The 268423-nt window shown below is 60.3% G+C and overlaps 14 protein-coding genes across 42 annotated transcripts in view; 6 read left to right on the top strand and 8 right to left on the bottom strand.

The window, feature by feature from the left end:
- The window catches only part of RNF213 (ring finger protein 213), a 45466-nt gene extending 39186 nt beyond the window's left edge, over positions 1-6280 (bottom strand). For 2 of the 4 annotated variants that reach the window (XM_064395892.1, XM_064395896.1), the window contains exons 1-5: positions 6163-6280; positions 3001-3315; positions 1940-2572; positions 867-1048; positions 88-246 (exon numbers count right to left, since the gene is read on the bottom strand). In XM_064395892.1, coding sequence (XP_064251962.1) covers positions 88-246; positions 867-1048; positions 1940-2572; positions 3001-3192 — 1166 coding nt within the window. In that variant the 5' untranslated portion in view covers positions 3193-3315; positions 6163-6280. Of the gene's footprint in view, positions 1-87; positions 247-866; positions 1049-1939; positions 2573-3000; positions 3316-4775; positions 4917-5139; positions 5276-6162 lie in introns of those variants that run through there. The other 2 variants (XM_064395893.1, XM_064395894.1) reach the window with 2 other exon arrangements.
- A 5628-nt stretch (positions 6281-11908) lies between these two features.
- On the bottom strand, positions 11909-20007 carry SLC26A11 (solute carrier family 26 member 11). Of its 3 annotated transcripts, none has more exons than XM_064395678.1 (16): positions 19760-20007; positions 19295-19487; positions 19059-19144; positions 18443-18522; positions 18152-18294; positions 17718-17893; positions 17558-17630; positions 17168-17218; positions 16707-16767; positions 16340-16395; positions 16029-16169; positions 15181-15308; positions 13941-14040; positions 13603-13739; positions 13323-13395; positions 11909-12600 (listed from the first exon to the last, which is right to left on the bottom strand). In XM_064395678.1, the coding sequence occupies exons 1-16, from the start codon at positions 19922-19924 to the stop codon at positions 12521-12523; spliced, it is 1743 nt and encodes a 580-aa protein (XP_064251748.1). In that variant the 5' UTR covers positions 19925-20007; the 3' UTR covers positions 11909-12520. The 3 variants fall into 3 exon arrangements, with proteins under 3 accessions (XP_064251748.1, XP_064251749.1, XP_064251750.1); XM_064395679.1 differs by having other exon boundaries at positions 13603-13736; XM_064395680.1 differs by lacking the exons at positions 13603-13739; positions 13941-14040.
- A 67-nt stretch (positions 20008-20074) lies between these two features.
- On the top strand, positions 20075-23793 carry SGSH (N-sulfoglucosamine sulfohydrolase). Its single transcript, XM_064395927.1, has 8 exons — positions 20075-20259; positions 20589-20749; positions 20871-20976; positions 21338-21488; positions 21706-21862; positions 22022-22103; positions 22184-22387; positions 22660-23793. The coding sequence occupies exons 1-8, from the start codon at positions 20172-20174 to the stop codon at positions 23217-23219; spliced, it is 1509 nt and encodes a 502-aa protein (XP_064251997.1). The 5' UTR covers positions 20075-20171; the 3' UTR covers positions 23220-23793.
- A 1-nt stretch (position 23794) lies between these two features.
- On the bottom strand, positions 23795-30062 carry GAA (alpha glucosidase). 6 transcript variants are annotated; one of them, XM_064395926.1, is made up of 19 exons: positions 29483-30055; positions 29274-29419; positions 28647-28812; positions 28187-28283; positions 27986-28105; positions 27746-27864; positions 27507-27638; positions 27284-27394; positions 27029-27142; positions 26843-26927; positions 26645-26762; positions 26254-26387; positions 25976-26127; positions 25624-25772; positions 25401-25542; positions 25096-25194; positions 24767-24931; positions 24448-24600; positions 23795-24232 (listed from the first exon to the last, which is right to left on the bottom strand). In XM_064395926.1, the coding sequence occupies exons 1-19, from the start codon at positions 30032-30034 to the stop codon at positions 24173-24175; spliced, it is 2814 nt and encodes a 937-aa protein (XP_064251996.1). In that variant the 5' UTR covers positions 30035-30055; the 3' UTR covers positions 23795-24172. The 6 variants fall into 6 exon arrangements, with proteins under 6 accessions (XP_064251996.1, XP_064251994.1, XP_064251993.1 ...); XM_064395924.1 differs by having other exon boundaries at positions 24448-24931; positions 29483-30060; XM_064395923.1 differs by having other exon boundaries at positions 24448-24931; positions 27986-28283; positions 29483-30061.
- A 27-nt stretch (positions 30063-30089) lies between these two features.
- On the bottom strand, positions 30090-40651 carry CCDC40 (coiled-coil domain 40 molecular ruler complex subunit). Of its 3 annotated transcripts, none has more exons than XM_064395914.1 (18): positions 40576-40651; positions 39593-39665; positions 39303-39463; positions 38700-38783; positions 38399-38618; positions 37871-38028; positions 36942-37064; positions 36446-36567; positions 35463-35706; positions 35181-35363; positions 34085-34330; positions 33348-33561; positions 32672-32841; positions 32455-32546; positions 32026-32146; positions 31191-31373; positions 30816-30974; positions 30090-30445 (listed from the first exon to the last, which is right to left on the bottom strand). In XM_064395914.1, the coding sequence occupies exons 1-18, from the start codon at positions 40591-40593 to the stop codon at positions 30200-30202; spliced, it is 2817 nt and encodes a 938-aa protein (XP_064251984.1). In that variant the 5' UTR covers positions 40594-40651; the 3' UTR covers positions 30090-30199. The 3 variants fall into 3 exon arrangements, with proteins under 3 accessions (XP_064251984.1, XP_064251983.1, XP_064251986.1); XM_064395913.1 differs by having other exon boundaries at positions 39593-39729; positions 40576-40637; XM_064395916.1 differs by lacking the exons at positions 39593-39665; positions 40576-40651 and having other exon boundaries at positions 39268-39389.
- A 49-nt stretch (positions 40652-40700) lies between these two features.
- TBC1D16 (TBC1 domain family member 16) lies at positions 40701-71705 on the top strand. 3 transcript variants are annotated; one of them, XM_064395919.1, is made up of 13 exons: positions 40701-40963; positions 48354-48583; positions 49722-50112; positions 50248-50298; positions 63141-63338; positions 65294-65441; positions 66439-66606; positions 67424-67572; positions 68329-68463; positions 69111-69297; positions 69622-69801; positions 70304-70450; positions 70939-71705. In XM_064395919.1, the coding sequence occupies exons 2-13, from the start codon at positions 48412-48414 to the stop codon at positions 71182-71184; spliced, it is 2172 nt and encodes a 723-aa protein (XP_064251989.1). In that variant the 5' UTR covers positions 40701-40963; positions 48354-48411; the 3' UTR covers positions 71185-71705. The 3 variants fall into 3 exon arrangements, with proteins under 3 accessions (XP_064251989.1, XP_064251988.1, XP_064251987.1); XM_064395918.1 differs by having other exon boundaries at positions 49722-50298; positions 66442-66606; XM_064395917.1 differs by having other exon boundaries at positions 49722-50298.
- A 15261-nt stretch (positions 71706-86966) lies between these two features.
- Positions 86967-89149, top strand: LOC135284463 (basic proline-rich protein-like). The gene is made up of 3 exons (XM_064396005.1): positions 86967-87002; positions 87960-88396; positions 88483-89149. Exons 1-3 carry the CDS (start codon positions 86967-86969, stop codon positions 89147-89149), a joined length of 1140 nt encoding a protein of 379 aa, XP_064252075.1.
- A 1-nt stretch (position 89150) lies between these two features.
- CBX4 (chromobox 4) lies at positions 89151-92952 on the top strand. The gene is made up of 5 exons (XM_064395539.1): positions 89151-89348; positions 89446-89489; positions 90165-90230; positions 90892-90958; positions 91470-92952. Exons 1-5 carry the CDS (start codon positions 89280-89282, stop codon positions 92802-92804), a joined length of 1581 nt encoding a protein of 526 aa, XP_064251609.1. The 5' UTR covers positions 89151-89279; the 3' UTR covers positions 92805-92952.
- A 6339-nt stretch (positions 92953-99291) lies between these two features.
- LOC135284462 (collagen, type I, alpha 1b-like) lies at positions 99292-105614 on the bottom strand. Its single transcript, XM_064396004.1, has 7 exons — positions 105505-105614; positions 104446-105369; positions 104169-104380; positions 102898-103771; positions 102126-102299; positions 101318-101508; positions 99292-99659 (listed from the first exon to the last, which is right to left on the bottom strand). The coding sequence occupies exons 1-7, from the start codon at positions 105612-105614 to the stop codon at positions 99292-99294; spliced, it is 2853 nt and encodes a 950-aa protein (XP_064252074.1).
- A 5679-nt stretch (positions 105615-111293) lies between these two features.
- Positions 111294-115477, top strand: CBX8 (chromobox 8). Of its 3 annotated transcripts, XR_010349681.1 has the most exons (6): positions 111294-111449; positions 111791-111834; positions 112020-112085; positions 112160-112250; positions 112401-113286; positions 115028-115477. XR_010349681.1 is itself a non-coding variant. In XM_064395632.1 (5 exons), exons 1-5 carry the CDS (start codon positions 111381-111383, stop codon positions 113220-113222), a joined length of 1092 nt encoding a protein of 363 aa, XP_064251702.1. In that variant the 5' UTR covers positions 111294-111380; the 3' UTR covers positions 113223-115477. The 3 variants fall into 3 exon arrangements, 2 of the variants coding, with proteins under 2 accessions (XP_064251702.1, XP_064251703.1); XM_064395632.1 differs by having other exon boundaries at positions 112401-115477; XM_064395633.1 differs by having other exon boundaries at positions 111295-111449; positions 112184-112250; positions 112401-115477.
- A 1119-nt stretch (positions 115478-116596) lies between these two features.
- On the bottom strand, positions 116597-124658 carry CBX2 (chromobox 2). Its single transcript, XM_064395452.1, has 5 exons — positions 124010-124658; positions 123885-123928; positions 123297-123362; positions 121756-121825; positions 116597-121511 (listed from the first exon to the last, which is right to left on the bottom strand). The coding sequence occupies exons 1-5, from the start codon at positions 124079-124081 to the stop codon at positions 120156-120158; spliced, it is 1608 nt and encodes a 535-aa protein (XP_064251522.1). The 5' UTR covers positions 124082-124658; the 3' UTR covers positions 116597-120155.
- On the top strand, positions 123779-263094 carry RBFOX3 (RNA binding fox-1 homolog 3). 13 transcript variants are annotated; one of them, XM_064395457.1, is made up of 16 exons: positions 123779-123913; positions 124848-125054; positions 188900-189014; positions 230799-230843; positions 240944-241280; positions 254783-255034; positions 255584-255721; positions 256113-256166; positions 256671-256763; positions 257679-257739; positions 257984-258037; positions 258576-258708; positions 259247-259286; positions 259864-259925; positions 260199-260277; positions 261085-261761. In XM_064395457.1, the coding sequence occupies exons 5-16, from the start codon at positions 241179-241181 to the stop codon at positions 261127-261129; spliced, it is 1113 nt and encodes a 370-aa protein (XP_064251527.1). In that variant the 5' UTR covers positions 123779-123913; positions 124848-125054; positions 188900-189014; positions 230799-230843; positions 240944-241178; the 3' UTR covers positions 261130-261761. The 13 variants fall into 13 exon arrangements, with proteins under 13 accessions (XP_064251527.1, XP_064251537.1, XP_064251529.1 ...); XM_064395459.1 differs by lacking the exons at positions 123779-123913; positions 124848-125054 and adding an exon at positions 156953-157099; XM_064395461.1 differs by lacking the exons at positions 123779-123913; positions 124848-125054 and adding an exon at positions 157643-157854 and having other exon boundaries at positions 255587-255721; positions 261085-261764.
- ENPP7 (ectonucleotide pyrophosphatase/phosphodiesterase 7) lies at positions 127431-136287 on the bottom strand. The gene is made up of 6 exons (XM_064395453.1): positions 135801-136287; positions 134083-134228; positions 132678-133298; positions 131728-132004; positions 131024-131122; positions 127431-130646 (listed from the first exon to the last, which is right to left on the bottom strand). Exons 1-5 carry the CDS (start codon positions 136087-136089, stop codon positions 131034-131036), a joined length of 1422 nt encoding a protein of 473 aa, XP_064251523.1. The 5' UTR covers positions 136090-136287; the 3' UTR covers positions 127431-130646; positions 131024-131033.
- A 793-nt stretch (positions 263095-263887) lies between the features above and the next one.
- Positions 263888-268207, bottom strand: ENGASE (endo-beta-N-acetylglucosaminidase). The gene is made up of 14 exons (XM_064395451.1): positions 268033-268207; positions 267778-267854; positions 267470-267671; positions 267033-267181; positions 266790-266947; positions 266531-266679; positions 266224-266389; positions 265797-265900; positions 265451-265559; positions 265177-265349; positions 264800-264954; positions 264617-264719; positions 264413-264527; positions 263888-264312 (listed from the first exon to the last, which is right to left on the bottom strand). The coding sequence occupies exons 1-14, from the start codon at positions 268143-268145 to the stop codon at positions 263908-263910; spliced, it is 2178 nt and encodes a 725-aa protein (XP_064251521.1). The 5' UTR covers positions 268146-268207; the 3' UTR covers positions 263888-263907.
- Positions 268208-268423: the final 216 nt, after the last annotated feature.

Below are 268423 nucleotides of genomic sequence, written 5' to 3'. Positions count from 1 at the left end.
CCCCCAGGTGTGGGCACAGAGCCACCACCCCTTGCAGAGCGGCCCAGGCCCCAGAGGGACCCTGTTCTCAGGGCAGGGAACACTCACCGGGTGCAGTTCAGCTCACAGATGTTGTCCTTCCAGTCGGCGTAGGAAGGAATGCCCTGAGCCCTGATGAACACTTTGTGGGTATCGGGGTCAAGCTTGAAGTCTTTGGATAATATTGCATGGAAATACACTGTAACACCCTCATTGCGGCTCACAGAACTGCAGGACAGAATTGGAGGGGGAATAGAAGGGATTCTGTTGGTGTTTTTTTATTTTTTAATTGCAGAAATCACTGCAGACCTCAAATCAGACTCGAGCCACCAGCTGAATGGCTGCAAGACCCATTAACTCTGGCAGCAATTCACTCAGACTGATGTTTGAGCAGGCCTAGTGCAAAGCCCAGTGCAAAAAGGAAGAATGGGCTCCTAAAGGCAGCAGGAGATGCTCTGGCCCAGCAGAGTCACCTGGAATGGCTACACTTTGAACCCCTTCCAGCTCATACACATTAAGCAAAACATCAAAACAGCTCTTCACGCTATTCCCTTGAACATTGTGTGTGTGAAGCACAGATTGCTCATAAGAGCAAGAAATAAGAGAATAATCTCTTTTTTATCCATCAGATGCTCAAGCAGGTTCAACACATCACCCATGCTGCAGCTCCCATTCAACACTGGTTCTGTCCTACACAACCACTTCACCTCAGTTTCAAAACAATTCCATTTCCACATGTCCAAGGTACATACTGACCCAATCCCAGCACCTTGATCTGGAGTCCTGAGTCCTCCTCACAGCAGCTCCTGTTAGTGAGGAATGCTGGGGAGCAGCAGGGCTGTTCTCACCTTTCTTTAATATTTTCCACAGGTTTCTGGTTCCTTTGTTCCTTTTTGTTCTTGGGGCTGTCTGCTGCAGCCACAGCATCCTCCTTCCTGGCAGCCCTAACTCCTTGGCTTGGACTTGTCTTCTCACTCACACTGGGCATTTTCTCACTTGGGGTCTGATTTTTCTCTTTTGTGTTTGCATTCTGCAACAGGGAGACAACGCCCAATGAAACAGGAGACTGGAAGTACAGCATCTCCTTCTGGTGCAAGCAAGAAGCCACTTATTGTTTATACAACTCAGTTTATATACTCTTACAGCCTTAGGCAAAATCTTTCACTGCTGAGCAATAACCACATTACTCATGTTTCTTAGCTACACTGCCTAACCACAGTCTTGCACCTGCAGTCTTGCATGACTTCCTTTAAACAAAGCCAATTTCCTTTTTACTTCTCCCTTACATTTCTGTTTGATGTTCCCAGGGCTTCTGGCCCACCAGAGTCAAGATGCTCACATCATCCATCAACAGTGCAGCACTTTCTGCTCTACTGCCCATCTGCCCCCCAACACTGGTGCACCACCAGCTTCATCCTCCTGGAAGCACTGGAAACAACTGATCCCTCACTGAGGAAAGCCACTGGCTAAGGAAAACAGCCCAGGATGGAAGAAGAGCCCAACCCAAACACACTGCCACACAGCCAGCTCAGTGAGCCCCAGGTCCCAGAGGATGGGGCATCAAGAAAGTGAAAGAGAAACCACAGCACCTTCCAGCTTACCAGGCCTGCAGAGCACAGGCACCTGCAAAGCACAAATCCCCTCATTCAAGGGGACCCCAGAGCTCTGCAGAGAGCGTGGCTGGCTGGATAAGAGACACCTCCCAGGCCTGGGAGCATCTCAGCAACCCCTCAGTGAGAGCTGGGCTAGAACTGACACCCAGGAGAACAGGACTCCAATTAGAGCCTCCCCATAGTCCTCCCCAGTTCATCCCTGTAAGCCTGGGCTGGTGCTCCTCAGCCTCACTGACAGCACGAGCAGGTCACACTGGCAAAGGGAAGCTGTGCCCACTGAACACTCACCAGAGCTCACTCACACTCACCTTGACAGTGGAACTGGTCCCTTTCTGCTTGGGCTCCTTCCCAGCCTGCGGGCTCGGAGTCCCAGGGGAGGTTGTGGCCTCAGGCTTGCTTTGGGGGGCTCCCTTGGCAGGAGGCAGCCTGGGACTGCCAGGGACTGCTCCCCCAGCAGAGGGACTCGCTCCCTGCCCTGCTGACAGCCGCTCCTTGCTGCTGGCCCGGGCCTGAGAACCTGCTGTGGCTGCTGGCAGCTGGCCAGGGGCACCACTGCCCCGTTCCACATCACCCCTGGCTGCTCCTCCGTGTTCTGGGGTTGTTCCATCCCCCACCTTTTCCCCAGGGGCTGCGGTGCTGGGAGCTGGGGCAGCCTCCCTGGCTGTGCTGCTCTGCCCTGCAGGGCTCAGCCTCTCTGCTTGCAGGCTGCCAGCTTCCTTCCCCAGGTGTGCCAAATCCCTGTCGCCTCCAGGGGTGTCTCCACTGGCATCAGCATGTCCATCAGCACCTGGCCTTGCTCCCTCACCTCCGGGGGGTTGGATTTCTTGAGGAGTAACACCTGTGTCAGGCAACTCTGTGGTTTGAGCTGGTGCTGTGCTTTGAGGAGGCAGAGAGTCCTCTTCCCCAGAGACGGACTTCTTTGCTGTAGTCTTCTTCCTTTTCTATTAAAAAAAAGAAAAACAAAGACCACAATGTCTGTTTATTCCTTGCCAAAGGGAAACTCTTTGTCATCTCCTCCATTGCAGCAAGTGCTGACATCTTCCTGCTACACGGGGGCTAACAGAGAATGATCAGAAAGAGGAGGGACAAGACCAGCCAGTGAAATGCAAATAACTCTTGAGAACTGTGTAGGTTTAATATTCAAGACTTGCTCAGCAGGAGCACAGAGCAGCGCTGCAGTGTCTAAGCTGACTCATGTAATTTGTGGTTTCCCCCAGCACTGCACGCACAACACAGCAAACACAGCTTCTGCAGGAAGCCAGGCAGCAGCTCCCCGACGTGGCCAAAGGGATGTGGGGGATGCAGCCCGGCCTCCTCACTTCACACATGACAGCAACAAGTCCCAGCTGCTCCCCAGCAGGATCCTCACCTTCCTCAGCGGAGAAGCCACCTCAGCAGAGTCACCAGCCCCACACTGAGCCGAGGGCTCTGCGTGGTTCTCTGCAGCTGTGACATCCTCCATCAGTGAGGATCCCTCTTCCTCCTTCTGTGTCACAGCAGAGCTGGGAGATCCACCTGCAGTGTCAGGTGTGGTGTTGGACAGGGCTCTTGCTCTGTCCATCAGTGCCTCGCCCTCTGTCTCCTTTGTTTCAGGTGGTTTTGGTGGAAGGAGGTCCAGCAGCACCTTCTCCCTTCACCTCTTGCTCTGCATCAGGGACTGGAGAGACCTGCACCTCTCTTCTCTCTGCAATGGAGGGAAATTAATTGTTAAACTGGAAATTCACCCCCCAGTGGGGTTGCAAGATGGTTTGGGTTGGAAGGGACATTAAAGCTCATCTTGTCCCACCCCTGCACCTTGCAGTGGACTAGGTTGCTCCAAGTCCCTGGATGGGGAAGAGAATCAGAAAAAAAGGCAAAACTTGTGGGTTCAGATAAACAGGATAGAAAAGAAAATTAAAATAACCATAAAGGAATATCCAAAGCCAGTGAGGCACAGGGTGCTTGCTCACCACCCTCTGAGCCATGCCCAGCCAGCCCCTGGGCAGTGACCCTCAGCCAAATCCCCCCAGAACTTCCTTCAACACCATGCCCCGTGCTCTGCAACATCCCTCTGGCACTGGGGCAGCTCTCCTGGCTCTGCCCCCTCCCAGCTCCTCGCTGCCTGAGAAGTCCTTGGCTTAGTGTAAGCATTGCTCAGCAGCAGCTGAACCATCAGGCTCTTATCAACAGGAGCCTCATCCTGAACCCAAACACAGCTCTGAACCAGCTCCTGGGAACAACAAAGTGTCCCAGCCAAAGTCATGGACACACAGGAGCTGTTTGCTGTTCCCTGTTCAGCTCCCACCAGCCATGCCACCGCTCTCCCTTACAGCCTCCTGCCCTCTCCAAGGCCCTGCCAGATGCAGAATAACTAAGGAACCCCAGCACTGGTGTAGAGCTCTATCCCTGTCCCTGCTGCAGACACAAATGCAGCAGCAGTGCTGGCAAGCAGCTGCCTGTGCCAGTGCCTGGAGCCCAGCGTGAGCAGTGACAGGACAGCGGCACCTCCCAGCTGGCACAGCCTGCTGTGACCGCTCCCACTCAGCTGAGGGCTTTCCAAGAAGGCAGAAGAAACTCCCTTTTTATCTTCACAGCTTTATCCACTCCTTCAAAAACGCATGGCAGGGTAGCTCTGGGTCCAGTCAGGCAGCAGAGCAGACCTCTGCCGTCTGCAGGGGTTTCACAGGCTCCTCCACACTGCCTCCACCCCAATTCCGAGAGCAAAAGCTTTGAACCTCAGCTACTTTGGATGCTCTTCCTGCAGCGTTCCAGAGCTGGAGATCGCAGGTTTGTTACCCTGGAGTGCAGGGGGATTTGCTAAGAACTGACCCTGTGGGGACTGCAGCAGCTTGATGCTGATTTAGTGTGCTTTTCTAGCATCACAGTCTCTCTGTCAACAAACCAAAAGCCATTCTGGTGGCCCAGGTCATTTGATATCAAACAAGTAAAGGACTGGGAAACATTTCCCCCGTGTTGAGCACTTGATTCTGTCTCTGTACAGCAAGGCAAAATTAGTGTGTTGTCAAACACAACTCAGGGGTGAGCTCTAAATCTAACAACAAGCTACAAACCGGAAATTCTGTGTCGAGAAGGACTCAACCAGTCTTTTAACATAGAAACCAGCACTATTTCATTGGTAAAACAAACTAGTTCAACACTGGAGACCTGAGTGTGGAGACTGTAGGATGTGTCACCAACTGAATCACTTCTGTCTGCTGACAGTCACTGCAAAGTGAAGAAAACTGTCTGGTCAGGAACACCAGGGGAGGTTGAGATAGAGATTGTGAGGGGAGTTTGGGGTAGGAGCAGAGTAGAATGAGCAGGGCAGATAGAGCCCAGAGCCGCCCGGGCACCAGAGGTGACGCAGGCAGCCCGGCCAGGGCGCAGCCCCAGCGCAGCCCGGCCCGGCCGAGCCCCGGGGCCCGGCGCGGCCGCACAGCCGCCGAGGGACCGGGCAGGCCCTGCCCGGCAGCCAACGCGGACAGACAGGGCCGGGCCAGAGACACCAACACCGGCACAGCCGCGTCACCTCCTCCTCTGCCCGTCCCATCGTCAGGAAGCGACCTGCGACACTGCAGAGCCGGGCTGGGAGCGTGAGGGGAACCGCAGCGCTTAAAGGCAAACAAACACAAACAGCGAGCGCGCCTCCGCGCTCAGGGCCCGTGCTCCCACGGCGGGCCCGGCTCCCCTTCCCGGAGCCTTGCCCGGGACTGCTCCGGCGGGCTGGGCCGCGGCCGGGAGCTCCGTGCCAGCGGCGGGGCCGGAGCGGGGCCGGGGCCCGGCCATGGCTGAGGGCCCTGAGGGCCGCTGCCCGGGCCGCCCCGTCTGGGCGGGGCCTGCCCCATGGGCGGGGCCTGTATGCAAATGACAACGCTCTCGCTCCCCGCGCACTGGCGGCTCTCCGCCCCTTCGGGAGATATGCTAACGAGCAGGGCGGATGGGCCAATGGCGTGGCGAAGGAGCGGCCGTATGCTAATGAGCCAGTTATGTGAGTGAGGGGCGGGGCTGGGGCGGGGCTAGCGCGGCTCCCGGGGGGCGCCGGGAGGGAGCGGGGGGGGGGGTGGGGGAACGACACGGGGAGAACCGGGGAAAAACGGGGGGGGACATGAGGAGAACCGGGGAAAAACGGGGGGGGACATGAGGAGAACCGGGGGAAAACGGGGGGGGGACATGGGGAGAACCGCGGGGGGACGACAACGACACGAGGAGACACATGGGGAGGGGGACACGGGGAGAACCGGGGAGGGGGGGACATGGGGAGCACCGGGGAGGAACCGGGGAGGGGGACAGGGGATAGGAGCGTCCCGGGTGAACAGGGAGGAGATGGGAGTCCGCGGGGACGCACCGGAGGGCTCCGGGCAGATCGGAGATCAGGATGCGCCGGGGAAATCGAGGCGCTTCGGGGGCACCGGGAGGGTGCAGCGGGACCCGGAGCCCGCAGCGCCGCCTGCCCCGGAGCCGCCGCTCCCCCCCCCCCGCCCCGCAGCCCCCCAAGGCCAGGCCAGGCCCGGCGCCCCGCTCCGCCACTCACCGCCCCGGCAGTGCGACTCACCGAGTGACCGGGCACGGGCACCTGCAGCGCCCGCTCTTCCCGCCCAGTCCCGCCCGGACAAGTTTCGTTTCTCCGCCGAGCCGCCAACTTTCGTTTTTGCAGTCGCGGTGCCCGCCCAGCCCCGGACCGCCCCGGCCAATCCCGGCAAACCCGGCCCCGGGCGGCTCTCGGCGGGTCCCGCCCCGTCTGGGCGCCCCATCCCGGCCGGGGTCCCGCCCGGTACCCCCGAGCATCCCCCAGCCACCAGCCCGGTGCAGAGTCCGGCAGCAGCAGTGAGGGCAGGTGTGATGGAAGAGAGCACCTTGTGCTGCTCCCGACCACCAAAAGCGGATTCCGCAGTCAAAACTGGGGGCACGGCTGGTGCCCCATCCCGGAGCCACCAGGAGCGGGCCGAAGGCAGGCTCGCAGCGTTCCTGCCCTCCAGCAGCGCTCACGCAGGTTTGAGCACACACGCATTCCTAAACAGCCAGCCCGTTTTACCCCCACGGCCCCGGGATCCCCCTCCGGCACCCCTAGGGCGCAGCAAGGAACTCACAGCTCAGAGCTCTGCAGGGCAGGAGCAGAGCACGGCAGGTGTGTGTGATCCCTGACCAGGGGTGTGTGATCCCGGCAGGTGTGTGTGATACCTGCAGGTGTGTGTGATCCCTGACCAGGTGTGTGTGATCCCTGCAGGTGTGTGTGATCCCTGACCAGGTGTGTGTGATCCCTGGGCAGGTGTGTGTGATCCCTGACCAGGTGTGTGTGATCCCTGGGCAGGTGTGTGTGATCCCTGTAGGTGTGTGATCCCTGACCAGGGGTGTGTGATACCTGCAGGTGTGTGTGATCCCTGGGCAGGTGTGTGTGATCCCTGCAGGTGTGTGTGATCCCTGGGCAGGTGTGTGTGATCCCTGACCAGGTGTGTGATCCCGGCAGGTGTGTGTGATCCCTGACCAGGGGTGTGATCCCAGCAGGTGTGTGTGATCCCTGTAGGTGTGTGATCACTGCAGGTGTGTGTGATCCTGGGCAGGTGTGTGTGATCCCTGTAGGTGTGTGATCACTGCAGGTGTGTGTGATCCCTGGGCAGGTGTGTGTGATCCCCGGGCAGGTGTGTGTGATCCCGGCAGGTGTGTGTGATGCCAGCAGGTGTGTGTGATCCGGGCAGGCGTGTGTGATCCCTGGGCAGGTGTGTGTGATCCCTGGGCAGGTGTGTGTGATCCCTGCAGGTGTGTGTGATCCCTGACCAGGTGTGTGTGATCCGGGCAGGCGTGTGTGATCCCTGACCAGGTGTGTGTGATCCCGGCAGGTGTGTGTGATCCCGGCAGGTGTGTGTGATCCCTGACCAGGTGTGTGTGATCCCGGCAGGTGTGTGTGATCCCTGGGCAGGTGTGTGTGATCCCTGCAGGTGTGTGTGATCCCTGACCAGGTGTGTGTGATCCCGGCAGGTGTGTGTGATCCCGGCAGGTGTGTGTGATCCCTGACCAGGTGTGTGTGATCCCGGCAGGTGTGTGTGATCCCTGGGCAGGTGTGTGTGATCCCCGGGCAGCTGTGTGTGATCCCCGAGCAGGTGTGTGTGATCCCTGCAGGTGTGTGTGATCCCGGCAGGTGTGTGTGATCCCTGGGCAGGTGTGTGTGATCCCTGGGCAGCTGTGTGTGATCCCTGACCAGGGGTGTGTGATCCCCGAGCAGGTGTGTGTGATCCCTGCAGGTGTGTGTGATCCCCGGGCAGGTGTGTGTGATCCCCGGGCAGGTGTGTGTGATCCCGGCAGGTGTGTGTGATCCCTGCAGGTGTGTGTGATCCCCGGGCAGGTGTGTGTGATCCCCGGGCAGGTGTGTGTGATCCCTGACCAGGGGTGTGTGATCCCCGAGCAGGTGTGTGTGATCCCTGACCAGGTGTGTGATCCCTGGGCAGCTGTGTGTGATCCCTGACCAGGGGTGTGTGATCCCCGAGCAGGTGTGTGTGATCCCTGCAGGTGTGTGTGATCCCTGACCAGGTGTGTGATCCCAGCAGGTGTGTGTGATCCCTGTAGGTGTGTGATCACTGCAGGTGTGTGTGATCCTGGGCAGGTGTGTGTGATCCCAGCAGGTGTGTGTGATCCCTGGGCAGGTGTGTGTGATCCCAGCAGGTGTGTGTGATCCCTGTAGGTGTGTGATCACTGCAGGTGTGTGTGATCCCTGGGCAGGTGTGTGTGATCCCGGCAGGTGTGTGTGATGCCAGCAGGTGTGTGTGATCCGGGCAGGCGTGTGTGATCCCTGGGCAGGTGTGTGTGATCCCTGGGCAGGTGTGTGTGATCCCTGCAGGTGTGTGTGATCCCTGACCAGGTGTGTGTGATCCCTGACCAGGTGTGTGTGATCCGGGCAGGCGTGTGTGATCCCTGACCAGGTGTGTGTGATCCCTGGGCAGGTGTGTGTGATCCCTGCAGGTGTGTGTGATCCCTGACCAGGTGTGTGTGATCCCGGCAGGTGTGTGTGATCCCTGGGCAGGTGTGTGTGATCCCTGGGCAGCTGTGTGTGATCCCTGACCAGGGGTGTGTGATCCCCGAGCAGGTGTGTGTGATCCCTGCAGGTGTGTGTGATCCCGGCAGGTGTGTGTGATCCCTGGGCAGGTGTGTGTGATCCCCGGGCAGCTGTGTGTGATCCCGGACCAGGGGTGTGTGATCCCCGAGCAGGTGTGTGTGATCCCTGCAGGTGTGTGTGATCCCCGAGCAGGTGTGTGTGATCCCTGACCAGGTGTGTGATCCCTGGGCAGGTGTGTGTGATCCCGGGCAGGTGTGTGTGATCCCTGGGCAGGTGTGTGTGATCCTTGCAGGTGTGTGTGATCCTTGGGCAGGTGTGTGTGATCCCGGCAGGTGTGTGTGATCCCGGCAGGTGTGTGTGATCCCGGCAGGTGTGTGTGATCCCTGGGCAGGTGTGTGTGATCCCTGGGCAGCTGTGTGTGATTCCTGACCAGGTGTGTGTGATCCTGGGCAGGTGTGTGTGATCCCTGACCAGGTGTGTGTGATCCGGGCAGGTGTGTGTGATCCCGGCAGGTGTGTGATCCGGGCAGGTGTGTGTGATCCCTGGGCAGGTGTGTGATCCCCAGGCAGGTGTGTGTGATCCCTGACCAGGTGTGTGTGATCCCGGCAGGTGTGTGTGATCCCTGCAGGTGTGTGTGATCCCCGAGCAGGTGTGTGATCCCCGAGCAGGTGTGTGTGATCCCTGGGCAGGTGTGTGTGATCCCGGCAGGTGTGTGTGATCCCGGCAGGTGTGTGTGATCCCGGCAGGTGTGTGATCTCGGGCAGGTGTGTGTGATCCCTGGGCAGGTGTGTGTGATCCCCGGGCAGGTGTGTGTGATCCCTGGGCAGGTGTGTGTGATCCCGGCAGGTGTGTGATCTCGGGCAGGTGTGTGTGATCCCTGGGCAGGTGTGTGTGATCCCCGGGCAGGTGTGTGTGATCCCTGGGCAGGTGTGTGTGATCCTTGGGTAGGTGTGTGTGATCCCTGACCAGGTGTGTGTGATCCGGGCAGGTGTGTGTGATCCGGGCAGGTGTGTGTGATCCTTGGGTAGGTGTGTGTGATCCCTGCAGGTCTGTGTGATCCCGGCAGGTGTGTGTGATCCCGGCAGGTGTGTGTGATCCCGGCAGGTGTGTGTGATCCCTGCAGGTGTGTGTGATCCCTGCAGGTGTGTGTGATCCCTGACCAGGTGTGTGATCCCTGGGCAGGTGTGTGTGATCCCTGGGCAGGTGTGTGTGATCCCGGCAGGTGTGTGTGATCCCTGCAGGTGTGTGTGATCCCGGCAGGTGTGTGTGATCCCGGCAGGTGTGTGTGATCCCTGGGCAGGTGTGTGTGATCCCGGCAGGTGTGTGTGATCCCTGCAGGTGTGTGTGATCCCTGACCAGGTGTGTGATCCCTGGGCAGGTGTGTGTGATCCCTGCAGGTGTGTGTGATCCCTGCAGGTGTGTGTGATCCCTGACCAGGTGTGTGATCCCTGGGCAGGTGTGTGTGATCCCTGGGCAGGTGTGTGTGATCCCGGCAGGTGTGTGTGATCCCTGCAGGTGTGTGATCCCGGCAGGTGTGTGTGATCCCAGCAGGTGTGTGTGATCCCCAGGCAGGTGTGTGTGATCCCTGCATTGTGTGTGATCCCTGCAGGTGTGTGTGATCCCTGACCAGGTGTGTGTGATCCCGGGCAGGTGTGTGTGATCCCTGACCAGGTGTGTGTGATCCCGGCAGGTGTGTGATCTCGGGCAGGTGTGTGTGATCCCCGGGCAGGTGTGTGTGATCCCGGCAGGTGTGTGTGATCCCTGGGCAGGTGTGTGTGATCCCCGGGCAGGTGTGTGTGATCCCGGCAGGTGTGTGTGATCCTGGGCAGGTGTGTGTGATCCCTGACCAGGTGTGTGTGATCCCCGGGCAGGTGTGTGTGATCCCGGCAGGTGTGTGTGATCCCGGCAGGTGTGTGTGATCCCGGCAGGTGTGTGATCCCTGCAGGTGTGTGATCCCTGGGCAGGTGTGTGTGATCCTGGGCAGGTGTGTGTGATCCCTGACCAGGTGTGTGTGATCCTGGGCAGGTGTGTGTGATCCCTGACCAGGTGTGTGTGATCCCTGGGCAGGTGTGTGTGATCCCTGGGCAGGTGTGTGATCCCCGAGCAGGTGTGTGTGATCCTGGGCAGGTGTGTGTGATCCCTGGGCAGGTGTGTGTGATCCCTGACCAGGTGTGTGTGATCCCGGCAGGTGTGTGTGATCCCTGACCAGGTGTGTGATCCCTGACCAGGTGTGTGTGATCCCGGCAGGTGTGTGTGATCCTTGCAGGTGTGTGTGATCCCTGGGCAGGTGTGTGATCCCTGACCAGGTGTGTGTGATCCGGGCAGGTGTGTGTGATCCCTGGGCAGGTGTGTGTGATCCCTGCAGGTGTGTGTGATCCCCGAGCAGGTGTGTGATCCCCGAGCAGGTGTGTGTGATCCCTGGGCAGGTGTGTGTGATCCTTGGGTAGGTGTGTGTGATCCCTGACCAGGTGTGTGTGATCCCTGGGCAGGTGTGTGATCCCCGAGCAGGTGTGTGTGATCCAGGCAGGTGTGTGTGATCCCCGAGCAGGTGTGTGTGATCCCGGCAGGTGTGTGTGATCCCTGGGCAGGTGTGTGTGATCCCTGCAGGTGTGTGTGATCCCTGGGCAGGTGTGTGTGATCCCGGCAGGTGTGTGTGATCCCTGACCAGGTGTGTGTGATCCCCGAGCAGGTGTGTGATCCCCGAGCAGGTGTGTGTGATCCCTGGGCAGGTGTGTGTGATCCCTGACCAGGTGTGTGTGATCCCTGACCAGGTGTGTGTGATCCCTGGGCAGGTGTGTGATCCCTGACCAGGTGTGTGTGATCCCGGCAGGTGTGTGTGATCCCGGCAGGTGTGTGTGATCCCTGCAGGTGTGTGTGATCCCGGCAGGTGTGTGTGATCCCTGCAGGTGTGTGTGATCCCTGCAGGTGTGTGTGATCCCGGCAGGTGTGTGTGATCCCTGCAGGTGTGTGTGATCCCTGCAGGTGTGTGTGATCCCTGCAGGTGTGTGTGATCCCCGAGCAGGTGTGTGCCTCCCGGTAGGTGTGTGGCTCCCGGGCACCCGTGCCTCCCTTCCAGCACCCCCGGCAGCCGGAGCTGTGCAGACCGCGCCCTCGGGCTCCCTTCACCCGCACTGCCCCAGATTGCTTTCGGTTTCTTTTCCCCGGCAGGCTCAGCAGCACCCAGAAGATAACTCCCCTTCCCACACAAAAGGAAAAATCTTTCCCTCCGGAAGGCAGAGATCACAGTGACTCATTAGCAGTTTCTGATTTATTACAGCCTCGCTGAGGGCCGTTCAGGGAAACGGAATTCCCGAGCCTGCCCAGCCCCACCAGGTGCTGTCCTGGTGTCACCGTGCCTGTCCCCTCGTGCCTGTCCCCTCGGCAGGGCCCAGGGTGTCAGCCCAGCCCTGACCGGGGGCAGTGTTTGGTACAACACCCCACAGACAAGTTAAGGATAAAAAAGGTAAGGATAAAAATCAGTAAGGAGCACAATCCCAGACGTTTTCCCTCTCCCAGAGCTGGAGGCTGAGCCCCCATTGTCCACTTGGAGGGCAGAACAGCAGCCCTGAGAGAGCTCACCCTGTGTCACCACTGGAGCGGCCCAGAACATGAAAAAGGTCCAGAATTAAAACAGTCATATAAAAAATGTCAGCAGCCCCCCAGAGGAAGGATGGCTTTGCACTGGTCACTGTGACAAGGAACAGGTCTGTCCCACAGCCCGTGTGGGGCCGGGCTGGTGCTGCTCTGTCCATCGCCCCATGGGACAGGGGGACAGTCCATCCCCGTGCCCAGGATGGGGCAGCTGGCTCCCAGGGAGGGTGCTGGTGTCACTGGAGTGGCACAGGACGTTCAGCCCAAACTGGTCTCACTGGATGAGCCCGGTGCTCTCGGCAGTGCTGGTGAGGGGCTCTGCCCTGCTGCCCCCCAGCTCTGCTGCCCTGAGCTCTGGGACAGGAGAGGGGAAGCAGAGTCAAGGCAAGGCTCATGCCCTGGCTCTGCCTGGGACAGAGGGAATTTCTTTCCCAGGAGCTGGTTCAGTGCTGTGTTTGGGTTCAGGATGAGGCTCCTGTTGATAAGAGCCTGATGGTTGAGCTGCTGCTGAGCAATGCTTACACTAAGCCAAGGACTTCTCAGGCAGTGAGGAGCTGGGAGGGGGCAGAGCCAGGAGAGCTGCCCCAGTGCCCAGAGGGATGTTGCAGAGCACGGGGCATGGTGCTGAAGGAAGCACTGGGGGGATTTGGCTGAGGGGTGAGGGTCACTGCCCAGGGGCTGGCTGGGCATGGCTCAGAGGGTGGTGAGCAAGCACCCTGTGCCTCACTGGCTTTGGATATTCCTTTATGGTTATTGTAATTTTCATTTTCTTTTCTGTCCTATTAAATTGCCTTCATCTCAGCCCAAGAGTTTTCTCTTTTCTCTGCTTCTGTCCCACCCCTCTGCAGGGGGAGTGAAGGGCTCTGTGGTGCTGAGCTGCTGCTGGGTTGCACCACCAGAGCTCACCACGAATCCCCAAGGCTGGGGAGACCCAATTCTTGGGAGGGGCTCCAGCTCATCCTCCCAGGAACCCCTGCAGCCCCCACGCTGCTGCTCTGCAGCTGGACAGGTCAGATCCCCACAGTGTCCTCCAGTGCCACCCTCACCCATCCTGGGAGAGCAGCCCAGAGCCTCACCTGCCTCCTCCCAGCTGGGGAAGTGCTGGAATCCTTCCAAGTCTGCAGACAGGAGCACTTGGAGAACGGGGTCCTGAGGGCAGAGAAACCTGGGCTGGGGGAGTGCTGGCCACTCCCATCCCCCAGGCAGAGCCCCCAGCCACCCCAGCACCCCCAGCTCTGTCAGATGAAGGTGCTTGGGATGGTGATGGTGCCACCTGAGGAGAGGCCAGCACAGAGCCCATCAGCCGCACCCACACCCTTCCCAGTGCCAGGGTGGCATGGCTGAGGTCCCACACACCTGCAGGCCACAGAAGGCCAGCGAGAGGCCGTGCCTGCGCAGCTCCTGCAGCAGCTCTGCCAGCCCCAGCACCGCCGTGTAATCGATGCTGCTGACGTGGCTGCAGTCCAGCACCACAGAGCCGGCTGGAGATGCTGCTGGAAGAGCACAAGGGCATGTCCCAACAAGTCCAGGAATGAGCAGCCCAGGGGCACAGCCCGGGGCAGGGCTGGCAGGGTGGCACAGCTGTGCTGTCACTGCTGACACCTGCAGTCCCTGGGCCTGGCAGCACCTGCCACCCACAGCAGCGATGCAGGCGGTGACAGCCGTGTCCCCAGGGCAGCCCAGGAGCACTGTACCTGCCAGAGCACGGCTGCACACCGTGTCCCTCAGGTGCTCCACGGCTGGGAAGTGCAGGCTGCTCCCCAGCTGCACCAGCAGCACGGACCCCTCTGACACCTGTGGGGGGACAGAGCCACAGGAGCTCAGGGCTGTGACATTCCCAGGCAGGGACAGCCACAGGAGCTCAGGGGATGTGACATTGCCAGGCAGGGACAGCCACAGGAGCTCAGGGCTGTGACATCCCCAGGCAGGGACAGCCACAGGAGCTCAGGGCTGTGACCTCCCCAGGCAGGGACAGCCACAGGAGCTCAGGGCTGTGACCTCCCCAGGCAGGGACAGGCACAGAGGCTCAGGGCTGTGACATTCCCAGGCAGGGACAGCCACAGGAGCTCAGGGCTGTGACCTCCCCAGGCAGGGACAGCCACAGGAGCTCAGGGCTGTGACATCCCCTGCCAGGGACAGCTGCCCATGCCACTCCCTGCCCTCCTGGATGGATTGAGAGGAGCAGGAGCCCCCCATCCCTCAGGGAAACCCTCCTTCACACAGCCCAGTGTCAGCAGGGCAGGGCAGTGATGCCTCCCTGTCCTGCTCTCCACTCTGAGGATATTCCCTTCCTCCTGCTCTTTGAAAGGGGTCTCTGTGCTGTGCCTGTGGCAGACTGGGGACAGCAAGAACAGGTCAGGAGAATCCTGCACCCCAGCACCTCCCTGCCCTCAGGAGCTCCCTCCCAGCTCCCTGGCCCTGCCACATCGAAGGGTGTGAGAAATGGATTTGTGAGGAATTCTCAAAACCTGACAGAAAGCTCACACAGTCTTGTACAAGTGTGTGCAAACTCTGAGATATGGTGTGCTGGCTTAGGAAGGCCATGGAATAGAGATGACATTGTTGGGAGAGAGACTGAACTGGAAACAAGTTTCAACCAGTTTCAAACTATGGCCTTGCAAAAAGACCAGATATTTTAGAGAATTAGAACTGTGAAAGATGCACTGTAGCATTACCTGGGGTAAAAATATAAGTGATTGGTGTTAGAACTAATAACAGCATTGTGTGGCAAAAGCTAAAAGGCTGGAGGACATTTATAACGTACTGTAACCAGTAAATGGGTTGGCTCCTAACGGAATGGCATTGAGTTTTACATCTCTTATGTCTCACCCTTCATCGAAGGTGACAATGGAATAAAATCCTTTAAAACACCTCTCAGCTGCCCCATCTCTGTAAAGCTGGGAACACCAACACAAGGGCAGGGGAGAAGCTCACCTTTATTGGGGGCCTGGCAATGGAGTAGAGCAGGAGAACCCCAGAAACCAGCACCCCAGCCACAATCCCATACTGCACCTCCCAAAAGCAGAGCAGGAACGTCACACAGAGGGGCACAAGGTCCAGCCCTGCAAGAGAGAGAAAACAGGCTCAGCTGTGGCTGGTCCTGGTGCCACAGGGCACTCAGTGATGGTGCCAGCTCTGCGGCTGCACCCGGGTCTGGAGGAATCCACTCCTGAGGAATCCACTCGTGCAGGTGGAGCTCTGGGTGGGAGCCCTTGGGAGCGGCAGTGAACTGTCCCCTCTGCATGACAAAGGACCCAGGAACCCTGGGCAGCCACATGATGGGCACTCGAGAGAGAGAGTGATGGGACACTCAGAGACTGATGGGACACTCAGAGACTGTGATGGGATACTCAGGCAGTGATGGGACACTCAAGAGACTGTGATGGGGCACTCAGAGACTGTGATGGGGCACTCAGAGACTGTGATGGGGCACTCAAGAGACAATCCCCAGACTTTTGCAGGTCTATGAGGGGATAAAAGGACAAAAGCTCCCAGGCTCCTTCATTCTGGATCCCTCCCCAGAAACACCCAACTGGAGCTGTCATTCTGTTATTTAGTTATGGCACCATGATTAAATTATTTTAAAGATCTGGATGCCTGATGTCTGAGACTCCGCTATGGAAACCTGGGGTAGAGCTGGAGAGGAGACCTGGTCTGTGTGAGTGGGGCAGGGGGAGCTGTGAGGGGGCCTCAGTCCCAGCCCAGGGGGGTGGGTGTGACTGCCAGAGTGGTTCCTGGATGGCTGGACTGGGGGATTGCCCATTCCCCACCCATGCCCTCACTCTTAACCCGCCAGAGCGTCCGGAAGATGCCAGCGTCGAACATGGGCACCACGGCCGAGATGATGACAGCAGCCAGCGCTGCTTTGGGGATGTAGTAGAAGAGAGAGGTGAGGTATGCCAGGGACAGCAGGACCAGGGCACCTGCAGGAGAGGGACCCTGAGCCACGGGCACCTGACAGCCAGGGGTACCCCACACCCAGGGGTACCCCACACCCAGGGGTCCCTGACAGCCAGGGGTACCCCACACCCAGGGGTACCCCACACTCAGGGGTCCTTGGCAGCCAGGGTCCCCAGGGTCCCCAGGGCTGTACCTGTGACGAGCCCTCCCGCGGGGGTGCAGACCCCTGACTGAGCATTCACCGCCGTCCTGAAACACAAACCCACCTGAGCCAGGCTGGGCAGGGCTGGGGGCTGCTCCTGCCCACTGCCCAGACCCCACCCAGGAGAGCCACCTGCCCTGGCAGGGAGGAACCCGAGCAAGCCCCGGCTTCCAGGACTGCACAGCAGGAAGGGAGGTGGCCCTCAACAAAGGGAAGGTGAACACCAGGTGGGCTGCTGGGGACCAGGACACGATCTCAGGGACCCAGTGGGGACAGCACAGTCTGCCACTCAGGATCTTGCAGAGCTCCCTCAGCACACAGCCCCAGCGAGTGCGCGGCTCCCGCTCCTGGTACCCACCGGCCAAAGCTGCCCGTGATGGGGAACGAGGAGACAAAGGAGCCCAGGACATTGGCAACACCTGAGGAGACAAAGGAGAGGGCTGGGGGGCACTGCTGTGTCTGTGCTGTGTCTGTGTCCCCAGGACAGGGGCTGGGGGACACTGCTGTGTCTGTGCTGTGTCTGTGTCCCCAGGACAGGGGCTGGGGGGGCACTGCTGTGTCTGTGCTGTGTCTGTGTCCCCAGGAGGGGGGCTGGGGGGGCACTGCTGTGTCTATGTCCCCGCTGTGACCGTGCAGGAGTGACTCAGCCTGCTCTGGAAATTCCTGAGCTCAGAGAATGCCTGGGGTGGGGACAGCATGTGAGGTAAGGGAGGGAGAAGCTCAGGTGGAGGCAGGACTGCCCAGATGGGGATCTCAGGCAGCCCAGGGGCTGTGGGACACCCAGCCCCACCCCTGCCCTCCTGAGCAAGCAGCTCTTACCCAGAGCCAGCAGCTCCTGGTCAGGGTCAATCCTGTAACCATTCTGCGAGGCTGAAAGGAGATGTTGGCGTTGGCCTGAGGACTGCATAGGCACCTGCCACGCACAGGGAGCAGAACCAGCCGTGACTGGGACAGCGTGGGCCCTGTCCTGGCACCCCTCAGGCACAGGAGCACCCCGAGACAACGCTCAACTCCTGGGCAGATTTCAGCTGTGCACCCCACAGGACCCCTCCTGCCAGTCCATGCTATGAACTGGAGCCCAGTCCCCCCTGTGCTCCAAAAGGAACAGCACCTTCCCCAGCACCAAGCCTTGCAGAGACCCCTCCCCAGCACCCTGAGCCCCCACAGAGACCCCCTGAGAGCACAGGGCAGCAGCTGGCCCAGCCCTACCAAAAGCCTTGGCGATGGCGACGGTCTCCAGCAGCCCCATGAGCGGCACCACGGCCAGCCCGACCCCCATGTCCTGGCAGGAAGGATCCAGTCAGGGGGGCTGGCACCCAGCACCCGCAGCGGGGAGCAGAGCAGCCCCTGGGGAGCTGCCAGCACCCACCTGCACCATGCTCTGGAAGGGGACGGTGCCGTTGGGCGCTGCCAGGGAGAAGCGCGGTGGCTGGAAGGCTGGCAGGCCCTGGGGGATGCTGCCCGTGAGCCTGAAGGGCTGGGAGCCCAGCACCTGGAAGGAGTAAGCCACCAGGCCAGCAAACAGCACAACGAGAGCATTGCGGGCTGCCAAAGTGGAGAGAGAGCCATGAAACGTGCCCGGAGCCCAGGGCAGGAGGGGGGCAGGAGATGGGCATCTGAGCTGCTGGGGAATTCCCAGCCTTAGGAAGGGGCACAGTGGCAGGAGCACTGGGACATTGTCCTCCCTGCCCCACCTCCGGCTCTTGGTTCCTGCCAGCCTGGGCTTCCCCATTTTCAGGCTCTGTCTTCCCTGAGCCAGAGATGAGCCCTGGGAGGGGACGGGGCAGGGGACAGAGGACACACCTGTGGCAGAGATCCACACAATCAGGTAGCTGATCCTGACAGCCAGCGGCTCTGTGGGGGCAGCTTGGGGCAGGCGGCTCTTCATGGCCCGGAGCCCTGCCAGCGCTGCCAGGCAGCTGAGCCCCAGCACAGTGTCCCCAGCCCTGCAAGAGGCACATCAGAGCCACCCCAAACACGCTGTGAGAGCTCCCACAAAGCCCAGGGCAGGGGCCTTGTGTCACAGCGAGAAATCAGTCCAAGCTGTGACCAAAAGATGGGAGCACAGCAGCTGCAGGGCAGGGTGGTGCTGACCTGGTCTCCCCAATCCTCCGGAGTGTCTCGTAGACCTGCAGGAAGAACTGCCTCGGGATGCCCTGCAGCCCCAGGATGTTCTGTGCAGGCAGACAAGGCGTGCTGACAGCCGGCCCCGTGACCACAGCCGTTAGCCAACACCAGCCTGGAGCTGCTGCCAGAGGCTCTGATTTGGGTTAACCACAAAGGAAGTGTGGCAGCCCAGCAGAGCCTCAGGTCCCTGCGAGGCCAGTGAGGGGCTGCTGGGGCTGCAAACCGCCCCCAGCTTCCAAATTTGCAAACCCATCGTGCCAGAGAATCGCCCAGTGCCTGCTGCAAGTGACCAAATCCCGTGTCCTGGTTTTACTGGTGTCCTGGATGCCACCAGCTGGTCACCAGCAGAGGGTGTGTTCAGCTCGGTCTGCTCCTAGCACAGCACTCAGGGAACCAGCAGAACCACTGGCAGGGGGTTCCGTGACCCCTTTGGGGCTCCTTCCCCCAGCACCAAGCACATGGGGGAAGGAGCCCCAAAGGGGTCACGGGACCGGGTATTCAACACGGGACCCGGTGCTGAATATCCCAGTTGCACAGCACTAGGAGAGAGCTGGAGAGGCAGCCAGGACAGGGCAGATCCTACCTTGACCTGGTTGAAGCTAATGGTGATGGAGGCAGCTGATGTGAACCCCTTAATGACAGGGCAGGAAATGAAATCCAGAAGGAATCCTGCATGGGATGGGAGGTAGTGAGCACGCTCCTGACCCCGGTGGGACAGCAGGACATTCCCAGTGTCCTGCAGAGCAGAGAGGAGGAAGGAACAACCAGAAGCTGTGCAGCAAGATCCTAAACACATCAGTGCATGGCAAGAGATCTCACCGAGGCGCAGGAGCCCCATGGCCAGCTGGATGCAGCCAGAGAGGAAGGCGAGCAGGACGGCATAGACGGGCTGGTGGAAGGTGTACGAGGAGACCAGCAGGGACATGATGGCCGTGGGACCCAGCGTCACGTCCTTGGCCGTGCCCAGGAGGCAGTACACGAAGCAGCCCATGAAGGAGGAATAGAGGCCGTACTGCAGGGGGACAGAAGGGGCACTGGCACAGCCCTGGGAGCCGGGAGAGGCCGGACACCTCCCGGACTGGGAGGGCTGGGCTGATCTCGGGTCACTTCAGGGTCTTTGGCACCCGCATGGCATCCTGCCCGGGAAATGGGCGACCGCACAGCTCCAGCCCTCGGTCACCCAGCCCAGCCCAGCCCAGCCCACACTGCGGGGCTGCCCGGGAGCGGGGTCAGCCCGGCCAGAGGCAGCCGGGGAGCGGCAGGTCCGCGGCTCCCGGCACCCACCTGCAGCGGCAGCCCGGCCAGCTCGGCGTAGGCCAGCGCCTGGGGCACGGCGGTCAGTCCCACGGCCAGCCCGGCCAGCAGGTCCAGCGGCAGCCACGCCCGGGAGTACCGCGGGAGCCAGCGCAGCACCGGCAGCGCCGGGCGCGGGCACCGCCACCGCGGCATGGCCGGGACCCCGCGGGGCCGCGGTCGGTACCGGGGCGGGGCGGGGACCCCGCGGGGCTGCCGTCGGTGCCGGGGCGGGGCGGGGTCGGTGCCAGCCCGGCCCAGCCCGCGGCTCCGCCCGCGCCGGATCTGAGCGGCCGGGGCGCCTCATGTGACCGGCGTGAGGAGGAGCCGGGGCGGCCGGAGGAGCCGCCGGGCCCCGCTGCTGGTGCCGGTGCGGTACCGGTCCGGTGCCGGTGCCGGTGCCATGGGGCCCTGGGCGCTGCTGCTGCTGCTGGGCGCGCTCCGGCCCGGCACAGCCGCGGCCCCGGCCCGCAATGTGCTGCTGCTCCTGGGTGAGTGCGGCCCGGCCCGGCCCCCCTGCCCGGGGCTCGGCGCTGGGGGCATCCCGCGGCTGGGAGGGACGGTCCCGGGCTCCGCTGCATCCCCTCCGCTGCATCCCCACCGCTGCATCCCCTCCGCTGCATCCCCTCCGCTGCATCCCCACCGCTGCATCCCCTCCGCAGCACCGCCCGGGTCACCCGCAGCCCGGGGATGCTCCCGGTGTCATCAGTGTCCCCTGGGCTGACCCCGCGCCCGGTCAGGGACACCCCGGGCTGACCTCAGGGACACCCCCGGGCTGAGCTCAGGGACACCCCGGGCTGACCCCGCGCCCGTCCCGCAGCCGATGACGGCGGCTTCGAGAGCGGCGCCTACAACAACTCGGCCATCCGCACGCCGAACCTGGACGCGCTGGCCCGGCGCAGTTTGGTCTTCCAGAACGCCTTCACCTCCGTGAGCAGCTGCTCCCCGAGCCGGGCCAGCATCCTGACCGGCTTACCGCAGGTAGGGGCACCTGCCCACGCCGGGCCGGGGCTGCCAGCCCACGGCAGGAGTCACGGGCACGGCTGGACGTGTTCTGGAGCCGGGCTGGCAGCCCTGGTCCGACTGTGCCCTGTCCCCGCAGCACCAGAACGGGATGTACGGGCTGCACCAGGACGTGCATCACTTCAACTCCTTCGACAGCGTGCGGAGCCTGCCCCTGCTGCTCAGCCAGGCAGGCATCCGGACAGGTAGGAGCTGGCGCAGGCAGGGAGCTGGGACAGGTAAAGAGCTGGGACAGGCAGGAGCTGGGACAGGCAGGAGCTAGGACAGGTAAAGAGCTGGGACAGGCAGGGAGCTGGGACAGGTAAAGAGCTGGGACAGGCAGGAGCTGGGACAGGCAGGAGCTGGGACAGGTAAAGAGCTGGGACAGGTAAAGAGCTGGGACAGGCAGGAGATGGGACAGGCAGGGAGCTGGGACAGGCAGGGAGCACCAAACCAAACCCCAGTGACAGAGCTCCCTGGACCTGTGGCTGTCCCTGCAGAGAGGAGACAGCAGCAGCCCCATCCCCCCTGCACTGCTCCTCCACAGCACTGTCTGCATTCTCACAGGGATAATTGGAAAGAAGCACGTGGGGCCAGGGGCTGTGTACCCCTTTGACTTTGCCTACACAGAGGAGAACAGTTCGGTCCTGCAGGTTGGGAGAAACATCACCCGGATCAAGCTGCTCGTCCGGCGCTTCCTGCAGAGCCAGGATGAGAGGTGAGACTGCCCCCTTGTCCTGGGAATGGCTGCACTGAAGATGCGTCCCCAGGCCCAGCTGGTCACAGACAGGAAGGGACCCCTTGTCCCTGAGTCCCCCCATATCCAGATGAGGTGGGGGGATCCTGCTGACCCCAGCTTGCTGTGGAACAGCCCAGGAAGGTCTCTGGGCAGTCCTTTGCTTCACCACCTCCACATCCCCCCTTTCCATCCCTAGGCCTTTCTTCCTCTATGTTGCCTTCCATGACCCTCACCGCTGTGGGCACTCCCAGCCCCAATATGGGGCCTTTTGTGAGAAGTTTGGCAATGGAGAGAGCGGGATGGGCTGGATTCCTGACTGGAAGCCACAGATTTACAGCCCAGAGCAAGTGCAGGTGAGAACCCGTGGGAACGTGTGGGGCTGTACATGCTGGCAGCCTCGGATGGAACCAGGGCTGGCCCCCACCTTGTCACTGCCCCCAGTGTCACAGCAAGAGCTGGTGAAGGACAGGGGCCTGTGTCAGCCACGTGCCCCTTTCCCTGTCTCCATTTAGGTCCCTGCCTTTGTCCCGGACACGCCGGCTGCCCGGGAGGACCTGGCTGCCCAGTACACGACCGTCGGCCGCATGGACCAAGGTGGGAGCCGTGGCCAGGCTGGGGCTGAGCTCTGCAGCTCCTCTCTCCCTCCCCGCTGAGCTCTGCCCCTGCTCTCACAGGGATCGGGCTGGTCCTGGAGGAGCTGCGCCGCGCCGGCTTCCTCAACAGCACGCTGGTGATCTACACCTCCGACAACGGCATCCCCTTCCCCGGGGGCAGGACCAACCTCTACCGCTCGGGCACCGCCCAGCCGCTGCTCCTCTCCTCCCCCGAGCACCCCCAGCGCTGGGGGCACGTCAGCGCGGCCTTCGCCAGCCTCCTGGGTAGGAGCTGAGGGAGGGAGGGAGGCAGCCCGGCTCTGCCTGGGAGGGTGGGCTGCTCTCCACCCTCCCTGCACCAAAACTCAGGGTCCTGTCCCTGGGGGCAGCCCCGAGCCCTCAGCATTGGCAGGGCCAGTGCAGGGAAGGCGGAGGAAGGAGGACAGAATGGGGTCCCCTGCAGGGACACCATCCCTAGGGACCTTTCTGCCCCTCTCTGGGGCTGAGTTTCCTCCCACAGTGCCTGTCCCTACTCTCACCTTTTTCCTCCCCTCCAGACCTGACGCCGACCATTCTGGACTGGTTCTCCATCCCCTACCCTGCTTACAGCATCTTTGGCACCAGGCAGGTGCAGCTCACTGGAAAGTCTCTCCTGCCAGCCCTGGAGTCAGAGCAGCCCTGGGCCACCGCCTTCAGCAGCCAGAGCCACCACGAGGTGACCATGTACTACCCCATGCGAGCCATCCAGCACCGCCAGTTCCGCCTCATCCACAACCTCAACTACAAGATGCCCTTCCCCATCGACCAGGACTTCTACGTCTCGCCCACCTTCCAGGACGTGCTGGAGCGCACCAGGGCGGGGCAGCCGACGCACTGGAACAGGAGCCTGCAGCAGTACTACTACCGGGCCCGCTGGGAGCTCTTCGACTGCAGCCGCGACCCCGCCGAGAGCCAGAACCTGGCCCCCGACCCACGCTATGCCAGCGTCCTGCAGCTGCTGCGTGCCCAGCTCCTCCGGTGGCAGTGGGACACGGGGGACCCCTGGGTGTGCGCCCCCGACGCTGTCCTGGAGGAGAAACTGAGCCCTCAGTGCCAGCCGCTGCACAACGAGCTCTGAGTGCCACCTGTGAGTGCCACCTGTGCCCCGGCAGTGCTGTGCTCCCGTGGGGCTCAGACCCCCCCTGTGCCCCGGCAGTGCTGTGCTCCCGTGGGGCTCAGACCCCCCTTGTGCCCCAGCAGTGCTGTGCTCCCGTGGGGGACAAGGGCTGGTCCCAAATCCCAGGGGACACCACAATGCTCTGCCCTCTGTGCTGCCAACACCGCCTGGCCCCAGAGCACTGAGGGATTCCTGGTGCCTTGGCTCTCAGCCAGAGGAGCTGAAGGGCCAAGCTGCCCCTCAATAAAGCCTCTGGAGGGTAAGGCTCTCATTTTCACCTGGAGCTGGGCACAGCCCTGCAGCAGCCCCCAGCTTGGAGGCAGCAGGACAGGCCAAGGGCCTCTGTGGCACAGCCAGGGCTGCAGGAACAGCTGGAGACCCCCAGTGCTCTGGGAAAGCCTTCAAGGGGCACAGGGGGTCCTGCTGGAGACCTCCAGGCAGGGACAGAGCTAGGGTGTCCCAGCCAGGGGCAGGGGGCTGAGCACATTCAGGACCAGGAGAGGGGACAAAGGGACAAGGACACGGCCTGGGGCTGCTCCCAGCAAACAGCAGCTTTATTCACAGTACTGCTCCCTCAGCCCCTGCGCATCCCCCTCCCCAAAACCACAGCCAGGAAACTCCCTGCAGTCTGTGCCCCAGTTACCAGTGCCCCAGAGTAACTGGTTTGCTGTCTCACAAGGCACTTGGGTATTTTTTCCCCTGATTTGATGATGGTGATGTTTTCCCTGTCCCTGGGGGCTGTGCAAGGCCCCCCTCCCTCTGCCAGTCCAGTGCACACCCAGAAGCCAGAGGGAGAACAAGGCCCAGGAGTGTGGGAAGAGCAGGGGCAGCTCAGGGTACAGGGGATGGGATGGATTTGGCCTTGGATTCCAGGGAAGCAGCATCCCTGGAATACTCCCTGTGACCCACGCTGGTCAGGACCAGGAGATCACAAACTGCTCCCACATGGGCAGTGACACAGGGACTCTCAGCACCTGAGGGGAGAAGGAAGGTGAGAGCCAGGCAGGAGGGAGCCCAGGAGTGTCAGAGCCCAGGGGGGTCCTGCCCCTCACAGAGCCACAGCCTGGCACAGTCCTGATCCCACAGATCCCCTGGGCAGGGCACCCATGGCCCATGCTGTGCCATCGCTGGGGCACTCCGGGTCCCTTCCTGGCCACCACCCCTGCCCAGGCTGGGAAGCAGCGCTCACCTGGGTGTCACTGCGGTAGGAGAAGTCACTCACGATGGCACCGTTGGCCAGAACTCTCCGGGGAGGGCTGGTGACCCCCAGCACAGTGACGGCCTCCAGCAGGACCCCGTCCAGGTGGGCACTCGCCCGCAGCAGCTGGCTGAGCACGGCATCCTGGGCACGGGGGATGGCACCGTGTGCTCCCGGCTCTCAGCCACCCCACGTGCCCCCAGGGCTCCTCCAGGTGCCCCACCCCACCTGCTGCCCCTCTGAGCAGACACAGGTGTGCCAGGGCCACCAGGAGCCCTGCCCAGCCCTGCCAGCAGCTCCCCGTGCTCACGTTGGAGGCCAGGAAGAGGATCTCGGTGTAGTCGCCCCTCTCAAAGGTCTCCCAGCTCTCCCCATCGTCCCAGAACAGCTCTCCCCTGGCGAAGCCGTCCAGGCTCAGCGCCACCACCAAGGCCATGCCCTTTCCACGGGACTGGGCAGTGCTGAAGGCGGGCTCCTGGGGCACGGGGCAGGCACAGCTTCGGGCACTGCCACAGCTGTGTGCCCAGCCCTGCAGCCACAGCTCCTCTGACATTGTCCTGGCAGCGGTGTGGGCACTGCCACCCTCCCAGGCTGCCAGGCAGGTCACTGTGGTGTCAGCATGGAGCAGAGGGGGCTCACCTGCAGGGGCAGGATGTGCCCTGCACGCACGTGGACGTTGATGGTGTCCAGGGGCGCTGGCAGGAGGATCCACTGCCCTTTGCTGTGGATGGTGGAATCCTACACGGGGACAGAGAGAGAGAAGAGCAGGCACAGGGTGCCACATGGCAGGGGAGCCCAGCCCAGTGCCAGAGCCCTCAAATGGCCACCAGCAAAGGCAGGTGAGGCATGAGACTCACACACAGCCCCAGGGAGCTGCTGGGATGCAGGAATGGACACGAGGTACCACAGCAAAGCCCCCTGTGCAACACAGCAGGAGCACCCACCCCTGCCAGGCTGTACCACGTCCCTGCTGGGAAGTAGCCGCTGACTTTGGTCTGTCCTGGCTCCAGCACGGGGGTGATGAGCAGCCCCCCGCCCCACAGGAGCTGGCGGTCCACGGCCCAGGTGTTGGGGTCTGTGGGGAACCTGGGGAAGGAGGGGAGGGAGGGCAGTGCCAGGAGACCCTGGAGCTGCCTCCCGCTGAGCCCCAGCGGGGCTGGCACTCACTCGAGGAACAGGGGCCGTGCCACGGTCTGGCCGGCGCTGTGAGCGCGGTGGAACAGCGTGTACAGGAAGGGCAGGAGGGAGTAGCGGAGGCGCAGGGCGTTCCTCATGGCAGCCTGGGCGGGCGGGCTGAAGGCAAAGGGCTCCTGCGGCTGCGGGGAGGGAGGGGAATGGCCCGAGGGGAAGCTCAGCCGGTGCCGGGAGGAACGGAGGGTGCATTTCAGGGATGCGGGATGGCCTCCAGCACGGGGGCACACAGCCCTGCAGCTGAACCAGCCACCTTCCCACGCTGGCAGGGCAGCCCTGGCTGGGCCCAGAGCCCCTTGCCCGGCGGGTGAGGGCTTCCAGGGCTCACCCGGGTGCCGTGGTCGTTGTGGTTCCTCATGAAGGGGTAGAAGGCGCCCAGCTGGGTCCAGCGCACGCACAGCTCCTCGCTGGTGTTGCCCAGGAAGCCGCAGATGTCGGCACCCACCAGCGGCACCCCGAAGAGGTTGAAGAGCAGCACCTCTGCAGAGGGCACAGAGGGCATCAGGGCTCTGCAGCACCCGGGGATGGAGCCTGTGGAGAAGCCCCTGGCTGTGGGGGCAAGGGGGAAGCAGGGCTGTGGGTGCAGGCCCAGTGCCCCACAGATACCTGGTATGGAGTAGTAGAGCTGCTCCCAGTCGCTGCCAACATCTCCTGTCCAGTGCCCGGCGTAGCGCCCGTGCCCAGCAAAGGTGGAGCGTGAGATGATGAAGGGACGCTTGCCCCGGACCCTCAGCAGAGCACTGGGAGTGGGAGGGGTCTGCTCAGCACCCCCAGCTGGGGAAGGGGCTCAGGGCTCCCACAGTGCCCTGTGTTCCACACCAAGCCCTCACCCACCCCCCAAGGCCTGCCCATGCAGGGTCTCTCCCAGCTCTGCACCCCCAGCATGTGCAGGAGCAGTGGCAGGAGCCCCAGGCCTGCCCACACTGCCCATGCAGGGTCTCTCCCAGCTCTGCACCCCCAGCATGTGCAGGAGCAGTGGCAGGAGCCCCAGGCTCACTTGTGGGAGGCGATGGCCTCGGTCAGCCCGTACAGGCTGTGCAGGTTGTAGTGAGAGGACAGGTACTGCTGGCTGGAGGCACAGATGGTCCCGGCCTGCAGGCGTCCCCCAAACACACCTGCAGGGGAGAGGTGGAGCTCAGAGCATCCCCCGTGCTCCTCCCAGAGCCCTGGGCAGGGCTGGAACCCACTCCTGTACCTGGCACGTAGGGGGGATGCTCCAGGTTGTTGTTGGGGCAGCCATCCTGGGAGCCCTCCACGAAGTTGGACGGCTCATTCATGTCCTGGGAGGGAAGGAGAGGGTGGGATGGCCTTGCTGCTGCAGCCAGGCCCAGCAGAGTGCAGGGCAGGAGCCAGGGCCAGCAGCTGCAACCGGGCCACTCACAAGCCATATGCCATCGAAGGGCACTTGTTCGTGGAAGTCCTTCACCATGTCGTGCCACCACTCGTGAGTCTCTGGGTTGGTGAAGTCGGGGAAGGCCGTGGGGCCTGGCCAGACCTGCAGGGGGGAGAGCATTGGGCAGAGCCCCCACCTTCCACCACAGCCCCCCAGAGGTTTCTCTCCCACTCTTGGGGTCCTGCTGCCACAGCCCCACTCGAGCCCTGCCCCGTGGGCACCAGGGCTGCTCCCCACACACACCTTCCCGATCAGGGGCTGCCCCGTGGCATTTCGGATGAACACCCCTCGCTTCAGACCCTCGTCGTAGGGCTTGTATGTGCCAGGGGGCCCCGAGCTGCTGATCCCAGCGTCCTGGAAGGGCACAAAGCCAGGGCTTTAGCAGCAACAGCAGGGAACAGGCAGCCCTGCCCTCATCACCACCCTGGGGCAGCTGAACCTGTGCCAGCCCGCCCGTGCAACTCACCACGATCATGATGTACCTCAGCCCGCGGTCATGGAACTCCCGCACCATCTCTGGGTAGTCCCTGAAGCCTTTCTTGTTGAAGGTGAAATCCCTCTTGGCATCTGCATAATCCAGGTCGTTCCACTGCACATCCTGTGGATGGAGGCTTGGGCAGGAGCAGGGACCCACGAGCTGCTGTGGGACCCCCAGCCCAGGGCTCCCACCAGCCCCCCACAGCCCCAGGGGTCCCCCAGACCTACCAGGGGGAAGCGGGCTGCTGTCATGTTGGCCACCACCTGCCGGGTGATGTCGGTGGAGGAGTAGCCCCAGCGGCACAGGTGGAAGCCCAGGCCCCAGTACGGGGGCATGAAGGGGAACCCTGGAGGGCAGAGGGTGGGTGCTGGCAGGGATGGCTCAGCCCTGTGCCACCCCAGAGCCCTGCTGTGCCACACGGCTCACGGCATCCCGGCAGAGCCATCCTGGCCAAGGCTCAGCCATACCAACCACATCCAGGTACTGCCGCACCACGCTCTTGGGGTCGGGGCCCAGGAAGATGTAGAAGTCCAGGATCCCCCCGGTCGTGCGCCAGGTCAGGGCCGGGCTGGGCTGCAGGAGCACGTCTGGGGAAGCACAAGTGCCAGGGGAGGAAGCTGAGGATGAGGACAGGGCCAGGCCCATGCCCGGCACCCCACGGGACTCACCCATCGCGTTGCTGTTCAGCAGAAAGACACCGTGGGCTGAACCATCGTCCTCCATCACCAGGTAGAAAGGGTGGGAGCCGTAGAGGTTGATGTGGGGCTGGAGTAGAGCACGGTGTGGTGCCAGTGAGCCTCTGCTGGAGACCCCCACACCCACCTGACCACCCCCACCTCCGCTCAGGAGCACTGGCTTCAGGTGCAAAGCCAGGGCTGTGCTCCCAAACTGTCACCTCAACCGAGCCCTGCCCTGAGCCAGAGCCCTGCAAACACTCCCAGGCAGCACAGAGCTCCAGCAGGACAAACGTGGGCCTGGGGACAGGGGTCCCATGGGTTGTGCAGTGTTATGGCCGAGGCCCAGAGCTGAACCAGCACACACACATCTCCCCAGCCCCAGGAGAAGCCACAGGGCCACCCCCAGGAGCACAGGTTAATCATCTCCCTTTCCCTCAGCCCCGCTCCGTACCGCAGGTGCCATGTCCCGATTCCAGAGGGTGACCCTGGTCCATGCTGTGTCGAGGAACAGCGGTGTCAGGTGCTCCCCCAGCCCCGAAATGAAATGGGAGGGCAGGGAGGTGGAGATCTGCAGGAACTGGTCTGTGAAGAAGAGGGGTGCGACCGTGGTGTTCAGCCTGTGGAGAGAAAGGGAGACTCAGCCAAGGGCTGGGAGGGAGGCACTGAACTGGGGCCACTGGTGCTGGGCTGGGACACAGGTGCTCATCACCAGGGGAAATAAAAACAAGTTTTGTGTGAGCTCTGGGACTCCTGGTTCCCTGCCCAGCCACGGAACTGCAGAAGGACTCAAAGTAAAGCCCCCACAGCCACCCCACTGCTGTCACCAGTGTCCCAGACAGATGAAGAGCAGTGTCCCTGCACCCATCCGGGCTCTGTGGGGGTGTGCAATGACGAGCAGTGTCCCTGCACCCATCCCGGCTCTGTGGGGCTGTGCAATGACGAGCAGTGTCCCTGCACCCATCCCGGCTCTGTGGGGCTGTGCAATGACGAGCAGTGTCCCTGCACCCATCCCGGCTCTGTGGGGGTGTGCACGTTCCCCCCCGGGTCCCTCGGAGCCGAGCGGGCTCGGGGCACTCACAGGACTCTCCCGCCGCGCTGCCGGCACACGACGAGCCCGAAGGGGTCCTGGCTGAGCTGCAGCCCGTAGAGCGTGGAGGGGGCTCGGCCGCGCACCCGCGGCGTGGCCAGCGGCACCTCATAGCGCGGCCGGGCCGCGTCCCGGAGCTGCGGGGAGAGCGGTCAGCGGGGCACGGGCACCGGGCACCGCCGGGCCGGGCTGGGCCGCACCGTGAAGCGCAGGCGGGCCGGGGTCTCCAGCGCCAGCTCCAGCCGCAGCTCGTCCACCGCTCCGGGCAGGAAGGCGGCGGCCACGCGGTGCAGCCGGGCCGAGAAGCCGCTCTCGGTGGCCGTCAGGTTCTCGGCGCGGTAGCTGCGGTAGCCGCGGGGGAAGAAGCACCAGGGCGGGCCGGGCCCGGCGCGGGGCCCGGGCCCGGGCCCGGGGCTGTAGCAGCAGCCCCGCGCCTCGCAGCCCGCCCGCGACAGGAGCCGCTCGGGGCCGCAGTCGAAGCGGCCGCCCGGGGACACCTCGCAGGCGGCAGCGCCGGGGCCCCGCGCCGCGGCCGGGACCAGCAGCGCCAGCAGCGCGGCCGCCAGCGCCGGGCCCGGCCCCATGGCCCGGCACCGGCACCGGCACCGGCACCGGCCGAGCCCGCGCTGGGCCAAGAGCCGCGGCAGAACGCGGCTGGGCCGCCCGCACCCCGGAAAATCGGGGCTCCACCGGGGCGGGGCGGGGAGGCGGAGCTGCTTGGGGCACAGAAAGTGAAACGTAAACAGAAACATACCGAAAGGATTACAGTGGTACGTCTGAAATAAACATTATACTCGACAAAGTAAATATTATACCCCGCACCTGCTTTATTTATTTATTTATCTATTTATTTATTTACAAAGTCTGGAGCCTGTGGAAGAATGTAAAAGATACTACATGTATTTTCTGTGTTTCTGTCAGGCTTTCGCCGACCCGAGCTTGGATCTCAGGCAGTGACTGAGCCACTGCAGAGCCCTTTGGTGCTCGGGCTGCTCCTCCTGGATCTGCTGCACGATGGTGTTAATGGTCTGCAGCCGAGCCTCCAGTTTCTCCTGCTGGTTCATGCAGGCCTCTTCAGTGTGGCACAGGGCCTTGTACTTCCCTTGCCTCAGTGCCTGCAGCTGCTTCTGGCGTGCCTGGTGAGCCACAAGCTCCAACAGGTTCTGAGGAAAGCAAAAAGTGAAGGGGCTGTGACAGCAGGAAAAGCATGGGCAGGACTCATGTCAGGTGCTGTGACCAGCACGTTGGACAAGGGAAGGACAGTGCTGTGACTTCCCCACCATAGCAGCCAAACAGCACCCCTAGCCTAGGTGTTGGAGAGGTACAGACGTCACAGAATTCCATAAATCAGAGAAATTCCCACATACGTAAGGCAGCCCCCACCAGGACAGGGTTTTAATACGTCAAGCTGGCTCTTGGTGAGCCCCCAAAACGTGCTCAGTTAATGTGTTGTTCTAATACATTAGAGCTGGCAGCAGAGGAAGCAGCAGGCTCTGTCTGGCTCACACACTGTGAGGGAAAGGATGTGCTCACCCATCGTTTCTCGTTCTGGAGATATTCCCTGTCCAAGCTGAGGCTGTCGGTCTCAGCCTGGAGCTGGCACACTTCCTGCTGCTTTTCTGAAAAGTTGTCATTGAGGGACTGTTGGGTGGTCCCCAGCTCCTGCATGGTTTGGTTGCATTCATAAATGTTCTAGTAAATGGAAGAGAAGGGAATGGCAGATTTCAGTTCTCTAGTTCAGCTGCACTCCTGACCATCCTCCCAGAACTGGATTTTGGGGGATTTTCAATGAATGACTTTCCAAGCCTGCCCCTGTGCTGGCACAGGGGCACTGCTGTGCTCACTGCTGCCCACCACAAGGCCAACCCCAGCTGTGTGAGCTCCTGCAGCCCCACTTTCCTTGCTCACCTCCAGGATTTCCCTGATCTTCTTCTTCAGCTCCTGTTTCCTGCTTTGGAAGTCGCTCTTGGTGCTGTGTTTTAATTTGCTCTGAGCCTCTGCCTGATCTGTTATTGTCTCTCTTTGGGAAACACACGCCTCCATCGCCCGAATCAGCAGCTCCTGCTGCTTCTGCAGCTGCCCGTAGCGCACCTGCCGTTTGCCAAGACACAAACCAGCCTCAAAATCCCAAATGTTTGCCAACAGCACCAAGGGAAGCTGTCCGGGTGGCACATCTCACCAGCACAAACCAGATCTACGGGACATGAGTGCCTGCAAACCAGATTGGTCCAGGTCCAATGCTGGTTTGCTGTGTGTGGATCTGGAAGGCAGAGGCCTGGATTACCAACCTGTCTACTCCAATACTCAAAATGTTAGTCTGAACCTCATTAGCAAGAGCAGAAGCAGAAAAGCAGAAGCATCCTGAGAATGAAAGGGATGAGCTTCTTTGCCAGGAGAGGGAACACTTTCCTAAACCAGTGATTAAAGTGATGCAATATTTACTAATCAACACTGCACATAAATCAGGGTCACAGAATCAGGTGGCAGACATACTGCAATTTAAATAGATTTCTTGGGAGTATCCAGATCCTGCTGAGGCTGGCATGGGGAATGCAGGATGTGTGGGCTGCATGTGCTCAGTTCAGTCGAGCTGCAGGGGTTTAGAGTCCCACCCCGGGCCCTGAAGATGCCACTTCTCCAGCCCTCCAGCCTGTTTCTCATCTCCTGCCTCATGTTTCAGCCACTCCAAGGCTGAGTACACTGGGTGCCTTTCCCTCCTCAGCCCTCCTTCCCAGTGCCTTACTTGCATCCTCCGAATCTCTGTTTTCATGTCATGGATCTCGCCGTGTTCTAACAGAGCATCTGTTGCTTCCCTCATCTCTTTTGCCAGCTGGAACTTCTTCTCCCACAGCAGGATCTGATGCCTTCAGAGGAGAAAGGGGAAGGAAGGAGAAAGTTAGACCCTCAGTGACCTGCCCAGTGCAGCACACTCACTGCCAGTTACTGGCAGAGTCTTCCCATATGGATCTTGGCAATGTCCAGCTTACACACGCTGGAACTGTTAAAGCCAACATCCTCCCTGCTGTTTCCAGAGACTGCTGAAACACCTTTCAAACATTCATCCCCTTCTCCAGGAAGGCTAGAAGCACATTTGCTAGTGCCAGGTTTGGTGACTGCAGGAGAATGGGAATGTGGACAGAGTCACACAGGACTGTGGCACTCTGGTACCTACTCTGCTTCTACCAGGCTGTTCAGGAGCCTTTCCTTCTCCTCAGTCAGTTTACTGTGCTTCTCCTGCATCTCCATGGATTCTTTTTCTGCTGCCTAGATTTGGGAAGAACAAAACAATACAGAGTTGTCAGGCTGAGAAGGTTTTCCAGGATCACTGTTTGCCTCGGATATGCACAGGAGGCTGAGACCTGGGAATGAGGTGCCAGGTGCCTCAGTACCTTGAGAGACTGCACAAACTCGCTCTCTGTGACAATTCTGCCATTTTTCAGGTCCTCAACGCTGCTGTTGTTCTTGTTGATCAACGTGTTCAACTTTATCAAGTCATTTGACATGTTCTTTATGTGCCGTTCCACGTCCTTCTGCTCTTTTATTTCCTGCTGAATTTCATCTATGGGTGAACAGAAAAAAGTCTTAGAATTCCCCTGAGCACTGGGTTGAACAGAGACAAGGTGTGACAAATGGCTATCAGAGCTGGCAACACCTCAGGTACAGCCACCCATGTCCCACCAGTCCAGCCAAAATGAATTTCCACAAGCTCAAAAACCAAAAAAAGTTTTTGAAGGAGACTCCTGTGGGAAAAAGTTGGGTTTGACCAAGGAAAGTGCAGTCATTGCTGGGGACATTTACCTACCCACTACTTGCAAACTTTATTTAGCAAGTGTAACAGGTGACATTGTCACTTAGGGTCTGACTGTCAGGACAGCAGGATCAATCCTTACGGGAATAACCAGGTGCAACCAGCAGGAGTTCCTGGGCTGTTGCTATTCCTGCTCACACAGCCAGGAGCACTCTCTGGGGCAGGTCCAGCTTTTCCCATGTGCAACCCTCCCCTCCCTGTTCCCCCCTTCCCAGATGGACATTTTAAGGAAGAGCAGGACTTTAGGAATGACGCACTCTCAAGGCGCAGTTTCCTCTGCTGCATGACGATGATCTGCTTCTGCAGCGTGTCCAGGGAGGAGATTTGTTCCTCCCTCTCCCGGGTCAGCCTCACCAGCTCCTTCTGCTCACTGAGCCAGTACTTCTGCAACGTCATTGCCTCAGAGCTGCAATCTTCTATCTGCTTGTTCAGCTTGTTGATCTCAATTTCCAGAGGTCCCAGTTCTTGCCCCTGTACGAGAGCAAAGTTTGGGCTAAATCAGGCAGAAGCTCTCTGAGTTGTTTGCAGCAGCTGGACATTCCAAAGCTTGCAGAGGATGTGCCATAGGACTAATTTCCCCATGGGTATCCATAAGGTCTTACCCTGCCAGGGACAGATCTGGGAGTCACCCCAATAGGGCCAATCCTGAAATGAATGAAATCCCACTGCCTGCCCCATTCTCCCCTCCTCAGTGCTTGCAGATTTTCCTAACAAGATCCTATTTACTCATTGATGCCATCTGACATTTTCATCAGGGACAGGCAAGTCCCTGAGGGATCTGTGCCAGGCACACCCTCATTTCACAATTCCCTTCACTGCATTTTGAACTGATAAACAGAAACACCTGCATTAACCAATGCAGCTTTTAAATCACAGTGCTGATGCCTGAATGTTTGAACTACCCAACACTTAACACACTTACATTGATCAGGGACATCTGGGGCCACCACAAAGAATAAAATCAAAATTGGGACTGAAACACAAAAGTACCTACCCCCTGCTGAGAAAGAACCATCTCCAGCTTCTTGTTGTACAGACAGAGGATCCCTCCCTTCTTCTCAGCCAGGATCCTGGACTTTGCAATCTCATTTTCCTGGCAGGTGATCTGTTCATTCACATTTTTTATTTCCTTGTCCACCTCAGAGAGTGTTTTTTGGTGAACTGTCAGCCTGCAGCTGGTATTGGTTGCATTCAGAATAATCTGGGCCACATCGTTCTCAACCTTGTAAAAATGCAGCTCCTGGGAACATCAAGAGAGAAAACACATCACTGTCCCCAGCAGCCCCTTGCTGAGTTGTAATGCCACTTGTCCAGCACTGGAGTCAGGGGATTGAGATTCTACTCCCAGGTCTGCACTACAAGCTACAAGCTCCCTACCCTCTGTGTATCTTTGCTTCTCCATCAATTGCCAGCTAATACAACATCTACCTCTCCCATACAACTGTTGAAAAGCATTAAGGAGCCTAAACATTCCAAAAACCTTTAAGAGACCTCACTCATCCCTTCTGCAATGACCCCCTGCCCAGCTGTCTCCAGTTACCTGCCACCAGTAGCAGGACATCACAGCACAGCTGGCACACACACCTAACAACCAGCACAGCACTCACAGGTGTGAGAAGGGCTGGGCTGAGCTTTCTAATCCTTCTAAGTGATCCAGTTATGCACTCCCAGAGAGAGCAACTTCTCATGGATTAAAGTCTGGACTGTTGGACTGTTCCTCAGAACTGAGAGCTGCCTGCATCCCATTCCATGACGAATTATAGAAATAAAAATTAGTTAAAATTAGATTACAGAAGTACCACAGGTCCACTGTTTTTCTTTAGTACATAAGAAATGCTGGTACTTTATAGTAAATACTCATCATGTTGCCTCATTTTTTAAGTAAAGGAGAGTGTGTTTGGTGTCAGGCCTTTTTGGCCAAGCTCCCTCACACACACTAGAATCCTGCAATAAGATCACAGGGAGAACCAGACTGGAGAGGCAAACTCAGCAGAGCTTCAATGCAGACCTGAAACCAGAACAGAGTCACTGACAAACCCTGCTGGGGCCCCAGGGGCTCCTTCCCTGCCCTCCCAAGGGGGCTGCCATACCAGGTCGCTTCTTCTGTTCCGAAGTTTTTCAGCCAGCTGGGAGAAATGCTTTGCAACTTTGCTGGATATCCTCTGGTCCTGAAGCTTTGCCATGATTTCACTCTCTAGCTGCTCGTTGGTGTAAGTTCCTTTCTCTATACCCTTCCTGATGGACAGCAACTCGTTCAGGTGAGCAGCCTGCTCCTAAAAGGTTGGAAGACAGACAGGATCACTACAACTGCCTGAGGAAGGGCATTCAATTCAAGTGTTCAAAAGGATTCGTGTTCCACGGCCTCTCCTCACCATCTTGGTCCTGCTGAGGGCCTCCTCTGTCTCCTGGAGAACACGAGTGTAGGTGCCAGTCTGAACCTGCAGGGCCTCCTGCTCCAGCAGGCACTGGGCAATCAGTTTCCTTGTCACACTGGCATCATTCTGGGAGCGGTTCAGGAGCCTGACAAGGTTCTCATTCTTCTCCTCCTCTTTCCTGATGGACTTCCCACAGCCATGGATGTCCCCTTCTAGGGACTTGAGGTCACGTCTGTAGTTGCTGGAGGGGCAAAGAGGATGGAATGTCATCACAGGGATTGGTGCTGAGCAGCCACCCACAAATTCCTCTTTTCAAGCACATTATTGCAGCAACAACTGCCCAAGAAGGAAGATGTTTGTAAGGGCTCAGCTGCTGTCACAGTGCAGAGTCAGCAGGAGATGGATGGAGACATTAAGATTTAAAAGTAAATGTGTGTATGAAAATTGATTCCTTCTTTCAGAACTGTCCCAGCCCCCATTCCAACCAGGATGTCACCATATAAAAGCAGATTGTTTGTTCTCAGAGAATCAGTCAAGCTTTAAGGCTCATGAGCAAATAAAACACTTCCTCTGGTGACACAGGGAGGTTTTCCTGAACGTTTCCAAAGGCCTCACAAAACTCTGATAAATGAGAGATAAACCCTTCCTGACATCCAAGTCGTTGGAGTAAGAAATGTTGCAAAGGTGAGAGAACTCTTTTAAATGAAAAAAACCACGATCATAAAAACTCTAAGCAGCTTCAAGAACTCCCCACATTCCAAGGGAGAGTTGTGGTTAGGATAAAGAAAACAGCAACAAAGAAAAGTGCTTCTCATCCTTTAAATTTATTATGTACTTCAGAGCAGGGAACTTGTTCTGCTTGGCACGCCCTGCCCACACAGTGCTAAACCCCACAGGAGACTAAACCCTACTGGAATTCCCTTCTAGAATCCCTCCTGCCCAAATGTGAGGTGTCCTCAGGGCCTGGTTTCAGACCATACCTCAGCAGCTCCTGAGTGACAACATAGGCCTCATCTCTCTGCTTCATTCCAGCCAAGCTGCTGTTCCATTGGTCCATCAGCTTCTTTTTCTCCATGTTAATAGCCTGGACCTCCAGACCAGCCTGGGGAACAGAGAGATGGCAGACAGGATGAATCTACACTGTGTTAAAAAAAAAATAGAATTGTTACAATACAATTTTTTTCTTTTCCTGTTCATAATGTGCTGAGCAGGATCAGATTCAACTCCGTGGCTGGTTCAGTTCTCAGCAGCCCACAGAGCACAGGTCTGCATGAAAAAACTGCTGAGAAGGGCAGGAGGAAGTGATTTACAGGCACTTCTTAGGGACAAAGGAAAAGAAAAAAAAGTCCTCATTCTTCCAAAGAGGAACAAACTGTGAAACTCTGTCCCACATTGTGCACACCACGTGAGCATGGGCCAAAGGGGTCAGCCCTGCCAGAGGGAAATATTAACCCCAAGGGACAAGTCCCCTCCTACCTCACTGATGGCCTGCCGGGTCACTTTTGTGTCCTCTGCCTGGGCCACAAGCTGAGCTTCAAACAGAGCAATTTGTTCCTGGAGCTGGTGGACTCTCCTTGTCAGCTGGTCCAGGAAAAGGTCCTACAGAGCCAGAGCCAAAGAGTGCAGGGTGAGTCACAGAATCTCAGTCTAAACCAACTGTATCCTACCAGAATAATGTCAGCTAAAAATGGAACTAGAACTGGCAACTGGATTAGACTGGAGTCCTACTGAAACGTTCCCATTCATGCACAAATGGCTCAGGACTGCAGCAGGGATGAGCTGCAGGAGAATGAAACCTTTGCTGACTGTTTATTATTGCAGTTGCAGAAGTAAATTGATAAGTCAGCTCTGAAGCCACAGTCCCTCCTGTCAGCACTGAGTTCACCTGTCCAGCTAGTGGGAATGTTAATAATGTATATTTGAAATTCCTTTGTTAAAACCCTCCTGAACCCACTGTATTTCAACAGCTTGCACAGAATTCTGCACGAGCAGTGCCCCGTGGATTGTGTCCTGGAAGGCAGCAGAGGGAGCTCCAGCACCGACTGGCTCTGCTCATTCCCAAAGTTCACTTTCCATTGTGAAATTCTGAGATTCAGAATCATTCTCAAGACCTGTACACACAATATTTCTTCACAAATATCCGCCTTCCCCCACACCCCTTCTCCTCGAGTGAAGAGTGATTTACTGTGCTAAGGCTTGCACTGTTGCTGTCCTGGGGCAGGCAGGGCTTCTCCTCCTTTTCAGTAAAGTCTCTAGATTTTTTTTTCAATTATTTGAGAAAAATATCCCCACTCATTTTCTATTATTCAATCGCTGTAGCCTTTCTCCTAACAAGGTGTCACATCCTCCAAGACTGACTGCTGGCACCTGCATTTATTTCTTTCAAAGACAGCTTTTCTTGGTACCTGTTTTTTCTTTTCCACCTCAGCCTGGATCCTCTCTGCCTCAGCCCTCTTTGCTGACTGTTTCATCAGTAAAAGCCTGTGATGCATGTCCTGGTCCATGTTCTGCACGTAGAAGAGCTCCAAGGCCAGGTTTTCAACCTGGGTCTGCATTGTAGAAACTGGGGGGACAAGAGGCAGAACAGTTACAGAGACGTTTGTTTGTAGGGTACACCTTCAACAGAGATAAAAGAGAAAAAAATACAGGAGCTCCTGAAGCAAAACCTCTCATACATCAGATAACCAGCCCTCTCCAGCACACATATTTACATCAGCTATGGAGTACAGCTCCACAACCAGAGATCCTGGCAAGTAATTCCTGGACTCCCAGCTCACAGAATTCCAGGAGAATCCATGAAACTTTTCAATGAGCGCACTATTCCCGATTAATTATTTTGCTGCATTTCTCAATCCAGCGCTTGCCTTAAATCCCAATTCATTTCTCCACACAGCCCTAGAATTGGGAAACACTGGCAGGACTGTGTGTGTCACCTTTCTTGCGTTCACCCTCCGTGCTGTGACACATCTCCTTGTGGGCAGCCCTGAGGCGCTGCAGCTCCTCCTCCAGCTGCTGCCGCGCCAGGGCCGCCTGCCAGCAGCGCTCGTGGCTCCTGGCCAGCTCCTCCTCCAGCTGCCCCAGCTGCTGCTGCGCCCCGTAAAGGATCACCCCCAGCTCTTCCCTCTGCTCCTTGCTGCTCTTCATGGCCGATCTCTGCAGACACAGAGGGCAGGAGCTGTGTGCCAGCAGCTGGGACAGCAGGGGCTGCGCGGGGGAAAAGGAGGGGCTCTGTACCATTTCATGGAGGTCTAGGTTCACTTGCTCTATCTGCTTGGTCAGGTAATTCTTCAGGGCAGCCTGGAATCTTGCCATCAGAGGCTGTAAAGAAGGACATAATAATAAGTATTAATAATGAGCTTTAATAATAATAAGTATTAATAACATACTTGTGTAAATAGATTATGAAGAAGCCTCACTGCTACATCCCCCACCCAATAAAACATTTTATTTCTGCCACAGACTTGTGTGCTTATTTTAGCTACACTCCCTGCAGCAAGCGAGAGATGTTACAGAGTGGGTTTCTGCTGATGCCAAAAAGTGAGGATATTTGGAAATCAGAACCATCTCAGAAGAGCTACATCTGAGAACCCACCTCTCACTCTTGCTGCAAGGACTTCTCTTTCAGGGGCACTGCAGGGATCAGATTTACCCATTGCTCACTGCTGAACCTGCAGCTCTGGGGCCAGGACTGAGTGGCACAGCCAGCAGTTAATAGTCTGGCAAAACTGATTTTCACACGTGCAGCTGAACAGCCACTGCTTACAGCTCACCTCACACTTTTCAGAGAAACACAAACACCAACCCTGCAAAGAACAGCAAGACTGGAAGCCTTCTCACATGTTCTGGGTCCAGGATGACCAGTTCTGTTTCTCCTTTCTTCCCCCTCCGTTTTCTTCTCTCAGGCTCCTCAGCTGCCCTCTCCCTTCGCTGGCTGCCATGGTCACTGGGGAGCTCAGAGCTCGGCCCTGCTTGGCCAGAGCTGGCTCCTGCTTCGCTCCCTGGGCCACACACAAGGAAAAAGGCAAAGCAACAGGATTAGATTCCATAGCCTTGTGCCTCTGGCTGGATTAGCAACGAGCAGAAAGGGAGCAGAGCAGAGGCTGTGCTGCAGGTGGCACTGGGGGTACCTGGCTGTGCTGCAGGTGCTCCCGAGGGAAGGGGAGAGGCTCCTCCACCCGGCCCTGGCTGCTCCATGTCACCCTGTGCAGGGGGACAGAGGTTGGTCACATTCTGCATTGTCTGGGAACGCCTCAGGGGACTTTCCCTGAGACATAAAACCCCTTTTCCAGCTAACTCTATTTACCCCTACACATCTGCTCACTTTGTCACGAGACATCAACAATGCAAGCAAAGGATCAGCACAAGGGCCTGGCTCTACAGGCAGCACAGAGACGCTCCCAAAATGTAATTATAGTGCTACTGCCACTTGTGCAGAGCCCACGAACAGCCCTGCAGGCAGACTTCTCCTTCTGCAGGGCAGTGACCCCTCCAGAGGAACTCCATTGTCATTCCCATTCTTCCCTGGCCTGGCACACTGCACAGGTGCAAAGCAGAGCAGCACGTTGCCATTTGCATTCAATTCTAATGCTGTGGTATTTTTTGCCACAGGGCGCAGAAGTTTAATTTAGAAGTTTAATCTCGTTTACAAAAATAGTCACCCAGCAAGCCCTGAGATCACAAAACTCCTGACAAAACTTCTGCACACGACTTACAGTTCCACGTGCTTCCAGTTCGAATCTATTAAAAACAATCCCTTAGAGATTTATTAAAGAAATCCATCCAGCCAGCACAACATGTAGCCAAATTATTCTCGTTCTTCTTTCTCTCTTTCTTTTCAAAGAGAGGGTGAGCAGCGGGACTGGGCACGGGGCACGCACCGGGAGGTACCGGACGGTACCGGGCCCGCGGTGCAGGGGACGGGCAGTGCCGGGCTGCACTGGAACCGGGCCGGGCAGTACCGGGCCGCGGTGGAGGGGACGGACCCGGGACGGGAGGGGACGAGACGGGCGATCCGGGGAGCAGTGGGGCGGACGGGCGGTGCCGGGATGGGGTGGGATGGGATGGGGTGGGGTGGCACGGCCCGGCCCGGCCCGGCCCGGCCCGGACTCACCCGCGGCGGCTCCGCCATGTTCCCGTTGCCAGGCAACGCATCAACACCCGCTCACGTGACCGCCCGGGCCGCACCACCGCGGGGGCGGCGGGGGGCTCGGGCCGCACCATCCGCGGGGCTCGGGCCGCGCTCCGTGCCCCGGCAGCCGCGGTTCCGCCCGCGGGCCCGGTACCGGCACCGGGCGGTGCGCTGGGCTCCCCTCGGGCCGAGCAGCCCCGGCCGGGCGGACGGGCGGGGCCGCCGGGCGGGCACAGCCCCGCGGGCCGGACGGAGCGGGCGGGCGGCGGCAGCGGCCCCGCGCAGGGCCGGGAGCGGCGGCGGCGGCGGCGGCTCCGAGCCCGCCCCGGGCTGGGCAGCGCCGGGAGCTTCCCCGGGCTCGTCTGTGCCGGTAAAGCGGGGCGGGCCGGGCTGGGGGCGGCCGGGCGTGGGGGGCGGTGATCCGGTAGCGCTGCCCCGGGAGCCCCGGGCCCGGCACCGGGATCCTGCCGGTACCCGGGCAGGTCCGTGTTTGATCCCGCTCTTTGTGCGCCCTGCCCGCGGCGCAGCCCCGCGGAGGGCGGCGGGAGCGCGCGGGTGCTCCGGGAGAACGGGAGCTTGCCCGGGGTCGGGATCCTGTCCGGGGGTCGGGATGCCGTGCGGGGGTCGGGATGCCGTCCCGGGGTCGGGATGCCGTCCCGGGGTCGGAATGCCGTGCGGGGGTCGAGATGCTCTCCGGGGGCGGTGGTGGAAATCTTAAATAGTTCCTAAACTTTTTCTTCTGCTCTTTCGGTGCGGCTCCGTGCCTTTGGGGTGTTTCAATGTTTTCCTTACTTGTGGGGACCTGGTGTTCTCCCGGGTGAGCCCAACATCTACCTGAGCCCTGTTACCCGCGGGAGGGTGGATGGAGGGTCAGGGGCAGTAGTTTGAGGAGCAGGCAGGGGCTGGGGGTGCTGCACTGCCCTGTGCCGCTGACACTCTGTGAAATAACTCGGCTGCTTCCTCTGGGAGATCTGCCTTTTCGGGTCTCGGACTGGGCTTGTCGTGCAGAGGTGTTTTGTTCTTAGCTGCTGCTCAGAACAGGAAGAAAAAGGAAAGTCTGGTGTCCGAGTGGCAGGGCTGGTTCGTGCTCTGGTGCCTGTGACACTGAGAACAGAGCTGCAGTCAGCTCACCCTGCGAGCTGTGGTCCACACTCGGGGGGTTTGAGCTGCTGCTCTTTGAGGATCGAGTCCTGAGAGTGTTATCGGGACACAGCAGCAGGATGTTGGAAATAAAAAGCCATAAAAGCATTTCCTGTGGCCCGAGCAGCGCAGACAAGTGACACAAAAAGCTGGTAAATCAGGGACAGAGGGACATGTGGCACACACAGTGCCTCACTCAGTGACAGCGTGTGCTGTTGGTGTGAGTTTGGTGCTGGGGATGGGTGAGTTTTGTTTACCTTTTGTTTGCTTTTTGTTTGCTTTCTGATGCCTGAGCAGGTGTGGCTGGGAGCAGCCAGCCCTGACACAGCACTCCCTTTCCCTTTTCATCCCTGGAGTCACAGCCTGCAGGACTCAGGCACTGCCCCATTTTTACCTGCTCAGCTGAGCAAAGTCAGTCCTGCTGCAGCGACTGCATTTGGAATTGTGGAGTTTGGCTGTTCCCTTCCCTTTGCTCTTGCTCCCTGAGGCACTGCTGCTCCAGCAGGGCAGCACTGAAACACTTTTTGGTGACCTACATAATTCTCCCCATGAGATGGGATGACTTCAGAGTGGCTCCCCATGGTAAATGCTTTTCCTTGATTTGGCTGGATCCTCTTAACTGCTCCAGTGTAGCGAGGAGTTTGGAAAGCTTTTCTCTTTTTAGTCCCAATGTTGAGGTATTGTTATACAAAGGGAAGGTCATACAGGGGCTCTCATGTGCCTGCAGAGGAGCAGAGATCAAGTGAGTGACCAGCTGAGAGTGGCACAGCAGATCCACCCGGGGACTGGAGGCAGCTGAGTCCTGACTCCAGGCTGCCATACTCCAGTTGCTCTGTGCCTGAGAGTTCCAAACCTGGCACTTGCTGTTCCCAAGAGGGCAAAAAGGCAGGAATTGTGCAGTGTGTGAGCCCCACTGCCACAGCAACTGTGCTTTCCTTAAACACGTAAAATTAAATTCAAGTTATTGAGGGCAAGAAAGCAAGCGAGCCTGTTGGGTTTTACTTCCCAAAGACATTTCATACTTGAATGTGGTGCTGCTGTTTGACAGCTCATGTTTCTTGCTGTGCCCAGGCACGCTGCAGGTCTCACATTTCACTTCCAGAGCCCTGCAGCTTGGTTATGTGGCTCATAAAACCAATGTGCCCATGTGCCCCACGAGCCAGAGCGCACCGAGGGCTCAGCCCTGGCAGCCGTGGCTGCAGCCAGCCCAGGCTGCTGGCCCTGCTCTGGGCTGGGCTCCTCAGGGAGAGGAGCCAGGTGCCCATGGTGCCCCGGAGATGTGCTGGGTGTGTCACAGTGTGTATCCCACCCCGGTGTGCCCAGAGATGTGCTGGCTGTGTCACAGTGTGTATCCCACCCCGGTGTGCCCAGAGATGTGCTGGCTGTGTCACAGTGTGTATCCCACCCCGGTGTCCCCAGAGATGTGCTGGCTGTGTCAGGGTGTGTATCCCACCCCGGTGTGCCCAGAGATGTGCTGGCTGTGTCACAGTGTGTATCCCACCCCGGTGTCCCCAGAGATGTGCTGGCTGTGTCACAGTGTGTATCCCACCCCGGTGTCCCCAGAGATGTGCTGGGTGTGTCACAGTGTGTATCCCCCCCCGGTGTGCCCAGAGATGTGCTGGGTGTGTCACAGTGTGTATCCCCCCCCGGTGTGCCCAGAGATGTGCTGGGTGTGTCACAGTGTGTATCCCACCCCGGTGTGCCCAGAGATGTGCTGGCTGTGTCACAGTGTGTATCCCACCCCGGTGTGCCCAGAGATGTGCTGGGTGTGTCAGGGTGTGTATCCCACCCCGGTGTGCCCAGAGATGTGCTGGGTGTGTCAGGGGTGTGTATCCCACCCCGGTGTGCCCAGAGATGTGCTGGGTGTGTCACAGTGTGTATCCCCCCCCGGTGTCCCCAGAGATGTGCTGGGTGTGTCACAGTGTGTATCCCACCCCGGTGTCCCCAGAGATGTGCTGGGTGTGTCACAGTGTGTATCCCACCCCGGTGTGCCCAGAGATGTGCTGGGTGTGTCACAGTGTGTATCCCACCCCGGTGTGCCCAGAGATGTGCTGGGTGTGTCAGGGTGTGTATCCCACCCCGGTGTCCCCAGAGATGTGCTGGGTGTGTCAGGGTGTGTATCCCCCCCCGGTGTCCCCAGAGATGTGCTGGGTGTGTCACAGTGTGTATCCCACCCCGGTGTCCCCAGAGATGTGCTGGGTGTGTCACAGTGTGTATCCCACCCCGGTGTGCCCAGAGATGTGCTGGGTGTGTCAGGGTGTGTATCCCCCCCCGGTGTCCCCAGAGATGTGCTGGCTGTGTCACAGTGTGTATCCCACCCCGGTGTCCCCAGAGATGTGCTGGGTGTGTCACAGTGTGTATCCCACCCCGGTGTGCCCAGAGATGTGCTGGGTGTGTCACAGTGTGTATCCCACCCCGGTGTGCCCAGAGATGTGCTGGGTGTGTCACAGTGTATATCCCACCCTGGTGTCCCCAGAGATGTGCTGGGTGTGTCAGGGGTGTATCCCACCCCGGTGTGCCCAGAGATGTGCTGGGTGTGTCACAGTGTGTATCCCACCCCGGTGTGCCCAGAGATGTGCTGGGTGTGTCAGGGGTGTGTATCTCACCCCGGTGTGCCCAGAGATGTGCTGGCTGTGTCAGGGTGTGTATCCCACCCCGGTGTGCCCAGAGATGTGCTGGGTGTGTCACAATGTGTATCCCACCCCGGTGTGCCCAGAGATGTGCTGGGTGTGTCACAGTGTGTATCCCACCCCGGTGTGCCCAGAGATGTGCTGGGTGTGTCACAGTGTGTATCCCACCCCGGTGTGCCCAGAGATGTGCTGGGTGTGTCACAGTGTGTATCCCACCCCGGTGTGCCCAGAGATGTGCTGGGTGTGTCACAGTGTGTATCCCGGGCTGGGATGCAGGAATCCTGAGCAACTGGAGGCAGCAGCATTTGGCGCAGCAGCAGGTGCCAAGTGAGGTGTGGTGTGCCAAGGCAAACAGGATCCTGGGGATGGTTCCTGAGGAGGGAAGGGCATCCTGCAGGAGCAGGCAGCTGGTGCCAGGCTGGATGCTGCTGGCTGGAGCTGGACAGGCTCTGGGGAAGAGGCTCTGTGGGTGATTGCAGGAATTGGCTCCCCAGCACTTTCTCACTCAGGAAGCTGAGAAGTGCTGGCACCGACTGGGAGAGCAGCCAGGGCTGTGTGAACAGACACAGGAGCTGGAGCGAAGATTTTTAGTGGCAACGGTTGATGTGTGGGAGAAGAAAATGTGTGTGTGCTTAATAAATATTGGCACTCAGCAAGAGCTTATCAGCTAACGCAGTGCTTCAGCTTCTGGAGAGCTGAGCTGGCTCTGCCACACTGAGAAGAATCCCTCCAGATCAGCAGATAAATACGAAATTAATATGAAAAATGGGGTTTTTTGAATGGCGCTGATTTGCTGCTGCCTGAGCTGTGGGACGGTTCCTGCTGCTTTCCCAAGTGCACACAAGAGGCAGCAGCAGTTCCTGCCTCTCCCCATGACCCAGGCCCCACGGATTGTGTGTGCAGATGTTGTCCCACATGGAAAAGGGCTGAGAACAGAGCAAACCCTGCAGATTTGATCTCTGTGATTTGCTGCTTTGTGTTGTATGAAATCCCGTGTTTTGGGAAAGCGGTGCACTTTCCCAAACTGAGTTTCAGGGACTTTTGGGGCTGTACCAGTAGACTAGATGACCTTCAGAGGTCCAGTCCACCATCTGCTCCCCACTGGGACTTGCTGAGTATTTATTTCTGCGGCCTTTGAAACCCCAGCATTGTAAATGGCCCCTTGGGTTCCCTTTTCTGGTGCACCATTGTCCCAGCTACTAGAATAATAGACAAAACTAGGTATTCCTTGCCGCAGTTCAACTGCCTGACAGCTTCTCCTGTCCTTCATGGACAGCTCTTTCTTTCTTTGGCCGTGACAGTTCCCATGTGTGAAGACTTTTAATACATTTCCCTCACTTTTATCTTCCCTTGGCAATCTCTGTCTCTGGCCCAGATAACTCTTGTCACCCTCTCTGACACTGTCCTGTGGCTTGCATCTGTTTTTCATTAATCCCGCAACCAAAGCTACAGAGAACTCCCTGGCCTGTGAGAACAGGGAAAGGATTGAGTTTCCTGGTGATATTTATATATCCCAGAGTGTCTGGCTACCGTCTGCAGCACTGCAGTGGTCTCTGATTTCTGATGTGCAGCTCTCCTGCCAGGCAAGTCCAACAGGCTGAATTTCTGAGCTGGCAGGACACCGGATTCCAAAGCTTTTGTCTTTTTTTTGGTTTTCTCTTCCCAACCCTGTGTGTACCTGCAGCTCTGTCCACCTGCACCTGCAGGCAGTGCTGAACAACAGGTGTTCTGCAGGATCAAAGCAAGACTTCCCTTTAAGTTCCTCTGGCTTTCCAGGGAGCAGCTTTTGATCTTTACCTGTAGCTTTGTTCTTTCTGTGCCTGGTGAAGGCTCATTAAGTGCTGCCTCTGTTGGCAGAGACGTCCTGACCCTGCCCTGCCTTCCTGGGAGCACCAGAGAGCTGCAGCAGGACATCACACACCCTCTTGTTTCTCGTGTGCCTCTCCAGCTCCTGTCCCTGTGTTTCCTGAGGAAGCCCTCCCTGGCCAGCAGCAGCATCCTGTGCATCTGCTGATTTTTGGGGTTCTGAGGAGGTCACTGTCATGGATGAAGGTCTGTGCTGCTGTAGCCAGTGTTGTGCTGGCAGGTGACCCTGCCCAGGTGTGCTGGAGGCCCAGGTCTCTGGCCAGGTGGCTCCATATCCCTGCCCCTGACTCCCCTGGCCCTGTTTGGAAACAGCATGTTGTAACTCAGTGTGGGGAAGGAGAAGTTGCACCAGAATTTACTGTCTGTTCTTGCAGGGTGCAATGAGAGGAAAGGTGATTTTGCTCCTTAAATGTGGTTGAGGCAAATGACTTTCTGCCAGGTGTAACCCAGAGCCTGAAGCTGTGGATTTTGGCAATGTGGACAAGAATGAGCTTAGGGCTTGGCTGGTGTTTGGTTTTTGGGTCTGAGACATGAGGATACATGTGTCTGGTGCTAGAAGGACACAGGAGTATGCAGGACTTGCAAAGTGATTCTCTTATCCTGAACCCTTGCTGGTACAGAGCAGGGCTGAGGCTCCTCCATCAAGTCCCAGCAAAGGCTGAAACACAGGAACTGCCTCTGCTGTGGTTCCAGCTGACAAATGTGGCCATTGCCAGTTAAACCAATAGTTTGTCCTTTAATGAAGGCTCTGTCAACAGCTTGGCAGTCTCATTTGCAGTCTTCTGCATGTACCAATCTGTCAGAGGCAGGACAGCTATTTTCCTTCCCTGCAGCCCTCACTCTGCCCTTTGGGAAATGCCCCTTTGCCCCTTCTGCCCTCCTGGGCTGGCTGGATTCACCATCAAAACCAGATTAAGGAAATCAGAGCTGTTCAACATCAGACAGTGCTTGCTTAGGCCCTTAAGTATTTCTTCAAAAGGTGTCCCAGGCCAGGGCCTGTCTGCTTTGTGTTCCTCTCTGGCTCTCGTGGCCGTGGCCTGCAGCCCAGCGTGGGACTGGTCCCCAGGAGCACCCCGGGCTGAGCTCCCCCTGGGCCTGGCAGCGTGGCTGTGTCTGGGCTGTGCTGGGTCACGCTGGCCTGTTCACAGCAAGCTGGGCCATGTAAACACAAAGGAACAAAAGTGGGAGTTTCCTCTTCTCCTGTGGTTTTGGCAGAACAGAAACTGCCGTGGTTCTGGTGCTTCCCAGCTGGGGATGGCTGCAGGGAGCCCGCTCTGCACTGGGGTTGCTTGTGTGAGACCCTCCTGCTCTTCCAACATGTCCTGGTCCATCTGATGAATGCTTTATAGCTTGGGTGACTCCTCTGGGTCCACTGCAGAGCTCCTCATATGTCCCAGCAAGCAGCACATCTCATTTGAGCCCAGAGCTTATTTGGGGTGAGCTGGGGATTGTGCTCCCAGTTCTGTGTAACTCTGGATGGGTGAAATGTTTGCCCTGAGTTGGTGTGCCATGCTCTGTGTCTGGGCTCTGCCCCCACTGGTGAACACGGGGCTTTCGAGCCTCATCTCTGGCAAGGCTCAAAAGAACCCAAACCCAAAAACAGCCTTACAAAAAAATCCCAACCCCGAAAACCTCAAACACACAGAAATGGCAAGCAGGAGATGAAGTGGGTTTGGTTGCTGTTGTTTTTGGAGATGCTGTGGCTGGAGCAGCAGCCCCATGTTCAGTGCTGTGGTCTCAGCCATTTCTGTGCTGAAGGCACCTCTGGGATCAGCTCTGGCTCTGTGACATGCCCGGGTCAGTGACACATGGGGCAGCTCCACAGGCTGAGCTGTTCCCTCAGTGGGGATTTCAGTGACCAGCATTGCTGTTCTGCCTCCTCCCACAGTAACTGCTAACATGTGGCAGTTTGCTGCCTTCATGTCTCTTCACTGCAGAGAAAAATGTCCTGGGATTCTGTGCTTCGGCACCTTTGAGGCATGAAGGTGATGTTACAGATCCACAGCATTAGAGGGCTCTTGCCTGAGGTGTGGATTGATGGGAGACTTTCCTCAGACAGTGGATGGCACGTGCTGAGCTGTCGTTATTTTGGTTCTCACACTATTTTTTCCTCCTTCTTGGCAGATCTTCTGAATTTGGCTCCTGACTAGAGCTGACAGATGATGGAAACATTTCCCTGGCGATGTCTCTGGGGCGACTCCTCCGTCGAGCCTCTTCGAAAGCATCCGACCTCCTGACCCTGACTCCCGGCGGCGGCGGCTCCTCCGTGCTCGATGGGGACATCATCTACTCCAAGAACAATGTCTGTGTCCACCCCCCTGAGCTGCTGCAGGGCATCGGGGAGCACCATCCAGGTGATGGCAGGTTGCAAACCCTGCCCCATTCTCTCTTTTTCTCTCTCCTGGGTCTTGCTTCTATCGAGTTCTACACCCTGGGCACTGAGAAATGAAGAGGTGCCAGTGGGGACAGGGCAAGGCTCAGGAAAGCCATCCACAAGCTGATCCATCAGCTCTTCTTTTAGTAGGAGGATTAGTGATATTGCTCCTTTCTCTTCTGGTCCAGCATGGATTTACCTGGTTTAGAAAGTCCTTTTGTGCAGTCAGAAGTTGTCATGTGGGGACAGTAACTTCTGCTGCTCAGTCACATCCCTGAATTGTTCAGGAAATCCAAATATCCTCTTGTAACTGTCATTGCTGAAGTGGCCTCAGCAACCACTGGTAAAGGGAGAATCCAAAAAGCCTGCTTGTGGCTGCATGCACTGGAGTAAATGAGAATAAATCCTGCTCTGTCCTTTTATTCTCATCTGTTCCTGTGCTCTTTCATGTTCTCATCAAAGACCTGTGGCTCTTGGCTTAGCTTCACAAAATGAATTATTCTCTGAGCACTGACCCTTGCTTTCCTTTTGGTGTGGGTGTCTTCTTTTTCCATTGGCTTCCCATAAATACTGTAGCCCTTCAGCTACACTAAGGTAAATATTCTTGAGAAATCAGTGTTCAGCTGGCACTTGAAATTGTTTAACTAAGAAACAGTAGAACTTTTTCATGTGGGAACATATTTTATAATTTACTCTTGGTTAGTAAATCTGTCCAGGAAGTCCAAGTATTTGCATGTCATTTCTGCGTTAAGTTAGGCCAGAGGGAATTCAGACTGTTCAAAAGCCACATGCAGACTTGAAATGATTTGCAAATACTGAATAATGCTGAGCACTTCACAATTCCTTTGACAGAATTCTGTCGTGGTAAATTAAAGGGTTTGTTTTGCCCATGTGGAGTGGTACTGAAGTGGCAGGAGTCACAGAATGGTTTGGGTTAGGGGGTGATCGCCTGAAAAGGTAAAGGGAGGACCCTAAAGATCCTTTCACCAAACCAGGCTGTTCAGAACCCCATCCAGCTTGGCCTTGAACATTTCCAGGGATGGAGAGACGGGGAAAGGGAAACTTCAGGGCAATGAATGACTCGGTGTCACAACCTGTGCTCCTGTGCTCTCCCTCAGGCTACTTGTGCTTGTACATGGAGAAGGACGAGCTCCTGGGCACCACGCTGATCCTGGCCTGGGTGCCCAACTCGCGCATCCAGCGGCAGGATGAGGAGGCCCTGCGCTACGTCACCCCCGAGAGCTCCCCGGTGCGCAAGGCGCCCCGAAAGCGCGGCCGCCACCACGCCCAGGCCTTCGGCACCGGCCGGCCCGCGTCCCCCCCGGAGCAGAGAGGGGCACCGGGCCCCAGGGGGGACGAGATCCTCACGGTGTCCCAGCTGGTGAGGGACGGGGCCCCCTCCTCGGAAGGGGAGAAGCTGTCGCAGAGCGGCGCCCGCCGGTCCCCGCAGCCGCCCCGCAGCGACTCAGGGACCCTGTCCACGGTCAGCTCCCAGGAGGAGCACTGCAGGTCCGAGGGCACGGAGGAGGGCCTGGACTGCAGGGAGGACTCCTTGGAGCTGTCTGCTGACGATGTGAGCAGGGACAGCACTTTTGACTCTGATTCTGATGCCTTCTCTTCCCCCTTCTGCCTCTCTCCTATCAGTGAAGCCCTGGGGAAAAGCAGCAGCTCCGTGTTCATGGACAGTGAAAGCAGGTGAGTGCATCCTTTTTCTGGGTGCTGGGTGCTGAGCTTGGAGATGCTGAAGGAAGTTGAGAAACTTCACAGGGGCATTGAGCTCAATGCCCTGTTTTGCTTCAGACTTCTATGGAGTTTACAGGAAACTGTCAGCCAGTTCTGCTTCTGCTTGGTGAACCCTGGCCCCAAACATCCAGGGCTGTGTATGTCCTTTCAGGTGAACTGTCTTGAACCCTGGAAGCAGCATTGCTGAATTAAACGGGTCCTTTGTTGTCCTGATTGGCTCTGCTGAGGATCTGAGCTTGTTGCTTCTCGTGCAGAGCCACATCAAAAGGCTCTGCTGACTTCCTGAGCTGTGGGCACCCCTCCGGGCCCTGTGTTGACATGAAACCTGCGTGTGGGAGCTTGTTTTGCTGCTGTTCAGAACTGTGGTCCCACTTCAGACAGATAAACATTAATTCTTGCATGTCTAACCTGTGTATTTGTCAGTGCTTCCCAGTGTCACCTGCAGTAAACTCCACAGGGGGAAAGAGGGCATCTTGGCAAGGGAATAAGGAGCAGGAGGACACCTGTACAATTCCCTGTTTCCATCCCCAGTGGTTCTGACTTTGTGGGCCCTGCCCTGTTGGTGTGTTACTCGTTCCCATCTCAGGGAGGATGGATGTGATGCATTCTTGAAGTACCATGGGGCTGATTTTTAGGCTACAACTCAACTTTGAAACTAGACCTGAAATGAGGAGAAACGAGTTCTCCTTTGTGTATGTCCACAATGCACAGACTGCACTGACAGCTGAAGAGATTCTGCCTCTATTTTGTGGGCTAATCTCAAGCCCAGAGAATGCCAGTAAGAACAAGGCTTGTGAGGAAGTATTCTAATTGATTCAATTCTCTCTGGATATTTTAAAACCCTTCTGTGAGGTGATGTCAGACTTTGTATCAGCTTTGCATTCAGAATGTGCCCAGAATGTGCGCTTGAGCTCTGCAGCACCTGGTGGGGTGAGTGGTGACTGTCCCATCCCATCCCATCCCAACCCATCCCAGTTATAAAGTCCAGCCTTTGCCAGATCAGTGGGTGAGAGAAACGCCAATGAGCACAAGTGAAATGTGCATAGCCTGGCATCTTCTGTCCTCATGGAGGGATTGGGAAGCTCAAGGCTCAGGAATGTTATTACCCCACTGTAGTGGTGGGAAGAGCAAGGGACACACTTGGAATAACATACTGGCTGCTGAAAACCAGGAGGCTGAGCTCATCCTGGGGAAACCCCAGTCCTGGCATGGGCCACAGCCCACGTGCTGTCCCAGGAATGCTGTGGGCTTGGACTGCTCCCACAAGGAGCTGGTGCAGGAGGGTCCCAGGCAGCATCCAGTGAGTCAGGAGTTGTGGTTTAACTGTGCTGCAACACTTATGCTCTGAGCTGCAAATAGTGTCAGGAAAGGAAGGAAATACGGTTTATTGCATCTTCTCTGCCTTGGCTGTGAATTCCTGCGGCATTTCCCTGCCCTCTGCCGGCTCTTCCTCACTGCTGCTGGAGCCCAGACAGCTCCAGCCAGGCAGAGCCGGCTCTGCACACACAGCTCAGGGGCCGGCTTTTTTCCTTCTTTTTTAACTCCTGTGGTGCCAGTCTGAAGCCTCACACAGTGCACATGACATTCGTAATTGGCAGCAGGTTAATAAAACAGAGCTTGTGTTGTTTGGGACTTTTGACTTGAAAGGGTTTTGTCCAGTGTGTGCATTTTTTTGTGCCAATTTGTTCTTCCCCATTGAGCCGCCTTCCATGGAATCTGCAGGGTCTTACAAGCTGTTGAGTGGGAGATTTTGCATAGAATCCTTTGCAAAAGTCTGGTCAAAAAGCATCTCATATTTCCTGCTTTCATGTCAGCATTTTGGGGGACGGGATATGCTGTTTCAGAAGTCACTACAAACATGGGAACAGCTTCCTTGTTTCTTAAGGGTTTGTTTTGGTTTGGGTTTTTCTGCTGGCTGCTTCCCCTCTGAGCCAGAATTGGAGTGGGAACAAAGTTTGTGCTGCTGGCAGATTGTTTGAGCTCTCTTCCCTCCCCACCTCCCAGTCACCACCTCCTCTCTGCCAGGAAGAATGACTGTTTCTGGTTGTTTCCCTCTTCACTGGGGAGCTGCTGCAAAGACAGCTCTGCTCTTCCCTGTGGTTGTTGCAGAAGCTGAAGGAATATGTTGCATTTCAGTCCAGCCAGCTTCGTGTGTGATTAGCTATCCTCAGAAAGGGAGAAACATGTCATTGTGGAAGAATTGGTTTGTACAGGTACACTTGGATCAGATGAGATCAGGGGCTCAGCGAGCTGCTTGACAGAATTTGTGTGTGACCAGGAGTCACGAGTCCCATCTGCCTCTTGGGGTGTCCCTGAGGAGGTGGCCTGGCCACCTGGGCGTGAGGGAGCCACAAACACTGCAGTGTGTGCAGGACAAGGAGGAGGGAGGGAGGTGGGCTGGGGAGCCCTGGAGTTGCACAACGAGTAAGTCAGTTGCCAGTCACCAACTTGCCTGGTAGAACATAAGGAAATAAAAACGTATCCATTGTTTTTTTTTTCCTCTTTGCTTCTCAGTTTGACAGGCTGCCAGAGGTCCCACGCAGCGATTGATGCATCCTCCTCCCATTTACACAATTCCTTGGGCTGGGAGCAATGGGAGTGTCCCAGCACCAGCATGCACACTCCTGCTTCTGTCTTTAGACCAGCCTGGCACACTGCTGCAGAGTGCCCTCATGCCTCAAGGAAAGGTGGCCTCACTGTCCTGGGGTTTGTGTCCTTCTTAACTTTGGGGACCCCTTAGTGCTCCCAGCACGTGGTTCCTGCAGGAGGCAGCTGGTGTGGGGAAAACTTGCACTGATGGCAGCTTTGTCAGGGTGTGTGTTTCTGTGGAAAAGGAGGAATGCTGGAAATAAAAATCATTCCGTTCTGTCCCTTCCCTCCCCTGTCCCCGTTGTTTGTTGGCTGTCAGGAAATGTTTGCCTTGTGGCCTGAAGGACACAAGTTCAGGGCAGCTGCTCTCTGTGCCCAGCTCTGGCTCGCTGCTGCCTTGGGAAATTCCTCTGCTTCCATTTTCCCCAGCAGTAAATTGAAACTAAAAGGCTTTTGTTACATCCAGACAACCAAACAGCATCTGACACTTCTGTAATGTCCATCCACTGATGCTGCTGGAGTTATTGAACTGACCATGACATCAGATCTATACAGTCAGTTCTGGAAGCACTTAGTGCTCTGTGAGTGGGGTTTGGTTTGGGGTGGGGTTTGTGCTGAGCCAGAGTGATCCCTGGATAGCAGGAGCTTTCATGGGTGCTCAGAGGCTTTTCACTCCCCGACTGCAATAGCTGATACCTGACAGGCACCACAGCAGTGCTGAAGAGGAGATGCACACACTGGTGTTGGTTCCTTCACTCACTTCACTGTGGGATGTTGGCCAATACAGTCAAAATTTGGACTGAGGACCTCAGTGTTGGAATTGTATGAGTGGAGCTTGGGGCAACATCTGACCAGAGGCTGGAGCTCCACAAGCAGCCCCAGAGGTGCTGGGACAGAGGCCAGCAGTGCTCCCACGGCTCAGGCTGGAAAGGACCAGCAGAAGCGACGTGGCCAAGGTGGAATCAATGCAGGAAGGAAACATCTTTCATGAGGCATCGATCGTTTTAGCAGGCAGTAATAAAAATAACGAAACACTGTCATAATGGAGGTGGATGATGGTGAGTTCTCATGTTCTTCAGCAGACATGAATTCATATGGCAGATCGATCACAGACAGCCCAGGCGAAGCTCACAGCACAGGGAAAGACTCCTTTGGCGTCGCAGCTGATGCAATTTTTACGGATGTGTTGCACATCCTGTTGTTAAGTCGCTTCCCAGGAGCTCATCAGTAAATGAGCTGCTCCAGGAGCCGGTGGGAGCAGCGCAGGCATTGCATCATCTTGTTTTGGCAGCTCACCTGAAGGGCTGAGAGCCATTTCGACCTCTGCAGCAAAAACAGGAGACAAAATTATAAGGGAAATGAGCTGAAATTAGAGTGAACTGGCAGGAGCTCTGGAGTCATCAAGAGATTGGGAATTCATCGCTGTTGTAACAGAAGTGATTATATTGGAACCAGGGGAATTGGTCACAGACTTTAAAATCTCCTGTAACTTCTTGCAGCATCTCAGTTTTGAATTAATTCAGCCCTGGGGAGGAGCGAGGTGGGTACCTGGTCCAGGCTTCAGTTCCCTAGGACTTGCCTGAACTGGTGCCACTTATGATGTAAGACAGCGAAGCTCCTAATTCTATTTGTACCCAAACCCATGCCCGGGCAAAAACATCCACAAATCCTTCTTCCATCAGAAGGATAGTCCTTGATCTCTTCTGTTTGCGTTGTGGGGTCAGTGTAAGCTTCCCTAAGGCAGGGGTGGTCTGTATGGAGCCGGGCACTGGGAAGGGGAGCTGGCCTGAGCCGTCAGCAGCACTGTGTAATCAATTAAAGTTGTTCCCGGCTGCAAAGCTGAGCAGGTTGGACAGATCCAAGAGATTGCAGAGGCATACGGCTCTATCTTGCTTTATATAAATATTTGAACAGCAAGAACATTAATTATAGCAGGTTTGTTTCTTCCCTCTGTTGGGTTGCTGCCAGATTTCGTTGGAAGAAAATAGTGACAGCTAACTTGGGATCGGGAATTGCGGCTGAGGGGGTCCATGAGGCTCTTTATGTGGGATGTCGGGAGGCAGCGACAGTGGGTGGTCCCCATGAGGGAGATCCGGGGGCAGGCAGCGGGAGCAAGAGGGGACACGGAGGGTCCCCTCTGTCCCCTGGGGCACCGGCCGTGGTTCAGGTCTGCTCAGGACGCTGGGGAAGGCCTGAAGCCCTGCTTCGGACACGGCTCCGTGGGCAGGCCTGTGGTGGCTTTCTGTGGAGCTGTGCATTGTGGCTGCCGTGGCTTTTTCGTGGCCGGTGACCGTGGGTCGCTACCATGGCCTGTGACGATGGCCGTGGCCGTGACCGGTGCCCGGGGCCGGGGCCGTGACCGGTGCCCGGTGCCCGGGGCCGGGGCCGTGCCCGGTGCCCGGGGCCGGGGCCGGGCCCGGTGGGTGGCGCGGCCGCGCCGCCAGGGGGCGCGCTGTGCCCAGCGGTGCCCCCCGGTGCCGCCCCCGCTCCCCTCAGCGCGGCCGAGGCGGGAGATCTCGGGGCCGTGCGATTGTCTGGGTGCAAACGGACATTAAACCCCATCCAGTGCCACCCCTGCCATGGCACGGACACCTCACACTGTCCCAGGCTGCTCCAAACCCCAATGTCCAACCTGGCCTTGGGCACTGCCAGGAATCCAGGGGCAGCCACAGCTGCTCTGGGCACCCTGTGCCAGGGCCTGCCCACCCTGACAGGGAAAGATTTCTTCCTAATATCTGATCTAAATCTACTCTCAGTTTGAAACCAATTCTCTCTGTCCTGGCACTCCATCCCTTGGAAATTGACTCTTTCCACGTTTCTTGTCAGCTCCTTCAGGCCCTGCAAGGCCACACCGAGCTCACCCCAAAGCTTCTCCTGCCCAGGTGGGCAATGCCAGCTGTGCCAGCCTTTCCTGCCAGCAGAGCTGCTCCATCCCTGGCACCATCCTGGAGCCTCCTCTGGGCTCTGCAGCAGCTCCAGGTGCTGCCTGAGCTGGGGCAGCTCTGCAGGTGGGGTCTGACCTGAGGGGCAGAGGGGACAATCCCTGTCCCTGCTGCCCACGCTGGGCTCAGCCCAGGCTCAGGGGGGTTCTGGTTCCAGCACACACGGCCAGGACATGACCAGCACCCCCCAGTCCTTCTCCCCAGGGCTGCTTTCACCTTTTCCCTGGATTTTCTTGCATTTCTTCTGTTATTTATTTATACAATCGCAACGCCCAGAAATCTGAATGGAGAGCAGAGATAAATGGCACTGGCAGGTATCCACAGCTTTGTGAGGGAGGAATTGCGTTAAGTGAATCAAAATAAAGAGCATGTCCCCTCCAAAGCACCACAGTATATGCAAATAAATCTGCACGGCCTCTGTCTCCTTGGCTCGGGCCTCGCAATTATCCCAGCATTAGGCATTTACAATAACTCTGGAACATGCTTTTAGGCAGCGCTCCTCTTTCCTCTCCCTTTTCTGCTACTTGAAGCAAGCTCTTCCCTTGGGAAATCTGCATTGTCTTGTGGAAACAGTGAAATCCTCCCTGGGTGGTGCCGGCTCAGCTCATGCTGGGGCAGCAGCAGAGTCCGGGGAGTTGGTTAACTTTGCCACTAAAATGTCCCCCTGAAATTCCCAGTTCACTGCTTCGAGCCAGGAATATAAGAACAAAGGTAATCGGCAGGTCTTTCAAAGGAGCAGCGGTTTGAAGGCTTGATTATAATTAGCATAATTAGGGGAGAATTTTATTTTTGCATGGATTGAACTGAAAGGAAAAAAAGCAAAATAATCCATTGATTTTAAAAATAAAATAAACATGGGGAAGAAAGGTCTCCTTCTCCAGACTGGAATGGGCTGAAAAGCAAACATTCTTTTTCGGGCTTTGCTGAGAAATCACTTTTTCCATCTAAGGAATTTTTTTTTTTAAGTGTTGCATTTCGATTGATTTATTAATGAGTGTAAGCCCAGGCATGAGGTGCCCCTTCTCTGTATGGATTATAAAAATCCACCACTGAGCTTCTGGAACATTTTCCTCCCTTAAACTGAAGGTAACATTTGCATCCTTGAGGAGTGTCCGCTCGGCTCTAAGTGATTTGTTGTGTTTGGCTGCTCGGAGCTGTGTGTATTTTATTCCTAAGCATCAAACCGCTCATTCTGCGCCCTCTCTCTCCCTGCAACAAGAAGTCACAGAGGAAAGCAGAAAAACCTCAGTTGGGTTTACCTGAGCAGCTACACCTGTGTGGAAGTGTCAGCTGTGAAAGCAGGTTGTTTGTCTCCTAGCTGGAGCTAGATGTGTATCACATTCCAGGCTTTGGGGAAAAGAGATTAAAACACCCATTACTTCACTACAAACTTCTGCTTATTTTTTTGCCTTTTCCATTTACATTCAAAAATAATGAACTCAAGAACTCTGGGTTTGTTTTGTTCTCCTTTTGCTTTAACTCCAGCACTGGGGGGACCCTTTGGAGGCCGCGGGGCTGTTTTCCTAATGCCCCCTTGCTGGCTGGAATCACTCAGCTTCCCCTCCGGCCTCGAGGGCTTGGAGGCATGAATGAGGAGCAACAAAGCCCCAGTGTGGGGAGGCTTTCACCCTTCTCAGCCCAGGGCAGGATGGTGGGTGCCCCCAGCCACCGCTGTCACCAATGTCTGGGATGGAAATCCGTGTTCTACCTGTGCCAGGTGCTGGGAAGCTCTGGGAAGGCAGGCTGGGAACACAGATTGCCGTAGCCCCGTAAAGCAGAACAAATCGGTTTGATCTTTATTTCTCAAGGACAAACCAATTACGCCCGTCAGAAGGCAGAGCTGCATAATCGGGTTTCCGCGAGTCCCTCGCCGTGTTACAGCGGTTTATTTGTCAGGCTGGCGTTGGCAGAGCTGTTGTTAATTCCCAGCCCCGTCCCTGACGGTGAACTTGCTGTTTCAGCCCAAGGTCAGAGGGTGCCTGAGGAGTCCCTGAACAAGGCTCTGGGCACGGACCCTCTGCTCGGTCCGAGGGGAGGGAGGGAGGGACTCCAGCACTTTTGAGACGTAAACAGCCTGTTCCTCGGGTGTTGTTAATAACAGGAATGCGAGGAGTGACTAACAACAATGCGCTGACTTGGACAAGCGCTTGGATCTGCTTCCCGGTGCCCTGCTTGAAAGGATACAATTATTTTTCGTAACTGTTTATTTTCCCTTTACAACAAGCTAAGCGAAGCAAGTTTGTCAGAGGCAGAGTGCTCCTAATTTGGTCTCCAGTGACCTCTGCCGCCGTGATTGGCAGCCCGGTGTCAGGGAGGAACTTGTGCCTGTGAGATAGAAATGAGCAGAACAAATGCCGTAGGACAGCTTGGGTTCCCCGGGGGACACGGGCTCAAAAAGGTGAAAGAAGTGCAATTACAGGAGGTTTTCAGCACAGAAAGTTAATTAGCTACTAAATAGCATTTAGTGCAGTTCAACGTGGGGAAATTTATGTTTTGAAAGCAAACAGATCAATGGAAAGCCTGTGGAACAAGCTTTTGGAAAGTGCATGTTGATATCCGTGTACTTTGTACTGTAACAGCCTGAGTAGTTTTTCCCAGGTTTCCCCAGCAAATAGGAGGAATTGTTAGATTTGTTTCCCGGGTGTTTGCAGATGTATAGAAATGCTTCCACATGAGGATGCTTTGACATTTAATTTTAGAAATCCTGCCTAGGCTTTCTAAATCCAGGCTATCTAACACCTTGTTCCCCAGTCACCGTGGTCAATGGAAATCGATTCTGTTCAGGTTCTCTGAGGCACAGAAACTTCAAGTTCTAAATGTTTTCAGCCAAAGGGTGAAAGTTCTTAACCTGGTTACTCGCCTGTGCTGGTCAGAATGTGACAGCAGCATTTCCCTGCCATGGCTGGCTCTGTGTGCCACGCTCCGTGGGAAGCTGGTGCTGTTCTGTGAATGTCCTTCCAGCCCTGTTCTGCAGAGCAAGCAGACACATTTCAGCATCTCTTTTTTAATCCTAAATTACCAATCTGGTTTCCTTTGCATGTCTTTTGTGTCACTGAATTCAGCACGTTTCAGTCTATAATATATGTATATTGTCAAGGACACATTTTTTATCAGAACAATGGATTTGGGTTCCAGATGCTCAATATTACCTTACTCTGTACAGCCACTGCACTAAATTTTTAGGCATTTCAGGATAGCTTTAAACTTTTCTTGGCGGATTATTTGTTTGAAGCTGTCTGTCTTAGCAGCTGATGCTGCCAGGAGCTGTTTCACCTTGCTGGGAAGAAGAGGAACCCAGAAGGTCAGTGCCTGTGGGGAATAGTGGAGAAACAGAGAAATGCTAACCCCTGGGGAGGAAAAGGGGCATGTAATTCCCATTACATGGATGCTCATACATTATGATGATACTCATTGTCTGTAAATGATGGTCCCAAGCCGGCGTGCAGGAATGCTGGGGCTGTGGGAGCTGTTATTAGTGACAGCGTGCGTTAGCGCCGGGGTGATGGAGAGCCAGCTCCAGCAGCAGGGCTTGGCTCTGGCAGGAGGCTCGCTGGGAATCAGGTGGTGCAGGCTGACAGCTTGGGTAACTGCCACATCACGGCTGCAGCCTTCAGCCCCTTTCTCTCTCGTAATTATATTTGTCACATCACATTGTAAAATGAGTTATTAGGTCTTTGTTGCTGAAATTGGCTTCCCAGGTAATCAGGGCAGGTCTCTGGAACAGAAATAATAATTGGGTTTAGCTCTCTCTGTGCCGTAGGTGTGTTCCAGGGCTTTGGAACAGTGAGTTGAGTCCCATTGCTGCAGGTTGAGTCTCACCTGAGCTCCTCAGCGGGGTGTGCAAGAGGTCCCATGGGGTGGGAGGGGAATGGTGGCTCCTTGGGGCTACAAAAGCTCCAGGAATTTGGATATGGTTGGCTGCTGTAGTTGATTGTTGAGTGGAGAAAATACCTCAGCCCCTGTTCTTGCTCCCTGTCAGGAATGGGATGTATTTGAGACAAGAGTGGTGGGACTTGGCTGAGGGCAAAAGGCTGAAGTGGAATCCCAGAATCACAGAACGTTTGGGTTGGGAAAGCCCTCAGACATCAACGAGTCAAATCATTTCCCCAGCACAGCCAAGGCCACCACTGACCATCTCCCCAGGTGCCACATCCCCATGGCTGTTAAATCCTTCCAGCGGTGGGGACTCCACCACTGCCCTGGGCAGCCTGTACCAATGTCTGACAGCCCTTTCCATGAAGAATTTTTCAACCTGACCCTCCCCTGGCACAACTTGAGGCTGTTTCCTTCTGTTCTGTCCCTTGCTCCCCAGGAGCAGAGCCTGCCCCCTGGCTGGCTCCACTCTTCTGTCAGGGAATGAGAAGGTCCCCCCTGAGCCTCCTTTTTTCCAGGCTGAGCCCCTTCCCCAGCTCCATTCCCTTCCCTGGACACACTCCAGCCCCTCCATGACCTTCTTGAACTGAACACATGAACATGGCCCAGATTTTCCTGACCCAGGTTTTCTAACCCTCCTTGATTTTTTAACCTGTCCCTTTTGTTCCCATGCCCCACTGCACTTGTTGTTTTGCTGACCAGTGCTGTGTACTAGCTGGTGCTCTGTTTTTCCTGGATCCCACAACCCAAAGTCTCTCTGGAATGTTCCTCCGGCTATTTGCATTGCAGTGCTTCAACTCCTGCTTTTATGGGGTGCTCTGGGATAAATTCCTCATCCAACAGGTAGAATAGTCTGATAAACAATAAACTCTTCCCCTGCATTTGTCTATCTCGAGTGCCTGGTTAGAGGACTCCCCAAACCCCACAAAATTAGCAGAGATCATACTGCTTGTTGTTAGTGACCTACAGAATGATCTCAATATTAAAATTTTATTTAAAAGTAATCCAGAGATTACAGTATTTTCAATTTTTTTTTCAATCAATATGTACAGGAAAAAGTAATTTTAGACACGGTGCGGGGTTTTTTCCGAATTTCCCCGGTGACTCAGCCAGAACCAGCACGAGGTGGCTCTGTCTCTGATCTGTCCTGAGTGCAAATGTTTGTGTCCATTGACCCCTGTGAAGGGCAGGGAGGGCGCAGGTGTCTCTTTCAGATTTCCCCCTCTGCATCAGTGAGAACATCGGAATTTCCCCGGGCTGCGCAGGCTGGGGCACTCTGCTCAGCCCTGGTGCTTCTTGCTGCCTGCAAGGGCTGAACCCCTGACACGGGAGCTGCCGTGCCTGGCATGCGTGTGCGAGCTTGTCGCCGGTGGCTGCATGGGAACTGTAAACATTTGTCTTGGAGAAGCATTTCCGGAGGTTCCCCCAGTGCCAGGACTGTGCCCGGCCTCTCCTGCCCGCGGGTCTCAGCTGGCTGCTGCTGCATCTGGGGCAGATTTGGGGTTTGGAGCACAGAGATCTGCAGCTGGAAATGCCGTGCTGCACTGAGGAGCTACGGAATGCCCAGCATCAAAGCCAGCTCTAGTGGTAACTCATTTCTTGGCAGTTCTCTGGACATTTCTGCTGGTCATTTCAGATGATGTTCTTGAAGATCTGGCATGTGGACCTCTGTGACCAGGACCTGCATGATCCTCACACCAACCCATCCTCCAGCCCTTTTGCCATGCTGACCAGCTCCTCTTTGCAAGAGTTTTAGAAAATGGGTTGCCTCTGCTTAATCTTGGAGTTAGTTTGAGTCATCTCTTCCAGGAAAATCCTGTGTAACCAGCTGTGGCTGTTATGAAGTGTTGCTCCATAAATACCAGCTGCTCCTAGCAGGCAGTCCAGCCCAAGTGTCTTGTACCAGGACTCTTGTTACATCTGTGTTAATGTTAGATACTCAGTGTTTCAGAAAGTGTTACATTTTGCCACCTTATCAGAAAGTAATGCTTGATTTTTCATAAAGGCCAGTACAATCTTCATGGAAAAATCCCCAAGGCAAGGGATGGTGTGCAGCTGTGCCTGTGGTCAAATGTATCCTTCTAACCTGGAGTGAGTTTGGATGTGTGACCCTTATTGCCACATCCCTTCTGAGTCCTCATCCTCCAAATGGCCCGAGTGTGAGTTCTGCTTTGCTGCTTTCTTTCCAAAAACCGGAACAGCAGAACTTCCCAGAGATCCACAAAGCTGCTCCTTTAGCCAGAGTCAACCAGCCTTGGTCTCCTCCAGTGCCACAGGAGCAGGAAGGGGCTGGGGGAGCTGAGCCACACTCTGGAGCAGGGCTGGGATGAAAATGCCCCCAGCAGGCTGGGCTGTCCAGAGCCCTGTCCCTCAGGATGTGCTGCCCTGGCCCGCCGGGCTCTGCTGCTCCTGGGGAAGAGGCCCTGGAGCCAGGCGCGGGAGGCACACGGATGTGAAGTGCATGCTGAGTGTGTGATTTCCAGCCTTCAGTGCCCACATTGTTGGATAAGAGGATTAGAAAACCACATAAAGTGGCCTTGCAGGGGGCTGCTTTGTACCTGCTCCGGGCCTTGTCTGGCAAACCCCAATTTCACAGCAGAGCCCATTCAGAGCCCGCGCCGAGATTGTTCACGTGCATTGGCCTTTTTACGAGCCAAGGGGTCACAGTTTCACATTCACTTAATTCCCAAAGCACTGATATTTTTCCTTTGGGATGGGGGCTGGTGGGGAAATGGGGGCTTTTTGAGTTTGAACTCAGTTTACGTTTAAAGCTAGAGATCTGGGGTGGACTGGGAAAGGGTTGGGTTGACTTTCTCTACTTTATGGTGGATTGAAGAGTTCAGGTGTGATTTCCCAATCCTAACTCTGCCAAGGTTCAAGACTGCAGGTGGAAACCATTTGTCTAGAGTTTATAGACATGAATCCAGTCTTGGCAGGTCCTCTTGCAGAGGTGTAATGAGAAACTCAAGTTCAGGGGAAACACCTTTGGATCTTACTGGTCAAAGAGGCAATTTCCCAGATGAGATCTCAGGTCCATGCTGCTGTTGGAATGTTCTCATTCCTCCTGTCCCCATCCTGATGTGGAGTGGCTGAGCTGGACACTGAGGGCATTGCTTGAGCTTCTTCATTTTACCTTCTCAAAAGTTGGTGTTATGAGGAATGAGTTTGGCTCTCCCCAGTTCTACCTGCAAGAACTTTAGGAAAAGGCCAAAAGCAGGATGCTTTTTGGGATGTTGGGGATTGATATAAATGAAAATAATGCAGTTGGTGAATGAATGCCAGCTTCAGAACTCTGGCTAAAGGTTTTTAACATGGAGCATCTGTGATTGTTGCATGTACCCACAGCCTCCCATGGCTGATGGGGATTTTGCCCCCACACTCTGTCCACAGGGACACGTGTGACAATCGCATGACCTGCTCCACCAGCTCTGCCTCCAGCCTGGACACCAGTGCCCAGTCCCAGGAGAACAATGGGCAAACGCAGAGCAGCAGATGGGATGAACAGCAGAAGGTATTTGCTCTCGAGCAGGTGTGTGGTGTCTTCAGAGTAGACCTGGGACAAATGAGATCCCTTCGCCTTTTCTTCAGGTACTGGATCCTTGTGTGAGCTGTGTGTGAGCTGTGTGAGCTGTGTGTGAGTTGTGTGAATCATGTGAATTGTGTGTGAGCTGTGTGTGAGTTGTGTGTGAGCTGTGTGAATAATGAGAATTGTGTGTGAGCTGTGTGTGAGTTGTGTGAATTGTGTGTGAGCTGTGTGTGAATTGTGTGTGAGCTGTGTGTGAGCTGTGTGTGAGCTGTGTGTGAGTTGTGTGAATAATGAGAATTGTGTGTGAGCTGTGTGAGCTGTGTGTGAGCTGTGTGTGAGCTGTGTGTGAATCGTGTGAATTGTGTGTGAGCTGTGTGTGAGCTGTGTGTGAGCTGTGTGTGAGCTGTGTGTGAGCTGTGTGAATCGTGTGAATTGTGTGTGAGCTGTGTGTGAGCTGTGTGTGAATCGTGTGAATTGTGTGTGAGCTGTGTGTGAGCTGTGTGTGAGTTGTGTGAGTTGTGTGAATAATGAGAATTGTGTGTGAGCTGTGTGTGAGTTGTGTGAATTGTGTGTGAGCTGTGTGTGAGCTGTGTGTGAGTTGTGTGAATAATGAGAATTGTGTGTGAGCTGTGTGTGAGTTGTGTGAATTGTGTGTGAGCTGTGTGTGAGCTGTGTGTGAGTTGTGTGAATCATGTGAATTGTGTGTAAGCTGTGTGTGAGCTGTGTGTGAGCTGTGTGAATCATGTGAATTGTGTGTGAGCTGTGTGTGAGCTGTGTGTGAGCTGTGTGAGCTGTGTGAATCGTGTGAATTGTGTGTGAGCTGTGTGTGAGCTGTGTGTGAGCTGTGTGTGAGTTGTGTGAATAATGAGAATTGTGTGTGAGCTGTGTGTGAGTTGTGTGAATTGTGTGTGAGCTGTGTGTGAATTGTGTGTGAGTTGTGTGAATTGTGTGAATCATGAATTGTGTGTGAGCTGTGTGTGAACTATGTGTGAGCTGTGTGTGAGTTGTGTGTGAGTTATCTGAATAGTGTGAATTGTGTGTGAGCTGTTTGTGAGCTGTGTGTGAGTTGTGTGAATCATGAGAATTGTGTGTGAGCTGTGTGCGAGCTGTGTGTGAGCTGTGTGTGAGTTGTGTGAATCATGTGAATTGTGTGTGAACTATGTGTGAGCTGTGTGTGAGTTGTATGAATTGTGTGTGAGCTGTGTGAATCATGTGAATCATGAATTGTGTGTGAGCTGTGCATGCTCCATGTTGGGTCTCCGGGCAGAGGTGATTTCTGCAATCCTACCTGGAAGCCTTTCAGCACAATTGTCTCCAGGAAAGTGAGTGTCAGCCTTCCCAAGGAGAGCCTCTGAATTACAGCTACAGAGTCGAAAGGATTTTATTTTTAGTAAAGTAAAGGTTGCTCTTAGCTGTCATACCATAAATGCTTCAAATAACCTGGGGATATGAAAAACATCTTTATCTATGGTACCTTTTCTTTTGCCTGCCCCTCACCAGGCTCCTCTGGAGTCTTGCTGCTCTCAGCCTCTTCAGTTATCTTTCAAATTATTACAAAATTTATTTCAAATCATTGCAAAAACATTTTTACTCCCTTTTTTTGCTCTCACTCCCTGTTTCTTTGGACAGAGCTGTGTGTGAGCAAGTCTGCACATCCCTAGGAGCTGACTTTGTGTACTGCCTTAATGTTTCTGGGGCAGACTTCCTGTGGTTTTTTCTCCAGGGAAGACAAATTTTAAATCCTTCATGTGAAGGAAGGTAAAAATAGTGCTGTTACCAGGCACAAGTGGAGAAAATTGTCACTATGACCATGTCACACAATCATGAAGTGTCTCAGTTGAAGTGACCCATGAGGATCAGTGAGTCCCAGGGATGTAAAGCTGCCTCTGTGCCCTGTTTTAAGGGGCAGCTCGGTGTTGCACTTTGTGACTTGCTCTGCACTGTCTCTCCCCGAGGGTCCTGCTGGTCCCTCGTGGTGCTGGGTGGCCCCTGCAGGTTGCTCTCATTGTTCCCACAGTGATGAGGCGTGTACCTGTGGGCAGCTGGTGGTGGCAAGCAGGGAGAGCCAGTACAAGATCTTCCATTTTCACCACGGTGGCCTGGATAAACTGTCCGAGGTGTTTCAGCAATGGAAGTACTGCACAGAGACCCATCTCAAGGACCAGGTACCTGAGCCACGTGTCTCACACATGGGTTGGTGTGTTGGAGAAATGAGGCTTTGAGTTCATGTCCCCAGGTCAGGCAGGAAGCTGCCAGATGCTGGGTGTTTAGGATGGAAATGCAAACTGGACTCAAGGTGTCTCTTGGACTTGTCTGTCTGCATCCATTCCTGTTCTACCTGTGGAATATGGGGAAAGATCATCCAAAAGATTTACTTAGTGATTTTGATGGACCTGACAGGTCAGCGCTGTCCTTTAGGCACAGAAGGTGTCTGGAAATCTGCAGAGATAGGTTGGAAATTGTGTCAGAGCCTTTCATCCATCTTGTGACGCATAACATTCCGTTTGGAGAATGTTTTGACAAGGCATCTTGCCATATTTTGTTCAATCTACATACAAATGTGATAAGAGCTCTTTAATTATCTGTTTAAGATATTGTATGTGCTTATTAGAAACAGTGATTTTTAAATTTCCATCCTTCCCACAGAGCCCCCCGCTGCTTTTCTTATTACGGTCGCATGGGCTCACTTTTTGCATTGAGCAACCTTTGATTTTTAAATTAAATGTCAGCTGCAGCCTTGCACTGGGATCCTGAGTGCCCTCAGAGAGCCTGGCAGCGCAGTTCCCCGCTCTCCTAACAGCAATCCCTTTGTATATGGCCAATCATATGTAATTTATTGCAGGCATTCCTGGCAGGGGCAAGTTTTGCTGTAAGCAGCATTAATTCAGTTTCAGGTCAGGGATAAGATTGGAGGAGGAATGGAAACTATTTTTTTTTTAAGATGAAGCTGTTTCGCAGTGGATTTTAATTATTCTAATCACTCTTGTTATTGTAATGGTTGGAATTAAAAAAAAAAAAAAAAGAGGCAACAAAACCTTCCCAAGTGCAGCTCCTCAGTGCTTAATCCTACATGAAGCATGCAGAGGTTTCCCTGCTCTGCGTTTCACACTGTGCTGCTCTCCCTGGCTCCTGCTGCAGCTGAGGTTTGTTGTGCCCCCTCAGCAGCTTGCAGATGAGAAGACCTGCATGCAGTTCTCCATCCGGCGCCCCAAGCTGCCCTCCTCGGAGACCCACCCCGAGGAGAACTCCCAGCGGCGCCTGGACGTGGCAGCCTGGCTGCACCACCTCAACGAGGCCGGCCAGGTGGAGGAGGAGTACAGGCTGAGGAAGGTGAGGGGCTCTCCTGTGTTCTCTGCTGTGCTGAGTGCGGGTCCCTGGGGAGCTGCAGGAGTTTGTGTTCCTGCCAGGGAAAGAGCTGGGCTTTTGGGAGGATGGAGACCTGAGTGAAGCCTTGGCTGGAGGACTGGATTTCCACCTGGACATGTTCCTGTGTTCCCTGCTCTAGGTTACCCTGCCTTGGCGAGGGGGGTTGGACTGGGTATCTCCACAGTCCCTTCCAGCCCTAACAATTGTGTGACTCTGTGGTGGCTGTGACTCTGTGACTCTGACCGAGGAGCTGTCCCACTTCTGCTGCCGTTTGGAATCAATAAACCAAAGTGCCCAGTGCCTGCTGTGTTTGCAGAACGTGTGACCAAGTCACAGAGAGCACAGGAGATTGCTGAAAGAGCTGAGATGGTTGAAATAGCTGAGATTGTATGAACTGAGATGGTATGAACTGAGATTGCTGTATGAAATAACAGGGCTGGCTGAGGGGAGCACGGGGCCCGGGCCCTGAGAGAGAAGTTTGCAGTGCAGTGCAGAGTCTCCAGGATTTGGGATTAAGCCGTGACATGAGAACGACACGTTAATCATAGAGCCTCTCCGGGGGTGGTTATTGACATTGAAATGAGCCTGATTTGTGTCTGGTCTGGGAATAGAGGGCCAGCACTTTCCCTCTAAACATGTGCAAATTGCAGGAGCTTGAATCAAGGCGTCACTTGTCAGGAAAGAACTGCAGAGGCACCAAAGCACAGCAGCGGGCAGTTGCCTGTTGCTGTTTTTGGGAATGTGAAACTGTACCAGCCATAACTTTTGCTCCTTCTTCCAGGCCATTTTCTTTGGTGGGATTGATATTTCCATCCGTGGGGAGGTGTGGCCCTTTCTGCTGCACTACTACAGCTACGAGTCCACCTCTGAAGAGAGAGAGGCACTGAGGCTGCAGAAGAGGAAGGAGTACTTTGAGATCCAGGAGAAAAGGTAACAGACCCTCATCATCCTCCCCTGCTCATCTTCCTTGGGCTGGATGTCACAGTGACACCTCAGTCTCTGCATCCTTGTGTGAGGAGTAGAGGAGTAGGCTGGAGTAGAGGAGCGGGAGGGATGGGGAAGGAGGTGTTGGGCACTGCTGAGGCTCTGAAGCCAACTCCACAGAGCTCAGACATTTCCTTACCTGGAGTCTGGGAGCAGCCCTGTGAGAACCATGCAGGGAAACTCCTCCCAGGCAAGGCTTGGATTAGAACACTGAAGGTGAAATTTTATCTTATATTTATTTATGAATAAAATGTACATAAAAATAAGGGATGAAAAGGGTTATGTAATTCCAGAAGGTTGTTAATGAAAGATTTGTGTGTTGTTAAATGGAGGTGGGTACATTGAAGCTGGAGGGGCACAGTACTGTTAATAATCAGGAGACAATCAAACCAGAGTGGTGAGTTCTGGTGTGCTGAGTTCCAAGGGACAGTGGAGAGCAGAGTCTGATGCTTTTGAAGTGTTTATTGCAGCAAACACATCATGTCATCCTGTTTATAACCCAGGAGGCTCCTTCCAGTAATCCCTTGGGACAGACAATCCACTGTTCTGGACAGACCTGCTGGTCTATTTTTCAGGTGCTGAGGAAACTCAGTACAGGAATAGTTTTTCTCTGCAAACTAAGACTGAAATGAGGCTTTTTGTTCATTGTGGCAATCACATTCCTGTCTTGGGAACCCTCTGCTGTTGCTGTGTGGTGTGCAGGCTGTCCATGACTCCAGAGGAGCAGAAGGATTTCTGGCGCCAGGTGCAGTTCACGGTGGACAAGGACGTCGTGAGGACCGACCGCAGCAACCAGTTCTTCCGAGGGGAGGACAATCCAAATGTGGAGACCATGAGGTGAAGTGTCTGATTCCAGTGTCCTAAAAACCATGTCCTGCTCAATGTTAGTCAGCCCCCAGCCCAGGCTGCCTGGTATTGCTGCACAGCACTCACCATGCCTCTGCAACCACAGGATGCAGCAGCAAGGACTTCCCCAGTGCTCCCACTGCTGCTGCAGTTCCCTTCTCTGTCCTATAGTCCTGCTCCCATCCCTGAGCTTCCCTGCACACACAGGCACAGCAAAGCTGCTGTGGTAGGGCTGTGGGCAGGTGCTTGGGTCTGTGCTTCTCCTGGTGGGGTAGAGGACAAGCACACCAGAGTCTGCTACATGACAGTGTGACTTGTAAAGGTGTGACTTCTAAAGAGTTGGGTTTCGTCCAACAGCATGGCTTGGAGCTTTATGGATGTGTTGGGCATCATCTCTCCTTTCCCAGGCCATTCATTTCTGTCCTCCTAATCTTTTTAAATTCTCATTTTCTGTTGATATTTTGCTGCCTGTGAATACCAAACCTTTTTTCTGAAGTTTATGCCACAGAACTGGGGTTTGCAGCAGGGTTTCCCTGTCTCTGGTATAGCACCTCACATGAGGCCCTGTGTCTTTGTCACTGAGATGATGCTGTCACCTGCCCTCACCTGTCCCCTCTGCATTTGTGTCTCTGCTCCAGGAGGATCTTGCTGAACTATGCAGTGTTTAACCCAGCCATTGGCTACTCCCAGGGCATGTCTGACCTGGTTGCCCCACTCCTGGCAGAGGTCCTGGATGAGTCGGATACTTTCTGGTGCTTTGTTGGGTTGATGCAGAACACGATCTTCATCAGCTCCCCCCGGGATGAGGACATGGAGAAGCAGCTGGTGAGGCTGAGTGCTGGGCTGCCTTCAGCCCTGTCATGGCTTCTCCTCTCCCCTGTTCCTGGGCTGAGGGGGTCCAGCATTCCAAATCACACTCCAGAGCCACTACATCCTTGGGGTGATCCTTGGGGTTGCCATGTGCAGGGCCGGGAGCTGGACTTTGATGATCCGTGTGGATCAGTTCCAATTCAGGATATTCTATGGAAATACCTGGTGGGTAGAATGGATCCTGGGTGACTGAGGCACTCCAGCAGTTACACCCATCCTTCTTGTGAAATGGCAGCTGGGAGAGAAGAGCTCTCCAGGCAGCCCGGGTGTGTTTTGCAGCTGTACCTGCGCGAGCTGCTGCGGCTGATGCACCCCCGCTTCCACCAGCACCTGTGTGCCCTGGGAGAGGACGGGCTGCAGATGCTCTTCTGCCACCGCTGGATCCTGCTCTGCTTCAAGAGGGAGTTCCCGGAGGCCGAGGCGCTGCGCATGTGGGAGGCGTGCTGGGCTCACTACCAGGTGAGGCAGCTGCCAGGGCACCCCACATCCTGGCTGAGTCCTCAGCCTCAGCACTGAGGGCTTCCAGAAAGGCTCTTCAAAGCAAAGTAGCCAAAATAAGTTGGGTCTGGGACTATGGCAGAGGTTTATCTGAGTAGCAGGAGGATGGAGCCCAGCTTGCCTCTCCTCCTTGGGGATGTGTGGGCTTCACAAGGAGGTGTTTCAGGAAATGCTGAACACCCACTTCTGAAGTTCAGGCTTCTCTTACACAGCCATGAAATGTCTTCCCAAAAATCTGCTCTATGGTGCAAACACTGGTGCAGACCTTGCTGCTGTGCTGTGAAGGAAAGAGGCTTTGGCTCAGCTGTGGTTCAGAAGTCACCAATGTAACTCACATTCTCATCACTGGGCAGAACTGAAGGGAGCAAAATCTCTCACCAAGAACCTGCTTGTGGAGGGTGGGAGCTGGAGCCAGAGCTCTGCCTCCACCTGCTGTACAGCAGCCCCTGTGTTCCCATTGCAGACAGACTATTTCCACCTCTTCATCTGCGTGGCCATCGTGGTGATTTATGGGGACGACGTCATCGAGCAGCAGCTGGCCACTGACCAGATGCTGCTGCATTTCGGCAACCTGGCCATGCACATGAACGGGGAGCTCGTACTCAGGAAGGTAAACGCCCAGGTGCCCCTGTGGGACAAGGTCCAGAGATGAGTCAGAGTGTTCAGAAACCCAGGGACTGCTGCTTCAGCTTTGCATCTCCTCTATCCCCGTGGCTGCCTGGGTGGGATGCTGCTGTTTGCCTGGAAACAAGATTTGCAGCAGGAGGAGGTAGTTGTTGAGTGCTTGGGAGGTGGCAGTGTGGTTGGGATAACCCTTGCTTGGATAACCTGCTCAGGGAAATGGAGGCAGAGCTGTTGGTGCCATGGTGCCCATTCCTTTCAGCTGGCAGTGACTGGGGCCATGGGATGAGCTGTGCTGTGTGGCAGCCCCTGTGACCTGCCACTGTCCCCAGTGCCTCAGGTAACCCTCAGGTGTTTGGCAGGAAGCTGTTTGCTGAAGCCCAGGCAGCCAAACAGGAGGATTGGGTGGGAGTTCACCCCAGCCCTCCATGCTGGTCCCTGGTGAGGGGTGACTGCTTTCCCTCTCTCTCCCTCCAGGCCAGGAGTCTGCTCTATCAGTTCCACCTGCTGCCCCGCATCCCCTGCAGCCTGCACGACCTCTGCAAGCTGTGTGGGACAGGCATGTGGGACAGTGGCTTCATCCCTGCTGTGGAGTGCTCTGGCCACCACCCGGAGTCCGAGAGCTGCCCGTACGGGGGGCTGGTGGAAGTGTCTTCTCCTAAAGCAGGAAGTGAAGGCAAGAGAGGCCTGAAAACACGGGATGTCTTTGCCTTCCGAAAATAGCCCAGAGGAACAGGGTGCGACGGAAGGGAAGGGCAGGAAGGATGTGCATAAGAAAAAATGTTAAAGAAAGGAATGGAGGAATAGCTTGTCAAGGCTCCTGAGAAGACTGGAAGGTGTGGAATGGAAGAGGAATTCAATTGCTCTGCAGGGGAAGTTCTGTTGCATGGGTGATGGAACCTGAGAGAAAGGCATCGACCCAGGAACTGTGTTTGGATTTGATTTTGTTAGAAACAAGCTTTTCTAGGTTTTAACAAGGACTTTTTATTCTGCCTCTGGGACTGGACTGGTTAGCAACCAGAACTTTCTTACTTGCTGGTGAGAAACAAGAACACTCCAGGGAGCCAAGGCTGCCCAGAAGTGTTGGTGGGCAGGTGGCAGGAGCAGAGCCAAGGCCACTGTCCCCTCACCCAGAGCACACCTCTCTGCTTCAACCAAAACGTGCAGCTTCGTGGCTTCTTTTTAAAGCCATAAAAGCCATTTTAATTATAATCTGCCAAAAATAAAACTGCAGACCGTTGGGATTGCAGGGCAGGTGTCTGCTTTGTCAGCAAGGAAGGACCAGTCACCTTGAAGTCTTGTCTCTGGCCTTTTCTGGTTTTATAGGATACACTGGCTGGCATGATTTTTTTTCCATTTTTGTAAAAAATGGACTGCCCCAGGTCTCAGAGCACAGCTGCTCTGAGTCAAGGTATTTCCCAGACACTGCCTAAAGTTTCCTTCTTCATGTGATATTGGGAAGGAATTCTCCCCTGGGAGGTAGCTGAGGCCCTGGCACAGGGTGCCCAGAGCAGCTGGGGCTGCCCCTGGATCCCTGGAAGTGCCCAAGGCCAGGTTGGACAGGGCTTGGAGCAACCTGGGTCAGTGGAAGGTGTCCCTGCCCATGGCAGGGGTGGGAATGGGGTGAGCCTTAAGGTCCCTTCCAACTCAAACCATTCTGTGATTCTCTGACATTACAGCAAAGCTGTTTCTTTATGCTGACAGCTGCAGACTTTAATACTTCAGTCTGTTGCTTCCAGTATGTTTCCCATTGTGTTTCCTTTGGCTCTCCTCAATTACTGAATATTTACTGTCCTTGCCTGTCACTGCTACAGCCTGTGGCACATACACCCCCTGTGGGTTTTAGGCCCTTCAGTCAGTGCCAGGGGTGCTCCCTGATCCACATCCCAAAGTGAAAATGAAACCTGCCTTGTTGCAGTGGTTTTTGCTGAGCTCTGTCTGATAAAGGTTTCCCTCGGGGTGTTTTTGAAAGGACAGTGTTTCTCCCCATGTCTGCTATAAATTTTGCCAGCCAGAAGTGGAGCTGGGGCTCTGAGCCCTGTTGCCAAAGGTTCTTACCAAATTCCGTGGCCTCCAAAGGCGTGTCCTGAGCCAGCGTTTGTGCCAAGCGGAGCCAGGGGAGCAGTTTCCTTGTGGGGGTGGAAAAGGAGCCGAGGTGGCAGCGGGCTGTGCCTCCCTGCATCCCTCTGCAGCCTTCCCTGGCCGTCCTGCTCTGTCCCTGTCCCTCCCTCCACGCTGCTGCCCCACAGCTGTGCTGGGCAGGCTCAGTCCTAGCCCTGCCTCCCAGGAGTGTCTGTGCCCTCAGCAGCACGTGTGGAACCACCCACCGTGTCCTCGGGCAGAGCTGGGTGGGTTCCTGCACCTGACAAGCACATTTCTCTCAAAATCCTTCTGCAAAGCCTTACCCACAGCTGTCCTGGAGCCCCGTTCCTGCTGGAGTGAGCCAGCACCAGCCAAGAGCACGTGGCATTCCTGAGTGGAAGGAGCCTGGACCCGCTGAAGGCAGCGTGCCACGGGCTGGCTGCTGAGTGGCAGAAGGACAGGCCAGCTCCTGATTTGTGTGCCTTCAATCCAGAGGATGGAAACCTTCCCCTGGGTGGGAGCAGTGGGAAAGCCACTGGGAATGGCACAGCTCTGAGCCAGCCTGGCTGCAGGGCACCCAGGCTGCAGGGCTGGGCTGGGCTTTGGCAAGGGGCACCTCGTGTAAGGGCTGGGGCTGCTCTCCTCGGGGCAGGGAGTTCATGGAGATTTATGTGTCAGTGATAATAAAAGTTGGTGTGAGGCTTTTGTGTGTCCATTGCTGTGCAGGCTGGGGACAGCAGACACCGTCCCCCAGCTTGAGCTGCCCTTTTTGCAGCCACTCAGAGACGTGCTGGGTGCCAGGGCTGCATTGCTGTCCCCAGGCTCTGCTCCTGGGCACCTGGCAGCACTCGATGGCTCCATCCACGTGGAGGCTCCAAGTGGCAGTGGCTGAATTCAGGTCAGAAGAAGCACACGGCAGAAAATGCCAGAAGCATCTTCCTACAGAGCGACTTGGTGGCACAGGGACAGGTGCCAGCTCCCCAGGGGGACAGCAGGAGGCAGACACTGCCTTCTGCCACCTGCCAGCCCCGTGTGGCACGGGCATGGCCGTGAGGCCTTGGCAGCACCGTGGCTGCTCCTGGTGCCAGAGCAGCCAGAGCCCCCTGGGAGCACTGCGAGGTGTGGGCAGCCCTGCCAGCCCTGGAGGACTGGGCACAGGGGGTGCTGGGCACAGGGGAACAGCCCCTCCTGGGCTCACGGGGTGCTGGGCACAGGGGAACTGCCCCTCCTGGGCTCACGGGGTGCTGGGCACAGGGAACAGCCCCTCCTGGGCTCACATGGAGCTGGGCACAGGGGAACAGCCCCTCCTGGGCTCACATGGAGCTGGGCACAGGGAACAGCCCCTCCTGGGCTCACATGGAGCTGGGCACAGGGAACAGCCCCTCCTGGGCTCACATGGAGCTGGGCACAGGGGAACAGCCCCTCCTGGGCTCACATGGAGCTGGGCAGAGGGAACAGCCCCTCCTGGGCTCACAGGGTGCTGGGCACAGGGGAACAGCCCCTCCTGGGCTCACAGGGTGCTGGGCACAGGGGAACAGCCCCTCCTGGGCTCACATGGAGCTGGGCAGAGGGAACAGCCCCTCCTGGGCTCACAGGGTGCTGGGCACAGGGGAACAGCCCCTCCTGGGCTCACATGGAGCTGGGCACAGGGGAACAGCCCCTCCTGGGCTCACAGGGTGCTGGGCACAGGGGAACAGCCCCTCCTGGGCTCACATGGAGCTGGGCACAGGGAACAGCCCCTCCTGGGCTCACATGGAGCTGGGCACAGGGAACAGCCCCTCCTGGGCTCACATGGAGCTGGGCACAGGGAACAGCCCCTCCTGGGCTCACATGGAGCTGGGCACAGGGAACAGCCCCTCCTGGGCTCACATGGAGCTGGGCACAGGGAACAGCCCCTCCTGGGCTCACATGGAGCTGGGCACAGGGAACAGCCCCTCCTGGGCTCACAGGGTGCTGGGCACAGGGAACAGCCCCTCCTGGGCTCACAGGGTGCTGGGCACAGGGGAACAGCCCCTCCTGGGCTCACATGGAGCTGGGCACAGGGAACAGCCCCTCCTGGGCTCACAGGGTGCTGGGCACAGGGAACAGCCCCTCCTGGGCTCACAGGGTGCTGGGCACAGGGAACAGCCCCTCCTGGGCTCACAGGGTGCTGGGCACAGGGGAACAGCCCCTCCTGGGCTCACATGGAGCTGGGCACAGGGAAACTGCCCCTCCTGGGCTCACGGGGTGCTGGGCACAGGGGAACTGCCCCTCCTGGGCTCACATGGAGCTGGGCACAGGGAACAGCCCCTCCTGGGCTCACATGGAGCTGGGCACAGGGGAACAGCCCCTCCTGGGCTCACATGGAGCTGGGCACAGGGGAACAGCCCCTCCTGGGCTCACATGGAGCTGGGCACAGGGAAACTGCCCCTCCTGGGCTCACGGGGTGCTGGGCACAGGGGAACAGCCCCTCCTGGGCTCACAGGGTGCTGGGCACAGGGGAACTGCCCCTCCTGGCCTCCCCCCTGCCTGCCATGGGCTGGGAGGCAGCAGCAAACCCCTCCCAGAAGGGCCAGAGCTGGTTTTGCTGCAGCACTCGTTCCCAGCCAGTAAAAGACAATAGGAAGAGATGAAGTAGATAATTTGGAGCGTTATTTTTCCACTATTAAAATGTCATTCAGCAATGTGGAAATCACTCAGGATTCCTTTAGTTAAAGACTGCACTGCAGCTTTCCAGCATGTGGAATAAGCTGGGTTCTGTTCGAAACAGGGCTCAGCTCTGGCTGTGCATCCTTGGGACCATTTGCCACCCGTGTCCACTCTGCCATGCGTGGTGTCCCCTGAGCGTCCCTCTGCCAACAGGAGACTTCAGGTGTCTGTCCCTGTGCTCCCCACTGGAGCTCCCCATGGCCCTGGCACACACTGAACCCACTTTGCCCTAGCTGGGGACACAAAGGGATGGAGCTGATCCCCAAGGAGCAGCAGCACTCTCATCCCAGTGGCCCAATTTCAGTCTCAGCCTGTCCATTGACTTGTGGTGCCATTAATTAACTCACACTGGAGCTCCACAACCATCTGAGCTTGTCTGGGGGGAGACAGGGTCAGTGAAACCAACCTGGAGGCCTCTGGCAGTGCCCAGGGTAGCACTGGAAGCAATCTTGGGACTTCCCTGCAGTGCAAGGATGGCCACGAGTGATGCCCTTGGACAGAGCAGTGCATTTCAAAGGTCCTTCTGACCCATTCCCAAGATTTTCCTTCATGACACTCTTTGCCATCTGAAAAAAAAACCAACCCAACGAACAAAAAAGCAGCCAAGCTTCGTTCCCTACAAGAGGAACGTGGGTCCCAGGAGCAGAGACCCTCACGTGGCGTCCCCCCAGTGCTGCCCTGAGCGCTGCATTAGCGGCAGCCGAGAGCCCAAAATAGCCCCTCGATAGGTAAATAGTCTCTGTAAGCCTCTTTAGCCCCAGCCTTGAGCTGCCACGTCCTCCTGCCTCCCGCTGCCGCCGGGGGGAAGGGGAGCGGGAGGAACCGGGTCCTCTGTCCCGGGGCAGCGCTGCGCTCTGTGATCCCTGCGGGAGCCCGGGAGAGGGGAGCAGAGCACGGCACACACCTCGAGTGGGGACTGGGCAGAGGGGACGGGGACACACGGTGTCCCGAGGCTGGCAGGGCCCCGAGCTGTCCCACGGGAGGGGCTCAATGGGCCGGCATCGTGTGTCCTTGGCACTGAGCCCTGAGCACACAGGAGCGGCCAAACTGCCCCTGGAGCTGGCTGTGCTGGGGAACTTGTCACCTGGGAGGGGGCAGGGGCAGGTGGAGGGGCTTGGTGCCACATCCCAGGGCTGGGTGTGTTTGGATGTGGCTCTTTAGCTCTTTTGTCACAGGACACTGCCTGCCAAATGAAAAATTACAGCTCACAAGAACAAAGAGGCTCACCTGAGTTATTACAAGCACTAAAGAATTTCAAACCCAACACAGCCTGTCCTCCCGGGCTGGCTGATTAATCCCGGCTCGCTCTGCTGGGGCCACAAACACAGACCCGTCCGGCCGGCTGGAGCTCCGGGCACATCGTGCCCCGGGCACCGGCCCTGCCCGAGCGGCGCTGCGGGCCCCGCTCGCCCCTGCCTTGGCTCCTCCGAGCACAAACACAGCTCGCCAAGAGCCTTCAGGGCCTGGAAGAACAGCAGAGGCTGCGGCAGCCCCGGCAGAGCCCAGCGGTGCCAGCTCGGACTCGCCGTGGGGCTGGAGCTGGAGCGGCCCACCCCGAGCCAGCGAGCGGGGTGGGGACAGCCCTGCAGCTGCTGCACGGGTGGGGACAGCCCTGCAGCTGCTGCACGGGTGGGGACAGCCCTGCTGCAGCTGCTGCTGCATGCTGGGGACAGCCCTGCTGCTGCTGCACGGGTGGGGACAGCCCTGCTGCTGCTGCACGGGTGGGGACAGCCCTGCAGCTGCTGCACGGGTGGGGACAGCCCTGCTGCTGCTGCACGGGTGGGGACAGCCCTGCTGCTGCTGCACGGGTGGGGACAGCCCTGCTGCTGCTGTTGCTGCTGCACGGGTGGGGACAGCCCTGCTGCTGCAGCAGCTGCAGGTGGCTCAGCCCCACACCCAGTCCTCCCCAAACCACAGCGGTGAGCACGGACACAGCTCAGGCATCCCAGCAGGGGGACCTGGTGTCAGCCCGACTTTGAGTGGTGCCTTTGCCAAGCGCGGGGGATGCTCTGGCAGCCCCCAGCCCCCAGTGCCCCATACACCGGCTCCCTCCGAATTCAGCCAGCTCAGGGCTCCTGCCCCATGAGGCAAAGCAGCAGCAGGAGAAGGAGCAGCCTAAGGACTCTTCCTGGGATTTCTGATTTTGTTTGGCTCGGCTTTGTCTTCCAGAAACCACAAACAAGTTCAGCTCCTTCTGTCTGCAGCCGGGGCTTGGCCAACCTCGGCGGGGGCAGAGGCGGCCGGGGAGGTGCCGGGTGATGGGGGCGTGCCAAAGTCCTCTCTGCTCTCCAGAGCTTTCTGCAGGGGAGACCCGGGGCTGTCCCAGAGCCCAGGGGCACGGCAAACACCCGGCACGGTGATCCCCTCCCCTGCCTGACCCCGAGCCCTCCGCTCTGGGCAGAGCCTGTGCTGTGGATGAGGGCAGAGAGCCTTTGGTGCTGCTCCTGCTGCTCAAGGCAGCTGCCAGGAGGGCTGCCCGGCCCAAATCGGCTCCAGCAGCCGGGTCCTGCTTTCAGGAACCCAATTTCCACGTATTGCAGGTGAGGGTGGGCAGTGAAAAGCTCCCAGCCGTGACTGAAATCCCTGCAAACAGCCCAAACAGCATCTGGCCTTCAGGGCCTCTGCCGAGGTGACCGAACTGCCCACGGCGATGCCCACAGCAGCAGGAGCACCGGGAAAGCGCTGCCGCCCCTCCCGGGGTCCGGGAACAGCCCAGGCAGCACGGGCTGGGAACATCCCGGGCTCTGGGCAGCCACGGCAGCACCGCCCCGGCCAGGATGGGCTGGGAAAGGGTGCCAGGAGAGCGGGGCACCCACCAGGGCACACAGCTGGGGGATCTGCGTCCCCTCCTGCAGGGGTGGCGGCCACAGCCGGGGGGTCACAGCCGCCCTGGCTGCGGCTGCAAAGCTGGGCTGCTCTGGGTGGCAGGAAAGGGTTAAGGCGCTGCCGGAGCGGCAGTGAGAGCAGGGAATTCAGCTGCTGACGCAGGTAGGATCTGCCGGCGCATCCCCGCGCAGACACAGCAGCGTCACCCTCGGCTCCTGGGCGGCTTCTGAGCCCTCTGAGAGCGGGGAGTGGGCGGCAGAGCCAGCGCAGGGAGCAGAGCGGGGCCCTTCCCGGCTGCCACCCCCATGGCACTGCCAGGGTCCCCCCGGGATGCCCACCCCTGTCCCACGGCCTGGCACAGCCCTTCTCCAGCCAGCTGCGGCTGGGAGGAGGCTCCGAGCTCCAGGATGCTCACAGGCACCACGGCACAGCCCTGCCAGGACAGGGCACTGCGGGCACTGAGGGGGCTCCACACGGGTCAGCCTCTCTGCTCCTGAGTAATTCCTTGTCAGCTTTGGGTGATAAAAAGCCTCGGAACAAGCAAGGTGACACAGGGAGAAAGGGACAATCAGGGAGGAGACAGAGCCCTGCGGGAGCGAGGGACAGAGAGGACAGAGCCCCCAGGTCTGTGCAAATGGCTGGAGAGAGACCTGACCCCGGCAGAGCTGGGATCGCTCCCGAGAGCCCTTGGCATGGGGAGGTTCCCCTGCCAAAGGACCATTTCCTGCGCAGGTGCGTCAGTGCTGGCACCTGGGTCCTGCCACATCGTCCTGGGCAGCGGCCGGAGCGGGGCCGGGGCCGGGCACACCGGGGGCAGGAGCAGAACCTGGCAAGGGCTCTTTGCCCCTGGCGCAGCCACGTGTGCCACCCTCCCTGAGCCGCTGGGAAGTCAGGCCCGATGGAAATGTAATGGGATAATCGATGGCCCATTGTTGCTCGGCTTAATTTAGCTGCTCAGGCAGGGAACGAACAGTGAACACACGCAAGCAGGAGCCAAGGGACGAGATGAATCAGCCCTGCATCCTCTGTGGCACAGGGGACAGGATGGGCACAAGCACCTGCTGGGCCCGGGGCTGAGCCCCCAGACCCCGTGGCAGCGACCCAGGGCGTGGGGAGTGCCATCAAAGGAGAATCGTTTTGCTTTGTCTAGCACCAGGTCTGAAATGGCTGCGCTGGGCTCAGTGTTGCACACCTGCATTGCCAAAACTCCCCTGGAAGTTGTGGCAGGAGCAGGGAAGATGCTGGGTGTGCTGGGACAGGAGCCGAGTGCTGGGGCCACAGCTTGGGCACAGCCACTGCCAGGGCTCTGGAAGGACACAGCCACTGCCAGGGCTCAGGAAGGGCACAGCCACTGCCAGGGCTCAGGAAGGGCACAGCCACTGCCAGGGCTCAGGAAGGGCACAGCCACTGCCAGGGCTCAGGAGGGACACAGCCACCGCCAGGGCTCTGGAAGGACACAGCCACTGCCAGGGCTCAGGAAGGGCACAGCCACTGCCAGGGCTCAGGAGGGACACAGCCACTTCCAGGGCTCAGGAAGGGCACAGCCACTGCCAGGGCTCTGGAAGGGCACAGCCACTGCCAGGGCTCTGGAAGGACACAGCCACTGCCAGGGCTCTGGAAGGGCACAGCCACCGCCAGGGCTCTGGAAGGGCACAGCCACTGCCAGGGCTCTGGAAGGACACAGCCACTGCCAGGGCTCTGGAAGGGCACAGCCACTGCCAGGGCTCTGGAAGGACACAGCCACTGCCAGGGCTCTGGAAGGGCACAGCCACTGCCAGGGCTCAGGAGGGACACAGCCACTGCCAGGGCTCTGGAAGGACACAGCCACTGCCAGGGCTCCTCTCAGCCACAGCCCAGGGGCTCTGCAGCCCTCCTGTCCCAGGAGAACCTGCCAGCCTGTGCCCAGCCCAGCTCAGAACCCAAAGGATGTAATCTGGGGACAGCCCTCCCATCCTGTCCCAACGCTTGGTCCCAGCTCTCCAGGCTTCACACTTTGCCCTGCAGCTCAGTGGTGCCCACCCTGGTACCTGGGGAGTCGCCCTTCCTCCTCACTGTTTGTGTTCCCCGCATTCCTCCCGGCTGGCTCACACCCACCCGGCCCAGAGCTCGGGCTTTGCCCCTGAATCACCACCCGTGGTGACAGGGCTGCTCCCTGCCCCTCTCTGCACGGCTGTGGATGAGCTTTGCTGCTCCTTCCCCTCTGCCCCATCCCACCCCTCCAGACGCCTCCGAGCATCCCCAAGGAGGGATTTGCAGCGTGGCTTTCGTTTCCATGCTGGCAGCCCTGCTGCCAGTCCCGGCACCCGCAGCACCTCCCGTGCCACGCGGTGCCACCGCCGCTGCCCGGGGGTGACACTGGAGAGAGGCGGCCCTGCGTCCCCGGCCGTGCCCCGCAGGAGCAGCCCCGGGCACCCACGGGTGCGGGGGTAGGGGCTGCTCACGGGGGCTGGGGCTGCCTGGCCCCTTCCGAGGGCCGGTGGGACACGGGCTGGGCAGCAATGGGCAGGGGAGACCCGGAGCCCGCTGCCCACGGCGTGCCCCGGCCCCGGGGGCCGGTAGCCGCTCCCGGGATGCCGCAGCGCACGGAGATGCCGCGGGCCCGGCGCCAGCGCCCTCCCCACGCTGCCTTTTATGGCCCTGCTGCAGCCCCAGCCCAAACATGGGCTGCGGGAACGCGGGGCTGGAGCCTCCCCGGGCTGGCCCTGCCCCGGGAAGGTGCCCAGACACCCCCAGCTCGGGGAGCAGCAAAGAGCTCCGTGTCCGCAGCACCCCATCACTGGGGTGCCCAAGAACTCCACAGCTCACCCCAGTCCCTCTGCCCCTTGGCACCCCCATCCCTGCCCCTGGCAGCTCCCACCCTGCTCGGACAGCCCCGCATCCTGTGCAGGTGTCACCTCACACCCCCTGACCCCCAAACCCTGGGGTCCCTGCAGAGCCAGAGCAGCCACAGCACAGCACGGCTCGCGCCCAGCAGGGCACACACAGCCCTGGTTTGCTCACAGAGGTGCCACGGGGCAGAGAAACAAGGGGCCAGCCTGCACTGCCAGCCCTGGGAACGCCCCCTGCCCAGTGCCCGGGTGGGGCCGGGGGAGGATGCACCCACCCACGGGGAGTGTTGTAAACCAAGTGACTCAGCTGAGCCCTCAGTGTCACCCCCAGGAGCGGCTGCTGTCCCTGCAGGGCTCCACAGCTCCTCAGCTCCATCCCAGCCCCATCCCGGCTCCAGGTGGCCCCCACAGGCCGTGGCACAGGTGACACGTGTCCCCATGGCTCGGGCTGGCTGGGGACACCGGGCATGGGGGCAGGAGCAGGAACATGGCTGGGCAGGGTGGCTGCAGGGGGCAGTCTGAGCTGCCCTGGGTCACAGCAGGGTCCCCGATGTCCCCTCCAGCACAGGACTGGCTGTGCCACATCCCCCAGCTGGGGCAGTAAATCTTCAGGGCTCAGCACAGCCATGGTGACAGCGATGACAGAGCCCCATGAATCAGTGAGAACTGCAATCCCGGCTGCCTGGGCACAGCATCAGCACCACCCTGGCACAGGAGACCCCCCTGCTCCCCTCAGCAGTGCCCACACTCCCGGGATGGGCACCCAGGAGTGCCCAGTGCCAGGGCGGCTGCAGGGGAGCGGCAGAGCCAGGGCGTGTGCTGGGCAGTGAAGGAGCAGGCTCAGGCAGCACAGCATCTCTCACGCTGCCCAAGAGACAGCTGGAGCTCCCAGAACCTGCTCAGCATCCCCGGGGGAAAGCAGACAGCGAGCAGCAGCCTAAAAATAGCTGCCCAGGGCACACGCAGCCGCCTGAGAGAAGGGGAAGTGAAAAGGAAGAGGGGCTGCATCTTTCCAAGGAACATCCCCAGCCCTGCCCAGCAGCCAGCTCCCAGCGTGGGTTGCAGGCTGGGCTGCAATGCCTTCACCTGGGCATGCAGCACCAGGGAGCACCCGAGGCCCAGGCAGTGTCACGGAGCCCAGGACAGCGTCACTGTGGGGTGGCACCGCCGTGCCAGGCAGGACCCGTGCGCCCTTGAGCCCCTCGCCAAAGAGCTGGCTCTGTTTAACCACACGCAGGCAGTGCAGGGAAGGGCAGAGGCTGGAGGAGCCAGTCTGACCAGTCAGCCCCAGTTGTGTCCCAGTTGTGCTCGCTCAGCACTGGGGCTGTTCCCAGCCACACAAACCCGGGGTGGGCAGAGCAGGGCTCAGCCCTGCCCAGGGCCTGCTCTGCCCCTCCAGCACACCTGCAAGGGGCTCACAGACACCAGCCTTTGGTTTAAGGGATTCACAGGCCGTGGGAACGTCCTGCAGGCCCAAGGCTGAGCTCTGTCAGCAGCAGGGTGGGGTGGGCTGGGTGCGGGTGCCCAATCACCCCAGTCACAGAATCAGCGCCCCAGCCCCGCAGATCAGCAGGAGCGGGGCCACGGGGCAGCCCCACAGTGCCTTGGGTTGAGGCTGTGCCCTGCAGAGACCAAGAGCTTCCTTCCCCCGGGCGGGGCATCATCTCCCGGCGGCTTTAGCGCAGCTCCGCCGGGCTCGGGCTAAGCAGCTTTGGCGATCCAGTGACAGCACAACACGTGTTGGGCGGACAGCGCGGCCAGGAAGCCCTTCTGGGACCTTTGCAAACACAAATACTCGGTTTAATCCTCGAAGGGATGAGGAGCCCGCGCAGCCTGGGCTGCTGAGGCTGCCGGGGGCGGAAGGAAGGCGGAGGGAAGGGCTGCGAGGAGCCGAGCTGGGCTCAGGTGCAGCGCTGGAGAGCGCCTGACCGCAGAGCCGAGCGCTTCCTGCCCCTCACACCGCCCTGAGCACAGCGGGGCGCGGCCGGGAGCTGCGGGGCCCGGAGCGCACCGGGCACGGTGCTCCGGTGGCACCGGCACCGGCAGGGCCGGGCTGGAGGGAGCGGGGCGGGGGCCGGAGCCGCTCGCTCCCGAGCAGCAGCACCCGGCGGAGCTGGGGCTGCACAGTCCCTCCGTCCAGGGCAAAGCTGCACCCCACAGCACCCCACAGCACCCACGTCATCCCACAGCACCCTACAGCACCCACGTCATCCCACAGCACCCCACAGCCCCTCACAGCATCCCACAGCCCTCCACAGGCCCCCACAGCACCCCACAGTCCCCCACAGCACCCCACAGCCCCTCACAGCCCCCCTCAGCCCCCCACAGCACCCCACAGCCCCTCACAGCATCCCACAACCCCTTACGGCATCCCACAGCCCCCCACAGCCCCTCGCATCACCCCACAGCCCCCCACAGCCCCCCACAGCATCCCACAGCATCCCACAACCCCCAGCCCAGCTGCTCTGCAGGACCACAGCTCATGGTGCCACCAGCCAGGACCCCACAGCCCTGGGGTGGGCCCTGGGGGTCTGACAGGCCCAGAGCCTGAGGGTCCCTGTCCCCAGGGCAGCCCCTCCAGTGCCCACAGCGGCTCAGCCCAGGGCTCACTCTGCTCTGCTGGGTGATTTGTCCCCGTGCCAGCTCTGCCTGTGCCACGGCCGGGCCACGAGGCAGGACATGTGCTGGCAAGGCCCTCCCTGCCGCCCTTCCCAGAGCTCCCCAGCAGCCATCCCCAGCTCTGTCTGAGGGCCACCACTGCCCCCACTGTCACTCTGCCAGGGGGGCACTTCTGATCAGCACAGGATGGCATCAAACTCTGCCAGGGGAGCTGGCCCCAGGCTCGGCAGTGCCACGTGCTGCACAAAGAGCTGTGGCAGCAGAGCAGGGGCAGAGGGGCTCACAGCACCCACAGGCCCAGCAGGAGAGGGCTGCTGCTGTCCTCACTGTAATCTTAGCAAATCAATCAATCAATCAATCAATCAATCAATCTCTGTGCTTAAATAGCTTGGCATGAGCAGCCCAGTGTCCTCTGCAGCCAGTGTCCCCTTATGGATGCTCTCCACCCCGGGAAGCTTTGCTTGCATGGCTGGGAGACAGGAGTGTGTGAGGTGAGGCTGGGCTGCCCCGGCGCTCTGGGGGCTGCAATCCCCTTTGCTGGCTCAGCCCAGCTCCTGCCCACGGGGGACAAGTGGCACTGGGGGCCTGCAGGCTCAGCAGGAGCAGTGGCCGTGGGGCCGAGGAGCACCCGAGGAGTTTCTGTGCCAGGGACACACACGCAGACCCAGTTCTGATGCAGAAAATCCCATCATTGCCCTCAGCTGCCAAAGAACAGCATCAGCTTAGGCGTAAGAGGGGCAGAGCTCCACGGGCAGGCCTCTCCAGGGCTGATGTGAGGGGCACGGCGAGGAAGGGCTGAGGGGGGCACCGGGCTCCCGCAGGGCCTGGGGAAGGGCTTCCCGCCTCCCTCTGCTCCAGGGGGTGGGAGTGCTTCCCAACACTCCCTGCCTGGTGTCTCAGGCAGCTTGCACTGCTCTGGGGGTGTGGGCAGGCAGGACCTGCCCCCCCCAGCTGCCTGCTGAGAGCCCCGTGCTGTCACAGAGGGACTTCAGTGCCTCTTCCCTCTGAATTTCTCCCGACTTGCCTGGCTCTAAGAAGATTAAAGACAGATGGTCTCTGAGGCTCCCTCACTGGCACCCATGCCTGAGGCTGGGGGGGAAGGCAGGGCAGAACAGGGCCCTGGGGAAGGGGGGTTATTCCAACCGAGTGCCCCAGGGATGGAGCGTCCTGGGATCCTGCTCTGGCTGCTGCCCTCCTGCCTGTGCTGGCCCTGCAGAGCAGCCTGTCTGCTTCCTCTGGGGCTGCCTCAGCCGGGCTGAGCTCCAGCAGTGAGGGGAGCCCAGGGATGCTCCCACAGCAGCTGCTCTGGGTGTCACTGCCCTGTGCCCGCCGTGCCTCAGCCCCTCCAGCCGCTGCACAGGAGCTGCTCCGCTGGGCTCTGTTAAACTGCTGTGCAAGCACGTGTGTGCTCCTGCAAGTGCCTCCTGCCTGAGGATTCTGCTCACAGCCTCCTCTGGCTCGTGCTGGAGGCAGCACCAGAAAAAGGAATTCACCTAACACGGCCCCGTGTGCAGCAGCAGCAGCAGCAGCAGCAGCAGCAGCGATGCACTTGTGAAGCCATTTAAATTTCCACGTGCTGACCCAGTTCAGGGTGGTTTCACCGCTGGATTTTCCCACTGCTGCTGCCTCTGGGTGGCTGGTGGCAGCTCCAGACCTTGCTGCTGTGCTGGATTTTAAGGCCATCACACTGACAGCCCCAGCCTCGAGCACTCGGGCTCTTCGTGGTGATTTCCTCAGCATTACAAAACGCTGGGCACTTGGTGTGTGAGGATGCCCGGGTGTGCTTCCTGGCACTGGCTGTTTCACTGAAAGCTTTAGTGGTGAACAGTTTTCCAAAGGGTTTTTTGCTGCTGCCTGTTACACTGGGGGCAGGGCACGTGTCACTTCAGCTGCTGCAGTGAAGGTGGTGGGGATGCTCCGGGGGGGTTTTAGTGCATGTGCTGGAGTAAATTCCAGCCCAGCTGCCAGGCTCACCATTCCCTCACCATTTTGAAGCAGCAGCCACTGAGCTTCCCCACAGCAGCACCGGGGCTGAGCTGAAGGCAGAGGGGCAGCCTGTATTTAGAAGGAGACAATAATTGCAAGTCAGATTTGCTTGTTCAATACTCTATTGACAGATTTGCCTTGGCAACCTGGAACAGGGTTTCATTGTTCACATCGTACTTCATGGCATCCTATTGATTGGGTGGGTGGGTTCAGGTTTTTGTGGATCTGCTGGTTTTGTTGTCTCTTTTTCCAAGCCTACCTACTCATCCTTTTCTTGTCTTTCTCCAGCACGGCGTTGACCTCAGCAAGGGCTGTGTCATAATCCGTTTTTCAGACTGGCCACAACTTCCAATGCGAGCCAGAGCTGACAAAAGCAGAAGGGCAAATCCTGGAGCCCAGCTGGCCAAGGCTGCAGGCGGCCAGGTAGGGAAGGATGGGGCCAGTGCCCTCCCCCCTGCTCCAAGGACGTGGCAAAGTCGGTGCCTGGCCCCTTGTGAGAGTGGCCTTGAAGGAAAGGCTGTAACTATTCATGAATTAACTTTCTGTTATTATTTGGTGCTCAGGCGTGCTCCTGGCTTTGCAGACCGAGCAGGAACCCCCGGCCTTGCTGGGGCAGAGGGGAAGAAGAGGTGAGCACCCAAACTGCAGCCGTGGAGCTGGAGGATTACAGCTGGAAAAGAATTGCTGGTTTGAATTGCTAATAATGATACAGACTAATGAGCAACATCAGAAATGATGGCATGGGTAATCAGTGCTGCTTGATAGCAAACACACAGCGCGGGTGCAGGAGCTGCTGGGGAAGAGGAGCATCTTTTGGAGGGGCAGCACCCACCCCAGGCAAGGCACTGCCTTTATAAGAACTTTATAAATAATGATGGAAAGAATAAGCACAGACAGACATCAGCTCTGGGTGCACGGAGGGAACATGGCCAGCAAGTACTGGAGGGGGAATCACCTTGGTGTGGTTCCCAGCACCTGCGGGAAGCCCATCTGCCCCTGGCTGTTGGAGGTTTTGTCTCACAGCTGCAGCCAGCAGCCCCAGCGGGGATCAGGCACACGGGGATGGAGCCCCCACCCTCACTGGGACAGAGCCCTGCTGCTGAGAGCAGCAGCACCTCCTGCTCCCTACCTCAGCTTTGTCTCTCTCTGCTGGTGCTCGGCACAGAAAGAGCAGTCTGAGTTTTTGGCCAGGCGTGTGGTGAGGGGCAGGAATGTGTTTCTGTGCCCTGTACCTGCCTGATCCACCAGCGAACCAAAAACGAACTGCCCGGGGCCAGCCCTCTCCTCTCCTGGCTTTAAAGGCAGCACTTGGCTCCTGCTCCTTTTGGTTGGAATCCCTTTTCCTTGTCTCATCCCCGGGATATGCCCCAGCCAGTGAGCAAGAGGCAACAGTTGGAAATGCTTCCCACTTTCCTTATTTAGGCTGTTTTATGTGGTTCAAATAAGGTGTCCTCTTTGGGCCTGACAAAGAGAAAGATGTATCAGTTCATGAACTGCTGCTGCCTGAGCAAGGTAAGAGACAGAAAATCACCACCATTACCATCATTATTGTGAATCATGTGCAATCAGCCCCGAAACAGAAAGCAGATGAAGATCCTACAGGAACCTGAAGGACGGGAGCTGCTGCTGAGCCATGGGAGCCAGGGGCCAGGCAGTGATTAAAATGCTTTTAATATTGTTTTTCAGTGTTGTTTCACTTTATATATATATATATATATATATATATATATATATATATATATATATAAAAAATATTTCATCAACAGTCTCTTGTACTGCGCCTGAGACAGGTTCTAAAAGATGCCAAGGATGTCAGGTCACACATTTAATTTTTTTATATTTATATTTATATTTATATTTATATTTATATTTATATTTATATTTATATTTATATTTATATTTATATTTATATTTATATTTATATTTATTTATATTTCTGCAGCCAGTCAAGCTCTGCCCTCCTCACTGCCTGTTCCCGACTGAGTCCTGGGCAGAGCGGAGCTTTCCCAGCCGGGCGGGACCCGGGGCTGGACGTGCTCTGCAGCTTGCCCGCACTTGGGAGGACTCTCACCAAACCGTGCTCGTCCCTGGGCATTTAGTTTTATTGCGAGCATTAGCGGTTTGTCTCCTCTGGCAACAGGAGAAGCTGGAAATGTCAAAGGGGAGGGTTAACAAACTCCGCTGGCATAAATTTCAATGAATGTATGTTTCTTAGGAAAACCGCTAAGTTAAAAAAAAAAAATTAAATCTTCCTGTGTGTGTTTTCCTTGGGCTGCTGTTCACAATGGATAATAATTCTTACATTAAGCCCCCTCGGCCCTCCAGGGAAATCAAAATTGTAATATCAGTTTGCTTTTTATTGGCTCGGCTCTGCGATCGCGGCGGCTGCGTCTTTGTTAGGGGCTGCGGCGCGGTGACATTCAGCGCTGCCCCCCGTGTGTCCCCTCCGGTACCGCCGGGCCCGGGCAGGCCCCCGAGGGCTGCAGCGAGCCGGGCGGCACCGACCCGGGGCAACGAGGAGCGCCCTGGGGGCCGAGCCCGGCAAAGGAGCCGCTGCGGGCCCGGTGCCGCTCGAGCTCGGCCCCGCCGCTCCCGGAGAAAGTTCCCGGGAACCCCGTGGGGATCGACCGCCCCGTCCGACGGCCGGCGGGGACACCGCGGGACGGCAGAGCCCGCGGGGACACGGGGGAGGGTGGCATGGAGACCCCACGGCAGCCCCAGGAACGGCCCCGCTGTCAGCGGGCGCGGAGGCTCCGGTTCCTGCGGGGCGCCGGCCCCGGGACACAGCCGGGCACCTGCGAGGACCGAGCCCCGGGAAGGGTCGAGGGCTCCTCGCCGCCCCGGGTATCACCCCAGGCGTGCCCGGGGCTGCGGTGCCCGGGGCGCTCCCGCAGCGGCGGCGGGAGGCCCGGAGCCGCCGGCCCGCACGGCGGGGCTGCACGGGGCTCACACCGGGCCGGTGTCCGGCCCCGCTCCACCTGTCCGGGGGAAGGCGCCTCCCGCTGCGGCACGGCCACGCTTCCCGGAGCGGCGCGGGGAGCGGCGGGGCGGCCCCGCTGGCAGCCGCGGACACGCGTGTGCTCCCCACTGACGAGCAGGGAGCACCGGGCTCCCCGAGCGGCCCCGCCGCCCTGCGCGGCTTCCGGCACCGGGCGGGGAAAGCGCCGCCACCTGCCCCGGGCCGGGCCCGCCGCCGCCACCGCCGGCTGTCCCCGGGCCGGGCGCCCCACGGCCGCAGGGACGCGCCGGGCAGCGCGGCCGGGGCTCCCCCGGCGGGGTCGGGCCCCACGGCGGGCGGCGGCGGCTCGGGCCGTGCCGGGGGTGGGCGCCGCAGCCCCCCGGGCCCGGGGCACCTCGCGACGTGGCGCGGCGTGGAGCCCTCCGGAGCGCATCCTCCGCTCGGACCCTCGGCCCGAGCCCTCTCCCCCCGGGCCGCGGGTCGCGCACCTGCCCCGCGGGCCGTGCCGCCCCCGGCAGCCCCGTGGGGCCGTGCTGAGTCACGCGTGGGGCGGGAGCCGGGCTGCCCGCGCCCCCCTCCCCGCGCCGCCGTGCCCGGCCCCCGCCCGCCCCCTCCCCGCCTCGCTCCCCGGCAGGGCTGCGCCAATCCCCCGGCCCCGCCGCTGACGGGCAGCCGGGCCCGGGAGGCGCCGCCTCCCTGACGTCTCGCTCCGGGATTTGCACGGTTGCGGTGCCGCCGCTCAGTGTCTGTCGGGCCGGCGGCGGGAGCTGCCGGAGCCCGAGCCCAGCTCGGCTGCAGCGCGGCCCGGCCCGGCCCCTCCCGGCTGCGGGATGGAGCTGCCGGCGGTGGGCGAGCACGTCTTCGCGGTGGAGAGCATCGAGAAGAAGCGGATCCGAAAGGTGCGGGGGGCGGCGGCGGCGGGGGGCGGCGGGGCCCGGGGGCGCCGGGGGTGGCGGTTCCCGCTGACGCCGTGTCTTTGCCTCCCGCGCCGCTCAGGGCAGAGTCGAGTACCTGGTGAAATGGAGGGGATGGTCGCCCAAGTGAGTACCGGCACCGGGCGGGGATGGGGCCGGGGATGGGGCTCCGGGAAGGGCCCCGGCCGGGGCGGCGAGCGGGCGGCGAGAGGCGGCGGCGGGGCCCGGCGGTGACGGCGGCGGGAGCCGAGCAGGCGGCGGCTGATGTGCACCAGAAAATGGCTCCTTCCCCCTTTCCCTCCTCGGGAGTCGGGCTCCATATTGCAGAACCGAGCGGGGAGGGGGGGGCAGGAAGGGGGGAGAAAGGGGGAATAACCGCAAAAATCGTCCGCGTCGCCCCGCAGCCCCGAGAGCCGCTGCCGAGGCGGGGGCAGCACCGGCACCGGAGCGAGCGCGGCCGCTGCGGAGCGTTCGGGGTTTGCATGACAGTGCGGGCGGGGGGGCGCGGGGGGGTCCGGGACGCGGCGGCCGGGTCCCTCCTCCGCCCCGCGGCCGCTTTCCTGGGTCCGGGAAAGGGGATTTGGAAAATTTCATCATGACATGCCTGGAATTCCTCCGGAATAATAACTGCGCTAAATAAACAGTACCGTCCCCGCGGCCCCCCCCGCCCATCCCCCTCCCCGGGACCCCAGCCCCACACCCTGCTCCCACCGGGCCCGGAGCTGCGGGGCGGCTCTGCCCGGGACCCCGGCCCCGCCGGCAGGGCCCCGCGGTGACGGCCGCTCTCCTCCCCTCTCCAAGATATAACACGTGGGAGCCGGAGGAGAACATCCTGGACCCCCGGCTGCTCATCGCCTTCCAGAACAGGTGAGCGGCGAAGCCTGAGGGATGCGGCAGGGGCGGCGGGACCCCCGCTCCGCGCCGCTCCCGCAATTGCAGATGCGTCACGGAGCCGGGGGCCGCGGCGGGGGCGGGCGCGGGCCGGGCCGGGCCGGGGGGCGCGGCCCCGGCGGGGCGGGCGGTGCGGGGCCACCGGGCGACGCCTCCGGGTCAAGGTCCCCACGCCGCGGTCCCCCCCGCGCCGTGCCCCCCCACGCCGCGCCTCGCGCTCCTTCTCCCCGGGATTCGATGCCGCGAGTCGAGGAGGCGGCGCTGCTGCTGCTGCTGCGCTTGGACGGGCTTCGGCTTTTTTTTTTTTTTTTCTTTTTTTTTTTTTGGCCTTTTTTTTTTTTTTTAAGCCTTTTTAATTTTTTTTTTCTCTTTCCGCGCATTTATTTCCTGGAGTGTTTTGGCGCAAACTGTGAACTTCAGCCCCTCCCCGCAGCGGGGAGACAACAGCGGGGAAGGCGCCTGCTGCTTCCACAGGATGCCCCGGCCCGCTGCCACCTGCGGGCCCCGCTCCCCTCCCGCTGCCCCCTCCCTGCGCCCGCCTAGGGTCACTGCCACCGCGGGGGCTGCCGTGCCGGGGGGGTGGCCCCGGGGGTCCGTGTGCCGCCCTCGGGCTCACCGTGCCGCTCTGTTCCCGCAGGGAGCGGCAGGAGCAGCTGATGGGATACCGCAAGCGGGGGCCCAAGCCGAAGCCGCTGGTCGTGCAGGTAACGCGGGCGCCCAGCCCCAACCCCGCGGGCCGTCCCCGGGGAGCCGCTTGCCGCGGGTTTCATCATGCTGCGGAGCCTGCGCAGCCTCGCAACGCCCCGGGGACCCCCAGCGCTGAGCCCCGCGGGTGCCCGGCCCCCCTCCCCTCCCCTGCGGGCCGCAGACCCGCTGTGCCCGTGCCCGGCTGGCATTAGCAGGCTGCTCGCGGGCTCGGCAGCGGCGGTCCCGCTCGGCCCCCGTTCCCAGACAGCTGATTGAAGGGGGCTTTTCTTCTTTTCATTGCTTCATTAATCTGGAGCAATGCACAGCCTCTAAGTTGGAGTGGGCTGGGGCCGCCTGCTCGAGGACGTGGTGCCCCAGGATGCAGCATCCTGTAAGGAGAGCTGCCCGCGGGGCGGGGGCTCTGCCGGGGCCTCGGGCACCTGCCGGAGCTCTGGCACCCAGAGCTCTGGCACCTGGCACCCTGTTCTCCAGCCCCGTCTGACCACGGCTCTCGGTTTTGCCTTGCAGCTTCCGTCCTTCGCCCGCCGCTCGAACATCCTCACGGGGCTGCAGGACCCGGCCGTGGACACCAGGCCCAAGCTGGACCTCGGCTCCTCTGGCAAGAGCCAGCAGCACCAGTATGAACTCAACAGCAAGAAGCACCACCAGTACCAGCCCAACGGCAAGGAGAGCAGCATGAAGCACCAGTCCCACAGCAAAGGGAAGTATTACTACCAGCTGAACAGCAAGAAGCACCACCACTACCAGCCCGACCCCAAGATGTACGAGCCCCATTACCAGCCCAGCAGCAAAGAGCCGCAGGGCCAGGCCTGCTTGGACAATAACAAGGCCCCCCTGGTCGCCCACCCAGACAAGTGGGCTCACGGCCCAGCCAAAAACTTGCTGGGCCCAGTCAAGAGCCTCACAGCAGAGAGCAAAAATGGGGCTGAGAAGAACCTGTCCAGTGGTACTGGGCCGCCCCCCCGGGACAGGGTGACCAGCAATGGCCTTGGGGGCAAGATGAAGATCGTCAAGAACAAAAACAAGAACGGGCGCATTGTGATTGTGATGAGCAAGTACATGGAGAACGGCATGCAGGCGGTGAAGATCAAGTCTGGGGAGCCTCCCCGGAAGCGGGCTGCGGAGGAGAGGACTCCTAAGAAAGGTGGGGAGGAGAAGGTGGAGGCTTGGAGGAAGCCAGGGGAGGACAGGGTGGTGGGCAGCAATGCCCTGAGTAAAGCGGAGGGCGAGAGCCGGCAGCCCCCTGCGGAGCTGGAGGAAGGTCCCCAAAAGACTCCCTTGGCCAAGGAGCTGCCCCTTCCTCCAGCGGAGCAGCCCTTGCAGCTCACTACCAAGCCGGACCTCGTGCCCTGGTCGCTGAGTCCCGTCTGCGAGCACAGCCCTTCCTCCATGGGACTGAACCTGTCCAGCGCCAGCTCGCGGAAGCGCTGCCTGTCGGAGCCGCACGCCGAGCGCGAGCCGGGCAAGAAGCGCCTGACCTCCCGCAGCATCAGTGCCCCCACCTGCCTCAGCCCCCCGGGCCCCGAGCGGCCGGAGCCGCCCGCCCAGCCCGAGGTCATCCTGCTGGACTCGGACCTGGACGAGCCCATAGACTTGCGCTGCGTGAAGCCGCGGGCGGAGGGCGAGCTGGCCCTGGCGCAGGTGAAGCCGGAGCTGCCGCCGCCGCCGGTGGCTGAGACAGCGGCCCCGGAGCCTCCGCAGCCCCAGGAGGCCGCAGAGGAGGAGGAAGAGGAGGAGGCCGAGTCCCTGCAGGAGTTCAAGCCCTTCTTTGGGAATATAATTATCACAGATGTGACCGCAAACTGCCTGACTGTGACCTTCAAGGAGTACGTGACGGTGTGAGGTGGGATGGCAGCCGCTCCCCGTGGGAGCTGCCTGCCCATCCCGGGGCCGCCGGCCCCACGGCCTCCCTCCAAGGTACTGGTGCCCCTTGCCCGGAGCCCACGGGCCCCTGCCCGCGCCACGGCGGCCGAGCCTGCCGTCTCCAGCCGGGAGACGCCGGGACAGGGCCAGGCACGGTGGCCATCCCTGCCACGTGGGGTGACCCCGCAGCTGGGGGCTGCTCCAGGACCTGCAGGCAGTGGGACACGCAAGGATGGGACCCGCCAGTTACTCAGAGTTATAGTATTATATTTTAACAGTGCTAACTTGTCAAGTGATTCTTGCTCCCGTTTGTACGTGGTGTTATTGAAATGTATTGTTTGAGCTGAAAGCTGGTCGCTCCCTGGCCACGCTAATATATTTATTTGTAGGTATTTATATAATGAAATATAAAGCCTAGATTTATGGAGTCCCTAGATCACCTTATAAACTATATCAAACGACTATTTTCTGTTCTCCTTTTTAACCATTGAGCATTTGTTAGTCTTGGTCCCTTGCCCTCCCCACGACCCCCCAGGACCATCCCGTATATATTTTTTGATACTGTACACATGTGGTGTTTCTATGTGCAAAAAAAAATGGTTATCTAAAGCTAAACAAGCTATTATAGAAATTGCTGCTATTAGAAATGTCTAAACTATAAGCTTCCAATTATTAATTGCTTGAATGTAAATATTAAATGGAGATGTTGAAAGTGCATTTGATGTTCTGCAGCTAGTGTAGATCAGAGTGCAAAGCCCAGCTGCTGTGAGCTGCCAGCGGCGCATCCTGGTCTGAGGGCTGTGTCACAGGGGAAGAAATGTATCATGCAATCATGGCAAAGGACTATAAACCTTTACAAAAACTACCAGGATTTGGAGTGCATTTGTTACAGCTTTACGGATGGCAGGTCCCTGTGTGGGGCAGCTGCAGCTGGGCTGCCCCAGAGCTGGTACCTGCAGGTTAAAAAATGTACTCAGAGGTGCAGCGTTTTGAATATAATTCAGTTTTCACCCCCAGAGCGTTGTGCCTGCAGTGCTGAGGGCACCCTGTGCTGTGGGTGGGCAGCGAGGCTGCAGGAGCCCGAGGTGTGGTGCTTCCCTCCGGCAGGGCCGGGGAGGTCTGTGCTGGGAACCTGAGGGAGCTGTGGAGGCACAGGCTGGCAAGGTGGCACAGTGACGGGTGATGGTTGCCATCCCAGCAGTGTCATCCCAGTGCTGGGGAGGGTCACAGTTAGATAAGAAGCTGAACGTCTCTAGAAAGGAAGATGGTCCAAATTCCACCAAGAAAGCTGCAGCTGTCTCTGAACAAGATTAATCATTGCTGGAGCCTACTGGAAATACAGTGCAGGGCTAACTCTTTGTGAGAGGGCTTACAGCGTGGTGACCAAGATACAGCGCTCAGTCTCTGTCCCCACAGTGACCCCCTGTCACCTCCACAAACAGAGCTGAGTGCCTGGGCAGTGCCACCCTCCAAACCCACTGCTGGCAAAACTGGCACTGCTGCCAGCCTCTCTCCTCCTGGGCTTTTGGTCAAAGTTGAGGACTCCTCCAGCAAAGGTCTTGGTTGGAATATTGTTGATGTGTGTGGAGCAGAGCCATGAGCTTGGGAGAAGCAATTGAATTGGTTTGGGTAGGGTGGAGCCTGCAGTGCTGCCTGAGCCATGGGGTGAGGGGCAGCCCTGTGTCCTGCTGTCACAGTGTCTCTCTGTCCAGCCATGGGGCAGTGCTGCTCCCACAGCACCAATCACCCCCCATCTTGTGCTGCCCACTCTGGGCCACCCAGGCTTCCCAGGTGCCATCTCATTCGCATAAATTACAAACTCATCTTGGTAATTGTTCCTTTGCAAAGCTGAGGGTGGATTGGTGTCTGTGAGAAGGTGGGACAGCAGCCAGGCAGGTGTGGGTCACAGCAGGACCCCTTTGTGTGCCATTCAACCCAGGCCTTGCCCACAGCAGTTATGCCAGAGCTGGAGCACTTTTCCAATGCAGTTTGGGTTGAATTGGTGGAAAAGGAACTCCTGGGTGTGTGGATGCCATTTTCGCAGCCAGAGTAGCCAAAGAGGCTTGTACCCAAGTGGGAACACTGCCTGTGGACACACTGCTGCAGATGCAGGCTTGGCTCTGCTGCAGCTCAGGCTGAGCTGGGAATGGCACTGGGAGGTGGCTCCATGGGCAGGGACAGTGCTGACAGCTGGGTTCTGCCCTGGTTTTGGTTGGTGCTCCAAAGCCAAGGACACTTGGGCAGTGTTCACCTGCCTGAGCAGAGGCCCCAAAGCTGGTGGTTTGTGCACCCAGGGCAAGTGGAAATGGTGAACTCTCATTGATTGAAATCAACATTTGCCTGATAGCTGTGCTGAATGTTAAGAGGGTTTTAATCAACGCTACGTGTCACCAGAGCTCTGTGGGTGACGTGCTGAGGGTGCTGGAGAGGTGGTGTCGGGGCAGGTGCTGGTGAGCCCCATTCTGCACCAGGGGGTGCCCAGGGATGGGTTGGTGGAAGTCTTTCCCTGCCACCCCAGGCTTCAGGATCAGAACACACAATCAGAAATGATGCGTTTCCCTTGATTAATTAAGCTAATGGTTATCTGAAAACAAAAATGGCATGGAAGAGGAGACGCATGCTCAGAATGCAAAATGTGATTTATGAAAGGGGAAGTGCGGCTCAACAGACAGCCACGGGAGCCAGTGCAGGAGCGGGGCCGGGCCACGGCTCCGGGGCAGGGCGGCTGCCAGGGCACAACTTGCTCTTTAGCCAGACAAAGGTGGATGAAACCAGCGGGGTGTCTCACAAACAGCAGGTTGTGTCTTTGAACGTGGGCTTGCAGGCTCTGGGCCAGAGCCTGGGCATCGCCGCTGCCAGCTCCCTTCCCTGGGCTGTAGGTGTGCGAGGCTCTGGGCAATTAATAACTGCTGCAGGTTTGCAGTTAGCTCAGCTCATTAGCATTGCTGAAAATGGAGGGTGTTGTGCTGCCGGTTTTTAAGGGAACACTGTCCCTCTGAGCTGGTGTTTCTGAGCTGCCTCCCTGCAGCCAGCACCCCCCGGGCTGCAGCAGCCCCTGAAGCGCCGTCTGTGCCGGCAGCAGCCGTGGCTGGTTTGAGGCACCATTTCCCGGAAACCACACGGCCAGATATTTCTTACTTTAATAGTTTGATCATGTTTATCACAACTCCAGCAGCTTCCTGTGCTGTGAAAGGTGTGATAAGTAGTTACTGGTTTAAAAGCTGCGCCCTTCCCTCGCTGGGCCGGTTGGCTGGGAGAGATGAAATGTTTGGATATGAATTACTTATTCCTGCCACTCTCTTTCCCCAGTAAATGCATCAAACCTAAATGCCTGTTACTGAGCAAATTAATGCAGAGTCCACGGTGACTTCCAATGGTTATCAGAGTGATCCAGGGCGAGCTGGAGCGTCACCACGCTCCATTAGGAAGACTGGTGCGCGCTACATTTAATGTATTTCCCAGGAATGTGTTAACCTCTGCTTGGTTTGGATTTATTCCAGACAAACATTTGCTGATGTAAAAGGAGAATTTGTGTTCGTCTTTGAGTCCTTCTGAAAGGGCCTGATGGATCCTGTGCACAGGGAGGGGCTGCAGCTCTGTGCTGATCCTTTCAGGTTCTCCCTTCCCCACGGTGGTACCAGCACCGGGCTGGGATCCAGCTCATCTCCAGCAGCTGCCGTGGCCCTGTGTGGTTTCAGGAGGTGTCAGTGGGATCCCTGCTCCATGGAAAGTGATGGAAACACCACCCCAGGCAATGACCTGGCACAGTGGCAAGGTGGGCCTCAGGGCTGGGAGGAAGGGCTCCCTCCGTGGTGTGAGGATGCTGTAATGAAGAAGGATGTTCAATAAACACAAAACAGAGCTGATGTGTTTTAATCAGAGTAAGAAACAGTCTTGTGAGAACTGGGAGGTCCAGTCTTAGAATGGATCCAGACTTCAGGTCCAGACGGGGAATGGGAGAGGAACTTCTCCTCAAGAAGGGCAGAGGGTGGAGGTGGGTGTACACAGTGGGAAGTGGAAGTTCCTGGCAGTTGGGACACTCAGTGCTTTTGCTCATATATGGGGTGGGGGCAGATCCTCCATGCATCCACTGTGTGCATTTTGTGAGATTTCTCCTTTATTTTCCCATTCTGCTCTGGTTTTGCTGTGCAGTGTCAGGAGGTGACGGTGTGACTGCTGAATGTGGTGATCTCAGCAGCCATCCCCCGTTGGAGCAGTCAGCCACAAGGTAAAACATTCATGGCCACTTTTTGGTAGGGAAGGCCACTGCTTGGGTTATATTTTTCTATGCCTGTCCCTTTGAGCACAGCCATGCACAGCTGCTATAAAAAAAATTCACCTAAAGCTGGGTCTGCGGGGCTGATCCAGCAGCACTGAGGGGATTTACTGGGTTTTGGTGGGGTTGGTGTCCCTGTGTGTGGGAGAGCGGCTGTGGGAGGTGCAACCCTCACCAAACTGGGACAACTGGCAAGGGATGGAGAGGGGGCTCCCCCACTTCAGCCCCAGCCCTGAACTCCCTCATCTCCCCCATCCCACAGGGCTGCCTCTGGTTTGAGCAGTCAAAAATGCCTACTAGTAGGAAATTCTCAGTCTCTCCACAGATAAGATCATTTGGATTCAGCCCAGATTCATGTGAGATCTGTCAGACACGGCCACAAGGACACAGCTCTGTTTACGTTTGCACCAGAAGAGGAAAGCAGCTGCACACAGGCAGCACAGCCCAGACCATCTCCAGGTGCTTCCAGAGCCTGCTGGAGTGGCTCTTGATGATCCCTGTGCCTGGGAAAGCTCTTGCTGCACCCTGAGCTGGGGAGGATCCCATGGCAGGCAAATTGAAGCATCTCACCCACAGGATGTGGCTGGGGCAGCACTGTCTGACCTAGCCAAGGTCTGTGGCATGGCCCAGCCTCAGGCAGCAGCAAGGAAGAGCTGTTCTGTGAGCAAGAGGTTGGATGGGGGCTCAGCTCCCAGGGCCGCCTCACTGCACCCCCCAGGAGGGACCCCCGTGGCTGCTGCAGGGAGTGACAGGAGAGGGGACAAGATGGGGGACTTGAGAGTGGGGCAGAGGTGGCTGTGGTCAGGTGTGTGCAGCCTGCCAGGGAAGGGAAAGAGGTTGGTGGTGGGCTGGAATAGGGATCAGGGAGGGAAGAGGGACGGGGGGTGCAGCTGCTCGTGGGAGCCATCCCTGGATCTGTGCCAGCGTGCAGAGACTGAAGGGGTGTCACTGCAGGACAGACCTCTGGGTGTGAACAGAGAGAAATGAGGCTCTCTGCAATGATGGAAGTTTGGGCCAGGCCCTGGCAGGGCTGGGGGTGGCCGGGGTCTCCTCCCCGAGGGCTGGGAGCCGCTGCTGCCTCCCGTGTCAGGGCGAGATCCCAGGCTCACCCCAGAGCCATTTGCCAGCACCTCCTGCGGTCGTTTCTCAGAGAGCCGTCAGTTCAGCTGACACCTTGATGTAGTTTAAAGCAAACTGCAAACGCGAAGATTTATTTTTATCGAAGGAGCAGGCACATAAAGCACGCGGTGTGACACAGCAGGAAGCACCCCGGGTGCCGGGAGCCGGGGCTGGGGCACAGCCCCGGGCCGCCCTGCTGGCAGCGGGCCCTGCGCCTCCAGGCTGGGGACAGGGGAAATTCGATCACCGACTGCCAAACCCTCCAGGATTCCCAAACCCTCCGGGGTCCCCAAACGCGTCAGGAGCCCTGTCAAACGGCAGCACCCTTTCACAAGAAGCGGCGCTGGCAGGGGTGAGGGGACAGGAGCTGTCCCAGCTCTGTCCCGGGAAGCTGCTGAGGAGGGGGCACGGCCACACTCCCGTTTTCCAGGGAGTTTATGCACTGCCGTGGCCTGAATGTGGGCACAGCTGCCACAGCATAGAAGGAAGAGCTGCTTCAGTCAGGTCTTAGCTGGAGGTGAGAAAGGGATAACCTAAACCTTTCAGAGGTGCTGCTGCTGTGCTGTAGCAGCCAGGGCGAGGACTTGGATATTATTAGAAAATGCATTAACAGAAGCCTGGATGGAGGGTCTGAGTTGATGGAAGCCTTAACAAACGTGTATTTAATTTCGATATGAAGACTACGCTGAGCAAGGAATTCTGGTTGGGAATTTTTCGTGTTTGAGAACTGGAAGCCCCTGGGTGCTTCGCCTTTGTCCTCAGCAGGGATGAGTCTGGGATGTCCAGGACAAGGGATGGTGGTGTTTGGTAATGGCTGTGGAATGAGCCCCAGAGGGAACGCCCTGCCCCAGGAAAGGGCTCCGGGATTCCGGGTTTGCCCCCTGCCCTGATGCCCAGCAGGGGAAGGTGTCACTTCGTTTATGAAACACAAGGATAGGAAAATCAGGATGACTCAAATGTCACACGCTATCCCTCGGCTCCAGCAGCCCAGGGCAGCTCCCAGAGCTGCGGGCAGCAATTCGGGGCTCAGCGCTTCCCGGCCGCCCGGAGCCGCTGGCGGGGGGAGCGCGCTCAGCGCGGGGTGGCACCGGGCTGCTCCGGGGGACGCTCCGCGGAGCCGCGTCCCGCCGGCCGCGTGGGCATCGTCACGCCGGGCCCGGGGCGGGAGCTGTCCGCAGCCGCCGCAGACAGCGAGGAAGCGGCGGGGGGCGGCGAGCGGGGCTGCGGCAGCGGCGGGGGCGAGTGCGGGCTAAAATGGCCACGGCGGGCTGCGGGCGTGGGCTGTGCCATGCGGAAAGGGCTCATCCCCGGGCGGCACGCCGGGAAACGGGCGGCAATCCGCGCCAGGGAACGCGGGGAGCGGCAGGGGGGCGGGCAGCCCTCGGCTCCGGAGCTGGGGAGAGCGGTCGCGACCCCCTGAAAATGCCCTTTGTGGTGGACTGGGCATGGTGTTTCAGAAGATGAGGGTTAGAGGGGTTCCTCTCTGAATTTCTGGGTCCCTGACCTGGTGCCGCCCCATCTCCTGCACCCCGGAGGCGGATCCCCCTTCCCACTGCCGGTGCCTCTGAGAGGAACGGACTCCTCAAGTTAGGGGAGCTGCTCGGGAATAAATATTTTCTATTTTGTCTGAAAGAAAAAAACAATGGAGCCTCAGGTTCCTAAAAATGCCAAATACAAGCTTAGGGGAGGGGAAGTTTGCTCGGTATCAAGGAGCCACCGAAGCATCTCAAAACACAAAATAAATGGTAATATTCACATATGCTTGGAAACGTTAATTTTCACACGTTAGTGTTTCCACACGGCTGGAAAATGAAGGCTGAAGCGTTGTCCCCGCTGCACCCACCCATTCGCCGTGCGGCACAAGCCAGGCTGTCATTTTAGCATCAGGAATGTGCACTGGATCCAGCCGTAGCACTGTCCTTCTTCCGCCTGTGTTCTTTTGGCACATGAAGTCACCAGCAACAGACAAACCAGGGGGTTCACGGTGGGCTGTGCAAAGAGGCTGCGGTGCTCGGACACCAGCGGTGCCACCCCTCTCCCCGGCGGCTGGTGGAACGATGCTTTATCTCGAGTTTAAGGGCTCAACCTGACCCTGAGCCATTTTTAACCCGAGGTGGGAAGAGCCCTCCCTGTGTGTTTCTCTCTCTGCTTTGAAAAATCTTTCACTGGCTCCACGGTAGCCGATTTCCTGGTGTTTTTCCTTTTGTAGCTCTGCCACCTGAAGCAGACCCACTTTCTCAGGGTTTGATGCTCTGCTGCTTGAAGATGCTTTAACTCTCCGGACTTAGAAATAACTCCTAGAGCAGAGCCCCAGCAAGAAGGCGTCTAATCTGATATATTCCATTTCCATATTTTGTGCTGCAAGCAGCAATTTGTGGTTCAGCAGCAGCGGCTGAGCAGGGACGAGCATTATCACAGGAATGAATTCCTTCCATCTCATGCCTGAGTATGTGACAAATAAGTCTCGCTTGTGGCATTGTCTCTCTGCTCTCGGGCTGTCAAATTTAACTCCGCTCTCTTTCCTCCTGCCTTTGCCCCCTCGCCCCCCTCGGTCCCCGTGGCTGAACACGGCCGCTGGTGCCACGTCCCAGTGCTGGGAGATCAGGACACGGAGCTGGGGGGAGGCACAGGGGCCGCGAACAGCAGCACCCCCGCGGCCGTGGGCTGCCAGCGGCCAGCCGGGGGCTCAGCACAGCCCGCTGAGAGCTGGAGCCCCACGGGCAGGGAACCTGCGTGGGGGTGCCTGGGACCGCGTCCTGCGAGGGGCTGGGGCACAGAAGGGGCTGCGATGAGCGGGGGTGCTGCAGAGAACCAGCCCGGCGGCCGCTGGAGCGGGGCTGAGGGGCTCAGCCACCCCTGGGGGTCCCGGGACCCTCCCCCGCCGGGGCACGGCGAGCTCTCCAAGGGCTCCCGAAGCGCCCCTGCTCCCGGAGAGGAGCCTGGCAGGAGGAGCCGAGGAGCCAGGGCTGAAGCTGCTCGGGGGACGGGGGTCCCCCAGCAGCACCCGGTTTGCGGTCAGGGGTCGCTCTGTGCCCGCACGCGTCCAGCTCTGCCTGAGGAGCTCACAGCAAAGCTCCGCCGCGGGCACCGCGCGTACCGCCGCCCTCTCGGTGCCAGAGGGAGCCGTGGCACTTGGACAGGGACAGGCACAGGGACAGGGTCAGGGACTGCACCCCCGCCGGTGGGGGCTCCCCGCGTGTGCCGGGGACCGAAGGCAGAGTGGGGCGGCGGTACTGCTCGGTGTGTGGCACTGGTGAGCCCGCTTTCACGTGGAACAGCCTCCGGTAGCTGAGAAGAGACATTGAAATATTGGAGAGGAGTCAGGGAGAGACGGAAGGATGGCGGGCGGCGCGGGGAGCCCCAGAGTGAGCCGCGGGGGTGCCCGGCCTCCCGAAGGGAAGGTTAAGGACATCTTGATCAGCCCGAAAAGTTCTCCCAGGGTAGAAATTCAGGGGCTCGGCTGAGCTTTCATGCAGTAAATGCAGACATGGCAGGATCCAGCGGCTGAGTCCGCACCAGCAGGAGCTGGAGCTGGAATGCGGTGCCATTTTCACCGCGTCAGAAAAAAAACATCCAGGTGGGAGGGCAGAACCCGGTTTGCCTGGCATGGCCGGCAGAGAATTCCTGGATCCAGCCCCAGGTTGCTGCGGCAAAAGTCGAACAGAGAAGGCGATGATCCAGAGCCTGTGGGACAGGGGCGGGCAGTGGGGGGCTGTGGTGGCTCCCCAGTCTTAAGTCCCGATATTTTATGCACCTCATGGTCCGCCGTGCCCTGCTGGGTTTGTGCCTTTATCAGCGGCTTTTACAAGCTCAATAATCCCTTCTCTCCAGGGCGCTGCCCGCACATCACCACACACGGGCACCTCGGGGGGGAGAGGCGGGTGCGGCGCGGGGCTCCCCCTCACCGGCTGCTCCCACGAGCGGCCCCGGTGCTGCGATTCCGAGCGTCTGACGGCAGCCGCGGGGAAGAGGAGCCGAGGGGGGATCCCCACCCCGCCTGGGATTCCGCAGCGCTGTTTGCTGCTGGACTGCGCAGAGGGGTCAGCGGGGACAGGGAGGAGGAGATGGGGACACAGAGACTATGGGGGACACGGAGGATAGGTGGGGAGGAGGGAGATTCTCCCGGCAGAGGCTGGAACGGAGCAGGGCAGAGACCCGGGATCCGCCCCGAGTGGGTACAGCACCGGGAGCTCCGCAAGTCCCGGCGTCGAGGGCAGACGCAAAGAGAAGCCGGGGTGCTGGAGGGGGCCCCCAGGGTGGCTGCTGGCGACGTCCGCCGGCATTCAGGATGAGGGTCCCTCCGAGCCCCCAAAGACCGGGCGAGCGGGCGATCCCGGGGACACAAGCGGGCTGCGTCCCGCCGCGGGAGAAAACGTCCCGCGGTCCCGGCAGGGGCGGGAGGAAAACGAAACGGGGCCGAGGAAGCGGGGGAGAGCGGCAGCCCGACGCGTCTGGGGCAGGGTGCGGCCCGACCAGGCAGGGGATGCCCGGACCGGTTCGGCCCAGCCCGGGCGGGGCTTCCATCCGCATTGCCGCAGTGACGGGCGGCGGAGCGCGGCCGGGCCGGCGGGCTCGGCGCGGCGCTGCATTGCAGCACTGCAGGAGCCCCCTCCTTCCCCGCTCCTTCTCCGCCCTCCGCCGCCGCTCGGCTCCGGAGGCCCAGCCCGGGGCACGCACCGGCCCCGCCGCGCTCCGCTCCCGGTCGCACGGGGCATCCGTCCCGCCGCGCCGGGGTCCCCCGCGTAGTGCCACATCCGACCGCCTCCCCCGAGCCGGGAGTGCAGCCGTGGGACAGGGACGTGCACCCAGCGGCGGGGTTCCGTGGTTGGTGTCAGCCCGGCGCCCGTCAGTCCCGCGCGGGTGGAGGGACCGGGGCCGCCCCCGTCGGGGCGTTCGCTGTCCCGCCCGCCCGTCCCCGCGCCGCCAGTGCTGTCCTGCGGTTCGTCCCGGCCACCTCCCTCCGTTCCCCTGCCACCCTCCACGGCGGTCTGGCCATGCCGTAAACCCCGACGGGGTGCCCGGCCTCGCGTGGGCCAACCACTGTCCCCACGGGTTTCCCGCGAGGGAGCCTGCGCTGGTCCCGCGGGGAGCCGGGACCGCCACCGGGCGAGGCTGAAGGGTGCTGTGCCGGGCGGCACGGCCCCGGCACGGACCCTCCCCGATGGGACTGTCCCCTCGGCCGTCAGGACACTTGCGCTGCCCGTGGGGTGGGCGGAAGGCGGTGACCGGCCCCGCGTCCCCGGTTCATCGGGAAGCCGGGGACCGCTCTGCGGCATCCTCCTCCTGGGGCCAGCGGCCCGGGACGCGGTGCCAGCCCCGCGTGACAGGGTCCCGCATGGACGCGGGCAGCCACGACCCTCGGGTGCTGCGGGCGCGAAGGGGAGCGAGGCGATCCCGGTGGGAAGGTGCCGGCGGTGGCCGCGCGTCCCGGGACCAGCCCCGCTGCCGGGTGCGGCGCGCCGGGGGTGGGAGGGAACGGCGACACGGGTCGCGGGGGGCGTCCGCCCCGGCACAACGGGGGCCCGTTCCCAAGGCTCCCGCTCTGTGTCTGCTTTGGGAAAATGCCAGCACGGTAACAAAATGGCGGGGAAAGGGTGGGATTGTCACGGCGAGCCCTGCGGCGTAGCCCGGCCACCCCCGGCCCCGCCCGCCCGGGCTCGGGGCGCCCGTCCCGGCGGAGGGCAGCGGGGCGGGGGTCCCCTGGGCTGTGCCGCCGCCCGGTCCCGCCGCCCGGCTGAGCTCTGGTGGAGAAGCAGCTGCAGAAAATGGCTGCTCGGCGGAGCCCGCTGAATCCTGCCATGGTGGGGGGGACGGCGAGGGAGCGGGGCAGCCCTCCCCGTCGCCCCCCCTCCGGGGAGCCCCGGGGCAGGCGGCGCGGGCCACGGGCGGAGGTTCCGCAGGGCGGCGGGACCGGAGCAGAGCCCGCCGTGCCCGGTGTGTGGCCTCACCTGCGGCGCGCTGGGGGACCGGGGCAGCCTGCCCCGAGCGCGCCCGGCCCGTACCGCCGTGCACGTGCCCGCAGCCCCCGCCCGGTGCCCGCCGAAGCAGCGGAGACTCCGAGCCCCGGGGGGCGCGGCGGAGGGGCGGCCGGTCATCTCCCGCAGCCCCACACGGCGGAGGAGCACCAGCCCCGAAGCCGCTCTGGCAGCGCCCGGTTTTGCTTTCGGTTTAAAATAAAATAAAAACAAAATAGAGAAAAATAACCGGGGCGCGGGCACGCGGTACCGTGCGGCCACGACTTGGCCACGCATCGGCTCCGCGGCGAAGCCGCAACGAAAACTCGACCCGGTGTCGCCGCACCGTGTCGCCGCCCCCCGCCCGTCACGGCGGCGGCCCCCCGCAGCCTGCCCGCAGGGCAAGAGCGGACACGCGTGGGTGCGCGGCTGTCGCCTGCGCTGCCGGAGGCTCCCTCCCCGCCGGTGGTTTTCGCGGGTGTCTGTGGGGTGAGGGCACGTCCCGAAAACGGGATTGTGGGAGCCGACATGGGGTGGTCCTTTCCCCACCGGAGAGCGGGAAAAGCGTCCCCCGCGGCCGGTGCGCACCGTGGCGGCCGGACGCTTTGCCGCGCCGCGGGTGCGCATCACGGGAGGCGCCCGCGTGCGCGGGAGCCGCGGCCGCGCCGCGCTCGGTGCAAAGGGCGCCGCTGCCTTCTGTGAACGCCTCGCCTGGCAGCGCTGCCCCGCCGGCCGCCCCCCATTTTTGTGCCTCAGATCCGGGTCACCCCAGCCCGTGCAGCGCCGGGGCCCGTTCCCCCCTTGCCCCCGCACGGTCCCGCTCCGCGGAGCAACGGGACCGCCCCGTCCCGCGGCTGTCTTAGCCCGCGGTCCCTCCGGGGGCTCTGCCGCCAGTGGGGCAGGCACGGTCGGCTTCCTCCGTGCCCCGCGTTGCGGAGACACAGGACCGGTGCTCCCGCCGCACTTCGGGAGCGCCGTGGGCTCCCGACTGCCGTCGGTGTCCACGGAAGACCCGTGGCGAGATGGCGGGTGGGGATCCCCGGGCCGGGAAGGGGCGGCGGGGCGGCGTGGGGGGCGCACGGCAGGCGGGTCCCGCCGGGAGGGTCCCGTGGAGCGGGGGTCCCCGCTCGGTGTCCGCGGGGTCCCGGCCGGGGGCGGGGGGGGGGCGCGGGGCCGCTCCCCCCCCGGGCCGTTGCTGGGATACGCGCGGGCCAATCAGCGCTCACCAGCTCACCCGGGCCCCGGCACCGCTTCCTTATATGGTGCGCGCCGTCCGCGGGGCGCCGCGCGCATCACCATATAAGGGCATGAACCTAAATACAGCGCCTACCTTGGGCCGGGGGCGGGGCCTCGGTGTGGGCGGGGCCGGGCGCGCCCCCCGCCCCGCCGGTCCCGGTGCCGCCGGAGCCCGCCCGCCCCGGGGAAGCCGCTGCCGGGCATTAAGCGGAATGCAAATGAGCAGCGCTTCACCCCTAATTGCTTTTGTTAAAAGCGGAGTCGCGGGGCTGCGCGCGAGCGGGCGGCGACGGGCAGGGACGGCGCCGGGATAGAGCTGGACTGGGTGAAAGACGGGGGTGGCGGCAGCCCCGGGCGGCTCGATTCGCACTTCGTCTCATTTGTCACATCCCAGCCCCGTTCCCCCCCGCGGCGGGGCCGTGGCCCCTGGAGCCACTGGGCCGCGTTCCGTCCCGCCCTGGCGGGGCCCTCGCGCGGCCGCTGCCCACTCGTGACACGCCCCTGGCCGCTGCGGGGACGGATCCGTTCCGTCCTTCTGCCGTCCTTGCGCGATCGGCAGCCGGGCACGGAGCCGCGCCGACGAGACGGGGTGCAGGAACACCCCGGAACATTCCCGTTTCCTCGCCTTATCCGAGCCGGTTCCTCCCTCTCCCCATCCGCAAAGAGCTCGTGTTTATGTTCCTACAAATAACGAGCAAATTCAGAACCCCCGGGAACAAAAGATCTTTTGTGCGGAGCGCTCGGAGCCTGGAGCGGGCGATAAACGACGCCCCCCGGCTCGCCGCCCCCGGGAGCGGCACTTTCCCCGCCCGGGCGGTTCGGGGCGACCCGCGGAGCCTCCGCGCCGGGGGTGGCCAGGGGCTCCGGTATGTGACAGCACGCCGGGAGAACCGAGAGCGGCGCTTTGCCGTCGGGGCGCTCCGCGGGCGCTCCCGCAGGGAACCGCTCGGGGATTCCGCCGTTCGGTGCGGCCGGAGCGGGGGCTCAGGGCACGCCGCCCCCGGGAACCGATGGTGCAGGACACGCGTGGGTCTCTCCCACGAGCTAAGCCGATGCGGGAGGCTCCCCAGCGTCCGTGGGTCTGTGCTCCTGGAAAGAACGGCGGCTTCTCTCCGCCGTGGGCACCGCAAAGGGAAAAACCCCGCGCTTTGCCCCGGGGCTTGGCTCAGCTCCCGGGGGCTCCTGCGGGCTGAACCGGCGGTGCGGGGGGCGGCCCGGGGCGGAGGCGGCGGCAGTGCCCCCCTGGGGTGGCAGCAACGCCGCCGGTTGCGCAGAGGCCGCAGCCGCCATTTCCAGGAGGACGGTGCCACCTATGGAAAGCACCTGGAATTCACCGGGCCGGCGGGGACGCGCCGGGAAGTGCAGCGCTTCCGTGCGGCACCGTCGGGACGAGGCCGGGCTGCGCCCGCCGCTTCTCAGGAGGGACCGTGGAGCATCAGAGGGACTTGGCCGCCACGGTCCTCGGCACCGACTGCCCCGGGCAGGATGTGCGGCTCAGTCCCGGGGCGGCGTCGAGACCCGAGCGGGACGGGCGCTGAGCTGCATCTCATCGGGGCGGTCGTTTCGCTGACTGGCCAAAGCCTCCGTAACCGGGCAATAATGACCGAAGGGGCGGAGAGAAGTTCCTCTGTCCGGGTGCTCGGTAGAATCCCCGAAGCCGGGATCCTCTCCTCGCTCTGTGTCCGTCCACGCCGAGGTCTCTCCGCGGCTCCGCCAGCCCACTTCGGACTCCGGAGAAAGGGCAGCAACCGTACCCGGTGCCCTCCCAGACGTCGGCCGGCCCTGAGCCGTGTCCGGGGGGGTACGCTGCCTCCCGTCGCCCCGTCGCCTCCGGAGCCGCCGGGGAAGCCCTGCTCCGTCATGAATTCGATGTCAAACACCTCGACACGAAAACTTAATCGCACAGGAATTTCTGGGGTGTTATGGAGCGTCGCCGCTGCATGGGCACACCCGAGATCTCCCCTCCTCGGACCGGATACCCCCGCGCTAGCCGGCAGCGGCCCCGGCGGCACTGGGGGGTACCGGTGCCGCAGGTCGGAGCCGGTCGCTGTCTCCGCAGTTGTCCCCGAGCTGCTCGGAAACGAAAAGGCAGCGTCTCGGGGGCCGGGCTGAGCCCCCAGTCCCGGACAGGACCGTGAGCCGGCGGTGCCGAGGGGTCCCAGGTCCTCGCCCCCCCGTCGGCACAGCCCGGTACGGGTCCGTGGGGCAGTGAAGTGCCGATGCTGCTCCCGGCTCCATTCAGCTGCCGGGGGAGAGAACAGTTTTCCTGCACGGTTCGGGCACGGAACCGAACCGGGTGAAACCCGCAGCCGATCCGGGCGGCTGGGCTGACCGGGAATCCGGGGCTGGCCTCCCCGAATGTTCAGGGGAGTGCCCACGCAAGCAGAGAACTCGCGTGGAAAGTGGCTCCGCGGCGTGCTCTGCCCTGCGCGGCGGTACCCGGGCTGCAGGATGCCTCTCCCGGGACCCCAGGGCCAGCCCGGTTGGGAGATCGCTTCGGGGGTGGGCAAGCTTTGGGGTTCTGCCGGGAGCCACTTGCTCTTCCCCAGCTCCCCTCTGCGGTCCCAGAGTGGGGGCCGTGTTTGGGTCGCCCAGGAGATGGGGACACGCTGGAACGTGACCGTGGCACAAAGGGGTCTCTGAGGGACACCGGCATCCTCGGCCACCCGGGGAACCGGGCGGGGTCGGGCTGGGAGCTGTGATGGATCCTGTCGTCCTCGACGCGGGTGGCCGCGGGACGGAGCAGCTTCTGAAGCACGGCCACCGGAGCACACGGGAGTCGCGGGGAACTGCCCCGCTGCGGTGCGGGATCCATGGTGCCGCGGTTGGGTCGGAGCCAGATCAGCCCCGCAGCCCCGTTCTCCCGGCTCAGCCGCACCCGGACACGTGCACTCGCCCCGCCGCCTCCACGCGCGACCCCGAGAGGGGCTCCAGCCTCCCGGTTTCGTTGCGAAACTCGCTGCCGTGGTGTCCTCTGCAGAGAGAACCGAGGGGGGAGCCGGGCACTCTGCTCCTCAGCGGCCCTCTGAGCCCCGAGGAGTTAATCGCACGAGTGCGGCTGGAGGAGCGCAGACCCTGCAGCCGAGAGGATGATTTGGGGTCAAATGGGCGGAAACGGGGTTTGCCTCGGCAGCAAACGCTCTCGCCGGTCCGGAGCTGTCCCCTTGTCGGCTCCGAGTCCCGGGGTGCCAGAACCGGGCCCCAGGCTGGTGTGGGTGACGGGAGCCGCAGGGGTGAGCGGCCCCACCCGGCCGAGAGCCCGCGGGGAGCCCACGCAGCTCCTGCCGTTGACCCGGGGAGCGTGGAAGGCTGCCCGTGCCCGGCTCAGCTCCTGCTCCCGGTGGCCCGGTTGTGCGGGAGGGGCCCCCCCAGTGCCTTTGGCCCCGGACACCCTTCGGCAGCGGCAGGAACTGCCCGGGTACCGTCCCGCCCGCCGCTGCCTCGTCCTGCGCGGTTGGAGCAGCTCTGTCCCCTTCTCCTTCCGGGCCAAGACCCCCACGAGTGGCCGCAGCCCCGGCCCCGGCTCACCCACGCGCGGGGGCTGCGGGCGGTTCCCCCGCGGCGGCGATCGCTCCGCGCTGCTTTCCCCGCTCCGTTCTCGTTTGCATCTCTCCTTCTCCCTGCCCCCCCTGCACCTCAGCCGGGGCGCAGCTCCGGCCCCGCGCGTGTTCCGCGTGGGTTCCGGCGGGAGGATGGAGATGTTTCTCTGCTGATGCCGTCGTGGGAAGCAGCCGGAACCGCGGCTTCTCCCATCTGCGCCTCTACGCGTGGTCGCGGGGCTCCTCCGCGGCGCCGCGGAGCGCCGCGCAGGCGACGGGGCAAAGGCAGCGGCTCGGGCGGGAGCTATGCGGCCCCGCAGGGCTCGCGTGTGGCGTCGGTACCGGGCGGAACGGCCTCGGACACGCGGTTCCAACGTGCACCGAGGACACCGACAGCCAAGATGCCAGGCAGACAGCGACTTTCTCGGGGCTGCGGGAGCCCCACGGCCACGGGAATGGGCGCCGCTCCGCCAGCACCGGTCCTGCCGGGGGACACGATCAGCCCCCGACCCACAGCCTCCCGCCCCCGCCGGGCCCGGCTCCCGGTGCCGCCGGCTCTGTCCTCTACGAAGCACCTTCCCAGGAACGGGGACCAGTGAGCAGCGTCCACGCCAAATCACGACTCGCCCCGCGACCAGCCTTAATTAACAACGATTAATTTGACATTAACGAAAAACTTCCCGGGACGCAGCTCGCCGGTGGTCGGGAGACCGCGGAGGTTGCGCTTCCCCCCGGCCCGGCCACGCCACGCAGAACTCGCGTGTCGCGACGGCTCCCGTGGCCGCGGGGTTTCAGGCTTGGTGTGAGAGTACGGGAGCGCGGAGTGGGAATCTTCCGCCTCCTCCCGGGAGAGCGGTTTCACTTCGGCCGGGGGCGGCGGGGGGAGGGATCTGCCCACGGAGAGCCGACACACGACCCCCGCGTCCCGCGTGGAGCCGTGCGGGTCCGGTTGGCGGCGCTCCCCGCGGGGTCCCGAAGCCCCACTCGTGTCCGCCGTTGGCGGTCCCTGCCCGCCCGGGTGGCGCGGCGGCGGGCAGGATCCCCGGGAAACAACGCCGGTGCCCTCCGCTCCTGGCACCCCCGGGCGGCTTCCCCAGCCGGGGACAGGGACGGGTCCCGCAGCCCCAGCCCAGGCCGGCGCGGCTGCGGTCTCATTCACCGGAGGGCAGCGCAGCCGGATCCCCGCGGCCGCTCCCGCCGTGGGTTTCCCGCGCGTGAGCATGGCGGCCGCCGAGGCTCGCTGCTCGTCGGCTTCGAGCTCCTTAGCGGAGGGGACACCGAGGTGGGGACTGGAGGGAAAAACCCACGAGAGGCTTCGTCTGGTCTCGTCGGTCGTGAACAGCGCCACAGGAGCCCACACACGTCCCCCTCTCGGGGCAGCTCCCCGCGGCGGCGCTGCCCACGGACACGGAAACCGCTTCACTCCGCGGGACCGGGCTGAAAGGCTGCCCGGTCGGTCCCAGCCCACTTGCGAGAACCGGTCGCGTGGGTCCTCCTGTCTCCCAGCGCCTGCACCAGTTTTCGGCGACTCGCGCGTGTCTCGTTCTTCCGTGGCCGGCTCGGGGAGAAGGTGCTGTCTCCCGATGCCGTGCCGCGGGGCGAGAGGCAGAGCCGGAGCGGGAAGGGGGTGCGGGTACCGGCTGGCAGCCTCCCCGATACCGGCTGGCAGCCTCCCCGGTACCGGCTGGCAGCCCCGTTCCTATGCCGGTTTACTGACAGATAATGCGGGAGATGGACCAAGTCCCGCGTGGGGCCGCCCGCTGGCCCCGGGTCAGCTCTCCTCTCCCCGGGACCGCAGCCGGGGGCTGCCGGCACAGCGAAACCGGCGGCCCCGGTGCCCTATTCTGCCTGCCGGTCGTGCCCGCGTTACCGGGAAGGATTCTCGTTCCCGCAGCAGCGGCGGCGGCGCCGAGCGGCACGCGCGACCGCGTCTGTCCGCGGACTGCTCCGCGGCACCGCGAGCTCCGCCGCTACCGGGGTGGCCGCTTGGCGCGGGAGCGCTCCCGGCCCTGACACCGCTCTCTTTGTCCGACCACCGGTAGGCGTGCCAGCCCGCGGAACCCCGGGCGCCGTGGAGCCAGCCTGCCCGTCCGCGGGGCCGCGGGACCCCGCTCCGCCCCTCCCGGTTCCGCGGCCCCCCTTTGTGCCCCGGGGCCGCTCCCGCCCTCCCGGGGCCGTCCCCCCGAGCGGGGCGGGGCGGTGGGCGTGGCCGCGGGCGTGCCCCCCCAAGCCCCGCCCCCGCCCATCGGGACGCGGCGCACGTCGGGTGGGCGGGGCGCGGCGGGGCCAATGCGGCGCGGGCGGAATATTCCACCCGGCTCCGGCGCGGCGCGCGCGCGGGGGGGGGGCGGGCGCGGTGACGTCAGCGGGCGGAGTATTATGGTCTGGGCTGCGCCGGGGCCGCCCCTGCGCTGCGAGCGGCCGCGTAAACATGGAGCTCTCGGCCGTCGGGGAGCGCGTCTTCGCGGCCGAGGCCCTGCTCAAGCGCCGCATCCGCAAAGTAGGTACCCGGCCCCCCGCCTGCCCCCCGCGCCCCGCGCCGCTGAGGGCGGCCCTGCCTCCCGCCGCCGCGGGGCGGGCTCCGCTCCGCCGCTCCCGCGCCCCGCGCCCGTGGGGGGGGCGGTGTTGAACCCGCGCGCGGGGGGGTGCGTGCGGGAAATCCGCGTTATTTTTCATTGTTGCATCCCCCCCGCCCCGATGCCGCCCCCGCCCCGTGCTCCGCTGCGTGCCCCGGGCGTTGCGGGGGGACCTTTGTTGCGGGGCGGTCTGTCGCGGGTCTGTCGCGGGTCTGTCGCGGGTTTCGCTCCACGCGTATTTATTTCCCTCGCTTCCCATCCGCAGGGCCGCATGGAATATCTGGTCAAATGGAAGGGCTGGTCGCAGAAGTAAGTGGCCCGTGGGGCCGCGGGGGGCTGCGGCGGGGGCCGGGGCGATGCTGGTTGCACCCCCTGCTCTCCCTTTGTGCCAGAGCCAGAACCTTTATGCCCCTGGTTTTTATCTTATCTTGCTTTATCTTGCTCCCTCCCGGCTCCTTATTGTGTTCCCTCTCTCGGTCCCGCCTTCCCCCCAGGTACAGCACTTGGGAACCCGAGGAGAACATCCTGGATGCCCGGCTGCTCGCAGCCTTCGAGGAGAGGTACAAGGCCTTTACTAGCTGTAGCAGTTGCGCTTGTAAATATGTTGCTGTCTTGTAGCTATGCTGAATTGAAGCTTTGGTTCTTTTAACACCTCTAGGGAGCGAGAAATGGAGCTTTACGGGCCCAAAAAGCGAGGCCCCAAGCCCAAAACCTTCCTGCTAAAGGTAAGGAGGCCGGAGCCCATGGGCCAGAGCAGGGGTCTCTCTCCGGCCCCCTCGGAGGATGCTCCCCTCAAAGGTGGCCTCTTGCAAGTTGCAATTACACAGCCGGATGGCAGGATAATAAAGTCACCGGGTGATTTATCTTCTTTGCAGGCCCAGGCAAAAGCCAAAGCCAAAACCTATGAATTCCGCAGTGACTCTTCCAGGGGGATCCGGGTGCCGTATCCTGGCAGGTCCCCCCAGGAGCTGGGCTCCACGTCCCGGGCTAGGGAAGGACTCAGAAACATAGCCCTGGCCCCCCAGGGCAGCTCCAGCAGCAGCACCCCCAAGGCAGACGCCATCCGGGACCGGGTGATCCGCGTGGAGGAGAAACCCGGGGAGACCCCCAAAAAGAGAGGCCCGAAGCCCAGGAAGGAGCTTTACAAGGACCTTGCGGAGACTCTGGATGCCTCCAAGAGGAAACTGGGGGAGCCGGGGGACAAAGTGGGGGACTACCTGAAGGCCAGGAAGATGGAGGAGGCGGCGGGGGCAGCCAAGTTCGGCTCGGGACACAGCGTGATCCAGCTGGCCCGGCGGCAGGAGCCCGAGCTGCCCGGCGCCCTGCCCGGCCCCACCCGCGCCGAGGCGGGGGCCGAGGCCTTCCCCCCGCGCCTGGCCAAGCACCGTGCAGACTTTCTGGACCCCAAGGGGCAGGGGGGGCTGGACCCCGGCGGGCCCAAGCTGCTGCACGGCGCCGTGAGCCCGGGGGCCGTGGGCAGCCTGTACCGCGACGGCGTGGGGGGCCCGGCGGGGCGGCCCTCGCTCATCGCCAGGATCCCCGTCTCCAGGATCCTGGGGGACCCCGAGGAGGAGTCCTGGAGCCCCTCTCTCAACAACCTGGAGAAGGTGGTGGTAACTGATGTGACCTCTAACTTTTTGACCGTCACCATCAAGGAGAGCAGCACGGACCAAGGATTCTTTAAGGAGAAGCGATGAGTTTGGTGGAGGTGGTGCTGGGGTTTTCTTCAGTCAGATCCAGACAAAACCTTGGTAGAGCTTGGTGGGCCTTTTTCCTTTTTTTTTTTACGCTCTTTTTTTTTTTTTCTTTTAAATTTTTTTTCTTTTGTTTTTGGTCCTGGAGAGAATTTAGAAACTGTCCTAAATTCATTAACTCATTCTTTTGTTTTGTTGTTGTTTTTTTTTTTCACGTCTTACATTTCGTTGGAAAGATTATCTCTAGAGTTATATTTTCTATTAGATGTAAATATGTTATTTAAGAAAAAATGCTTATATATATATATCTATATATATATATTTCAACTCTGAGTTGTTTTATTTAAATGGAGACAACAGTGACTGCTCAGTTGCTCCTAGAAAGGACAATAAAACTGAGAACTAACGAGTTCACGCATCTGCCGCAGGAGCCGGTGTACATAACAGTGTTCATAGCTAAGTATGTGCTGGGTTTTTTTAACTATTATTTTTCATATGATGCTATGGATGGTGGAGGGGGACGTGTTGCTCCCTCGCAGGGCGAAGTGCCCGGATTTCTTGATTGTGATTTAAGGTGTTGCTTGTACAATCAAGTGTGCTGTGTCCAGGACTGTTGCCCTTGACAGTTGACGTGAGCACTTGAATTCACAGTGTTGTTGGGGATGGGGTGTTTCCAGTCTAACAAAAAAAGTCATGTTGCTACAAAGTCGGGGCGGGGAAAAGCAGAAATCCATAAAAAGGCTAAAAGTGTTGGAGTATTAACTTGAATTCCCTTTTCTTGCGGAGGAGAGGAGTTTGTGTGTGTAAGGTTCCTGAGGGGTGATACTGAAATGCACTTTAATAGAGTTGTCGTAGCAGTTGTGGGAGATGGGACTGAGCTGAGTATATCTGTTTTCATTTTGTCTGGTCGCTTGATTCTGTTCCCCCACCCACTAAAAACAAAAAATCCCAACAAAACCCCCCTCTGTTTACATTCCTGAAATGCCAGAGAGGTTGGGGATGGAACATCTCACTGCCCATATTTAGTTACTTTATTCTGCTACAGAAAGTGGATTATTATTATTTTTATTCCCAATCACAGTTTACTTCAGACTGTTGGAAGACTCCTGATAAAGTGTTTTCTAATATCCACATCCCTGACAAATCCCAGGGTCACCTTTATGCATTCAGAGACAATAAATATTTCCCTTTCCTTACGGTGGTTAAACAATAGCCAAGAGGTGAAATATTCCTGTGCGGGGCAGCCCCGCCACCTCGGGTGGATTTTGTGCTGAATTTGCCCCTGGGATTCCTCCAGGGCTGGGCTGCAGAGCTGAGATTCCTCCCCGGCTGGGGCAGGGAGGGTCTCGGGGCTCTGGACAAGCTGCAGCAGGTTGGGGGGCTGGGGGTGCCCCCGCTCTGCTGCTCCCCCAGCCCGGGCATGGAGGGAGCCTGGGCCGGGCTGGGGCAGGGTGAGGTGGGGCAGGGGGCCCTGTGCTCACACCTTGCTCTGTCTGGGCAGCAGTCCATGGGAAGCACAAGCCCGGCAGTGCCTGAGGGCTGGATTGAGCCAGGGCTCTTTGTCCCTGAGCTCCTGAAGGCCCCTGGCCCAGGGAGCTCGCATGGGCTGGGCAAGGGGCATCTCTGCTCCAGGGCCCTTCAGCAGCTTCACCTTGCCTGTTCCCTTCCCCATCCGTTTGGGACCCATGAGGTGTCTGGCAGGATGCTGGATTGGCTGTGCAAAGGGAGCCATCGTGTCCCACAGTTCCCAGTTTGTTTTTCCTTTCTTCTTATTCTATTTTTTTTTCTCTTTTTTTTTTTTTTTTAAGACATATTTTGTAAAATTGAGATTTTTAACTTGGTTTGTACGAAGAGCCGATGCGTTGGTTCCGGTGCTGACACGGTGTTGTTGGAGGATGAGGAGGAGGTTGAGCTGTTTGTGCTCCTGCTGCCGCCGAGGCCGAGGATCCTTCCCTTTGCAAAGAGCCCGGAGCCGCTCCTGCCCCGCTCCAGCGCCGTGTCCGTGTGTCCGACACGCCTGGAGCAAACCGTACCTGTGCGTGTATCTGTGTGTCTGTACATAGACGTGTACTCTGCGTGTGTGTGTGTGCGTGCAGGCGGTGCGTGTGAATTATTTAAATCTAAGACTTGTACAAAAACGATTTGGCTAAATCTCAGTCTCAGAAGTGAAGCTTAACTACGTGTCTTCTGCCAGCCGTGAATGTCCATATGAGACCTGCTTTTTATGTCAGTTTAAATATATACTTTGTAAATAGAAACGTGTCTGGCTTCCCTTTGTGGCCCTGGGTGCCTGGGAGTACCGTGGGGTGCGCTGGGGGTGGGAGGCCCGGCAGCCCGATCGCCCCCGGGGGACAGCCGGGGCCGGGGCCCGACGGGGCGGGCGGCAGGCGGGGGCTCCCCGGCCGCGGCTGTCGCCGCCCGGGGCTCCCGCGGTGCCCTCAGGGGGGGGTGGCCGCTGTGAGCGGCTCCGGTCCGGGGAACAGCGCCGGGGCCGCCGCTACGCCACCGGCCGGTACCGGGCCGGGCCCCGGCGCTCCGCCCTTCCGACGGCTCGGGCCGCGGCGCTCGCTGCCCGTCGAGCCCGGCCTTTGTGTGCGGACGCGCCCCGGCAGCCCAGGCGGGGGCGGGGGGCTCCATGGGGTTTTTGAAGCCGTGTCCTCATTAACCTCCTTTTTCTGCTCGGGCGGGTGGGGCGCGGACCCCGCGCCGCGGGAGCTGCCAGCGCCGGGAGGAGCGGGAGGAAGGGCCGCACAATGGCGCCTTTCTCCGCCGGCCCGGCGGGGGGGCCCGTTCACACGGGGCTGGGGCCGGGCCGGGGGCGTTCGGCTGGCGGGGCTCGGCTCCCGCCCGACGGCGGCACCGACGGCAGCGCCCGGGGCCGCCGCCCGCGCCCTTCCGCGGCCGCGCAGCGCCCTCCGCAGGCCAGCCCGGCCCGGCGAGCCCCGGTCCCGGCCCGCTCCTGTCCCGGTCCTTGTCCCGGTCCCGTCCCGCTCCCTGGCCCGCTCCCCGTCCCGCTGTCTGTCCCCGTCCTTCTCCCGGTCCCGGCCCGGTATCTGTCCCGTTCCCCGGCCCGGTCCCGGTCCCGCAGGTGCGGGCGGAGGCACCCGAGCTCCGCTCACGGTGCAGGGGCAGCTCCGGCCGCAGCGGAGCCCGGGGCCGGAGGGGCTGTGTCGGGCACGGAGCCCCGCAGGGAAAGCGCTGCGGTTTCCCCGCTCCGGTTCCCCGGCTCCGGTCCCAGCCTCGCACATCCCCAGCCCGGGGCCCCGCCGCATCCCGGGCCGGGAGCAGGGTGCCTCGGAGAGGGGCCGGCCCCAGGCGGTGCCGGGGGTACGGAGGGGGACGGGAGCTCTCCGGAGCAGTGACCACACGAGGCTGAAAAGTTTAAAAAAATATTTATTGATATGCTAGAAAAGAAGTGTGGAAAAGTCATACAAAACCCCCCACCCGACGTAAGCATTTCCTAGCGTTTTCCTGCAAATAAATTAAAAGCAGCCTAGAGCTGGGGGGCTACACTAGCGTTAGTGTCCAGGAGCACTGGAAAACTGCACAAGGAACGTGGGTGAGGGGCTGGGAGGGATGGGGGTGCTGCGTGGGGAGCTGGTCCTGCTCCCACAGCACTGATGCTTTCCCAGGGCAATAACATCCCCGACTTTTGTTCTCAGAAAATAAAAGCAAACAAACAGCTGCAGTTTAAAGCAATTACAAGTGTCATACAGGACCGATTTGGCTCTCTCTTTAATTAAAACATACAAATCAGAGCACTGACTGGCACAAGTTACAAGAACAATTGTTTGTTTTCACCTATCTCAAATTTCTGTCAGTAAAACCTTTCTCCTGGCTCTGGAGCTCATCACACACAGCTCAGAAACTCAACACAAACCAAACCCCTAAACTATCTCCATCCCTCCGTGTGCTCCTGGGATTTTTATTTTTTTTTTTGGTACAAAATATATATATAAAAATAGACTCAGTTTCTTGGGATGATGGCTGAATCGGCCACCTCTTCCAGTCCAATGGAAAACAACAAGGATGCTTAACCAGATTACGCCTGGGGAAAATATCCATTCACTATACAAATACCGCAGGACTTTCCACATCGGAAACCCCTTAGAAAATGACAAGTGACAAACCTTTAATTGCCTGTCTGACACCCGGCTGAACATGCCAACCCATAGCAGCAAACTCAAAAACAAAAAAAGAAATAAAAGGTAGAACTTGAATCCTAATGGTACATAACCAGGGTCTGCACCGACCAGGGGTCTTCTAACCCCTGTCCACCAAAGATTCCAGTAAATTACCCACAGGATGTGTCTTTGGGAAGCAAACCCCAGTGGGAACCATGCACTCAACCCCCCAGCTTTTGGGTGAGCCAAGATCCCAGAACACCAAGTGAGAAAGGGGCTGGGGAGGACATGTAGTGAGATGGCCAGAAAAAAAAATCCTGGATTATCATTTTCACCATCCTTAGACCTTTGGAATTGAACCAGCTGGTGAGCAAAAGGCACAATAGCAAGTGGTGACAGCAGAGTCCTGTGCTGCTAGAGGGGACATGCCTGGGAAGGCCGGGTGATGGAGGGGCTGCCCGCTGTTGGGACACGTGTCCCCATTGCCCGAGCAGGAGGCAGGCCCTCCAGGGAGAAACCCGTGGGACAGAGGCTCTGCAGAGGGCAGCCAGCCCAGAGCTGCTGTGAAGTGCAGCCAGCACTTCACCTGCTGTCACGGCCCCACCCTTGGGGCCTGGCCCCTCCTTGGAGCATCTTCAGATGATTTTCTCCCCCGTGGAGAAACCAATCCACACATCCTCTTGCTGCAGACAAGAGTATCCCTGCGTGGCCAGCTTCCCCTCGGGGGGCATTGCTCAGCAGGGCTCTGCACGACAGCAGGTGTCCCACTGGGGACCAGGACACCTCTCCCCACTGGTGTCACCGTGTCCCCAAGACCCTGTGACCACCCTGCTTTGCATAGGCACAAACCTGTGGTGGCAGCAGTGCCACAGACAAGGCTGAGATAAGGACGGTCCAAAAGGCACATTGTTATCAGTTTGGATTCGCAAAGGCCCAGTAGCAAGTGTTTGGTGTGTGGCTGAGCGCGTCACCCCACGCTCCCAGAGCCCTTGGTTCTTCTCCCAAAGCACTGGCACCCCTGGCACACGGGCACAGCACACACCCTGCTTGCTGCTGACACGGCCAATGCTTCCCTGGGGCTCGTTTGGCAAAGTTACAGTAGAAGGTAAACTGCACAGACTGTGACATTTTGGCATCACCTGAGAGTGACCCCACTGCCAGGCAGCGGCAGCAGCCACGACCGTGGGGGGCTGCAGCCTCAGGGGGTCACGAGCACCTGCACCCCACTTTGGTCCAAGCACCCACACTCCTGTGAGTGGCACTGCCTGGGACAAAGGGAAACGCCTGCCCTGGTGCCAGCTCAGTCACCTGGGGACCCCCTAAGCAGTGACCTGCTGGTCAGGTGGAGGCATCAGAACCATGCAGGGAGGGGCAGCTGCCAGCTGTTATCGCCTCCGAGAAAAGGACTCAGCATCCACAGAACGAAAATGACCTCGAATGCTACTAAACTCTGCCTGAACTGCTGCTAATTTTGGCTTCTAGGAGGAATCTGCAGCAGGGAAAACACTGCAGTGGAAAAGCCATTAGTGGGTGCCATTGCAAGCAAAAAGGAGCACCCCAGATGCTGGGATGGCCAGGGGAAGGTGAATGGCTGCTCTGGTTCCTTGGGGAACAGCAGCTTGTGGGACCCACTGGTCTTAGCCCTTCTCCCTCTCGGCTCCCTTCCCACCACTCCAAACTACCGGTGCAGGTGGCCTTGACCAGCTACTGAGCATTCTGGAGAAAACCATGAATGATCAGCGTGGGTCTAACCCAGGGAGCAGCAGTCCTGGGTGTCCTGGCAGCCCCAGCACCAACCCACCTGCTGCTGGAAGGGTTCACATGTTCTGCAAGGCTTAAAAAATATTCCCCAGCTCAGACCCTGTGAGTGCCTGGAACCTGCTGAGCAGGAGGTGGAGATGCTGGCAATGCCAAGATGAGGCACAGGAGTGGTGTGGAGGTTCCCTGGGTTGCCCAGAAATTCATGTTCTTCTGGAAGTCAAGTCACTGCAGAGAAGCTGGTGGATCCTGCTGGCTTTCAAGGCAGGACTTTCCTCCAGCAGAAAGGAAACACCCTCCAAAAAAAAGCACCTCTGCCACCTGTTCTGTTAGTGGCATCCAGGACTTCATCTACCTTAGACTGGGGTTATTTCCCTCCCTCATGAAAAAAAAAATCCTTAAGAAAAAATGTAAACAATGTTTCCCTATCAATTGGAAACCCCAACAGAAACGCTGTGGGTTTCCCATCATTGGAAATGACCTCGCCCAGGGGGGTGGCTGGGCTCAGTGTACCCTGAAAAACCCCCGAATGCAGCTGCCCCCCACAACCCTGAGGGCTGGGAGCAGCAGCTGCCTCATTTGGATTGACTTGCAGTTCCCCATGGCTCACAGACAGATCCACAGGAAGCCCAGAAGAGACTCTCCCAGGTGTAAGACTGTCCCATGGCAGCTCCACACCCCCGTGGCCAGGGAGCTGCAGCCCTTGGCATTTGCTGTTTCAAAGCACAGAGACCTGCAGGCAGTGAAGCCTGGCTCGAAACCGGCCAGCCTGACACCCCGGCAGCCCCAGTGCCCCCAGAGCATGGCATCGACCACCCCCACATGGGGCACGGCTCCAGAAGAGGATGGAGAGAAGCCAGGGAGGAAATCCAGGAGCTGCTGGCAGTTTGGAGCGGGTTTCACTGTGTTATTGGTCCAGCCTGTCCAGACAGAAGTTCCAGCAGGTCTCACGAGGGCTCTGCGTTCGCTTTGAAGAAAAAACACCTGATGGAGGAGCTGGGCAAAGGTGAGGGTGAGGCTGAAGGGCTCTCTCCCTCCTCTTAGGCTCCTGGGCTCAGTATTGCCGCAGGTTGAAAAACCCGACGCTGGTGGGGGACTCCTTGACCGTCACTGTGATCAGGTTAGCGGTGACATCGGTGACAAAGACGTGCTCAATCAGGCTGCGGGTGGGTTTCCAGTCCTGGCTGGTCTGGATGGAGACAGACATGTTCTGACCCACACCTGGGAGGGACGCTGAATCCCGGTCCGAATCCGAGCTGCTGTCCTCGCCTGTGCTCGCTTCGGCCAGGGCGGAGGCTTTGCGGCTCTCTGAGGCCACGTGTCCCTCTGGAGCGCCCGCTGAGCCGCCTTTGGCCGAGTCCCTGTCACCTGCCCGGTGTGTCTGCTTCTTGCTCTTGCCTCCGTCCCCCCCTGGCAGTGCAGCAGCACCGGCAGCGTTCAGCCCGGCCCCTGTCACACCACCCTTGGCACTGCCAGCACCCTTGGCACCCACACCGGCCGTGCTGCCAGCGGAGCCCTTGGCCAGGGAGCCGCAGAGGTGCCGGGGCAGGCTGCTCCCGCCGGCCGCGCTCGGCCCATTTTTGACACTCTGCAGGTTCAGAGCCTGCAGGTTCAGCTCCTGGCTGGAGGCTGCCTGGCTGCTGGCCCCAGATGAGCTCGACGGTGCCTTGCTGCCGTTGGGCAGCAGCTGGCCTCCAGCAGCAAACCCCGATTTCTGGTCCCCTCCAGCGCTGCTGCCGGAAGCCTTTGCAGTTTTGGGTCCCTGTGTGTTCAGTCCCAGCTCCCCAGAGCCTTTCTGGCTCCTCATTTTCAAGTCCAGCCCTAAGCTGCCCTTACTGGCTGCCTGTGCCTTCAGCGCCAGCCTGCCCAGGGCCGAGCTTTCGGCTGCGCTCTGGCTTTGGGACATCCTGTTCATGTAGTGCACGATGGAGCTCTGCCAGCTGATGGCCTGGCTGGGGCTCGCCGAGCCGCTCTTCATCATGTTGGGCAGGTTCTCCACTGAGGAGCCCCCTGAGCTGAGCCCAGCCAAGGTGCCTGGTGGATCCTTCAGCATAGCCATGCCTGAGCCCTGCGTGCTGTGCTGGGGCTGCAGCTTCCCCACCAGCTTGGCACTGCCCCCCACCTCCTTCCGGGACGTTTTCAGCACCTTTGTCAGGTTCACAGTCCTTCGAGCTGCTTTCTGCTCTGGAGGAAGAGGTTTCCGGCCACGCTTCTTCCTGGAAGCGTCTTTCATGTCAGGCTTGGCCACCAGGATCTGAGCTTTCTTCTGTGGCACCGGGTGCGTCTCCCTGCCACGGGGACCTCTCTTTGCTTCCAGATCACTCTCGTCCTCTTCCTCGGAGGAGGAGGAAGAGGAGGATGTGGAGGAAGAGGAGCTGCTTGACTTAGTGTTTGTAGGCATCTCTGGTTCCTGCAAAGCAACAGAGACGGGGAGAGTTAACAGCAGTGACCGAGGAATGGTTATGGGCACTACAAGCCCTCCAGGGTGGCCTGGCCAGGGGCCTCAGACACGCCCAGCTTCTCTCTCTGTGTAGCTGATCTTCAGGAGTCCATCAGCTGACGGGATGAGTTGTGTGCTTGAGGCCACCCCCAAACCCCGGTGCCCTCCAAGGCCAGAGCCCCTCCAGAGCTGCCCCAGCGCTGCTGGGACTCACCACGTTCTTCCTGGGCCTGCCCCGGGGCCGCTTGCCCCTCTTCCGATTCTGCACTTCTTTCTCGTGTTCCCTGCAGGAAACAAGGATTAAGGACAATGTTTGTGGGGAAGACAAAACATCTGGGGAAACTGAGGCAGCCAGGTAGTGACAGGACAGCATCCCAGTCTGCACCAGCAACATCCCCGCAGCTTCCAGCACTCAGTGATTGACCACGTGGGGTTACCCATCGTAAACCTGTGCCTTTTCCAGGTGAGATTTGCCATTTCTCTGGCGCAAGAGGATCAGGCAAAGGGAAGGGTCTGTCCCCAGCCCTGCTAAGCCTTGCTTTGGTTATGCCCCTGCTGTGCTGAGCTTCCATGCTGGGTGTGGGAGAGGCAAAGGCATTCCCTGGAAGCTCAGTGAGTCCCCTCCTCTGCTGGACTCCCTCCACCTCTCCTGCACCTCCTGCCCTGGCCACGGTGGCCCAGGCTGGGATGTTTCAGGTCACAGGATCGTTTCCTAGTTCTGTTTAAATGGATGGTGTTTAGATGTAACATCCAGCTGATTAAACACCATCCTGTCTACATCCAGCACCAGATCCTATTCTTGAATGAAATGGATCCAGAAACCAGTTATAATTGAATCCTCTCATAAACTTTAATGATTTTTATTACTACTATGTCAAAGTACTTGGCAGCACTATGTCTGCCATGGCCAGCTGGCTCCCCCTCTGCTCCGTGAGTGATTCCTGGGGTGCATTGCTGTTCTCAGCCTGGCTCCAGGCAGGAGCATGCACCTGACAGGACAGACACCATTTTGTTCTGCCATCCAGGTGGTTCAGCCTGGAGAAGGCTCTAGGGAGACCTCAGAGCATCTGCCAGTACTTAAAGAGGCTCCAAGAGAGCTGGAGAGGCACTCTGGACAAGGGCCTGGAGTGACAGGACACAGGGAATGGCTTCCAGCTGTCCGAGGGCAGGGTTAGATGGGATATTAAGAAGAAATTCTTCCCTGTGAGGGTGGTAAGGCCCTGGCACAGGCTGCCCAAAGAAGCTGTGGCCAACCCATCCATGGTGATGTCTAAGGCCAGGCTGAACAGGACTTGGAGCCGCTGGGATAGCGGAAATGATGGGGTGGATCAGGAAGAGCTTTAAGATCCTTCTAAATCCAAACCATTCTCTACCATTTTCTCCCAGATATTATTTCCCTCACCCTCCACAAGTTCACTTTAATGCCTCACAAGCCCAGGCACCATCACCCCCCAGGGGTCTGCGGCTGTCCCCCAAGCACAGCCAAGGTCCCCGAGCCCTGGATGGGGACAGGGAGCCCCAGGTCCGTGCCCCATTCCCCCGGTGGCCACAAACCCTCGGGGTCTGTCTGGCCAGGGCAGAGCCGCTCTAGGTAGACCTGGACCGACCGTGACTCCGGGGACAAACAAAAGGGCCTGGCCACAAAGGGCCCCGCCAGCTCCAGGCTGTTGTTTCCAACGGCTTCCACCACACGTGCAGCCAATTAGAAGTTAATTGACTTTACAGTTTGCTTAGAAACATTTAGAGTTTGCTCACTTCTTTTGGAAAGCCAGGAGCAGCCGGGGGTCCAGGATGTTCTCCTCAGGCTCCCAGCTGTTGTGCCTGCAACAGAGGACACGGACCGGCTGAGAGCAGGGGACCGGACCCCCCCCCGCCGTTCCGGCACCCACGGGGCACCGGGGGCTTCCCCCAGGGCCACCCGGGCCTGGCACGGACCGGGGCATGCCGGTACCGGGGGCCGGCACAGCCGGGGGGCGGGCAGGGGAGAGGGGCCGGGGGAGGGAGATCGGCAAGGGGGCGGCCACGCCGCCGCGGGGCGAGGCGAGCCCCGCGCATCCCGGGGGAGCTCCGGTTTCAGCACAGCGGGCGAGGGGCCGGCACAGCCGGGGGGTGCGGCGACTCCGGGGGGGCTGCACCAGCCCGGGAGGGGGGAGCAGAGCCCCACGCGGTGGCGGGGAGGGCCCGGCCGCGGCCGCGCTTATTTGTAAACAAAAGGAGCGGCACGACCCAAACAAAAGCGGCCGGGCGGGCGGTACCCGCGCCCCGCACCGCACGCCGCTCCGCACCGCATGGTTCCGCGATCCGCGCCCCGCACCGCCCCGCGCCCCGCACCGCCCCGCTCACTTGGAGGACCAGCCTCGCCACTTGACCAGGTACTCCAGCTTGCCCTGCGGAGAGAGACGCGAGAGGGGCGTTAGCGGCGGCGGGGGGCGCGGGGAGAGCGGGGGTGCGGGGGCGGCGGGTCCCACCTTGCGGAGCCGCTTGCTGAGGATGCACTCGGCGGCGAAGACCTGCTCTCCCACGCTGCTCAGCTCCTCCATGGCCCCGGCCCCGCGCACACCCCCGCGCACTCACACACAAGGGGAGCCCCCGGGCGCGCCCCCGACGGCGGCCGCGCGCGCTCCGACCCCCCCAGATCCACGCGCGCCCCCCGGCACAATACGGCGGAGGGGCGGGCGGGGGGTCCCCAAATTCCCCGCCGGCCAATGGGGAGCGGGGGGCGGGGCGATCCGGCGTGGGGGGTGGGGGGAGGCATTGTCTGTGTGCGACCCCTCCTCTTCCTCCCGCGCGGGGGCGGCCGCAGCCCGGCCGGAGCGGGGACAATGGGGTGGCCCGGCCCGGGGCTTTGTTTGCCCAGGCGGCGCAGGGGGCTTCCCCGGCCGGCCCCCGGGGGGATCCCCCCGCTCCGACCCCGCGAGGGGTTCCCGCTGCGAGGAGCCGGGCTCCGAGTCCCCCGCCCGGGGTCCTTCCTGGGGACAAAGCACCCTGGGGCCGGGGCAGCCAGCGCCGGTCCCCGCCGGGCCGGAACAGGCGGCAGCGGCACCGGCACGTTTCAGTCCTAAAATAGTTGATTATAATAGAATAAAAGATTTCCCGGGGGGTGGGCCGGTTGTGGCCCTCGCGCGGTGCCGGCTCGCAGCTCGGTACCGCCCGGCCCACGATCCCTCCCGAGCCGCGCTACCGGGGGTGCGGCGGCACCGACCGCGCCGGCACCGCACGCACCGGGGCGTGCGGGGCTGCGTGAGGAGCTGCTGCACGGCGGTTGTGCGCTGTGGGCGTGGAAGGATGAAATATGGTGCTTTACAGGCATGGAAGAAGATGAGTCAGCACCTCAGGGAGTTCGCCGCCGCGGGCCCGGAGCCTGCCGTTAACCGTGCGGGAGCCGCGGGGATATGAATTGCCGTCGCCCCGGCGCCTGGGTGCCCGCGGCGCGCAGGGACTGAGCAGGAGCCGGACGGGCCATGGGGTGTCCTGCGTGGGGCCTCGCCCGCACCCCGGGCACTGCCGTCTCCGGTAAGCGATGCCGGGTTTAGCGAGGCCGGGTTTAGCGGTGCCGGGTTTAGCAATGCCGGGTTTAGCGGTGCTGGGTCATTTGGAGCGGCAGCGGGTGCGTTGGCTGTCCCCGCTGCGGGGGGAATGTCACCGCGGGGGACCCTCTGAAGGAGGCAATGAGAGGCTGGAGCCGGGAGCGGGGCTGCTCGGGCACCGCGGGGTGTGGTGGGTCCAAGCCAGGGGGGCTGTCCTGGGTCGGGCGCTGTCACCTTTCATTGTTTTCTTTGACAATCACCGTGGCCAGTCGCTGATGAGCTGTAGGAGCGGTTTTTTAGCCGAAGGTGACACAGAATTGTAACAGCGCCCCACTTTTTGTTTGAGTTCATTTACCTTCTGCCAGCTCGGCTCTTTGTGTGCGACACCTCTGAGATTTTAGAAGCCCTGTGTGACCTCCCCTCGCCGTGTGCCTGAGCCGTGCACAGCCATCCCAAGGGATGAGGAGCCCTGGGGCTCTCCTGACTGCAGGGATTCGCCTCTCAGAGACGACCCCTGTTGGGAATGAGCCCTGGTTCGGGTGATGCTGGGTGAGCTCCTCTCCCAGCCGCCCCTCCGTGCTGCTGTTCCTGAGCTCCCCACGAGGATGCAGGGCTGGGGTCGCTGTTCTCTGCCTTCCCGGGGCCAGGAAGGGGAGGCCGTGTGAGTGGAGAGGCTCCATCCGGCGGCTGGGCTCCGAGGGGCTGGGCTCAGAAGTGGGAGCAGCCCTGGACGTTTGTGTCTCCTTAGGGACCACAGCGTTTGTGGGGCTGTGCCATCAGCACTGTCCCTGGTCCCTTGTGGGGACTCTGAATGATCCCCAATGCTGCTCATGCCACACGTCCTGTTCCTGGTGAGTGTGGAAAGGACCGTGCTGCTCCCTGGGCTGGAAATCTCCTTTCTCCTCCCAGGGGTTTATTAAAAATTGGTCCTGGGCAGTCCCTGGGCTGCCGTGGGCTCTGTGCCTTTTACCCCTGGTGGAGTGGGGTACCTCAGGCCTTCTGGGTTGGCCTGTTCCCTCCTGGTCAGTCAGAGGAGACCATCCCAGCCCTGGAGCTTCCCTGGGCACTGCTGGTGGGAGCCCCCACTGGGGCTGCCCCTGCTGGGGCTGCTCACTGGGGTGGGATGAGATTCCCCCCTCCTGCTGCCACAGCTGTGGCTCCACCTGAGTGCCTTTCCCATGAATTCAGTGTTTCCCACCCCTGACAGGGACTTCACCTTTCTGGAGAAAGTCAGCAACACGCACTGGAGAACTTGGCCCCATGCTCCCACCAAGCAAAGTGACAGCAGGGCCAATAAATTCACCAATCACCATGAAAACCATCATCATCTTAAAGATGAGAGTCAGACCCCTGAACTAATCTGATGGAACATGATTTTGTAGCTTTTCCCAAGCAGGCCAGGCATCCCAGGAATGCCGTGTGTCCTGTGTTGTGTCTGTAGCAGGGGCTGTCAGGCTGAAGTGGGGATTTGGTGTTGGAGGAAGGGATGGGGATGACCCGAGTCCCCTTTGTGTGTTGAGGGGGAAAGGGCTGTGCTGCTCCCCAGACTGGAAATCTCTTTAAACTGGGGTTTACTGGGAACTAGTTCAGGTCACCCCTGAGGTGCTGTGGGCTCTCTGCCCACCCTGCCAGGCTCAGTGAAGGACACGGCCGCTTTCCAGGGCCTTGTGGAGCCCTGGCCTGGTAGGTGCGGGGTGGGGGTCAAGGTCCGGGGGGATCCAGGCCGTGGGGGTTCCCACAGGGTCTCTGTGTTGGTGCTGGGCCCCCCAAAGCAGGTGCATTGCAGGGGTGCCCCGTTCCCTCCGGGACCCCCATGCCGGGGGGGCCTGAGGGGGTGCGGGATGTCCCTGACCCCAGAGGGTGAGGCTGGGGCCACTCCAGGGAACAGCCGGGCCATGGTGGCCATGTTTGTTGTGGGCAAATGGTGGCTGTTTTTCCCAAGGCGTCAGCCAATCAAAGCACAGAGATCTGCATCTCATTTGGGTACTGCAGCATGGAGCTGTGCGGCTTCCCAGGATGGGGTGGCCGGGGACCGCCTCGTGTCGGGGTCCTGTGGCCCTGTGCGGGAGTCAGAGGGGCGCGTGCCACCCCCGAGCAGGCGTTTTGGGAGGCAGCAGTGTCCCCACACACTGCGTGCCATAAATAAATAAATACGTGTCCTTGTATGTTTGTTGTTATGTTCCCATCCCGGAGCGGCTGGGACCCCTGGGCAGCGAGCAGCTTCCCAGTGCAGGAAAAAGAAAAGGAAGCAAATGGTGTGGAAATGCATGGCAAATTGGGATGCAATACACAGCGGGGCTCTCCCTGCTGCGTGACCCCCAGCCCGGGGAGGGGGGCGGGGGGGAATGAATTACGGGAGGGCGGGAGGAGACGCGGGGATCCGGCAGAGGCTGTGTCCGGGCAGGGCCAGGCTGGGCTTTGGCCTTTGTCACCGGGAAATGTTTGCTGAAAATGTCCCACATTGCCCATGCACGAGGTGTGAGGAGCAGCGGGAAGGGCTGGGAAAGGCTCCAAGGACGTGCAAAATGCGACAGTTTGGGGTTTTCCTTGGAAGAGGCTGAGCTGGAGGTGGCTCCTGGCTGGGGAGTAGGAGCTGGTTTAGGTTCCATGTGTTTGTGGGATTAAACTTGCACCCACAGTGGGGAGGATCCATCTCATCCGTCTGGCCTGGGACATGGAAGCATCGCCCAGCCCGGGCACGTAGTCAGGGCCGGGAGGGGATGGTGACATTCCGGTGCGTGTCGTGATCTCCGGGGCATCCCTTGGAGCATCCCTGCGCGGGCGGTGCAGCCGGAGCTGCAGAGGGTGCTGGGAGGGTGTTCCCAGGCTTTGTCTCTCGGGACGAGGAGCGGATCCCTGGCCGGGGCAGCCGCCGGGGCTCCGGATGGCCCCGGGGCAGCGGCCGGCGCTGGGCGGGGGGCTGGCGGCTGCGGCGCCGCGGCTTTGGGGAGATGCTCCGGGCCGGGCTTCCACCGCGAGCCGCTTCCCCCGGCCGTGCCGGGAGCTCGGGGGAGCTGAGCGCGGCTCGGGAGCCCTCGGCCGCCGGCTGCCGGTACTGCACGGGACACCGGGACACCGGTACTGCACCGGGACATTGGGACACCAGCAGGGCGGGAGGCAGCGGGACACGGGTGCGGGGGGATGGAGGAACAGGACCAGCTCTTGGGCCAGGGAGGGGATCCCCCAGCTCCCGCGTGCTCGGGAGCCCAGGGCTGGGGCATGGTCCGTGCTGGAAATGCGGCTGCAGCGAGTACCGTGACCAGCGTGCTGCCTCCAGCCACCCCGAGTGGGAGCAGCCCCAGCGAGCTGTGTCTGGTGCCAATCCCTGGGACTGGAGGGCAGGGAAACCCCCCTGCAGGGATGTGTCAGGGGTCAGCCTTCCTCCAATTCCCTGGCACCCACAGGCTGCAGAGACCTGAAATAAGCAGCAGCTTGAAGGATGGTCCCTTCCTCACCATGGATTTTTCTGGCAGCGCTCTGTCTCGCCCAAATGCTGCTGGTTGAGTCAGGAACTCAATTCCTGCTCCCAGCTGAGGGAAGATCAGCTCTCAGATGAGGATTTGTGTCAGGAGGTTGGTCACTACAAACTCCATGTTCCCTGTGTGGGTCTGGGAACCAGACTGGGACCAACCCTCTGAGCACTGTGGCTCTCCAGTACTTAAAGGCTTATAAAAAAGGGAGAGTGGCAATTTAAATGGGCAGAGAGTGATAGGACAGGAAATTGGTTTTAAATTTCCACAGGAGAAATTTAGGTTAAATGTTAGGAGGAAATTCTTCCCTGTGGGGTGGGCAGCCCTGGCACAGGTGCCCAGAGCAGCTGGGGCTGCCCCTGGATCCCTGGCAGTGCCCAAGGACAGGGTGGACATTGGGGCTTGGACGCCCTGGGACAGCTGGAGTCCCTGCCATGGCAGGGGTGGCACTGGATGGGCTTTGAGGTCCCTTCCAGCCAAAGCCATTCCATGGGTTTGTGATCCTGCTGTGTGCCTGCTGGGCATGAGGACGGTCAGAGCCTGGTACCAGCGGGTTCTGAGCTCTGCAGGCTCTGCCAGGATCTCCAGGGTACCAGCAGAGCTGGCTGCCCCTGCCCGTGGCAGTGCTGACCTGCCGGGGAAGCCCCAAGGTCACCAGCAGGAGAGCTGGGGAGGTTTTTGCACACTCTCATCATTAATACCATTTTCAACGGCGTGCACAGCGCTGGCCACGCTCCCCTTTCAGAGCCTCCCTGCTGCTGCTGCTGCCCTGACCCCCACCCCAGCACCGCTTCAAGCCAAACATTTTCTTCCTGTTTTTCTGAGGGTGCGGCTCTTGTTTCATCTCGTTGGGTGAAGCCGATGCAGTGAGAGAGTCTCTATGGCAACAGATGTTTATCGAGCCCCTGAGATGAGGCACAGGGCTGGGGAAAGCACCACAGCATCTGGGAGGGCTCTGGGGGTGCTGGAATGCCACGCTGGGAGGGCTGGAGTGGGGGCTGCAGGATGGGGGGGTCTTGCTCCCTGTCCCCTGAGCCCCAGCCTGGCTGAAGGACCCTGGGCTGCTTCCTGCAGAGGGAGGTTTGGATTTGGACAGGGGCTTTTGCCTCAGCCCTGCTGGGGAGAGCTCCTGGAGCCTGGCACAACCGGCCCAGGCTTTGCCAGCCCCTGGCTCAGGATCACAGGGCTGTTTGCTGTGAGCTGGGGGTCCTGGCCCTGGCACTGCCACATTCCCTGTCTCTCCAAAGACATCAACGCCCCTCCCAGCACTCCCAGGAGCGGACTCGGCTGCCGCTGGGGCAGGTCTCAGCCATGGAGCAGAGCAGCCAGGCCCATCCCGCCTGCAGGTTTGCTGCTCAGGGCTGCACAGGGGGCATTTCCCAGGTTTGGCCACAGCCACAAAGCACAGAAGGACAAGCAGGGTGGTGCTGGTTGGGCTCTTGGGGCAGGAGCTGGAAGTGCTGAGTGACTTTGGGATGCTTCCGAGGCTTTGGGGGTGCCGTGGCCAGCAGGGACAAAGGGAGCTCTGTGTCCTTGGCAGGTCCGGGCTGAGTGGCTCCACCCTCGGTGGGGCCTGGCACCTTTCAGGAGAGGCTCCCAGCACGCTTGGAACACATTTTAATTAGATTAGACACTCATTGTGTATCAGCTGTCTCTGCTCCAAACCGACCCTGGAGCTGTCCTGCCTCCTGCATTTGGGGTGATGCAAACACGGGGTGACCGTGTCAGGCTGGAGGGACAGCAGTGCCACCTCCCACAGCAGTGCCACCTCCCACAGCAGTGCCACCTCCCACAGCAGTGCATCCCGGTGTCCCACAAAGCCTGGGGGAGGCATCTCCTCCGGGGACTGAGGCATGCTGGAGGAGCGTGGGTCAGTCATTTAGAGAGGTTTTGGGAATTCTGTCCCTTTCCCTGAGCCTGGGACTCAGGTTGTCTTTGTGAGCCATGTCCTTCCCCATGTGTGCTGGTAGAGTTGCCTGGAGCTTGGGGGCTGCCAGGACAGGAGAGCACGGTGCTGCTGCTGCTTGTTTCAGGTCTCTGCAGCCTGTGGGTGCCAGGGAATTGGATCAGGAGTTACTTGTTCTGGTGGTTCCCTGGACAAATTTGCGCTGTGAGGGAAAAGGACAAATTCTGGTCTGGCAGCCGCACACAGCCATGTGCCGGGTCACGAACAGTGAAGGATTCACCCCTCGTGGTTGCTCGTGGCCCAGACCTGGCTGCACACAGAGGAGAGAGGGGACAGGGCAGGGGCTGTGCCAGGGTCCAAGAGGGTGCCTCCCTTCTCTTCAGCCCAGCCCATGCCCTGGGTGGTGCCAATGCTGACCCGGGGCAGGACAAACTCAGAGTCCTGTCTGAGGTGTCAAGCCCGTGCAGGGAGCGGTTTCGGGGGGCTCCACAGACAGGGGACACCCGAGGAGACCACCCCAAACGGGGCACGGTTTGCCGGGGTGCTTGCCCCCTCCCGGGGGTCCGTGGGGTCGGGTACCTGATTGTGGTTAGAAAACTCCTCCCCGGCATCCCAGAACGACAGCGAGTCCCAGCATCAGCGGCAGCTTCTCGGCGGGGTGGAGAGAAGGACCGGAACCTGCCGTGCCCAGAGCGGGGTGAGTGCCAGCCCTACCCGGGGCCGGCACCCACCGGTGACTGCCACCTCCTGCCACCCGTTCCGCTCCCTCCACCCGGCCGGGAGCAGCTCCGCCCCGGTGCCACGGTGACCTCTGCCCGGTTACCGAGCGCGGGGCCGAGCGGCGGTGGGGGGGGCACGGCCCGGTGCCCGGAGCCGCCGGGCGGTGGCGGGAGCGGCGGCGGCCGCCAGGTGTCGCTGTTCCCGCGGGAATCCCGGCGGAGCGGAGCGCTCCCCGTGCCCGGTGCCGCTCCCGGTGCCGCTCCCGGTGCCCCGTGCCCCTCCCGGTGCCGCTCCCGGAGCTCGGTGCCGCTCCCGGTGCCGCTCCCGGTGCTGCTTCCTGTGCCCGGTGCCCCTCCCGGTGCCGCTCCCGGCGCCGTTCCCGGTGCCGCTCCCTGTGCCCGGTGCCGCTCCCGGTGCCGCTCCCAGTGCACTCCCTGTGCCTATTGCCGCCCCCGGTGCTGCTCCCCGTGCCATTGCCACTTCTGGTGCCTGTTGCTGTTCCTAGTGCCCACTGTCACTGCCTGCTGCCACTCCCCCTGCCCCCCATGACTCCCGCTGCTCACCATTGCTGCCATTGCCGTTGCCATTGCCATTGCCATTGCCATTGCCATCGTCCGTGTCTTCTCTCAGCATGGGCTTGGTGACCTCCAGGGAGCCGTCGTGGGGCTCGGGGGTGATGCCCAGCAGCTCGCAGAGGAGCGCGTAGACATTGACGCTTTCGAAGGGCTCCACCTCCAGCCCCTTCTTGAAGGCCGGTCCCACGGCACGGAAGATGGTTTTCATGTTCATGGCCTCGTTGTCAAAACCGTGTTCCCCTTTGTTGAACTGGACCTTGTACCTCTGGAGGGGAGAGCAGGAATGTGACCACCCCAGCCCCACTGCCCCCGCACGCCCCACCTCTCCCACCTCCTGCACTGCGCTCTGCAGCCCTGGGCTTTCGTGGTCTGCTCGGTTCCTTTCAGTTTTGGGTGTTGATCTGTTGGTGCTAAACTCTGCAGAATCCAGAGGTGCCTCCAGACATGGCTCTCAAGCAACTATATCGTGCAGGTTCCCTCCCTAAACGTCGGCACAGCCAAATTTTTTTGTACTGAGGAGCTTCCAATGCGAAGCTGCCTGCTGCTCTTGATGCTGGGCCTTCCCTTAGGTCAGGCTAGGATATTCTGCAATGGATGTTCTGCAATGGATATCCTGCTTTGGATATTCTGCATTGGATATTCTGCATTGGATATTCTGCATTGGGTATTCTGCAATGGATATTCTGCATTGGATATTCTGCATTGGATATTCTGCATTGGATATTCTGCATTCATGCAGCTCCTACTCCAAGGTTTCTGGATACTTTCTCTTCTCAACAGCAGAGAAGATCTTTAACACAAAGAGCTGGAATTTATATCTGTGTGTATGGAGACCAATCAACACAAAGGCCTAAAGCTGGGAGGGTGCTGGGGTGGGAGGGGAGGAGTGAGAGGCACGTCCCAAAGGACAGCAGGACATGCCTGAGCGTACACCTTACCCCATGGATCACGTAGCCTGGATCGCTGTACAGCAAAAGCGGGGTGATCCGGGAATGGTTGGCGTAGTGGAACCTCTTTGGAAACTCTTCCTTCTTGTAAACGTGCAGCTTTGGGTGGGCGTTTTTCAGGACTGAGTACACGTGCTCTAGTTTCCCTTCCTTTGGCACCAGGAGTCCATTTGGTCCATAATCTAGGAGTTCGAAGTCGATGTCTTGGAAGGTGAAGTTGCTGACGGTGCGGAGGTGAATCTCGTCGGTTTTCAGGACGGTCTCCATGCCGTGGTCGGATGTGATGATGAGGTTGAGGGTTGACTCCAGGCCGCTTTCCCGGATACGCTGCCTCAAGTAGCCGACGGTTCTGTCCACCTGCTTGATCATGTTTTTCCTCTGTGTGGATTCGGGGCCGAACTTGTGTCCCGAGGAGTCTGGCTCCCCAAAGTAGAGCGTGATGAAGTCGAGGTTGTCCACTGTGAACCATTCCATGACGGTGTCGATGCTCTGCCTCCAGTTGGTTTCGTTGCTGTAGTTGAACAATGCGGGTTCCACCAACTTCTTGTACACTTCTTCCCCTTGGTATTTCGCTTTGGTTCCAGGGAAGTGGATAGAGCCTGTCTTCAAACCCTGTGAGTGGAGGCATTCCATAAACTCACCTGAACTCTCTCGGCAGCATCCTTCCATCTGCCAGTGCAGCCACCTCCTAACATGATTAGTTCATTCAGTCCCCAATGTCTACTTCTGCCTCTAATGAGGTTTTCTTGCTCATTGCCAATTAAAAGTGATTAATTGAAAGCACTGCCCTTGCACCTGGTCCCTTCACTGTGTTTTAACACCAGTTAAAACTTTGGAACCAGTGACCCATTTGCGCCTTGCATGGGCCCTCCACCTCTTGACCATCAAGACATTAAGGTGTGTTTTATTGGAGTCAGAGGAGCCAATTGTCAGGCAAATGTGGGCAAAGGTCTTGGGCTGGGGTTCGTCCAGCCTCAAAGCCAGATTCCAGGCCTGCTGGCCTTGCTGCAGTTCCAGGGGAGTGGCCCCTGTCGCTGCCCCCACCCAGCTGCCCTGGATGTGCCCCGGGCTGTGTGGGGCTCCCAGGCTCAGGATGCTCCCCGAGGAACTGGCTGAGGCTTCTTTGAACAGGAGCAGGATAACCTGCTTTATTAATGTCTTAATAAAGCTGAAATGCATCTATTATTTTTTGCTATTTTTAGTAGAATGTTCATAATTATTCCTGCCAGAGTCTGGGGATTTCAGTTTTTTGCTGGTCTAATTAGCCTGACGTTCATAGGGAGGCTGGGATCTTACGGCCACTAGGGATCCTGGCTTGCCTGTAGCTTTTCCCGGGGGATGGCAGGTTGGATGGGTCTGTGCAGGGTCTGTGTGTGTGAGGAGGTGCCACACTTGCCTGTCTCTGGGCAGTGATCCAGATGGGGAGGCTGCCGTTGTCCCACCAGCTGCTTATGCCTTGTGTGGTGTAGTAGGGCAGTTTCACTCCTGTTTTGGTGTTGAACCACATGTTATGGATCACCCCGTGGTTCTCCATGTACCTCCCTGTGGGAGAGATGAGAGGAGGGGGTGAGCCAGGCTGTGCTGGGGGGTCTCACCCCCACACTGGGTGTAGGGCAGAGGGGACCTTTGGCCTCCCCTTCCTACCCTTGCCCTCTCCCAGGTGGGGTCCCAGGGCAGGGAGGGAGATGCTGGGGGACTGCTGCTTCCCTTGTGGGTTAGTTGGTGTCTGGTGGGTCTCACCTGGACCCAGACCCAACCTGCAGTGGTTGCTGCCCTCTGGGCACGGGCAGGTTCCCATTGTCCTGGGTGTATCTAACCACAAGGTGTTTCACTTTCGCTGTTGCTCGCAGTCTGCGAGGTCAGTGAGCAGAAGTTTCCGTTAGAAGGGAGAGATGCACTTTGACTCCTACATTTTGTGCTATTTTTGTTTTTCTGGTCCTGAAGACTGCGCAGTCCCTTCTGCACGACATCCCCATCCTCCCTCGTATTGACGCTGCCTCCCTGCTTTTGCCCATCAGCAGATTTCATTAGCATGCTCCACTCTTTCATGCCAAGGTTATTAATTAAAATCTTAAATAAGATTGGCTCCAAAATCGATTCTTCAGGAATTCCCCTGGTGCCCTCCCTCCAGCTTGACAATCTCCTCTCAGCATCCACTCTGTCCTCCTCCCGTAGCCTCTCACTTCCCCACATTACAGATTTTGTGCTAATCTTCATCTTCTCCATCTTAACTAATGATTTCCCATGTGGCACTGTATCAAATGCACTACTGAAGTCCAGAAAGATTAAATTTAGAGTATCTCCCTTGTTTAAAAAATAATTTATCTTATCAAAGGAGGCTATCGAGTTGGTCTGGTGCTATTTACCTTTGATAAATACAGGTTCAGTTCATGGAATCCCAGAATGGTTGGAGTTGGGAGGGACCTGAAAAACCATCCCGTTCCACCTCTCTGCCACGGGCAGGGACACCTTCCACCGGACCAGGCTGACTCCAAGCCCCGTCCATCCTGGCCTCGGACATTTCCATGGATGGAGAAATCTGTGCCTCACCACCCTCACAGGGAGGAATTTCTTTGTGTCTGGTTTAAATCTACCATTTCTGCATCTCTTGCCTGCCTGCTTTGAGGCTCCGTGTGCTGCAGGGTCAGGATGGTCTGGGTGCCTCCTCACCTCGTGTCCTTCACTGGCCCCTAAGCCCTGACCCTGTGTGGTTGTGTTTGAGGGTCCCAGGACAAGGGAAGAAATGAGAATCTTCTCTCCATGTTTCAGAAGGCTGATTTATTATTTTATGACGTTATATTAAAATGCTATACTAAAAAGAATAAATAAAGGAAAGCATCAGAGGGCTAGAAAAGAATGGAACGGAATGAAATCATAACAAAAGCTCATGACTCTCAGAGTCCACAAGCTGGACCATGGTTGGTCATTAAGTAGAAACAATGCACATGGACCAGTCAAAGATGCACCTGTTGCATTCCACAGCAGCAGATAATTATTGTTTTTCTTTTCCTCTGAGGTTTCTCAGCTCCTCAGGAGAAAAATCCTAGCCAAGGGATTTTTCATACAATACGACAGTGACAACCCTGCCCTTCCCAGCCCCCGTGCGGCACTCACCAGTCAGCAGCGTGAAGTGGCAGGGGCTGGTGAGGGTGATGAAGGCAGGAGTCATGTACTTGGCCTTCACCCCGTCCGCAGCCATGGTGTCCAGGTTGGGGGTGTCCACGTCCTGGTCGTAGTTCCAGCGAAAGCCGTCGAAGGACACCAGGAGGAGCTTGCTGCGGTTGGGCGCCTGCTGCAGGGGGATGCATCTTCCCAAGGACAGGGCAGCAAAGAGCAGCCCCAGTGACAGGAGCATCTTCAAGCCCTTGAGCTGGAACAGCCCAGGTGTCCGGAGAGCTCTCATTAATACGTGCAGGGTGGGACCAAGTCCAGTCCTTATCTAATCCTGCAGTTGCTGATCGGGTGTGTGGCTTCAGCCAGCGTTTGCTATCAGGACAAGTGTCTGTTGTTTGTCTCTCTAAGGTAGATTATCTTAAAGTTCTTTCTGGGTCAAACACCAAATCTGCGTCTTCCCTCAGTGGCGGTGGTGCTGTTCTGGTGTGTGTGACCAGGGAGGTTCCTGGTGTGGTGGGAGGCTGGGACCCTGCCTCCACAGCCCCCTGTCCCTCTCAGCCCCCCGTGGTGTCCTGTCCCCACTCCTGGCTCTCGGTGCCCTGCTCTGTGCTCAGCAGCTCAGCCTCAGAAGGCAGCTCACGCCCCAGGACTGCTTGTCCACCTTGAGATGGAGGCTCAGGGAGGGGCTTGGATTTACCCACAGCTTTCCAGTGTGGCTTTGTTGAGCTGCTCACTGGAGAAGGAGGCTTTTCCTTGGATCCTGACCATGCATCAACCCTGGAGATGCTCCTGAGGGTGAGCCCAGCTCTGAAGCCCTGTGTCCCACTGCGCTCTGCTGCTCTCCACGGGTGACCCTCTGCTCGTTCACTGCTGAGCTTCGCTGTATCAGCATCCCACCCTATCAATATCTGCTGGTTTATGGCTTCTCTGGGGTTTAATCATTGCTGATGACTCGTTTCTCAGAAAAACTGAGTTTGAGGTTTTTGCAGAGTTATGTAACAGAGGTTGCCTTGGTTGCCTGGGCTCTGAACTCACAACCTTTATGTCTTTGCTGATCTTCCTCTGCTCAGGTTGCAGATTTATTCCTTGGTGCTTTGCTTCCTAACTGCCAGCCGCCCTCTCCTCAGCAAGCAGAGCTGTCTCCACCCGGTTTTCCCTGCCCTGTCTGGGGTCATTCCTTGATGTTTCTCCCCATAACTGGGCTGGGTAGATGAGTTTTAGGCACATGGGTTTGTTCTTCCTGGATGGAATGACAGCCTCTTTGTAGTCCTGAGCATCTCAAATTTTCCCACCTGGACTGATTTGTCAGGGGGCGTTGGTGTCTCTTCCAGTGTGGGTGTTTCCCTGGTGTGACATGGGACAATCCTGCAAGGACACTGCCAGAGCACCAAGGGATCCCAGCAGGGACCTCAGGGCTGACACCAGCTGGGAGTGCAGCCTTGGGCATTTGCAGGCAGTGAAATGCTGGGGTGGATCCTGCCCTGAGCCCCCAGCCCTGCGATCCCAGCCCTGAGCCATCCCTCCTGCTCTCGGAGGGCTGGACTAACAGCACCCCAGCCCTGGTGTCTGCCAGCCCACACTGCACTCCTCAGCTCGGTGTGCCTCTCTGCCAGCCCTGCACCTTCTCTGCCAGCCCTGCACCTTCTCTGCCAGCCCAGCACTGATGTTTACTCAAGGAAGTGTTTTTTATCTGCGTGTGTTGCCCTGAGTTCAATACAGTCCTTCAGTGAGGACAGAGCCTCCTGGCAGCACCGAGGGTTTAAAGGGCTCATGATAAAGATGTTATCTCTTGCCAAGCTCAGGGAAAGTCCTAAATATTCAGCTGTTCTGAGGTGGGTCAGCAAGTCCCTGTGCCGCTGCTAACAGCAGGTCCTGATAACGTATCGTGTCCATCGCTCCTCAGGGAGGGAGGAGATGAGCCAGGAGGAAGCACTGCGCCAATCTCTGAGGAATGCTGGATGTCAGGAGCATTTCCAGGCACATTTTGATATCGGTATCTGAGGAGCACGAGGCACAGATAAAGAACATCACCTTTGGCCACCCTGCCTGGGACGCTGTGAGCTCCTGCTGAAAGGGCTGATTTTGCACTAACAACGCCCCAGGCGCTGGTTCCTGTGTGTCTGTGGCTGCTCTGGGCCCACCACGTCTGCTCAGCATCCTCTGGAGCTCCAGCTCCAGGCTGGTGGCACCAATCCTGCTTCCTTGGAACACTGCTGAGCTCCAAGGGCCCCACAATCTGTCAGCCCTGTCCCTGCTGGGGCTGACACTGTCCATCCTGCACTCGTGCACAGGTAGCTCCATGAAGATTGATGAAGGGGCTACAAATAGAGAACATGAGCCCAGAGAAATCTCCAGCCAGTGGAACTGTCCTGCTTGGTGTCCCAGCCTGTCCTTCCCAGCCTTTGGAAGAAGTGATGTGCTGAGCACCCCACGGGCAAGCTCCCTGTGGCACGTGGCTGCAGGGGCAGTGCTGGGGCAAGCGGCTGCTGAGCACCAAGGAGCGGATAAGCTACGAGTCAGTGTCACTAAAATCTCTGCTGCAGCCTAATGCTGCCCCAGGAGCAGAGCCAGGGACGCTGCAGCATCCCTGGGGCCTGGGGTGACTGTGGGGAGGTGTGGAGCTGTTGGGGATGGGCAGGTGTGTGGTGTGATGGGTGTGCACAAGGAGCAGGGCAGCACTGCCAGGGTGTTGGATGGAACCGGGAGCAGCCCTGGACTTGGCCCGAGCCCTGGAGCAGATGGAGGGAGGAAGGTGCTCCAGCCAAGCTGCTTGGGAGGGCTGGAAAAGAAGAAGGAGGTGGGAAAAGAAGCTTTGAGTACTGTGGGGGGCTCTTCGGGCAGGAGCTGGCTGCCGGTACCAGCAGGCAGGAGTTCGACTCCTACCCCTGAGCTGCTGCCTTGGTGCCCGCGGGAGCTGCTGTGGGAGCTGTGGGGTGTCCCGGCAGCTCCGTCCGCGGGGCTGGACTCGCTCTCCAGCGTGGGGATGACTGAAGAGACCCCCGAAATGACCCCTTACCCTCAGCCCCTGCAGTGGAGGGTCGGGCAGTGCCCGCGGAGCCCAGGAGAGGAACTGCTACCGGCCGGGGGAGCTCGGAGGGACCCCGGGAGGGACCGGGAGGGACCCGGGAGGCACCCCAGGAGGGACCCCTGACCCCCCCAGCGCGGCCGAACTGGGCCAGCAGGGGGCGCTGCGGGGCCGCGGCGGGGCGGGCGAGGCCGGAGGGTCCCGGGAGTGGCGGGGCTGGGATGGAGAGGGGATGGAGAGGGGATGGAGAGGGGACGGAGCAGGGATGGACAGGGGATGGAGCCGGGATGGAGCAGGGATGGACAGGGGATGGAGCCTGGATGGAGCCGGGATGGAGAGAGGATGGAGCCGGGATGGAGAGAGGATGGAGCCGGGATGGAGAGGGGATGGAGCCGGGATGGAGGTCGTGTCCAGAGCAACAGGAGGCCCGGGAACACCTCCCGGGATCAGGGGTGAGATTTCACCCCGGTGGGAGAAGGGAGCCCATCCCGGCAGGGATCTCGGGGCACAGCTGCTTTCCTTCCCCTCCTCGAGCACCGCCCCGGGCTGGAACGCTCTGAGTCAGCTCTGCCCCGTGCCTGCTCTGCCCTCCCCGAGGATTCTCCTCGTGCTGCTCCTCCCTGCTGCCTCGGGGTGATCGGGCTGTGGCCGTCGAGCTTCGGCGAGTGTGGGAAGGGAGCAGCAGGGCTCAGGGCTCCGACAGCCTCGGAGCACGGCGCTGCTGTTCGGCACGGGGGGCGGGCTGGCTGGAGGAGCGGGGGTGATGGAGCCCGGCGAGGGTCTCGGCTCCAAGCTTGAGTCACTGGCAGCGCTGTCAGAAGCCGAGGTTGTGCCCACTTGCTCTCTGCCTTTCCTGGCACTAAATTTGCTCATGGGCTGAAAATCAAGACTCCCTCTTGAGGAAGGCCCGTGCGGGGGCTCAGCCGGGTGGCTCCAGCCGGGGGGACACTGGGGCACCGCTCAAGGCGGGGCAAGCCCTGAGTCAGCAGCAGCTCTGCTTACCTGGGCTGGTGCAGCCCCTTCCTTCTCGGGAGGGTGAGCTGCTCCCCGCTGAGAGCGAGCTCCTCCCATGCTGGGGTCCTTGGGGGGTGATCTGGCCAGCACTCAAGGTGAGCAGAGAGACAAAAGGATGAGAGAAGGGAGGAAGACTCTGTCTCTTGCTCTCTGCAGCCAAGCGCCGTCCCTGGGTGATGATCAGGGGGTCCGGTCCCATTCCCTGGTCGCTGCTACTGAATCTCGTGGTGATTGCCAGGGCTCAGCCTGGGCTCCTCCTTCTGCTCCTCGGCGGGCTCTGACACTGTAGAGAGGAGCAGGGTCAGCCCCGAGCTCTGACCCTGTGGAGCAGAGCAGGGTCAGCCCCGGGCTCTGACCCTGTGGAGAGGAGCAGGGTCAGCCCCGAGCTCTGAGCCTGTGGAGAGGAGCAGGGTCAGCCCCGGGCTCTGAGCCTGTGGAGAGGAGCAGGGTCAGCCCCGGGCTCTGAGCCTGTGGAGCAGAGCAGGGTCAGCCCCGGGCTCTGAGCCTGTGGAGCAGAGCAAGGTCAGCCCCGAGCTCTGAGCCTGTGGAGGGGAGCAGGGTCAGCCCCGAGCTCTGAGCCTGTGGAGAGGAGCAGGGTCAGCCCCGGGCTCTGAGCCTGTGGAGCAGAGCAGGGTCAGCCCCGGGCTCTGAGCCCTGTGGAGCAGAGCAGGGTCAGCCCCGAGCTCTGAGCCTGTAGAGAGGAGCAGGGTCAGCCCCGAGCTCTGAGCCTGTGGAGAGGAGCAGGGTCAGCCCCGGGCTCTGAGCCTGTGGAGCGGAGCAGGGTCAGCCCCGGGCTCTGAGCCTGTGGAGCGGAGCAGGGTCAGCCCCGAGCTCTGACCCTGTGGAGCAGAGCAGGGTCAGCCCCGGGCTCTGACCCTGTGGAGCAGAGCAGGGTCAGCCCCGGGCTCTGAGCCTGTGGAAGGGAGCAGGGTCAGCCCCGGGCTCTGACCCTGTGGAGCAGAGCAGGGTCAGCCCCGAGCTCTGAGCCTGTGGAGAGGAGCAGGGTCAGCCCCGGGCTCTGAGCCTGTGGAGGGGAGCAGGGTCAGCCCTGGGGCTGCAGCCCGGCTCTGCTCTCTGCCTGGGACCCTTCCTGTGCCGCCTGGTTAATCCCGGCTCTGCTCCCCCCGGGCCCGCGGCTCTCGCTCAGCTTCCTTAGCTGATGGCTGTGTCTGCCTCCCATTGATCCCCAGCTGCAGAGCTCATTGATTAACTGCATTTCTTATTACACTTAATGGTGTTTTACTCCTCTCTGTGCTTCCCTCGTGCCAGCTGCTCACCCTGCTCCTGCCGGGCGAATTCCTCTGCCCAGAGAAACCCCCTCCATGCCGGCCCTGCTCTCCTCCCCCTGCCCCCACCCTGGCTGCCCTTTCTCCTGCTCTGCCTGCCCCTTCCTCCTGGGCCGGGCAGTGCCTCTGCCCCTTCCTCCTGGGCCGGGCAGTGCCTCTGCCTGCTCTCTGCCCGTTCTCTGCTCCCTGGGCCCTGCTCCTATGCAGGGCTGATTTTCTTCCAGCGCTTCCTGCGAGTGGCACAGCCCTGCCAAGGTGAGAGGCACTGCCCAAGGCACTGTGTTCTTCCCTCCCCGACACCTCCATGCTCGCCACGTGCTACTTGCTCTGTGCCTCACCTCCTTTCAACTCTCTTGCATGCATCATTCAAAAGCCATAACATTATTTGGCATAAAATATTTACTTAACTGAGCTTTTTGCAAATATTCCCCTCCATTATTTTCCCTCCTTTTGGGAGCAGACACTGCTTCAATGCTCAGTGCTCTCAAATGGCTTCTCTTAAATAATACAGCAGGAACGCATGAACACCCAGTGGCCTTTTCCTTTCTCCTGAAATACTCACAAATGTAACAGTGTCACCAATCCATTAGGGCCACACCAGGACTGTGCTCAGGAGCACCTGCCTGCGGAATCACCTCACTCTGGGTGTGGGACAGGCAGGGAAGGTGCTCCAGGAGAGAGCAGAAATACAGGAGAAGGTCTGACACGATGCAGGGTATTAATATTAATTAAAGAATGTTCCTTTCAGAAGGGGCAGCTGAAGCTTGGCAGAGAGAGTGCAGGAATGAGCATTCCCAGTCTGCTCCCCACAGGATGCTGGGACAAATGCTCCAAACAGAATTCCCTCCACAGGGAATTGGCTGGTCCTGGGGAGGCCAGCCTGGGACACAGGGTGCCTAGAGACATGTCCTCTTGTGGGCAGCAGGATGGGCAGGTCCTAAAGATGGGATATGGAATTGTAGGAGCCCCCTGGAGCCATCCCATCAGGAGAGGCTCAGTGGGTCGCTGCTCTCCTGGGCAAGGTTTGTGGTGCACTTGGGCTTTTGCTTCTGTTTTCTTCTGACAAGGGGAGCAGTTTGGAGCTGAAAGGGAGCAGGTTTGGGTTCTGTTTTCTTCTGAAAGGGAGCAGGTTTGGGTTAGGTGTTGGACAAAACTTCCCTGTGAGGGTGCTGAGGCTGCTGGGCAGGCAGGGACGGAGCCCGGGGGCCCTGACCTGCAGCCGGGGCCAGGCTGAGGCAGCTGAGCACACGCGGCGCTGCTGCTCCGTCATCCCCGGCCCGCGGGACCCGGCTCTGAGCATCCCCGGCTCTGCCCGGGGCTGGGCTGGCCGCGGAGCCCGGTCACCCCGGCTTGGGACGTGCCCGTGTGTCACCGAGCCCCGTTTCAGCGCTCCGTGTTCCAGCCAGGCAAGCAGCCTTGTCCCTGTAATGCCGGCAAATCCCCGCTCCTGCCGAGCCGTTAATTGATTTCCCTTCCCGGCGCTGCCGCCCGTGGCTGTGCTGACACTCGCTCTCCCTGCCCGCGCTCCCGTCAGCGCCTGCGACAGCCAGATCCTGAAATTATTGATAAACACTCATCGGGGCTGGAGCCTGGGAAATTGCCAGCAACCCCAGCGGGTTTCTCTCTTGCCAGCATAATTTTTCTTGATGACAGCATGTTCCGAACTTTGGCAGGGAGGGGACAGGGCTTCCTGGTAACTTTTTTTTTGTTGTTGTTTTATGCATTGGTAGTTTTGAAAGATCTCTGCAAAGAGCAGAGTGGAGACGCTGGGGAACAAATGCCTGTGATTGTCTCTGTCCTCCCCCCAGCCCCACAGAGAGCTGTGCTGGGCTGGATTCTGCTCAGAGCTCTGCTCTCACAGGTCAGCCCTGCTTGTCCATCCCTCTCAGTGCCTCAAGGATCCCTGTTTCTTCCTCAAGGATCCCTGTTTCTTCCTCAAGGATCCCTGTTTCTTCCTCAAGTCCTCTGGCTGTTACCCTGCAGGGACAGCAGGCAGGCTGGTGTGGGCAGGAGCAGGAGAGGCTGCCCAGATCCAGGACAGTCCTCATCACTACGGAGCCTGACTGCTCTGCCAGAGGGCAAAACGCGCCTCTGACAGCTCCCTGAGCTGGCCCCATCCCATCCCATCCCATCCCATCCCATCCCATCCCATCCCATCCCATCCCATCCCATCCCATCCCATCCCATCCCATCCCATCCCATCCCATCCCATTATCCCATCCCATTATCCCATCCCATTATCCCATCCCATTATCCCATCCCATTATCCCATCCCATCCCATCCCATCCCATCCCATCCCATCCCATCCCATCCCATTATCCCATCCCATCCCATCCCATCCCATCCCATCCCATCCCATCCCATCCCATCCCATCCCATTATCCCATCCCATCCCATCCCATCCCATCCCATCCCATCCCATCCCATCCCATCCCATCCCATCCCTCCCCGGATCCGTGCCGGCTGGGGTTGGTGCTGTCCCGCTCACACGGCACACTTGGATGTGGGTGGCTCCTTGGGTTTCTCACTGGGGCTCCTCCTGGAGCTCGGAGCATTTTTCTCTCCGCGGGCTCTGCTAATTACTGGGAGGTTGTGGATCCGGAGCAGAGGGAAGTGTCCTTCTGTGGTTCTGGCGCTAGAAATAATTGAGCTATTTTTCACCTATGGCCAATCTACTTCTGTCTACATCTTGATTTTTCTCTTAATTGCTTGGAGATGCTGTTGCAGCCCTTGGATTCGCAGCCATGTCCAGAGCTTTTCAGTAATCGCCTGGAATTTGTACTCTCTTGCTAACTGGTTGCTGCTTTCTCCTAAATTTGTGCTTCAGCTCCTCCGGGTGGAGCTCACTCTGGCCGGGCTGTGTTTGCCTCCGTGCCGGTGTTGCCCAGCCCCGGCCGGTGGCTGCAGAGCCCGGGCATGGCCGGGGCGGCTCCGGCGATCTCGGGAATGCCCCGGGAGCACATCCCGGCACGGCCCGGCGCTCCCGGGACAGCGCTCCGCTTGTCCGGGCATCAGGGAGCCCGGGGGCCATGCCAGAGCCGTGCCAGGGCCGTGCCAGAGCCGTGCCAGGGCCGTGCCAGAGCCATGCCAGGGCCGTGCCAGGGCCGTGCCAGAGCCGTGCCAGAGCCATGCCAGGGCCGTGCCAGGGCCGTGCCAGAGCCGTGCCAGAGCCATGCCAGGGCTGTGCCAGGGCCGTGCCAGGGCCGTGCCAGAGCCGTGCCAGAGCCATGCCAGGGCCGTGCCAGAGCCATGCCAGGGCCGTGCTGTGCCGTGTCAGCAGCTGGCCAGGCTGGCCAAGTGAAGATGTTCCCGGCGAACTGAAGGGTGTGATTTATCGGTGCTGGTCCCCAGAGGCTCAGGACCTGTCAGGCACCAAAAAATCCCATCCATCACAGTGGGGGAGTGAGCTGCCTCTTTTTTTTATATATATTTATTTTTTGGTGTATATTTTGGCCATTTTCTTTCTCTGTGGGTGCTGGAGCTGCGAGGGGGAGCAGTGAGAAAGGCAGCCCTGGGCATGGGGGCTGTAGGGATGGATGGTGCCTCTCCTTCCCATGCATTACAGAGATCTCTCCCCTGTGCTGTGCTTCTTGGGGGCTGCAGCCCGTGTGAGGTCTCCAGACTGTGCACAAAGCAGGGGCTCAGATGTTCCCCCCAGCTTCTCCCTGTGTCCCCCGTTTGTCCCCTTCTCTCTGCACACATGTGTGTACATCTGTGTGCAGATCTGATTGTTTGCTTCTTTAAAGCATTTTCTTTTCCCAATGTTTATGGGCCATGGGATTGGAAGTGAAGCATCTACTTAATTGCTGTCAGGCAAGGAGACGGGTTATAAAGTTGCCAAGGGAGAAAATAGCTCACTCTGGGGTAGATGCAGGGGAGCAGGGCTGATGAGAAGAGGAGGGGGCGGAAGGCTGGGGGTGGAGGAGATGAGGAGAGAGAAAGAACAGGAAGGGATCAGCAGGCAGTGAAGGAGCTGGCTCAGGAGAGGAGCTGCTGGGGAGGAGGAGAAAGGCCACACAGAGGTGTGCTGGGCAAGAGTCAGCTCCCCTTGGGGAGCCTTCTGTGTCCCCCAGGATGGTGTCATTTGCCTTCTCATGTCATGAGTGTGGCTCCTGGAGCACTTTATGAGGGAAAACAGGAAGAAGGAAGCCCTCCTGTCCTCCCCATCTTCCCCAGCCTCCTGCCTGCCGCTCCAGTTCCAGGTTCTTTGCTTGCAGCCCTCTTCATCTGCATCTCTTTCTTGTTTGCTTCATTATCTCCCAGTGTAACCCTGCACCGTGTCATCCTCATTGCACGGCTCCTCCCTCTCCCTGGTCTCCACATTACTCAGGCAAGGACTCCCCTTCCCATCTTTGAGTCTCAGCACTGCACATAAAAGAGCTCTGATGGCCGTGGCGTGATAGCAAAGACAGAACTTAATTTCACAGCATTTTCATATAATACTCCATAAAACTGAGCAAATTTGCTGGAGTCCAAATCCATCTCATTATGCAGAGTCATTGGAAGGGAGCTTTTCCGTTTGGGGCCTCAGAGCTCGGTGAGGGGATGGTGCAGAAGAAGGGAAAATAATTAATTAGGTGCTGCTCTGGATCAAAGATCCTGCGTTGTAAGGCACATTAAATAAAAGCCTGGCTCGTGGATAAAACTGCACCAAGCCCCGTTTCCCTGGCCCCACACAGAACATCTTCAGTGGAGCTGAAGCTGGACCCCCCTGTGTGGGGAGATCTTAGGCCTGAGTCTGTGCCCCAGGAGGAGGAGATGGAGCAGGAGAGGGGAGATGGATCTGGGCATGGATGGATGGATCTGAGCATGGAGGGGATGGATCTGGGCATGGAGGGGATGGATCTGGGCATGGATGGATGGATCTGGGCATGGAGGGCATGGATCTGGGCATGGAGGGATGGATCTGGGCATGGATGGATGGATCTGGGCATGGAGGGCATGGATCTGGGCATGGAGGGGATGGGATGGATCTGGGCAAGGAGGGGATGGATCTGGGCATGGAGGGATGGATCTGGGCATGGAGGGGATGGGATGGATCTGGGCATGGAGGGATGGGATGGATCTGGGCAAGGAGGGGATGGATCTGGGCATGGGGGGATGGATCTGGGCATGGAGGGGATGGATCTGGGCATGAGGGGATGGATCTGGGCATGGTGGGGATGGATCTGGGCATGGTGGGGATGGATCTGGGCATGAGGGGATGGATCTGGGCATGGATGGATGGATCTGGGCATGGTGGGGATGGATCTGGGCATGGAGGGGATGGATCTGGGCATGGTGGGGATGGATCTGGGCGTGGAGGGGATGGATCTGGGCATGGTGGGGATGGATCTGGGCATGGTGGGGATGGATCTGGGCGTGGAGGTGATGGGTCACGGCGTGCTCAGCCAGGCAGGGGAGCAGGAAGCCTTGAGGAGGAAGCAGGGAGTGTGGCTTTATTCCTTGGCATTCCCCCAGTGCCCTGGTGGGGAAGCAGGGCTGGCTGGAACTCCCCTCCCCGATGGATGGCAGTGCTGCTTGCCACGGCAGGACAGGGCAGGGCAGCTGGATTGAAACTGCAGCAGCCACGGGAGAGGAGAGGAGAGAGCTCGCTTCACTTCACTTCACACTGTTAATTAATCTCCGAGCCAATGAGGATGCTCTCATCTGGTCTTTACTTAATCCATAACCCAGAAATCCTCAAATTATGTCATTTGTTCAATACAGATGAAATTAATTACTCTGGGAAATAGGCAACAAGTTGCATTTCTGATGCTCCCAGCGAGCTCGGTGCAGCCGCAGCGGCAGCAGCGGGATCGCCTGCAGGGCGGGAGAGCTGAGCAGCATCAGCTGCGATCCTGCCGCCGGCAGGGAGCCAGGGCTGCCCCCGGCCGCGACCGGGCTGGGGAGGCTCCGGGATCGCGGGGGATGCGGTGCTGGAGGTGCCGAGCAGCCCAGCTCAGCCCCCGTTTGTGCCTCTGGCTGGGTGTCACACTCAGCTCGCAGGGCTCCCTGGGCACCGGAGGGAAGGAGCAGCCCTGCCAGAGCCCTGCCCACTCCCTGGGGCTCGGCAGGATGTGTGCCCACAGCCCTGCCTGGGGCACGGGGCAGATCCTCCTCAGGATGGGTCAGAAGAGCTGGGCACAGAATTACAGCATTTCCTCACAGAATTGCACCATTTCCTCACAGAATTGCAGCATTTCCTGACAGAATTACACCATTTCCTCACAGAATTGCACCATTTCCTCACAGAATTGCAGCATTTCCTGACAGAATTACACCATTTCCTCACAGAATTGCACAATTTCCTCACAGAATTGCCCCATTTCCTCACATAATTGCACCATTTCCTGACAGAATTACAGCATTTCCTGACAGAATTGCCCCATTTCCTCACAGAATTACAGCATTTCCTGACAGAATTGCAGCATTTCCTCACAGAATTGCAGCGTTTCCTCGCAGAATTGCAGCATTTCCTCATTCCTGCAGTCATTGTGGGACCCAGCAGCACCAGGGATCCTGTGGGGAGCACTAAGGGTGATTCCCAGAGTGTGAGCCACACTCACATCCAGGGGAGCTCCCTCCCCTCAGTGCCTGCTGTGCCCATGGCCAGGGGCTCTGAGCATCCCAGGGCATGTCCCAGAAGGGCTCCAGTGACAGGATGGGTCCCTGGGCTGGGCTGCCTGCACAGGGGGACCCCTCATCCCCTCTCCCTGCTCAGCTGGGGGGTTCTGGGGGTCCCTGACCCCTTCCTGGGGGGAAAGCTGTACTGTAAGTGCTTAAGGCAGGTACCAGCTCACACACAACTAGCAGAAAGAGCTGTTGTAACAAAAAATCCATAGTGGTTGTTTGCTAGAATGGCTGTAATGAATTGAAAAATATGACAAGCTGGTCCAGGCTGCTGTTGGGAGGTGTCAGGGCCCTCAGCCCAGCTCTGCAGCTCACCTGGGTCACCCAACGCTGTGGAATCCTTTCAGAGGAGAGAAAACCCAAGTTTCTCTCCGTGCTATCAATTTAAATAAATTACCTATTACATTAGCTGCACTTAAAGCAAAGCAAGAAATCAATGCCTTGCCTCGGCTGCTCTCAAATCCTTGGTTTGCACCAGGAAAGCTGTAATTGCCAGAGGCCCCCATGCCAGCAGTGCCTGGTGGGGAGGAGCTGTGTGTGGGGCAGTGTCGGGGCACGGCCCAGCTGTCCCCAGCGCTGCTGCCCTGCCCGGGGCAGTGCAGGTACCCCGAGGTGCCCCAGGTGAGTGGCAGCCCCGTGCCAGGCTGGCAGCAGTGCAGAGGCTGGGCTGGCTGCCTCCCTGGGCACCTCGGGGCACCCGAGCCCCAGGGCAGCTGCGTGGCTCGGTCCTGGATCCCTCCAGCCCCAGCTCGCCTCGGAGGGGGTGAGCAGAGCCCTGCCCAGCAGGCAGGGAGGGGGACGTGGGGCAGGGATGGATGCAGGAGGCAGCAGGAGGCAGGGATGCAGGCAGGGATGGATGCAGGCAGGGATGGATGCAGGCAGGGATGCAGGGATGGATGCAGGCAGGGATGCAGGGAGGGATGCAGGAAGCAGAAATGTGGGCAGAGACCCCCGTGGGAGCTGGGCAGGGCAGGATCCCAGAAGGCAGGGCACATTTCAGGAGCAGCCTTTCAGACATGGCTCTTTCCTTTGTTTTTTTTCCTGCTGAAACTGCTGCCTGGTGCAAAGCTGCTCGAGCTCCTCAGATAAATTAGCATCCAGGGGATTGTTTTCCTCTACATTTTGTGCAGTTGCATAAGAGGGAGGAACAGAGGAGCCCAAGGAGCAGATTGCTTTGTAGAAGCATGAAACAGCCGCTGCCCCTCCTGCTGCCAGAGCCCGGCGCCTGCAGCTGGATGGGGCTGCAGGGTGGGAGCGGGGGGAGCTGGCTCAGCCTGGGCAGGACAGGGAGGGCAGGGGCTCGTCCCAGCGTGCCTGGACATCGCCTGGGGCTCTTCCCAGCGTGCCTGAACATCGCCTGGCCGCTGCCGGGTGTCCCAGTCCGCAGGGTGGCCGTGCCCAGCAGTGCCTGCAGACAGCCCAGCCCCTGCCCGCTGCTGCTGCTCTGCCTTCAGCTCGAGGGGACGGGGAGGCTCCTCTGCAGGGAGAGCCGAGGCAGCCCCAGCAGGCTGCAGGAGCTCCGGGGGCTCCCCGGCGGGGGCCATTCCCAGCACGAGGAGGAGGAGGGGGAGGAAGGTGTCAGTATCCACTCAGCTGCCTCCCCCCGGCCCGACCCCGTTGATTGTACCGATCCCGGCGTGAGGAGATGTGTGAGGATCGATGTCCCTCGGCCCTGCCAGCGGAGGCACGGCCTGAGGGTCTGGTTTAACCCTTCTCGCACCCCGGCGCGGGTCCCTGCTGGGCTCAGGGGCTCCGGCCCTGCTCCTGCTGGCCGGGCTGGGCTGCAGACGCGTGGCTCCTGAGCTGAATTATTCCCTGTGAGCCCGGCCCACCCCATCCTGCCAGCCTCTGACCTCCCTGGGGGGTTTCCCTGTGCCTGAGCGGGGGGAGAGGTGCCGATGGGCTCCTCAGGCATCACCTCCGGGCCGTGGCCTCCCGGCCGTGCCCAGGTGGGTCCGGCCCGGTGAGGGCTCGGCTCAGCGCCCCAGCGTTACTGCTTCACCTTCCCGCAAAACCCCGAGAGGAGCTGGAAATGAGCAGGGGCAGCATGAGAGGCCCGACGAGACTCAGACTTGCAGGAGGGCGAAGACACTCGGGGAAGGGGGAGGGAGGGAGGGCGGGCAGGGGCTGCAGAATGCCGGGGGTGCTGGGCAGAGGAGCCGGCCCGGAGGAGGGAGCGTGGCTGGGAGCGCTTTCATAACCCTCAGCCAGAGTGATTTTCTGAGGCATAAGTGATGCAGGTAAACAGGATTATCTCACAGAAGGGACCAGTGAAATAATAAACATCTCCTCCAGCACCGCTCCGCTGAACGAGCGGGGGGCAGGAGCAGCCCCGAGCGAGCCCGTGCGGGGCACGGGGCTGCAGGCGAGCCCTGGCCCGGCTCTCCGCTCCCGTGAGTGCCGTGCCGGGCCGGGCCGGGCCGGGCCGTGCCGGGAGGGCTCTCCGGGGTGAGCTGGTGTCCTGCGGGGGGCTCGGTGGAGCTCGCAGCCTGCAGGGACCCGCGGCTCCCCAGCCCGGATCGCTCGAGGGGAGGGAGCCGTGGGGGCTGTGCCGTGCCCTGCCGGCTGCCGCCGAGGGCTCTGCCCTGCCCTGGCACTCTGCTCCTCTGCCCCAGAGCCCGGGGGTGCCGGGCTGGCTCTGACAGGGCCCTGCACGTCCTGTGGCAGGGGCGCTGCTGTGAGGAGGGAGTGCTGGGAGCCCCTCCGTGGGCAGGGCACGGCAGCCCGGGTGCGACCGGGGGCAGCACTGCTGGGGGGTCTGAGGGGTTTGAGGGGTGCAGTGGCCACAGGCAGGGCACGGCAGCCCGGCTGTGACCGGGAGCAGCACTGCTGGGGGGTCTGAGGGGTGACCCCCAGGCAGGGGATGCGGTGCTGGACCTGGGGGCCTCTGCTCTCCACAGGGATCTCCTTGGGATGCTGCAGGACTGAAGGCACAAAAGTCTCCCTTGACTTTGTTGCGGTGACAGTCTCAGTCTCCTCGGGCTGGGAGAGGCTCTTTAGCCACATTAACAGTCTGAGATCTGATGGGAAAGATGGAATAACTCAGTCTCCTCCCCACCACTCGCTTGAGGTTCTGACAGAATTGCCACAATTAGAAAAATTCACCTCAAAGCTTCATCTGTGAAAGACCAAACCGTGAGGAAGTATTTGGCCCAGAGGGAAGCAGAGGAGGAATTTCAGCTGCCTCTCATCTTTCATCATTTGCCTTCTCCAGCTCCTATCTTGGCAGCCCCAGTATTTTGCTTTGTCTCCTTCAGGTGACTAATCATTAGACTAATTAGTTGCTAATCAATGTTTAATTAAAATGTAGCAGTTAATTACTGGAGGTGGTACCGCAGGTTGACTATGAAGTGTGATGGAAACATTTTTAAGGGCAGTTCCCAGGGAGCTGCTCCCTGTTCCTCGGCTCAGGGGTGCTCCAGGCTCCCTCCCCTGGGAGCTGCAGGTGAAACACATCCGGAGCCAATTCCATTGCCTGGGACCAGCTCCTGGTGTGGGTGGCTGGGAGCACCCCTGACACTGTCCCGTGCTGGGGATGGAGGTGCCTGGGCAGCTCTGGGCAGGGCGGGATGAGGAGGATGTCACCAGGCTGGAATGGGAAGCAGCCAAAGCAGGAACCCAGTGCCCACCCAGGGCTGTGAGGCCCTCACTCTGGGAGCTGTGTGAGGATCTGGGACGCTGCTGAGCGTCTGCCCAAACTCCCAGTGCAGGAGAGCAGCTCCTGTTCTCCCTGCTCAGCCTCTGCCTGTTCCCATAAACCCCTCGGAGGGCCGGGAGGGAAGGAGGCAGGGAATCGTGACCAGCCGGAGCCAGGAGGCTCTGCATGCTCAAGCGTTGGAAAGCGCTGGAAATGTTCCGTGAGTGGTGCTATGTAGGTCACCCAGGTGTTCCTGCTGCCTCCAGGAGCCGCCTCCACTCAGCCCTTGGTGGGGAGCCTGAGCCTGCTCCTGCTCTGCAGCTCTTCCCCCTCCCTGTGCCCGCTGTGCCCGCCTGGGCGGGGGCTGCTCACGGCTCTGGGGGCTTTGTGCCAGCTGGGGGCACCGTGTCTTGTTCAAGGCTCTGAACCCCTACAGCTCCACAGGGTGGGCACCTCAGGGAGGGCAGGGACCCCCAGGATGGCTGTGCACGAGCTGTGTCCCCTCCTGGGGGCTGAGTGGCGGGGGCTTGGCAGGTGCCGTGCTTGTGCCAGTGGCACCATTTACATTCTCCCTGCTGCTTCCATCCCTTATTTCACTTCACTTGTCGTTTTATGGCTCATTTTAATGTCTTGAGAGCAGACCCACAGCATAACAAGGTCTGATGCTGCAGAGGGTCCTGCGGCAGACGCGGTGTCTCCATCCAGCTGGAGACACTGGAGCGCAGCGAGTGTGCCTCTGTCTGGGTCAGGAGTGGGGTGTCTGTCACCAGGGAGATGTTTTTGGGGAAAAACATCCTTTTTTGTTTCTCCCCTGCTAGTTAGAGGAAGATGCTAACAGCAGCCCAGGGGTTGGGTGGTTCAGGTGGTGACAATGCAAGGAACAAGCTATGTTTAGAAATAATTGCTTTGTCTTTCACAGAGGTATTAGTGCCTCCATGCTGGCAGCTACAGGAATTAGCTGGAAGTTTTGGTGACACAAATACAGAAGCAAAATTATTGCTACTTATCATGGCTTCTGTGTGTGTGAGGGGAAAGAGACATTACCAGGGCAGAGAGAGGGAAGCAGTGAAGCAGAGGGGCTGGAGCTGGGGGTCTCCAGCACAAGGCTGGCACGTCCTGGGGGGAACCCAGCCCTGGTGGCTCTTGCTCCACCAAAGAGATGCTGGTTTTATGCCAAGGGGTGTGTGCCCATCCCTGGGACAGTCACAGGGGACCTGCAGCAGCCGCACTGGGGAATGGCACACCCTGCACACCCTGCAGTGGGAACACTCAGTGCTGGGATCCTCGAGCAGGGCTGATCCAGGTGAGCAGCACCACAGGCACGCACAGCCAAGGTGAAGGTTCCCTGTGGTGAAATTCTCCTCTCCCTGGATGCTGGTGTGCCAAATCCAGGCTCCTCTGTGGACGGAGGAGCAAACCAGGGGCTCAGAATCGGCACCATTTGGCTGTTCACATGGCACGGGTGGCAGTGCCCGCTCACCAGCCCAGGGCCCCTCGGGATGCGGGCACTCAGCGGAGCAGCAGCAGCTCCGTGTGGAGTACACGGTGCAGGGTAATGGGAGGATCCTCCCTCAGAGCAGGCAGCAGAGCCCCTCGGGAGGCTGCTCTCCCCGGGTGGCAGAGCTGCTGCTCCGTGGGGAGCACCCGTGGCTCTCTGCTGTTTGTTTCTGCCTGGCTCTGGCAGTGCGGTTCCCGCGGCAGCGTCCTGTCCCTGGCGGCCCCTGCCTCCAAAAGTGACGGTGAGTGTTTGGGAGGAACAGATCTCTGATGGAACGGGGCCGTTCGTGCTTTCAGATATTAAATTCCTTGCAGAATATTAAATAATTTCCTCTTCAGTGATCCCGGTAAATTTAATTAGCTCCTGTTCCCCGATAGAGTTGTCGCTGCCACCGTGAGGCGTGGATGAGTGAAGGGGAATGCCGCTGCCTTCCTGGGCCTTGCCAGTTCTGTCCCCAGCGTCACCTCCCTGCTCCTCTGGAGCGAGATCCCAGCTGCAGCTGCTGCCGTGGGAACCCCTTGCTCTCTGCTCTGCCTGGAGGGAGCAGGGGCTGGGAAGGAACCTGGGGCAAAATCAGGGGTGTTTTGGGTGATGGTCCAGGGCATTTTTTATAGCCTGAGAGCTGGTTCCAGGAGGGAAGATGGGAGTCACACAAGAGTTCACTTTCAGGAGACATGTTTGCTGTGGTGGTTCTGGTGATTGAGGTTTTTTTCTGTGGTGTTTGGTTTGTTTTTACAAGTTTTAGAACATCAGAGCAAAGAGGGAAAAAAAAATCTCTTTGCAATGGAAGCAGCTAATAGTGGGTTATAAATGTGTCTCTGGCACGGTTCATTAGCTGCCATGACATATTGAGGGCTGGGAGCGGTGTGATACCAGCAAATCAATTCCAAATTTCATCTGAGAAGGAATGTGGGGAGGCCAGATCATGCAACATGTTACCAAACATTCCTTCCCAGCCAGAACGGAGCTGCTCCTCTCTCCGGGTGCTGCTCCTGCTGGGCTGTGGCTCAGAATGCAAAATAAATAAATAACCAAGGATCTAATTTACTGATGATTAATTTGCATAATTAGTGCTGTGTCAAATCACTTCACCGAGGTGCAAGGCACACTCTGCTGAGGTGTTTGCATGGACATCTTCGCAGGTTTCCCCAAGCTCACCTTATTTCACGTTTAACAGGCTCCTGAGGATGTCACATTGGTGCTGATGGGATTTCACAGGGTCGAGGGCGTTGTGCGAGCTGGGGGTCCGCAGGGCCAAACCCCTGCCAGCCTTTTGGTGCCCCGTGCTGGCGCTGGAGCAGTGCCCTGCCCAGGAAGCCTGTGTGGCAGTGGGTGCTGCAGTCCTGGAGGCAGGGATGAGCTGAGCCCGAGCTCTGCTGCGGGCACAGGGCTGCCGGCCCCGGCTGATGCCAGCTCCCTGGAGAGGCACAGCGAGGATCCCGGCATTCCGGACCCACTGCTGCTCCCTGATGCTCCAGGGCTGCTTCGGGAAGGGGCTCGGTGTGGACAGCCAGGGATGAGGCTTTGGGGGGGATCAGCGCAGCGCTGGGGCCCGAGGCGGTGCCTGGAGGGGGACAGCGGTGTCCGAGTGCCGGGCAGCACCCGCCGCCTGTGCCCCTCGCTTTCCCACGGGCTTTGCCTCTTTGCAGGGCGATTTCAGCCCCCATCGCCCGGCATCAGGGCAATCCCCGCGCTGGGACCAGCGGCGTTTCCTCACCCTGCTCCTGCTCTCAGCAGGGACTGGGGTGCGAGCGCAGGGCTGGCTCTGGGCTCCTGCCTGCCTGGAGCAGGGAAGCAGCTGCGGAATGCCGGCAGGTGAGGTGGCCATCGATGCCGAAATCCGCGGAATGCTCTAAAGCACGCCGCGCTGCGGGCAGCCCCGGTCACATCCCTGCTCCTGCTCCCTGTAATGGATATCAGATTGTTCTCCCAATCTTGGCATTGTTTCAATAATTGACTGATGCAGCGCAATGTTCACTGATTTAATAAGTTTGTTAGTGTAATAGAGGCTCAGGATTTCGCTGTTAATGTGCAGTGACAATTGCATTGTGGATTTGCTCATTATGTTACATAACTTAGCTATAAAATCTATCGGAAATTATATTTAAAAAAGCATTATTGCAGAACCCATCAGCATGGCTCTCCCTGCTCCTCCCACGGTGCTTTGCAGTCTGAGTGTGTCTGCTCAGTGCCTCGCTGGGATTGCACGTTCCGCTTTGGGTTTTTTGGGTCAGGGCATCTGACACTTGCCAAAATAACAACCCCGGGTCTTGAAATGTCATCCTACCTTCCCCGCTGCGGCCAGGGGTGGTGCAGGTACCCGCTGCTCTGGCAGCTCTCTGGGGAGAGCTCCAGCTGGCACCTTGCCCCCCGGCCCGCTGGTGGGACAGGCACTGGCGGGTGAAGCTCTTGGCAGGTCCAGGCTCGAGCTGCCAGGGCTGTGCCAGAGCTGAACACGCTGCAAACCTCCCCTTTGAGGGCAGAGTCATGAGGAGGGGCTGGACATCCTTTGGGCACCTCAAAGCTGAGGGTTCCTGAGGGCCCTGGGGGAGGATGTGGGGCTGTTTCCTCATTGTCTCGAGTCTCTCCCTGATGCTGAGTGGCCGCCGGTGCCTTGTGGAGGAGATTCCAGGACTGGCTGCCTGGCAGTGCCCTGACTGGGGCACGGTGCTCAGCCCTGGGGCCTGAGGGGATCCCCAGAGCTAGGGCTCCACATTCCAGCAGCTGTGTTCAGGGAAAAACCCAGATGGAGCCACGCTGGGTCTTGTCATCTCTGTGCTCCAGCCATAGCTCTGAGGAAAACCTCGTCTTCCTTAAAGGTAAAACAAATCCCAGCAGCAGTAATTTGAGCAGCTCTGACTGCCTCCAAATGAAGGCCCTGATGGCAAATAGGCTGTGAAATCGGCTAAGAAAAAAGGAAAACCATCTTTTTCCCAGAGTAATACTTGTTCCCGCGGTTCACAAACAGCCTTGCAGGGGTTTGTTGCCTTGCGCTGTTTCCAACCGCTGCTCTTCCCTTCGCTGCCGCTCCGTGCATCCTCAGCCATTATCCCCCGCCTGCTCCTCCTCCTCCTCCTCTCCCACGGCCGGGGAGGACACTCCTCCGCTCGCCCTCCCGGAGATCCCCGGGCAGGTTCCCCGGAGGGTTCCTCCCGGGTGGTTCCCCGCCCGGTGTCCCGGTGCCGGGCTCGGGCCCGTTCCGTTCCGGCGGCTGCTCAGCAGTGCCGGCCCCGAGCCCGCTCCGCGCCGCTCCCGCTGCGCCCCCCGAGAGGGAGCCGGGCTGCGCTTCCAGAGCGGGTGGATGTCAGCCAGCCGGGACCCGCTCGGCATGCGGGGAAGGCTTTGCGGAGCTGAGCTCTCCGCGTTCCCAGCTCCTCGTTCTCCAAATCTGCTGCCTAAAGCATCTTCAGCCTCAGTGAAGCGTGAGGAAGCGGCACAGCGGGGCAGAGCCAAGAGCGGGCCTGGCTGCCTTTGTCGGAGAACAAGGGCTGCCGCGGCCCCGAGGGCTAAAAATACACCCGTGGATCATACAAAATAGATGTGGGGATGGGTGAGGTGCAGCCCGTGTGTTCACGGTCCTCACTCACGTGCTGGCTCCTCATAACCCTGATGGTTTTCTCCAGAGCAGTGAGGGGAGGGGGAGCAGTGCCTGGTTTGGGGGGCTCTGCAGGAGCCTGAGACAGTCAGAGATGACCACCCTGTGCTAAAGTCATAGGAGATAGCATCTTGCTAAGGCAGGCTGCAGATATTCCAGATATTTCTCAGGAAATAGAGCTCGGGGAGCTTCAACACAGTCTTAACTATTGGGAACCACAAATAAATCGTTTGAGCTGGGAAAAAGTGCTGAGCCCCATCCAGGAGCAGCAGCAGGAGCAGGTCACAGCGGTGACATCCCCTAGGCCGGTGGGATATGGGGGGCTTGGCTGCCCATTGAGAGGGACCTGCTGCCAGAGCGGCTCCCGGCTCTTTCCGGGCTGGAAGCTCCCGGCAGCGAGCCCAGGAAAGGGCAGAGCAGGAGCGCTGACAGCCGGGCTCGGCTCGGCCCGATAGCGCAGGTCTGCGCCGCTCCGCCGCCTTCCCAGGGGAGGAGATGAGCAGCCGGAGAGCGAGAGCCGTGAATGCCAGAGGTCTGCTCTTGCATAACACCCCGGGAAGCTTCCAGCTGCGGTGGGAATGCCCGGATCGCTGCCCAGAGATCCTTAAATGTGATTGAAAGTGAAGAAAGGGTAAGGGGCTGAGACATGCACGGAGCTTTAGTGAGTCTGGGGGATGCTCCAAACCCACATCATGTGGGCTCCCGGCGCTGCCGCGCGTTTCCCGGTGTTTGCAGCGAGGACTGGAAATCCCCTTCCCCCTGCCGTCCTGCCAGGGGCTGACGCGAGCCTGGGCATCCCGCTCAGTGCCGGGGATCCCACCCAGCGTCCCGGTGGATGCACAGCGATGGAATCGGTGTCCCTGCTCCGGCTTGTCCGGGGGTCTTTGCTCCTCACCACCCGCGGGGCCGCGGCGCCCGGTGCTGCTGAGGACGGGGAGGGAATGGGAGGAAGCCCCGGGGCAGCTCGCTCCGTGCCGGGGCCGCTGCTGGAGGCTCGTTTTTGGGGGAAAAACGGCCAAAACCCGTCAGCGGCGGCAGCGTGTGCGGAGCGGCCGCCGGGCGCGGTGCGGAGGGAGCAGAGGGTCCCGACGCCCCCACCCCGCTCGGGTGTCCCCGCAGAGGGAGGGAGCGAGGGAGGGGACGCCGGGCGGGGGGCGGCAGCCGCGGGGCGGGGCCGGGGGCGGGCGCGCGCGCTCGGTGGCTCCGGTGGCGCGGGCGCAGCCGCGTGCGAGGCGGCCCGGTGAGCGCAGCCCGGAGAGCCCGGCCCGGCCCGGCGAGCCCGACCCACCGCCGGGCTGTCCCCGGTCGCCGCTGCTCGGGAGATGCCGCTCGGCGGGCGGGGACCCGCGGCCACCCTGCGCCGCCGCGGCGGGGACGTCTGAGCGCGTGAGTTACCGGGGGCGGCGGCGGCACCGTCGCACCCCCGTCCGGCCGCACCGGGGAGGGGAGCGGGGGGGGGCGGCGGGAGGGGGCGGCGAAGTTCCGCCGGGGCGGCTCTGGGCAGGGATGCCCACCGGGAGCCGCACCGGGAGGCACGGCGGCAGCCCCGGGGCGGCGCTGGCGGAGCGCATCCCGGGGGAAGGCTGGCGGCTCCCGGCGGAGCGGGGGAGGCCGGGGCGGCCGCGTCCACCCCGGCACCGGGCGGTCCCCGCTGCGCTCCGGGATGCGGTTCCGCGGCGGCGATGAGGAGCCCGTGAGGGTTCGTGGCTAAGCCGGCCCGGTCAAGGGGGCAGCGCGCGATGTGCCAGGGGCCCCATTAAGTTTGTGTTGAGGATTCGTAATGCCCCTTAATTAGGGAGGGCTGCTCACAATAACCTGGCGCGGATTGTCATCACAGCCTCTAGGTGAAGGTAATTTGTAGGAAAAAGTTGGGTGAGGTGGAGTCTGGAGAAAGGAGGAGAAGGAGAGGGTCCTGGGTCAGTTGTGGGGCAGAGCCAGGCAGGCGAGGCAGCTTTCCCTGCGCTGTTCTTCTCCTGAATTCCTGCCTGTCTCCAGGAATTTCCTTGCAGGACCGGCTCCCTGTGCAGGGCTCATGCGCCGGGAGGGGCGGGTGCGTGGCGCAGGCCCTTCGGGGGTCGCCCGGGGTTTGTGTGTGGTGTGTGTGACCCCCCGGCGCCGCTGTCCCTGTGGCAGTGCCCGATGCCATTCTGCAGCCGTTTTCCTGGTCCCTGGAGGTGTGCGTGCCAGGAGCTGTACCGTGCTCAGTGCTCACAGCATCCCTTGCAGCGTCACCCCCGAAGGCGCAGGGCACGCCTGGAGCGAGCAGCCGCGGTGTGGGGCAGGCCCTGCACGGGCAGTGCCCGGAGCTGGGGCACGGGCCCATCCTTTCGGGGGGAGCAGCCTGGCAAGGCGTTGGCAGCGCTCGTGTGTGCAGGCGGAGGGATGGGGGGAGCAGGGATTTCTCAGCTTCTCACTCCAGTGAGCGTGACATTAACAATCCCAGCTATTCTCGGCTGCTTTTGGTGAAGCTTTGGCACTCGCTCACTGCCTCCAGAGATGCCTGGCACTGGGGCAGGGCAGCTCTGGCTGCTGTGTTGTGTCCTGGGGGGCACAGCCCAGGGTGGGCATAGATCACCATTGGTGACTGCCCTGTTCTAATGTGCCCATCGTTCTCTGGGATGTCCAGGGCTTGTGGTTCAGCTCTCAGTGTTTTGGGGGTGCATCCTGCTGCCCAGTGCTGTTTGCAATCTGGTCATAGCCCGAGCTGGAGGCCTGGCTGTGCTGGGTACAGTGCAGAGATGAAGGCACTCTGCTTCCCAAACAGCTTCCTGTTTTCAGGCTAAAATGGTTGAGGCTTGATAAACCCTCACAAAGCAAGAAATTAAGGCTGTTTTTTCTGGATAACAGATGGAGAAAGAGCCTGGAGTTGATAATTTTCAGGGAGGGCTGATTGCAGTGGCTGGGGCTGGCAGGGCTGCCTGGACCTGGCTGTTGGTCGTAGCTCATTCCTGGCTCTGGGGAGAGGTGCTGAGGCTCTGTTTGTTGTTTCACAGAAAATCCTGAAGAATTTTTACTGTCCCCCACCTCCTTTGGAGTGGTCTGTGTGGTTGTTTGGCACGGCACAGGGCACACAGCCGCAGCAGCGTGTGAACCTCTGCTGGTTGCTTTTGGGGACGGAGGGGCTGGGAAGTCGCAGCCTGGCAGGGGCAGCTCCTGCTCCTCCCTGGCACTCTGGGCACCGTGTGGGGACAGGCACTGCAGGACTGAGGTGCTGAAGGAGCCATGGCTGACGGGCACTTCCCTGGGAGCCCGCTGGGTGCGAGGCTGGCATCTCTCCTGGGCACCCTGTGCTTGGTGACAGGGCTGTGGCAGTGCCTCTACTGTCCTTTCCTGCTGCTCCTGGGCAGCCTGGGAGGTTTTAGGATGTTTTAGGATACCAGCCCTTGCTCTCTGTGATGCTCCCTTTGGAAAACCACCTCTGGCAGCCTTTCTCCCCAGCCTGGGCCAGCTGTGTGCACTCCATACACTCCACGCTCACGCAGCCCCTCTGTGACAAGGGCTGGGCATTTTCCCTTTCCCAGTTCCGCTGCTTCTCCATCTCCCAGCACTAGAACATGTCGTTCTGAATTACCAGGATGCCATCCCAGGCTCTGGGATGGCTGGGCAGCCTGTGCTGGTGGCAGAGCTTGTCCCTCCATGCAGCTGCTGCTGCTTTGCCACCCTGCCCTGCAGGATTCCTCTTTGCCACCCAGGATGGGACAGTTGAGTTCTTTTGCCACCGTGGCTGAGGGGAATCTCCCCAGCTGGAGGGGGAGTGCATTAGTGGGGCTTGAGCCAGTGGTGTTCAGGCACTGGGGGTGAGGGTCCCCTCGGTGCCCTCTCCAGCAGCTTGGGCCAGATTCCTCCTTCGGTGTGTGAAGGTTTTCAGCTGTGCATTTCTTGAATTAGTTTGTCGGCCCAGCTCTCAGCTGCTCAGCTGACGGTGGATAAATCCCTCTGAAGGTTATTGAGATAATAAAAGGCATGAGGGAAGTTCCGTAATTTATTTGAGTTCTCTTTTAATTTACAGCCTTACGGGGTGAGAGCTCAGTGGATAATGAGTCCTTATGGCAGCTCTGCTCCTTTCCAAGGGCCGTGGAGAGAAAGGGGAGCTGGGGGGGAAGTCTGAGTCAGGGCAAGGTGGAGGGGATTGTGCTGGAGGTGCTGCAGTCGTGGAGCTGCGGCTTTGTGGAGCCTGGAGCTGCTTGGGCATCACCATGGAGCTGCTGCTGGCCGAGAGCTCTTCTGTGGGGCTGCTCCATCCCTGCCCAGGCTGGGGTGCTCGGTGCTGCTGACAGCAGCTTCTCCTCCCTCCCTGCTCTCTCTGTACAGGCAGCGGCTGCTGTTGGTGCTGTTCCAGCGCTTTCTGCTGGAATTGTTTGAGGTATTTTGGGATGTGTGTTCCTGCAGATTAATTGACAGGCTGGGGTACCAGATGAGAAGCAAAGTCTGTCATTTTGTTAGTTACTGAGATTGCAGTTGTTCTGAACCTCTGATGAACCAGTCTGAAGGCAGCTCTCCCCTTCGCTCCGCTCGCACGCAGATGCTCCAGGCATCCTTGTCTCTTCCCAACGACACCAGATTGCATTTCCAACAGGCAGAAACATGCACAGGAGCACAGGATCCCTTTTCCTGTTCCATTACCCACTGTGCATGTGTCCCCTCCTCCTGCCATCCTTGTCACCTGGGAGGTTCCGGGGCTGAGAGGACAGATCCTGAGTGGGAGGAAGGGGATCCAGAGGGTTTCCTTGCTGGGAAAAGCTGGTTTCTCCCAGTGTTTTGCTGTTGGTTTTCCCAGAGGTGGAAGGAAGTGCACGCTCCCATGGACCCTGCCAGATTGCCCACATTTCTCCTTTAGGATGCTTTTCTACCTGGGGTGGGGAAATGTAAAAAAAGGCTCTTCTGGAATCTGGGCTGGTGCTTCTGTGGGAGGTGTGAGATGCTGGGATGAGGATGATGATGGGAATTTCCAAGGCCCAGCAGGTTCCTTCCTCTCCTGCCTGGACCACTGTGCCCCTCTCAGCACTGCCCAGGCAGAGGTGGGGGTAAAATGGGATTTCCATTAGTGAGAGAACCTGGACTGGTGGGTTTTGAATGGAGCCACTGCTGCTCCCTCTGGGCACTCTGGTGGGTTTGGGGGTTCCTGAAGTGGGAATCTGGCAGTGGCCTGGGAGCTGTAATCTGCCAGAGCTACCGCAGGGATCTGTGAGTGTGTCTGGAGAAACAGGGCGATTGAAGTAAGGAAGTCACCACAGCTGGAATTTATGGAAGTGATAAAATAGCTTTTGACAACAGGCTCAGCTCCAGGCAGCTCCTCTGCAGCAAGAGAGAATATTTTCCTCCTGTTGGATCAATAAACAATTAATTCTAAAGCAGGAGCCGGAGCAAAAGGGAGAGTTTTCCAGGCTTCTAAACTCTTAATCAAGCTCTGGGTGAAACACAGATGTGAGAATCTGAGACCTGCTGATAAAATCTTGACCTTGATAACGGGTTCCTCAGTTCCTGGGCCATGGATGATACTTCCTTAGCTGAATAAATCCTCTTGTAAATATAGAACTTGTTCCCCAATATTTATGCTTCCAACATGTTTAATGTAGCTTTGCTTAATAATCTGCTTCAAAACGCTGACTTTCCCCCCACATTTTAATTGGATTCTAATTTCCATTCAGAATCAGCTTAAATTAAATGGGTTTTAAAATATAGTAAATAATACTTATAATTCACTTACTCTCACCATAAGCTGTGAAAAATAAAGACTCAAATAACCCTTTAAATCTGCTCATGGTGCAACCCTCTCCTTAGCAGAGAACCTGGCATCCTTTGGCTGAGTGTGGCAGTTCAGGAGTTTGTGCCCAGCTCTTGGGAGCTCTCGGCACCCCTGGGTTCTTTGGGGATCAGACAGTGTGGGGGCAGGAGCGGGGAGCTGGGGGTGGTGGCACTGCTGTCCTGTGGGTTTGGGAGGTCCCTGATCACTGCTGGCAAACCTTTGGCAGGTGCTCCAGCAGCTTTTGGTGCCGTGGCTGATGGAAATGGGGTTTAGTGGAGCTGCCCCAAACACTGCTGGGGCCAGCACTGATGGGTGAGTGCTGTTGGGTTGTGGGTGAGCTCCAGCACAGTCTGTCCGTGAGCTGGGAGGGTCTGTTCACTCTCCAGGGCTTACTGGGCTTGTCCAAGAGCCTGTTTAGCTGGGAAAAGGGTTTAGGGAGCTCTCAGAGGCTGTGCTTTGGCTGGTGGGCAGTGATGGCAGCTCTGCACTGCAGGGATGGGAGCTGCTGGGGGTGGACACTGCTCTGGCTGCTCTCTGGCCCTGGGATGGTGATCTGGGAGGTCACGGTGTCACTGCCCTGCTGCCTCAGTCCCTCTGGCAGGCTCAGGGCTGCAGGGCTCCGTGTGCAGGTGTTGAGCATGCAGGGGGGGTGGATGATGCTGGAGAACACCCCCGGTGCCCAGGGGCCGTGGGCAGCCCCTGCTGCAGGACCCAGATGCAGGACACAGCCCCGGGCGGGTGCGTGGGCTGGCTGTGGGCTGGCTGTGGTGGGGCAGAGCTGGAGGTGGCAGCAGCACTGGTGAGGTTCTCCCCTCCACAAAACAGGGCTTGGGGTGCAGCCCCCAGAGCCCCCCGAGCCACAGGCAGGCGGGGGCTGCCCGGGGAGGCTCCCAGCAGCAGATCCATCTGGGAAGGTGCTTCACGGACTGTGCAAATCCATGAGAGGAGAGGCCCAAATTGTTCCGTGCATAGCCTTTTTCTTTTTTTTTTTTTTTTTTTAAATAAAGCTCTCTCCAGTATATTGCAGGAGTAATTAGGAATCCTGAGCTGGCTGGATCTCGATCTTTATAGCAACACAGCTGATAAAGCATGATTCAGGGACCTCGTTAGCTTTTTTTAAAGAAGTTTTTATTTAACTTCCGTGAAGTTGCCATGGTTACCCCTGTGCATGGCTTCCCTGCCTCTCCTGCCTTGAGTGCAGCTGCCAGTGTTGAGAATTAAACATCTACATTTGGAGCAGCCGTGGCCTTCCCCCAGTGCCGTCCTGGGGTTTGGAGCCTTGTCCCTCTGCCCACCCTGGAAAAGGCTCCTGTTTGAGCTGTTTGATGTGGTAAAGCCCAGCCTGGGCTGTCCAAGGGCTTTTTTCTGGAGCAGGTGGGGAAGGAGGCTGCTCTGTTGGTGACACTGGTGACATGAAATGTGCCACGGTCACACACTGCTGTGCACCAGCACAGCCTGCATGCTCCCACTGTGTGACACAAAGCTGCCCTGGGGCACAGGAGGCACTGGGGCTGCTGGAAGGGTGGGGGGAGGCACTGGGAGCAGGGGCCAGTGCCCTGAGTGCCATCTCACTGTGGTTTGGCTGACAGGGCCTCGCTGTCCGGGAGCCAGTGGAGGCAGGGGGTTCAGTGAGTCCCAACATGAGCTGTCCCCAGTCCGGCGCTGGGAGGTGACAGATGTGGGCACGGGGAAGCCCAGGTGGGGTGTGAGATCAGCCCGTTTCTGTGATGATGGCCATGATGTAAGACACTGACAGAGGTGGGTTGTGGCTGTGTGCCTTGAGCCAGGCAAGCCCCAGGGGCTGGGAACAGGGAGGCAGCAGCCACCCCCCCACTCAGTGCTGGGTGCTGGGGGGGGGCTGGAGCCTCCAGAAGGGACAGTGGGCACTCGAGCAGGTGTTGGGTGGCAAGGTGGAGGCGTGCTGCATTCTGCCGGCAGGGGCAGCGCGGCTGGCGGTGCCCGGTGCTGCTGCTCCCTTCCCGTCCCCGCGGTTCCGGCCAGGTACCGGGGACCGGCTCGGGCCATCTGTCCGGGCAGGGCTGGACTCTGTCCTCATTCTGTCAAAGTTTTGTCATGCTTCCCCCCTGCTCCTCTTGGCGTTTTCAGCAGTGGAGGGTGGGAGGTTGCGTGGGAAGTGAAGCCGCACCAGAAATAATCCTGCGCGTCCGGGTGCGAGCGGCGCTGCGGGCTGGCTCTGCCCCCCCTGCCGCCGGCTCCTCCCTGGGGTCACCAAGTCCCCAGGCTGAGGGGAGCAGCTTTTATTTGTTTGTCTCCCGGTCTTCCTCCTCCTCCCTTCCTTGACTTCTCTTTTCCCTTCTCCATTTTCCTTCCCGATGAAAGATTTTCTCGCAGTGTCAAGGCAATGTGACCTGGTTCCGTAATAAAGAGGAGGCTTATTAGAATTAAAGCCCAACAGTGTTAAAAAAGCAATCTTTGCAAGATTGAGGCCATGAGGGAATTGTAAATTCTCAGCAAAGACCTCATTTAAAGACTGGGATGAAAACACATGCGCATGCATGCACCGAGGCCCGGCACGGAGGGCACATCTGGTTCAAGAGGAATTTTGGGGAGGATGAGGGATTGGAGCAGCACTTGTGTCCTCCTGGCTTTGCTTGGGATCCTCCTGCTGGTTGGGCACGTTGGTGGCTGTGAATATCGCTGGAGTTTGGGTTTGTTTTCCCTGTTCTCCGGGGATACCCTCCCCGCAGCCCCCCCTCTCCTGCATCCCCGCTCAGCCCCTCCTGGCGCAGCCGCCCACCTGCCGCGGGTGGGAGCGATGGCAGCCGGTGAGTCAGGGCTCCCCCGGCTCAGCGCAGCCCTCTTCCAGCTGCTCACCGCAGAAATTTCCCTCGGGGTGAGACGGGTGCTGGGTCGGTGCCGAGCCGGGATGGGTGTCCCTCCTTGGGGCGAGGCGTGCCGGCTCTGTGGACCCCCTGCCCCGTTGCTGGCTGTGGGTGCTCTGGGCGAGGGTGCCCATGCAGGTGAGAGCTCGCAGGGGCTCCCGGTGCCCCCCAGGGCAGATGGTGCCATGGCTTTGGCCTCACCCTGCCCAGGGCACATTTCCCTTCATCCATCTCGATGGACGGGGCCTCTCGTGGGTGCGTGGGGAGCAGCCGAGTGTGCTGCTGGGGGGAAAGAAGGGCTGCAGCGGGCAGCAGGTGGAGAGACCTCACTCCCCTCCCTTCCTCCCTCCCTCTCCTGGTTTTTTCTCCGCGGCCGCATCCCCAGGGCTGTGGGGAGCGAGCGCAGAGTGACAGGGCTGTGCCAGGCCGGAGCCGCGCTGCGGGAGCCCCCGCCGCTCCCCTCGGTGGTCTGTTGTCATGATTTGCTGTTATCTGTGTAATTAGAGCCGGCTCTCCCGCGGGGCTCCAGCTCACCTGCGCTGCAGCAGGATGAGGAGATGGGAGCGGCAGAGGCAGGGCGGGCACGCGTGTGAGGCCGGGCTGCGGGAGCCCTCAGCGCCCAGGGCTCCTGCTCAGCCGTGCCCAAGGTCGGCAGAGCTCTCGGTGAATCCCTAGAGCCGGTGGTGCCCGAGCCTGCTGCCCCGGAACTCAGCTGCCATCCCCAGGGGTTCATGCCCTGGGCCTGTGGCTGAGGCTGCCCCGCTGCCTGCCCTGCTGCCGGGGCACCTGCAGGGCCAGCTGTGCCAGGGCACAAACACACGCGTGCCAGGGTCCTGCCCAGGATGGGACATCAAGGGGGTTGTCCCCCAGGTGTCCCTCGGGTGGGGGGACAGACAGGACGGCTCCGTGGGTGGCTGTGCTGCGCTGCTGGCGAGGATGGTGCTGCTTCAGCTGCTGCCTTTGTTGTCAGTCCTGCTCCAGGATATTTATAGCAATCCAGAGCTGTGCCCAGCTCTGCTGCTCCTCCACACCTTGCAGAGGAGTCCCTTACAGGGGTTCCTCCCTGAGGGGCTTGGAGCAGATCCCTGCCCTGTGGCCTGGAGGAGCCAGGCTGGCACTGCCACCTCTCCCTAACGTGCTGTTAATGTAATGTCTCGTCCAGGAGCCTTTCCTGCAGGATAAATGGCCTTTCCATCCGGAGCCTGCGTGAATTACGCTGACGTTTTGCTCCTGAGTAGATGTGTGTAGGGGAGCTGGGTATTGGATTGGTGAGAGGCAAGAGAAGCAATCTCTGGGAGGCCATCAATTTGGATTAGGCTTTGTGGACTGGGATGGAGGGTAATCACCATCCTTCATTTCAGAGAGGTAAGAAACAAGTCAGCTTCTTTATGGATCATTATAGCTGCAGCAGGAATTGCTTCCACCTCGGCCATGGCACGGATCCCCCCGCCGGGCACAGGGGGTGGAGAAGGGTGTAAAGCCAAGGCAGGGAGCTGGGCTGTGCCTCTGGAAGGACGAGCCAGCCTCCAGCCCCCTGGGTGTTGCTGCCACGTTCCTTCCTGGGTGAGATGGCCCTGCTGGGGGTGCCTGTCTCTGCTGCAGCCAGCTGGAGTCGGCTGAGGCGAGGTGAGTGGTGGGAGTCAGTGAGGGAGAAAACGCTCCCCACTCCCCAGGAAACGGCTCTGGGGCCGTCTGGGGGTGGCATCGCATCTGTTCCCCTTGCAGTGCCTCCACCAGCAGCCTCTGCCAGTGCAGCTCTTAGGTGGGTGAGGCCTCAGCATCGTCCCCCGGCGCTGCAGGGGGACAGGGAAGCGGCCGCTGCCCGGCTCCGTGGGCGCCGCACGCCCCGTCCCGGCTGCGGCACGGGGAGTGTTGGCATCCGCAGCCGCAGCCCCGGGGAGGGGCCCGGGCGGTGCCCGGCGCTCCTGGTGCCGTGTCCCTCGTCCCAAGCCGGCCGTGGCAGGATCGCGGCGCGCTCCCGGCCGCTGGCAGCAGCGCTCCCAGGCATCCTCCGCCGCCGCCCGCGCACGCCCACGCGCAGCGGCGATGAAAGGCACAGCCCGTAAACCGGGGAGAGGAGGAGGGATGGCATGGGATGGAAATGGGGCAGCTCCGGCGTGCGTGGAGCTGAACCAGCCGAGCCGAGCTGGTGGGGTCGGAGCTGTGTCGCCGGCTGGGCCGCAGGGAGGAGAGATCTGCTTTGGCCTCGAGGAGCGAAAGCCTCCCCTCCCTCCCTTTTGTTTGTACTTTTCTTTTCTTTTTTTTTTTTTTTATATATCTGAGTGCTTCATTTTCCAGAAGCTGTCATTTTACATAAACCTCTCAGCGAGGTACATCCATTCCCACTGCCAGAATCTCCATATCAAACACTTGTAACACACGGCTGAACTGACAGCCCTGCCTGTACTCGCTCCGTGCCTTTACAAAGGGATGCTGCGTCGGGGAAGGATATAAATACTCGCCTTGCAGTGACACGCAGCTCGTGCTGCCCTGCTCTCTCGCTGCCCAATTCAAATTTATCTGAAACCTCAGCACAGGCACCCACAGGGGCCTGGTGGCACCACAGCGCCCACAGCCCCTGGCAGTGCCGGGATGGGTGCCAGGATGCCCATGGGCAGCTGCCTCGCTGTGGTGGGCTCGGGGCTGGGGTGTTGTGAGTGCTGAGCTGTGGGTTTGGGGGCAGCAGCCCCCCAGCAGTGATTCCTGCAGCCCCTGTGTGTGGGAAGCCTTTGCTGGTGCAGTCTTGGGGCTGGGTGCTGGCTGTGCTGGCTTCCTGTGCCCAGGGGCTGGCAGGATGTCCCTCCCTCCCTCCCAGGTGAGCCCCAGGGTGACACACACACTGTGATGCAGCCGGAGTGGGGCTGCTCGGCCTGAAGCTCTCTCTGTGCCTCAAATCCTGTTCCAACGGGAGTAGGGACAGAGCGTGTTAAGCAATCCAACTGCTTCCTTTTCAAACAAAATTATTTTCTTCTGGATGAAGTTCAAATCCAACCCCAAATCCCTATTTCTTTGCAAAGGAGAAGGAAGGAAATGCAAAACATGCTCCCCACCCCCCAAGTCTATCAGTCTTGCGGCTGATGAGCAGAACCATTCCTGCTCGTCCTGGGATTCCCTCCCTCCTCGTACAAGGACAGCGCTGCCGTAGCCGGGTTTTGTCACACTGGCTGTGATCCTCAGCTGCTCCCAGGACAGCCCTGGATGTCTGGAGAGGCAGTGGGGTGCTGGAGCAGGTCCTGGGGAGCACTGACAGCTCCTGAGGTCCCTTATCCCTCTGGGGCCACCAGGGTCTGTGGGCAGGTGGCCCTGCTAGGGTGCACTGGTGATGTGGCTGTCACTGGCAGGACTGTCCCTGTCGCCTGTGCTTGGTGGTTTCTGCTGCTCTTCCAGGTGGAGACGTTGATGTGGGAAAGATGAGAGGTTGTTTTTTTTTTTTTTGTTTTTTTTTTTTGTTTTTTTTTTTTTTTTTTGTTTTGTTTTGTTTTGTTTTTGTTTGTTTGTTTGTTTGGGTTTTTTTTTGGTGGGTTTTTTTTTATGTGATAGCATTACAAATGTCTTTTAATTGACTACATTTTAGCAAGTTTGATGATAATTTTTTTCAGCACCTCAGCTGGGAGAGATAGGTCTGTGCTCAGCTCTTCTGCTTTCCACACCAGGGAAGCTCCAGGACTTGAGATGTTTCTGGGCTGAGCTGTTTCCGTGCTCAGGAATCCTCTGAGATCTCTGGCAGTGGCACGTGTGTGGGGGGGTGTGTTGCCTGTGTCCCCAAAGCCCCGTTCCCCAGCTCTGCTGCTGAGGGGTGCTGATGCTCTGGGCCGGGTCTCTGGAGACCCCAGCCTGGCTGGGGCTGCCAGCAGAGGGTTTGCTGCTGGGAAGGTGCCTGGGGGCTGTGATGCAGTTGTGCTGCCCCAGCCGTGCATGGGGAGGGCACAGTGGCAGCCAGACGTGTCGCAGTGCCCAGGCTGAGGATGGGGGGTGGGTGAGCTGCCTCTGCTCTTTCCAGCCAGGATGAATCAGCCTTTCCCAAGGACCTGGGAGCAATCTGCCACCACTGTGGCCTTGTGTCCCCGGGGAGGCACAGCCTTCCCTGGGCAGGGAGCCATGAGGTGAGGGCAGCAGCAGTGCCAGCTGTGATGGCATCTGCTGCTCTCGCTGGCAGAAGGCACAGACCTCAACGTTTGTGTCCCCAAACTTTCTTAGCAGAAAGAAGGGCACCATGCTGGTGATGCTCCTGGCTCTGAAGTGCAGCTGGCAGCTCCAGGAGCTGTACCATCCCTCAGGGGCTGCTGCACCCTTGGGGATCCTGTGTGGGCTTGGGCAGTCCCTGCAGCCGAGGGCTGGGATTCCCTTTTCCCAGGATGGAGGGAACGATCCCGGCTGGGCCCTGGCTCATGGCTCAGCCCAGAGCGCCGTGGTTGCCCTGAGGGGAGGCTGAAGGTCCCTCCTGGTGCTGGAGCCAGCCCCTGGCTCTGTCCCTGCTCTCCTGCTGCCGGTGGCAGCTGCTGCTGCTGAGCCCAGCGGGAGCCGCCCCCGGTGCCAGCCTCGGGGCCACCTTCCCCCTGCCCTGCTCATCCCGAGGCTTTTCCCTTCCTCCCACCTGTGAGTGCCCCTGGCATGGAGGGCAGGAGGGCTCCAGGTCTGGCTGGAGCTGGGCAGGGGCTCAGTTGGGCTGAGAGGGATGGAGGGAAGTTGGGCTCTGCTGGCAGAGTTTCCTCCCGTTCATCACGGGTGAAGGGATGTTTTGGTGTGTGCTGATTAACGGCCTCCTCCCGATGTGCCATGGCGAGATAAAATATGAACAACTGCATTCTTTGACTTAAAATTTAATTAAAACGATATATCAAAAACGTGAGACCCCAGGCTTAATAAAACCTGATAAAATTATACTAATACACTTCAATTTCAATCCAAGGCTTCCTGATGGAAGAGCGTGAGAGGCTGAGCCTGTAACTAGATTAGAAACACCTCCTATGCAATATTTATGGTGCTGTCCTGCTTGAGATGCATGGCTGCCGAGGAAGGCTCTGACACCGTGATGAAGAGGAGTTGTCAGCCTGGCTTATGCGTAAACAGGAGAGAGGGCGAGATCGGCCGGGCTGCTCCTGGTGGGAGAGAGTGGCTTGGGCAGAGGATGAGCTCATGGAGGGAGGAAAAAAGGGAAGAAGGAGGGATGCTGCTCCCCCCGTGCTGCTGTGTCCTGGGGATGGTCCCTGCATGTGGCACCAGTGGCCCAGCAGCCACGGGCTGGGGTGAGTTCAGGGGTGGCCTCTGCCCGCGGGGAGCTGCCGGTGGCTGTGGGCGCCTCATTTGCAGGTGATTTATTGAGTGAGGATTGGCAGCTCAGAGCCATTGCTGGGGCAGTCAAGCTGGTTTGTTCCGTGTGCAGGAGTGTGGCTGTGCCAGCAGGAACGGTGGCACCAAGGGGCGGGGGGGCACGCCGTGGTGAGGTGCCTCCGCTCCAGGCAGGAATCGGCCGGAGCGCTCAGTTCCCCGCATGGTCCTCTCAGGCAGCATCCCTCTGGCACAACGGAGCTTTCCAAGCAGTCCCATATCCCCAGAATTTCACTTTTGGGTGGAAATGGCCCGGATGTGTGCCTGCAGGGGCGTTGGTGACTGGGGGGTCACCCAGAGGGCCCAGGGTCACCAGCAGGGCTCGGTGTGGCACGGGCAGCTGCGGTGCCAGCTCAGAGGCGGCTCGGGCAGGCTCTTAATGGGCACCATAAATCCTGCAGAGACAGGGGAGGTCAGAGCAGGGAGGCAGGAGCTGTAAAGCACTGCGGGCAGAGCGGCTCTGTCCCCAGAGGAGAGCCCGGGGGCTGTGGCTGAGTGCAGGGAGGACGGGTGGGGATGTTCAGGGCCGGCTGCCGTGGGGACACAGCGGGGTTTGGGGGCTGTGCTGCTCGGTCTGTGGTGGTGCAGCCAGTGGGGCAGGGGTCTTTCTTCTCCTTCCATGCCTTGGCTCCTGCCTGAACCCCTCCTAGCCCTGGTTCTGTCTTGGATGAGGTCAGTGTGCAGCCTGGCTTGGCAGGATGCTGGGTGTGGGGTGCCAGGGTGCTCTCTTGGGGCTGGGGCTGCAGCCAGGGGCTGGGGGGGCTGCCCCAGTGCTCTGTGCCCATCTCCCCCCGTTCCCCCTCTGCTCTCCCTTCCAGGTGAGCGGGCACGCGTGCCCCTGGAGCGCTGACGTGTGCTGGTGCTGCTCCAAGGCTGTGGCAGCAATTCCAGCAGCAGTGGCCTGGCATGACCCCGGAGCTGGAGGAAGGGGGTGAGGTGGGCACTCAGCTGGCACGGAGCCCCTCCCCAGGCAGGGGGGACTGACAGGCAGCAGTATCCGCCCTGCCAGCCACAGGCTTCTGCCCCTTGCCCCCTCTCCAGATCCCTGGGGAGCTGGAAGCGAGGGCAGAGGGAAGGGGAAGGGGTTTGTGTGCTGGTGCCATCCGTGCCACCTCCCCACATCCCTCCCTGGCCAGGGTGTGTCTGGGCTCGTCCCTCACGCTGCCCCTCTCCCTGCTCTGTGGAGCTGTATTTTCAGAGACTGTGGGGGATGTCGTGTGTGTAAAATTAGCGCTGCCTTGTTAGTGCTTCTCAGGCTAATTCGGAGTGAAATGCTTTAGCAGCGGTGGGCTGATTCTATCAGGAGAACAAGAACTAATTAAATTCACTCTGACCATCAAGCAGTAAATTATTTATACCCAGACAGATGCAATCTAATCTGTGGTGTCCAGCCCCACCGAGCCTGCAGCCTCCTTGGGTCGGGGTGAGGAGCAGAGGGGGACCTGGGAAGGGCAGAGCAAGGGCTGCCCGAGAAGGCAATTTTTTTTTTTTTCCCTTCTGGTGCCAGTGCTGCAATGGGACCCTCCACTGGCCCTGCAGCCCCTGGGCCTGCCTGGGGAGCTCTGGGGCTGGGAACTGGAAAGAGATGGGGTGTCCTCCAGCAGCTGCCCGTGCTCCTCCATGCCGGGAGCTGGCACAGACCCACCCTGCCGGCTGGGGGGTGGTTTGCCAATGTCAGCAGGGACATGTGGGGGTCCTCCTCCTCCTACTCCCAGGAGGAAGGCCAGGCACAGTCAGAGGTCCTCACCTCTGCTTTGCACCGCCGTGCTGTGGTCCCTGTGCTGCTGTGTGATCTCCATCACCCCCTCCCTGTGCCTCCCCAGGCCCGGTGCTCTCAGCCAGCTCAGCTCGGGCAGGAACCAGCCGTTATCATCTCTGCAGGGGTTTGTTTTTTGGCCATCTGACCCGGTGCCTGATTAGATCATTCCTGTCACACAGGAACCGCAGCTTTCTCTGCCTACCAGCCGCAGTTGGCTCTAATTGTGATTGAGCCGAGATCCTTTTTCTCTCCAAACCGAAGGGAAGAGTGAAAAATCATTTGCTGATCCTCTGGGGGTTGTAAAAGATTCTGGCAGCCTGGGAAACAGCTCTGCTTGGGGCTGGGAAAATGGTGTGGTGAAAATGATCTGGTTGTTTTGTATGTTAGAGGGACAGAAAGAAGGAATTCCAGAGCAGCCAGAACAGAGCATCACGGGGATGGTCCTTGTCCCCAAGGGGATGGTCCTTGTCCCCTTGGGAACGGAGATTTCCATTCTGTCCTGGGGCAGGCCTGCTGTTGGGAGGGCTGGTTTGATTGGGAAGAGCTTGGCTCGGTTCAGGGCAGGAGCCCCTGGAAGCAGGTCAGAATCACTGGTGGGTGCCCCTGGGCCAGGCAGGGTGGGCAGTGCTGGGCTCGGTGCTCTCCAGCAGGCAGGGGCACCTCTGCTGGGATGCCCAGGAGCTGCCCCACAGAGGGAGGGATGGATCCTTGGTGCAGGGTTTGGGCTCTTGCTGCGTTTAACGAGGTGTTTGGGGATAAATCGGCTGTGACCGGTTTGTGCCCACGGGGGCTGAGCAGAGCTGGTGCTGCCCCGTGATTCCCCCCGGAGGAGGCAGCACAGGCGGGCTCCCGGGCTGCTGCCGTGTTCGCACGGAGCGCGCAGACACTGGAACCAGTCCTTTGCACAATGAATTTGTTTTCCACGGCGCTGGAGGTGCGGGCTCCGCCGCCAGACGCGGCAGCAGCGCCGGCAGCCGGCACCGCGCTCCGCTCCGCTCCGCTCCGCTCCAGCTGTGCCGCGCTTCGGGCTCGGCTGAGCCCGGCCCCTGCTTGCATTTGCACCGGTGATTAATCTCTCTGGCAGGGGAGGGAACTCCTGGGATGAATCAGGCTCGTAACTCCCGGCACACATATTTCCAGAGCCCCGCCGGACTATTAATCCACCCGGCTCCCTGGGGTAGGGAGGATGGAGGGGGAAATGTCACCTTGTGGCAGGAGAGCTGTGACAGGCAGCCAAGCCAGCAGCTCTGTCTTGGAGATGGCTCCTGGTCTCCAGATCCCACCGATGGACCATGTGGCCCCGAGATTGATTTAAAAAGGAGAGGAACAAAAAAAAAAAGAGGCAACTGCTTCACTCTGGCTTTGCTGCTGATGCTGAGGGGACAGATTTGCCTGCTGGCAGCTCTGCCATTAACTGGATGAGCTATTCAGGTGTGGGTTATGGATTTGGGATCACCCTGACTGTGCTGGAGAAGGCACACGGTGCTGAGCCCAGGTGGATGCGTGGCCCAGGGTGGGGCCTGGGGAGAGCTGATGGGCTCTTTTCAGGAGCTGCAGAAGGTGGGATGGAGGAGCCTTCCCTGGGAGCAGATAACCTTGGGAGGGTGAGGAGCTCTTCCAGACTCTGCCCAGGTCCCTCCTGGCTGCGTGAGAGATTGATGGGTGGGGGGAACACGTGCTGCAGCCCCCAGCAGCAGAAGGGCTGCAAGTGGAGCAAGGGAAGGGAGCTGGGGGCTGGGTAACAGGAGGTTCCTTCCACTGGCAGGGAGGGAGGGAGGGATTGGGAATATCCTAGCAGCTCTGGGAGAGGAGCCATGCTTTCAGAGTCTGGGAACGACTTCCAGGCTGCAAATATCTCTTTCCAGCCCCAAAGCTGCCACAAGAATCTTCCCTGCTCCTGCAGGCAGCTGGCACTCACGGCCCTGGCATCCCTGGGCTGCTGTGGCAGTGCGAGAGCGAGCTGGACCCACGGGCTGCCAGCGAGGAGAGGGATTGGGATTCTGCTTTTGGCTCACGAGGATCACTTGGACACCGGGCACAGAAGCTGAAGCAGTCAGGAGTTGCTCCCGACTGCTTCACTGGGGCGGGATGCGAGTGCTCAGACCTGGGATGCTCCCACAGTCCCAGCACTGCTGTCTCCTCCCTCCTGGGCGGGTCTGACCCGGCAGCGCCAGTGCAGTGCGGGAAACACAAGCATTTTGATATATTTTATTTTTATTTTCCATTTTTGCCACAGTTCCCCAGCCCCTCTGTCGCACTCCTTGTTAAGCTGTTAAATCACTCCATTTATTTAGCACGAGCATTGCTGAGAGCTCATTTTTATCTTGGTGAAAACCAGACTTGCTCATGGGCACATAATGAAATTGTATAAATATACCCTTAGCTGGGAATCTAATTTATTTTTCCTGTTCATTATGGGGTAGAAGGCCATTATGAGATGTAGAACTTTTTTTTTCCCAGTGCTGGAATTGAAGGGCTGGTGCGGGCACTTTTTATACTGATGATTTTGCCCTGATTCAATTTGAAGCTGGTTAGAGCTCAAATACTGAAGCATAATTGACAGAGAGCAGTGTGGGTTGCCATGCTAATGCCCTGGCCGTGGCTCTGTGGCAGTGCCAGACCAAGGCTGGGTGGAGCATGGCCCAGAGATGGCACGGGATGGAGATTCCGCGGAGCTGGGATGGTGGGGAGCAGGGGTGGCCCAGCCCCGGGGCAGCAGGAGATGAGTCTGTCCCTTTGTCCATCAGCAGGATTGATTTTGGACGGCATTGATACCGCTATCAAGTCCTGTTTATGGAGCTATAATTAAGCGGGGCCATTCAGCCGGCAGTGTTAAGTGCTGAGCAGATTTATGGCACGGCTCAGCCTTCGGCAGGGCTGTATTTCAGCACGAAGCACACCAGGTTTTTATGTGTTCTGCGATTGTGTTCGTGTGACAGTGATTAGTATAATGGGGGCTTCCGGGGTCGTGCTGCCAAGCTGAGGAAACAGCAATTACGGGCGGCCGCAGTATCAACTTAATTGCATCCATTTGCAAGCGACAGGGGCCGGGTGTGCGGGAGCAGCTGGCGGGGCGAGCCCTGGCACCCCTCAGCCACTGCCCCCGGCTGGCCCCGGCTCCCAGGGCCTGGGGTCTGCTGGGCTCTGAGCGTCCATCACAGGCAGAGCAAAGGGCACATCCTGTCCGGCACTGGGACCCGCCCGGCTGAGCCAAAACCTGCTCTGCTGGGTTCAGTGGGGCACTGGAACAAAACCCGCTCTGCTGGTTCAGTGGGGCACTGGAACAAAACCTGCTCTGCTGGTTCAGTGGGGCACTGGAACAAAACCTGCTCTGCTGGTTCAGTGGGGCACTGGAACAAAACCTGCTCTGCTGGTTCAGTGGGGCACTGGAACAAAACCCGCTCTGCTGGTTCAGTGGGGCTGAGCCAAAACCTACTCTGCTGGTTCTGTGGGGCACTGGAACAAAACCTACTCTGCTGGTTCTGTGGGGCACTGGAACAAAACCTGCTCTGCTGGGTTCTGTGGGGCACTGGAACAAAACCTGCACTGCTGGGTTCAGGGTCCCTGCTGCTGCTGGGGCAGTGGCCTGGGAGAGCTGTGGGAACGTGCTTCCCCAGGAGCTGGCAGTGCTTTGGTGGCATTGCCCAGGGCTGGGGCATCTCCCTGTGTTTCAGCCTCGGTCCATTGGCCATGTGCCATGGGCCAGCAGCTGTGTGGCCACTCCAGTGCCCTGGGTGCTCCCATGGCTTGTCCCCAGTGTGGGGGATGGGCAGGCCAAGCTCTGCAGCAGCGGGGAGAGGGGACAGAGCCATCCAAGGGCGAAAGGGCCAGCGGTGGATTTGCAGCGGTGCAATTAGAGCTCACCTTGATGTGCACTTGGCAGCCTTTCCTTTGAACTCTCTCCCCTGACGGCTTTCCTGAGATCTGGAGGTTTACCAGCTCAGCCCCTCGCCATCCTGGTGAGGCACAGGGAGGTTCTGCAGAGCAGTTACAGAGACCCAGGGAAGGCTGGGACTGAGCTTCTCCCGAGCATCAGGAACTCCTGTGCCCTCTCTTGGGCAGGTCCCGTCCTTCAGCAGGACTTGGGGATGCTGGGGCTGGCACAGGCAGGGCCTGTGGGTGCCAGGCCTGGCCAGCATCCTGTGCAATTGTGCCACCAGCACCCTGCAGCAGCTGGGGAGAGGCAGCTCCGTGGGTGCTGGGCAGGGTGTGGATGTGTGTCCTGCTGAGGAACACAGCCCCTGGGCTGCTCACCTGGAGGCAGTGGAGCATCACGTGGGGCTCCTGGATGCACTGCCACAAGTGCATCACGGACCACAAGGTCTCTTTCCCAGGTGGAACCAGGGCTGAGAGGGCATTTTCCCTGCTCCTGCCCTTGCTGTGTGCACTCTCCCAGTTCGCTGCAGGAATTAGATGGGCTTTTGCCGACTAAGAGGTGTTAAACGGCTCTAAATACTCCTCACACTGCAATATCTCCACCACAGCATTTAATCGAGTGCCACAGAAATGCCTATAAATAAACGTAATGCGCCTGTGCCAGTTCCCTCCCACGGCACCTCGGAGCTCACAGGAAAGTCAGCAAGTGCCTTGTGCTGGGCTGCAGCTCCTGCCCTCCCCTCTGTTCCTGTCCTCCTGACCCCTCTCACTGTTCCTACCCTTTTCTTTTCCCCCAGCTGAGGTGAGGGGGTCCAGCCTGGGCTGTGGAACCCTCGCTGGAGTGCAGCTGCAGGAGCGAGCACGGCAGGGCTGGAAGCAGCTGCCCAGCCCAGGCCCATGGAGACAGGCCTGGGAAGCTCCTTGCAGCTGTCCCTGGGAGCCCAGCGAGTGCCTAGGCTGTCACCGTGCCCGTGGGCACCCTGGCATCAGGCAGCACAGCCAGGGGTAGATAATGAGCAGAGGGAAGGGCACGGAGCATTTCAAGGCTGTTTGTGCTGCTCTCACATCGGTGTGGGAGTCCAGACTCCTTTGTGACTGGAGATCCACACACACCAAACCAGATGGATTTCCCACCAGGCTGCCTTCATCTCCAGCATCTCGGCCCTTGAGTCCAAGCAGGCAAAACGTGTGTGGGGCTTTAGCTGCTGCAAAAGGCACTTTTATCTGCTGCTGCACGGCAGCGCCTCCTGGGAAACGCTGCGAAATTCCTTCCTCATTCCCTTTCCCGAGCCCTTATTACAGAAAATAAACCATCTTAAAGAAAGAGAGGAGTGGGCAGCGGGCACTTGGTGCCTTGGCAGTTTTGGTGCTCCGTGGCTGTGCCAGGTGCTCCTTGGTGTCCCTGTGGCCGCAGGGCAGGGGACAGAGCTGGCTGCGTGTGTAGGGCTGTCCCTTTTGGCACTCCCTGACAGGGCTGCTCTGTGTGCCCAGGCTGGCACTGGGGGGGGGCTGTGGGGTGCCTGGGGCACCCCTGTGCCGGCAGCCTCTCTCCGAGGGGAGCCCTGGAGCCCCGCTGAGGATCCGCAGCCAAACAGGATCCCTAAATAAGCTCCTCAGCCTGTCAGTTGACTGCCTCTTCAGCGCTGATGAGCCACTCTGGTGTTACTATTTAAAATCCTAATTGCTTCAATCAGCTCGCCTTTAGCCACCGCAGCCAGCGAGCGAGTCCAGGGGCTGAGAGCGCTCCCGCTGCTCCAGCGCAGCTGGGCCGGGCACGGCACGATCACCCAGCTCCGGTCCATGTGGGCACCCAGCACCAGCCCTGCAGGTGCCCGGCGTCCCTGTGGGCACCCAGCATCCCTGTGGCTCTGCTCTGGCACAAGCTGGAGGCACAGCTGGTGGGACTGGTGGGACAGCAGTGGGACGGGGGGGGGGGGGGGTGTGACTGCAGAGCTGAGCCCAAGTCCCCTGGGCAGGGGGGGGACAAGAGCTGAGATGGATGAGGAGAAGAGGAGCTGCTGTTACCATGGGCTGACAGATGCCAGCACTTTAATGAGCTGGGAATTCCCATGTCCTCTCCCTGCGCTCGCCTTTATCACCGTGAATTCTCTTCCAGGGTAAAAGCAGATTCCTCCCTGGGGTTCAGGGCCCAGCAGCCCACTCCTGCCTCCCTAAAGCACAGCCTCGGGGTGTTCCTCCACCCCGAGCGGGTGCAGGGCGCGGGGGCGCGGGGCAGAGCTCTCCTGGGGCTGCACTCGCAGCCGTCCTCGCTGGGATGGTGGGAGATGCCGGATGAAAATAGCGCGGCGCTTCCCTGGCGAGGGAGCCTTGCGGCAAAGGCACCCACGCGGCTGCGCCGAGGAGGAGGAGGAGGATGCTGATCGGCGCCTGACACCGGCTGGGACAGGGGCAGGAGATGCAAAGACCCAAATCTGTGTGTGCAGCGCTGCCGCTGAGGAGCCCCTCCTGGCCGTCCCTGCCCCTCCTGGTTCCCCGCACAGTGTGTGGCACAAGGGCATCCCCAGGGCTGGTTCCCGTCCTCAGCAGAGGCTTTGCGCTGGCAGGAAGCTGTGCCGGGCCGGAGGGAGCTGGCAGAGGAGGGGCAGCGATGCCGCGGTGCTGGGCGCTGGCAGGGCCCGCCGGCCGGGAGGAAATGAGCGGAGCTGCCCGCTGTGCCGAGCTCCCCGCCGGGGCTGGCGGGCTCTCGGCTGCGCCTCCTCCGCTCCTGCCCAGCCTGGCACCGGGCAGGGCATTGCCAGGGGCCGGTGCCGGCACCCGGGTGTCCGTGCCAGCTCCTGGGGACCGGCTGTCCCCGCCTTCTGTTGGCTTCTCCGGGGCATCGCGTCCCTCCTGCAGCCCCTCTGCTGTGCCAGGGGAGCCCTGCTCCCCATCCCGCTGCGTGCAGGGCTGCTCCACCTCCCCCTGAGCTGGGTCTGGGGGACAGTGTGGTGTCTCCAGCCCTGGGAGCACCTCTCCCTCGGGCTCTGGGCCCCCCGCACCCGTCCTTGTGCCGCGGCAGCCTGCCCACCTCCGGCATTCCCAGTGATGGATGGGTGATATGCCGCAGCGGCCCCGGGGCTGTGCTGTCCCAGAATATTCCTGGATGAGCGGAAAACCTCGTTCAGGGGATTGTTCAACTCGCGGCAGCCTTCCTGGGGAGTGAGGACATCTCTGCATTTATTCAAGGACATCCCTTCTCAATTAAATCCCTGCATGGGCTAAACAAGCGGGCTGCTGAGATCAAAGGGGGTTTTTTTCCACTCTTTTTTCCCCCGAAATCGTTTAAATGATGCAGTGCAGGGAGCGTGGTGTGTTTGCCTTCCAACACCTGGTGAGGAGGAGAAGCTGCCATTAAATTCCCGTAAAGGTTTCCCTGCGCTGCTGTGGGACTGGGGCAGTTTGTAGGTGGTAGCCATGGGGTGGTGGCACTGGGTGTCCGCAGTGGCCGCGGGCGAGCCCAGGGGTGCGGCTCGTTGGGCTGGGGGTGCCCTCCTGGAGCTGCGTGGCCAGTCGCCCATCTGCCGCGGCCCCGGTCCCGGGGGGCAGCCCCCGGAGGGTCTGGGGGCTCAGCCCCTGCCCGGCCACGTGCCGGGGCTGAGCCCGGGTGTCCCCCCGCCCCTGCTCGGGCTCCTCAGGGATTGATGGTGTCGTTAAAGCGTCAGGCTGGCCCGGGGCCGGCCCCGATTTATGGTGGAGTGTGCCTTGGTGAAGGTTTTATCACCGCTGTTAGAGCCGAGCGTGTGCCGGGGGCCGGGCAGGGGGGGCTGCTCTGCCATCGTTGCTGGGGCTGGGGTCGCTTCGCTGGGCACCCTCCGACGGGCAGTGCCACCGAGGATGCGGTGGGATGCTGCAGCTGCCTGGGCACCGTCCCTGCGGGGCCGAGCTCGGTGGGAACCCCGGGGCCAGCCCTCCCTGCGGCGGGACGTGGGGCCAGGTTTTTGGGCGTGCACAGCCCCGCGGCCACCCCGCGGTGCGACCTCCTCCCCTCCCTCTGCCATGGATCCGTCAGTTAAGAAATCGATCCCTTTGCCACCAGCCCGGTCTCCTTTTTCCTTTTAAATGGTGTCACTCTGCTATTTCCTGGCCTCTCTAATAGATTTTTATATAATCACTACAGTGCACTTTTAAAGAGCGATAGATCACGTTCATTGCTTTTCCCCGTGATTAATTTCCCATAATAGTCCTCTGTAACACCAAGGCAAAGAGAGGAGAGCAAAGAAAACCCCCACATTATCCACTTTGTGCTCCGAGTATAAATGAATTAGATTTAATTTTTGTTTAATTGTTTCCATAGCTCAGCCTCTGCTAACTTTGCAGGATAATTTATTTTGCAGTCTTGGGGAAAAGAAGGAAAAAAGGTCCCCGTGCCGCGCTTTGCCCGCAGCAGCCGTTAATTACAGCTGATTGCCTTCCCTCCTGATGAAGCCGTGGATTGGAGGGTCCTGTCACACCCCAGGACCGTGGCTGGTGGGCAGAGAAGAGCCCAGCTGGGCATGGGATGCTCCCTGTGTTTTCACATCCAAGGAGTGCAGGGTCTGAGCTCTGTGGGTATCCTCTGTCCCCTGCGTGGTGTGTGCACAGCAGGGACTGGAGACTCTGGGAATCACTTCTCAGCATCCAGCATCCTCCTCTCTGCCAGCCCAGGGCCACTGGAAGCGGGCTGAGCACGGGAGGAACAGGGGGCCGGGGCCAGCCCATGAATCACGGGCTGCGGGCAGCGGGGCCTGCTTGGAATGCGCCGGCAGTGCCGAGGTGAGAGCAGGAGCTCCGGAGAGCCGCGGCTAATCTGCTCCCTCCGAGACGGGCTACCTTCGGCCTGTTAATCAGTCGCAGTAATTACAATCCCAACTTTACACGTGGAATGTTAATTAAAGGACGGGACATGGGATCTGCAGCCTGGCAGCGAGTGGTGTGCCGGGGGCTGGGGGCCATGGGGCACCCCCTGCCCCTCTGGGTCACTGCTGCTGCCTTCACCCAGCCTGGAGGTGGGGACAGGGGCTGGGGCCATGCCAGGCAGGGGGCAGACAGGCCGTGGTTGCTGGCACTTGGCCCTGCCTCTGCTTTGTGCTTCTGTGGCGGCTGCTGCTTGCCTCTAAAATTGCTTTGCTGATATGGATGGATGGATGGATGGATGGATGGATGGATGGATGGATGGATGGATGGATGGATGGATTTGTTGGGAAACAGGATAATGCAGCTGGAGCTCCACTGCCCTCCCTGCTTCCTGCCTTGGTCCTGATTTCCCTGTAACCCCCCCAGTGCCCCCAAGCCTCTCCTCTGGGCTGAGCACCCACCTTGCTCCCACTGTCTCTGTCCTGTGCTGCAGCCTCCGAGCATCACTGATCTTCTGCAAGATTCCCTCCTGTGCCATCTGCGCTGGGGAGCCCAAAGCTGGCTATGGGATGCAGACATGGCCTTGGAGGGGAGATGACAGGGCTGGCTGGGGCCACACTGCTGGCCTGTCCCTTGGCCCCAGAAGTGCGTTATTCTGTCCTCCCCTGGCAGCTCCTCTCTGGGAGTTCTCTCAGCAATTCGCCTCCTGAATTTCAGGGTCCCTGAGCAGCAGCTGCTCTCCCTGTCGTGCCCATCCTCCTCTCTGGGGAGGAGACCCTAGCAGGTCCTGCCTGGCTCACACCCTCACAGCTCCTGCCTGGGGTGCTGTGTGGATCCTGCAGGCAGAGCCCCAGTTCCTGTTGAGTCCCTGTGCTGTCCCTGTTCCTGCCAGGTCCCTGCGCTGTCCCTGCCCCTGCAGAGCCCCGTGCCACGAGGCTCTGAGCAGCATCCTCTGACGGACGCTGAGCCGCGCTTGTCCCTTCCCTGTCCCCGAGGAATGTGTGCCGTGCTGGCAGCCTGCAGCCCCTCCGGCTGCTGCATCGGTGCCCTTGGCTGCCCTCGCCTGGCCCGGGGAGCCCTGGGGGGCCGGGGCTGCCAAGAGAATCCTGCGGCTCCTTGGAGGGGCTGGGGGTGCAAGATGAGCAGGTCCCAGCTGAGCCCCCGCGGAGCTGGAGGTGGCGGGTGCTCCTCGCCTCTCCCTGCGGAGGGTGCGGGCGTTTTTTCGAGGAGGGATGCTGGGGAGAACCCGGCAGCCGGTGGAGGTGGGGACCAGCCCCAGCACCGCCGGGGGAGTCATTAAAACCCTGGTCAGCAGTGGGGAGCGGCGCTGAGCAATCTGCTGGGGCGTCAGTGCCCTGGATTATTGCTGTGAGCAGCTGAAGGAGAGCAGAGAAGAGGCGTGAGCTGAGAGGAATGACAAAGAGGGGAAGGAGAGGAAGAGGCCCTGGAGGAGGAGGGGGAGGCTGGATCAGTGCCGCAGGCAGTGCAGGGTGCTCCAGCAGTGATGCTCTACTGTCCCAGCAGCTGCTGGTCCCTGCTCCCTAGGCGGGCTGTGGTGTCCCGATGTCTGTCCTGTTGGCCCTGTCCCTTGGCAGCCCTCTCCCCGCAGTCCCTGGGGCTGCCAGGCTCCTTTCTTGTGTCACTTTTGTTTTCCCGACGGAGAGGTGGAGCTCTCAGGTCACTCAGATCCTGCTGTCACTTTCCCATGAGGCTTTAACCAGGTTCACTAAAGCTCCTCTGTCTCTTCAGCTGTGCTGGCTGTAAATCTGGGCAGGTCTCACTGGGCACTGGGCTGGTGCCAGTCTTTACATGATCTGCCATTCTCAAATAAGGAATGCTTTCCCTGGCATTTCTAGCTCCCTGTCATCACTGGAAGTGTTGGAAAGGGCGGGGGGAGGATGTGTGCTGGGAACAGTGTCCGTGTGGTGGCCAGGAGGGCTGGCAGGTGCAGAGCCCTGCGTGGGGCCAGCTCAGGGCTTGGGTGAGTCCTGGGGGTGCCATTGTCCCTCCTGCCCATCCCAGAGCCTTCTCTGCTGGGAGCCTCGGCAGCACGAGGGCTGCACCCGGGTGAGGGGGCTGTAGTCTGTGTTTCTCCAAGAGGAGCCACGCTGGTTATTTGATCTCCAGGGCTGGGATGAGGGCTGATCCCTCAGGGCCTGGAGAGGGCAGGGTGTGAGTGTGGCTGAGTTGCTGGTGTGCTGGGGCTGAGCATGGCAGCTGTTGCGGGGCAGCCAGGGAGCTGGAAGAGCCCAGTCTGGATCCACTGCTGTCCCCTTAAACTGTGAATCTGCTGTTGCCTCTGGTTGACCCCCAGGCCCTTCCCTCCATCTTGGAGCTCCCTGGATTTGCTCTGTGGTCTTTCTCTCTCTCCCTTGGTCTTCAGGTACTGTTCACAGCCACGTTTTGGTCACAGGAGGTGGAGGCTGGAGCGCTGGTCCCAGAGCTGCCAGCACAGATCCCACCTTGGGATCTTCAGCCATCCTTCTGTGCTAGAAAGTGCTGGCATTTCTCCATGCAGCAACTTCCTCCTGGCAAAGCCCCAGCTGGATCACCATGAGAGGCACACTGAGGCTCTCTGGATGTTTCCCCCATGGGCTGGATCACCGTGAGAGGCACACTGAGGCTCTCTGGATGTTTCCCCCATGGGCTGGATCACCGTGAGAGGCACACTGAGGCTCTCTGGATGTTTCCCCCATGGGCTGGATCACCGTGAGAGGCACACTGAGGCTCTCTGGATGTTTCCCCCATGGGCTGGATCACCGTGAGAGGCACACTGAGGCTCTCTGGATGTTTCCCCATGGGCTGGATCACTGTGAGAAGCACACTGAGGCTCTCTGGATGTTTTCCCCATGTGCTCCCTGACTGGTGGCAGGGTCTCTCCCACAGGAGGTGAATCCCCTGCCCTGGTCCCCATCCTCTGTCGGGACAGGCTGCTCGTGGGGATCCTGGGGATGGAGCTGGGAGCTGCAGCAGCTCACCAGGGGCGAGCCACTGGGATGTTCCCAGCTCCTGGCACTGGCACAGGGCACTGGCACAGGGCAGGCTGCCCTCCCTGGCTGCTCTGGGTGTGCTGTGGCACTCCCAGCGGTGGCTGGTGCCACGGAGTGCCCGGTGTGGGAGCTGATGGCTCCAGTGTTACACAGCAGAGCACAGCCCCTGCCTGCAGCAGCACCAGATGCTTTCCCTGCAGTTCAAGTTTTCCCATCTCATTCATTTTAGAGATTAATTAAAGTGATTCCCCTCCCTCTCTCCCAACCAACCTCCCTCCCTCTCTTTTCCCTATTCCATACAGCTGCACATGGATTTTAGGGTCATGCTTGTTTACATCTCTTATATTTACGTTAATGGGTGTTTGTTTTAGGAAAAACAGCAGAAATCCCATAAAAACCAAATATTTGTGTCCCACAACTGGTCCTGCAGCCCCACTGGGGTGGGGCCTCCCTGGGCAGCCCGTGCTGCACCCTGGCAGCAGGTCTGCATGGAGAGCTCTGCTGCAGCATCTTTTGGGGGCTGCTGTGAAGTGACCCCCGGTGCTTACGGGGTGTTTGGGCAGGTGTTCCACACACCCCTGGGTCTCGTGCTGGGTGGTGGCAGCCAGGTCAGCTGCATGTGTTTGCCAGGGATAATCCCCCATCCTGGTGCAGGGATGCTGCTAAACCGCCTTTGATGGGGCAGGCGGTGGGTTCGTTCTTTCATCAGGAGGTTGGAGGAGGGAGCGTGTTGAGAAGAAGAAAGAGAGAGGGGAGGAGGAACGATAATTATTTTTTCCAGTGGCTCTGAGCTGCTGGATGCCTTTAAAGTTGCCTTTGTGTTCCCGTGGGTCAGGCCGGGCAGAGCCTGGCCCGGGGCCGCGTGGCGCGGCCGCCTTTGTCGGTGGGGCCCGGTCTCGGTTATTAACGGGGATGTGGAGACCCAGAACCTCAGATCTTCCGTGTGGCTGGTGGGAGGAATGTGCAGGGCTGCCTTATCACGCTCATTTAACTGGTTAATACATCTTCAGAGCAAATAATGCAGGCTGGGGGTGAACTGCTTAACCAACCTCATTACTATTGTGCATTTAGCAGCTTGGAGAAAGATAATACCTTTCAGGTTTGACCCAATTTTAGTTTTTGTTGTCATAACCATGGAAAATCGACCTTCAGAGACCCTCAGCAGTGAGCCTGAATAGGAAGTGATTTACAGCAAAAGTGCCGTGTGGAATGCTTAATGCACTTGTGCAGGAAAACAAGACTGCAAGCAGCTGCTGGCATCCCTTCGCCACAGCCAGGGCTGCCCCGGCTGCTGGCACCCTCTCCCTGCTGCAGGGGCTGCTGGCAGTGCCCTGCCCCTGGGCACACCCTCCGTGTGGGATGAGCCCCGACTGGCACAGCTGTCCTGGGGCCGTGCTGGCCTGCGCAGAGCTGTGATCCCTCACTGCAGTGCCAGTGCTCCTCGGTCAGCCGAGCGGGGCTGGCCTGGGCACCACTGTGGCCACGGCCGGAGCTGCTCACTGCAGTGGTCAGGGACCCCGTGGGCAGTGTGCACCCCGTGGGCAGCGTGCACCCCACAGTCCCCGTGCACCCCTGAGCACCTCTTGGCCCAGGTGTGCTCAGCCTGGCCCAGTGTGCCAGGGCCAGCTGTGACTCGCTGATTTTGGCCTTGGCCAGCCTCTCCCACCACGCCAACCTGTGGCTTTTCTGCTGGTGCCCTTCACCACCCAGGCTGTGCCGTGGGAGTAGTGCCAGCCCTGCTGCCCCAGTTCCAGCCCTGCCACCCCGGTGCCAGCTGTGCCACCCCCAGTGCCAGTCCTGCTGCCCTGGTGACAGCCCCGCTGCCCTGGTGACAGCCCTGGTGCCAGCCCTGCTGTGGCACCAGCAGCGTTCCCACGGGTGAGATGTCACCCACACCTGTGGAGGTGGTTCCCATCGCTCTGGTTTTGTCTGGAGCAGGCAGAGATTTCCTCAGCTCCAGCAGTGGGGGTGTGTGGGTTCTTCCTCTTGCTCCTGTGAGGAGGAGGGTGGCAGGGGGGTGACAGGCCTTCCTCCCCTTTCCTGAGGCAGCTGCAAGTGTGGCTCTGCCACCCAAGCCTGTCTCTGTGGTGCTGCTGCTGCTGCTGTGGTGTGTGGGTGGTCCCTGTGGCACGGGATTACAGCTGACAGCAGTGCCTGGGGCTGGGGGAGTGCTGGGAGCAGCTGATGCCCACGGGAGTGGGTGATGCCCGTGGGCTACAGGTGATGCCTGCGTGGGTTCCAGGCTCACCCAGCACACCCCTGGGGCCCGAGGAGCACTGGAAGCAGATGGTGCCCATGGCATGCAGGCTTGCCTAGCCCAGCAAGGGGCTCTGCTCACTCCTGGGAGCTGTAGGAGGAGCGGGTCTGTCCAGCCAGGGCGGCTCTGGGGCTGTGGCAGTGGAGGCGTGCTCTTCTCCCTCCCCTCCCCAGGGCTGTGTTGGGGTGGGGGCACGACAAGGGCAGGCAATGCTACATCACTGTAATTCTGCTGTTGGAAGGAGAAGCTGCTCCCTCAGCGCAGGAGTTGAAACTCTTCAGCCTTCCTCAGTGTCACCTCCATGGCCATGGATACCTCCAGGTGTGACGTAAGTGAGACCCGGGGAAAAAACCATCTTCTGTTTAGCATCAAAATCCTATTAGTGAGTGCCGTGTTGTGCTGCACAGCTCTCAGCTGTGGCGCAGATAAGTGGGAAATAGCTGCAGGTCGGGCTGGAGCAGGAGCTGTGTCTGGGGCTGCACAGGTGCCGAGTGCTGCTTCAGCGAGTTTGCTGCTGGAAGAAAATTCCTCTCCCCGTGCCCCTGCAATCCAGGGAAAAGCACTGCGGGCACCTGCCCCCCGGGCTCCTGCTGCCCCCCAGCCCCACCTGCTGAGGGGCATTTCTGTGGCACCCCGCTGCCACGGTGGGGTCTGACAGGAGGCACCGGGCTGGGGCCAGCAGCAGCGTCCTGGGAGCGTGGAGGCAGCGGCAGAGGCTCAGCCTCCTGGAAATGAGCCGGCACAGCCTTGGTCCTGCCCCTTGCAGCAGCCGCCAGGCTGGCCCAGGGATTGCAGATGCTGTGGGCAGCTGCATCATCCCATCTCCTCCCTGAGGTGCTGCTGGCTTTGATAAAACCTCTCAGCCTTGCAGGGGTTGGCTTGTTGATCTAATCGCTGTGGTTTAGTGTGCAGTAAAAGCCCGGTGGCTCCGGGGGGAGATGTCCCATGGAGATCTGCAATTCACTTTCCGTCCCTCCTGGGGAAGGAACACTTTCCCAGTGGCAGGGTGCTGCAGGGATGCTGCCGATGGTGAGGGATGCTGCTGGGCCCCCAACACCAGTGGGGAACGTGCCAGCCCCTGTCCTGCACTCACACGGCTTTGCTTTTCAAAACAGAAAGTGCTGAAAAAATCCGGCCGTGTTCAGTTTGTTTTAGTGATGCAATTGGCTTTTCCTAGAGTTTGTCTTGTCCTGCACTTACTGCACAGCATTGGAGGGGTTCAGTGTGGGGCAAACCCCACAGTGTGAGTCCCCTGTGGGCCCCCAGCTCCAGCGTGGTTCTGGTCACTCACAAACCACAGCAGGGAGGGAAGAGGCACTGGTGGCAGAGCCTGTGGAAGGGGACAGCCAAGGGGCATTTAGGGGACACTGGGGGGGGTTAGGGGACCAGCTGTGACAGACCAGCATTAAAGAGGCTGGGGTGGAAGGGCTGGGGAGCGACGCTGCTGAGCTGTAACTGTGCCTGCTGATCAGGAGCAGAGCCTAATGAGCAGGACTAATGAAGCAGGAGGGGAATTCCAGCGAGTCTGGGGAGTGCCTGCAATGTTCACTGTATCTTTGTGGGCTCTCTGTGGTCTGTCCCCAAACCAGTGACGGTGCCCATCGCAGGGATGGTGCCCACTCCCAGCAGCATGCTTGGTGTGCTGGGTGACTGCAGGTGCCAGTCCCAGAGTGGGTGCCTCCAGTCTGCTCCTGGGGCCAGCATCCAAGCGCCTCTGTAGGCTGCCTCTTGGATTTTTACTGGCTCTGCACTGCTGGGAAGCCCATCCCTGTCTGCTGGGGTTATTGGAATGTGCTGGCATGGTGTTTGGGAGACACTGGTGGCTTCACACAGCCCTGGCAGCAGCCTGCCCCAGGAATTGCTGCAGAGCCAGCCTGGGGGGCCTGACTCCCTTCCCACCTCCCTTTTGGCCGTGCCTGGTTCAGAATCAGGAGGGGATTTGCAGCCACACCAGTGGGCAGGTCTTGTCTTCCTCTTCTCCTGGGTTTTTAGTGAGCCAACCTTGGAGGACCTTGAGTGCCACTCCTGCAGCTCTGCTGTGACTTATCTCCCAGCTTCTGCCCCTGTTCCGCCGAGGGGATAAATCTCAGCTCCCGGTGTGCAGCCGGTGCTCTGCGCCCATCCCACAGCACGGTGCAGGCGTCGTAACTCATGGCACCGGGGGGGCTGCCTGGCCGAGGTGCCAGGGGACGTCACAGCTCTGTGCTGTGATGGATGGGCTGCCCGGGGGAACGGGGAAAAAGTCCCATTACAATGGGGGACAAGCTGTTAAATTATCTCCTGTTCAGCCTGGGTCGGGGAAAATCAAACTGGAGCTGCCAGTAGCCTCCAGAGAGCCTTCGGGAGAGCAGGTTGGGGACTTTATTCCTTTAGGAAGAAGTCTTTGCCTTTCCTTGCCTCCATCCCATGCACTGGTCAGAGGCCAGGGCTGGTGCTCTCAGGGAGGCAGGACCAGCCTCAGCATTTTCTGTCAGTGCAGAGACTGGGACGTGTCCCACTGGGGACGATAAACTGGGACCTGCTGCGTGCCCCATGCAGCCAAACCCCGTTCCCTGGGCTGAACACGCTTCCCTCTCCTCTGCCCTTGCCACTGGGCAGGGTCCTGCCTCTGCCCATGTCAGGAGCTGCTCCAGGGCTGCTCCCAGCTGTGATAATGGTGCTGTTGAAGGAGTGGGCCAGGCGCGTGCGAGTCCCCGGGGCCGCGGTGCTCCAAGGCGCCGAGCTCCGCCGCGTCCTCCTCCGTTATTAGCGCGGTGCCTACACAGGGACGGCACTGGAGCCTCTCCCTCTCTCTTCCAGGCTGAGAAGCTGCTGCTGTGAGGCCCTGACGGCTCTTCCTGGCGGCGTGGAGGGCTGAACACGAGTGTGAGCTCCACCTGCCACCACACCTGAGGCACCTGCTCTTGCTCTGCAGGTATGTTGTTTCCACCCAGCAGTCCTGGTACGGGAGGGCATGGGGATATTTTTTGGGTGAGGATGAAGATGGTGCTTCCCATGGCTGTGCCTGGGGCAGCAGCTCACAGTCAGCCCACCAGGGACTTTGCACCAGCCCTGGGTACAGATCCTGTGTGTCCAGACTCTTGTGTGCTGACCTGGCCAAGGGGAACGTTGCTGGGACAAGCCACGTCTGCTCTAATCCTCGTGGGATATGGTGGGGGGGGGTCTGGGATGCATTGATCAGACCCAGCCGTCTCCCCCCTGCTGGCTGCAGGAGTGTGGAGGTCCTGGAGCATGTGGGACCTTGGTAGTGCCCTGTGGGAAGGGGCTGCGTGCCCACGATGCACACACAGCCCTGCACGTCGCAGCCCGGCTGGACCCGCCGAGACAGACCCGGCTCCTGGCACCGACCGTGCTGCAAGCTCCCCTCAGGGCTGCGTGCAGCTCGTGTGCTCTGGGCTGAACCCATCTCTGTCAGTTCACGTTACACGGACTGGAACCCCCTCGTGCTGACACCAGTCTGCACTGGGAGCTCACACCAGCTTGAGGAGGAGTTAAAATTCAAAACTCCTGCAGGCAGTGGGACTCTCTCCTCCAGACGAGGCATTGTCCCTGTTTGTCCCCAGCACTGCAAGCACCCACAGGTTCAGCAGGTGCTCAGAGAGTCGTGGCCACGCCGTGGCAGCCATGGTGCCCAGGGACTGGGCTCTCCTTGGGGCTGTTCTGCCGCAGAATTTGCCTTCCAGTGCCCTCTCCACCAACTGCTGTGCCAGGGGGACCCCCAGAGCTGGGACTGCTCTTCTCCTAGCTGGCAATAGCCAAGGGGAGTGCCTGGGCAGGAGGAGTGCCCGTGCAGCACCAGCAGGGCTCCAGGGTGGGGGCTGTGTGTGCCCCCCTTGCAGCACTGCTCACTCCACACTGGCTCCTCTGCCCTGCCCCAGCCCCAGGTGCCTGCTCGGGAATCAAGAAATGAGAGCTTGAAGCTTCTCATCCCTTGCTGGGGCACAGGTCGTCCAGAATGTGGGATTAGAGTGGCCATGCAGATGGATTCCCCAGCTGCATTAATCAGTTCAGAGACAGCAAAGGCAGCTGAGCTCTGTGCATCACCTTGAAGCTCTTTTTTTTTGTCTTTAGCAAACTTTGGGTGGATGTTATTGCTCATGAAAGCAAGGGGCTGATCATGCTGGGAAGGAGCAGGCGTAGTGTGGGCTGGCACTATTATGCAAGCTTCCCACATGCCGCTCTGCCAGTGCACTCCGTTCCAGAACAACAGCACGCGTCCGCGTGCCAGCCCCGAGCCCACCCCCGGGTCTGCCGGAGCGCCGTGCTCCCGCCGTGCCCACGTCGCCCTCCCCGTGGGCCCTGCTGTGCCCGCTCAGCCCCGAGCCAGCCGCCCCACGGGCGGGCAGTCCTGGGTGAGGCTGCCTGGTCCTGTCCGGCCCCACGGCGCTGGCAGCCAGCTGTGTGAGCGTCCTGGCCAGAGTGGGAGCGCCGGGAGTTTCTGCCAGGACCTTGTGCTGCTCTGGGACATGTCTGGCTCTGGGGCTGGGACTGTGCTGCTTGTCAGGGGATGGCAGACAGGCTGTCAGCCCGGCCATAGTGCACGTCGTGCCCCTGCATTGGAAGGGCTGTGCCTTGTCGGTGGGGTCACTGCAGCCATTGCTGCCAGCGCCTGCTCTGGGCACCAGGGCAGAAGTGGAGCTCGGGCCACCAAGCCTCTCCCTATCCAGCTTTTCTCCCTGCTGCTCTCCTCCTCCTCTCCTGGAGCCTGGCTGTGCCCTGTGTGAGGCTCAGGGCTGCCGGCTCTGGGCTGTGTGGGTGCTGGTGCCGAGCTTGGGGCTCCCTGGGCTGGTGGGGAGCAGCCTGGAGCCAGTGCAGAGCCCCTGCGGCGACTCTCCCCATCATCCCCAAGCCTGCTGGAGCAGCCCCGGGAGGAGAGTGCTCCTTCAAGGAAGACTTGGAGATGAGCAATGGAAAACATCTGACAGGGGAGCCCTTGAGGCGCTTTTGTTCCAGCGAGTGGGAGTGTGAGATCCGCTCAGACATGAAAGGCTGCGCGGCTCCGTCCCCAAAGTCACGGCGAAGGGAGGACGGGGGGTGTGCGGCTGCACCGGGAGGTCATCCCGGGAACGACTGGCACCGGGATCCCTCCCTCCCTCCCTTCCCAGCAACTAAATTAGGTCACACTTGAAAGCCAGTTTCTTGGCTGTGGATTTAATTTAGCTTTTCCAGGCTAGTTATCATATAATAAATTCCAGGAGATTTATAGAAAACATGCCCAGGGAGGCTTAGCCAGTGTGTAACAAGATTTGTGCCTCTTTCCCGCTGTTGAGCAGCTCTGGCGAGCGCGGCGCTGCCGGCAGATGTGCAGGCAGGGCTGGCAGCCCTGTGGGAGCTCCCAGGGAGACAGGGCAGCCCCAGAAATGGGGTGGGGGCATCGCCCCACAGCTCTCTGGGGCACGGGAGGGTCCCAAACGCAGCTGTCCTCTGCCCTGGCTCCCCACCAGCCATGAATCACCCGGAGCAGGTGCATTCCCTGGCCGTCCATCACTTGTCCTCTCGCCCTGGCTCGGCGTGGGCAATGCCCCATCCCAGCGGTGCCAGTGCGTGCCCAGAGGTGGTGAGCAGTCAGAGGGGAGCGACTGGGGTCTCCCGGTGCTTTTCTGCTCGAGGGGTGATGGTGTGTGGGACGTCCCTGCTGGGGGTACCTTGTACCCTCGCTGCCCTGGCTCCCGGAGCACGGGGAGCATTCGGCAGAGCTGACCTCGGCGTCTCTTGGCTCTCCCCACTGCTGGGGCGGGTTTTCCTCCACTCCGGGAGAGGCTGAGCGGGGAAAGGCGCTGGAATCCGGAGGGATTTGTGGCGAAGGCAGCACTCGGCAGCGCAGCGCTGGGAGCCGGCGGCCCGGCGCGGAGGGCACTGCCAGCGCTCCGGCTCCGCTCCCTGCTAACGCCGCCCAATTAGTGTCTTATTAGTCACTCCGTGTGTTAAAGCATTAGAAACAATTAAGGGTGAGAAGAGTTTCCAGATGTAGCGGCAAGCGCCGGAGCTGGGAGCTGGCAGCTCCGCTGGCTGCTCCCATATGGAAGGGATCTTGCACACAGTGGGACTCGCTGCGGGGCCACGGGGCCAGCGTGGCAGGGTCCCGGGGCCACTGGGGTGCAGGGAACTCCTTCTGGGCAGCCCTGGGGGCAGTGCCCACCTGGAGCCACAGCCAGGGCTGGTGGATGGAGGAATTAGCTGCTGAGATGCCCGTGGATGAGGGGCACAGCCGGGTGTGCTCCCTGGGATTGGGTTTGCTCAAATCAAATATTTATTTACTGCTGCAGCTGGGTGTGACTCAGTCCCCCCATGCCCCCAGCCCGTGCTGGCAGCCCTGTGCCGTCCTGGCGAGACACCGGGGCTGGGGAAGTGCCTGGCTGTGAGCACAGGAGCATCTGGGACGTGGCATGTGGGGGACAACTGCTGCGCCCGGGACGGTGCCGTGTTGTGACACTTTTAGGTGTGGGAGAAGTAGCACAAGCAGAGATGAATGTGACTTCAGAGCCCAAATGCAAGTGAGTTCAGCTCCCCAGAAATAGTCCCCAGGCAGTGCAGGGGGAGGGAACCTGGAGCTGCAGTTTCTGGGGATGTTGGGGTGCTCCTGTGACTTTTTCCCCTCATGCAAGGTCGGCTACACTCCCACCGTTGCCTGCCATGCTATGGAACTGGTGAGGCCACCAGCCAGGGGTCACAGAGGTGGCTCTGGCCAGCACAGGCAGTCTCTCCCAAGCACTCTGGGAGGTTTCCCTGTCAGCTGCTGGAGCCCTTGGGTGCCCTCGTGGTGTGGAGGGTGTGGGGGGCATCAGTGGACATTGATGCTGTGGTCGCCCCTCGTGAGCCGAGGCTGAGTGAGCGCCGTGAGATGCTGGCATGCAGGTGGAGAGGGGCACAGTGGCCTTCAGTGCATTGAAACAATTTCTGTGCTGCTCTCCCCAGGGCGAGGAGCAGTGCGTGGACAGATGGTGTTTTTGAGTGACCTTGGAGCTCTGAGCCGTTCCCTCGGCTGCTGAGTAACGGTGGGAGCCGCGGGAAGCGGCAGCGGTGCCACAACCTGCTCAGGCCGGCGGGAGCCTGGCAGGGAGCCCAGGCTGCGAGGGATGTGGGGTGAACCAGGGGATGGAGCCAGAGCCCAACAGCCCTAACGTGAGGGCTGCGGGGAAATCCACTGTGCACTACGATCGCCGGCTGCCCGTGCCTGTGGGAGGGGTGTGGTGCACAGTGAGGCTGCTCCGGGCTCCAGCCGCTCCTCCAGCCCGTGTTCGCCTCGGCAGTGGGGTCACTCCTCCTGTGCTCTGCCTTGGCAAGGGCCTGAGTTGTCTCCAGGAGCCGAGGCAGCAGTGCCTGCAGCTGGCACAGAGGGCACCAGGGAGTCCGTGTTGTGCCCAGGAGGGCAGCAGGTGGAAAGGCTTCTGCCGTGTGAAGTTTCTTTCAGAGCTGTCATCCAGGGCTGTGGTCCTGAGGGAACAGATCCAAGGGAAGGGAAAATTGCACTGCAAGGTGCAGCTTTGGTGTCGAAGAGTCACCCTGGGCAGGCTCAGCTCCTCTGGCACCCTTGCAGCCTCCTACGAACTCCGTGCGGGCTGCAGCACCGAGAGGTGTCCTAAATTGGGGAAGGAACAAGGAGCTCTTGGCACTCGCCTGGAGCATCATTTGCATTCCGGCGCAGCTCCCGGCTGCGAGGGAGGCGGGGGCCCGGCAGCCGCGGGGTGAGGAGCGGGGCCGCTCGCCAGCTCCGGCTGCCGGAGCATCCCATGGGACCGCTGCGGAGGGGGCTGCACTTGGGGATCACCGTGCACCAGGTTCCTTGTTTTCGTTCTTCTCTCACTGAACTTTGTGTCCAAGTTCTCTGTCCAAGATTTGTGCCTGTGCTTCTTCCGAACGCGAACGGCCTTGTCGCTCTGGGCCCTGTGATGGGATCTCTGGTGACCCACGCTGCAGCTGGCTGTGATCCCATTGTTCTGTGCCCTCCGGGGATGGAGAAGGTGCGTGGGCTGCGAGGGGCAGCCGGGGCCGGGCAGTGCCCGCAGGTGGCTTCAGGCGCTGTGTGGCAGTGTCGCTGCCCGGGGGATGCCGGCCCTGCCCGGGGAATGCTGTCCCTGCCCTGGGGCCGGCGGGAGCAGACCCGGCCGGGCTCTCTGACCAGGATGTGCGGAGGGCAGGGCGAGGCGAGCAGCGGAGCGAGTGGGGCTCTCGTGGCCCCCAGCGCAGCCGGTCAGGGCGCCGGACCCCGAGCTGTGGTGGAGTCACTGGAGGGGGCGAGGGGCTCCCGCTGTGCCTGGCGTGTCGGGGTGAGCGCCGTGCAGGGGAGCAGGACGCGGTGCCCCGCAGCGCCTGGGGCACGGGGACTGTCCTCCCGAGGACTCCCGGGCAGGACGGGGCTGCGGCTGCGGGCAGGGAGCTCTGTGCGGGGCTGGGCTGAGCCCCGGGGCTGTGCCCCGTGTGCGGCGGGCGCTGCCGGTGCTCACCGCGGAGCATCACCCACCGCGCCGGTGCCGGGCTGCCCGCAGCATCTGAGCAGCTCCGGTTACTTAACATGCAGCAAGTGTTGTACTCGGAGAAATTTAGACGTAATTTTTTTGTGCTTGCATGTAAATGTGGGTAGGTGCTGTCCTGATTGATGGCAATTAGCATTTTCTAACGGTAACAGATGTTCGGATTGCCAGGAGGCTGGTACCTAACGCCCACACTGCCATCTGTTCTGCTGGGCACTGCCTGGGGAAGCGGCACCAGCGCTGCGGACCTGCGGGGCCGTGCTGGGGTGTGTTTAACAGCAGTGTGCAGGGGGGGTTTATTATGGTTTTTTTCTGGGGGAAAATAATAATAATAAAGACGTTTTCAGGTTTATAAATAGTACACTGTTTATTATGGGATGGAGACTTTCCATCTGAACAGCAGCCTGGATTGCTGCACAGTTAGCAAAACAGTTTGGACAACGCAGGGAGCAGCTTTCCAGGGGATGCTTTCCAGTGGGAAGGGGTCTGGTCAAGTGGCCAGTGAGTGTTTGTCCCACCCCACCTTCTGCTGGCTTTCCATGGTGGATGGTTGCTGCTTGTGGGGACAAGGGCTGCTCTGCTGTGGGCATCTCCTGTCTGCTCTGGGATGGAAGCAGTGAAACATCTGTGGGGTGTTTGGAGGTGTTTAAAGGTGTGTCTTAGAGAGAGACCCAGAGCCCTCAGCCCAGTCCCACTGTCCAGGCAGTCCCCCTGCAGCCCCTTTCCTCACCCAGTGCCTGTCCCTCCTCATTCCCTTCTGCCTCCCTTTATCTGCAGCCCTTTACACCCATTTTTGTTGTACCAGTGCCCATTCCCTGTGTACTTATAGAGAAGCTTTGGTTCGGCTCAGACCAGCTCCTCTGTCCTGCTCCTTCTGTGTGCTCCTGGAGCAGCTCTCCATCCCCTGGCAGCCTGACCCTCCCAGGCAGGGTCATCCCCTGGCACGGATCCAGCGCCAGCCAGGCTGGCACAGCCGCCCTCCCCCAGAGCTTGCAGTGCCAGGCAGCCCGGGAGCACACTGTGTCACACACTCACACACTCACACACACTGCCAGTCACATGCTCACACTCACACACTCACACTCAAATGCTCACACTCACAAACTCACACTCACACGCTCACACTCACTCTCCTCCCAGATGCTGGAGCCAGTGACTCAGAGTCAGCCCGAGGCTGAGTAATGCTCTCAGATGTCTCCATGTGCTTCCCAGGTTGCAGCAGATGCTTCCGTGTTCAGTGCTTTGGGCTTTGTGCTGCTCAGTCTCAGGGCCTGCCAGCCCCCTCCGGGCTGACGCCCTCCCCCTGCCCCCCGTCCCACTGGGGTGCTGCTGCTGGCCCAGCCACTCACATTCCCAACTTACTGTGGCCTGAGCTGCGTTAGGTACAGGCAGATCTTAGATACAGATCATGAGGTACATTAGATCTCACCTGTTTGCTGTGTAATTCCACGCTGCTTTTCACTGAGCTCCTGTTCTACATATGGGGGCTTGGGGGGTCTTTCCTTGCCCTGGCCCCTCTCCTCTCTGTGCTGTGCTTTCCAGTGCTGTGGCCCAGTGCAGCTTGACAGGATGTCCTGGGCCAGTTCTGGGGGGTTTCTGGGATGGAGGACATGCTGTCCCTGGTACGTGACCTGGTGGGGGACTGGGAGTCACCACACTGGGCAGAGGAGCAGATTTGGGATGAGCCAAGGTTTCATGCTCGTGTGAGAGGTTCAGCCCTTGCTGCAGTGCTGGCACCAAGGCACCTGGTGATGCCTGAGAGGTGTTTGTGGAGAAATGTGGGCTGGGGACAGGGATTTTGGGCTGGGGACGGGGTGAGGAGCTCAAGTGCAGACAGGCTTCTCCCCCACGCTTTCTTTTTTTTCTGTTGGAAAACAAGCCTGCTTCGTCTTTGTTTCTTCCCCTCACTCTTCAAATCCATCTGGGAAAACTTCCCTGGGTGCTCGCAGAGGTGTCACCAGCCCGGCAGCTTGTGCTGCTCTAATAAAATGGCTCCATAGCAGAGGGTTTGATCTATTTTTAAAGCGAGCATTGCGCTGTCTCCTCCCGCCCTCCCACTGGCAGCGAAACAGAGCCCGAAGGCTCCTGGGAGCGCGGCAGCAGCGGCCAGAGCCCAGGCCTGTGCCACAGCTGTGCCACAGCCGTGCCCGGCCTGCCAGTCCCATCCCTGCTCTCCGTGCCCGGGAAACGCTCCAGGGAGCAGGGCAGGGCTCCCTCCACTGCTGTGTCAGGGAGAGGAGCTCTCTGCATGGTGTTATTCCTCCCAGCGGTGGTTGTGCTGTATAAATTAACATACAGAAACTTCGCTCCGCTTGGAAGTAGGGTATTTTCTGCTTGTTTGATGCCCCGTTATTAAAACTCGATTCCTACGAATAACATCCTTTAAATAGAATTCGTCTTCCAGCAATGACTCATCGCAGAGCAGCAGCTCCTCACAGGAGAAGGCAGCACGAGGGCAGGTCTGGCACTTGCAGCCTTGGGAATCCCCACATCGGTGCCCGGGGCTTTGCTGCGTGCCGGGGAAGCCGCCCGGTGTCTCTGCTGCCCATCCTGCTGCCCCCGCCTGCTCCAGCTGCTCCGGTGCCTGCAGGCTCAGCCCGGGGATCCCTGGTGCCCTCTGGGGTGTCCTGGAGCCTGCACAGCCTCGGTGGCAGGAGGGACCGTGCTGGCCCAGTGGTGGCACCGTGATGGTGGCACCGTGATGGTGGCACCGTGCCACCGTCTCCTGCCCGTGCTGTGCCCTGGCACTGGCTGGGGATGAGGTGAGCTCCCAGGGCAGGAGGCTGCAGGGACTGAGGGTGTGATGAATCTCTGCACAGGCTGGATGAGGTGAGCTCCCGGGGCAGGAGGCTGCAGGGACTGAGGGTGTGATGGATCTCTGCCCAGCCTGGTTGTGCCCAGCCCTGCCAGGCAGTGGCCAGGGCAGTCCAGCAGCAGGATGTGGGGCATGGTGAGATCTGCCCCCACGTGTGTGCCCATTCTGCTGGCACTGGCTCTGCCTGTGCTTGTTCCCTTGATGAAGGTTCTTACAGCAGTGTCAGGGACAGGAACAGGGGTGGGAATTGTGTCGGGGAGAGGAGGTGGATTTCAGGTGTTCTCTAGGTGGGGGGTTGGATGGAGTCCAGATGGAGCCAGCAGGATGGACGGGCTGGGGCTGAGGGGCTCCTCCCCAGAGCTGTTTCACCAGCACAGCAGAACATCTGCACGGGGCAGGTTTCCCCCAGGGAGGAAGAGGAGGGCACAAGCCAATCTCCCAGCCCAGGCAGTGTCAGGCTGGGGCAGCTCCAAGTGGTCCTGAGCTGCTGCAAAAATGAGTTTTCTTCGTGCTCTTGCCTTCTCCCTGGGACGCCGCTCGCTCCGGTTCAGGGGTTCCTGCCAGGATTATTATTCTTTCAGGTCTGACATCTGTTAAGGTGACAGCAGCCGGGGAGAGGGAAGGGATTGGAACAAATTTCTCATAAAAAGTAGCTAAGTTGATGAAACCATTACGGTGCCTGCATCCACCACTCCATCACCGTGACACACCGGGGACAGGGACGGGGACAGGGATGGCACGGGTGCTCCATGGGCTCAGCTCTCCCCAGGAGGGCAGGGCCAGCCCTCTGTCCCGCCATCCCTGTCCCTCAGCTCTGCCCCCTCTCTGTCCCACAGCCTGAGCATCCCACATTTGACCCTTTCTCCCTGCTGGTGATGCTGTGGCAGAGGCACTGGGGGCAGTGAGCTGGGGTTGGGGCACATGGGGGAGAGAACAGGGCTGAGGGCTGGACTCCAGAGCACTGCCCTGCTGTGCAGCACCCAGGGCTGGACTCCAGAGCACTGCCCTGCTGTGCAGCACCCAGAGCTGGACTCCAGAGCACTGCCCTGCTGTGCAGCACCCAGAACTGGACTCCAGAGCACTGCCCTGCTGTGCAGCACCCAGGGCTGGACTCCAGAGCACTGCCCTGCTGTGCAGCACCCAGGGCTGGACTCCAGAGCATTGCTCTGCTGTGCAGCACCCAGAACTGGACTCCAGAGCACTGCCCTGCTGTGCAGCACCCAGGGCTGGACTCCAGAGCATTGCTCTGCTGTGCAGCACCCAGGGCTGGACTCCAGAGCATTGTCCTGCTGTGCAGCACCCGGGGCTGGACTCCAGAGCATTGCTCTGCTGTGCAGCACCCAGGGCTGGACTCCAGAGCACTGCCCTGCTGTGCAGCACCCAGGGCTGGACTCCAGAGCACTGCCCTGCTGTGCAGCACCCAGGGCTGGACTCCAGAGCATTGCTCTGCTGTGCAGCACCCAGGGCTGGACTCCAGAGCACTGCCCTGCTGTGCAGCACCCAGGGGCTGCAGGCAGGGCTGGCATTAGCCCAGCAAGGCCAGGGGCTGTTTGCCACCAAGGGGATGGTGTTGGTGGTCAGGATGGATCACTCATGGTTCTTGGGTATAGCATCTGCCAGGCTAAATGTGGTGAGGCTCTGTTTGCTGGCCCTGGCTTGTGTCCAGCCAGGCTCCCTGGGCCTTAAATCCTGCCAGTGCCTCTTCCTGCAAAGGTGCTGCTCCAGGGACCATGAAGAGCCAAGAGAACTTCAGAAAAGGCAGCTAATCTCCAGACCATGCCTCAGAAATGGTTTTAATCCCGTTTCCACCCCCACAGCCTCCTTCATTCTCAGCTAGAAGTGGTCACCCCTGTTAAGTGCTGGCTCCTGGGCTGAGCACTGAGCTGGTGGAGGAGGTGCTGGGATGTGGAAGGAAAACCCTTTTTCCTGGAGGCGTTGAGCTATTCCTTACCGTGACCTAGATGTCAGTTTAATGCTCCGACAAGTCCCAAGACTCACATATGAAGTTGCCCAGGGGAAGAGGATATTTCAGGAACACAGAAGCTGCTCAGCAGTGGTAAAGTGCACGAGCTTTCCCTGGCAGGAGCCGTGCTGAGCCTCCATCTGCTCGTGCCCACCGTGCCAGCCATGGAGCGGTGCCCCCTCTCCTCGGGGTGTGGGCACAGTGCTTGGGCACTGGGAGGGTCGGTGGGGCTCTGGCACACCATGGCAGTGCCATGCAGAGCCCGTGGTGCTCCGGGGGTGGAGTGGGAATGGGAGCTGCTGGTGCTGCCTGCCCGGAGTGCAGGAACCATCCCTGCTCCATCCCATGGCTCCACGGCAGAGCTGGGCCTGGGCTGCCAGGAGAATGCTGCAGGTGGAGGATGTCCAGTGCTGTGCTGGGTAAATCTGGGTAAATCCGTGCCAGTGCTCTGCTGGGTAAATCTGGGCTTGCACACTCACCTGTCACTATCTCCCTGCCCATACCCAGCTGGTTGTGTTCCCCCTTTGTCCCTCACTCCCCGTGCTCCTCTGTGCCTGCTGGACTTGGGTGCATTCCTGGGGCTCTGCCAGGGGTGGTCCTGCTGGGTCCCCCCCTCTCTGTGCTGCTGCCTTTGTGGCACAAAGCACAATCGCAAAGTGATGCTTCCACCTTGTGTTTCCCCGCACCTGTGAGTTCCCCTGTGGATGATTTAGAGCTGAAAGCCTGGGCTCTGGCACTGGGAGAGGGTTCCCAAGATAAAATAATCTCTGCCAGCAGCTGAAGTGACAGAAGCCCCATTAACAGCAGCATATGCCTGGGAACACCCGTGCTGCGCGGGAGGACGCGGGAGTGGGGAGCAGGGGAGCAGCAGCCCACAGCAAGGGGGGATGTGGGAGCTGGTAATTACTCTGCTGCCATTGGGATGCTCCTCACTAATTTACAGCCTTGGTGGAATCAGGATGTGATTCTTCCTCCTGAGCCTGGGCAGGGCTGTCCCCTGGTGCAGGCAGCCGTAATTATCCACATTTAACTGAGGGCTTCTAAAATGTATTTGTCTTGCAGCATGTGAGTGTAATTGCTGAGGATTAAATAGGAATGCAGTTGTGGCTGGAGCAGGACCTCGTCTGACAGGGAGCACATGGAGCTGGGGCTCCCCAGACTGCTCCCTGGTCTTCTGTGCTGGCAGGCAGGGACACTGCTGCCAGGTGGAGCTGGGGAGGATTTCAGGAGTTTCTGGGCATCACCATGACCTGCCCTGCCTGGCTTTCCTGACTGGAAGTGTGTGCTGACGGGATGGATGTGCTGACAGTAGGAGCCAGGCAGCCTGTGAGTATTCCTGGGGATCTGCTGGTGTGCTCCCTCTCCCAGCACTGGGGCTGGGGCTCTTGGTTTGCCTTGACGTGTGTGTTTGGGGACTCCAGTGCCACACTGCCAGCTCTGGGCTATTCTCAGGTGCAGGGCTCTGCTGAGGGGTCTGTCCTGGCATCCCGCTGTCCTGCTGCTCTGGGCTGCAGCCCCAGCCCCAGGTCACGCCCCACTGCAGCCCCATGGCTGGGGGGCTCGGGCAGCAGAGCTCAGGGGCAGGGTGGGGAGCAGAGCTGGGCCCTGCTGGGGACCTTTGGTGCCTCTGGGTTTGGGGTGCTCTGTGGGACGTCTGCTCTGGGGCTCCCCAGTCCTGATTGCTGCCCCCCCTCCTGAAGGCAAGCTCCCAGGTGGGTTTTAAGGCATCTTTGCCTCCTGAGGGGCCGTTTCCTTGCCTGGAGTGGTGGTGACAAACACATGACCTGGACCTGCTGAGCCTGGAGGACGCGGCGCTGGGGTGACAATGGTGTCAGCTGTCCCCTTGGCCCAGGCACAGCTTGCTGGCTGTCACAGGGGTTTGGGGACCATCTTGATCAGGGGGGAGCTGGCAGGAGGGGAGGGGGGCAGCTGGCCACTCTCCATGGCTGTCACCCCCTGCCCCAGGGCTGGCTGTCCCCCATCTCCGTCAGGCTGATTGTGGCTGCAGCCCTGGTCTGGGTGGGTTAAAGGCCCGTGGGCAGTGAGGGGCAAACATGTGCTGGCACCATGCTGGGGCCTGTGCTGGAAAAACACTGGCGGCACGGGAAATGTGCAGGAAGGAGCTGCAGAAATGGTTCATGGGCTGAAAAAGCTGCTCTGCTGGGGGAGACTGAGCCTAAGTAGGTTGAACTTTTCATCCAAGAGAAGTTTAAGAGGTGGCTTGACGATGTGGGTTGTTTTAGCTTGTGATCAAGAGATGTCTGTGGGTACAGAGCGCTCTAATTTAGCAGGGAAAAGACAGAAGAGCCAGGCTCTGAAAGCTCCCTAAGACAAACCCTGACTGGAAACAAAGTGCATATTTTTATCAGAGAGGTAATTAAGCACCGGAATGGCTTAAGCCTGTGGGGGTTTCTCTTTTGCTTGCTATCTGTGGATCATAGAGGGATATCTGTGTGGGAGGAAGGCACTCAGTGCCTGAACACAGCCCTGGAGCCCTTGGGCTGTGTTCCAGGAATGCTCTGGCCAGGCCTAAGGGCCCTTCTGGCCCTGGGCTCTGTCATTCGTGTTGGTGCTTGAGGGTACTTGGAAATCTGCGTGTATGGAAGAGATGAGCACTAAAGCACTCGACATGAGATTTGGGAGAGTTTGTCTCTGTGGAGAAGGGGTCTTGTTTTCTCCAGGGATTTTTAGAAGGAGGTGGGCGCTAAAGTTGCCCTCAAGTCAGGCAGCTGCCCTCTCCCCTCAGTTCTGGCCTGCTCCAGTTGAGTATCTGCAGAAAACCAAAGAAAACTTCCTCTTCTTAACTGTGAAAGTCCCACACTCCAAAGCCAGGCCTGTTTGGGGTTTTCCAGCCTGCTTTTTGTACCCCCTCTGTAATGCCTCTGGCCCGTTGGCACTGCTCAGCGTTATCTGCCCACACTGGGATGGGGCAGTGAAACTTCCCCAAAGTCAAAGCCAGCCACGTTCCTCTTGTGCTGGAGACTGGACCCTCAGGGGGAGTGAAGGGAAATGGGGCTGTGACCCTCAGGGGAATGAAGGGAGGTGGGGGTGTCTGTGACCCTCAGGGGAATGGAGGGAGATGGGGGTGTCTGTGACCCTCAGGGGAATGAAGGGAGGTGGGGCTGTGACCCTCAGGGGAATGGAGGGAGATGGGGGTGTCTGTGACCCTCAGGGGAATGAAGGGAGGTGGGGCTGTGACCCTCAGGGGAATGGAGGGAGATGGGGGTGTCTGTGACCCTCAGGGGAATGAAGGGAGGTGGGGGTGTCTGTGACCCTCAGGGGGATGAAGGGAGATGGGGCTGTGACCCTCAGGGGAATGAAGGGAGGTGGGGGTGTCTGTGACCCTCAGGGGGATGAAGGGAGATGGGGGTGTCTGTGACCCTCAGGGGAATGGAGGGAGGTGGGGGTGTTTGTGACCCTCAGGGGGATGAAGGGAGATGGGGGTGTCTGTGGCACTCTGGCCCGTGCAGCTCCTGACCCTGAGCAGGGGCACCGTGGACAGACGGATCCGTCTGTCCCGCAGCTCTGGGTGCTCCGGGCCCCGGGCACGGGCACACGGTGCCAGGGCGGGTAGGACACGGGCTCAGCATGCACTGGAGGGTTCCCATCCCCGTCCATCTGCTCCTCTGTGGCAGAGGGAAGTGCGTGGCCGTGGGCCAGGGCCAGCCTGCTCGGGCACCTTCCGCGCGGTGCCGCGGGCAGGAGCTGCCGGTGCCACGCGGCTGCCAGGGCTGCAGCTGGCACCCGGCGTGGCGCCGGGGGCTGACCACGGGGCACGAGCGTCCTCCCCTGTGCACCGGGGCTGCAAATAGCCACTGAGTCACACTCTGGAATGGGACCATCTTCCCAGGTAGCGCCGTTGTCCAGATATTCTGAGTGTTTCCTGTTCAGTGGCATTGCTGGCACTCCCGTGCCGTGGGGCAGCGTGTCCCTGCTCCCAGTGCTCACCCAGCACCTGTGGGCTCTGTGCCAGGCTGGGGCACCACAGGTTGTCTGGTGTGGGTGTTTCTGAGCCTGCAGAACTCCTGTGAAGGCAGAGCTGGTCCCTGTCCCGTGGGGTTTGAGGAGTGTGGGCAGCGTGGCAGGGTGGGCAGGGCAGCACGGTGCCTGCCTTGCTGAGCTGTGACCCCACTTATCTGTGCCCATCCCCTTCATCCTGGTCCAGCTGCTGGTGGGATTGTGGGCACCGGCCTTCCTGGCTGGGGGAAAGGGGGATGTGGCATGGGAGGATTGCAGGAAGATTTTCACCCCCTGGCATAAACAGCACTGAATGCATGTTTGCCTTCATTTGCATATTGAAACATATCCTAAAGGCCCCTCGTTTGGAAAGTTCTGTTTTTTACTCCATCTTCCTATAGAAGGGAGGAAATTATTCATAATTAAAAAGCAATAATAATGCAGAATGAAGGAACCCAGCTGTATAATACCCAGCACAAAAGGGGGAGCGTGGGGAATCTATTTTTAATGGTTTCCACAGCAACTGCGATTTTGTTTACAGTGATTTTCCTCCTGTGCTGTGAGGCTGTTCCCAATTTACATTTTTAAGGAGCTCCTGCATGGGAGGCCCATCACTGGAGGGTGCTCTGGCGCTCGGGGAGGATGCTGAGGAGAGAAGATGTGGCTGTGGAGGGGCTGCTGGGGCTGGCTGTGAGGAGCCAGCACTGCCCTGGCTGCCTGCAGGGGCTGTGGGCCACCGAGGGCTGGCACAGCCCGGCTGGGGACACTCAGCTGGCACAGCCCATCAAGGGACACTCAGAGCTGCCTCTGGGAGTGCATGGTGACCCCGCACTGCTCAGGGACACCCACCTGCCCCTGGGCACGGCCAGCAGCGTGGCTCCCTTGGGAAGGGGGGCTGGGAGGGGACACCAGGCTGTGCCACCCGGCTGTGCCAGGCCAGGGGTCCCTCGTGTGTGCTGAGCCCTTCTGTTCACTCAGAGCAGCCTGGGGGTTTGGTTCTCCTGCTGCACAGGGGTTTGGGCACTGGGGACAGGAGGGATGTGCTCCCTGCTCCCTGCTGGCTCCTCCTGCCCGGCCAGGCCGTGGGGAGCCCTGGGCTGGGCTGGGGGTGCAGCTGGGATTTTCTCAGGGCTCTGGAGCGAGCCCAGCATCAGTGCTGTGAGTGATGGAGCACTGGAGGCTGGTCCTGAAGAGCTGCGCAGCACAGGATCCAGGAGCTGGAAATTGAACCTCACCTGAGAGGTGCTGCTTTTTAATGAGGGCTAATGGAGCAATTTGCTGGGAGCTCCTTGCATTTCCTGGCTGCCCTGGGGCTCCCCAAAGCAGACATGGAGCTCCCTGGAAGTGTTGCAGTTGCGTAGCCTGGGATGGAGAACGAAGGGGGTTTGTCTGTGACTCTTGCTGGAGTCTGTGCAGGATGCTCCTCCTCTGGGAGGATCAAGAGGCTCTCCTGATAAAGGTGCTCCTGATTTATTTTTATTTTTTTAGCTTCCCTTCTCTTTTTCCTCTAGGAGGGGATGTGAAGGTTCTGCCCTGTGCCCATTCCTGGGTGTGTGTCCCCAGGGATTGTGGCCCAGCACTGCCCCAGGACAGGGCAGCACGCCAGCCCTGGGGACCTGGCAGGGTCAGCTTTGGCTCTGCTCCCTCTGGGCAGGGCAGTGTCCTGCTGTCCCCTGAGACCAGAGCTGTGTCCTGGTGTCCCTTGGGGCCAGAGCTCTGTCCTGGTGTCCCCTGAGGCCAGAGCAGTGTCCCGGTGTCCCTTGGGGCCAGAGCTCTGTCCTGGTGTCCCCTGAGGCCAGAGCAGTGTCCTGGTGCCCCTTGGGGCCAGAGCTCTGTCCTGGTGTCCCTTGGGGCCAGAGCTGTGTCCTGGCGTCCCTTGGGGCCAGAGCTCTGCCCCCTGCCCTGGCTGTCCCCAGGCATCCAGGTGGAGTTTGCTTTAGTTACAGCCTGGGGCTCGGCGTTGGCTCTCAGTCCCAGGGTCCAAGGTGCTGATTCTGGCCTTGAGCACCCAAAGGAAGTGAACCTGGAGCCGATGGTGTTTCAGGGCTCACCAGGAGCCAGGTGATCCCAGCCAGGCTGCGCAGGGGGTGCTGGCCCCTTCCATCTGCGTGATGGGAAGCTGCTGCCTGGAGATCAGCTCCTTTCATGAACCAATAAAAGAAGGGTTTTATCACCTGTTCCAGCTAATTTTCTGTGGTTTGTAATGGCTTTGGGAAGTAGGTAATTGCAGCGATTGCATTCCATGTGTAGCATTAAAGGGAATTGAGGGGACTGTTTGTTAATTAGCTGTACTTGTGTGGAACCTGAAACATATTAACCTTCACAGAATCCCAAACTATTAGGGATGAAGAAGGGATTTAATGATGGGAGAAGCAGAAAAACAAAAAGCAATTAGGGCTCTTTTTTCCCAGCATTGCAGGCGTGTTGGAGGGGGAGGACTGGCAGAGCAGCCCAGCGAGCTGGGGAGGTGGGAGGGACCCTCGGGGGCTGGGATGGGATGAGGGAGAGCTCTGTGCAGCAGCAGCCTCCTCCGGCGGCAGGAGGACGAGCAGGGAGCCGGGATACCCCTTTATCCTCCCCATGCCGCTGATCTCCCCCGTTTTCACCTCGGCATCATCTGAGTTGGGACTCGAGCGCTGTTCCATGTGGGATTCCTGAGGTGCGCTGGGATGCAGCTGGGGAGCAGCCCCGGGTGCAGCTGCGGGCTCAGCACCCTGCGGGTGTTGCAGAGGGGCTGCGGTCCCGGAGGCCGAGGCTGCAGGCAGGGGGTGATGGTGCTCCGGCCTGGGCAGCGGCACTGAGCGGCGGCCAGGCTGGGAGAGCTGGGCTGCTGGAAAGTAGAAATAGTGTTTCCATGGTAACCGCTCAACATAAACTCTTTTTTTCCCTGACTGTGGAGCCCTGGCTGCTCCCCCCCGTGGCAAAGCCCTTCAGGTGTTGGTTGTTTTCCATTCCTCGGTGCAGGAGCTGGCGGTGGTGGCAGTGTGTGTGTGCCAGAGCAGGGCTGGAGGGGCCGTGGGGCTCCTCGTGTCTGGGGCCTGGGCTGCAGCTCCAGCGCTGGGCACTGCCTCCTCCAGGGACGTGGGACCCGGCCCTGCTCTGCCCGACAGGGATGCCACAGGCTTCTTGCCCACTGCCGGTGCCCCGTGGGTGCTGTGGCCAGTGCTGCACTTCTGGCTGGTGGCCTCCAGTGCCACCTCCTGCAGTCAGCACCTGCAGATCCCTCTGCCTGGGCACAGCCCTGGATTTCCCATCCTTGGACTCCTCTCCCTGGGCACGCCCCTGGATTTCCCATTGTTGGACTCCTCTCCCTGGGGATAACCCTGGTTTCCCTGGCTCTTGGGTTCCCTTCACTGGGGACAATCCTGGATTTTCTTAGTCCTTGCACTCCTCTCCTGGGGGACAGCCCTGGATTTCCTGGCTCTTGGGTTCCCTTCCCTGGGGACAGCCCTGAATTTTCCCATCCTTGGATTCCCTTCCCTGGGGACAGCCCTGCATTTGCCCATCTCTGTGCAGTAGCAGCACATGCTGTGACCACCGTGGCACCTTGTGCCCAGAACTGTCAAAGCCTGTCCGGGCACAGGGAGCCCTGGAGACAGCCCCAGTTTCCTGCTGGGAGCCCTGGTGCCTTTCCCAGTGCTCGTTAATACCCATCAGCACCATGCAAACAAACTCCCTGCTCCATTTGTTCCACCCAGCTCCCGATTTAATTAGGTTTTCGAGTTTTCTGCTTGTCCTGGGCCGATCACTCCTTAAAACAGTGGAGAATTAATTTGCACCTGCTGTCAGAAAACGTCTCTCCCCAGTTAGAAAAATAATTAAGCCATCATCACACATCGGGGGTAATGAATCACTGCGCTCAGTTCCCTTCACAGGTCGTTTGTTTCCTTCCACACTGGCAAAGAAGGTGCAAACTAAATGTGAGCAGCTGCCAAGTTACCCCCTTGCCTCCCTGTCCCGTGGATCTTGCAGCTGAGCTGGGCCTTTGGGGAGGTCCTGAGCAGGGCTCCGTGGTTTCCCAGTAGCCCCGGGGATGGGAGCACTGGGTTTGCTCTGTCCCACTGCCTTGGAAGGCGCTGGAAGGGAGAAGGGACATGTGGCAGGGGCTGGGCCAGTGGCACCCCCAGCCCTGGTCCCTCCCTGAGTGAGCTCAGATTTGACAAACAGGTTGGAGTGGTTGGGTCTGGACATGCTGTAACACCAGGGAGGAACCGATCCAGCGTGGAACCGCCGTGTGTTTGCATGATGTGACATGATTAATGTCACGTCAGTGTCATCACTAATTGCTGATTAATGGCTTGGGTGTAAGTGTGCCCCAGGTTTGGACTGGGGAGGAATTTGCCTCCGGATCAGCGTGGCCAAGGGCTGCTGGAGGCTGTGTCCTTTCACCCAGAGCAGGAGGGCTCTGCTCACCGTGGCCACGGGGACTTTCAAGGAGCTCTGGCCCTGTCTCCTCCTGGGCCATGTTGCACTTGGGCCATTTGCCCTGCAGCTCCTGGCAGGGCTCACGTGCCAGGTGTGGGGCTGCTGTGGTCGGATGCTTCTGCACATCCTCTACAGCTCCTGAGAGGCAGCAAGGAGGCACCACACGCTTGGAGGGATCCCAGGTCTCTGCAGATGTCTGGAGCAGTGGCCAGGCTGTGTTTGCCTCCTCTCTTTGACAGACCCGGGTTTATTTCTCCTCGGGGGGTCCCGTGGGCACCGGGGATGTCTGAGCCAGCAGCCGCTGGGCACAGGAGGCTGCCTGGCCTTGGGGTGAGGAGACATTTCAGAGGATGCAGCACAGAGGGCACCTTTCCTCCTGTTCCTCCTGTCCCCTTTTCCCAGAGCCAGGCTGGCGCTCCCCCTCTTTGCAGTAAATCAATCTGTCACCTCTCATACGGGAAGCGTTTGGGGAGCGAGGGTGGGACCTGTCCCAGGTGGGAATGGCGGGGTGAGCTCCACACAGCCGCTCTGGGTGAGCCTGGGGATGGCTCCTGCTGCCCTTTCCCTCCCAACAGCCCGGCCCAGGTCCCAGGGACACGGCAGGGTGAGCGTGCCGGCGAGCAGGGACAGCAGGTTCCGTGCTGGTCACCCATGGCCCGTCTGCTGTGCTGTGAATCCTCTCCACGCCGCAGCTCCGGAGCACTGGGGCCGCTCCAGGAGCTTTCCCGAGGGGAAATGTCCTGGCTCGGCCCAGGCTGGGGCACGTGGTGCCTTTGTGCTGGTGCCAGGTGGGCTCACAGCGCCAGCAGCTCCTGCTCTCGCTGTGTGAGCAGGGCTGCAGCTCTCACCTCGCTGGTCCGGGCTCACACCTGCTCCCATGATCGCCCGGTGCCCACTTCAGAGCCAGCTGATTAAATTAAGGTCCTTGCGAGTTTGAATAATTTTCCCTGTGAAATGTGGCAGATGGCCTCCATTAGGCGTCTGCTCCCAGCATCTGCCAGGATGTGATCAGCCCCTCTTTGGAAAAGGCACAAAAGGGATTGGAAGTGGAGAGACCTGGGAATGGGAGCCCATCCCTTCACCCATGAAGAGAGAACCAATGCTCCTGTGGAAGCTGTGGAGGAGCAGCATCCTCGTGTTCCTCCAGCCCCTCTGCCCTGCCTGGTGTGGGGAGGAGTGTCACTATGAGACACGGAAAAACACGACGTGAACACGCTGTCGTTCTTGAGGTAAAAATGGGAGTTTATTTTCTGACTCTAACATGTATAGATTTCCAAAGGTGACAGTGGATTGGAAGGTGAAAGTGCCATCTCTCCAATGACACTGGACAAATGAATAATCTATCAAATTTTAATTTTTCTATGGAAGAATGCAAAACAATAAGTTATTTACAGAAAGTGGGAAAGTGGGAAAGTTCATTACAAGAATGCAAACATCAGAAGGCTTAGAAAAATCTTAAAAGATTAGGGTGACAGAGGAGGGAGGGGGCTGCTGCTCCTGCTGCTCCTGCTGCTCCTGTCCCACCAGCCCAGCTCACCCTGGAGCCAAACTGGTTTCTGTTGGCCTAGCCTGGGTCGTGCTGTGTCCTTGTGCTCCAGAGCCAGGTGGGCTCAGGGGATGCTGCCCCTCCTCATCTGGGCAGCTCCAGGGAGCGTCCCAGCCTCGGGGCCCGCAGGGCGTTTGCACAATCGCGGGCAGGCTCTGGAAGCCGCGCTCAGCCTGCTGTGCGCCCTGGCTCGTGTCCTGGCTGTGCGTATCCAGCGTGCGGCTGTCCCCGCTGGGACCCCGCTAGGGCTGCGGGCAGGGGGGTCCGGCCCGGGGGTCCCGGCCCGGGGGTCTCGGCCCGGGGGTCTCGGCTGCGGGGGCTGCGGGCAGCGCTGGGGCCGGCAGGGGGCGGTGTGTGCCCGCGCTGGGGGCTGCGGGACCCCCCCACCCCTGGTGTGACCTGAGTGTGACCCCGAGTGTGACCCCATGTGTGATCCTGATGTGTGACCCTGTGTGACCTCTGTGTGTGACCCCGAGTGTGACCTCAGGTGTGACCCCATATGTGACCCTGTGTGACCCCAGTGTGTGACCCTAGTGTGTGATCCTGTGACCCTGGTGTGTGACCCTGGTGTGTGACCTCTGTGTATGACCCGAGTATGACCCCGTGTGTGACCCCGTGGTCTGGGGCACAGGGGGACCCTGCAGGGACCCCCTGGCAGGAGGGAAGAGCAGGCTGCGCTGGGTATTTGCCAGCCCCAGGCAGGCAGGGACGCTGCTCCACCCCAGATCGATGCGGATGAAGGTTTACCTCCAAAACAGCTAAATAAAGCAGAAAAGGTGCCAGAGCTGCACTGGAGCTACTGCAGGACAGCTCCGGGGTGCAGGACAGCTCCAGGGTGCAGGACAGCTCCGGGGTGCAGGACAGTGCTGGGGTGCAGGACAGCTCCAGGGTGCAGGACAGTGCTGGGGTGCAGGACAGCTCTGGGGTGCAGGACAGCTCTGGGGTGCAGGACAGCTGTGGGGTGCAGGACAGCTCCAGGGTGCAGGACAGCTGTGGGGTGCAGGACAGCTCTGGGGTGCAGGACAGCTGTGGGGTGCAGGACAGCTGTGGGGTGCAGGACAGCTGTGGGGTGCAGGACAGCTGTGGGGTGCAGGACAGCTCCAGGGTGCAGGACAGCTGTGGGGTGCAGGACAGCTCCGGGGTGCAGGACAGTGCTGGGGTGCAGGACAGCTCCAGGGTGCAGGACAGCTGTGGGGTGCAGGACAGCTGTGGGGTGCAGGACAGCTCTGGGGTGCAGGACAGCTGTGGGGTGCAGGACAGCTCCAGGGTGCAGGACAGCTGTGGGGTGCAGGACAGCTCTGGGGTGCAGGACAGCTGTGGGGTGCAGGACAGCTGTGGGGTGCAGGACAGCTCCGGGGTGCAGAGCTGGGCTGTGCAGGGCACCCCCAGAGCTGTCCCCTGCCTGCAGGATCCGCGGGGGGAGCTGAGCTCAGCTCCAGCCCCTTTGTGCCTGCAGGTACCAGCGGGGCTCAGCTCCCTGCCCGGGGGATGGGATCCTGCAGACTGCTCGGGAACACGCCGGGGAGGAGGAGGAGGTGCTGCTGGCTGTGAGCTGGCAGATAATCCCGGGGAGAGCCGTGGGTGGGTGTGCTGAGCACCCAGGGAGGGACGAGGAGGTGAGAGGATCCCTGGAACCTGTGCTGGTGCAGCAGGGAGCTCCGAGCTCAGTCTGTGCTTCTGCTGTGGGGCCCCACTGCATCCCCCGTGCTGCTATGTGTACCCTGCTTGCAGAGGTGTTCTTGCTCATTTAGCTGTTGTTGTGTTCTTTTAATTAAATTAGCATCTTTTAATACATTTTGTCCTGCCATCACAGCTTGATGTCTCTGCAGCTGCAGGAAGTTCGGAGCAGCTCCAGGGCCTGTGATGGGTGCACAGCCTGGCTGGGGGTGCTGGGATAAGCCAGCTCTTCTGGGGTTCCTGGGTCCCATCTGCCATCTCCTGAGGTTTCCTGGGGCCTGTCTGGAGTGGGAGCAGAGGGAGATCCATCCTCACCAGGTGCCTGGCACCACTGGAAGCAGGGGAAGGGGTGGAGATGTCCCTGGACAGCCTTGGTGCCTGTCTGCTGCCTGCAGACTGTCAGCACCTGCCCATCACGGTGGTCAGGCAGGCTCAGGCATCTCCTGTCCTTCCTCATCCTCCAGACACAACATCCTGCTGCTCAGCACCAGTGGTGTGCACTGCAGCCCCCCGCCAGGGCAGGGCAGGGCCCCGTGCCCTGGGACAGGTTCACCAGCCTCTTGATGCTTTGACACAATTCAGTTCTGTTCCTAAGTGACCTTTGAGTGTGACAGCTGAGTGACAGCTGGCCAGCGGGAATGGGGGCTGCCAGGGCCGGGCTTCGTCCTGCTGCTGTCCCCTCAGTGAGCTGCAGCCCTGCCTCGAGGGCTGGCACACTCTGGGCAGCACGGGGGCTCCAGGTGGGCAGTGATGGGTCACCTGCAGAGGCGATGGTGCTTTTATCTGCAGTTTCCTCCCCAGGAAGGTGCTGAGTGGGCTCCCCGGGCTCGCCTCTCCTGCTGTCACTGTCAGGGCACGGATGGGTGGGACTGGCCTCGTGCTGGCTGTCCCCACGTCTCCAGGGTGGGACTGGCCTCGCTGCTGGCTGTCCCCACATCTCCAGGGTGGGACTGGCCTCGCTGCTGGCTGTCCCCACATCTCCAGGGTGGGACTGGCCTCGCTGCTGGCTGTCCCCACGTCTCCAGGCTGTGGTGGGGTGCTGGAGGTGTTGTGGCAGAGCTCGTGCGGGTGCTGGGGGTGGGGTGGTCCCACCCAGCCCAGTGAGGAGAGGAGCTGGCCTGGCCCCAGCTGTGCCGCAGTGAGGGGCTGCCGTTGTCACTTTGTCCTGCGTGATTGCTGCAGTTGTCTCCCGGCTGGGCTCGGGGCGCCGGTGGGGCCCCACGGTCACCCTGCCTCGCTGATGTGCCGCAAAACACCTCAATTGTCAGTCGGGGCTTGTCAGATGCATCGCAGGAGCAGCGGATAAAGTGTTCCAGCGAAGAAGATAATTGAAAATCAAAAAAGACTTTGTTAATTTGATTAGGCAGAGCCATAGTTGAATTGTTCTTCATCAAAAGAGATTTAATTTTGACATGCAATTAAATCCTTCTGCTGTGCTGGTGCCCTGCACATTCCCAGCAATGGAGTGGGCGGGCAGGGGGTCTGCAGGACAAGGTGGGGGTCTGCAGGGCAGGGGGTGAAGGGAGCCTGGGTGCCTGGCAGGCGTGACGGGAGCTCCAGGATGAGAAGGCTCTGGTGTGGCCAGTGCTGCGCGTTTAGCGCCGACTTGGACTCGTCATTTAACTGCTTTAACTAATTGCATTAGTGCAGAGACTGCTCTGTGCCCGCTCCCCCTGGGGCTGTCCCCTTGCCCCGCCAGCCCTCGTCTCCCAGTGCTGAAGTCCCTCGGCTGGTGGGAAAAGGCTCTTTGCTGGCCTTTGCTGGGGTTGGTGCAGCAGAAGAGGAGCTGTGCCGCAGGATTGGCACCCGCGGCCAGGCAGCAGCTCCCTCCCACACAGGCAGCCCTGGCACGGGGTCCCCGTGAGCTCCAGCGCCCTTCTCTCCAGTGCCCCCCGCGCTGATAAGGCAGAGGATTATCGCTGTGGCCAGGCTGAGGTGCCCTAATCCATCCCCATTGCGCTGGCAGGGATGGTGGCCAGCTGGAAATCCCACAGTCGGGGCTGTGGATTTAGATCTGTTAGCGAGAGCTGGGGCTCAGTGGGATGTGACAGAGCTTTAAAACCTGCGAAAAAATGTCTGAGTGGCTCGTGGGGCAGGAGCAGAGAGAGGCCTTGCTGTGAGGAGGAGCTTTAGGAGCCTGCGGGAGCTCTGTGTGCTGCAGCCATGGATCGTGGCCGCTCTGCCTGGCGGGGGTGGCAGCGTGGGTGAGGAGCCCAGGACTCGCTGCTGCTGCAGCTCACGGGGCTGGGCTCTCTCTGAGGCCCCTCTGCCTTTGCAGTGCTGCCAGCTGGGCTGGTCCTGCTCTGCTCAGAGCTGTGGCTGGTTTGACACGGGGCACTGGCCGAGCTGAGCCCCGTCCTTCCCCTCCCTGGCTTGCCATCAGCCTTGCAGGGTGATGCCAGGCTCAGTGCTGCCCTTGGCAGGGCAGCTCTCTGAAGTCGTGGTGTTGGCACATCCTGGGGTGCTGTGAGCTGCCCCCACACCCTGCCTGCTCCTCTCCTCAGCTCAGCAATGCCAGCGAGGCTGAGAGCTCTTGGCACCAGGGGCTTTAGGCTGCACTGATCTGATGCTGCTGCTTAGACTGGATGGAGCCACATGGAGATTTTCTGTTACAGCCCTGCTCTTCCACTTGCCAGCCCCGGGAGCCCAGCTCAGAGGCCATGCAGGAGGGTTTTTAGTCCCTGTGCTGATGGGCTGTGGGAGGTGCCTGGCACAAGCTCTGCACTGCTGCCCCGGACTGGCTGTGGCTCTTTGCTGGTCGCTCCTGGGCAGTGAAGGTCTCTCAAAGCTGTGCAGCCCGTGCCCTTCCCTTGAGGAGATGGGCCAGGAATGAGCCACAGGACTGATGTAAATCAGGTTCTGTGCTCAGGGCACGAGGTGCCCAGTCCTGCCCATGCTGCTCTCCTCTCCACTTTTTGCCATCCCTTTTGCCATGGTCTTGGGTCTCCATCCCAACTCCTGCATTGCCATCTGCCTGGCTCCCCCATCCTGCTGGAGCTGCTGCTACACCTGCCCATATTTCCCACTGTTTTCCATGTTGACTGGCCCAGCTCCATGCACTGACCAATGCACCAAACTCTTCTGCCTGTGGTCGTCTGTCTCTCCTACTCTTCCTTCTTGGGAGAGGGAGTTTTCCTTTGTGTTCTTCCGTCCCATGCTCTGAATGGCAGCACTCAGTGCCAGCTCCGACCAGGACCCGCTGGGGCTGCTCGCTGTCAGCGTGGGCAGTGGCAGGGCTGAGCCTTCCTCCAGCAGCTGCAGGGTGCTCAGGGCAGGGTGAGAGCTGGGGGGTCCCTGGGGACTCCCCTGTGCCCTCCTGGTGGGGCGGGGTGCTTGGCCAGCCTGTGCTGATGCAGCCTGGCCGGCCGAGGCTGCAGGGTGTTTCCAGCTGTGGGTTCTGTGCCCGGCCTGGCTCCCAGGGCTGCACAGGGGGATCTGGTACTGCTCTGCCTCGTCCCTCTCCCGTGGCTCCTGGGGCCGAGGTGGGTGACCTGGGCAGGGGCAGATGTGACACACAGCCCTCCTGCGCTGCCCGGCTGCTCCAGGCGCAGCTGACAAATCTTGGGCTTTTCTAATTGCCTTTGAAAGTGTGAGCCGGGAGCCAGAGGCTCCACACGAGGGCCAGAGCCCCCCGCTGCCTGCAGCAGGAGCTGTTGGGAGGATCAGAGCGATGGGGATGTGCTGAGCCCGGGAGCAGGGCAGCCCCGGGGGGAGCCGGAGGCTGGGAGCAGCAGCGAGCTCTGGCACCTGTGCTTGTGCACAAACAGGATTTGTGTGTTTCTGGGAGGGATGGCAGCACAGCTCCGTGCTGTGTTTGCGTGGGCTTTGATCCCTGTCCCTGTGAGTGCTGGTCCCACGTCCTCAGGGGTGCTGGTGCCCATTCAGCAGAGGGCAGGTTGTCCCACGTCTGGATGTTGGGCTGTGGCTTCGCCCTGCCCCGAGCTGTGGGTCCCTCGGTGGCTGCAGTTCCAGCTGGGATGGATGCTGGTTCCCACAGCACTGGGACAGGGAGATGAAGGGGAGCAGGGTGGGCATCCCCCATCCCAGCTGCGGGCAGGGACAGGTCTGAGCAGCCCACGGCTGCCCACGGAGCGGGCACAGGAGCCCTGCACTGTGCTTACCACTTCCATCTTGGCTTGTTGCCTTATTTGTTCTCCTCTAATTGAGCAAATGCGCTGTCGGCAGCACGCTCAGCCAGCATCGACTTGATTAGGGGAAGGCATCGATACCACACTGCACGGCAGGAGGCTCGGGCTGACACTGTCAGACTACCCCAGCCTTACAGTTGCACTTTATTCATGATGTTTTGATTTCTCTTGCTCTGGGGACTCCGACTTTGATAGATTATGATGCGATACCAGAACAGTCTGATCCACTAGAGCATCTTCCTTCCAGAACAGGCATTTGCCACCAGAGCCCAGCATTTTCTTGATTTTTTTTAGAGTGAAAAACGATGGCATAAAGAAATCTTGAGCTTTGCACAGTTCAGTCATCCAGAATTAGCAGCTAGAAGGTTGGTTTTTGTGCTGATGGGGGCTGTTGGAGGCAGTTTACGCTGAGCTGATTCCTGTGTGCGTTCTGCTCCTGCGACAGCGCTGGCAGGAGCTGTTTGCGCTCCACAAGTTGGAGTTTCTGCTTGCTGGTTCCCAAATCCTTCTGTTCCAAGAGAGCGCCCACTCCATGCTGTGTTGTGCTGCTGTTCCCTCCTGGGGTCTCTTTGTGGCCCCTTGCTCTCCCGGTCCTCCTCGCACTCGGGAATTTTGCAGGTGCCAGTGCAGGTGTAGAGCCCTGGCTGTGCCCACTGCCAGGGCACCAGAGGATCTGCTTCCTGAGAACAGGTTATAGAATATCCAGCGTGCCAGGGATTCACAGCACAGGATGCATTTCTTGTGTGTGATTGTGCCAGGGTTGCTGGGTGCTCAGCACTAAGCACAGCCCCCAGAAGGGCTGGGGGGCCTGGGCTGTCTCACTGCCTTGTCTGGGACTTTCGCTGGTGCTTTGCAGCTTCAGCCTTTCCTTGGCTTTTCCAACTCTGTGCGGAGAGGGAGAAGTGCTGGGCACTGTGTGGCTGCCAGGGTGGGCAGGGGCTCAGTGGGGGAGCAGGGAGCAGGGACACCCACAGCCTCCAGCCCTGCTCCGGCTCCTTGCTGACCACAGGAGCTGGGAATCCTCCTGAGCACCAGGGCTGTAGAACACCTTTTTTTTCCCCCAACGTGTCAAAACAGCATTTTTCCTCTGCCTTGTTCTCGGAAATGTTTGAACTGTTTTTGTTAAAACTTGCCTCAAAATTTCAGCCTGAGGCAGATGCCCAGTGTGGGGAACATCAGAGCAAAAAGCCTTGCGCTGCAGAAAGGCAGAGGAGAGGAGGATGGGGCTGTGGCTGGGCCCGCAGCCGGCAGTGCTGGGCAGCCCTGGTGTTTACAGAGCACAGGGAGCCTCTCAGGAGAGCCAGCACTGCTCGCATATTAAACCAGGAATCGCAATTACCAACAGAAAAGGGCATTTTTATAACACTTTTATTGGAGTCTTAATGAACAAATAAAGAAGTGGAGAAATCTGCACATGCATTTGTGAGATATAAAACTGACTGAATCGAGATGAAGCAGCAAGAAGTGTTGGCTGCTGTCCTTTCTGCTGGGTGGGGAAAACAAAACTGCAAGGAAGGGAAAGGAGGGACAAGGGAGTGGGAAGAATGCTGAAGTACGTGATCTGGGAACAGGGGTGCCCCAGTAAGTGGTTGTGAGTGGTTCCTGTGACCCCTGTAAGAGGTGTAAGGTGGCTCAGCAGAGCTGTGTGTCATCCTCCCTCTGCACTGCGTTGAGGGAATTTGCAGGGATTTCAGAAGGCATATTGGGAAAGAAATTGGGAGCTGAAGCAAGGTAGAAAAGTGTGGATTTGGCCTCAGAATCAGTACAGGCAGGAGGTGCTGCACTGCCAGCATTTGGGCACTGGCTTGGTGCCACATGGAGCCCCAGGATCCCCCGTGCAGAGCTTGGGGTGCTGGGGGGACAGGTGGAGTCTGGAAAGCCAGCGGGACGTCCCCAAGTACTCTGGGCTAAGAAACACACGTGTCAGAAGCGGCTGATGTGGTGCCGAGTCCCTGAGGTGCGTCAGCCGCTGCCGGAGGGCTGCAGGGGCAGGAGGGGCAGCGCGGAGGGGATGGGGAGAGCCCCGGCACCGGCCGGAGGGCAGAGCCGCGGCCAGCGCTCTGTGCGTGGAGCTGCTGTGCTCGTCCCCTCCCTGCTCCTGCTTTGGAAGCTGCTCCAGAGCCTTTCCGTGTCTCAGGGGCATTGGGTGCTGCTGTTCTCCCCGCTGAGGTTCCCGGGGCACGGCAGACCCTCTCTTCCTTGTCGGCACGAGTGGCTCCAGTGGGGCTCCTGCCAAACACTTCCCGGGATGATTTATGATGCTCCTTCAGCTCACTTCGAACTCTGGCTTCTCCTTCTCTTCAGTAGAATTTAACTTGTTTGCCTGGAATATTAATAATTAAACATCAAGGAGTTGCATCCCAAGCAGGCTCCTCAGAAGCGTGTTTGTGATTGTTTTCAAGCGCCCAGCGCCGAGTTGGGGCGGCTCTTTGATGGGATTTTGCTGCTTTCAAACCGCTGACACCAGTAACCCCATAAATTAGCAGCTGATGGAGGGAAATCTCCTGGCTGCAGCTGTGGGTTTTTATGGTTTGATTTGTTAATAGGAGTTTTGGGTCACGGCCAGAATTCCTAACCCAGCTCAGGGAAGGGTTTGCCCCATGGTGCGGTGGTGAGGCAGGGCTGGGCCGTGCCAGGCTGGGCTGGCAGGAGCTGGTATCACCTCTGCTGGTATCAGAGCTGGTATCACCTCTGGAAGCTGCTGCTGTGGGTGCCAAGGGGAGGGATCTGAGTGCCCACCCTGTGCCCGTGGGTCTGACCAGGCAGGGTGTAAGGGCTGACCAGGCTGGGCAGTGGAACAGGGCTCTGCAGGGCAGTGGAACAGGGCTCTGCAGGGCAGTGGGATGGGGCTCTGCAGGGCAGTGGGATGGGGCTCTGCAGGGCATTGGGACAGGGCTCTGCAGGGCAGTGGGATGGGGCTCTGCAGGGATGGGGTGTCTGGGGCAGGTGGAGGCTACAGCCTGTGGGTGGTCTTTGCTGTGGTGGTCTCAGCTGGAAAAGAGGATTCTGCCTTCTCTCCCTGCCCTCACATGCTCCTGGTGCCAGGGCAGCTTCTCAGGTGTGCTTCTCCCTCTGGTTACCTGCAGAGCAGTGAAGCACTGCCAGCAGGGAGCATGCAGGCTGGCATTCACTGCCTGGCCCGAGGAAGGGGCAGGACCCAGCCCTGGCCCTCCTGCCAGCACACACAGTGTCGTGGTGCCTGGCATGGAGGGGTGTACCTCCTCCACAGGTGTGTGCATGTGCTCCCTGCCTGCAGCAAAAGCAGCTGCTGTCCAGGGAATCTTTTCTAACACCAAATGGGTTTCTGAGAGCATGGCTGAGGCAGGAGCCCTCTTCCCTGTGTCCTGGCAGGGCTGCTGCAGCACTGGGGATGTGCTGGTGTCCAGAGAGCCCCAGGCCCCTCTGGGGTCCCTTTCCTGCACTGTCCCCTGGGTTAAGGGTCTGTACCCACCCATCACACTCCCACCCCTTTTGCCGTGGAGCTGAAGCCTCATTTATTCTGAAGGGAAAAGAATTCACATCTCAGCGACCAACGGGAACCCAAATACAAATAAATTTCTCTCAAAGTGCAGTCGTTGGAGAAAACCAAAGGCCGTTAGTCAGGCTGACATCAGAGGAGCCGCATTCCCTCTGACAGCCCGCACAGCCTTATGTTTTATTCACCAGGCCTGAAAAATACCTTCCCGAAGAGGGGGCCCATAAATAAACCAGCGTGATGAATATTACACAGGATAAAAACTGATAAAGCTGAGCTCCAACCAGGAGCTGCACGATGAGGTTAAAAAAGCACAGGGGTTCATTACATCTGATCCAGCGAGACGGGTCAGGGTGGGTGTTGGGATGGGAAGGGGAAGCATTTGTGGGGATGCTTCTGGGTCCTGGGAGAGAGGGGAGTTAGAACAGGCCAAGCCACCCTGCTCCTGGCCCCTGGGAGAGGCAGCACGAGCAGGCTGGGAGCACGGCAGGGTCGGGGGTGTCTGGGCAGCACCTACAAACCTCCTTTGAAAAGTTCTTTTTGCACTTGTAAACACCATGCTGGACCCCATGGGGAGCAGAGCAGCCCCCTGCCCTGCTCCTCCCCACGGTGCAGGAGGCAGGAACCTTGAAATACGAGCACTTAGCTTTTTATTACCTCATTTAATTGCTGCCTGACAGCCTAATCCAGCATTAAAAACACCAGAGCTCAGGGGAATTCACCATTGTTATTCAACATGTATCTCTCTCTGTGCTCGGAGGTCCCATCTGCTGCTTCCTTCCACCCGCTTGCTCCTGGGACATGCTGGTCAATCCTTGGTCCTGCGGGTAGGGATTTCTTCCTGGTGGAAGTGGTGGGTGACAGGAAGGGGGATCAAGAAGGGGGAACTTGGAAGGAGCTGCTGCTGGCAGGGGCCCATGGGCAGCAGGGGGAGAGGGCTGGGGCTGTTGGAGTGAACCCGGGCTGCTGTCAGGGAGCCGTGGTGCTCACAGGCAGTGCAGCTGGGATAGAAACAGCCATGGCTCTTCCCAGCTCCACAGATGTGAAAAACAGTTCGGGAAATCACTTTTCCTTCCTGCCAGCACTCAAGCCAAACTTCCCCACAGCAGCAGCAGAGGGGGGACCAGCACAGCTTTGGAGAGGCCAGTGAGTTATAGTAATGGACACTCTGCAAACTGTCTGTGCTGCCCATAAATCCATACCCTCCTGGAAGTGCAGATGGTCCATAACCGTCCATCATCCCCAGCGGGCCATGCCAGGGTGGGTTTCTCCTCAGGGGCTGCTGCTCCTGCAAGCTCCACAGAACTGCGGCGGGAGCTCTCTCCACAACGCAGCGTGAGCAGCCCCGTGCCCCTTGGGTTAGGGGGGGACAAACAGGGGGTGTTCCTGGGCTGGGGCTGGTGCAGGCACTGAGGGGAAGCTGGCAGGACCAGGGTGAGCCCTGCTCACGCTGGCTCACCCATATTCCATGGGGCAATGCGGCCCCATGGCAGCAGTCCTGGGGGTGGGCAGGAGAGAAGGAGGGTGCTGAGCTGCTGTGGTGCTGCTGGGGACTGAGCACGAGCAGCCACCCCTGGCTCACCCAGAGGAGCAGAACGCCCTGGCACAGCCTCCCTGGCACAGCCTCCAAGCACTGCCATGGACATTTCTGCACCTTGCTTATGGCACCAGGGCTGGCACGTGGCAGGCAGCTGGCGGGAGCGCTGGGCACGCTGTAACTGGGTTGGAGCTCTTGCTGCCAGTGTGGAGGGGTCTGTTTCCTTGAGGAATGACCTGGAATTCGATCACATGGCTTTTATTAGATTGTGAGACTGGAAGCGTTACTGTGCAGGATCAAAGAGAAGCCGGCACTGCCGCCAAGCAGGACCTGCAGGGCTGAGCGAGAGGAGCCACCCTGGGAGATGAAAATACCCCCAGCAGTCTGCTGAGGACTCCAGCTCCTAATGACAGAGCCTCTCTCATGCAGCCCTGATGCCTCAATGGCTGCTGGGGGACAACAGGCTCCTCTGCCGAGCTGCCACCAGCTCTGGGGCCACTGTGCCCTGTGCCACCAGCCAGGACCTCAGTACCAGCACTTGCACCCGCTGGAGCTTGGTCAGCAAGAGGGAAGGTGCTGGACACAGCCGGCCCCAGCAGGTCCTGGGGGCTGCAGGGAGTCCCAGCAGGGCTGTGCTGGCAGCAGCCCGAGGTGCCACAGCAGCAACACTCAGGCGCTGGGGCTGCTGGGGGCAGTGCTGGGACCGGGCAGGACGGGCAGGCCCCGCTCGGGCCGCTCCTGCAGAGGGGAGGGCCCGTTCGGACACTCCGGCAGCATCGCTGGTTTATTAGGCTAATAAAGAAACGTGAAGTACCCGCACAGTGGAGCCCCCTGAGGTGTCCTTGTGTGCAGAGAGGAGCCGGGGGATGCCGGAGCCTGGCGCCAGTGACCGCCCTGTCACCAAGTTTGCGGATGGAGAGGACAGGTAGCTGCGCCAGGCTGCTGCGGCACCGGCTGCGGCTGCCTCGCCTCGGGAGCCCCTCCGCCCTGCCCCTTGCTGTCCCTCCGCACTCTCCTGGGGCCTCCGGCCCTCAAGAGGCTGCACAATCAGGGCATACTGGTGGCATCTCCCTCAACCATCCCCGGCCCCTGTGGCTGCCCAGTGCTGGAGTCGAGCAGGGAGAGCGTTGTCTCACCTCTGCCTGGGGCTCCACTCCGTTCCCGGCCCTGCAGAGCTGTTCTGTTTTTAAAAACCTGGCCACATGTTGGTAGAGAAACACTGCTCTTGAGCACCTCATGGTCCCACAGGGTTTGTGAGGGCTGCAGAGCACCCCAGGATCACCCTGGGGTGGTGATGGCTCTCAGCCCTGCCGGTGCTGCTGGGCGTTCCTGTGGGTGCTGGTGGCAGGCAGTGCTCCAGCAGCATGCAAAGCAGGCCCTGTGTAATAGATAATAATTAATAGACTGCTCTGGTGGCAAGCTAGGTAAGTAGATAAATAATTTTAATTATCCTTGGGGAGGCTGTAAAATTCACACACAGCCCTTTATTAAACTCTCTGTTTACAACAGTCATTTATATTGTGTGTCATTTTGCATAAAACCCCCCTGGGGCCGAATAACACCGTGCAGCACCATCCCTGGCAGTGCCAGCACTGCTGCTCCTCAGGAGGGCAGGGAGCAGGGACCTGGGGGACATAGACACCCCAGGCAGAGGGCAGGGAGCAGGGACCTGGGGGACACGGACAGCCCAGGCAGAGGGCAGGGACCTGGGGGACATGGACAGCCCCGGCAGAGGGCAGGGAGCAGGGACCTGGGGGACACGGACAGCCCCGGCAGAGGGCAGGGAGCAGGGACCTGGGGGACACGGACAGCCCCGGCAGAGGGCAGGGACCTGGGGGACACGGACAGCCCCGGCAGAGGGCAGGGACCTGGGGGACACGGACACCCCAGGCAGAGGGCAGCTCTGGCTCTCCCAGGACCCCTTGATGTACCCACCTGAATCTGGTACTGCACTCCAGCCCTGCCCAGTTCTGCTCACCTGGGGATCCCTGGGGGCTCCCCTGGGCCCCAGCTCTTTCCCAGCAGAGTTGATGGTTTTGTGCTGATGGCAGGGTATTTTTTCCTCCTTTTTTTTTGCGCATGTCTCTCAAAAGAACCATAAATTCCAAGCTGTGAAATCCCGCTGCGTCAGCAGTCTGCAAAATGAAGTGATATTAAACGTGACAAAAGTCTCTCTAATTCACCCTGGCCAGTTCCTGCTTCCCTCCCCGAAGCTGTAATTGAGAAGTGGAAGAATGGAGGTTGCCTTGTCCCTGCCTGGAATCCACTGAGCCATCCAGGCCTGTGAATCGTGTTAATTGAGGATTATTTACAAACGGCTCTGCTCTGGCTGTGCCACACACGCTGCCCTGTGCACACGTGTGTTCTCCCTCCTGTCCCAGGCATGTTCACCTGTGCTCCCCGAGCCCCTCAGCTCCCGAGCATCTGCGTGTTGCCCCAGCTCCCGGCGGGCTCCAGGGTGGCTTTGCCGGGGCAGGGGGACGCAGGAGCGAGCTGTCACCCTGACTGTGACCCCCGGGGTGACCCCCCTGCCCCCGCAGTGCAGCAGAGGCGCTGCTGCCTTGCCGCAGTGCCCTCACTTGCAGAGCCCTGCACTGTCCTGATCCTGTTTCCAGTGGCAGATTCCAGCACAGTCCCTGCCAGCGTCAGGATGAGTCTTTGGGGACTTGAAGTCACTTTTACGGGAGCAGTGTGTGCTCCTCTGCTCGTGGATGGGTTCTGTGAGGGTGTTTCAGTGCTGGAGGGGCAGAGTGATGCTGCTCTGCCACCAGAGCTGGCCAGGCTTTGCCTGGTGCCCTTTGCTCACCTGGCCAAGGAGATGGGTGACCGGGATGCCCTGTACCCACCCCGTGCCAGGCAGGCTGTGAGGAGGGGTTTGTGTTCTCAGGACACGGTTCTCCCTGGTGAGCACTGGCAGCGGCTGGGTGGGCACTGGCCCAGGGAGCAGCATGTGCAGAGGGTCAGCAGTGAGGAGGGGAGGCTGTGCTGGGTGGGCTGTCACCGCCCCAGGGGGCTGCTGGGGACCTCTCTGCACTGTAGCAGGTGCTGCTACCCCAGTGCTGTCCCTGCTCCAGGCATGAAACTCTGCAGAAGGTTGTCAAATACTTGTAGAGTTTAACACCCCACAATGGAGCTGGCATTTATGTTGTTAATTTTAAACCACTTTATTTCTTCTCTGTTAAGTCAGACTCATTTTCACCAAGCTGAATAACTCCTTCTCCCTAACTGTGGGCTTCTGTTTGATCGTTTACTTCCCCGTGGGCTCTGTTCCTGTCCTGGGAAGGTCAGTAAGCTGGCAGGACAGAGCGCTGTGCCGTGCTGGTGTTACCTGTCCAGGTGATCCTGGTCTATCCCCACAGACAGGCAGCCCTCACTTTCTCTCCTCTGGAGGGCACAAAGAGCTCTGCTGCCCATGGGCGAGATACAGGGGGTGGTGTGGGGACTCAGGTGGTTTGGGGACCTGGAGCAGGGGTTGTTTGGGGTCTTAGAGCAGGCAGGAGCATTCCCCCACCGTGCTGGGCCAGGGCTATCAGTTATTTTAGCAATCGATGGTATTGATGCCATGCTAGCTGAGGAGGCCACTGGAGGGCTGTTCTTCCAAATCATTACATTCAGAGCTGAACTATCCCCTTTTCATATAAATCCTGACAAATAAAGATAAAGCAGGACCTTTCCCGTGGAGCTGCAGCCCAGAGTCAGCATTGGCACTGTTTGGGGCACCCGTGCTCAGGATGAGCAGGGCCTGGAGCAGAGGTGCCAGGGACAGGAAAACTGCTCTAGAAGGACTGTCACTTTTGGGTCCCCTCTGCTGCATTTCTCAGTTGGATAGGAGACCTCCAAGGGGGTTTTCTGTGCTTAATATCCAGAGGGCACAGAATGCACTGTGGGGATAGACCTGAATGTGAGCATCCCGATGGCATCAGTGGCAGCAGGAGCACCCCAGCGGTCTGGGGAGCAGGATGTGCCCGTTTCCCTGGGGATGGTGTCCCTGCTGCTCCTGGGGTGCACGCTGTGCCCTTTGCAGCTGGCACACAGAGCTGCTTCTGCCCGGGCACAGAGCTGAGGGCATCCACGGGCCCAGCACGGTGCCTGCAGCCGGGCTCGCCCGAGAGGGGCTCGTTCCATTTACTTCTCTCGTTTTTCATTTCAAGATGAAATTAGGCTACATAAAGAAAACCCCAACCTTTTTTTCCAGCACTGCATCAGTACATCCCTCGAGGGGAAAACACTCACACGGAGGTTTTCCTGCACTTTGCTTGTCCTCGTGTCTCCACTCAGTGCTTTCAGAACGCTCACCCCTGGCCAATTCCCCGCGCATCGGCTTTGGTGCTTTGGGGTTTGTTTCCTTTTTTGCTATTGTTTTCAATCAATTTCACTGTAGGTTTGTGGTTGGGATAAAAGCATTCCCTGCTTTCCGCTCGCCTGGCAGCGTTTTGTGTCTCTGTGTCCCTGCTGATGCCACCCCAGGGTGAGCAGGGGGGGTGGGTGCTCCTCGTCCATGGCTCACCTGCCTCTGCTCCAGGGCTCGTGCCGTGCCCAGGTGTCCACAGCCAAGGGTGCCCCAAAATCCATGATCTTCTCTCAGTCATGTCCTGTTCAGCTGGTCCATGTTCCTGACGGCTCCTCCAGCCTCTCTGGTCCCCCTGTCCCCACTGGCTTCACCCCAGGCATTCTCCTAGCTCCACATCCTGGTGTCATCCCAAGGTGGATCTGCCTCCTTGTGCCCTGTCCCACCAGGTTCTCAGGGCGAGGCTGAGCCACAGGTTAATTTACAGCGTGTGGGGAGCTCGGAGGGGAGGAGCGTCTGCCCGCTAAATAAGTCATGAAGCCGGATCCCAACAGCACAATTAGAATCCTACGTTAATGATTATTTATGGGGCTGGGAATGCTTATTTAACCTGACTATATTAAATATTAAACCAAATTATAATATTTATACCGGTATTTACAACAAAAGGAGGCGGTGGGTGGCTGGGGCAGCGGCAGGTGAGTGAGTGAGGCGTGTCCAGTGCCAGAGGGGTTGTGGGCAGCACTCAGAGGTCGTGGGGATCAGAGGAGCAATCAGGGCTCTGTCCCTTACCCCAGCCCAGCCATAACCTTTAACCTAAGTGGCAGGAATGCTGCTGGAGGGAAGGGAAGGACTTTTGGGTGGCAGATGGTGTCTCCTAAGAAAGAGAAGTATCAGTCACCAACAGGGACAGTAGAAGCCAAAGGAGCCCCCCAGCTGGTGTGGGGTCAGAGGGATGTGCTTTGCTGCTTTTGTCACCTTGGAGTTGGAGGTGACAGCTGGGCCTCGGGGTCTCTGCATGGGGCTCTCGCTGCCGGGGCTCCCAGCTGCCTGTGCCCGGTGGCTGCTGCATGCTGGAATGCAGCCCCTTGTGGCAGAGCCATGGCTCCAGTGCCGCCGGCCCTCGAAGCTGCAGGAGTTCAGTGTGGATCCCTGTGTGCTCCTGAGCCGCTGTGATTGCCGGTTCTGCAGCCCGTTGCAGATAAAATGATGATTAAGGGGTCCCACCCTATAAGCAGACAACCATGTTGACCTTATTTAGGCTCCTAATCAATTTGCCCCTGGTGTGATTAATTGAGATGCTTGCCATCGATTTCCTGTGCGACAGGAGTGGCTGAGGTGGGATTCAGCGGGATGCCTGCAGCGAGATCTCTGTGCAAGGCAGAGCTGGGGAGTTCTCAGCCAGGCAGGATTATCCCAGCTCTCCTCGGCCCTGGCTCCCAGGGCAGCCTCCTGCTGCTGCCCACGGGAGGTGCGAGGGCTGCTCATGGAACTGCAGGGGACTTTGCACTCCCTGGGAGCCCTCCTGCATCCCCCAAATGCTGCCATGGATAGGGGACCTGGGAAGGATGGTGTGCTCTTCTGAGTGAGCCAACAGCTTGGGAAAGAGTCCCCATGGCCCATGCTATTCCCAAACCCTCTGCAAGGGCTGCTGTGACCCCTCCCCGAGGTGTGGCCCTCTCCAAGTGTCCATGATGGAGGAGTTCTGGGATCACCGAGCACCAGGAGCCCCGTGTGAGCTGTCAGAGGGGGAAAGGCCCTGATCAGAGCCACCAGCTGGGCTCGAAGGACCTCCAGCACGGATGATTGGAAAGGATTTTCTAGCTAAATTGCTGAGCAGATGGATTTACCCTGGACTGGTCCTTGTGGACTCTGGAACATTTTCTCTTCTGTCACAGTTCCTTTTTATGACCTGCCATTTGCTCCAGCAAGCGAGAAGTGAGCCCTTGGCACGCAGCTCCCGCTCCGGCTGCGGTTCAGGAGCGCAGCAGCCGTGCTGCCGGGAGCCTCAGCTCCTTTTCAGGAAAGTGCTGGGGCCTGGCAGGACACCCCTGCCCACTCCGGGCACGTGGGGGCTGGCAGGGGCCGGAGGGGTGGCAAGGGGCAGCAGCGGCTGAGGCAGAGGAGCTGGCAGGGCTGGCACGGGGCACGCTGTGCCAGAGATACAGCCCCGGGTTTATAACAGATCATTGCAGTGACCACCTGCAGCAGGGCTCCAGATGGGAGGCTGCGGTGCAGGGGAAGCGTGAAGCCACATCCTGGCTTGGCAGATCCCTCTGTGGTGGCAGCATGGGCAGGGGGACAGTGGTGACTCCGGGGGGCACTGGGTTTTCCCCTTGCTCCGCCGTCAGCACTTCCATGAGGTGATTCTGTCATCAGCACTTCCACACGGTGATTCCACTGGCTCTTTTGGCTTCTACTGTCCCAGATGGTGACTGATATGTCTCTTTCTTAGAAGAAGGGGAAGGACAACACAATCTTCCACCCAAAGCCCTTCCCCTTCCTCCAGCAGTGTGCCTGCCATTTACATTAAAGGCTATAATGGGTTGGAGTAAATGGAGCAGGTTTGCAATTAGTTTTCCAAGTACTTATCTCATTAAAGTAAATGAATTATTGATTTAGTGACACTCATGCTTTTAGTGAGCAGTACAGTGCCATCCCTGCTCCCTTGCTGGCTCCCTGCAGCCGGCCCTGCACGCCTGCTGCCGTGAGCACACGTGTGTGGGCGCGTGGGCACTGAGCTGCAGCTCTGCCTGCTCCTTGGCTGGGGTGCCAGCACAGCCCCCTGGGCAGGAGAGCTGGACCTGCCTTTGTGAGGGGCCCTGCTGAGCTGAGCCCCAGGGAGCGATGGGCTGGGGACCTGCTGCCCGAGGGTACACCCTGCAGTGCTGCTGGGCACATGGCAGCTGTGCCAGGACACCTCCTGCCAGCCCATCTGTGCTGTGCAGAGGATGACAAGGGAGGGAGGAAGGCAGCTCACCCATGCCACCGGTGCTTGGCTTGCTCTGGGTCTGTTAGTGCAGCACAGGGCTGGCATGGGGCTGGCAGGCAGTGTGAGGAGCTGCATGTGCTCCTTGGGCCATCCTGGCACTTGCAAGGGCAGGGAACAGCATGTGGGGGTGCTCAGCACTGGCAGAGTCTGGCAGAGTGTGGCTGCAGGAGGATGAAGCACTGACAGGCTGTGCTGGAGCCAAATGCTCATGGCTGAACCTGCCACCCCCAGCTAGCTGCTGATTCAGCGCTTTTGGGCTCCTCTGGACAGAGATTTAATCTCTCCTGTAAGATAAAACACTCCATTAATGGAAAGCTGTGGCTCGGAGCTGCCCCTCGCCGCTGTCCAGGCAGGAGGGGCTGCACTGTCCTGCTGGGGCTGTGGGGGCTGCCAGCACAGCCAGACACGCTCCCCGCAGCTCCCGTGCCTGAGGGGTGCCACAGGGCTGTGCCAGGGGTGCCAGTGGGATGCCAGGGGTGCCAGGCTTCTCCAGTGGGTGCCCCTGGCTCACAGCAGGTTCCAGGAACGGCACTGGAAGCACTTTGATTGCGTGGCACTGGAAGCCCTTTGATGTCCCGGCCGGCAGGAAGGAGGTGGTGATGCCACAGGAGCCACACTCCCGGGCTGGGAGGAGGTGCCAGTGGCCAGCAGGAATTGAAGGAAGGATTTCGGCTGGGAGCCTCACAGCTGTTACTCAGGTGGGGCTGGTGGCCAGCGATGCTGGCGTGGTGTGGCAGTGCCACACTGTCACCTCTGCCCCCCGAGGGACCTGCACAGGAGCTGGTGCTCAGCCAGGACCCTGGCGGGCCATGCACCTGCCACCCAGCACCACGTGCTGTCCCTGTCCCCAGGATGGCACTGCTCTTCCCACACCTGCGCTGCTGCCTGGAGGGCTCTGCTGGGCAGTCCTAGAGCTGTCCTGCTGCTGATGGCCCCTGTCTGCCCCACCAGGGCTCCTCTGGGCACTGCCCGAGCCCCTCATGCCTCAGCTCCTGCCCAGCAGTGTGGAACAGCCCTGGCTCAGCCCTGGGCAGAGCAGGATCGTGGGGAAATGTGTCCTGAGACCTGCTGTGCAGGAGCCAGCCTCTGCCCCAGCCCCTGCCCCTCCTGCCCCTGCCTCCAACGCTGCTGGGAACGGGATGTTTTATATTCCTTAGCTGGGAAAAAAAAAAATCCCTTCTCATTTAATTAAAAATGTTGACATTGTGCCTGGCCATCCCACCCGCCGGAGAAGGTGGTTATAAATTAAACATTAAACCTTTAATGGCCCATAAAGAAATTTTCGCTGCTGTTCTGTATATGGGGATATAAATAGAGAGGGCTGTGGGGGGAGGGGTGGGACATTATTGTTCCTCAGCCAGATAATCTTTGCTAATGAATTTAATTAAAAGCAAAATTAATTTAGGATTTTTGGTGGAGGGAATGGGGGTTAAAATGTACTTTGAGAAACTACCAAGAAGTTTCCCAGCAGATCAGAGCCAGGCCTGCCTTGGTTGCAGCGTGGGGATAGGGAGTGATGAGGTGCAGCTTTCATGGGATCTGTGCAGCGGGGTGACACGGGTTGATTTCTTGTGCAGACCCCCTGATTCTCACCCAGGTTTAGCTGGGCTGGGATCACCTGTGCTGGCAGTGAGTCCCTTTGAGGCTGTGTGAGGTTCCAGGTAGAGTCAGCCAGCCTGGACTGCTGCCAGAAAAGCAGAAACTGGACCAAGAACCCCCAGATCCTGCCCAGAGCTGCTCCTGCCTCTCTCCCATCAATGTTGTGCCAGGAGCTTCCCTCTCCCACTGCGGACAGGGAGCTCTGGCTGAGCTCCCACTCCCTGTGTGCCGGGACCACCAGAGGGGTCTGCCTGGGCTGGAGCTGGGCTTGGCGAGCCCCTGTCCGTGCCTGGCACGTCCCAGCTGAGGCACATCCTGGCTGCGGGTCCCACCTTGCTGTGGGGAGCTTCTCAGAAGGCGCCTTCCTTGGGAAATGTGTTTGGGAAATGCGGCGTTACCCATGGCTGAGCCTCCCCCAGGAGCACGCCGCCTCAATTATTCATGGCAGAGCAGGCAGGCTGGGCTCCCAGCTCTCCCGGCTCTCCCAGCTCTCCCAGCCCTGCTGCTGGAGTGCTCTGGGCCTGCTGTGCCATCTCCTGCTGCCAGCCGGGATCCTGGTGGGCGCTTCCTTGGCGAAGCCGTGGCACAGCTCAGGAGCGGTGGCTGGGGTCTGCCAGGCCTGCAGGGCCAGGGCTGTCAGCACGCTGCTGGGAACCAGGGAGTCCCAACCATCTTTTCTGGGACAGCCACATCCCACAGCTGGGTCTGCCCTGTCCTGGTGGGAGGGGAGACCCCCAGCCTGGTGAACGCATCGTGCAGGGTGAGAGCGTTGGGAGGGTTTTTATCATAAGAGTGCTAATGGAAGTCAGCACCAGCCTAATGAGCTGTACTCCTCCATGAATCTGATTCATTGAGGCAAGAATTACCATAATTGATTATCCTGCTGCGCGGCTGAGAGCCGTGTTTGCTAACACCAGTGCCTGGGAACAGTCTCTGTGCTTCCTGAGCGGCCGGACCGTCCGTGGGCCATGTGCTCCTGGCACTGCCGTGGGCTCGGGGCAGCCTCCAGGCACGGGGTCCCTGCAGCCACCCTCGGGACCCTCACCTGGGGGTGCTGGCCCTGCAGTGGGGGCTGAGCTCTTGGGCAGGTGGGACTCAGCCCTTGCTGGCCTCCGCAGCAGCGGGTACAGGCACACACAGCTCCCCCATTCTTTAGCCACTCCTGGGGTTGTATCAGCCATTCTCATTATTTCTGAGGGTCTAACATGATTGATGAATGTTTGCCTTGGCCACGCTGCAAAAGCCAATTAGCTGAAGTGCAGCTTTCAGGAAGTTTTCTTTGAAATTTGGCTTAATTTCCAAGAAGTGTCCAGAGCCAGGGGAGCAGCGGAGCCGCGTGCCGCAGGGGTTGCTCCTCACAGGAGAGGAGTCACTGTGCTGCCGTGGGCAGAAGGCCTGGGATGCACCAACCCAGATGTGCAGCCAGCACTTGGATGGCAGCTGTGCCCTGTCCCAGCCCGTGGGGGTGTGTGGGGCTGTGCTTGCAGGGGAGCCCAGGAAAGGACCCCTGGTGTGTGTGAGCTGGGTTGGGTTTGAGGTGCACTGGTGGAGCTGAAGGGGGGATCCTGTGCCCCTCACCCTGGGCATGGTGCTGGTGGGTGCTCATGCTGCTCGGCTGCCCTGGGCTGAGCCCTGGCCTGGCCACCAGCCCCTGACCAGCACAGGCTCCCTAGTGCCCAGGGAATAACACATCCATGCTCATATCCCAGCACCGTGCAGTCGATGAGCAGACAGCACTGACTGTAGCAGGTTAGTGATGATGATCATTGATTTTAATTCTTCCTCCTCTTCCCTGTCTTTTCTAGAGAGCCCAGTGCAAGCGCCGCGGGAGGAGCTGGGCTGAATAAAAGGTACGGAGGGTTTGGATGGCAGTTCCTGCGTTGGGCTCTGCCTTGGCTGCTCCCGGGTCCCTCCTGCACGCTGAACCTGCATGTGTGGGGCTGGCAGGGGGCAGGGCAGGCCAGCACCCTCAGCCTGTGGCTCAGGGCTCGGGCAGGGCTGGTGGGCACAGAGCCGTGCTCAGGGCAGGGATGGGGGGAAGGCTGCCCCCTCCCCTCTGCCAGCAGCCCCCTGCTCCCCCCTGGTGTTGGGCCCCACGCAGGTGTGAGGTGAATCCTGCATGAGGGGAGCTGAGAGTGACGTGCCTGTGAGTGTCCGTGTGTGCTGACCTGCTGTCTGTCCATACCGTGCGGCTCCCAGGAGCCTTCCCTGGAGGACCCAGGATCCCTGTCCCTCCTGGGGGCAAAGAGCAGCCCACAGCCCCAGTCTGTTGCAGTTGCCCACCCCAGGAGATGTTTGTCCCCAGGGTTCTGGGAGGTGTCACAACAGCTCCTAGTGTCCCCAGGCTGAGGCAGGGCATGGCTGATGAGAGGGGAAGGTGGACCAGGACAGGTGCCCTCTGCCAGCTTGGTGCCCAGTGGTCAGGTGTGGGTGACCCCTTCCTGTCCCAGCCTCACATTACTGGACTTTGCAGCAGTAGGGGCACCCCACCACCCCAAGAGGGGACCCTGCATCCCCCCAGGGTCCATCCCACTGAGTACAGTGCTCCCCTGTCAAAGGCAGTGAAGCAGAGGAGCAAAGAAAGCCGAGGGCTGCAGAGGATGAGTCTGGTGCATCCATAGCTCTGGGCCCTGGCATGGCCTGAGGGTGCCAGTGGGCCCAGGGGTGATGGGACCAGGGCAGGGGCACTGTGCTGCAGGAGCTGCCCCTTGCAAAGCTATGGAGAGGTGTCTGGCAGGGGAACACTCCCATCCTTGGCACGTACAGGACAAGGATGGAGGTGACCTGCTGGGAGGGATTGTGGTCTGGAAGGGTCCTGAGATCCCGTGGGAAATGGGGAAAAAGAGCTGCTAGGAGGAGCAGGTGGGCTGGGTGGGAGCAGGGCTTGCAGGGAGCCAGGCTGGGCTGGGCTGTGTGCCTGGGGACTCTGGCCAGTGCAAGGGGGGCTGTGGGGCCAGGGCTGCCCCCACCCCTGGGCTTGCTGATGTCTCAGTGCTTCACTTCCCGTGCTCAGGGGGGGCTTTGCTCAGTGCCCTGCTGTGTGTGGGGTCGGAGGGCTCAGGTCAGCCCTGGGCTGTGGCCACTGGCTGTGTCTGGAGGAGGGGAGGGCAGCAGGGTGGGTGTCCTGCAGCTCAGCTGCCCCGTGCCCGCTCTGCGTGGGACGTTTGGGATCCGGCTCTGGGCTCTGTTTGTGTGGGTGTGGGGGGCTGCACTGGGAGAGGGTGGAAAGCTGCTGGGAAGGAAGCTGGGGAGGTGCTTGTGCTGCTGGTCCTGCCCTGGCTCCAGGAGGGTTCTGAGCCCTGTCCAGTGACCCCTCAGGTTTTGTCTGCTGGTGATGGAGGGGTTTCCTTCTGCTGCGCTGGACCCCTCTGTCTGTCCCATACAGCAGGGCTGGGGGGTCTGGCAGGCTGGGGGGGACCCCAAGTCACAGCTGGGGCTGCCTTTACAGGCTGCAGAGAGAGAGGAAAGGGTTTGGATCACGGAGATATAAGAGGGAGCAGGGAGCCCCCTGCCCCAGCTGCCTGCAGTGGTGCCTCTGCTGCTTTATCACCCTCTCCTGGTGCTGAATTATTGAGAGTGTTGCTCTCGTTTATTGCCGTGCTGGAGGAGAGCTGCCTCCAGCCTGGAGCTGCTCTGAATATGATTATGGGGCTGTAGATGTCAGAACCAGCTGGGCCCCGGAGACCAATCTGCTGCCCCCCTCACTCCTCTGCTTCCCTTATCCTTATTTATTCCCTCATACCACGCCTGGTTCAGCGCTCGTGGTCCCCTCGCTCCTTGCACCGCGTGCCCCTGGAGGACAGAGATTTAGAGCCCGAGGAGCAGCACTGCCCGGCTGCCAAGCCTGCACTGAGTGCCAGGGGCTGCTGGGGTTTGTGTGCAGGACCCCCGACCCACCCCCAGGGGCCACGCCATGGCCAGCCCCTCGCTGTGTCCCTGTCCCGTCCTGCTGCTCTGCCCGGGGCTCTGCCGGGGGCTGCCCTGGTGCTGGCTGGGATTTCTGGGTGCAGTCCATGGCCACATCCCGGGCTCCAGGGACTGTCCCCATGGCTCCCCCTTGCACATGGGGGCTGGGCGGTGCTCTGTCCCCCCCGGGGCGCTGCTCGGCTTCTCCAAAACCCGGGGGCACAGAGCATCCCAGGCGGAGCAGGCTGAGCATCCCGGCCGGCCGTGCCCGCGATGGCAGCGGGGATCTGGCACCCGCGGGGCCGGCAGCCGGCTGGCACCTCGCAGGTTAACTGTGAGCGGCGGGTTCCCCTATTGACAGGGTATCTTGAAAAACGCTGAGGCAGACATCGGCTGCTCGGAGTGTCAGCGGGAGCCGCGGCCCCCGGCGCCCAGCCCGGTCCCGCACCCTCCCCGGCTCACCCCCGGGCTGGCGTCCCTCACACGCTCGCCCTTCCCTTTGGCCCTCGGAGACACTGGAGAGGATTTAATTTTTTCTTCCTCCCCATTTTCCCCGGGGTGGATAAAGCGCTGCCCAAGGCGCTGCCCCGGTGCCCCCGGCCCCTGCCCTGCCCCAGCAGCGTGCCGGGGGCTGCCCGCCGGCTCCGAGCCCTCCAGGGACGGAGGCGAGCGAGCTCCGGGAGCTCCGGGAGCAGCGGGGGCACCGGGAGCACCGGGAGCACCGGCCCTCGGCGCCGGAGCCGGACAGACGGCGGGCACAGAGCAGCCCGGAGGAGCGGGGCCGGTGCAGCCGCGTCGGGAGCAGCTCCCATCGCCCTCCTCCCATCGCCCTCCCATCGCCCATCGCCCTCCCAGCCAGCCCCGCCGAGCCCCTCAGCCCCGATGATGTATTTTTGGGTAGGTACCGCTGCCAAGGGTGGGCGCTGCCCTCCCCGTCTGCTGAGGTTTCGCTCAGGATCGGGGTGGTTTTGCACTCCGGGGCTCCAGGGAGAGCTTCCCCTGTGGTCGGCACTCTCTGCCCGGCTGGCAGCAGGGCAGGGCTGCAGGGCTGGGGCCAGGCAGGGGTCTCTGCCTGGGCACCCCCGGCTGCCCTCCTGCTTCTGCACTGCCCTGCCCAAGCTCCGTGCGGTGCTGCCTGCCCTGGCCAGCACCAAACCCTTGCCCCAGCTGTGCTTTGGTGGTCACTGGTGGGCTCTGGCTGTCCTGGGAGGGGACGGTGCTCTGTGGTGACAGTGGGACATTGAGGTGATGGCTCTGTGCAGAGCTGCAGCCCCCTCTCACGGTGCCCACCCAGGATCTTGGCAGATGCTTGTGGGGCAGCGCCCACATTTTGTCCCAGGCCTGAAATTCCTGAGGCTACTGAGGGAAACCTACCATGGGGACCCTGAGATCCCCTTGTGGACCCCAAAGTCCCCCCACAGCAGTCCCTGCTCAGGGGTTCTGAGGCTTGGGGGGATGCCCAGAGCGAGGGGCATGGCTGGGGAGTGGGCTGGGCATGGGGGCTCAGCTCTCCCTGCTCTAGCAGGGCACAAGGCCATGGCTGGAGGGGGGACAGGCTGACACCTACCCAAACATCTCAGAGCTTGGAGCAGCCATGGAGAGCAGGGGACAGGGTCTGTCCAGGCCCTTTGCTGGAGGCTGGACACTGAGTGTGGGTGTGAGCCCCAGTCTGGGTGCAGCTGGGACAGTGAGCAGAGCAGAGCTGGAGCCAGCAGTGCCCCATGGAGCTCCACTCGCTCCCCAGAGCTGGGAGCTGGGCTGTATCAGGCTCTGCACCACCCCAGGGTCTTCCCATGGCACCCCAGCCTACCAGCAGAGGCTGCAAGCCAGTGGCACCTGCTCCTTCACCTGCCCCCTGAGAGGTGGCGAGGGGCAGCAGCGCTCTGGTGGGGCTTACAGGCTCCAGGGAATTGTGCTGTCCTGGATTTGGGAGCAGGGGACAGCGTGGGCAGAGGCAGGCAAAGGGGGAAAGGAGCTTATGGGGAGGAGGAGGAGGAGGATACTGCGAATTCATTGTTCCTCAGGAAGCAGCTTTCAGGTGCAGGGTGCTTTGTCATGAGGATGTCAGCGCTGCCACGGCTCCAGCGCCTGTCAGGGCTGGCACAGCCTCCTGCCTCGGTGCTAATTGTGCCCAGGGACTGAACCCCACCACAGCTGGAGAGCAGGGCAGAGCTGTGTGGCTCTGCAGGGCTGGGCTGAGCAGGCACGGGTGGTGTGGGGTGCCCATTCCCACCGGGCACAGCATCCCACACCACTCTGGCTGTGGGGCAGTGGCACTCCAGGCTCTCTGTTCCCTGTCCTGTGTGGCACACAGAGCCAGCCAGCCCAGGACAGCCGGTCCCAGCCCTGCATGGTGGCATCCCCAGCTGTGCTGGGAGGGGCAGGGCGAGGGCTGTGCTCCCGGCAGAGCAGTGAGCTTTGTCACTTCTCGGCATCGTGGGCGTCTCTCCGTCGCGGCGTGGGAGGAAGCAGAGTCTGGTACCCCTGTGTGACAGGAGAGCTCTGGTGGCTCAGTCATCAACACCTCAACGGGCTGAGATGCTAAAGCAAAATGCCTTCAAACAAACAGTAATTGCAGAGAAATTAAGTGTGTGTGGGGCAAGGGGAAGAAGGGGTCTGTAAATGCTACGATTTATAAAGTGTGCCCTGGGTCACAGCACCTGTTTAGCACTAACTCTGTGCATTTAAAAACTCTGTGCATTTAGCATCCTCTCTGTGCATTTAAAAAAAAAAATCCTATTATGAGGATGGAGTGTTTGCTTCTGGAGTACCTCCAGCCTGGTGTTCCCCCGTGCCCACCTCACCTGTCTGCTGCTCAGGTGGGTCCCAGCCCAGTGCCCCTGCCCACACTGGCAGTGCCACCCCTGCTTGGGGTGGCTTGGTCCCCTCCTGTTGTGTGCCATGTGCTGGTACCCCGGGGGCTGCTGCTGAAGCCCCCCAGCAGCCTTTGAGGCACAGAGCTGCCAGTTCAGAGGGGCTTTTTCTTGGGAACCCTTTGTCAGGCAGTGGAGTTGGTCTCAGGGAAGAGGGGGACCCTGGGCATGCAGCATTTCATGTTCCTGGTCTGCAGTTGCTCCTTCCTTGCATCATCCTCCACCAGTCCTTCCTCCTTTTTTCAGTCTGTGCTGGGCCTGGTGGTGGTGCTGGCCCTGGCCCCAGTGTTGGTGGCCGTGCTCCTGGCCCTGGTGACCCTGCGAGCACGGTACAGCCATTCTCCCTGTCCCCTGCTGTGGTCCCCAGCACTGCCCACCCAGCCTGTAGGCTCAAAGTGCTTGGCAGCAGCTGCTCTGCCACGCTGCTGCTGCTGCAGGTTAGTTCTCATTAAATCCAGGGAGCCTAATTGCCATTTCATGTAAGTATTTTGTCAAGTGAAAGGGCTTCAGGAAGGGTGACACGGGCAGAGGCGAGGAGCCAGGCACGGTGACAGGCTGTGGCTCGTGCTGCCCAGCCAGGGGTGTGAGCTGTGTCCCTGAGGAGCTGCCCCGAGTGTCCTGCAGGGAGCCAGGGCAGAGATGGGACTGCCTGCTGGGGGTCCTGTGTTTGTGCTGGATGCACTGGCTGCTGGGGGTCCTGTGTTTGTGCTGGATGCACTGGCTGCTGGGGGTCCCTGTGCCCCTCTTTGTGCTGGGTGATGGGCACAGGGGACAGCTGCAAGCAGGTGCCATTATGTGGAGAGCACCAGGGCTCCTGTCCCTGCCCAAGTGGCTCAAGGGCAGAGGAGGGGTGGCACGGGAGGTTGTGGAACATCCCCAGGTGCTGGCCCAGCTGCTGTCCTGTTCTGCACGGTGCTGGCAGCTCTGGCCAGAGGCTGGCAGATCCCCAGGCCCCATCCTGTTCTCCCCACAGTGGGTCTGGAACATCCTCATGGGGCATTTTTTTCCCTGGATCCCATTACACTTCCAAGTGCTTTCCCTCCATTCCTGCTCCCCTCCTCCTGCCACAGCTGCTGTCTCAGACACTGGCTGTGGTTTGGTCACAGTCCCCTCCTCACCTGGTGAGGTCCTACCTGGGTGCTCCATCTTTGGGAGTTCAGAGCAGGCGCTCAGAGTGGCTCCAGTGACCTCTGAGAGCTGCTGGAGGAGGAGGAGGAAGGATCAGGGGAAGATGGAGTGGTTGAACAGGGTGCCAGGGAGGCTTGCCAGTCCCTTCTTGCTGTCCTGGTCCATGCCCTAAGTTGGGGCCATCCCTGTGGCCAAGGTACAGGGGACGTGGGACCTTCCTTGCCATGGGATGTTCCTTGTCACAAAGGAGCTCAGATCTGTCAATGCCTTCATCTTCATCTAATTGCTTGATGTCTTTGAATAACTACTAATGAGCTTCTAATTAGTGAATGCCTCGGCTTGGGGGCATTTGGAGTGGGTGGGAGGAGAGGATCAGGTTGGTACCGCTGTCCCTGGGTGCTGGTGTGCTGCCAGCCCTGCACTCACAGGATGGCCCCAGGGAGGCTGGAGCACCTGATCTCCCTTGTCCGGCCTCCAGGGCCCTCCTGGCAGAGGTTGTGTCTTTCCTGATCTGCAGCCCTCCTCGGCAGCTCTCACGAGTGTCAGCATTGGGGTTGGCCCTGTGGGAGAGTGCTGCAGGGACCACGGGGTCCCACTGAACAGCAGCAGCCCCCAGGACGCCCCGTGCCCCATGGCAGGGCCCGGGCATCGCGTCATCCTCTCTGCTGGGAGAGGAAACACGGGGCTCCCCGGAGGAACCCTGCTGCCAGGCACTGGGATTCCCACTGGGATTCCTGTGGGTCGGAATCTGGGCATGGGGCTGGGCCAGCTCTGGGCTGGCAGCAGCTCTGACAGGGGCTCAGGGCTTGGTGCAGCCCATGCAGGGCCCTTGGTACCCGGATGTGCCACCGTGTGCTCAGCGGGGCTGGGGGCTCCAGGCAGACCCCTGGGCCTCGTTCCTCATGGATGAAGCTCCCAGATGGTGGGATGTCCCTTGGAGGAAGCCTGGGCTTTGCTGCCATTTCCCAAGGAGAGGGTGGCACCACACTGGCTGCTCGGGCATCTCCCAGCAGCTCTCCACTGGGCAGCAGGTCCATCCCGGTGCCTGGAGCAGCCAGATGTGCTGCAGTGCCCCTGGCAAGTTCCCTCAGTTTCCCTCAGTGGTTTGGGGGTACATGCCCACCAGTGCTCCCAGTGCAGGCTCTTGCCCTTGGCTCCAGCACCAGAACAGTGGCCAAGACCACTCCTGTCCCGGTGCCATGTTGTTCTCCCTCTTCCAGAAAACAAAACCAAGGAGCCCTGAAGGGTTCATTAAAAAAAAAAAAAACCAAAAAAAACCTGGGAATTGTGCTGATTTGAAGGAAAGGCAGCCCCATCCTGAGCGGGGAGCGCAGCGCCAGCCCAGCCCCGAAGGGCAGAGAGAGATGTGCTGAGAACTGCAGCCCTGTGCAATTCAGCCTTTGATCGTATATCTCACACGTGCCCTTTGCTTTCCCTCTGCTGATATTTATTAGGTTTAATTTTACTGGGACACGGCTGTAAGTGAGACAGATGGAATGGGGTCTGTGCGCCTGGTGAACACATCTTAATTAAACAGATAAATAAACTTTCGTTCCAGGAGGCTTCAGTTTTGGAGGTGCTCCTCCGGGGCTGCGGCTCTGCCGGGCTGGGCACTGCCCTGGTGCCACCGCCAGGCTGCTGGCTGGGACTGTGGCACAGTGTCACAGGGAGCAGCAGGGCGAGGGAACCCAGCCAGTGGTGCCAGCACGGTGTTCCCACTGGAGCTGACTGGGGGCTTGGTGCCACCCTGCCCGGCCCGTGTCCCCGGGGCTCCCCTCTGCAGAGGGACATCTCTGCAGCCAGGCACGCACTGGTGATGGCAGGAGAAGGGACTCCACTTGCTCAGCTTGCAGAGCTGTGCCCATTTCGCTGCTGGCTCGGGGCAGTGCCAGCACTTGTGGTGCTGCCACCGGCCAGGAATGCCTTTGAGTCACCCTGGCCGGAGCGGCGCGGGGGAGGATGGGCAGATTACCTCATCCTGGAGCCCGTTCCTGCCTCACGTGGTTGGCTTAGCTGGGCACCGCAAGGCCAGTGTGCCAGGCGGTGCCCTGCCATTGTCACCTCCAGGAGCTGCAGTGGAGCCAGGGCCTTTGGAGCTGCCTGCTGGAGGTCTCCATGGTGCTCGGGTGCATGCGGGTTCCTGGGGGAGCCCCGTTCACTGCACCAAGGGCCGTGGGGGGACGCACTTGTCCTTTCAGAGCTGTGCCACATCCTTCCCCGGGTGCTGGAGGGCACAGGAGGGCATGGCACCCCGGCCATGGGGGTCTCTGGGAAGGGAAGCTGGAGCCTGCAGGTGCTCAGGGGTCTGAGCAGCACAGTGAGTTGAAGGGGCCGCTGCTTCTGTCGTGGTCCTTGGAGCTGGAGGGGGAGCAGCTGTGGTGGGCATCCACAGGGAGCAGTGCCTGGGGATGCTGTTGGCAGCAGATGTCACTGCTGGACCTTTTTCGTACCCAGTGCCACAAGGTGGTGACAAAGGTGGTGGTGACAAGGCCTCCCCCAGGTCTGCCATCCTCTCCCTAATCTGGGTCCCTGCAGTCCCTTTGGAGTGTAGTTCCCCAAGCTTCAGGACCTGCTGGGAGGGGCTGGCACCCCCTTGGCCCCACACTGCTTTCCCAGGATGGCTCTTCCAGAGCTGTTTGCAGCAGGTTTTCCCTGTGCTCCGGGCTGGCCATGCCACACACTGCTGCTCTGGAGTGTCTGCAGCAGAAGCCGTAACTGCTGCGAGTGTACCAGGACACTGCAGCATGTCACTCTGCCTGGGGATACTGTGGAAAATCCCAGCTCCAAACGGCTGGTCGTGTGCTGGAGGCTCCGGCAGAGACGGAGCATCAGCAGCTGCTGGCACAGCCCTGCCTTTGTGCATCACATTTGGCCAAGACGGAAACTGAGCCGAGCCCAGGCTTCGTTTCCTACATGCCCCAGCACAATGCCAGCCTGGCAGCCTCGGCACTGCCATGGCTCCGGAGCCGGGCACGGTGCTGCCGAGGCGTGGGCACCAGGGAGGGACCCCCGGCAGTGCCGGGGCTGCTGTGGGGCCCGGCTGGGTGGAGGTGGGACGGGACCCGAGCGAACACACGCGGCTGTCCCTCGCGGGCACCGGCACGTAGGCTATTGCCATGGCAGCTGTGACAGTGGTGAGTGTGGTGTGGATGCGTCAGGGCTGCTGGCAGCACCGCAGGGCCCCTGGAAACGCCAGAGCACCTCTGGAGCCCTGCCGGGGCTGACCTCTGTGGGTCTTGGGGCAGAGGGTCCCCATCGCTTGGGGAGTGCAGGGGAGCCAGTGCCAGGGGGCAGCGCCCCTCATGTCACCCCAAGGGGCAGGGGTCCCCACAGCCCTCCGTGCCTGGGGGACGGGCAGGCAGGTGGGGACTCACAGGGCCCTGCCCGGGGCTCCCACACCTTGGCAGGGTTGAGCAGTGGTGCCCAGGGCATGCGGGCATCGGTGAGGTGCGGCTGGTCCGGCAGGGAACGCTGCGGGCTGCCCGCGCCTGCGGGGCCGTGCGGGGCCGGTGGCTCCGGGGAGGCGGAGCCGGGGCTGCTGCACGGCTCCCGGGGCCCGGCAGCGCCGGCGTCTCGCGGCGAGAGCGTGGCGGTGTGCACGTGTGCGGCGGAGTGAGCACGGGGGAGTCCCCGGCAGCCCCGCCGCTGCCCGCACGGCTTCCCGCGGCACCGCGCCGCAGCGCCGCGACTCCCGGTAAGAGCCTCCCCTCCCCTGGGAGCGGAGCCGGGAGCGGAGCCGGCTCTGCCCGCCCGGCCCCGTCCTGCCCGGTTGCTTCCCCAGCGTGCGGCCGGGTGGCGAGGGCGGCGGGGAAGCCATCTGCAGAGCGGCGGCGGTGGAGGGGTTAAGTGCGGGATCAGCTGTTCTCATGTCATTACGGATTCTCTTCATTTTATACAGAGCTCTGTTTGATGTCTGAATGCACAGGGGACTCCCCCTCCTCCTCCAACTCCCACCCCTTTTATTTCGCTCCCGAGCCCTCTCTCCTTCCTCCTCCCCTTCCTTTCTCTCCCGCTCCGCTCTGGCTCACGCACACCCTTTGCAGACCGTGCGCTCAGTGCCAGTGTCTAATGGCCCCGAAGTGAAGAGCCAAGCGCTGCTCCGGCGGCGGCGCGGCCGGCCTGCCGCAGATGAACCCTCCTAACTAGCGCCGAGGGGTCGGGAGGGACGGCGAGGAGGGGAGAGCCCGAGGGGCCAGCCGGGAAGACGAGGATAGCGGTGGATAGCGGTGTGCGGAAGAGGACGGACCCGCGAGCAGCTCCACGGCTACCTGTCGACACATGCTGTGCTCCATGGCTAACTCGGGCTGCCTCCTTGTCTCCAACTCAGGCATGCTTCCTCACTCTCTCCCCTGTCCTCCAGCCTTCCTCTACCTCCAACAGGTAAGCCACCCTCTCCAGGGGATTTTTTTGCTTTCCGGTTCGCACGTGTTTCTGGCTGGTTCCCTCTGGGCAGAGGGTAAGAGCTTGACAGCTTCCTCGCAGCCTCCCCGCTCCAGCCCCGCGGCAGCCGGAGTTGTGCGCCGGGGCTCCTCGGCTGCAGCTTTTGGGGTTTCTCCGCGTTCCCCGCCGTGGCGGCGGGAGCTCGGTCAGGGCAGAGGCGCGGGCAGTGCGGCAGGCAGAGCCGCCGGCGCGCCTCCAGCGCTTCCCCGCCTCGGCGCGGCTGCCGCTTGGCGATGATGGATGCTCGGGTGAAGGAACGAGGCTCCTGCGTGGCCTGAGCAGAAGGGAAGGTGATGAGCTCGTGCGTGAACACGTGTGTGCACGTATGTGTGCGTGTCCACAGCCGGGCGGGTGTGGGGCTGTCCCGATGTCGCTGGAAGCTGCTGCAGAGGGACTGGGGGCACGTGGTGCCCGGCGAGTGCCGGGCTTGGGCAGCCCAGATAGAGGCTGCTGAGGTCGTCAGCTTGGTCCTTCACCTGGGCCAAGGTTTCGCTCTCCCACAGGGTTGCCCTTGGTTCCTGTGCTGGACCCTGAGTGCCGGGTTTCTGGGCCCATCATCCCAGGGGAAGGGCAGCTTGGGAGAGGCAGCATCTTCCTCAAATGCCTCTGTGCTGCGTCGGAAATCCCGTCTCCCAGCCACTCCATTTGTGCTTTCAGGAGTTTAAAAATTCATGGCATCCTCCCTGCACTTGGCATGGCCGGCGCGGTTCACCCAGCGGCGAGGACAGGCACGCAGGTGCCAACCCTCCGCCCCAGCGGGGAAGGCTGGGGAGTGTTTGCTCCCTTGGGGTGTCTGTGGTGGTGCCCGAGCGGGGTCGTGGCCAGCGGAGGTGGGGATGGCGAGGCCCAGGTGTCTCTCCCGCGCTGGAGGCCGGAGCTGGCTGCACAGGCGTGGGCACGGGGGCTGCGGCAGGGCTGCCGAGGCAGGCGCGTGATTTACGGCACCCTCCCGTGGGCAGGGCCCGGGGACAGCCAGGGCTGCGCTGGGTTCCACCCTTTCCAAAGCTGCACTGAGGTCCCTGTGGCTGCCGCACATCTGACGCTGGGCAAAAACTGTCCCTGAACCCCCACCCGATCAGGGGATGGTTTCTGTCCCGAGGAAGGGAGCACAAGAATGCCTTGGAGTGCCCAGGGCCTGTCTTGCAGCATGGGAGATGTCCCTCTCCAGCTGGGATCCCCTGTCCCTGGCCACAGCAGGGGCTCAGCTCTGCTGCTCTCTGGCCCTGCAGAGCACTCTGGCATGGCTTGGCCTGGGTCTGGCAGCAGTGGCGGTGACAGCACGGCCCAACGGGTGCTCCCAGTGTCTGCAGGGCTGGGAAGGAGGACCTGTGGGTCCCTGGGAAGCAGAAACCTTCCTGGGTGTGCAGCTCTGCACCTGGCAGCTCCCAGTTCCCCCATCACCCTGCCTGGTTTGGTTTGACCGTTGTGTTCTGCATCCCTTCCTCCCTGCTCTCCCAGAAGCCTCCTGCTCCTTGGCAGCAGCTCTGGACTTGCAAGCCAGGAGGAGGGTTTTGTTACAGGATTTGGAGTTGGATTTTCACCCGGCTGATGAGCACGATGGAGGTGAAAATCTCCATCCTCTTCCTGGGGTTTATTCTGTGCCGAGGTTCTGCACTCAGCACTTGGGGACAGGTGTTCCCGATGCGTGTGACAACAAGGTGTCACTGGAGGCTATCACGTGGGACAGGGGCACGGGCCATGCGTGGCTGATGGGCCCCTCAACGGGTGGGCACCTGCTTTAGCTCTGAATTTGCTCTGGGTTTTAGACTGTCCACCTGTGCCGCCTCCACCCCAGAGCTGGCTCTGGCCAGCTGGCCTGGCTCATCTCTGTGTAGGAGGGACACCTGAGAGGATTCAACTGACTGTCCCTGGGTTGGCTGTGCCATGGGGTCTGGAGGGACCTGGTTGTGACCCTCTGGGTTACAGGTCCCTGTCCAAACCCTTTCTGGGTTTGTAAGGAGGTTGTACCATGATGGTGCCTGAGCCAGTGACCAGGACTGAGTCTGCTGGGCTGGCCAGTCGGTCAGGAGCTGGGGCACGGCAGGCTCTGCACGCAGTGACTGCCCTCACCCCCTTCACACAGTGCTGTCCCTGCCAGGAGCCTGTGGCTGGACTGGTCCCTGAGGATGCTGCTGATGTTCCATAGCTCCCAGCCCCAGCGTTTTCAGCTGCGTTGGGATTTGAAGGAATGACCAAGTAATGAAGCTCTCAACAAAACCTCAGTTCTTCCAGCACCGGGGAGGGCTCAGCAGTGCCAGTGGCTCTTCCAGGTGCTGTGGGCACCTCTCAGCTCACTCTGCTCTGCTTTCCTCGTGTGTCCACCCTGGCCCAGCCACAGGAGCCATGGTCTGTGGCATTCTGGGTTGTGCAGCCACACTGTGCCCTGGAACTCCCCCTGGCACTGCCATGCTCCAAGAGCAGGACTTCTGGAGGGCTGGAGGGCAGCAGCCACGGGAGGGTGGGTGCATGTCTGCAGCCTGGGCCAGTGGGAGCGCTGCACCCTTCGGTGGGGCTTGGCAGGGACATTTGGTTCTTGCTCAGTGAGGGTCTGGGTGTGGGAGGACTCTTTGGTGGCTTCGTTTGGTTAACAGAGGATTCAGTCAGTGCTTGAAACACATCTCTGCTGTTGTGGTGAGGGAGCAAGTGATGGCTGCAGGACAGGGCTCGGTGCTGACCCCGAGCACAGCCGGGCTCTGAGGCTCAGACCAGTGCTGTACCCTGCACGGCCCTGTGCAGCCCCAGCCCCGTGCAGGTCTGAGCCCAGCCCAGGCTGACGTACGGGTGTGCTGAGGCCCGCTGCAGTGCTGCCCCTGGGATGCTCCTGGCCGGGAACATCCCTGCTGCTCACAGTCACACCCCGGCACAGGAGACTCGGCTGAGCGGCGCCTGGCCCGCCGGGAAACAGCCTCTGCAAATCCTGCTCGGAAAATTCCTTTCTGAAAGGGCTGCTGCCAAGTTTAGCATGTTATATTTTTAGGGAGCGGGTCTATTCCGGGCGGTGGTGCCGCGTGTTGCAGCAGCGGGTTCGTTTCAAACCGGGTTTCTCCCCCTGCCCAGCATCGCGCGGCTGCGAGACCTGGCACGGCAGTCCCGCCTCTGGCCGTGCTGTGGCAGCTGGGCTGCTCACTGAGGACAGGCTTAGAGCCCCCAAAACGTCTTTTCTGGTTCGGGTTCTTTCATACTGAAAACACTGATATTCATTTTAGCTTTGCAAAGCTGCTTTTCCCACAATAGCTGTGATTTTGGCCCACACTGCCTGGCAAAGCTCTTTTTATAGGTATATTCCTATTTTTATGCTATAGTGATGGGTGAATGAGTAGATTAAATTAGATTTAGTATCTGTCATTCTTTAAAGTATCACATGCAGTTGGAGGGGGGCTGTAACAAAGAAAGGCTAATTAGAAGAGCGGGTGCAGGCCACCCCCACCAGTCCCGCCAGCTGCACCACCCCTGGCCCTGGGGCTGCCCCCGCTCAGGGGCCACCATCCAAACAGGAAGATGCTTTTAAACATGGTTTTCTGTGCAGCCCCCAGGCCAGGCCAGCTCCACGGGCTGCAGCCAGGGCTGGGCAGGGTGCTGGGTGCTGCAGCCGGGCACCCCGGGCACCTCCAGGAGCTTCAGGGTCACTTGGCTGCCTGGCTGCTGTCCCCACGGGGATGGGGGCTCCTGTGTGGGGACACTGTGTCTGTGGGATAGTGAGTGGGCTTCCATGGAGGAGCCAGGGCACCAAGGGGCACTGTAGCCCCTCCAGGAAGGGCGTTAGTCACTTCAGTGCTGCTGGTTTTTGTAGGCCTGTGTGGGCTGGGCACTGGGAGGGTGTGGGGAGCTGTGCCAGTGTTGGGAAGGGTGGGAAGGGTGCCTGGGCACAGGACAACTAAATGTCCAGGGAAGAAGGTGGATCTTCCAGTGCTGGTGTGAGCCTAGCAGTGTGTGGTCAGGGGCTGTGCAGTCCTGGCCATGCCATGGCTAATGACCCAGTGACATGGCAGTGCCATTGAGCAGACTGGGAGCTCTGGGCTGGAGCTGTGGGCTAGAGCGGTGGGCTGGAGCTCTGGGCTGGGAGCTGTGGGCTGGAGCTGTGGGCTGGAGCTCTGGGCTGGGAGCTCTGGGCTGGAGCTCTGGGCTGGAGCTCTGGGCTGGGAGCTCTGGGCTGGAGCTGTGGGCTGGGAGCTGTGGATTGGGAGCTGTGGGCTGGAGTTCTGGGCTGGAGCTCTGGGCCGGAGCTCTGGGCTGGAGCTCTGGGCTGGGAGCTCTGGGCTGGAGCTGTGGGCTGGGAGCTCTGGGCTGGAGCTCTGGGCTGGAGCTCTGGGCTGGAGCTGTGGGCTGGGAGCTGTGGATTGGGAGCTGTGGGCTGGAGTTCTGGGCTGGAGCTCTGGGCCGGAGCTCTGGGCTGGAGCTCTGGGCTGGGAGCTCTGGGCTGGAGCTCTGGGCTGGAGCTGTGGGCTGGGAGCTCTGGGCTGGAGCTCTGGGCTGGAGCTCTGGGCTGGGAGCTCTGGGCTGGAGCTGTGGGCTGGAGCTCTGGGCTGGAGCTGTGGGCTGGAGCTCTGGGCTGGAGCTGTGGGCTGGAGCTCTGGGCTGGAGCTGTGGGCTGGAGCTCTGGGCTGGAGCTCTGGGCTGGGAGCTGTGGATTGGGAGCTCTGGGCTGGAGCTGTGGGCTGGAGCTGTGGGCTGGGAGCTCTGGGCTGGAGCTCTGGGCTGGGAGCTCTGGGCTGGAGCTCTGGGCTGGGAGCTGTGGATTGGGAGCTGTGGGCTGGAGTTCTGGGCTGGAGTTCTGGGCTGGAGCTCTGGGCCGGAGCTCTGGGCTGGGAGCTCTGGGCTGGAGCTGTGGGCTGGAGCTCTGGGCTGGAGCTCTGGGCTGGGTGCTCTGGGCTGGAGCTGTGGGCTGGAGCTCTGGGCTGGAGCTGTGGGCTGGAGCTGTGGGCTGGAGCTCTGGGCTGGAGCTCTGGGCTGGAGCTGTGGGCTGGGAGCTCTGGGCTGGGAGCTCTGGGCTGGAGCTGTGGATTGGGAGCTGTGGGCTGGAGTTCTGGGCTGGAGCTCTGGGCTGGGAGCTGTGGGCTGGAGCTCTGGGCTGGAGCTCTGGGCTGGGAGCTGTGGATTGGGAGCTCTGGGCTGGAGCTCTGGGCTGGGAGCTGTGGATTGGGAGCTCTGGGCTGGAGCTCTGGGCTGGGAGCTGTGGATTGGGAGCTCTGGGCTGGAGCTCTGGGCTGGAGCTGTGGATTGGGAGCTCTGGGCTGGAGCTCTGGGCTGGGAGCTGTGGATTGGGAGCTCTGGGCTGGAGCTCTGGGCTGGAGCTGTGGATTGGGAGCTCTGGGCTGGAGCTCTGGGCTGGAGCTCTGGGCTGGAAGCTGGGCTGGAGCTCTGGGCTGGAGCTGTGGATTGGGAGCTCTGGGCTGGAGCTCTGGGCTGGGAGCTGTGGATTGGGAGCTCTGGGCTGGAGCTCTGGGCTGGGAGCTGTGGATTGGGAGCTCTGGGCTGGAGCTCTGGGCTGGAGCTGTGGATTGGGAGCTCTGGGCTGGAGCTCTGGGCTGGAGCTGTGGATTGGGAGCTCTGGGCCGGAGCTGTGGGCTGGAGCTCTGGGCCGGAGCTGCTGCAGGGTTCACCCCTCCACTACCCATGGGCAGCCCCAGCAGGGCTTTAAGCTGCACCATGTCCCTTGGTGTTCCAGAGGCCAGGAGGGAGCAGCCCCCTGACTCCTGGAGTGTCCCAGCAGGTGAAGAGTTTGTGGTGGCCCCTGCAGTGCTGTGGGCACCTCCTGCCAGGGGCTGGGTGCTGTTCCCATGTTCCATACAAGCCCTGCTGTGCCCAGCCAGGATCCACACCTGAGTTCTCACCACAGCCTTCAAACAGCTCCTGTGGAAAATCAAAACTGGGGAGAAAAGAGTAGGAGCAGGCGACAGTGGCAGCTTATTTGTGATCTGCATTGTGTGGGGAGCCCTTAATTAGAGGTAATTAGACTAATTAACTTGCAAATGAGAAACTCATCTTTTTCTCCTTTTCTCTTACAAGAAAAAATAGAAAAGATGAACAACAAGATAAATATTGGAGGTAATTACGTTGTACCTGCTGCAGACCCCTCCAGCCCATGGGATGCCCCTCTGCCCACCAGCCTGGCACTGGGTGCCATCCCTGTCCAGGTGTCCTGCAGTGGCTGTCCCCACTCAGGGCTGGTCACACTGCCAGGCATGTCCCTGTGGTCCCTGCTGGCAGAAAGGGACCACTGGGCACGCCCTGCACACCCAGCAGGGACGTGGTGTGTGTCCAGGAGCCGCTGGGGACAGTGGCCTCCATGGTTTTGGCCACTGCCAGGACCCAGTGGCCAGGCCCTGGCAGTGGCAGTGCCACAGAGGGCATGGCTCCAGCTCCATCCCTGGCTCACTGCCTGCCAAAGCCATGCCATGCCCCCCAGGCCGGAGCAGGGCCGTGCCCTCTGTGGCACAGCCAGGTGCCCGGCTGTTTCCCAGCCCTGCCCTCGGGGCATCTCTGCTCTCCCCTCACTCTGTGCCGCACACCCCGGGGGTTTTGTTAGCACAGCCCGGTTCAAATGTCTGATTAGTCTTTAGGAGATCGAGGGGTCAATTTTCCACAGCTCCTTCCTCTCCATTTAACTAATTTAACTGCACGATTGTTACAAATTTCATTTTATTATAGCGCTGCTTCTCAGTCCAATTGAATTACCAAAATCTCATTTTCTCAGAAGTGCTGAATATGTAATTAGAGGAAAAATTATGCTCCTGGCTGCCTATTAGAGAGGGCTGCGTGCAGGCACTGTCCAGGCACACGCACGGGTCCGTGGTGCCACAAGTGCCCACACCGTCTGGGCGAGCGAGTGCCACGTGCAGCTGTGCCAGAGCAGCATGGTGACACTGCTGTGACAGTGACAGGGGCTGTGGCTGGGCTCTGGGGTGCGAGGGGCTCTGAAGGGCAGGACCCAGGGTTCAGTGGGGTTCCTGGAGCCCTGTGAGTGGTGGGGCCAGGTGTGGGGGGGAGTGGAGCTGGTGTGGGGCTCGTGGGAGGTGTGAGGCCACTGGACGTGGCCACTGGTGCCACTGCCCGCGGGTCTGGAGCTGTCTGCCCGCAGCTGGGCTCTTGCAGCTCCAGGTGAGGATTCTAGAGCCCCAGCCCTTTCCAGCAGGGGGAACACAGCAGCTGCCCCAGGCCCACTGGAGCAGCAGAGTGGTCACCACTGAGCCGTGCCACACGTGGGTATCTGCGTGTGACACTGCCTGTACAGCTCAGGAGGGGCTGGTGAGGACTCAGGTTACCTCCAGCCCACCCCTGGCCTCTGCAGCCTAGCTTGTGCCTCGTGTGCCACCTGCCACAACCTTTCGGTGACCACTGGGGACCGAACACTGCTGGGAATCCCAGCCAGCACTGCGAACCCCGGCTCTGACTGGCCCCGCTGTGCCTGGAGGCAGAGCTGTGCCAGGGATGCCACCAAGGACTGCCACAGGTGTGCCCTGGCCCCGCTGGCAGCTCGGGAGCTGCCGTGGGTGAGCCGGGCCGCGGTGGCGGTGCCGGGCGCTGTTCGGGAGGGGGCTGTGCCTCCCGGAGCTCCGTTCCTGCCGCCGCCGCGCCTGCTCCTGCCGTGTCCCCGGCGCTGCCGCAGCCGTCCGTCCCTGCCGGTGCAGTGGCACCGGTACACGGCGAGCCGGGAGCTGCAGGCGGGGGTGGCCGGGAGCCCCCCCCAGCACCCCCGTCTCGCCTTGGTTACACAACATTATCATTTCATAATACTCTGAAATATACATGAAGTTGGCTGAATGCAGATGAAATTGCACCATTTACTTCATGAATATTTCATGAAGCCTCAGCTCCGAAGTTTCCAGCTGGCAGAGCCAGGAGCGGGGCCGGACCGTGGCCCTTCTGCCCGTGCCGGAGGTGACAGGGACACACGTGCTGGTGTGTGTCCTGTGTCACCCCCACTCCTGGATGTCACATCGCTCTGCCTGTCCTCCCCAGGCTGCCGTGGGCAGAGGGCCAGCAGCGTCCCTGGCTCTGTGAGCTGAGCCCAGGGGGACCAAGGGCAGGAGCAGGGTAGGGGGATGCAGAGCGCCGGGAAACGTGTGGCAGCCCAGAAAAATGGTGTTTCCCATGCCAACAGGCTGCTCTGCTTCCCCCCGCTGCTCCTCCTCCTCCCCCTCAGGTGCTGCCTGCTCACTGGAGCACTCCTTTCCCACCCAGCGTCCCTGGCAGATGCCATTTCCAACCTCTCACCCCTCCCTGTGCTTCGCTGATGAAGACATTCAGTGCAGCGGCTGCTGCCGCTGGTCCCTGCAGCTCCTCACTCCTCCCCTGCTTCCTGCACGGGGTCCGTCCCCATCCTGTCCCCCAGCTCTCTGTGCGATCACCGTGGCCCCACTTTGGGGGTAAGCACCCACCAGCAGCTCCTGGCATCCCCACGGCAGGCAGGGCTGGTCCCTGCTGGGGCTCCCTGACCCCCCTGCCCCTCAGCCAGCAGCTCTGCACAGCGCTGGGCACTGCTTTGTATGGATGGCACAGCTTTTGGGGTAATGAAATATTTACAGGTCAGTGGTTTTGTGAGAAATGACAGGGATCAGTCAATTCCTTTTCAGGGAGTAATTTTCTTCCCCTTCATGGCCTCTGTTCCGTGTTGACAGTCATTAGCATGAGCGAGGGCCGGATCGAAGGGGAGCGCTGCATCTGTCATGCAGATGAGCTCTGCTGGGCACGGAGAAGCCCAGCAGCCTGGGGGCAACCTTGGGCCGTGCCAGGACCCTCCTGCCTCCACTGGGGCATTTCTTGAATCCGTCTCTGCTGCTCAGCACAGTTTCCACTCGCCCTGCTCCAGGGCGTGGCTGTAAGGGCTGATGGCCCCATCAGTCTCCCTGCATGCTGCTCGCTCCAGTGTCCTGCTGGTGGGCACAGCGGGTCCCCCACAGGAGACGTTTGGAATTGCTGAGCACCCTTCCCTGTGCTCAGCAGTGACCTCAGGCTCCCTCATGATGAAGCAAGGGTGTGCCCTGGCATTAGCAAGCAGGCAGGAGCCATTCCAGGTCACAGCAAAGTGGTTTCTGCCTGCCCTGCCCTGCCTGCACTCCTTACTGCCCTGCCTGCAGAATAGGCTTCGTGAGGCTCTGCAGCTGGCAGGAGCACGGGGGGCTCTGTGGATGCTGTGGAGCTGTGGGCCCCTCTTTCCCCCTACAGCAGGTGCCTGGCTCCCAGGGGGAGGAGCAGGACAGCCACAGGCAGAGGGGACTGCTGTCAGGGCGGGGAGTGCGTAGTGACAGGGCTGTCTTCACTCTCCCCACATGTGGCTTCACCCAGCTGTGCGTGTGCCGTGACCTAATAGTGCTGTGACCAGGCAGGGTCAGCTACGACTGGGCAGCGCCATGCCATGACTGAGCAGTGCCATGACTGGGCAGTGCCATGCCGTGACTGGGCAGTGCTATTCTGTGACTGGGCATGCCATGCTGTGACCAGGCAGCGCCATGCCATGACTGAGCAGTGCCATGACTGGGCAGTGCCATGCCGTGACTGGGCAGTGCTATTCTGTGACTGGGCATGCCATGCTGTGACCAGGCAGTGCCGTGCTATGACTGGGCAGTGTCATGCCATCATTGGGCAGTGCCATGCCATGGTTGAGCAGTGCTATTCTGTGACCATGCAGTGCCATGCTGTCACCAGGCAGTGCCATGCCGTGACCAGGCTGTGCCATGCCATGGTGGGGCAGTGCCGTGCCATGACCAGGCAGTGCCATGCTGTCACCAGGCTGTGCCATGCCATGGTGGAGCAGTGCCATGCCATGGTGGAGCAGTGCCATGCCATGGTGGGGCAGTGCCATGCCATGACCAGGCAGTGCCATGCTGTCACCAGGCAGTGCCATGCCGTGACCAGGCAGTGCCATGCTGTCACCAGGCAGTGCCATGCCGTGACCAGGCTGTGTTGTGCTGTGCCACCCCTGCAGCACCAGCCCCGTGCAGCACAGGCAGGGCACAGCCGCGGGCAGAGTCGGCTGGTGGGAGTTGCCCTGGGCTGGGGATGGGGCTGGGGTCAGGCCGAGGCAGCAGGAAGGCCGTGAGGCTGGCAGGAAGCTGGCACGTCGGTGGCAGCAGCAGGGACAGGTGCTGGTGAGCGCCATCAGCCCAGCCCTCCTGTGTGGCACTGTCACGCCGTGCTGGCAGCACGCTGTCACGGCCGAGGTTGGTGGCCCTGTGCAGGTGCTCGTGGCTGGCAGCTGCCTCATCCTTAGCGCAGGGCTCTGCACTCAGGTGACTGCTCCGACCCGTCCTCTGCGTCCGGGGGCTCCTGGCACGTTATTTTCTTCAAAAGGAACAAATGTGGGAAACGGCGGCGTCAGCCCCGAGCTGACAGGCACAATCACCAAAATGCGGTGTCGGCAGGAACTGGCCCCACGCGCTAAATGACTTGAAAGGAAATGGCCTGGATTGTGCTGAGGAGGCAGAGTGTGGGGGGAGGAAGCAAGTGGAGCAAACAAAAAAACTTCATTAATTAAAGAAACTCGTTAATGAGGGACATTTAATCAGCTGAAGATGATATCTACCCCCTGCCTGCTGCGGCAGCCACTGCGCAGGGCTGGTGGTGCGAGACTGAGCCGTGGGCAGGGCAGAGGACCCTGCACGGGGACAGGGGCAGGGGACACAGGGCAGAGGACACTGCACGGGGACAGGGACAGGGGACACGGGGCAGAGGACCCTGCACGGGGACAGGGGCAGGGGACACAGGGCAGAGGACACTGCACGGGGACAGGGACAGGGGACACAGGGCAGAGGACACTGCACGGGGACAGGGACAGGGGACACGGGGCAGAGGACCCTGCACGGGGACAGGGGCAGGGGACACGGGGCAGAGGACCCTGCACGGGGACAGGGACAGGGGACACGGGGCAGAGGACCCTGCACGGGGACAGGGGCAGGGGACACGGGGCAGAGGACCCTGCACGGGGACAGGGGCAGGGGACACGGGGCAAAGGACACTGCACGGGGACAGGGGCAGGGGACACGGGGCAAAGGACACTGCACGGGGACAGGGGCAGGGGACACGGGGCAAAGGACACTGCACGGGGACAGGGGCAGGGGACACGGGGCAGAGGACACCACATGGGGACGCTGCACAGGGGACACCAGGCAGGGGACTTGGGCTCCCTGTCCCAGCCTCTCCACTGCCATCCCTGGGGCAGTGGTGTTTCAGCACAGGGCCGTGCCACAGTCCTGCTGGTACCTGCCCCAGCAGGTGGGCAGCAGAGGTGCCGGGTACAGCTCTTGCCCCCTATGCTGCCAGCTTTGCTCCAGGCTCAGGCACTGAACTGATCTGTCTCATTTTGAAGGAGGCCAAGGGCTGTAAAGGACCAGAATTTCTTTTACTGCAAGTGTCAAAAGCAATGTGTGGGAGATTCCCTGTGCCCCCAGGAGGGCTGGGTGCTGGCAGAGCAAGGGGTGTCTCTCAGAGCCCCTGTCCCTGGCACCCACAGGCCAGCACTGTGTCACAGGCTCCCTGCATGGCCAGGCACCCCAAGCTGGGGCTCTCGTGGGCTGTAGAGATGCATCCCCAGGGACCCCCTGGGTGCTCAGTGCAGGGGGACACCCCAGAGGGGCTCCAGCCACCTCTTGGGAGGAACAGAGGGACCCTCAGTGCCTGGGGCTGCCCTGGGATGGGGCTTTCCAATGCTGTGGGTAGCAAGGGGTGTGGAACCGAGTAGTGTGATGTCCACGGGCAGCACACAGCCAATTCTGTCAGTGTTCTCTTCCCCATGGAACCCTCATCCACAGCAGCCCCGAGTGAGCAGCTCTGTCCCAGTGGGGTGGCCAGGCCCTGGGAGCAGACAGGGGGCCCTGGAAGCCGTGGATCTGTGTCTGCAGCACCATGAGCAGGGGAACCTAATGGTCCCTGAATGAAATACTGCCCAGGTGACAGGCACTGTGACAGCCCTGATTAATAACTGACACAGACCTGGCTGTTGGGACGGGCTGACGAGGGGCCAGGAGGGCCCAAGACCTGGCAGGTGGGGACAGTCCCTGGTGACATCCCGGTCCCTGCGTGTTGGTGGCTGTAGTGACAGCAAGGCTGTGTCCAGCGCAGAGCAGGCAGCGGGGTGTGGGCTGCTCCTGGTTCTGCCCGTGCAGGCAGGGCGGGATGGGCACAGGGCGCCAGGGATCAGGCGGGGAGGGATGGGCAGCAGCACTGGCAGAGTGACACGATGCCTGTCGGTGTGTGCCAGTCCCTGGAGGAGAGCTGAGTGCCGAGACCCAGGCCAGCTCGGGATGGAGCCTCGGGCCTGCCAGGTGGAATGAGCACCTGGGGCGTGGGCAGGAGTGGCGTGGGCAGTTCCATGGGCTGGGCTGCTGCAGCCTGACAGCCCGGCCCACGCAGGCAGGTGCATGGGCTGGCGCGGCCCGAGCAGCTGAGTCAGCGCGGGCAGGCGCTGCTGCTGCTGCCGATGACTTGCAGATCTGAGCGGGGCTATTCCCGCTGGGTCTCCGTGTGTCCCCGCTGCGGCTCTGCTGCCACCCTCACAGGCTGGGGACAGCAGCTGCCAGCGCATCCCCCTGCCGCCCCCACCATCCTTCCCCGACATAAATCGGCGACACACACACGCAGTTAAGGAGCTTGTCTCTGCGGGCCGAGCCGCAGATGGATTTCACAGGCCAGAGGCTGCTGCAGCGCGCTGTAAAGCATCCAGGGGGCTGCGGGCACTGCCCCCCACGGCCCTGGCACTGCCTCGGGGGCTGCGGCTGTGCCGGCCGCAGGTGCCGCGCACACCTGTGCGAGGGGTGGCCGAGGTGTGCTGGGCTGTGAAGGTGGGCAGTAGCTGGATGGGTGGGTGTGCAGAGCAGGCGCTGCCTGGGAGCCCCGCGCTGCCCTCTCAGCCCCACACGAACCCCAGCAGCCCCTGACCCTTGGTGTGGGTGCAGCTCGTCCCGTTTGACCAAGGCGGCCAAGCCAACTGCGTTAGAGCAAAGGGCCTAATTAAATATTTAGCAGCTAATTGATCCCTGTCTGGTGTTTGCCAAGGGGCCATCAGCATCCTTCCCTGACAGCCCTCCCAGCCTGCCCAGCCCGTGCTGGTGCTGTGCAGCTCCCAGCATGATGCTGCTGGCCGGGCTCTGCTTTGCCCTGTGCTGGGCTCCAAAATGGGGCCTGGGCAGGTCTCCCTCACCAAGGAGAGGGATGTGCCAGCTTCAGGAGTTAAACCCCACGTGGGGGCTTCCATCCTTCTACCCAAGCCCAGCACAATGGGCAGGCAGGGCATGGGAGCGGGAGAGGATGGGGCTCAGCTGCTGGCAACGTGACCCCAAAGCCAGCACAGCACAGAGACAGCCCAGGGTGTGAGGGAGACACCAAAGGCTGGGGGGCAGTGAGGCGGGTGGGGCTGGCTCTGGCCGTGGAGATCAGAACCCCGTCCCAGGGCAGGCGGCAGCCCAGCTGTGCCGGCACTGAGGGGCACGGTGCCGCTCTCTCGGCAGGGTAACCAGGACGCCACGGCCCCGCCGGACGCGATGGCTCAGCCCTACCCCCCCGCCCAGTACCCCCCGCCCCCCCAGAATGGCATCCCCGCAGAGTACGCGCCGCCACACCCGCACCCCACGCAGGACTACTCGGGGCAGAGCTCGGTACCGGAGCACGCCATGACCCTCTACACACCAGCACAGAGCCACCCCGAGCAGCCGGGCAGCGACGCCAGCACACAGTCCATAGCAGGGACACAGACGGTACCGGTAAGGCCGTGCTGCGGCTGCGGTGGGCTCGGGGCAGTGCCAGAGGCACGGGGGGTGCTGGGCAGTGCTGCTGCGGGGTCCAGGGCAGTGCCAGAGCTGCCAGGAGGGTCCTGGGGCAGTGGTGCTGCCTGGCCAATGTCCCACAGGGTACCAGGCTGGGTGTTCCTGCCCCCATGACTCCCCCTCAGAGCCCCCCATCATTTCTCATCTCTCGTAATCCACTTGCTTGGCTCTGCTCTAGGAGATGGTGGCAATTACAGCGCTGGAATGCAGCACCAGGAAGGTGCTGAGCTCTGCACTTTCCAGTCCTTCCACACGGTCCCGAGTGCAGCGTCTGCACCCCCACCCCGAGCATCCCCATAGCCCCAGCAGCATCCCCTGGCTCACCAGGAGGGAGGGACACCCATGGGGTACTGCCAGAACCTGGGGGCCACAGGGTCCCTGGTGTCCCTGGGGACGGGCAGGGCCAAGCACAGGGCAGGGGGACATTCCCGCTGGGGACAGAGGGCTGGCACAGCCAGGGGCTGATGGCAGCCGTGCCTCCCACAGCAGACAGACGAGGCGGCACAGACAGACAGCCAGCAGCTACACTCCTCAGACAACACAGACAAGCAGCAGCCCAAGAGGTTACACGTCTCCAACATTCCCTTTCGATTCCGGGACCCCGACCTGCGGCAAATGTTTGGGGTGAGTACAGATCCACCCAGCCATCACATCCCTGCCCCGTGGCACCACTGGGACCTTGGCACTGTCACCTCCCAAGAGACATCCTGCCCAGCCCCTGGGTGTGGAGCAGGAGGTGACACAGAGCCCTTGTCCCACTCCACTGTCCCCTTCCCAGCCCTTGTTTGGACTCAGAGCACTGTTAATGAAATTTTGGATGACACTTCCCAAGTTCTGTCAGAGTGGGAGCCATGGGAGGGACAAGGGCATGACCCTTGCATGACCCTTGGGGTGCCCAGGTCTGGCCCCCAAGGCAGCCCTATGCCCATCCCTGGTACAGAGCCCCATGCCAGCAACTCTGGGTGCGGGGCCAGGGGCTTTGCAGGCACTCACCCTCTGTTCTCTCCACTTGCAGCAATTCGGGAAAATTCTGGACGTGGAGATCATTTTCAATGAGCGGGGCTCCAAGGTGGGTGATGCCCATGGCCAGCACCATACAGCGAGTCCTGGGGAGGGTGCCAGTGGAGCCAGGTTGCCCAGCAGTGCTGTAACCTGCTCTCCCCTCGTCTCCTGTCCCATGGGACCCTGGCATGCAGTGCCCCATCGGGGCAGCCCCGGCGCCAACTCGGGAGGTCGTGCGGGTCCCGGTACCCAGCACTGGAGGGAGGAGAGGGCTTGCTGTGTCCCACCACGGGCAGCTCATGTCCCTCTGTGTCTGGATGTCTCTGTTGTATCTTCCCCGCTTTCTGTGCCCCTCTCCCAGACTCTTCTCCCAGCTCGTGGGCGATTCTGGGGCCTCAGCCGGGACCCCCGGCCCCTGCAGGGACCCCAGTCTGGGCTCTTCATCTCTGCACTGTGGCAGCCTCACCTCCTGCGCCAGCTCTCCTGATTCACCCCCTCTCTCTCTCTGTCCCCACACCCTCTCTCTGTCTCTCTCTGTCTCTTTCTTTCTCCTTTTCTCCTCTGCTCACAGGGTTTTGGGTTTGTAACTTTTGAAACTAGCACAGATGCCGACCGGGCACGGGAGAAGCTGAATGGCACCATCGTAGAGGGCCGGAAGATTGAGGTGCTCAGATAAGTGTGCTAGTGCCGTGCCATGCCTGCGTGTGCGTGTCCCCTGCCCGGGCTGTGGGGCGCTTGGGGCAGCTCCTGGTGCCCTGGGGAGCTGTGCCCGGCGCGTGCATGTGTCCCTGAATGTGGCACGGGAGCATGCGTGTCGGCTGCGGGAAGGTCGTCGCTTGGCACGAGGAGTGTCTGGCCCCAGAGGAACCTCCCGGGTGCACGGAGAGCCGGGGTGTCAGCTGGGGCTGCATTCTGCCTGCTACAGACAAGTCTGGCAGAACCCCTTGCCCACAGCAGCCACCCCAGGCTCTGCAGGGAGCTCTGGGGCTCTGCCCCGCATGCCACCCCCCCTGCTCTGTGCTGGGAGGGAGGATCCACCTGCAGCTCCACATCTGCAGTACCCAGCAGCTGCCCAGCCCCAGAGGCTTTGATTTCTCCAAGCTTAGCACAGGGATCAAGCTCTGCCCATTTGCCAGCAGCTCCCCGCTGCTGAGTGGTGGGGAACAGGGTGGTACATGGCAGAGGGAGTGGGACAAAATGTCCCCAGCAGTGCTGACACCACAGAGGGAGCCTGGCAGGGCACAGCAATGCCCCATGGACAAGGAAAACATCATCCAAAAAAATCGGGCAGGAGCTCATGGGCAGCATGTCGGGGCTCAGCCTGAGCATGGCACCGCAGCTCTCGGGGCACAGCCAGCAGCCTGAGCCATGCTCACAGCTGGAGCATGGAGGCCTGGGCTGGCTGGAGGCACGGGCAGGTCTGTGTACAGCGGGGTGCTGCAGGCAGAGCCTTGTCTCGTGTCCCTGGTGCAGCTGGCATCCTTTGCTCCGGCCCCCGAAGCAGCGGCAGCGGGCCCTGGACCCCAGCCTCGCCAGCTGCAGTCCCTCAGGCTCTGAGCCCCTGTCCCTCTCTCTGCAGGTGAACAACGCCACGGCCCGCGTCATGACCAACAAGAAGGTGGCCAACCCCTACACCAATGGTAAGGGCAGTGTCCAGAGAGCAAGGCTGCAGCAGGCAGGGGCACCCCCGGGCACCAGCACTGTCTGGCTGCCGGTGAGCTCTGGCAGTGAGTGCACGCCACGCTGCCAGCAAATGGGAGAGCAACTGCTGCTGCCCAGTGCAGGAGGGCAGCCCCCGGGCCCTCCTCCTGCCTGGGATGGGGCTGTTGCCCCTCAGAGCACCATGCAGAGTGCCCTGTCCTTACTGGCTCTCCCTGCCCACAGGCTGGAAGCTGAACCCAGTGGTGGGAGCAGTCTACGGCCCCGAATTCTACGCAGGTAACGTCGGGCTGCAGCAGTACCTGCTGCGGGATCCCCCCAGACGTCAGCTCTGCCCTGTGTCTGCCACTGCTCTGTGCAGTGAGCAGCCCCTGGCCCCTCTCCCTGTCCTTTACACCTGCCTGCACAGTTCATCCCATCCTATCCTATCCTATCCTATCCTATCCTATCCTATCCTATCCTATCCTATCCTATCCTATCCTACCCTACCCTATCCTATCCTATCTTGTCCTATCCTGTCCTGTCCTGTCCTGTCCTCTCCTGTCCTGTCCTCTCCTGTCCTATCCTATCCTGTCCTATCCTATCCTATCCTATCCTATCCTATCCTATCCTATCCTGTCCTGTCCTGTCCTGTCCTGTCCTGTCCTGTCCCATCCCGTCCCGTCCCGTCCCATCCCATCCCATCCCCTTGCCCAGCCTCCCCACGGGGCCATGTCCCTGCCAGCCTGAGGGCACAGGGTGGGCTGTGCCACAGGTGCCCCGTGGGGGCTGTGTGGCGCTGCCGTGCAAAGCCCTCAGGTGTCCCCTCCTCCTGCAGTAACGGGGTTCCCGTACCCCGCCACGGGGACGGCCGTGGCCTACCGAGGGGCGCACCTCCGGGGCCGGGGCCGCGCCGTCTACAACACCTTCCGCGCCGCGCCGCCGCCGCCGCCCATCCCCACCTACGGCGCGTGAGTACCGGGGGTCTGCTGGGGGGCTTCTGCTGCCACAGCGCTCCGAGCCTGTGCTGGCAGCGCCGGGCTCGTCAGGAACAGGCTGCAGCTCCTGCAGCAGCTGCCTGGCCACAGGCTCTGTGCCAGCCTCACTCTGCTGCCCTCGGGTGACCCACACGCTCGGCAGCCTCCTGCCCACCAAGGCACAGGATGTTATTCCAGCCAGGAATGGTTGGTTTAGTGGAAACTCTGTCCCAGCACATGCGGCTGGGATGGCCTCGGTCACAGACACAGCCATGGCCATCTGTGGCTGCTTGGCTGCTCCCAGCAGAGATGCTGCCCTGGGATCCTCCTCTGGCACGCCCTGCCCTTGGCTGTGCCCTCTGCATATGCCCATGTCCCCAGAATCCCAGCCCAGAGGTGCCTTTGGGACCCGGACAGCCAGCCCTTGCCATGAGCCGTGGGGCTGAGGCAGCTTCCGCCAGTCACTGCCCTCACCCCGCTCCCCTCGTCCAGGGGCGCTTGCCGGGCTCTGATGCCTCCGCCTCATTTCCAGGGTCGTCTACCAGGATGGCTTCTACGGAGCTGAGATCTACGTAAGTGACACTGCCCAGGGCTGGGCTGTGACAGGGACCCCATGCCAGCACAGGGGGCAGGCGGTGTCACATGGGTCCCTGGTGGGCTCTGCGCCCCCTCCAAACCCCTTCCCCTGGGTGGCAGCAAGATCACGAGCACAGCACAGCTTCTCCAGAGCAGTCTGGGTAGCACACACCACGCAGGATCCTGTGCCCAATCCTGTGCCCCTGCCAGCCCCCTTGCAGGGCTGGTGCCACGCGGGATTTACGGTTCCTCAGTTCCTTACACCCGTGTTTAACCTCCATGTCTGAGGAGCCAGCGGCGATATTTCAGGCGGGCACTGAAGGATTTATCTAACGTGACACCTCATTAAGGCGAGCGGGGAGGTAACAGTCTCTTCTCTGGAAATTTAATTTTTTAAGGTTAATGTTTGTGAAAGCCCCTGGGGAATGGTAATGAGGCTGATGCGTGCCCAGTGGCACTGGCACCACCCCCTGTGGGCCCCACACTTCTCCGTGCAGTGGCATGGGGCACCCAGCTGCCCCAACCCCACCTCCCCAGTGGGTGCAGCCCCTTGACCAGTCTCTCTCCCTGCAGGGGGGCTATGCTGCCTACAGGTACGCCCAGCCTGCAGCAGCAGCGGCCGCATACAGCGACAGGTGAGCACCGGGCACGGCACCCAGGGGAGCCCCGTGTCACCCCCAGCTCCTGGGTGCTGTGGGACACGACAGAGTCAGGCACGGGGAGGGTGTCCTGCAGACAGGGATATCTTGCTGCCCTCAGGGCTAGGCTGGAAAGGGTTGGCACCACTGCAGGGGGAGCAGGGAGGTCCGGGGGGCTCCCAGGTGCAGCTGGGAAGGAGGGAGGGAGGGCTCAGAGGGGAGACAGGAGCCCAGCTGTTGTCACTAACACCTGCCGCTGTTTGCTCCTAGCTATGGCAGAGTGTACGCAGCAGCAGACCCCTACCACCACACCATCGGCCCCGCCGCCACGTACAGCATTGGCACCATGGTAAGAGCAGCCCCTCGGCCTTCCTCTGCTTCCCGGGGGGCTGCAGGCAGCCCAGGGAGGGTCTGGCACGGTGGCCGTGGGGCCTGTGGGGCACAGGGCAGGGCCGGGGGCTGTGGGAGGGGTGTGGGAATGGCGCAGCCCCTGCCTGGCTCTGTCTGCAGGAGAGGAAACCCCCACCCCACCTTGCCCCTCCTTCCCCTCACACCCCGCACAGTCCTGCCCACACATGCCACTTCCCAGGGGCCTGGCTGTCCCCCACCGGCTGCCTGGGCAGGCTCCAGGACTCCTCTGTCATCCCAGTGCAGGACAGTGTCCCCAGGGCCCCGCGTGCAGCCACACAGGGGGGGCACCGCAGCCCCTCACACACCACAGCTCTTGGCCAGCTCTGACAGCATCAAAGATGAAAAATCGCACTCACAGGCTGGGATCACAAAGCCAACCTGCCTTTTTCTGCCTTTTTTTACTCCCTGGGCAGCTGCTAGCGAGGGGCCAGGGGCACTACATCCTAGGGGTTTTCAGCTGAGTGCCACAGCAGGGATGGGGCAGCTCCTTGGCAGGCATGGCGCAGCAGTGCCACGCTGGAGGCATAGGGCAGCCCCTGCCCCCAGGGCAGTGCCCGTGGCCACCACAGAGCCCGGGCAGCACTGGGCACCCTGGCCCTGCCTGCCCCTCACATCCCAAGGACAGCAGCGATTTGGTGTCATTTGAAAGAGGAGGAAAAAACAAAAGAAGAAAAAAAAAGGGAAGATCTAGGCTTTGGCTATCTGAATACTGATTGGCTTTTTTTTTTCATCTTTGATGTTGCAGGCTAGTCTATACCGAGGAGGGTACAGCCGCTTCACTCCCTACTAGCAAGACAGACCCAGCCCCCCCACCACTGCCCCCGATGCTCACTAGCACCAAACCAAACCAGGCAGACAGAGCCGAGGCCGAGCCTGCGGAGGAGCCGCGGGTGCTGCCCGGGTGGCCGGGGCTGGCGCCGGGCTCTGTGGGGCCGCAGCACCCCACACCCATAGGGTTACCTCAGCCGCTCCGTCCTGCCGCCCGCCCGCCTCTCCGGCACCATCCAGCGGGGCCAGCCCTCGCCCCAGCAGCGCCCCGCGCCCACAGCCGGGCTGCCGGGTCCCCCCGCTGCCCTGGCCGGGCTGCGCAGGGCTCGTCCCCCCGCGGATGTGCTCAGCCTGCAGGGATGCTCGCTCCGCAGGCGCTGGGGCTCGGCGGGACAGCAGCCCCCCGAGCAACCCCTCTGCCCCCATAGGAGAGAGAGGAGCCAGCTGGGCTTGCTGCCAGCTGGGGGGCCTGAGGCTGGGGTGGGTTTGGGATTCAGGGCAGCCCGGCGGGCAGGAGCGCGGGGCTGGGTGTGATGGGCTGCGCTGGGTTGGCTGCGGAGCTGGGTGTGATGGGCTGGGCTGGGACGGTGCCTGTGTGCCCCGGGCCACCAGCTCGGCCTGAGTGCTGCAGCGAAAGACCTGCCTCTCTTGTTTCTGTTGTAGTGAACCCGTGGCTGTTTCCTTCTGGGACCAGGAAGGGCAAAAATATACACACACACAAACCCCCCCCCCCAAAAAAAAAAAAAAAAAAAAGGAACCCCAATATATAAAAATTAAAAGCGAAGCAACGGGGGGAAAAAAAGGAAAAAAAAAGAAAAAAACGAACAAAAAAAAGAGAAAACAAGGCAAGCGGCAGCAGCCAAGTGAGTCCCAACTGTCCACACACACCGAGTGAGCGAGTCCCAGAGGAGCCGCGGCAAGCACCGGCGGTCGGATGCGCCGGAGGGACCCCCAGCGCCCCGGCCCCAGAGCCCAGCAGGGAGGGAGCCGGTGCAGGCAGGCGTGAGGGTCCGCGGGGTCCGGGGGCCCTCCCCGCCCAGGTCAGGGCCTGGGCGCCACGTCTTCCTTCCCCTGGTGCAGCAGCGCTGGGGGTGCCGGCAGAGCGCTGCGCCCTGCCCGGCTCGTGGGACCGGGTGACAGGGTGGGGACCCGGCTTGGTGCCACCCGAGCCCCGGCGCTGGCGGCCATCAGCGTGTCGGGTGTGCGGGGCCTCAGCTCCAGCGCGGAATTGGGGCGGCGGCGCGGATGCGGTGCTGAGGTATTGCAGAGGACGACCCTCTGCCTTTTAAAGGGAATTTTTGTTAAAAGGAGCTTGCAACTCGCTTGTGACCCCTTCCCCTTCTTCCTCCCTCCTTCCCTGACGCCCACGCTCCCGCCCTGCCTGGACCAGCCCTGACCAAAGCTGTGCCAGGCGCTGCCCCAGTCCCACTCCCGCTTGCCCTGCAGCACGGGACGCGCTCATGAGCACCCGTCCCTGCCTGAGGCAGCGGGATGTCCCCAGCCCTGGGTGCGGGGTCTCGGCCACTGCATCACCCACGAGGGACCCACCCAAGCCGCGAGGCTGGGCTGCAGCCGCCGGCGCGCTGGGCACGGTGCCCAGTGGCGCGGGGCACTGCGGAGCCCATCCCGGGGTGCAGCGCCGTCCCGCGCCCTTCTGGCTCTGCCACTCCTCAAACCTCACTTTATAGTCTGCAGACGCCCCCGACGCCCCAGCGATGAGCTCCCCCTTTTCTATTCCCGGTGTACATAGCCCCGGCCCCGCTCCCCTGTACAAAGCTCCGTCCATCGCTGTACTGGCTTCTCCCTTACAGCACCCCTGCGCCGCCCCGGCGTGCGGGCTGGCGCCGGCCCATCCTGTATGCTTAAAAGTGTGACCATTCTAATAAACAGTATTATTATTATTATTATTATTATTATTATTATTATTATTATTACAAGGATTATTATTATTATTATTGAAATTATTAATAAAGATTTCTTTCTTCAACCAGGGCGACTCAGGTTTTGACTGGTTGCGCGGGGCTGTGGCTGCTACAGATCTGGCTGGGCAGGGGCCCACAGCCTGTGGACAAATGGGGAACCCTTGGGGCCCCCAGCCTCACCATGGTGAGGGAGCAGGGTGCTGCATGAAGAGCCCTCTCCTGGCTGGGCCTAGCCCTTCGTTCTTCAGGCCATCAGGTAATACGTTCCTGCTCCGTCTCAGGAGCAGCAGCTCCACTGCTGGCAGTGGTGTCCCTGGCAGAGCCTGCATTGTTTGGGGACAGGGCTTGGGACCCCACTGCAGGAGTGCTCGGCTGCTCCTGCCTGCTAATTGCTTGCTCACCAGACTGTGAGAAAATAATTGCTGCTATAAATTTTCTCTCCTCCTCACAAGATGCTCTGGGGAGGCAGTGTAGGCTGGTGGCACTGGGCTGGGTCCACGTTAATGAGCACAGCGGTCACCCAGGCTGGGCTGCTGCAGAGCCCGTGCTGGCAGCTCCCCACCAGGCTGAGCCCTGAGGGGACTGTGTGCCTTGGGGTCTTACGGGCAGTATACACAGCCTGTGGGCAGCAGCCTGAGACAGTGAGGGCTGCAGGAGCTGGTAGGGTTCTCAGGGCAGGTGCCCCAGTCTGGGGTCACACATGTTGGGGATCCTGGTCAGCACCCAGTGGGCCCCTGCAGTGAGGGCTGAGCACAACCACAGGGGTGGGCGGAAAGGGACTCACCAGCCCCAGGTGATGAAATGCAGCCTCCCTGTGTCCCCACCACAGCCCACCCACCACATGGAGGAGACACAGCACAGGCTGCACCACAGTTGCTTTAATGCCCATCTGAGCTGGTGCCACTGCCTGGTGCGGAATAGACCAGCACGAGGCGGCCCCAGAGCTCGGGGTCCACAGGCAGCTCATCCCGCAGAACCGGCTCCACCAGCAGCTCCAGCCGGCAGGACTGTGCGGGCGCCGGCCGCGGCACAGCCAGCCCCACGACGCGGAAGAGGCAGCCCTGCGCCAGCCCCAGCACCTGCGGCGCCGTCTGGCCCAGGCGGCACCGGGCGCCCTGGCTCAGGACACGGAACCATCTGGCACGGCCAGGCGGGAAGGACCAGCGCAGGGTGAGGCTGAGCGAGAGCTGCTCGGGCTCGGGGCCCTCCTGCCACCAGAGCTGCGAGGCCATCACGCTGTGCACCTGCGGCGGGGAGGCCGCCACGCTGGCCGTGTCCAGCACCTGCGAGGGAACCGCAGCACCGTCAGGGTCAGGGCAGGCATCCCCACCTTCCCAGAACAAGGGGGGCACGGGCAGGTGTCTCCACCAGGCAGGCACTCACCCGCACCTCCCCGAGGAGGCAGGTGAAGGATGTCTCCTGCATGCTGGGCTGCTGGCGGGACACAATCAGGGACAGGTCTCGTAGGCTGCAGTCCTGCAGCTCCAGCTCATAGCACCTGAGAGGGAAGAGGCAGAAAAAATGGTACCAGGGAGCCCTGGCGTCCCATGCCTGCCTGTGGACATAGGATGCAGGCAGGGCACTCACCGGCTGGTCCAGCCATGGGAGCCACGGTGGCAGGCGGCGAGCAGCTTGGCGAGGCCGGGCGGCGGTGCCGGGAGGAACCGGGGGTGGTACCGGCCATTGGGCTCTGCCAGAGGGAGCCAGGTCAGGGGTGAGGGACTGCAGCAGGTGCTCACTGCAGAGAGCACGGGGGGACAGGATCCTCACCGGGCAGGGAGGTGGGGTTGCCCTCGAAGCACATCCCTGAGTCCCAGGTGGTGACCTCCAGTGCCACTGTGAAGTCATCGGGCTGTGGCCCCTCCAGCTTGTAGAGCAGGGTCAGGAAGACCTTGGGAGGGGCTGGCATCTGCAAAGAGAAGAGGCTGATGACCCCAAATCCACCCAGAGAGAGACAGAGACAGAGAGAGAGAGAGAGAGACAAAAAGAAGGTGCATAGTGTTAGGTGTGCTGTGCAGTGTGGGCAGAGCCTGGGCACACACGCCACCAGGCCCGGGGCCACACAGTTCAGGCCATGCAGGCCATGTTAGGCTGACATGGTGCCAGCCCAGCGCTGAGGAGGGGTGAAGGGCTTTTCCCCAACTCACCGGACAGCCACGCGCTCCTCGCCGGGGGGAATGATCCCCTGCAGCTGCAGGGAGCTGCCCCCACACCAGGCATCCTGCAGGCAGCAGCCGGTGCTCAGCGTGCCCTGCCGTTCTGGGTACAGTGGCTGGATGTCCTGCGCACTCAGATCATACCAGGGCCCAGACTCTTCATCCTACAGCACAGGAACAGCTGAGCTGGGGGAGCCAAGAGCAGGGACCTCCCTGCCCAGCCCAGCCCAGTCTGACCAGAGCAGAGCTGTCACCCTGCACCCACCTTCCCATCCAGGAATGTGCTGGTGCCCATGCCCAGGCTGAAGGAGGTGGTCAGGGGCAGTGTGCAAATGCTGTGCGTGGGCAGGTACTCTGCCAGCGAGCCCCAGAACCTGGAGGCAAAGGTGGGTGTCAGGGCAGAGACCCCTGTGACGGTCACTGCCCTGCACAGCCTCAGGTATCACCTCAGCTGGGGCAGAAAGGGGCCAGCTGCTCCTGGCCAGCAGCCATGGTGTTCTGACAGCCACAGTGTCCCTGTAGCTGTGTCCCACCACCCCACAGCCTTCCTGAGCCAGGGCACTCCTAGCCCAGTTCCTCCCCCAACACCCTCCCCGCTGAGCTGCCCTCACCTGTTCTCGTTCTGCAGGAAGTTTTCCTTGCCCAGGTGCTCATAGACCCAGCCAGGAGCGAAGATGGCTGCAGAGAGGCCAAACTGGCGGATCAGGCGCAGGGACTGCGGAAACGAGCAGTGAGCAGCATGGGCCAGGCCAGGGAGTCACCTTGTCCCCTGTCCTGTCCCTGCTACCCCCAGGTTCCACTGGCCCCATGGTGGGGCAGGACACCAGAGGGATGTGCTGCAGCATCTCCCTCTCCAGGGATGGCAGCACTGGGATCTTTTCATGCATGGCCAGCATTCTGGGATCCCTCACTCCTCACCTGTTCATCCCCAGGTTAGCAGCCCAACACAGCACAGCCCAGCAGGGCCGCAGTGGGAGCTCAGAGCCCTGCACTGGGAGAGGTCAGGGTCACACTCTGGTCCAGCCCTGTCACACACACCTTGTCAGTGTCGAAGCCACCACCAATCACATCCCCACGGCCAAAGACATCAACGCCGACATAGACATCGTTTAGGCGCGGACCAGCCAGCCTCTGCGTGCGCTCCAGCTGCTCCTCCTTCCAGTTGTAGTTGGTGAACAGCCCGTCACAGGCATCAAAGAACATCCTGGGGACAATGGTCACAGTGGCAGATGCTGTGGTCACACGCGGCCTCATCAAGGGCTGTGCAGGTTGTGCCTGACTGGTGCCATGCTGGGTTTGGGGTGGGCTCATGCCCCCCACCCAGGGACAGTTTTTCCAGCCTCACCTATTCTGATCATTCAGCTCATTCTGCCACCTCAATGTGCCATCCTTCAGGACGCTGTCATACCAGATCACCAGCCCTCCTGGCACAGCGCTGTGCACCCGTGCTGTCAGGTCCTGCAGGAAGAGGGGCAGGTTCTCCACCGCCGCCGGCTGCCAGGAGAGAGAGAGAGAGAGACACGGGTGGGTGAGGGCACGGGGCAGGGGGCTCCCCATGGGAACAGCACAAAGGCAGGGCAGCGAGCAGGGCCAGCAGGACTCACGCTCAGCGTGTTCTCTATGTTGATCAGCCAGCCGTCGAAGCGGTAGTGCTGGGCGATGCGGGCCAGCTGCTCGGCCACGGCGCCGTACGCCTCCTCCCCGCCGGCCAGGAACGCCTCGCACAGCTTCTCCCCATCCGTCCACTCCGTGATGAATGTGCCTGCGGAGGCAGCCAGGGGTCAGCTGCACATCCTGGAGAGTCCACCTCACTGCTGGGGCTGGCCCAGGCTCAGCCCTGCCCTTACCCAGCACAGGGACGCTGTTCCGGTGCGCTGCATTGGTCCAGACCACGGGCGGGATGGTGACAGTGTGGTGGCTGAAGTAGACAAAGATGTCGATGTAGCGCCAGTGGTAGAAGACGTAGGGGTTGCGTGTGGCCGAGCCCTGGATGAACCTGCAGAGGGAAAAGGGCTGGGCAGTGCAGGAAGGACGCTGACAGACGCTGTGAAGCTGGGTAGGAGCCTGACTCACAGCAGGGAGCTGGGCAGAGCTGTGGCACTGAGCCACCTCTGAACATCCCAGCCTGAGCAAGGCTCCCCAAGCACTGAGCCAAACACCCCATCCTTGCTCACCTGTGGCTGAGCTGACAGGAGACGTGTCAGACAGAAACACAACTGCCTGGCAGTTTGAGACATTGAGCTCTGCTGTCACACCTCCCTTCTACCTTCCACCTAGCACGTACCTGTCCTCCAAGTACCCGCCACGCATGTCGTGGCACACCAGCGTCCGGGGCCTCCTGCTGAGGAGCGGGGGCTGGCGCTTGGCCAGAGGCACGGCTGACACATTGAACTCATCGTTGCTGTTGGGCTGCCAGGCCAGCAGCTCCTCCAGACCGGTCAAGAAGAAGCTGATGGGCTCCGTGGTCTTCGTGTCAAAGTACCTTGCTGGGAACAGTGGGGCGGCGGGTCAGGGTCAGCAGCGAGCCCTGCCTGTGCAGCTCGGTCCGGCACTGGCACCGGCACCATCCCCATCCCTCTCCCGGTGCCTCACCCGGCAGGGGCTGCGGGCGGTCGCTGATGGTGTCGTGCAGGACAGTGGTTCCCTGGATGTCCGCCGCCGGCTGCAAGCTGCCCCGGGAAGTTGGGTGAGGGCCGGGCTGGGCCAGCACCGCGGCCAGCGCCGACCAGGCCCTGCCAGCCCCGCCACCGTCCCCACCACCGTCCCGCTCCCGGACCCCATCCCCATCACCGTCCCCGTCCCCGTCCTGGTCCCGATCGCGGCCTCGGCCCCGGTCCCGCCATCCACCTCCGCCGCCGCCGCGCCGCCCGCTCCGCCTCGGCCGGCTCCTCCGCCGCGGCCCCGGGCTCGGCTGCCGTCCTCTTGCCGCGCCGCGCCGGCCCCTCCGCCGCCTCCGCCATGGCGCTGCCGCCGCCGCCGCCGCCGCACTGACGGCGCCGCCGCCGCCACCGGGCCCGGCTCTCCCGGGGGCGCGGCCCCGGAGCTCCGCCCGCCGGCCCGCACCGCCCCGGGCACCGCCCGCCCCCGTGTCCCGGGGCGGGGTGTCCCGGGACGGACCGCGTGTCCTGGGAAGAAACCGCACGCCTCGGAATGGATCGCGTGTCCCAGGGATGGGAATCTCTGTACCGGGATGGGAATCTGTGTGCTGGGATGTAACAGGCCCTGCTGGGCAGGCTGG

The sequence above is a fragment of the Passer domesticus genome, chromosome 20 (genome assembly GCF_036417665.1).
Source record: "Passer domesticus isolate bPasDom1 chromosome 20, bPasDom1.hap1, whole genome shotgun sequence".
Classification (NCBI taxonomy): domain Eukaryota; kingdom Metazoa; phylum Chordata; class Aves; order Passeriformes; family Passeridae; genus Passer; species Passer domesticus.
This window is presented reverse-complemented; position numbering and strand designations above follow the sequence as displayed.

Coding starts and splice junctions, on each gene's coding strand:
- SLC26A11 (XM_064395678.1), bottom strand. CDS start 19,924: ATGCCGCGGTGGCGGTGCCCGCGCCCGGCGCTGCCGGTGCTGCGCTGG. Junction 17,631..17,717: donor CCTTCCAGAGCATGGTGCAG/GTGGGTGCTGGC, acceptor CCTTCCTGCCAG/GACATGGGGGTCGGGCTGGC. Junction 14,041..15,180: donor TTGCCAGGCCCCCAATAAAG/GTGAGCTTCTCC, acceptor GTCCCCCCACAG/GTGTCAGAGGGGTCCGTGCT.
- SGSH (XM_064395927.1), top strand. CDS start 20,172: ATGGGGCCCTGGGCGCTGCTGCTGCTGCTGGGCGCGCTCCGGCCCGGC. Junction 20,977..21,337: donor CCAGGCAGGCATCCGGACAG/GTAGGAGCTGGC, acceptor GCATTCTCACAG/GGATAATTGGAAAGAAGCAC. Junction 22,388..22,659: donor GGCCTTCGCCAGCCTCCTGG/GTAGGAGCTGAG, acceptor CCTCCCCTCCAG/ACCTGACGCCGACCATTCTG.
- GAA (XM_064395920.1), bottom strand. CDS start 30,034: ATGTTTCTGTTTACGTTTCACTTTCTGTGCCCCAAGCAGCTCCGCCTC. Junction 27,865..27,985: donor GCAGTACCTGGATGTGGTTG/GTATGGCTGAGC, acceptor TCTGCCCTCCAG/GGTTCCCCTTCATGCCCCCG. Junction 25,773..25,975: donor ACAACGACCACGGCACCCGG/GTGAGCCCTGGA, acceptor CCCTCCCCGCAG/CCGCAGGAGCCCTTTGCCTT.
- CCDC40 (XM_064395913.1), bottom strand. CDS start 40,616: ATGCGTTGCCTGGCAACGGGAACATGGCGGAGCCGCCGCGG. Junction 38,029..38,398: donor GGAGGGTGAACGCAAGAAAG/GTGACACACACA, acceptor TTGTCCCCCCAG/TTTCTACAATGCAGACCCAG. Junction 35,364..35,462: donor CCCTCAGCAGGACCAAGATG/GTGAGGAGAGGC, acceptor CCAACCTTTTAG/GAGCAGGCTGCTCACCTGAA.
- TBC1D16 (XM_064395917.1), top strand. CDS start 48,412: ATGTCTCTGGGGCGACTCCTCCGTCGAGCCTCTTCGAAAGCATCCGAC. Junction 50,299..63,140: donor TTCATGGACAGTGAAAGCAG/GTGAGTGCATCC, acceptor CTCTGTCCACAG/GGACACGTGTGACAATCGCA. Junction 70,451..70,938: donor GGGAGCTCGTACTCAGGAAG/GTAAACGCCCAG, acceptor CTCTCCCTCCAG/GCCAGGAGTCTGCTCTATCA.
- LOC135284463 (XM_064396005.1), top strand. CDS start 86,967: ATGTATCAGTTCATGAACTGCTGCTGCCTGAGCAAG. Junction 87,003..87,959: donor ACTGCTGCTGCCTGAGCAAG/GTAAGAGACAGA, acceptor GGGCCCGGGCAG/GCCCCCGAGGGCTGCAGCGA. Junction 88,397..88,482: donor TCCCGCAGCGGCGGCGGGAG/GCCCGGAGCCGC, acceptor GTCCGGGGGAAG/GCGCCTCCCGCTGCGGCACG.
- CBX4 (XM_064395539.1), top strand. CDS start 89,280: ATGGAGCTGCCGGCGGTGGGCGAGCACGTCTTCGCGGTGGAGAGCATC. Junction 89,490..90,164: donor TGGAGGGGATGGTCGCCCAA/GTGAGTACCGGC, acceptor CCCCTCTCCAAG/ATATAACACGTGGGAGCCGG. Junction 90,959..91,469: donor CGAAGCCGCTGGTCGTGCAG/GTAACGCGGGCG, acceptor TTTGCCTTGCAG/CTTCCGTCCTTCGCCCGCCG.
- LOC135284462 (XM_064396004.1), bottom strand. CDS start 105,614: ATGCCCGGCAGCGGCTTCCCCGGGGCGGGCGGGCTCCGGCGGCACCGG. Junction 105,370..105,504: donor GGCCCCGCCCCCGGCCCAAG/GTAGGCGCTGTA, acceptor CGCGTATCCCAG/CAACGGCCCGGGGGGGGAGC. Junction 102,300..102,897: donor AGCGGAGCGCGGCGGGGCCG/GTGCGTGCCCCG, acceptor TGTCCCCCATAG/TCTCTGTGTCCCCATCTCCT.
- CBX8 (XM_064395632.1), top strand. CDS start 111,381: ATGGAGCTCTCGGCCGTCGGGGAGCGCGTCTTCGCGGCCGAGGCCCTG. Junction 112,086..112,159: donor CTCGCAGCCTTCGAGGAGAG/GTACAAGGCCTT, acceptor GCTGAATTGAAG/CTTTGGTTCTTTTAACACCT. Junction 112,251..112,400: donor CCAAAACCTTCCTGCTAAAG/GTAAGGAGGCCG, acceptor TCTTCTTTGCAG/GCCCAGGCAAAAGCCAAAGC.
- CBX2 (XM_064395452.1), bottom strand. CDS start 124,081: ATGGAGGAGCTGAGCAGCGTGGGAGAGCAGGTCTTCGCCGCCGAGTGC. Junction 123,363..123,884: donor TGGCGAGGCTGGTCCTCCAA/GTGAGCGGGGCG, acceptor CCTCTGTTGCAG/GCACAACAGCTGGGAGCCTG. Junction 121,826..123,296: donor CTCCTGGCTTTCCAAAAGAA/GTGAGCAAACTC, acceptor TGTTTCCTGCAG/GGAACACGAGAAAGAAGTGC.
- ENPP7 (XM_064395453.1), bottom strand. CDS start 136,089: ATGAGAGCTCTCCGGACACCTGGGCTGTTCCAGCTCAAGGGCTTGAAG. Junction 132,005..132,677: donor CAGGCTACGTGATCCATGGG/GTAAGGTGTACG, acceptor TCTCCCCTCCAG/AGGTACAAGGTCCAGTTCAA. Junction 131,123..131,727: donor CAACGGCAATGGCAGCAATG/GTGAGCAGCGGG, acceptor TGGGCACGGCAG/GTTCCGGTCCTTCTCTCCAC.
- RBFOX3 (XM_064395457.1), top strand. CDS start 241,179: ATGCTGTGCTCCATGGCTAACTCGGGCTGCCTCCTTGTCTCCAACTCA. Junction 241,281..254,782: donor CCTTCCTCTACCTCCAACAG/GTAAGCCACCCT, acceptor CTCTCTCGGCAG/GGTAACCAGGACGCCACGGC. Junction 258,038..258,575: donor CGGCCCCGAATTCTACGCAG/GTAACGTCGGGC, acceptor CTCCTCCTGCAG/TAACGGGGTTCCCGTACCCC.
- ENGASE (XM_064395451.1), bottom strand. CDS start 268,145: ATGGCGGAGGCGGCGGAGGGGCCGGCGCGGCGCGGCAAGAGGACGGCA. Junction 266,680..266,789: donor ACATAGAGAACACGCTGAGC/GTGAGTCCTGCT, acceptor CTCTCCTGGCAG/CCGGCGGCGGTGGAGAACCT. Junction 265,560..265,796: donor TTCCTGCAGAACGAGAACAG/GTGAGGGCAGCT, acceptor CTTTGCCTCCAG/GTTCTGGGGCTCGCTGGCAG.